At 40.7% G+C, this 273,501-nt stretch overlaps 1 protein-coding gene, 3 long non-coding RNA genes and 1 pseudogene across 7 annotated transcripts; 3 read left to right on the forward strand and 2 right to left on the reverse strand.

Annotated features, from left to right (window-relative positions):
• Nucleotides 1-23,103: 23,103 nt before the first annotated feature.
• LOC138753094 (small ribosomal subunit protein eS7-like) lies at nt 23,104-40,381 on the forward strand (annotated as a pseudogene).
• Nucleotides 40,382-111,604: 71,223 nt separating this feature from the next.
• On the forward strand, nt 111,605-112,147 carry LOC138753095 (putative eggshell protein). Its single transcript, XM_069915684.1, has one exon. It carries the CDS (start codon nt 111,605-111,607, stop codon nt 112,145-112,147), a length of 543 nt encoding a protein of 180 aa, XP_069771785.1.
• A 1,687-nt stretch (nt 112,148-113,834) lies between these two features.
• Nucleotides 113,835-159,799, reverse strand: LOC138752633 (uncharacterized). Of its 4 annotated transcripts, XR_011350792.1 has the most exons (4): nt 159,615-159,799; nt 122,964-123,181; nt 115,119-115,170; nt 113,835-114,327 (listed from the first exon to the last, which is right to left on the reverse strand). It is a non-coding gene; the product is annotated as an uncharacterized lncRNA (long non-coding RNA). The 4 variants fall into 4 exon arrangements; XR_011350789.1 differs by lacking the exon at nt 113,835-114,327 and having other exon boundaries at nt 115,029-115,170; XR_011350790.1 differs by lacking the exons at nt 113,835-114,327; nt 159,615-159,799 and adding an exon at nt 153,571-153,656 and having other exon boundaries at nt 115,029-115,170.
• A 189-nt stretch (nt 159,800-159,988) lies between these two features.
• On the forward strand, nt 159,989-228,371 carry LOC138752635 (uncharacterized). The gene is made up of 5 exons (XR_011350794.1): nt 159,989-160,081; nt 216,155-216,250; nt 220,808-220,901; nt 222,202-222,333; nt 228,333-228,371. It is a non-coding gene; the product is annotated as an uncharacterized lncRNA (long non-coding RNA).
• On the reverse strand, nt 205,775-227,904 carry LOC138752634 (uncharacterized). Its single transcript, XR_011350793.1, has 3 exons — nt 227,740-227,904; nt 216,436-216,534; nt 205,775-210,086 (listed from the first exon to the last, which is right to left on the reverse strand). It is a non-coding gene; the product is annotated as an uncharacterized lncRNA (long non-coding RNA).
• Nucleotides 228,372-273,501: the final 45,130 nt, after the last annotated feature.

Raw genomic sequence — 273,501 nt, forward strand, 5'->3', positions numbered from 1 at the left:
AATTGGGTCTAGTGATCATAATTCTGTTAGTTTTAGGGTAGTTTTAGGGAAGAGCAAGGAGTGGCCTAAAGTTGAGGTTCTGGATTGGAAAAGAGCAAATTTTGAAGGAATAAGATGGGATTTGGGGAGTATTGAGTGGGACAGGATATTTTCAGCTAAGGATGTTAATGAAAAATGGAGGATATTCAAAAAAGAAATTTTGAGGGTACAGAGTAGTTATGTCCCAGTGTGGATCAAAGGAAAGGCTGGAAGTCATAGGGAGGCTTGGTTTTCGAGGAATATTGGAAATTTGGTTAGCAGAAAAAGGGAGGTGTACAAGAGGTATAAAGAGCAGGGAGCTGAGAAGTTGAAGGAGGACTACAAGGAGTGTGGAAGGAATCTTAAGAAAGAAAAAAAAGGCATGAAGAGGCTTTGGCTGACAGAGTAAAAATAAATCCAAAGGGTTTCTATAAGTACATTAAAAGTTAAAGAATAGTGATAGATAAAATTGGACCCCTTGTAGATAGCAAGGGTAGGCTGAGTGAGAAGTCTGAGGAAATGGGGGAAATTTAGAATGATTTCTTTGCCTCGGTATTCACTAGGGAAAAAAATGTTGAACCAGTTAAAGTAAAGAAAAATAGTGGGGAGGTCATGAAGCATACAAGGATAACCGAGGAGGTAGTGATGGCTGTGTTAAAAAAGATAAAGGTGGATAAATCTCCTGGACCGGACAAAATATTCCCTAGGACACTCAGGGAGGCTAGTGGACAGTTAGTCCACTAACAGAGATATTTAGGATGTCACTGGCCACGGGGGTGGTGCCAAAGGATTGGAGGGTGGCGCATGTGGTTCCTCTGTTTAAGAAAGGGTCCAAATGCAAACCTGCGAATTATAGGCCTGTAATTCTGACATCTGTGGTGGGAAAGTTGATGGAAAGTGTTCTGAGGGATGCTATTTACAAATTTTTGGAGGTACAATGATTGATAGGGAGTAATCAGCATGGTTTTGTCAGGGGTAGATCATGCTTGACAAACCTGATTGAGTTCTTTGAGGGGGTTACAAAACAGGTTGATGAAGGGAAAGCTGTGGATGTTGTCTATTTGGACTTTAGTAAAGCTTTTGACAAAGTTCCCCACAGGAGGTTAGGAAAAAAGGTGGAGGCATTAGGTATAAATAAAGAGGTAGTGAAATGGATTCAGCAGTGGTTGGATGGGAGGTGTCAGAGAGTAGTGGTAGAAAATTGTTTGTCCAATTGGAGGCCGGTGACTAGTGGAGTTCCTCAGGGTTCGGACCTGGGTCCACTATTGTTTGTTATATATATTAACGATCTGGATGTAGGGGTGGAGAATTGGATAAGCAAGTTTGCTGATGACACAAAGATCGGTGGTGTTGTGGACAGTGAGGTAGATTACCGTAGATTAAAAGGTGATTTAGGAAGGATGGAGGTGTGGGCTGAGAAATGGCTGATGGAATTTAATACAGATAAATGTGAGGTGCTACATTTTGGAAAGGCAAATTTAAATAGGTCATATACATTGAATGGTTGACAATTGAGGAGTGCAGAGCAACAAAGGGATTTAGGAGTTATGGTAAATAGTACCCTCAAGGCTGATGCTCAGGTAGATGGTGTGGTGAAGAAGGCATTTGCAATGTTGGCCTTCATAAATCTGAGTATTGAATTCAAGAGTTGGGAGGTTATGATGAAATTGTACAAGGCATTGGTGAGGCCAAATTTGGAGTACTGTGTACAGTTTTGGTCACCAAATTATAGGAAAGATATAAACAAAATAGAGAGAGTGCAGAGAAGGTTCACGAGAATGTTGACAGGATTTCAGGGTCTGAGTTACAGGAAAAGGTTGTGCAGACTGGGGCTTTTTTCTCTGGAGCGTAAAAGATTGAGAGGGGACTTGATAGAGGTGTTTAAGATTTTAAAAGGGACAGACAGAGTAAATGTGGATAGGCTTTTTCAATTAAGAAAGGGGGAGATTCAAACTAGAGGACATGGTTTAAGATTGAAGGGGGAAAATTATAAGGGGAACATGAGGGGAAATTTCTTTACGCAGAGGGTGGTGGGGATGTGGAATGAGCTTCCAGCAGATGTGGTCGAGGCGGGATCATTGGTTACATTTAAGGAAAGACTGGATCGTTACAAGGATAGGAGGGGACTAGAGGGGTATGGACCGGGTGCTGTTCAGTTGGACTAGGAGGGTGGGGATTTGCTATGGCATGGACTATTAGGACCGAACTGGTCTGTTCTGTGCTGTAAGTGGTTATATGGTTATATGGTTATATGGTTGAGGGATGAATCTGATCTCCTACTTCAAAAATAGCACCATGGAAATCAGTTATATGTACTCCATGGAAGTGAAAATTCTCACTTAAAAGCTGGATGCATTGGATTGATGATTGAGGAAATGATCAGCTAAAATATTGCATAGCCTCACAGATTTTAATTAAGAATGAAGTGAGATGCCTTGGTCTGAACCTGAAGTAATAAAATGTGCAATTAAGCATTTGCAATTGTAGCTGATTAAGATCAATAAAATGTTTATGGAGTGTTGTCACTGTTATTTATTAGGAAAAGGTAGCTAATTTTATAAAAATGCTGGTCGATTTCTGATGACACTGAATCAAATTTATGGGGTTGGGAAATTTTGCCGTAGTGTTCATTGGGCAGCAACAGCATATTTTTATTTGCTACCAATTTCCAAATGCCAAGACCAACTTCAGCCCTGCAATGTGGGGCAATAACCAGACATTCATGATCCAGATCATTAGGGATTTGAGGTGGAAAGGGTGAACAATTTAATTTCTTGGGAGTCACTATTTCGGAGGATCTTTCCTGGACCCAACACATTAATATGTCAAGAGGAAAAGATTGGCGAAATCCAGAGTAGGTCCTTTGCAGTCGGAATCAGGGGAATATATAATGGGGAATAAGGAAATGGCAGACCAATTAAATTCTTACTTTAGTTCTGTTTTTACAAGAGACGATACAAATAACCTCCCAAGGATGTTGGGAAACATAGAGACTAATGCAAGGGAGGAACTGAAAGAAATCAGTATCTCTAAGGACATGGTCTTAGGGAAATTGATGGGGTTGAAGGCAGATAAATCCCAAGGGCCTGATAATCTACATCCTAGGGTACTTAAGGAAGTGGGCATTCAGATAGCAGATGCTTTAAGAATTATTTTCCAGAACTCGATAGACTCAGGATCAGTACTCATGGATTGGAGGGTAGCCAATGTTACCCCACTATTTAAAAAGGGAGGTAGAGAAAAAGCGGGGAATTATAGGCTGGTGAGCCTTACATCAGTAGTGGGCAAAATGATAGAATCCATTATTAAGGATGTAATAGCGGAGCATAATGACTAGCAGAGAAGGGATCGGACAGAGTCAACATGGATTTACAAAAGGTAAATCATGCTTGACAAATCTATTGGAATTCTTTGAGATGGTGACAGGTAAAATAGATGGGGGAGAGCCAGTGGATGTGGTGTACCTGGACTTCCAAAAGGCCTTCGATAAGGTCCCGCATAAACGACTGGCTTCCAAAATCAAGGCTCATGGGATTGGGGGCAAAGTATTGATGTGGATTGAGAACTGGCTGGCAGGTAGAAGACAGAGAGTTGGGATAAATGGCTCATTTTCTGAGTGGCAGGCGGTGACCAGTGGGGTGCCACAGGGATCTGTACTGGGACCCCAGCTGTTCACAATTTACATTAATGATCTCGATGAGGGGATTGGATGTAATATCTTCAAATTTGCAGATGACACTAAGCTAGGAGGGGTTGTGTGCAAGGAAGAGGGGGTCAGGAAGCTCCAGTGTGATTTGGATAAATTGAGGGACTGGGCAGATACATGGCAAATGCACTACAATGTGGATAAATGTGAGGTTATCCACTTTGGTAATACAAACCAGAGGGCAGATTACTATTTGAATGGCAATAGATTAAGAGATGGGGAAGTGCAGAGAGACCTAGGGGTACTTGTACACCAGTCTCTGAAAGCGAGCATGCAGGTACAGTAGGCGGTTAAAAAGGCAAATGGTATGTTGGCCTTCATATCAAGAGGGTTTGAGTATAGGAACAAGGATACCTTACTGCAGCTGTACAGGGCCTTGCTGAGACCACACCTGGAGTATTGTGTGCAGTTTTGGTCACCTTATCTAAGGAAGGATGTTCTTGCAATGGAGGGAGTGCAGAGGCGATTCACCAGGCTGATACCTGGAATGGCAGGAATGATTTATGAGGAAAGATTGCGCAAATTGGGATTGTACTCACTGGAGTTTAGAAGATTGAGAGGGGATCTCATAGAGACATATAAAATTCTGGCAGGACTGGACAGAATGGATGCAGATGGGATGTTTCCAATGATGGGAAAATCCAGAACCCGGGGCCATGGTTTGAGGATAATAGGCAAACCATTTAGGACCGAGATGAGAAGGAATTTCTTGACCCAGAGGGTGGTGAATCTGTGGAATTCATTGCCACAGAGGGCAGTAGAGGCAGGTTCATTAAATATATTTAAGAAGGAATTAGATATATTTCTTCAGTATAAAGGTATTAAAGGTTACGGAGAGAAGGCGGGGATGGGGTACTGAACTTTAAGATCAGCCATGATCTCGTTGAATGGCGGAGCAGGCTCAAAGGGTCGAATGACCTACTCCTGCTCCTATCTTCTATCTTTCTATGTTTCTAAGGCCATTGTGAAGAAAGCATATCAGCGCTTCCACTTCCTCATGAGTTTGCAGAGGTTTGGTATGACTTTGGAAACCATGGCAAATTTCTACAGATGTGTGGTGGAAAGAGTGGTGACTGGATGCATCACAGACTGGTATGGGGACACCAATATGGAGAGCAGAAAGCCCTGCTAAAGGTAATGGATACAGCCCAGGACATCACAAGCAAAACCCTCCTCACCATTGAGAACCTCTACATGGAGAACAGCAGCAATCATGAAGGATCTATCACCCAGCACGGCTCTGTTCTCATTGCTACCATCAATGTGCAACAAGGCTCTCACCTACCAGGTTCAGGAACTGCTGCTCTCCCTTCACCGTCAGACTTATCGACAACAAACTCAATCAGAGACTTATGTTAGGACTCTTACTTTTGAATTTTATTGACATTTTTCTCACTGTATTGCACAGTCAGTTTCTTTGCATTTCTTTATTTGTTTACATGTGTATGTATCTTCTCGAGTACACTTTATTCTATTAACAATAAGTGGTAATGTTTTTCAGATTCTGAGTTATATAATTTCATATAAAATTCCTTAAAAGAATCATTTATTTCTTGAAGTTTATGTAATTTTAGAATTTTTCCTATTAACATAAATTGTTCTAGAAACCTGCTCCACCTTTAATTGCCATGCTAACATCTCCAATTCATAATATTTTTGTCTTTTTCTTTATAATTTCTCAAATTTATAAGTCTAATAAACTATAATGCAATTTCTTATTTATCAATTAATTGCATATTTTTAGTCTCTGTTGAATTCTGCTGTAAATCTTTTTTCTAAATTTCCTACCTCCTTTTATCAACCTCACTAGAATACTGTTTCTTAATTTTAGTCAAAGAACTAATACTTGGAAAAATTAGATTGATTGAAGTTTACATCAATGGCATATGGAGTTGAGATTGTATATTCCATTGGAAAAGATAACGTATAATTTGCATGATAATTATTTTTTATTGGAAAATTTGGAGCCCTTATTTGGATTATTTGGGTTTAAAAATTTTGAACTTTCTATGATGCATTACGGTGGTTTTACTCTTGCCTGTGGCATTTAGTTATGTAATTGATGGTTTGGATCTCCTTCTTTCTTTTTATCTTTGGGGGCTTGGGTTATAGGGAGGCTGAGGGGGTGGAGGGAGGGGTAGGAGGGTAGGAGGGGGAATGGTGGGTATGAGGGTTGTTATATATTCCACATATATTCCTGTATGAATCATTATATTTGAATATATTTCAATATTTGTGGTTTAAAAATTCAAAAAAAAATCAGTAAGTGGTAATTTGCCTCACCCACAAGGAAAAGATGATATGGTATGTACTTTGACAATCTGAACTTCGAAGTTAAACTTCAAAATTTATTTCCCTGAAATATGAGAGTCAACAAAAAAACTGTAACATTGTGATTCTAGATTTTTTTTAAATTTCCAGGGTTTCCACAACTTTGAGTTGTAAATTCCACAGAAGTTGCAATAGCATGAATTCATACATCTAGATCAATAGTACAGGCTCTTGTACACATCCTATAAATGAATTATTTTGCCACCATGTCACTTTGAATTGCAGTTGCATCTTTGGACAAAGCTATAAGCCAGCAGTCAAACCAGAGAATTGATAGCCTGACCTTGAATTTATCACCATGAAGTGTTTGAAGCTGTTTCAATATTTTCACTGCATTCCCTTGACATTGGACTGAATTCATGTGACCTCATGCTGGCCAGATTCCCTGTAACTGTGAATCGTTGAGTTCAAATTTATTATAACAAGTCGGAGATTATTTTTGATTCAAACGGCAATACAGCTGGCAGAATTGTTAACAAATAAACCTCTGGCACACTGAGGAAATTAAATAAATGATTAATTTAAAGCAGGTGATCCCAGGGGTAATTATATCCATCTTCTGTAGTTTTCCTTGCAATTGAGTAAGAGATCAGGCGACACTATGAGTTGTTGGGAGACAAGCCCTAATGGAAGAAGGTGACACATGCAAAGGCTGAAGATTTAAGATTAAAAGCAGAACTGAAATTCTGTTTTATGCGAGACCGTTGTGAGCAGGAAATGCTGTATTTGAGGTCCAAGTGCCGAGGATTTGTCTCGAGACTCTTCGACGGAGAAGCTTTAGTCTAGAGATTGTGGTCAGGGCAGTGGCATAGACTTTATTTATTTCTCATTTCTCTCTGAACCCAGTGAACTTTCTTCTCCAGGTGAAGGAGACTTCCAGCACCTCTGGTGATGACGTGTGTCCAGGTGCAACTCCTGGCTGACTGCATTAGGCCGCTGAAGCTGCAGTTGGACTCACTCAGGACCATTCGGGTTGCTGAGGGAAATTTAGGTTTAGTGAAGTGGTCACACCTGAGGTAGTTGGGTGACCACCAGGAAAGTTAAAAGGAGGAGACTGGGTAGCGGGGGTGGGGGCAGTGTGCAGGATGGCCCTTTGAATACAAGGAGATAGGAGGTTTAAAAGCAAAGCCTTCAGGATTGTACTTTCTTGATGACTCAAGATGCCATGAGCTTGTGTAATGTGGATTGGGGAGAGTCTTGTAGCCTCTCCATTAGGAACATAATCAGAAGTTGCATCACCTGCCAATCAAGGTGGCACTCTGTCTGCCCATTAGTGCTTACCTGACCATTGGCCCCTTTAAATCATTTAATGGTTATCTGGGCAGGATTCCCTAGCTCACTGCACTTTAAAAGCCCACCATGTGCTCCAGCTCATTCTCTTTGCTCCTAGGCCTTGTCTATAAACACTGCTCTACACCAGGTCACGAACTGTGGACTTCAATGGAGCAGTTGTTCGTAAGGTGTGCACTTCACTAAGAGTGGGATCGTAGTTTTATGTGGGAATACTTAGCATTGAGACATACCCTGTTGGAACAGGGAGCTGGGAGCACAGGCTGAAGTCCCTGTATAGTTAGTGTATGCTAGTTATTCAATATTACTGCACGTGTGGGTGTGAGAGAGAAAGCAGCCACTGTTTTCGGAGATCACTGCATCAAATGTGACTGTTTACACTGTTTATAATACTGAGTGTTGTTTTGTGTCTTCTCTGGTACTATTTCCCCATGTGTGCAAAAAAGATCATCCTTTGTTTAGCCTGCACCTGGACTCATTTCTCTCTGAACCCAATGAACTTGATTTGATCACACAAAACAATTGGCACTGCAAGCAGGGTTCAGAAAGTTGGCAAGATCCACACAAAATAACTTATCATGTAGGAGATTGTAGGAGCGTAGGTGGGTGTGTGAATGGGTGTGTGTGTGTGGGTGGTGTTTGGATGGGTGTGTGTGGAGGGGTTGTGTGGGTGTAGGGTGTGTGTATATTGCGGGGGTAGGGGTGTGGGTGTGAGGTGGTATATGACGAAGTGGCCAGACACTGCGGCAGAGGGGGTCAGCAGGCTGCATGAGCACGTTGTGTCCTTCCCACAAGAGTGACAGACCCATTCCCAAGCTTCCTGATGGTTTATGGATGACTTGAGTCATTGAAAGAATGGAAGGCAATAATGGAGAGCAGTGGCTAAACACTCCGCCAGTGGTAAGACCTTGCCTCATAAAGGGACGGGGGATTCAGTCAGCTTGCAGAGCTGGCTCTGCAGTCACACTCATGCTAAAAGACATGATGGGTCTGCTCCACATCTATATAGTGGCAAAATGGCCCGCTGACTCGAGTCGGGGAGGGAGATTCACAACTGCCCACTTTGGGGCCAGCAGCTCTGGAATTCCATCTGGGAGCAGGCTAGGCAGAGGGTGCTCATGGTCTACTCAGTGGATGCCCATACCAATATAGATATGGCAAACATGACAAATAATGCTGCCATGGACCTTGCAGTGCACATCTGCTCAGCCTCCACGCATTCTGACAATAAAGACTCAAGTGCTCTGGCAGCATAGAGTCACAGAAAGAGTGACCGCCTAAGGTCTAACGGCATGCGATGGTGGGCAGGGGGCTTAGAGGTTGCTCTTGCTACTGACAAGTCATGGACAGCGGTGGATAATTGCCCACCTGCCAGCAGACTGGGGCTGGCCAACAAGTGGCATGGGGCATGGGAGCAGGCCAAGACTGTTGGCGCTCTCTCATGCCAAAATAAAAAGAGCTTAACCTGATGATGGTGAACACTTACTCCAGTTCCTGGTGACGGTGCCCTGCAAGATGGCTAACCAGGATAAAACCATCCAAGGATTGAAGTATTTCTCTTCCATTTATGGAATCACATGGAAGGTACTGTCTAATCAGGGCTCACACTTTACAGGAGCCAAAATACAGAATTGGGTGGTGGAGGCTGGTATCTCATGGCAGCTACATATCCCCTACTACGCACAGGCATCAGGACGCATACAAAGGATGAATGGTCACAAACAAAAGCGCCACATGCTGACACCCGACCACCTATTGAGGGGGTGGCTCAGTGTGCAGCAAAAAGCGATGGACCAGTTAAACTCGGGCCCCACTGCATAGGTTTTCATGAAATCTGGCTACTTCAGGCCTACAGAAAATAGGTGAGGTGGACCTATAGGACCCTGAGGGTCTGGGTGCAACAGCCACAGGATCCACTTAAGAAGGGGGAATAAATTGCACGCAGATGGAGAGACACACGATGGGTTATGTTCCTGGGAGAAACATTAGTGTGGCACCAACGCACTAACAGACTGTCCAAAAGCGAGTGAGTTATTCCCACTCACCCACCCTGCAGGCCAACTACACTTCAAGCTCAGCACTATGGAAGGCCACGATATCAAGACACCTGCAGCACCACCACTCTAGACTGTTGAGTTCTCATCACAGCTCCTGATGGTCTTCCACCCAACACCACCTGCCGATCACAGCAGTTTATATAGACCTATCACAATGTAAAATGACTATGTTCCTCCACTCTCCCTCCCCCCCCCCACTCCCCATATCACCACTCCTAATAATTCCCCATGGGGTGAGGGCTTAATGAACCCTACTTTTTTGAACCACTTAATTTGTACAATACACAGTCCTGACTCTCCCTATGAGTCCATTAAGATAGTCAGAGCAGGCCATATGTGGCACCTATTTTGGTTGACACTGGCCCTTGCACAGTGAGGAAGTAAGAAGGAATGGCATCCTGGTGCCAGATGGTAGCCCAGAAAATGGGGGCGCTCCTAGGGAAGTACCCATATGACCTGGATGCACATCTGCCAGGCCATGGGACGGCACGGCAGCGAACGTCTCGGTTGTGTGACTCACAATGACGTGGGAGTGCCCAGAAGCACTGGTCATGAAAATAAAGGCTATGACACTTGAAGGAAGGCCTTGCAGTGGTCTGCTTGCGGACAGAAGTGGCACTGGTGCTGAGGCTGGTAGCACAGATGCATTTACATGATGGACAAATCAGAGAGACCATGTATGAGAGTCTGTGTCTAAAACAAAATATTTTCCCTTTCCTCACACATTGAGGAGCAGTTCCCGTGGTTGCCCAGCTCCATCGGGAACACACCAGCCCTGTTCATTTGGTGGGGAGAGCCGGTGGAACATGATTATTTCCAGAAATATCACCTTCCCCTGCTGATGTGCCTTGTCCCTCATTTAAAACGCACTGGTGTTACTACAGTATTTACTGTATATTTTGATTTGCACGGTTTATGTGCATTTACTTTAGTATAGGTATTGTAACTTCTCAGTTGAAGATTTTTTTTAACCATTATACATATTGTTTGTTGTCCACTTTTGTAGATGATTGGTGAGTGGTATGACTTCTGAGGGGTGGACTGTAATATGGATTGTGGAGAGTCACGTGGCCTCTCTGTCTGGAATCTAGTTGGATGTCACATTACCTGCCAATCACTCTTGGACTGCCCACCCACTAGTGCATTCCTGACCATTGGCCCCTTTAAATCACTTAGTGATAGCCTGGGCAGGACTCCCCAGCTTCCTGCTCTTTTAAAGCCCACCATGTGCAGCAGCTCATTCTCTTTGCTCCTAGGCCTTCTCTATGAATGCTGCTCTGCAACAGGCCGTGAACAGTGGACACCACCGAGGAGTCGTTCGTATGGTGTGCACCATCTTGAAAGTGGGACCGTAGTTTTGTGTGGGAATACTTAGCATTGAACTGTACCCCTTTGGAACAAGGAACCGGGAGTACATGTTGAAGTCCCTGTCTAGTAAGAGTGCACTAGTTACTGAATATTACTGCATGTGTGTGAGAGTGAGCAACCACTAGTATTGGAGATCACTGTATCCAGTGTGACTGCTTTCCTTGTTTAAAGTAGCAAGTGTTGTTTTGTGTCTTCCCATTACTATTTCCCTGTGTATGCAATAAAAATCATCCTTTGTTTGTTTAGCCTGTGCCTGGACTGGTTTCTCTATGAACCAATCGAACCTGATTGGATCACATGAAGCAACTCATGAGATAAATGTTACAGGATAGGACAAATGAATGCAGGGCTGAGGGACTGGTGGGACAGATTCTGAGTTCTTAATTCATTAGGATTTTTCAGCCACACAGAGGAACTGTACAAAGCAGATGAATTGTACCCTCATTGGAGGGAGACCAATATCCTGGCCATAAGTTTAGCGAGTGTCATTTGCGTGTGCTTAGATTTATTTGGAAGGGGATTGGGACTTAGAACACACATATAACAGTTAAAGTGAGCAGTTTTAGGAATCAGGAACGGCAGGGACAAGACAGAGTGTTAGAGAGGTCTGATAGATTTAACTGCATTTATTTTAATGAAAGAAGTCTGGCAGGTAAGGTCGAAAAACTCAGGGCATGATATGGTACCTTGGACTGGGAATACCTTAGCCATTAATGAAACATGTTTGAGGGAGAGACAAGACTGGCATCTCAATACCCTGAGGTGCAATTGATACAGGCATGATAGAGTAGGAGTTAAGAGGGGAGGGGATGTTTCATTGTTATTAGGAAGAACATCACAGCAGTGCTGAGCAACAATATTCTGGTGGATCGCCTGTTCGGCTATGTAGATGGAACTTTGAAAACAAAAGAAAGGCATGATCACCAATTGGATTGTGCTATAGTATTTGGAAAATATTTCCCAATATTTGGCAGGAATTTGAGAAGGAAATATGGAGGGAGATTGCAAATGGCTATAAGATTAATATGAGGAGATTTCAACTTCTCTCTTATTGACTGGGATTAGCACAGTTCAAAGGACTTGGATGGAAAGGAATTTGTTAAGTGTATCTGGGAAGTTTTCTTAGACAACATATATGGGTCCTATGAGAAATTAGTTACATTGGACATTCAATGAGGGAACAAGACAGGGCAAGTGACAGAAGTGTTTCTTTGGAATTAATAACTATAATTATATTTCAAAGTAGATATGGAAAAAATTGGATGGACCTCATCAAAATCCTAAATTGGAGCAAGCTTAATTTTGATGACAGGAACTTGCAAAGGTTGATGGAGAAGTGAAGACATGTCTAGCTTGTGAAGACATTCCAGGGGTCCTGGCATAGGTATTTGCAACAACCTTTGCCATGGGTGAGGTCCTAGAATTCTGGAGGATGGCAAATGTTGCAAGAATAAAACAGAGAGAAAAAAAAATCAGGTCTGTAAGTGTTGGAAAAGTTACTGAAGGAAATTCTATCAATATTTGGGAAGGCAGATCTGTTTAGGAATATTCAAGGCTTTGTGTGTGAGAAGTCGCATCACAAATTTGATTGAATGTTTAAATGAGGTGCTGAGGATTGCCGAGGTGGTAGACATTGTTTACTTAGAGTTTAGCAAGGCCTTTGACAAAGTCCTGCATTGTAAAATAGCCCACCACCTGGGATGCGGAGTGAGTTGGCAAGCTGAAAATCTAATTGTCATAAAGGTAGGAGCCTAATTGTGGCAGTGCATGGTTATTATTGAGATGAGAGTCTTTTGACCACAGGTGTTTGTTATATATATTAACTTGGATGACAATGTTAGTAAGTTTGCAGAAAACACAAAAATTTGTGGTATATTGATCAGTGAAGAAGGTTTTCTGAGATTATAACAGGTTCTAGAACAGATAATCTGGGAAATGATCTTGGGAATGCACATGGAATTTAACCTGGATGTTGGTGAGTTACATAGTAAATAGTGAAGTGTTATAGAACAGGTGGCCTAACTGTAAACAACATGATTTGGCATGCTTATCTTTATCTGTCAGGAGCTGGGTCATGATGTTATAACTCTACAAAATGTTGGTGAGACATTATTCTGTTTCTGGTCACACAGCTATTGGAAACATCTTATTAAACTGCAAAGAATGCAAAAAAGATTCACAAAGATGTTACTGAGACTGGAGGTCTTAAGTTAACAGGAAAGGTTGGATAGGGACAGACTATTTTCCCAGAATGTAGGAGAGTGATGGGTTACTTTACAGAGGTCCATAATAGATGAGAGAATGGACACAGTCTCTTTCCTTGGGTCTGGGTGTCGAGAAATATGTGGCATACATTTAAAATGACAGAGAAAAGATAACAAGGCAACTTGTTCACTCAAATAATGATAGGTATATAACGAGCTACCAGAAAAAGTTGGAAAAATGGGTACAATTACAATGTTTAAAAGCTATTTAGACAGGTACATAGATTGAAAATTTTGAATTCCCAAACACAGGCAAATGTAACTAACTTAGACAAGTTGGTTGGCATGGACAGATTGGACAAAAGGGCATGTTTCCATACCTCATGACTCTATAACTTTATGTATGTCCAGATGAAGAAGATCTGCAGAAATAATGAGCCAACATTTAAAGGAGGGAGCATAGGAATCTAGAAAAATGGAGCATAGCAAGGTATGGGAGCAACTTTAACCGCAGGCTGCTAAAATCACATTTGAAGCCTACACATTTCAATCAGCCCACTGTAAATAGAATTACCGAGGCAGTGTTCCTGCTACTTTATTTCAAGAGCAAATGACATTCTGCCCACAGCAGAAAGTTTACATTTTTAATCAAAGACACCATGAAATAACCTTTATTTTGTGAGTCTGATACTGGATGGTGCAGGTCATCACTGCAGGTATTTGTTCCAAAATTGCTATTTATCCAAATTTTTGACAAGGAGAAAGTTAAAATTTAATTAGATTTCCATTAAAGCTAAAAAGTACTTAATAAGTACTACCAGTAACCACAGAGACCAGACTGAGGGAAATGATAGGCTTTAATATACCGAAGAATCTTGCTGGCCCGGATCCTGGTCTAGGAATGGAGGGAAGGGAGAGGTGGCTTAACCTTTATGGCTCAGGACCACGGAGGAGGTCATAGGGTATGAGTCATCAATGGGCAGGCCAACAATAGAGGAAACATATCACCACATTCACCCCTCCTTTTAAAGCAGAACTCCCCTCAGTCTTTGAACAAAAAAAAACTGCCAAGACTACAGATTCAGTCATAATGGTGACCTCCTCATCTACGGGACCTGCGTGGAGCGGGGTAGGGGTGCTCTGTTGTTCTGCTGACTGGGTGTCCAGACGCGGGGTCTTCGACTGATTATTTGGAGAGGGTGCTGTCAGTGTCGGGGTGATGTCGGATACAGTATGGTGGGTGGGGTGGGGGGCAGTGCCCCGATAGGAGCTGGTCCCTTTGGAGTGAGGTCTGCCAGGCGTGCCCCTAACAGTGAGTTCCATTATGGGGTGGTATGAAACGCAGGGTGGTCAGGGGTGTATGGGATGGTTATGGGCTCTCTGGCATGCGCCAGATCCCGGACGGGTACGGTGTCCTCATGGCTGTTGGGGTACCTCACAAAGGCGTATTGAGGGTAAGCATGAATAAGGTGCACCTCTCTGACCAATGTGTCTCTGGAGCAGGACCGGCCTGGCACCACCTACCGGGGGGGCATCAAGGCCCCATTCGCCACCTTCCTGGGGAAGGCAAACATATGATCATGCAGGGTGGTGTTTGTAGCTGTGCACAGGAGGGACCGGATGGTATGTAATGCCTCTGGCAGGTTGTCTTGCCAGCGAGACACTGGCAGGTCCATGGACTTCAGGGCCAGGAGCACAGCCTTCTAAATGCTGGCATTCTCCCTTTCCACCTGGCCATTACCTCTGGGGTTATAGCTAGTGGTCCTGCTGGTGGCTATGCCTCTGGCTAGAAAGTACTGCCGCAGCTTCTCACTCACGAACGAGGACCCCCGATCGCTGTGGATGTAATCGGAGTACCCAAACAGAGTGAAGATACTGTGCAGTGCCTTAATCCGGACAGGGAATGGCAAAAGGGAACCAGGAGTACTCATCGATTACGTTCAGGAAATAAATGTTCCTGTTAGATGAGGGAAGGGGGGCCCTTGAAATCGATGCTTGGTTGTACAAATGGATGTGTGGCATTTATGAGGTGTGCCTTGTTGGATCTGTAGAACTGCGGCTTGCATTCAGCACAGACCCAACAGCGTCTGGTCATGGACATGACATCCTTGACACATTATGGGAGGTTCAGAGTCTTGATAAAGTGGAACAGTCTAGTAACTCCGGACTGGCAAAGGGCATTGAGTAGAGCTTGGAGAAGGTTGAGGTGCACTCTGGAGCATGTTCCCTGGGATAGCGCCTCAGGCGGATCATTGAGTTTACCTGGCCGGTACAAGGTTTCATCATTGTAGGTGGAGAGCTCAATTCTCCACCTGAGTATCTTGTCATTTTTAATTTTACCCCACTGCTTGGTGTTGAACATGAAGTTGATGACATGTTGGTCCATCAGCAGGGTAAACCTTTTACCAGAAAGTAGTGGCACCAATGGTGGACCTCCTCAACAATCGCCCATGCCTCCTTCTCAACAGAGGAGTGCCGTGTCTCAGGGCCATGAAGGGTATGTGAAAAAAATGCTACTGGCTTGCCTGCCTGGTTGAGGGTGGCGGCCAGCGCGAAGTCAGAGGCATCGCTCTCCTCCTGGAAGCGGATGGATTCGTCCACGTCATGCATCGTGGCCTTTGTGATGTCTCCTCGGATTTGATGGGATGCAGCCTGATCTTCCGCTGATAACAGGAAAGTTGTGGACCTAATGAGGGGGCGTATGTTATCGGTGTATATGCAGCTGGCCCGCCTACTGATGACTCATACCCTATGACTCCTCCCCTGTGGTTCTGGGCCATAAAGGTCGAACTACCTCTCCCTTCCCTCCATTCCTATACCTGGATGTTGGCCAGCAAGGTTCTTCTGTATATTAAAATCCATCATTCCCTCAGTCTAGTCTCTGTGGTTACTGGAAGTGCATAACAATTTAATATTTGGAAATCATCTCTCCGGTAATGGAGAAGCTGCTGCGACCCGATTGGTTAGAAGTGGACCCCCAATCTCCAGGAGTGTTTGAACAGTACAAGCAGTGGATCAGATACTTCAGCAACTACCTCGAGGCTACTGCTGACCTGGTCGACTCTGATGAAAAGAAACTCAAAGTTCTGCGAGCAAGAGTTGGCCAGAGAGCTTTCAAAGCCATCAGGAGCTGTGCTACTTATGCCAAGGCAATGGCTGAGCTTCGGGCCCTCTACAAACCAAAGATCAATGACATGTACTCATGTTACCTCCTGGCTTCCTGAAAACAGCAGCCTGGTGAGTCGGTAAAAGAGTTCATTCGTGCCCTGCTTGTGCTGGGGAGAGACTGATAGAGTAGTTCCACGGCTCCTGTACATCAAAGATCTGGTCCGGAACGCCTGTGTGTCAGGGTTGAGGTCCGACTACATAAGGCAGCACCTACTCAAAGAAGACTGGTTGCCATTGTTGTGGGCCATACTTCTGGTAAGGAGACTAGACTTGGCCCAGCACCATGTGGAATAGATCGTGGGCAAAAGCGGGCCGTCTATGTGCACGCCAAAAGTGCTGCCACCTTGGGAGATGACATCGGGGAAGGCCAACCTGATCACGGCAGCTGTGGTAACTGAATATGCGTGTGGTGGTACACCATCAGCCTACTGCAGGGGGCATCCTCTGTACCTGCAGCAATGTAAGGGGACAGGACAACACCTGGCCGGCTGTCAATCAGTCGGCCTGAATGGATCAAGCCCCACCCGATCGGGTGTCAATCACTCTCCAGGAGTTACTGCAGCTATAGCCAGCCTGGCTCTATGGAAGTCTTTGTGGATTGAAGGATGTTGAACAGTCATTACCTTGTGTGTATCTGATTCTGGCTAACAGCGCACCACAGTTTAATCCACAAAGACTTAATCGCCGCACACAACTGGAGAGAGACGAGTCTGACCCTGAGATGGTCCTGGCTGCCACCACTCTGACCAGGGACATTCCTCATGACCTCGGGCACTCTATGATGGATGTGCAAGTCAACAGGCAGGTTAAAACATCCCTGTTCATCAGTGGCAGCACTGAGAGCTTCATTCACCCGAGCGTGGCCCACTCCCTGAGATTAGAAGTCCACCCCACCACCTGCTCGATCGCCCTTGCTGCCAAGGATAAGACTGTTGGTACCCTTGGCCACTGCTCGGCCAAAATAACTGTGGGAGGGGAGACATACATGGGGTTCAGGCTCCTGGTCAAGCCCAAACTTTGTGCCTCAGTTCTCCTGGGCCTGGATATCCAGTGCTACCTGCAGAGTGTCACCCTTGCCTTTGAGGGGGCCCCAACCTCCATTCACGTTACACAGTATGCCAACCTACCAGCCCCGGCCAACTTGCGGCCTCTCCACACTATGCATCACCTCACTGGTGCTCTTCTTATATCTTACGCTAGGCTGCAAGCTGATCGCCGCCAGAAGTAGGCGCTATTGCACCGCAGACAGAGACTTCATCAAGGCAGAGGTGCAACGAGTCCTGGTGGAAGGTGTCATAGAGCCCAGTAACAGCCCTTGGAGAGCCCAAGTGCTGGTGGTCAAAGGGGGGAGTAAGCCGAGGATGGTCATGGATTACAGCCAGACCATTAAGCGGTACACCCAACTGGACACCTAGCCCCTGCCGAGGAGAGCCAACATGCCAACATGGTCAACGAGATACCCTGCTACCGGGTTTTCTCCACGATTGACCTGAAGTCGGTGTATCACCAAATTCCTATCCACCCGAAGGACAAGCCCTACACTCCCTTCGAGGTAGATGGCCACCTGTGCTAGTTCCGCTGAGTTCCCTTTGGGGTCACGAATGGGGTCTCCGTCTTCCAGCGGGAGATGGATTTCAGGGTAGACCTGCACAAGCTAAAGGCGATGTTCCCGTATCTGAATAATGTCACTATCTGTGGCCGTGGCCAGCAGGACATGATGCTAACCTTGAAAAATTTTTTCAGATGGCCAGGGAGCTGAACCTCACTTGCAACAAGGAGAAGTGTGTGTTTAGCACCACCCACTTCACCATCCTGGGGTACATCGTGGCCCATGGGGTCTTTGGCCCAGATCCAGAAAGGATACGCCCTTTAATGGAGCTACCTCTTCCTCCCATGCTAAAGGCCCTCCGCAAGAGCCTTGGCCCATTCTCCTATTACTCGTAGTGGGTCCCTCGCTTCTCGGACAAGGTTCGCCCATTGGCCCAGGCTACAACTTTTCCCCTCCCACCCGAGGCGCAGGCAGCCTTCATCCGCCTCAGGCAGGACATCATGGACGCCACGATGCAGGCCATGAATAAGGACTCCCCCTTCCAGGTGGAGAGCGATGCCTCCGAGGTAGCCCTCACCACTACCCTCAACCAAAGAGGGTACCCCGTTTCTTTCTTCTCTAGGACCCTCCATGACTCTGAGCTAGGGCATTCCTCCATTGAAAAGGAGGCCCAGGCGATTGTGGAAGCGATCCGCCATTGGCACCACTACCTGGCCGGCAGGAGATTCACACGGACCAGCGGGCCATGGCGTTCATTTTTAACACTACCCACAAGAGCAAAATCAAGAATGACAAGATCCTGTGCTGGAGAGTCGAGCTGGAAACCTAAGCTACAACATCCGGTACTGCCTCGGGAAGTTAAACAACTCCCAAAATGCATCTATGCAGGATGACAGGCTGCAGGCATTGCATGAGTCCCTCTGCCGTCCGGGTGTCACAAGGTTGTACTGCTTCATTAAGTTCTGGAACCTGCCGTATACCATCAGGGACATCAGGTACATGAATGAGGACTGCCGGGTCTGCGCGGAGTGTAAACCCCATTTCTTCTGCCCGCCCTTTTGAGTGTCTCAGCATGGATTTCAAAAGGCCCCTCCCTTCCACGAACTGAAACGTCTACTTCCTTACAGTAGTGGATGAGTACTCTCGCTTCCCTTTCGCTATCTCTTGCCTGGGACACTTCCACAGCTACCGTCATCAGGGCCCTGGAGCAGATCTTCACCATGTTTGGCTATCCTGCTTTCATCCACAGTGACCAGGGGTCTAGTTTCATGAGTGACGAGCTGTGCCAGTACCTGACGTCTAGGGGCATTTGCGACCAGTCGCACAATGAGTTATAACTCAAGAGGCAATGGGAAAGTGGTACACGAAAATGGAATGGTCTGTAAGGCAGTCCTCCTGGCTCTCAAGTCGAAAGGGTGGGTCATTGAGTCATGGCAGGACGCCCTGCCCGAGGCGCTCCATGCCATTTGGTCGCTGCTGTGTACGGCTACCAACGAGACCCCTCGTGAACGATTTCCTTGGGAATAAGTTGGCGACTGGAATGTCCCTCCCAGCATGGCTCACATCCCCAGGACTGGTGCTCCTGTGTTAGTATGTATGGACACACAAGGCCAAACCCCTGGTTGAGCAGGTCTTCCTCCTACACGCAAACCACAACTATGCCTACGTTAGGTTCGGGAGTGGCATGGAGCACACTGTCTCATCCAGGGACTTGGCACCAGCAGGAGCACCCACCACTCCACATCCTTCAGCCCAGGACGACACCGACCGGGCATACATCCCCGTCCCGAGGCAGCTATGGTGCTTGCAGGACCTCCTTCACCACCAGGGGCTCACTTCAGCCGTGGGGGACGATCCTGCCCCCCCACCCATCCAATAGGACTTTTACACATCGACCCTAGCCCCCTCAGCCACCCCTCCACGTGGCACCATTCGAGTCACACAGACCCCTGCCACCAGCCCCCCCACTTCCCCTCCGACGAGTGACCAGGTGCCAGTCCTATGATGGTCACAGAGACCCCGGCAGCTGCTGGATCATCTCAATCTGTAAATATGATATTTTGTATAGTGGGTACGATTCCTTGTTACTACCCCTCCCCCCCCACCCCGGAGCCATTTTAAAGAAGTGGGTGAATGTGGAGGTACACCACTGGCCTACTGCAGGGGGAATCCTCTGTACCTGCAGAAGTGTGGGAGTGTAAGGGGAGAGTGTCAATCACCCTCCAGGATATAAGCCTGCGCTGGCCTCCCAAAATCTCACTCAGAGTTACTGCAGCTAAAGCCAGCCTGGCTCTGTGAAGTTTTTGTGGATTAAAGCCTATTGTACATTCTTTACCTTGTGTGGGTCTGATTCTGACTAACAGCGCACCACAATGCAAAGTGCTATTTCTGCGGGCAAATTAAGCATCCGTGACAACTCTGTCCTGTGAAGGGCACTAGCTGCTCAGGCTGCGGAAAAAAGGGACATTATCTGCGGGTATGTAAAGCCAGGAACTCCCACAAAACAGGATGGCATGTACAATCATCGAGCGAGCCCTGGCTACACTTTCGGTGCTGACCGTGTGCACGGTGAGTGGAGTGCCATCTTACATGCTTCTGCCCTCATCCTCTGTGTGGAATGCGCAGTCGCAGCCCATTTCGCTGATACAACTTCCGCCTTCTTCCTTGACCTCGGCAACTGTAACTGCATGGTCAGCATGGAAGGCACCATCTTGTGCATCGAGCCTCCATGGTGATGACAAAGACGACAATCCAATCCTGGCATCGATTACGTTGAACCAGGGCAGCCCTCATCCGATCGCCCACTCCATGATGCAGATTGAGGTGAAGGGACATAAGATGAACTGCCTCTTCGATAGTTGCAGTTCAGAGAGCTTCATCTATCCTGACATGGTCCCCACAGACTCTCACTTCCAGTCTGGCCAATAGACAGCTCCATATTCTTGGCAGCTAAAGACCATTTGAGCAATAGTAGTGGGTACTGTGTGCCGTCTCTGTTGGTGGGGGATGAACGTTATGATAACTTTTCCTATACCTGGATCCGGGCCAGCAAGGTTTTTCTGTATATTAAATTGTTAGGCACTACCAGTAACCACAGAGACTAGGCTGAGTGAATGATAGGCTTTAATATACAGAAGAACCTTGCTGGCCCGGATCCAGGTATAGAAATGGAGGGAAGGGAGAGATGGCTCGACCTTTATGGCCCAGGACCACGGGGGAGGAGTCATAGGGTATGAGTCATCAGTGGGCGGGCCAGCTCCGTATATACAGTAGCCAACAATATATACAATGGAGGAAATATACCACCACATTACTCAGAAAATTATTCAAAGAACGAAATGTAACTTGATGTTGTTTGTTTAAATCTCTATCTCTCTTTCTCTCTATATATTTCTCTTAATACCTCTCTCAATCTCTCTCTTTCTATCTTGCCATCTCTCTATCTCTATATATACTGCATATTTATTAGTTTTTTTCTGTTTTGTCAAATATCCAGTTTGCACAGATATGTGCTATTAAAATTTAAATTAAAGAAATTCAGAAGTAGTAAAACAGAATAATGTTAAAATGCTTACTTTAATATCTAAGAATTAAGTTATAGATCAGAAAGACCTTTAGGCCAGACGGCTTCTGGATTCCTTCCCATCCTTTTAATTCTGAAACTTTCTGATATATCCTGCTTCTGCCTTTCCTAATTTTTCCTTGATGAAGAGCTTAGGCCCGAAATGTCAACCATATATCCTTGTCTCCTAGATGTAGTGATAGAGTGGTACCATCAGGAGGATTTGGAGACACAGTGTGTAGCATCTGGGGAATGTTGCATCTTGAGAATGCTGTTGCATCTTGGATAGATTCAAGATGGATGCTTCTACATGAAGTCTTGCATGTGTATATTTTGTCCTCAATGCTGGTTGTTTAGTTAATAAATTTACTCATTTTAAAAAGAACACGTTTTTTTTTCATTGTAATAGAAGAAACATCACATGGTTCCAGGAGTGGAAGAACCAGCCAGGTTCTACTGTGCCCAGGAGTGAAAGAAAAAAAGAAACACACAGTGTGCATAGTGAGTAACAGTCGATATCAGTAGTAAAAAAAATGGAGAGTTTAAAAACTCCTAATGCTGTAAAATGGACTAGAAATGTCAACCATGAGTGAAGACTGTTTAAACAATGCTTTATGCTGTATTGTGGCGGGACCTCAAGCACTAGAGGTTTTCAACACATTTATTTTTGCCGAGGCCGAAGAATAGAACAAATTTGATAAGTTATCGAGATGTTTGATGAACACTGTTCACCAAAGAAAAATGAAACCTTCAAGTGGTACATGTTTTGTTCATGCACGCGGCTGCAGGGAGAAAGCTTTGATACTTTTTTAACAGACTTAAAATTAAAAGCAAGAACATGCAATTTTGAATCACTGAACGATTCAATAATCTGTGATCAAATTGTGTTCAGGATTATTGATAAGAAAGTGAGAGAGAGGGTGTTGTGAGTGACAGAGCTTTCCTTAGCTGGGTCTGTGAAAATATGCCACACCAATGAATTAGCTCTGTAGCACGCAAAAAAATTCGGTGATAGTGTAAAAGCCAGTGGAAATGAAGGCATAGTCATAACCACTGTGTCTGATCACACACACAAACAAAATACGAGATAAAGGAAACAACAAAAAGATGGAGAGACATTGAATTATAAATGATGTGACATTGAACATGCACCAAAACAATGCCTATGCAAAAGTCTAACAGGTGGAAAGGGAAGAATGACTATACAAAGCTTAGTTTTTCCAAAGGGAAACAAAACAGAAGAGAAAACATGCATTCTGTAGACACTATCGAAGAAACTGCCTTCAGTGATACACTTTTCATTGGCATGGTGGTGCAGGAAGTGAACAGTGTTGAGCAGGATAAACAGATTGTGTCATTGCATACAAATGGAACAAATATTCTTTTCAAGTTAGACACCAGGGCAAAGGTCAATATGATCTCTGAGCACAGCATCAGGGTGATGAAGAAAAAGCCATACATCCATGCAAATCCTGTACTGCTCAAAGCCTACACTGGACAAAGCATCAACATGAAAGATCCAACCATGTCAATGTAAACACAAGGTGAAATTTAAAGATAAAGAGCACTACCTCAGGTTCACCGTAGTCCCAGATGGACATGAATCCCTGCTTGGTGACAAAGCATGTGAAGACTTAAACCTAGTCAAGTGGGTGCACCTCTTTAACAGTGACCATGCACAGAACAGCATTGAGGAAATACTGGATCAATTTCCCGACATCTTCGAGGTGTTTGGAGTTCTACCATTCACCTATAAAATACAGTTAAAGGTGGTTGCACAGCCAGTAGTGTATGCCTTGAGGCAGGTTCTAGCACCACTAAAAGAAAAGTGCTAGCAGGAACTTGACCGAATGTCAGTACTAGGGGTCATAAAGAAAGTGGAGGAGCCCACAGAATGGGTGAATTCAATGGTATGTGTCAAAAAGAACAATGGTGACCTAAACATTGCATGGACCCAAAAGACTTGAATGTCAATATAAAGAGCAAACATTATCAGATTCCAACCAGGGATGAAATTATGAATGAGATGGCTGGTACAAAGTTTTTCACTAAATTGGATGCATCCCAAGGTTTCTGGAAAATAAAACTGCATGATGATACAAAATACTGTACATTTAACATACCATTTGGCCGATACTCCTGTCTGACAATGCCATTTGGAATTTCGTCCCCTCCAGAAATGTTTCACAGGACAATGGAGCACAACCTAGAAGGCATCAATGGGATATGTTTGTAAATGATTGACATGATCCAATGGGGATCCACACAGGAGCAACACAAAGAGAGGCTCATCAAAGTGCAACAACACATCCAGAAGTATGGATTAAAGCTAAACAGAGAAAAATGTCAGTTTGGTGTGAAGGAAATCACCTTTCTGGGAGATAAACTGTCAGAGGCAGATGTGGAGCCAGACAAGAAAAAGATGAAAGCAATTCTAGAGATGCCCAGTCCCACTGACAAAAAAAAAGGATATAAATGTATAAATAGTGCTGGGAATGATCAATTTCATAGGTAAATTCATACCAAGCCTGTCTTCCAAAACAATGTACCCTAAGGAAGTTGCTACAGGAAAAATGTGAATTCAAGTGGACAGACAACCACAAGGAAGGATGGGGATGACTGAAGACAATTCCAACTACAGAAATGGTACTTTGCTGTTTTTTGATGCATCTAGAAAGACAAAAATACCCATGGACACTTCAAAAGATGGATTAGGTGCCATTCTACTTCAGGCTGTGGGAGAAGATTGGAGGCCAGTCGCAGACGCATCAAGGATGATGACCACATCTGAATGTTGATGGGCACAGTTTGAGAAAAAGTGTCAAGATCTTGTCTATGAACTCGAAAAATTCCACAGTTATGTGTATGGTCGACCAACGTTCAGGACAGAGACAGACCACAAGTCATTAATAGCCAAAATCAAGAAAAATCTCAGTGAAATGTTGCTGAGAATCAAAAACTAACGATGAAGCTACGATGTTATAACTTTGAATTGGTGTACACACCAGGGCAACTTATTGTGTTAGCTGATGCATTTCCAGGGCAACGACACAGAGTGAAGCACACAATGAGAGTTCCACAGAGATAGATGTGAATCTCCATCTGAACCTGATCACTGAATCTCTTCTCATATCTGACATGAAATCCAAGCAGATCGCAGCTGAAACAGAACAAGAAACAGTTTTACAGAAGGTCATCAAGAATCTGAATGAAGAATGTTTCTAGAGGTAAAAGTCAGCCATACTACAACAGTAGAGTTGAGCTGAGTGTTGCATGGGCTTCTACTAGGACAGAGTAGAATTGTCACTCATCAATCACTGCAATAAGAGATGCTGAAAAGAGTGCATGAGGAGCACCTTGGAATGGAAAAATGCAAGGGGAGGACCAGAACTGCTGTTTATTAGCCAGAGATAAATTCTGACATTGACAGGATGGTTTCAAGCTGTTTGAAATGCCATGCCAAGCAGACAAAGGAACCCATGATTATACTGATGAACTATGGCAGAAAGTTGGGACCGGTTGGAAAGAATTACTTGCTGGTTATTTATTATCTGTCAAACTATCCAGAGGTTGCACTGCTTCCTGATATGCCTCCTACTTACATGATCCAATATATGAAATCGATGTTTGCAAGACACGGAATTCCTCAAATTGTCTACAGTGACAATGGACCATGCTGGAGCTATAGTGAATTCCAGAACTTTCCAGAAGAGTATGATTTCCGAGATGTGACTTCTGCATCCATAGGCAAACGGAAAAGCAGAGAAAGGAGTTCACATAGTTAATCATTTGCTCAAGAAAGCACTAGACAGTGGCTCAGATCCATATCTAGCTCTATTGAGTTACCAAGCTCCGCTACTTGAACATGGCATGTCATCCATTGAACTTCTCATGGGATGTAAATACAACAATTCCCTACTCTGCAGTCCCAAACAAAAACAGAGATGTCAAATGGAAACTAAATTGTCTGCAAGGGAGACAAAAGGCAAACTATAACAAGTTAGTGAAAAGCTTAGGGCCACTGGCACAACATGACACAGTGAGACTCAGAGATTCCAACTCTTAGGACAAAAAGGTTACTGTTCTGGGAGAAGTAATTCCAAGATCCTACACTGTCAGAACAGAGGAGGGTCAAATACTCAGGAGGAATCGAAGGAGCCTGCTGAAAACACCAGAGATCCTGCAGGAACAGATAAATGCAGAAAGTTCAGCCTACAAAGAAATAGTGGGAACACCAGCCATGCTAGACAATAGTGGACCAGCAGAGCCATCACAAGCACATGTATTAAGAAGATCCACATGAGTTTTCAAACCAGCTGACAGACTGAATCTATAAAAAAAAACTGCACACTTAAAAGTTTGTGTTGCTGATGTTCATGTTGCGATTGTGTTGAACTTTAAATTGAAAGAATACTCTATTGTTGTGTCATGTTTGATTAAACATCTCAAGGAAAGAGGATGTAGTGATAGAGTACTACCACCAAGAGGAGTTGGAGATGGAGTGTATAGCATCTGGGGAATGTTGCATCTTGGGTAGATTCAAAATGAATGACTCCACATGAGGTCTGGCATGTGTTTGTTCTGTCTTCAGTGCTGGTTGCTTAGTTAATAAACCTAGTTGTTTTTAAAAGAGCCCAAGTTTCTTTATTGCAATAGAAGTAGCATCACACTAGAGATGCTGAAAAGACCAGCTGAATTCCTTGAGCATTGTGTGTTTCCTACAGCTAGAATTTAATCCGTTAAAACAACAAGAAGTGTTCTGGTAATACACTTACTTTTGATCTTTGTTCTACATCCTCATCATGCATGACCTGTTTCTGCATGGAGGGAGTTCAACACATGCAGTGATCTCGAATACTGAGAACAGACTTTAGAAATCTAAGCTTGAACATCAAAACAAAACATGACAAATGTTGTAAATCTGAAATGAAAACAGCAAATGGTCTAAAACCTCAGCCTGTCAGATAGCATCTGTGGAAAATGAAACAATAAATATTTCAGATCTGGGACATTTCGAGGATGCTCAGCAATTGTGTTCTTATTAAAAGGTTGAAGCTGGTTTTGTGATTACTTAATGGGGTACATAACATGCTGTTGCTGTGAAATTTCAGGAATCATCTAATTTCCAGTAAGTTTTCCTTTCTATTTTGCTCAGAAATCTTCCAATTATCCTTGTCACTGCCAGTGGCTCTGGTTTTTTTTACCGTTACCTCCCAGTTGCCCATCTCCCAGATTTCTCACTGATTCCTTCCTCAGCCAAATAGAACTAACAATCATTTCTGCAAACAACCCCTGACCAGTTCCCTCTGTTTGGATTGCCGCCTGATTCGGCTCCAATGAGTTTCCCTCCCCACATCTGCCAACCAGATGCTTTTCTCCAATTACAACTGCAATAAGGTGTCAGGCCAGTGTAGTTTATACAGAATCGGAATGAGAACCAGATTCAATCAATACTTGATATGCTATCTGTGTAGAGTTTTCACATTCTTCATGTGACTGCATGACTTTCCTACAGCTGCTTCTGCTTCCTCCCACATACAGTTTTCTCAGTTAATCATCACTGAAAATTGTAACTTGTATCTAGATAGAACTTTCCAGAAGAAAGTTCTCCCATTCCAAGGTAGAACTTGAGGGCAATGGTTGAGAGTATCAGGAGAATTAAATATGGGTTTAATGTTGGATTTATTGTAGATGGCTCTTTGCTAGCTGGATATAACCATATAACCATATAACCACTTATGGAGCGGAAACAGGCCATGTTGGCCTTTCGAGTCCGCACTGGTTCACTGATTTTGTGCGCCCTCTTCAGGCAATGGTCTCGATGGGTTTGGTCCTTAAATTCCAACTTCAGTGGCTAAATTCTTCCGTTATTCCACCTTGGCAAACACCAAGAGTTGACTGAATGGACTGAAGGGCCTGTTTCTAGGCAGTAGCTAAAATGCTGAAAATGAGAGGTTACTATATAGGATAATTCACATGTCCAATGGGTTGATCTCTGAGCAAGATGTAAAAATGTACCTTGCACATAAATGGTTCAGATTTATTGTCAGAGTACAATACATACATGACATCACATTTGAGATTCTTTTTTCCTGTCGGCAAGGCAGAATTGCCACTTACTGTTAGTGTAATAAACTGTACTCAAGAAGATGTATATACATGTAAAGAAATAAATATAAACAAACTGTGTAAAAGAGTGTGAAAAAATTCAACAATATGTAAAAGTAAGTCATTACATAAGTCTCTGATTGAATTTGTCATTGAGGAGTCTGATGGTGGAGGGGTAGTATTGCTCTTGACCCTGGTGGTGTGGGTCTTGTGGCACCTAGACCTCTTTCTTGATGGTAGCAATGAGAATAATGTGTGTGCGAGGTGGTGTGGATCACTGATGATCGCTGCTGCCCTCTGACAGCAGTGTTCCCTGTAGATGTTCTCGATGGTGGGGAGGGTTTTATCCGTGATGTCCTGGGCTGTGTCCACTATCGTTTGCAGGGCTTTCTGCTCTGGCATATTGTTGTCACCATACCAGACCTTGATGCAGCCGGTCAGCACTCTTTCCACCACGCAGCTGTAGAAATTTGCCAGTTATATCAAACCTCTGCAAACTCCTGAGGAAGTGAAGGTGCTGACGTTCTTCCTTCACATTGGCCTTGGTGTTTTGGTTCAGGAAAGATCCCCCGAAATAATGACTGCCAAGAACTTACATTTGCTCATCCTTTCCACCAATTATCACTGGATCATACACCTCTTGTGCTCCCCCATCCCACAAAGTTCCATTCCTTTTATTCTTATAATAACACAGAGGGAAGCCATTTGGCCTCATGTCCACATAAGCTCAAAAATCAAAACAAAGAAAATAAAAAGAAGAAGGGGTTAAATTTACTTAGGACACAGATCAAGGGCATTATATTCATTCATGTTGTTGGAAGAGCAATCACATCAGTCCTATTCCTCTCTATATTCTACATGATCCATCTGCCCATCACTATTCCTTCACTCTTTATTTCCCTTTTACTGAACCAAAGTCAAAATTTACAGGTGCTATTTAACCAACCAGTTAACCTCTAGGATGTGGAGGAAACTGCATCCAATTGAAATTGATCATGGAGAGAATATCCAAACTCCAGCAACTGTGGCCAGCATTGAACCCAAGTTCCTGAACATGTGATGCAGCCAACACTAACAGCCTTTCCTGGTGGGTTACAATTCCTAGTCATGCAGCCTGTCACTTTTGAAGACTTGCTGCTTATCTAATCAGAGTCATCCAATGGTTTGACAGAGATCATGACCAGCTAGGTAGGTTGAGTTGAAACTGGCATGCTTCATTACCATTTGGGAGAACTGAAGACCATCTGGGACACCAGATGAAGGTTATAAACAAAAAACTCAACCTTTGCATGGTGTTATCATTAAGCACTGGCCTTTTATCTTACGTATGTTCTCACTTAGTTAAAAACAAATTTAAAGCACCAATAATCACAAAGAAGTTTCCAACTCTCAATATAGCTGTTCCATTCTTAATGATGGTATTAGGCATTCTAGCCAACTGCAGAACACATTGGGATAATTCATTGTGTCCATTCTCAACACAATTCATTTAATCCTAATCATAATTCTGTCATTTAAGAGGAGGTTTGATGAGTACATGGATGTGAGGGGTTTGGTGGGTTATGGGCAAAGGAGTGGGTAGATGGAACTAGTGGAGTTTCACATAAATCAGTGTGGACTAGAAGGGCCAATATGGCCTGTTTCCGTACTGTAAATTGTTTTATGGTTATATAACGAAAAACTCAGAGGATCTAGGGGATGGGGATTTTGCACTTCTATACTCACACTTTTCTGGAGGAATCATAATCGTCTTCTTGATTCTGGTCCAGACCAAAATGGCACACTGACTCATGTAGTAATGATGGGGCTTTTGAACAAATGTGATACTTCTAGTGGACAATGTGCAGCCAGAGTCTGTTCAAGTAAAGACATGAACGCAATCTGACAACCTTAAATCTTCCAGCAATTTATAGTACCTGCTTTACAACAGTGCGCAGTGAACTGGGATTCACTGGTAGGGTGAGTCCCACATATCACCCTGGTTTCCTGCCTAAACCCAGAACCCTTCTGAAGATTACTGTTGAACCCTACCCTAAAGCTAATAAAAGTGTTTGTTCTCCCAGTCATGAGAGCTTTCATTCATCGACATAGTGATGATGCTCACAAGCTGGTTTTACAACTTTACCATACCCTACTTTTCATCATTCTTGTTTATTATCATCTGACAGTACATATTCAACCAGATGAACCAGCAGTTCACCAGACCATGGTGCAAACACATACACACATAATACACACATAATTATCACATATTTACATACAGATATAATTTAAAATAAATGTTTATAAATATTTTGGAATTAATAATCGGTTCCAGGATACTGTTCATCAATCTCACAGCCTGCAGGAAGAAGCTATTCCCCAGCCTGGCAGTCCCCATTTTGCTTCTCCTGTACCTTCTTTTTGATGTCTGGTGACCATCCATTAGTTATTAATTTATGCAGGTCAGCAAAGAAGATTTGGTCCTGCAGAAAAGACCCATACTTCAACTATCCCAGAGGATCTTTCCTGGACCCAGCACGCTAAGGCTAATGTGAAAGCAGAACGTTGGCACCTTCACTTCCTCAGGAGTTTGCAGAGGTGTGGTATGAATTTGGTATGACTGGCAAATTTCTATAGGTGTGTGGTGGAAAGAGTGCTGACCAGCTGCATCATGGTCTGGTATGGGGTCACCAATATGCCAGAGCAGAAAGCCCTGCAAACAATAGTGAACACAGCCCAGGACATCACAGGTAAAACCCTCCCCAGCATCGAGAACATCTACAGGAAACACTGCTGTTGGAGAGCAGCAGCAATCATCAGTGATCCACACCACCTCGCATACGCTCTAATCTTACTGCTATCATTAGGAAGGAGGTCTAGACTCGCACCACCAGGGTCAAGAGCAGCTGCTACCCACCCCCCCACCCCCACCATCAGACTGCTCAATGACAAATTCAATCAGAGGCTTATGTAATGACTGACTTTTACACGTTATAGACTTTTTTTCTAAAGAATTTATGGACCTGTTTTTACTTCAACTTTCCTGACCCTATGGCCTCATAGAGGGATTCATTCCTTGCTATTTCTTCCCAGCAATTTCAGCATATAACATCTTAATAACAGCCTCATCATCCTTTTCCAGTATATATAGCCTCTAGCTTGACCATATTTTTCCAGTCAGCTTTTAACGTCAGGATACTCCTTCTATAGGGGAGAACCTGCTGAGTGGTTAAGTGACAGCTCCCAGTTACATTTGCTGAAAACCTACCTGTAGACAAAGAACAATGAAAACGTTTTGGAGAGCAATCATCTGCAGTGTCTGGTGGAGACGTGGGACTGCATTTAGAAATGTGAATTGATTGGGCTAATTCATGTTCCTTACACCACTAATCTTTGAAGAGGTCTACTGTATAGAATTACAAATGCTAATTTATCCCACTGAACACCCGCTACTAAATTAGCAAGCATTGGAACTGAGAGCCTATCCTGATTTAGATTCCTGGGTTTGTAATCTCTCTTCAGTTCACTAAATGAATATATTGATAACAAAGTTTAAATGCTCCATTGTGAATTTTATCATGAATGCTGTGTGAATATTTAAATATAGTCTTCAAATAGTTAATTTTTACCATTGCATATAATTAATTCTATATAATTAATTTTAGTGACTTTTTTGAGTATGATAATTTTCAAAATCTTTTATTGAATTTGTACTGGTGAGCAAAAATTATTTACAGCAGCCTACTCTCTTCTTTGGCTTGGCTTCGCGGACGAAGATTTATGGAGGGGTAATGTCCACGTCAGCTGCGGGCTCGTTTGTGGCTGACAAGTCCGATGCGGGACAGGCAGACACGGTTGCAGGGGAAAATTGGTTGGTTGGGGTTGGGTGTTGGGTTTTTCCTCTGCCTTTTGTCAGTGAGGTGGGCTCTGCGGTCTTCTTCAAAGGAGGTTGCTGCCCGCCAAACTGTGAGGCGCCAAGATGCACGGTTTGAGGCGATATCAGCCCACTGGCGGTGGTCAATGTGGCAGGCACCAAGAGATTTCTTTAGGCAGTCCTTGTACCTCTTCTTTGGTCCACCTCTGACACGATGGCCAGTGGAGAGCTCGCCATATAACATGATCTTGGGGAGGCGATGGTCCTCCATTCTGGAGATGTGACCTACCCAGCGCAGTTGGATCTTCAACAGCGTGGACTCGATGCTGTCGACCTCTGCCATCTCGAGTACTTCGACGTTAGGGATGAAAGCGCTCCAATGGATGTTGAGGATGGAGCGGAGACAACGCTGGTGGAAGCGTTCTAGGAGCCGTAGGTGATGCCGGTAGAGGACCCATGATTCGGAGCCGAACAGGAGTGTGGGTATGACAACGGCTCTGTATACGCTGATCTTTGTGAGGATTTTCAGTTGGTTGTTTTTCCAGACTCTTTTGTGTAGTCTTCCAAAGGCGCTATTTGCCTTGGCGAGTCTGTTGTCTATCTCATTGTCGATCCTTGCATCTGATGAAATGGTGCAGCCGAGATAGGTAAACTGGTTGACCGTTTTGAGTTTTGTGTGCCCGATGGAGATGTGGGGGGGCTGGTAGTCATGGTGGGGAGCTGGCTGATGGAGGACCTCAGTTTTCTTCAGGCTGACTTCCAGGCCAAACATTTTGGCAGTTTCCATAAAGCAGGACGTCAAGCGCTGAAGAGCTGGCTCTGAATGGGCAACTAAAGCGGCATCGTCTGCAAAGAGTAGTTCACGGACAAGTTTCTCTTGTGTCTTGGTGTGAGCTTGCAGGCGCCTCAGATTGAAGAGACTGCCATCCGTGCGGTACCGGATGTAAACAGTGTCTTCACTGTTGAGGTCTTTCATGGCTTGCTAACCCCTTCATAAAACAACGTAACATAATCCAACCAGCAAAAAAAAACTAAATCATTAATTTCACCAATATGCTGTTAGGATACGCCAGGAAATTTGGCATGTTGTACAATTACTGCCTGGTGTTACAGCATTATTTATAAGAAACCTTTGTCTGTCAATTGATGCATGACCATTGAGAGACATAGCAGTTGCTTATCTTCTGCTTTTAAGTGCATTAGCAATAACTCCTTGCAGGCCAGGCACATCAAAAACTAACAAATGCACATTTAATTGAATTCATAATTTCTTACTTCCTGGATTGTGAGATTTGATGCGGAAGCGGGAGAAGGAGAAGGAATAAAAAGGAACTGACGTGGATCATTGCAGTGCTTTTGATCCCCTCAGCTCAAGGTCAAAGTATAATTATCATTAATAAATTTTGGTAGTGGGCATTGGAAACGTGCAGAGAAAAACCCCATCATCTTCTTCACTCAGGGCAATGCCATGCCTTTGATCAGGAACCATAATGTGGAGTGATGTTCTTCAGCAGATTGTGAGTGGAGAAAATTACTATTCAGAATTCAATGTATCGTTCTTCCAATGCCATAATGTTCCAAAGTGATGAACTAATCTTCCTATAAACTGACACAAGGGCCCTCTGATCGTATGATTTAAACAAGCATTCTGGAGAGTTGCAAATAATTTCTGTCCTGTTTTCCATTGGAAAATGGCAGAGGCAATCATTTATACTTCATGGGTTGTGTCTCTTAACAAAACATTTCAGCTAACTTTGTCCTACCAGCTTGCATTCAACTCTTTGGCATGCATCTACCACCTGATTCATACAAACATTAGTCAGCGGCAGCCAGCTCCATCATTTTATGAGATTAATCCTGAACTGATTGTAACCTCAGCCCTTCATTCCCATCCACCCTCAGTAGCCTAGTCTAATGTCACAAAAGCAAACTGAACAAAATAACAAAACTAATTGCTTTAATGTCAAAATGTGATTGGAGTCATTACATTTAAGCTTTTATTTCATACTTATTTATTTCCATCTGACTATTTTGTTATCGTCGTATTTATGTCTCATTAAAAGCAATACTATTACAGCTTGAGCAATCCAGTGCGAATCCACCACTATCTGTATGTGTCTTCCTCATGCCTGCAGGGGTGCTGCAGTTTCCCCCCCCCCCCCCCGCCACCCTTCTAAAAAGATTAATTTGGATACAATTAGGCAGAATGGTTTTAAATGGCCAGAATCACCTTCTACTGTGTTGAAATAAAATTTAAAATTAAAATCAATCTGCTATTGAATATGTTACAGGCTGATGTAACTTTTTTATATATATAATTTTTAAAGTAACTTTGTGGTTGGACAGGGAAAGACATACACATTTTGAAACTCAGACACAAAGACATTTATGTTCATAGTCATAAAACCAGTGTTATTATTCTTCATTGAAAGCCTGAAACAAAGAATGTTTTCTAAGAAGGACACCAGTTAAACAGAGAGACATCTGGTCAAGCAGGAGGCCATTTCATATAATGACAGGGTTTTTGGGAAAAAAAAAGAAACTAAAACAGTATTGATCAAGTGATTAAGATAGTTCATAAAGCAGCTTGAGTATCATCAACCAGTTTGATCTGAAGACAGAAATGCCATGACACTGCTGATGTGTTCTCCTTGCCAGGGAAATCAGTGATTTGCTGTGGCGATTATAATGGTTGCTTGTGACTGACTGATATTTGGGTAAAAAAATCAAGATTATTCTTGCATTTGGATCATGACCATTTTGATGGTTATTTCATGCAAGACCCTTGCCTGGCTCTGCGAAAGCATCATGGAAGTCAGAAGCCTTATAACCCCCTATGCAAGAAAGGGGGAAATTGTGTCACATCATTTGTTTGAAGAAACATTTCTCTGAAATCAACTCAACAAGAATTTGTGAGTTTTGAGAAGTCTGATGACTCAGTGTCTCAACTATGTAATTAATACTGAACAATAGTTTTAAAAATTCTGAGTTTCAACTCAAGATTTCTAAGACTGAACTTTGAATGTGATTTTTTTCCAGAATTGTGCCTAAGCTAAAATGGTTTGGATAATCCTTACTCCCATTTGCGCATAATGGGGTTAAGTTTAGAATTAAGTAAGATATATTATTAAAAGTTATTAATAAAAAATATTGTTTTGAGATACCATTGTCTTGGTGAATTTCTATTGCTGCTGGTCTATGACATAACAATGAAAACAAATGAACTGCTGAGTTTAATCTTAAAATATAGAACCATTGCCACCATATTCAGGTGCATAAGAGGAAACTGGGGTGTTGAAATCATAATTTTGCTCATACATGAACTTGCAACACATTTTTTTGTTAATGTAAAAACTCAAAGATGAAATGACCATTAAGATCTCTCATTATTTCAAACTTTAAGATTGCAATCCCATTACAGTGATATCTAAGGTGTATACATGCATGAACTGAATATGTGCCTGTTTTAGCATTATTTCCAACCGAGATGTGATAGTTTCAATGTTCAATGTGGCACCGGAAAAGACAGAGAAAAGTCAATTCCATAAAACCTGAATAAAAAACAAACATTGTGGAGACAAACGGTAGATCCTATTTAGATTCACTGAAAGGTAATACTGGAAAATTAAATCCCCAAACACAGAGGATTACTGAAGCAGGTGTTGAAAAGAATGAAATAAAATGGTGCTCGAGAAAAAAAAACATGTTCTAAAAGATAAGTCCCAAGGATGAGAAGGGAAATGTTAAGTTGTGAAACACGATAAAGTAACTGAAGAGCGCTTTTATGTTATTGCGCTTAAAATCCCAAAAAGTGCATCCTCAAGATTGAAGTTTGTAGCTCCACTTTGCAAGAATAAAACAAAAACATAATAATTAAATACGATCATATTTCCTCACTCATTCCAGATCCTGGGGCCACACCACGAGTCACGGACCTCCAGTGAGAGAAGCAATCAGCCACTAGTCGCGGACCTCCAGTGAGAGACGCAATCAACCACTAGTCACGGACCTCCAGTGAGAGACACAATCAGCCACTAGTCACGGACCTCCAGTGAGAGACGCAATCAGCCACTAATCGCAGACCTCCAGTGAGAGACGCAATCAGCCACTACCACTCTGGCTTCTCACTTTAAGCAAAGTTTTTTTTATTTTTCACACTATGAACCATATTAATCAAAATACACACAAACATTTCCCTCTTGAATATAAACAGTGGCATTTGAATCCAGTTTACAACCTCTTTTTTATAAAGAGTGACTGAACTTTCCTGACTATTTACCCATGTGGGACTTTTCAAAGGCCTTAATCAAGTCTATGCAGACAACAACCACAGCTTTTCCATCATCAACTTTCAAGATACACTCCTGGAAAAACTCTATAAGATTAGTGAAACATGACCTACCATGTACAAAGCCATGCTGACTAAACATAATCAGTCCCTGTCTATCCAAATGCTTGTATACGCGATCTCTCAGAACACCTTCCAAGAACTTACCAAATACTGATGTCAGGTTCACCAGCCTATAATTTCCTGGGTTATTTTTGGAGTCATTATTAAACAAAAGGACAATATGACCTACTTTCCAATCCTCCAGCACCTCAACCATGCCTAAGTATGTTTTAAACATATCTGAAAGGGCCCCTGTAATTTCTGCACAAGCTTTCCTCAAGTTCTGAGGGAATATCTTGTCAGGTCCAGGAAATTTATCCACCTTTATTTGCTTTAAGACAGAAAGCACCTCTTTCTCTTTAATCTGTTTGGGCTCCATGGCATCACTGCTTGTTACGTCGCTTCGTTAAACTCTGTGCCAGTTTCATTAGAAAATACAGATGCAAAACAAAACAAAGATTTCCCCCATCTCTTCTGGCTTCACACTAATCTTCAAGATGACCAATTTTACTATTCTTTTGGTCTTAATATACCTGTGGAATAATTTATGATTTTGTTTGACCTTGTCTGCCAAAGCAACCTCATGACTTGTTTTAGCCCTCCTGGTTTCCCTCTTAAGTTATTTTTTTTCCTGCTTGTCGATGATGAAACTAGATTCTAAATGCTATTTCAGATTAATTTCCAAGCTTCTTCAATCCTGTTAATCAAGTCAATATAAATTCTAGACAAAATCCAAGTAAACCTACTTACTCTTTTGGGCTTTTCCACAGTTTATCATTGTTTATTTTTCCTTCTTATTCACTTCATTAAAATACTGCTTAATCTCCAGTAAAACACGCAGACACACAACAGATATAACACACATACAGACAAACAATACATATGCAGGACAAGTATCCATATAAACAAATAAAAAAATATTTTTTTAAAGGATATTTATTAGAATCTCAAAGGGTTAGTGTGAGTAGTTCCTTTGGTCATTCAGTTTTCTCATTGCCCGTGGAAAGAAGCTGTTTCTCAGCCTGGTGGTCCTGGGCCTGATACTCTTGTATCTCTTCTTCGATGGGAGCAGCTGAAAGATACTGTGTGTAAGGTGGAAGGGGTCCTCAATGATTTTGCACCCCCTCTTCAGACAATGATCCCTGTAGATGATGTCGATGGGGATGGAGGGGGGGGGAGGGAATCTCCAGTGATCTTCTCTGCTGCTCTTATGGTCCTGTGGATTGACCACCGATCCATAGCATCCATATCACATTGTGATGCAGCCGGCCAGAATGCTCTTGATAGAGCTCCTGCAGAAGATTGACATAATGTTGGCTGGAATCATTGTCCACTGCAATCTTCTCAGGAAGTGCAGTTGGCTAATGCACCCTCCTGACAAATGAGGAGATGTATGTCCACAATATATCACTAGTTAAGTAAACTCCAAGGAACTTGGTGCTCTCCACTCTCTTCACTGCAGAGTTATTGATGTGTAGTGAAGGGTACTGGATCATGGTCCTCCTGAAGTCCATGATCATCTTCTTTATCTTGTCCACGTTGAGACTCATGTTATTACTCTAGCATTGTATCATGAGGTTTTCTATAGTGCAACTCATCATTGTTGCTGATGGCACCAATTACTGTGGTGTCATCTGAAAACTTAATGACAATGTTGGTGCTGGATCTGATGATGTAGACATGGGTCACTAGTGTGATCACACAGCTCTGATGTGCACCAGTGCTCAAACATCTGCTACTAACCTGGTCACACTCTGGTATTTCCATTAGAAAATCCAGAATCCAGTTACAGACAGGGGTGTTGAGTCCCAATGAGAACAGTTTCTCCACCAGCATCTGGGGAATGTTCACATTAAACGCTGACCTGAAGTTGATGGACAGCCACCAGGTGTATAATGCGTCATTCTCCAGGTGGGTCAGGATGGAGTGAAGAGTCAAAAGTTATGGCATCATATGTGGAACACTTTATGACGAATTGAAAGAGGATTTTTTTTTTAAAGCTGGAAATGATGGGCCCTCTTTTTCCTTTTGGTTGAGTTCAGATGTGTTCATGTTTTCCTTGTGTAAATGAAGAAAAATGCATTTCTGAATTAAGTCATTCAATAAAATATTGCAGATGGACACATACCTAATTAGAATATGGTTATTTTAACAGCACAAGGAAGATTTTAGCACTGTAATTAGATTTCAAATACAGTACCTAGATGGCTAACCAAACAATACCAAATGGCTTAAAATTCTATCATAGTTTCTGGGGAGTCTAATTAGTATTAATTAATTAATGGCCTGTATTATCGTTGATCACCATGAAGTGAATATATTTTGGTGAAAACCCTCCTGATTCAGTCATTCAGTGTGTTCCAACTATGAGTATCCTAATTAGAAGCTGTGGATGAACTAAGAGATCTGCAAATTGTTGATGACCAGATCCATCGTGTTCTGATCAGGCAATTCAAAAATATAAAGAAAGACCAAGATCAACCTTTGGAAAGCCATTAATTCTGCAAAATAAAAGATTGTTCTGAGCTCAGCTAGAATCTCAGACCAGCACTTGACTGCTGTGCGAGAGTTTGCATCCCATCATATTCTATAAGATGAAGCACCATTAATGGTGATACTTCCCTTCTAAATATGCTCAATACCTTTCATGGTCACTTTGAAAGGGAAAACAATGCAGCACCTTTGTGAACTCCAGGCTCCAGGAGAATCTGTACTCCCATTTTCTGAGGTTGACATGAACACATGAACAGAACTTTCATAGAACACTACAGCACAGTGTCTTTGGACCATCTAATCCATGCTGACCTCATCTTTTTGCCTAGTCCCAACTATTTGTACCCAAATAATAGCCCTCTATACCATTCTCATCCATTTGGCTTAAATGTTGTAATTGAACCACCATTCCCCAATTTAACTGGCAAATCGTTCCACAGTCTCACCACTCTCTGAGTGGAGATTCCCCCTAATGCTCCTCTTAAACATTTTGATTTTCACCTTAAATCCATGTTCTCCAGTTCCTATCTCATCCAACCTCAGTGGAAAAAATAGCCTGTTTGTATTTATTCTATGTATGCCCCTCTATCTTTAGCTCTCTCAAATCTCCTCTTAGTCTCTGAGACTCCAGGGAATCAAATCCTAACCTATTCAACCATTTCATATAATTCAGATCCTCCTGTCCTGGTGCCATCCTTGTCAACTTTCTCGACACTCTTCCAAATTATTGATATCCTTCCTGTAGATAGCTGACCGAAATGGCACTCTCCAAATTTAGCCTCACTAAAGTCTTATACAACTTTAACATAACATCTCAACTCCTGTACTCAATACTTTGAATGATGATGATCAATGTGCCAAAAGCTCTCTGTGGTGAAACCACAATTGTACATTTATGTCAGATCTAAATATCATGACCTTTCCTGGTTGACCCTGCTCTTACTAGCTATATCGTGACTCCTCCCCTTTCTTCTCCATAAAGGCTGTCATGCCACAAACCTGCCCCCAGTTTGATTCCAAGTCAGTGTGAGTGACCAACACAGGGCTGCTGTCCATCTCTTGCAAATAAAAGGCTTCAGTTTTGGCACCCTTCAGTCTCTGTATAAGTGATCATGCATCAATCTCTAACTACCAGAAGTGCTCCACTTTCATGGAATTATGTATCTGTATTCCTGGATTCCTCGGTTCCACTGCACTCTGTAGTTCCCTGCTGATTACCATGCAAGTCCCACCCTGGTTTGTCCTCCCAATGTGCAAGACACTTATCCACAACCCATTGTTCTAGCTGGTCCAAACCTCACTGCAAGCTTTGCAAACCTTCCTTGCTGTCCATTGCATCCCCAATCTTAATGTCAGCTGCAAATTTGCTGATCCAATTTACACACATTATCATCCAGATCATTGACATAGATGACAAACAAAAATGAATGCAGCATTGATCCCTGAGGCACAGTTACATTTACTTATTTTAAATGTCTCTGATTATCAGAGGTTTTTCTAAAAATGAAACAGGCCTTTGGCAGTACAAGCACTGAAAGTGTATCCCACGTGCTGCTGTGTTAGTGAAGTCAGATGTAATTGCCAGAACCAAGCTGCTGCTTGTGGCCCACTTTCCTTTGCAAAATTAATTGGAGGCCTGAGGCTTCAAGGTGCAGCTGCAAGAGGTCCATAAGCTACAGAGCCTGTCCCATTCCTTGCCTGCTGTTAGCCCAGTAATAAGGCATATTTAGCAGCCATGCCAAATTGTTAAATCAAATGGTGAAATGCCAGATTAATTGGAGTTTGGCATTTCCCAGATCTTTTGGAGCTAAATATGAACTCTGACTTCAAGGATATTGCACATGACAGCTGTTTATGAAATATGAAGATGCCAGTGGTAGAAAGACAGCCATCATCTTTGTGCCAGTGGTGCAACAAACATTATTTTCCAAAGATCCAAGTCAGACTTGTGCATAAGCTTGAAAAGAAATTTAGTGACCTTCAAAGCACAGGGGATAATTCTACCCAAGCCAACACCAGATAAAGTTGAAACAAGCATAGCAGAGGCATTCCAGAGGTCATAATTTGATTGTAGCATTTCATGCAAATCTTGAAGACCTGTATTCCCAAGTGAAATTGTAAGCAAATTAATTTGTGTAAAACTGAATATAACAAGGCCCATCAAAGTCCATTTGGATGTGGCACCCAGAATAATGTGGAATATGAAGCAGATATATTTTCTGCTGTGTAAAAGAAACTGGCAAATGCTTTTTCTGGCTGTAGATTTTGCACAATGTTTTAAATTCAATAGAAAAACTGATTGTATATAAAGGACAAGCAAAAGCTTCATGCAGGTACAGCAGTGCTTTGCACTGAGTGGAGGCATGAGCCTATTTATTTTTTATTTCTGCATGTGTGTCGGTGTCCGTATTTTCAGCTCTAATTGTTCAACTCCGTTCCAGGCACCTGAGTACTTGAGGGTAATAGTCATGTGTTCTATTGCGAGAGGAGCCACCTTTCCAATAAACCTTGGCCCTGTTTACATGTTTCAGGAAAACAGAGAAGATCCTGTGGCACTACTTGGAAGAGCTCAGGGATGTTAACTCTCTGCCAAGGTATTATCCTGTATGGGCTGATTGGTAGTGATATTTCCTCCATTGCAGCAGTAGCAATGGTTCATTTGTGGCTACGAAACTCTCGGGCACAAGATCATTTATAATGTGATAATGCAGTAAGATCATGGCTGATTTAATGATTAACCATTTTTCTGTCTGATTGTCTAACCCCTCTAAATACATAACATGCACATAACTCAGCCTTGCTATATAAATGTCTAACACTCCAGAGCTCTGACATAGAAACGTTCCAAACATTCACAACCTCTGAACAAGCTTTCCTCATTCCACATCTTTTGATCTGAGACAATTCCACCAAGTTTAGATTTCTCCAGTCATTATTACGTACAGGTGAGGTGACTGAAGATTGGAAGGTGGAACATTTTGTAGGGTTGTTGAGAAAAGCATTGGAACCGCAGGCCTGAGAGCTTAATATCTGTGGTTAGTAAATGAGTAGAGGGACCTCTAATAGGAGAAGATATATATGCACTTGAATGGACAAGGATTGAATAGGGATAATTAGCACATGTTTTTAATCTGTGAGATCAAATCTAATTGAACTTTTGAAGATGATACCAAGAAAGTTGATGTGGTCAGAGCTGTAGAAGTCATATATATGGATTTCATCAAGACATTTGATAAGGTTTTGCATGGAGACTGCTCTGGAAGGTTAGATTGCATAGGATCGAAGATGAGATAGCAGAATGGATAGATAATTGGCTTCATGGTAGAATGCAGAGGGAGATGGTGAAGGATGTTTTTTTTTGGAATCGAGGCCTGTGTATAGTGATGTGCTATAGAGTTCAGTACTAGGTCAATTGCTGTTTGTCATCTATATTAATGATTTACATCAGTGGTTTTCAAACTTTTTCTTTCCACTCACATACCACTTTAAGTATTACCTATGCCATAGGGGCTCTGTGATTAGTAAGGGATTACTGAAGGTGGTATGTGAGTGGAAAGAAAAAGTTTGAAAAACACGGATTTAATCGTACCTAATTGACTCGTTTTGTGCACAGTTTCATAACTCCAAAGGAAACGAGCCAAAGAAAATGTTTCGCAAGCAAAATATTTCCGTAACAATTGGGTCTAGAGCAGTGATTCTCAACCTTCCTGTCCCATTCACATTTCTTTTCTTTGGCTTGGCTTCGCGGATGAAGATTTATGGAGGGGGTAAAAAGTCCACGTCAGCTGCAGGCTCGTTTGTGGCTGACAAGTCCGATGCGGGACAGGCAGACACATACTATCTTAAGAAATCCCTTACCAATTACAAAGCACTTGTGGCATAGAGATTACTTAAGGTGACATGTGAGCAGAAAATCACTGATTTAGATGAAAATGTACATGGCATGATTGGCAAATTTGCAGTTAACCCTAAAGTATTTAGTATTGTAGATGGTGAAGATGGTTGTGAAATATTGTGGCAGAATATTGATCAAGTAGGTAGAGGAAGGTTGATTGAACTTAATAGAGAGGAGTATGATGTGTTGCATTTTTTGGAGGTCTAATGTGGGTAGGACCTCATGGTATGAATCTGCGGAGTGTTGTAGAGCTGAGGGATCTGTGGTACAGGTACATAGTACTTAAAAGTGGTGCCACAGGTAGATTGGGTGATCAACAAGGCTTTTGCTCATTGGCAATTGAGTAAAGAAATTGAGTGGTCATGTTATAGTTGTATAAGACTTTGGTGAGGTCCTATATTTCGTTTTGATCACCATACAGCAAAAAGGTGTTGAAAAGCTGGAGAAGGTTCAGAGATGATTTATGAGGATGTTGTTAGGTTTTGGGGGCCTAAGCTAAATGGAGAGGTTCAGCAGGCTGGAGCTTTATTCCTTGAGCAGGAAGAGGGGTGAAGACATGAAGGTATACAAAATTATTAAAGGAATAGATTGGGTGAACACAGAGAATCTTTTGTTCAGAGTGGGGGAATCAGTAACCAGAGGACATAGGTTTAAGATGAGGGGGGGAGCGATTCAACAAGAACTTCTTGACACAGAGGGTGCTGAGTGTATGATATAGGCTGCTGGAGGAGGTGGTTGTAGCAGGTAGTATTGCAATGTTTAAGAAAAAATGGAAGGATACATGAGGAGGTTTAGGTTTAGAGAGATATGGGCTAAGGTAACACAAGCAGGTGGAACTAGTGTGGGAGGGACATTTTGGTGGGTGTGGGCAAGATGGGCTTGTTTGCACCCTCCTCTCAGCATCAACTCTGTTAAGCTTACTAAAAACAAAAACAGGAGTTCCAGTAAGATAACCACACATTCTCAATTCCAGACTCTGCAGGCTTTATGTCAAAATGTACAACAATTCATGGCATGAGCACCATGCAACAAATCCATCAATGACACTGTTAAATTGAGAGAGAATTGCATTTCATTTTCATCCCAATGAAATCTCCAAAGCATGATTATCAACAGGACACTGGAGACAAGTTCACCAAGTTCCTGCTGGTTCCTTGTCAGCTTCAATTTTGAAATGCTGAGATCCATTCTGTTTTGAATGCAATCAGAACATTTCAAAGTGCTGGCAATAGCTATTGTGCATTTTTTGGAGGGGAAATCTGCAGTTTGTCTTTGGATATTTTTAGCAATTCAGAGGAGCAGAGCAAAGCAGCAGGAGGAGCTGTGGAGAAATGAGCAGAGAAGTGAAGGTGACAGGAGGGAGAACAAATGTAAAAGTCCTCTTGACATTCCTACCCTTCCAAGTCATACAATGGGCCAAAATCTGATAGCCTACACTTTTCTGTGCAACAGATAAGGGAACTGTATGTCTGTCAAGGGAAAGCAAAACAGTACCCCTTCCTACAAGAAGACAAACATCTAGCTGTTATAGTTACCATAGTATTCTCTGTTGCTTCCCTGAGGACTTGCCTCAGGCTCCTTCCATACTGCCATAAGGGATGTTTGTAAAATTAGTCAGTCTGCATTTCAAGCCTGAATCAACCAGATGACTGCTAGGAATTGCTTTTCCTTTTGTCAAACTGAAGCAGCAGAACACAGCTCATGGATTTACTCAGATGGAGGGCAAGGATATCAGAGGTTGCACCCATGTTGGTTTGAAGATTCCACCGCTCAGTCTGACCTTTGAGGAATCTTAAAAGCTTCCTGTGCAACTGGTGTGCAATCACCTTCAGCACATCATGTGGGTCTGTGTTCCTATTAATAGAAGCAGCCACAAAATAAATCTTCTAATGTCTCCAAGCTTTAACAATGCTGACAGATCCCCTTTCTGGATCTTTCTGTCTCCATCTCAGGAGACAAGTTTTCCACAGGTAAACCCCAACTTGTAGATTATCGTAACTACAAAATATCATAAGTCGGAACATCGTAAGTAGGGGTCTTTCTGAATTACAAACCAACCAACTCCCACAACTACCACAACTTCAATTCTTCCCACATTGTCCCCTGCAAGGATTCTATTCCCTTCTTGCAATTTCTCCGTATCCACTCCATCTGTTCTCAAAATGAGGTCTTCCCAGTCCAGATCATCTGAAATGTCTGCCTTCCTCCAGAAACATGGCCTCCTCTCCACCACCATCAATTTATTCCTCACTAGCATCTCCTCTATCTTCTCTGGCCCCCTCTGCCCCTAGATGCAACAAACACAGGATTCCCTTTGTCTTTACCTATCACCCCACCAGGCTCCTCATCCAACACATTATCCTTTGGAATTTACGGCACTTACAACAGGATCCCACTACCAGACACATCTTCCCCTCTCTCATTCTCATGAAATTTCTCATGCAGTCATCCCTCCCTATCAATTACCCATCCCTGGCACCTTCCCCTGTGCATGCAGGTGGTTCCACAGTTGCACCCTCACCTCTTCCCTCTCAACAGTGCAGGGCCCTAAACAGGCCTTCCAAGTGATGCAATATTTGTGTATCCACAGGATTCATCTGGTGCTCCCGTTGTGGCCTTCTCTACACTGGAAAGATTGGGCACAGACTAGGAGATCACTTTGCAGAGCACCTTTGCTCTGTCCGCACCATTGACAGGCACCTCCCAGTGGCCAATCATTTCAGTTCTGTGACCCACTCCTATACTCACATGTCTGCCCATGGCCTCCTGTACTCTCCCACCAGGATCACCCATAAATTGGGAAGATAATACCTGATTTTCTGTCTAGGCACTCTCCAGCTGGGTGGCATTATCATCGACCTCCAGTTTCTGCTAACCCGCTCTCCTTTCCCCTTCCCTCTGTCTTCTTTCCTTCAGCTCCCACCCTTCCCCCTCTATTCACCGAGCCATCCCTCCTCCCCTTGCTTGCTGTAGTGCCCTCTCTCCCTTTTCTACCTATTACCCCCTGCCTTTGGGGCCATGCTCCTCCTCCCACATCTCTTCCTTTACCTTTTTGTTCAGTCACCTGCCAACATTTTTCCATACCTCGATGAAGGGCTCCATCCCGGAATGTCAGGAATACATCTTTATGTTTGTTAGATAAAGGACACTATTTGACCTGCTGAGGTTTTCGAGCAGTGTGTTTTTACTAAGTACTTTTGAACAAAAGGATTAATATCATGTTCTAATAATGAGAACAGTTTGGGAAGAAAGTTTTAAAAAATGGTCTGAAAAATGAACTATTCAACAATAGTTTCTTGAGAAGCATTTCTTATAAGGCTTTATCTGTTTTTCAGCATTGATATTCATGTTGAACAGCTCAGATCTGTTGTATTGCCTTTCCAAACTTTCCAGCATCATGATTAGGTCATGGTAACATTATGAAAAGGATGGTATTTGCTTCTTTGCGCCCTTCTTTGTGTGAAATTATAGCTGCACACTTCATTTTACATTATTCTGAGTTAATAATGAGAGCGATATTAACCAAAATCTTGAGTTCAAAACAAAATCATTGTGGTGCTTTTAAGGCAGAGCTGCAAAGGAAAATACTGACTCACGTAGTAACCAGCAAAGAACTGTTTTAATCTTTTTTTTAGCCCACTTTTAAGTCACTTCCGGTTCAACCGTTCCAAAACTGGAAGTGACATCATGACGCTCCTGACATGTTTCTCAGCCCACGGGCTTCATCCCTGAGGTGGAGGGAGGTCCAGCGCTATCTCAACGCAGGCCCCCGGGGCTCGTGGTCGGCTGACATTACAGGGACGATTTGAATGTGAAGCATCCCACCCCCACCCCCCCACCAGGTGCCGCTACAATCATTGTATTATTACTTACGGAGATGATGTATTTCACTTTGAAAGAACTGAGGACTGCCTTCATGTACAGCCATATGACTAGAATTGACCATATGGCAAAAAGCCAGTCAGGAGTGTGACATCAACTTATCACATGGTATGTCAGACATGACTAGCCACTATCCTTTGAGATGCTTCAGAAAAGCACAACGATTTATTGAAGACCAGCCTAAATAAATTAAAAGTGAGTCTGAAATGTAGTTAACCTGTGCCTCCAGCCTAGTACCTTGATCGCAGAAGCACAAGTTGGAGAATTAGCACTGCAGTTCTGCAGTTCAATCTATGACCCATGAACTTGCTAATCACAGCTCACTCTGGGAGGTTTGGATCATTAGATTTGTCCTCAATGCAATACCAGGATTTATTGCAATACAAAAAAAAATGGAAGGCTGGGATCTTGTTATATTTAATTTGCTTAGTATTCAAAGGATCAAAATCACAGAGTAACAAACAGAAAAGTCTCAGTGCAAGGGTGGCATGGTTAGTGTTAGTACAACGCTGTTACAGCGCCAGTGATCGGGGTTTGAATCCAGCACTGTCTTTAAGGAGTTGTACATTCTCCCCATGCCTGCATGGGTTTCCTCTGGGTACTTCAGTTTCCACCTACTGTTCAAAACATACCGGGGTTGTAGGTTAATGGGTGTAATTGTGGGTCGAAAGTGCCTGTTACCATGCTGTATGCAGATTCTAAAGCAAGCACATAAATAAGGCTCCATGATACATGCCAGATGGTGAGTCAGTGGTTGGATGGCAGGCCGCACTGAGCAGCGGAGGAGGGCGGGGGGGAGGGGGTGGCGGTGGTGTCGGAGTGGGTAGGTGGCAGCAAAGTCTGGGTGGGGGGCAGGGGTTGGCTTCGGCATCGGGCTGCTGTCTGTCTATACTTAAAATATGTCTATATTTGAAATTTTATTTAAAAATTCTAAACTTTAAATTGTTTCCATCACATTCTCCAACACTAAAATGAAAATTATAGAAATGGGCCTTTAACACTTCATCAAATATACAAGTACTATTTTTGAACAACTGTGTTAAAATTAATCATGAGCAAATTATAATAAAACTGAAAGCATCTGCATTTGGTGCCCATTGATAGATCATACTATATAACTTGTCAATGTAGAAAATTACAGTATTTATGGCACATTTTCCTGCTTTGTGTGATGAAAAATCAATGCATTGTGCCAATTAATAACTAATTACTGCATAATGGACAAGACCATTTAACAAAGCCATTTATGATTTTGTATGCCTCTCCCGGAGATGTGACCTGAAAATAATTGGCATGCTTAAAAATTAATCTGAAGTGGACAAAAATAGGGAAAGTTCATGATTGCTGTCAGTAAGCGCCATGTGGACCACACAGTGTGTCTGAACTGGCAAAGTACAATGGATTTCAAAAATCCATAATTTCTGTCCTTGAAATCATTTAGTTTCTGTTGTACTTATGTCACCAAATGCAGAGTAATTCTTGTCTTTATTTTTTTTTATGACTCATTTAATTGGGAGCTTCAGTTGGAAGGCAATAGAATTAGTTACCCAGATTCACCTGTTAAGGAATGATTGTTCTTCATAGAAAGAATCATTGAGCACTGTCTATGAAAAGTGGCCACATCACCACAACATTTTCATCTCTCTCTCTCTCTCTCTCTCTCTCTTTTCCCCCACCACCCAACTACCCCCACCCCTCTTCCCTCACTATGCAATCCAGTTTCTGGACAGATACTCTTTTACGTCAGAGAAATAGGCCTGATTTATTTGTGTTTTGAAGAGGCAGATTCATGAGAGAGTGATGTAGGGTTGTCAACGTTATATTTGAATAATGCAGAACATGTTGAGAGAAGTGCCTGCGGGTGGGACAATAATAAGTCCCATTTCTTTAACATAAAATTCCAGTGGTAGCATGGTGTCAATCACGCAATCTGTCTTACATATTTGCATATATTGTATGAAATGATCATGAATGAGTAATAGATTAAACAAAATATAATCCAAACACCTGGTATAGCAATCCTTCTTATGTGAGTTAATTTGTCCCCATGGCAGCTGTGAATTTTAAAATTCAGGTAATAATAAACAGAAATCAATTCAAAAACTACAACTAGTTTTGCGAAAGGTAGCTACTGATCTATCGTCATCGTGGCTATCCCTCGTAGTCGAGGATGATGGCCTTTGTACCATTGATCCACAGAGCAATGACACTTGTGTGCGTATTTGTTTAATATGTACTTGATGTTGCACTCCAAGAAGCACATGATACTTCACAAATCAACCAACTAATTCCAATGGCATGGAAACCAACTGATCTACCAAATTGATGTTAAAAACTGAGTTTTCCCCAGCACCATTCAGAGAAAGAAATCTACGGCTTCCCAGATCGGCCTTTGTTTTATGTCAGAACTGCAATGATTCAGTGAACTCATCTTCCTCTGATTATGGTTTATCGAACTATGATAGGTAGACCATAAGTTAAAATAGATGCAGTGGTTCTCAACCTTTTTCTTTCCAGTCACAGATCACTTTAAGTATTCCCTATGCCATAGGTACTCTGTGATTAGTAAGGGATTGCTTAAGGTGGTGTGTGGGTGGAAAGAAAAATTTGAAAACCACTGTTTTAATCGTACCTAATTGACTCGTTACATGCACGGTTTCATAACTCCAAAGGAAATGGGCCAATGACAATTTTTCACAAGCAAAATATTTCTGTATTATTAAACTTGGCTGCCACCAGGGGCTGGCACAGAATAGGAGACACAAGTATTCAGATTGGTAATTGAGACTTGCAGCCTCATGGCCTGCCTCATGTGCTGTTTACGTCAACTTTAAAGTAAAGAACCTTTTCCTTCATCCATGTGTTGTCTAAGAACTCACACAAGACGAAACAACATGCTTCTGACATTGGACATAAGTCCTATACCTTATGTTTTTTTTTGTGAATGCATTCCAATTGTCATCAAGAGTGTAGCTGGGAGCTAATTGACCTTTGAGTAATTCTTTGTGAAGATCCAACTTCCTTCTAAAACTTGGCTGATGCTCTAAAAGGAATACATATGTTCCTGTTCCTGAAATCTTGGCAACAATACCACCAATCTTCCTGCCACTGTGTCAGGGTAGGTGGCATGGCACAGGTGTGGTTTCTATGCTGAGGCACAAAATTCTGAAGCTGACAACTTCAAAAAACACATGCAAGCTGCTTGAACTAAGTGGTGCATTTGAACACCACCTGGATATACTGCACCATCACTCATAATATGCAAACATTAATGGGCCTCTGGTGAAGCGGGGTGATCTCCAGGTTAAATGGATAAGGGCATAATAATATGCAAACACTGAGACATTACTGGAGCAGCTGCTTTGGTAATATCTTGTCAAAACGTAGTTGATTGTGTGAGCTTATTTTTTACTTGGCTATCTCTCCATTTTACTGGCCACAACACCAGGTATGGGTTGATGGGGTGGTGAATGGAGTGACTTTATGGCTATAATACACAAGGAAGTAAATCCTTAAACATAGTTTATTGATCATTCTGTCTCTGCACACAGATATGGGATGCTTCTCTGGTTTCCATTAACAAATCCCCCTCCACCTCTTCATCTCCCCCTTGTCACCTTTTGTCTGTCTCTAGGCTTCTTCAGGTGCATTGTCCACTAAGAATGTGCCTGAAAAAGCAGAAGCGGCCATTTGAAATGCCGCTCAGGTGGCAGCGCTGAAAGCGCAACGCTGGCCACCTGAAGGACACAGCTGCACCGGATGTGCCTCTGAGCACACTCCAGCTCCTGCCCAGTGTCCGCTGAGTTCCTGCCCACTGATGTGATGTCATTTTGAACGCGACAAGAAGGAACACAGGACAATGGGAGACCCAGTGCAGGCAGGAGACATAATGATGATGATTTCAGTGTTTCTGAGTGTTCAAAATGAGATACAGCAGATCTGTGGTAAGGCTATTTGTGCTGTTGAAGCTCTTCAATCATCCTTGAGATCTGAAAATCGAATAGGTGCAATCAGGAGAAGGTTCCCTCAGGTCGGCGAGCATGACTCTCTCGTGATCCAGCACCTCCTCTGCACGCTGGCTGTCTCTTTCGCGAGAACCAGACCCTTGGACAGTCATTGGCGCTTGAGTCTAGAACCAAAGGCTGTGGGTGGAAACAATAAAAGTGCATCAGCATTGGTCTTAGGTGCTTCTCCATAAACACAACCTCAAATGCTACTGTACCTGTGTTCTCTGTTGAGAGTGCCACCTCACCACTTCCAGGGACAGTGACGTCTGCACTTCCTCTCCCAGGGGCATCCAAATCCATGGCTGCCGGGTCCTTGGCGGTGGCCTCCTCCTCCTGGACCGGCATGTCTTTTCCATTGCCGCTGGGTGAACCCTGAGATCCCTCAGGGATGAGCTCTGGGGAATCAGGGGTTACACTGGTTACATTCAAGGGAGTAGTTGTGCAGCTGGCCCCCCAAAGAGTATGGCACTGGTCGAACTACTGCCACTCCTTGCGCCCATTGCCACTCCTCCTGTTGTGGTCCAGGACTGCGTGGAATTTCTTCCTCATGCTCTTCAGCTTCATGACCACCTGGTTTTTACTGCACTTGTGCCCTTGTGCTGCGAGCAATCCAGACAGCCGCTCAAAAGTGGGACCATCCCTAACTGTCCCAGTGAGCTCCCTTTCCTGGGATTCCTGAGTCAGATGATCTAGAAGCAGTCTTACCAGTAACTTATCAGACCAGTTACAAGCCTTTCTTGGAGCCATTTTTCAAATACACTGTTTTCCTGCACTGCTAAACAAAACGACTGAATCTGCACTAGCCTGCCTGCACAATGTGCTTCAAGATTTGCGCCAGGCGTCTCAGGCTGAAAACGTCACTGCCATCTCAGCAGCCCACCCCTTTGACAGCCGCTTTCAGCCAGCTACATTCAGATGCTGCGTTGATTAACCCTCTCGGAGGAGGGTTACCAAGCTCGCCTCAAAGGCGTCTCCTGCACATTCACGTGGCCTTCCCACAGCCGCATATTGTACCTTTACAAGTGGGGCAATTGACCACCTGAAAGTGCCCTAAGTCTGACTCTCTTCTCTCTCTTTGTCCCCTTTTTCCTCGGGCTTCTTTCAAAGAGCCAAAATCAATTCTCACCTCTCATTAACATCTTTTGTTGGTCTCGTCTCCTCCCTGCCTTCCTGCTCTTTGTTTATACTTTGAAGGACTTGGGGCCCAAAGCTTTGGTAATATACAGTATCTTTACCTCCTAAGTACACTGCAAAACCTGCTGAGTTCCTCCACCATTTCTGTGTGTTTTTAAACAAATATGGGGAGCCTGAACAATCATGGCTGCAACACTAAAGGCAGTTCCAGCCTACATTGTGAGATTCCTCTATTGTCATGTACATAAATACACAAAATTTGTTTGTTTGTTCATAAAGGCAGCAAAGCCATGAATCTAGTCTGACACCCCAGCCAAGAATAGAAAGAGAAGTAAAGGAGCATCCCTTCGGAGACATTGAGTGTCCATGGATCCCACTACCTCCTCCAATATCACTGCCTTCTGTGCTCTGGTAACCTCTGTAGCCTCACAGCTTACTGTTTGTTCCAGCGGTGAACCTGAGCTCTAGGAATCCAGCACCTTCTTCGGCCCTGATTCGGAATCCTTGATACAGTTAGGAAGCTGTTGGTGCCAAGGCCCTTCAGAAATCCTGCTTGCCATCAGCACCCTCATGCATCCCAGTTTCCATGATTCAGTTTGCGCAGTAGCCTGCAGCCTGGTGTGAGTCCTTCAGCTGCTAAGACCCTATTATGTCGGGTATCCCAGGCTTCACCTTCTCAGATTTGGTGGGGTGGTGGGGGGGTGGGGGAAGAGTATTGTACTCCATCTTTAATCCCCTGCACCAGTCTGCTGCTTCCCCACAGCCCAGGGCCCTCGTGGTCTGGGATGCTAAGCATGGGTGCCGTCATCTTAGCCACAGACCTCCATGTGATCTGTGTTGTTAAATTAAAATGCTAGCCCTGTTCTGGCATTTGAAACATCTGCTTGATGACCAAGCAGGAGAACCCTTCTTTATATTTGATCTAAGTTAACACAATCTGAGTCCAGATCCATATCTAGCTCCAGATAATGCAGTGCCATGACAGTCAGCATAGATCTGACACCTTTTTCTTATTTATTAATTTATTTAGAAGGTGGGCTATGACTATAGAGATAAGTCAATTGAACCCCTGCAGTTCTTAATGAAGGTAGTTCCAAAATGTTGTTAGGTTGAAAGTGCCAGTATATAGATGAAAAAAGATGAAAGAATCGCCATATATTTCCAAGTCTGGATGATGTCTGACTTGGTGGGTATTCCTCAAAAGGGGGTGGGGGGGGGGGGGTTTGCCTTTGCGTCTAAATCTCTGGATGGTGCAATGAAGTAGGGTGGTAATTTATCTGGAAGATGCAACCACTGCTAATTTGGTCAGTTATGGGGCAACAATATTCATAATGGAAAGAGTACCTTACCAATCAAGATAACTACTTTGTGCTGGAGTGAGTCAGGCATTTTGAATATTGTTGAAACTTTTCTCAATCGGCCAGGTGGAGTCTATTCCATTGGAATTTTGAATCATTCCTTATGGATGAGTCAAAGGCTTTGGGTTTCCCAAAGAGAAGATGCGTCTGGTGAGAGAAGATGAGCCACTCACCAGAGAATACCCAATCTTTGGCATGGTATTAATGTAACTGGACATTGGAGACCCCAGGATGTTTATGCTGGGAGTAATCAGTAATGGTAATACCATTGAACATCAAGGGTAGAATAATGGAGTCATAATAAATAGGTTCAGGCAATTCCTCCCTTCGAGGCTGCTCCACCATTCAATATGATCATACTATTCCTGCATTTGAAATTCACATCTAAACACTTCTGAAATATTAGAATATCAGTCTCCACCATATCCTTGGGCATTGTGTTTCAGATTTAATGTACTTCTTCTTACCTTAAACTTAAGCCTGTCTGGTTTTAGACATCACTGATATGGGGAAAGGTTCTGGGTCGTTAACCTTATCTGTATTCCTCAACATTTAGTATTTGGCAGTTAGGTTCGTCCTCAGCCTTCTCCATTCCCAGAAAGCAAACCCTGCCTCTCCAGTCACTCTTCTTCAATGGCAACATCTTAGTGAGTTTCCTCTGCACTCCTCTCTGTGATTTTGCATCGTTCCTATAATATGCTGATAGGGTGGGTGATGTCTGGGCCAGATGTTCCACTCACCCAGGGAAAGTGCACACATAATACATCGCCGCTCTTCCTTTATCGGTGTAGTGATCATGGCCACCGTCTGGCTTGGCAGGCAGGTCACTGCATCTATCCTCTCCTATATTACTGTGTCTGTAGCAACGCCTTCTCATGGTGTTCCGGATTTTCATTGAGTTTGCTACATCATGCCATGACCGACTGTCTAGTGGTAAAACTGGCAAGGCTCATTAGCCTGGGTTGGCAGCCAGTCTAAGAGAAAGAATATTCTGATTTCAAACCTGGGTAGATGTGGCTCATTATCTAGGAGAAGAACACCCTGATGTAACACCTATGACTCGACTTTGTTATCCGGGTAAATAGGGCTCGTTAACTAGAAGAAGGACACTCCAACGTAACCCCTATGACCCAAGGGCATGGCTATCATTGTTCCAGCAAGGTGGGCCATGGCAGACAAACCCCAGGTGTAAAGGGTGGGACCAGTACTCCACACACTACACTCCACTTAAAAAAATCCATTGTGCAGGCTCAAAGGACGTGCCCATGTCTACGAACCTTCCATAATCTTCGATCGCAAAGTCAAGCCATAAGATAATATGCTGCAGCTGTCTGAATAACTGCTTTCTTTCAATGTTTTCTGTTTTCATTTATCTCTCCATTGTTCAGGACATTGTGTATCAGTGTGAAGAAGTTACGTTGCAGCAATATTACACTTCTGTAAGACTGCTTTTAGACTAATATGTGCATTTCTGATCATCCTTTTACAGGAAAGATGTGGAGGCTTTAGAAATGGTGTGTAAGAGCCATATGCTCATTACTTACCTGCTGGTTTAGCCACAGGCACCAGTGGTGTCCCAGGGTCCGTGGGCTTCTTCTTGTGTGACACATGCACGTGGCCTAGTACTACTTACGGAGCCCTTAGTATGTCCAATGCATGCACAGTCAGCTTGGTGATGTGGCAGCTTCAGCCGGGGCCAGCACGTCCACCAGTGCACAAGTGCCATGGCCTGGGTTAACGCATGCGTGCTTGGCTTAGGGCCAGTGGTGAACGGCTGCAACGTGGAGCATGATTTTGAGTTTTAAAAATAAATTGTATAAATACGTGGAGAGGCGTGGTCTGGAGGGAATGAGAGTAGGTCAGTGGAACTAGCTAGTTTTATTAGTCGGTACAGACTGGAAGTGTCGAATGGCCTGTTTTTCTATGTGGTAACGTTCTATGGTCCTATAGTTCAAAGAGGATAAGAAGAAAGGAAACATATAACTCAAATTTGAAATAGAGACAGACTTCAGGGCAACAACTGACATACCAGAAGTGTGACAAATGCTGGAAGCAGAAGAAGCAAAAAAATATTCTAAGGTGGGCTCTGGGGCTTCCTATGTTTCAAGTACTTCATCTCAACGTATAAGGGCTCAAGCTGAGTTGGCCGCTCTTCAAGCACAACAAGATGCAATTGAGGAGAAATACGCAGAAGCGGAGCAGCTAATGAAGCAGCAAAAGAAGCAACAACTAGAACCGGAGGACCCACAATGGGAGCTACGAATAAAAGGGAATAATGGGATCTGAAATCAAGGCTTGTTGTTAAACAGCCTGAAGTGAAGGTACTGACAAATTCGAAAGGATCCGGTGTTCAAAGAGATGAATCTAGGAGATCTGGTGGTGGGAAGTTGTCACATGAAATAAGAGTATTTGATGCTAAGGCAGAAGCTTTTGAGCCCACGGACACAAGGCATAAATATATATTGATGAATTTCTGCCCCCGCCCCAAGCATGGCTCAATCATCAATGATTACCACTTTAGACAGAGATAGGAGCAGATTTCAGTCTATCTAGTCAGCATTTCAATCAGGTCGTTGCTTCATCTTGTATTTGGATGTGTGAGTTCTTAGACAACACATGGATGAAGGAAAAGGTTCTTTACTTTAAAGTTGATATAAACAGCACCATGAGGCTACAAGCCTCCATTACAGATCCAGCATACTGTGTGTCTCCTGCCCCTGGTGGCAGCTAAGTATAATCAAACTGTAAGGCATTGCTAGTTACCTTGCAACCATGATTATTATCATTACACATCTCATCATAGTCAATTGGATCATTGAAAATGTGGATTCTTTGTCAATCACATTCAAACGAGATAAATCCATCAAAATGTTCAGGGATGTCCAAGATCCAAGTATCAATTTATTATGATAGAGCAGATATTCTGCGACATGACCTTAATTGGAACTGATGGATTAATCGTATCTCGAAATAGACGTAAGTTGTAATTTTGCCCATGTGCGTGGAGTACTGAAGTCTCAAAGCAAATTTTTAAATCAAATAATTTTTTCATTGTAGATTTTTGTTGTATCTGTCAAGCTATAACAGGCTACAAGGTATGTAAGAGCCTAATAGCCTGAATACGCCTGAGATTGTCTGATCTCGAAAGTTAAGCATGCTCAGGCCTAGTCTGTGTTTGGAAGGGAAACTGCCTTGGAACACCAGGTGCTGTAGGTCTATGTGAGGAGCATTGCACAAAGTGACAACTCTGCTTTACAGTAGACAAAAGTTAAAGACTTCCATGTACGTTACATTCTAAATGTAGTATTATGTGACAATAAATAAACCTTTACCTTCAAAATGTGCATAATTACCTTGTTATTCAGTGTTCCAGGGTCCATAGGCTGGTTATGGCCATCTTGATTCCTATGCGCATGCATTAGTCTTTAGTTGGCGTTTGTGCGGTGGATTCTTGTGTTGGCGTTTAGTTGATGCATGCGCAGTGGGTTTGCGTATTAGAGTTTATTTGGCACTTGAATAGTGGGTTCGCGCATTGGAGTTTGGTGCATGAGTGCTGGATTTGCATATTGGAGTTCAGTTGATGCATGCACGGGAGTTAAGCACCTCGACGATATTGAACTTTGCGCCCTTAAGGCCTCTCAATGCTGCACGACCTGCTGAGTTTCTCCAGCATTATTGTGTGCTGCAGAACAAAAACAGTGTTTGCAGACTTATCTCTTTAACACCAATCCTTAAGTCTTTCACAGAATCCCTCAAGTGAGTGGACTCTGGTTCTGGTGACTATAGCCAAATATTGTCAGTAGTGAAAGAATTGTGTGTGTGTGTGTGTTTGTGTGTGTGTGTGTGTGTGTGTGTGTGTGTGTGTGTGTGTGTGTGTGTGTGTGTGTGTGTGTGTGTGTGTGTGTGCACGCATTTGTGTGCATGTGTGTGCGTGTGCGTGTGCATGCGAGTGTGTGTGTGAGTGTGAGTGTGTGTGTGCATGCATGAGTGTATGTGTGCGCACGTTTGTGTGTGTGTGTGTGTGTGAGAGAGAGAGATGGGGGTTGCATAGCTTTAATCGTGATTATTCAAGCTATTTTGAAGCTATTAGAAGAGAGAATGTCTTTCAAATTACAGTTTAAATAATATAATTATCTATGATGGATTCAAATAGCTAACACATAACAACATTAAGTCATTTTTATCTGAGTTACTGGTGAGATTAAAGGTTATTTACTTATCTTTGAGAAGACTTCATTTGATTGAATCATAAGATCATTACTCACAGGCCTTTGAATAAATACCAATATTTCTCATTCAATACAATTGTCATTCACCACAGGGTGCTATTGATTAGAAATTCATCCTACCATATAATATCTGTATGGACCAATTATGTATTAAAAGAAAAATCGGACATCTGGTGCATTTAGCAGGGAAATCGACTGTGTAGCTGCAGATGGCTTTGGTTTAGCAACAGCTTCTTTAGATTCAGGCCATTTTGTACATAGCACATCATTAATGAATAATTCATCAAATGAAGATTGGAAAAAATACAGAGGGAAGAAATGGTGCCATGACGGCTGATGGAGAATAAATAAGATTGCTTCTTGGAGGCTGAATCCCGAAGTCACTTCACAACAGTGTTAGGATTTTGAATCTCATGTGCATTTCATCTGCACCCCTGATGTCTGCAACACAGATGTTAGTTCTTCGGATCACTGTTGTGCATCCATGATTGCAGGGGAGTTCTACGTGATCTCCTTTACAAGCTGACGTGTGTGCCTGTGATAAAAGGTGCTTATGAAGTCAGGCTTCATCTGGCAGCAATCCCAAACATTGCAGCCCATCATTAGACTACAAGATAGCTGAAGGGTCTATGTTGGCATTTGAAATCCAAGTCATATTTGTTCTTCATTATCTTTATACTGTGATCACTGATAGTAATCTTGAGTGCAGGTGATATATATTACAATGATATTGTCTTGTCCTCCAGTTAAATGTTTCTTCCAGTTCTCATTTATCTTTATCACCTCCAATGAATCATAACTAATGAACAAGAAAGGACAAATTTTGCTGAATGCTCAAGACAGGACACTGGCTCTGTATGATGTGATCATTGATCATTGCAATCAGACTAAGACCAACTTCACTTCCAATAGGTGGCAATTTAAAATGAATGCTATTATTTCAGCATCTTGCACCCAAGAGCCCATTGTTCTAAACCTATTATTTCAGGTAATATTAATTTATTCATTGAGCATCAGGATTGGTGCCCTTTTACCTGATGACAGGTGACAACGAAAGTGAACATCAGATTACTGTGCAGAAAAATATTGTGCTGAGTCAGGCAGTAAAAAGTTACATCTTGTATCAGAAAGAGGCAACACAACCTTGCTTTGGTGGTTCCCGTGGCTTCTTTTGTAGATTGGGTTTCTCCCAACCCCAGCCAACACAAAGCCAGTGACATGGTGGGCCTGTGGACTGAGATGGAGCCTGGTCCAGAAAACCACAAATACAGGAGAACCCTCCAAGGTTATTTTCAAGGATAACTGTTAATTGGTATGACCAGTGAAATAAGGGATGCAGCCATCAGGTCCTGGCTCCATTACAAGTAGGAAATTGCCTCCAAGATCCTCATCATGTCAGGCATCCAAGAAGTTCCTTTTCGTTAGTCAATCAAATGGAGTCAAGTTTATTACCATCTGATTGTACAAGTACAACCCAATGAAAAAACCTTCTCTGGTTCTCAGTGCAAAACACGCAGACATGTGCAAAAGCACATCCTTTGTTAAACAAGGAGCACAAGACTGTATCCCATACTTCCAAGTGAGGCCTCATCAATGCCATGTTAAATCTCAACATCACATCCCTGCTCTGATATCCTATTTGTCTAGATATTGCATTCTCCTTCTTCACCACTGACTCAATCTGGAGGTTAACCTTTAGGATATCCTTCATGAAGATTCCAAAGACCCGTTGCAACTCCAACTTTAGTATTTTCTCCCAATCCAAATAATTGGCTGTCCTTTTATTCCTTCTGCCAAAGTGCATGTCCGTACACTTTCTTACATGTTATTTCATTCTCCTCATCTATAACACATAGAGGCAAACAATATGCATGCAGGACATTTATTCATATATACAAATAAATGAATAAATATTGTTTCATGAATATGAGAGTCTTGGATAGTGTGAGCATTTGCTTTGGTCATTCAGTGTTCTCACTGCCCTTAGGAATAAACTGTTTCTCAGCCTGGTGGTGTTGGATCTGATACTCTAGCATCTCTTTCCCAACAGGAGCAGCTGAAAGATGCTGTGTATGGGAAAGGAAGGGGTGCTCAATAATTTTGTGTACTCTTTTTGGATATGATCCTGGTAGAATACATCAAAGGGATGGGGGGGGGGGGGAAAGGAGGGAGACTGCAGTGATCCTCATTGCCATTCTTATGGCCTCCAATCTATTTATCTGTAGCAACCTTACAACACAATGATGCAGATGGCCAGGATGCTATCAATAGAGCTTCCGTAGAAGGTTGACACGATGGTGTCCAGTAGCCTTGCTGGCTTCAGTCTTCTCAGGAAATACAGTCACTGTTGCACCTTCCTGACAAGTGAGGAGATGTGTGTCTATGATAGGTCACTAGTTAAGTGAGCTCCAAGGAACTTGGTGCTCTCCACTCTCTCCACTGCAGAGTTATTGATGTGTAGTGGAGGGTGGTCATTTCTGGTCCTCCTGAAGTCCATGATCATTTCCTTTATCTAGTCCACATTGAGACTAAGGTTGTTACTCTCACCCCATATCTCGAGATTTTCCACCTCTTCTCTGTGGTGCCACTCTATCATGCTATTATGTTACACATCTCCATCATTGCCATGTAAATTAACTGTCACAGAATCACAATGTTGTACAGCATGGAAGCAGGCCTTGGCTCAACTCATATGTGCTGTCAATCCAAGCTGGTCTCTAAACCTTCCCTATCTATGTGGCTCTCAAATGTATTTTAAATACTGCAATTGTACATCACTCTATCAGCTCTGGCAGCTCATTCCACATACCCACCTCCCGTTGTGTGAAACCTTTGATACCTGATTATTCAGATACCTATCAATCTCTTCCTCAAATATAACCAGTAACCACCTCCACAGCAGCCTGTGGTAGCAAATTCCAGAGGTTTACCACTCACTGACTAAAGAAATTCATCTGCATCTCTGTTTTAATGGTGTGACTTTCAATCTTGAAGTTGTGCCCTCTTCTCCTGAACTCCCCTACCATGGGAAACAACTTTACTACATCTACTCTGTCAAGGCCTTTCAATATTTGAAATTCTCCTATGAGTTCTCCCCTCCAAGAGCCTTCAAATGACCCTCACATGCTGAACCCTTCATTCCAGGAATCATTCTTTTGAGTCTTCTCTGAACCCATTTCACTGCCAGCACATCCTTTCTTAAACAAGGAGCACAAGACTGTATCCCATACTTCAAGAGAGGCCTCATCAGTGCCATATTAAATCTCAAAATCACATCCCTGCTCTGATATCCTATTTGTCTAGATATTAATGTCAATATTGCATTCTCCTTCTTCACCACTGACTCAACCTGGAGGTTAATCTTTAGGATATCCTTCATGAAAACTCCGAACACCCATTGCAACTCCAACTTTAGTATTTTCTCCCAATCCAAATAATATTCTGTCCTTCTATTCCTTCTGCCAAAGTGCATGTCCGTACATTTTCTTACATGTTATTTCATTCTCCTCATCTACGTCTCTCACTGACCACCCTATCCATTTCAGCCCCTCCACCTATCTTTGTATCATCTGCAAACTTAGCCACAAAACAATTTATTCTGTAACATACAGTGTAAAAAGACATGGCCCCAACATTGAGCCCTGGGGAATACTACTAGTAACTGGTTGCCAACCAGAATCGGATCCCTTTATTCCCACTCTCTGTTTCCTGATGATCAGCAAATGCTCGACCCAACCTTGTACCTTTCCTGTAATTCCATGGGCTCTCATCTTGTTAAGCAGCCTCATGCACGGAATCTTGTCAAAAGGCTTTGATAAACCAAATATACAACAACAATTGCATCTCCATCGTCTTGCCTGCTTGTGGCTTCTCAAAAAATTGAAGTAGATTTGTAAGGCATGATTTTCCTTTCAGGAAACCATGCTGACCTTGTCATGCACATCCAGGTACTCCATAACCTCATCCTTGACAATCAACTCCAAGAAGTTCCCAAACACCAATGTTAGGCTAACAGGTCTATAATTTCCATTCTGCTCCCTCCCTTCTTTTTAGATAGCAGAGTGACCTTTGCGATTTTCCAGTCCTCCTGAACCATGCTATATATTGATTCTTGGAAGATCATTGCTTATGCCCCATAGTCTCTATAGGTACTTATTTCAGAACCTGAAGGTGCATTTAATCAGGTGAAGGAAAGTTAACTATCTTTAGACCATACAGCTTCCCAAACAATTTCTTTCTTCCCTATCAGCCTTGAAAGTCAGGTGTACTGCTTATATCTTCCACAGTGAAGACCGATACAATATACTCATTCAGTTCCTCTGTCATCTTCTTGTCTCCCATTATAATTTCTCCAGCATTATTTTCTATCAGTCCTATGGACTGGCAATCAGCCTGAAAAAGATGGAAGTTTTCAACCAACCAGCCCATGTCTCAAGCTACGAAGAACCAACTGTCCTCATTGATGACGCTCGTCTCAATGCTGTCAACAGGTTTTGCTACCTTGGCAACATAATAACATGGTCAGCTTCTCTAGATGTGGATATTGAGTCAAGGACCAGAAAGGCCTGCTTTGCCTATGGTCTGTTCAAAGATTGGGTTTGGTCAGAGAACATCAGGTCAGCCACCAAGTCCAAGGTGTACAGGGCCATTGCATTATCAGCCTTGCTATATGGGTGTGAGATGTGGTGCCCATATCAGAGTCACTTATGTCAGCTTGACCAACTGCAGCAGTTTAATCAATGTTCTTTGATGAGGATCACCTGGCGAGAAAAGGCCTCCAATATCAAGGTCCTTTCTTGAGCTGGAATTCCAGCTGGGCAGGACATGTTGTCAGAATGCCTGATGGAAGACTGCCCAAAGACATCTTGTACGGCCAACTGTCCAGTGGCACCCAAAAATGAAGAGGTCAGCGACTAAGGTACAAGGATGTTCTGCACATGGTCCCATCAACAGGGGAGGATCTGGTTCCAGATTGCTCGCAGTGGAGGGACGCCATCAGGAAAGGTGTGGATGCTGCAGAGGAAAAACTCAAAGAGGCAACAGAGAAAAAGAACAGGAAGTTCTGCAACTGTGCTTCTGTCTCTCCAGGCCTCACCTGCCAAATATGTGGCAAGCAGGGCCTGTCAAGGATCCACATATCTAACTCCACAAACTGACTGAAAGGAACCATCATCACCCTCCGGGATGGATATTCAGATTGATGGATATCCAGATTGGATATCACCTCTTTTTTAACTCTTAAGTATACTTTAAAAAAATATATGTTGTTATCCTTCTTGATATTATTTGCTAGCTTCCTTTCAAAGTTTATCTTTTCCACCCTGATGACCTTCTTAGTTGCCTTCTGTAAGCTTTTAAAAGCTTCCCAGTCCTGTCCCTTCCAATTATGGTTCCTTGTATGCCCTTGCGTTTGCTTTCATTTTGTCTCCTGTTTCTCTTGTAGCCATAATTTCATTCAAATCTCTCTCCTTTTTTGGAATATACCTGCGCTGCCCTGCTGTCCTCCCTGCTAGTGAGCCTTCCCAATCAACTTCGTGCAGTTCCTCTCTCATACCTCAGTAGTCTCCTTTATTCCAATGGTACACTGACATATCTGATTTTACTTTCTCCCCCTCAAACTGCAGGGTGAATTGTATCATATTATGATCACTGCCCCCTTACTTTCAGCCCCCTTTATCAACTCTGGTTCAATACACAATACTCAATCCAGAATTATTATTTCCCTAGTCAGCTCAGCCACAAACTGTTCTAAGAAGCTATCCAGAAGGCATTCCATAAATTCCTTCTCTTGGGGATCCTAGTTTTCCCAAATAACCTTCATATTGAAATCTCCCAAGACTATTGTAAACATTTTCCTTTTTCGCATGGCTTCTCTATCTCATTCTGTAGCTTGCACACCACATCCAGGGTATTGTTTGGAGGCTAGTATGTAACTACCATCAGGGTCTTTTTAACTTGATAGTTTCTTAATTCTACACACAGGAATTCTACATCTACTGATCCGATTTCTCCTCTCTCCAAAGATTTAATTCCATTTTTAACCAGCAGAACCACCCAAAACCCCCTTCTGCCTACCTTCCTGTCTGTTCATACACTGTGTATCCACTAATATTTAGTTCCCAGCTATGGTCTTCTTTTAACTACGACTCAGTGATCGCCACAGTGAATTAACTGCTTACCTGCCAACTTCCAACTATATCATCAATTTCATCTATTATTATTGTGGGCATTTAAATACAAGACCCCTAGTGCTGTATTCATCAAACTATTCAATTTTGTTTCCAAAGTACACCAAATTAAAGCCTCAAACTTGCCTTTTTGTCAGCCTATTCATCCTCACAACCTTGCAACACAGTGTATCTACATTTATATCTCTGGCCTGTTCACTACCCTCTCATTCTGGTTCCTATCCACATGCCTAACTAGATTAAATTCTCCCCAACAGCTCTAGCAAACCTGCCCTTTCATTAAGGTGCAATCCATATTTCTTATACAGGTCATACATTCGCCAGAAGAGATCCCAATGATCCACAAATCTGAATCCCTGGCCCCTGCACCAACTCTTCAGCTACATATTCATCTGCCATAACTTTCTATTCCCGTCCTCACTGGCACATGCCACAAGCAGCAATCCTGAGATTACCACCTTTAAGGTCCTGCTTTTTAGCTTCCTTCTTAACTCCCTCTTCAGGGCCTCATCCCTTTTCCTATGTATGTCATTGGTATCAACATGGACCACAACATCTGCTTGCTCACCCTCCCGCATGAAAACGGTGTGGACTCAATCTGACCCTGGAAACTGGGAAAGAACATACTATGCAGAGTCTTGACCTGGCTTCTGTCTGTTCCCCAAGCTATCAAATCCCCAATCACTATAGCTCTCCTGTTCTCCACACTTTCCTTCTGAGCCAAATGGCCAGTCTCTGTGCCAGAGAAATGATTGCCCCCCCCCCCAAAAAACAGTGGCCAAATCAGTATATTTATCATTGCTCCCTGCTCCCCTCTTCTAACAGTCACGCAGTTATCTGCCTCTTGCAACTTGGGTATGGCTGTCTCCTTATTGCTTCTGTCTATCACTTTCTCTGACTTCCAAATGATCCAGAGTTCATCCACCTCCAGCTTAAGTTCCCTAACACAGTCTGTAAGCAGCCACAGCTTGATGCACTTCTAGTAGGTGCAGTCACCAGCAATACTTGTGTTGTCCTAGATTTCCGATAGGATGCAATTGGAGCACACCATTGCCCTGACTGCCATCATTGAAAAGATCTTACCTGACCTTACCTGTACCTGTTGCACATCCTCTTGAGCCAAAATCTATAACTCACCTCTCCTACACTGGCCTACTCATGCACTGGATGCTTCAGCAATGGCTGGTCCACTTGTACCTACTTTTATTTGTTCCTGCTAATGAATCATGACTTAATTGGTCCGCTGAAGTGCTCCTTTCTAAACTGTTCTCCCTAACCTATGCGTAATTCTCTCTCCTTGAGATTCAACTGGTCCACCAAAGCGCCAAGCCCTGCAAAAGGTCTTTTAAAACTCTTATCTTTAATCTATTGTCGGGCAGGCACAGTAAGTGTAGCGGTTACTGCAAAACTGTTCCAGCGCCAGTGATTGGGACTGGGTTCGACTCCTGCATTGTCTGTAAGGAGTTTATACATTCTCCCCATTTCTGTATGGGTTTTCCCTGGTGGTTCCAGTTTCCTCCCATCGATTTGAAACATATTAGGGGTTTGTAGTTTAATTTGGTGTAAGTGTGCAGCATGGGCTTGAGGGCTGAAATGGCTTGTTACTGTGATCTATGTCCAAATTTAAATTTAAAATTTTGAAATTAAAATAAAATACTGAAGTGGCTATTGAAAGATAATCATCTCATTCACACCCGTGCAAACCATCCAAACCGGGAAGTTATTCTCTTCACTTGGGTGGGGGAAGATTAAAATGCACTTGCCAAATGATGTTAGGTCCTCAAAAAAAAACAGGTGTTTGCAAAAAAAAAGCTACAGATGTTTTCCTCCAATTTTGACTAAGGTGTTAAGTCTATCATTGGACTGAACAATTCAAAGAAGTTTCAGGCACTTCAAATTTAGAATGTGTTTATTCTAATATGTTGGTTTGTTGTGATGTCTCAACTTGGTGATTTTCCAATTTTCCAGGGAGTAAAAAAATCATGCAATTTAAGTAACTGATAATCATAATGCAGTCACCCAGGAATTTCATAAATGAAATGAAAATCGAATGTATTGGAAATAATCAGAATGTCGGGTAGCAGCTGGGAAAGAAACATCAATTTTTTTTTTGCTTTTCACTTTGACAAATAATCCTTATTATCATGTGATGGGGAACCTTTTAGTTTGAATGTCGACAATGGGAACCTCATTTGTAGTCGAAACTTGAGAGAAAAGAAACAAGTGAAAAATGTAGAATTTATATAAGAACCAAAAGAAGATTAAATTTTGCTAAACAAGTGCAGAAGCTTTTTATTTGTTTTATACAAATATGATTGATGTTAATAGATGGCATAATGAGATGAAATATTGCTTAATAATGGAAAAAATAATGTATGTTTCACATGATAATTATATTTTTTTATTAATAAGTGGCTGTTATACTTGGAATATTTACCTTTCAATTTATATTGATTAGATTTTAATATGTATATTTAATTTTTTTATATTCTTTCTTTTTTCTTTTTTTATGGCTCTCCTTAGGAGAGTTGGCTAAGGGGGAGGGGTTCTTTTCTTTTATTTTTTCTTTTTTTTCTATATATATATAGAAAAAAAATGTTCATGTTCATGTTTAATTGCTGTATATGTCATATATTATTTGTTTTTCGAACGAATAAATAAAGTTTTTTAAAAAAAGCAAGTGCATAAGCTGAGTCTATTTTAAAATTTTAATTAATTCTGACTTGTGAAACCTGTGCTGCTCAATTACACCTAATCAACTAATCCACCACATGCATTTGAAGGGTGGGAGGAAACACGAGCACCCAGAGGATATCCATGCAGGTCACAGGGAGAACATCCAAACTCTTTACCAACAGCAGCAGGTTGGAACCTGGATCACTGGTGCTTTAATAGCATTGCACTACCCAGAGTGGTAGGTCAATTGGGTGCACAAAAGTGCTGGAGAAACTCAGCAGGTCACATAGCAAGGATAGAAAGTAAAAGGCAGTTGTCATATTTTCCAGGGGCTAAGCCTAAGTTTCAGGCTGACTAAATGCTGAATTGGAGCCCTTCTACTGATGTTTGCTTTAAGGTTCACAAATTGAAGACATCTAGCACTGTGACCTTAGAACTTGCTACACTCCCAGCTGCCAATTCTACATGATCATGGATTTTATTGCGATAAAATAGTTTGGGTACATTTCATAAGTTTGCCTCCCTTTGTTTCATCTTTATAGAATAAGTGGACAACCCTTCTTTCATGTGAAGATGAAAACATTTAGCAATAAGTGAGGTGGTCGTAGAGATGCAGCATATTTCAGCTCATATTTATTATTGCCACCATATGTGCCATGATAGAGTGAAAAAAACTTTCTTTTTAATGTTATTCAAAGGCTATCACCACCCTTCAATGCCATCTTGCAAAAAAAGGAAGTAAAGAAAAAAATTCTCCCTTCAGAATCAAGGATCCCAACGATTATTCTGTCGTGGATGCCACTGTTGCTCCTATAACCATCGTACCATCGTAGTCACCGCTTCTTGGCGGAAAGAGTGGGTGGAGAGGAGGACGATAATGATGGTGATGGCAATAATGCCTCATTGCACTGGTTCAGAGACTGACACTCCAAAGGATGTGCAAATACGGTAAATGATGTAGATAATGGTGCATACACCAGGCTTTTGGGAGTTTGCTAATAAAATTAGACGAGAACATATTTTTAACTGACAAGGAATTGAGTCAATCTCTTGCTCTATGGCTTCACTGAACCCTTCACAGCAAGCAGCACTTGAAGTAGCTGCTTCAGGAACTGGTGGATCTCTATTTTATTGTGCGTTTTTGACCACCACTTTCTTAGTGTTACCTACGTATTGTTTTGAACCATGGACTGACCTTTTGGACTGTGGACTGGCTTCATAAAGGATGGAATTCTGCTGAAAATTCTGTGTGATTTGTGGTGCATCTGGGTCGAGTTGTGCAGGCAGAGAGAGAATAGAACATTCAGAATGGCAGTTGAAGCAGTGGAGACCAACTGGAGAGCTGTGCGAAAGGTACATGGCTCATAAGTTAATAAAGAGTTAATAACCACAATTTGAGAACTGAGGGAAGTAATCTAAGGAGGCCTTGAATAAGGATTCATAATCTTATGGCAACTCAACATCAGTCATTTCTCTCTCCAACGTTCAATACAATGTCCTTTTGTTATTCAGTTGAAGAACTGAATTTGGACATTGAGCTTTGGGACTGAATTGTGTGGACTGTGTTTTCAGACTGACTGACTTGACTGGCTGACCTGGGTTTCTGGGGGAGATTTTTCACTTTTTGAATATTGAGCTGGGTTATTTTTTACATATACACTTTATCTCTCTTTGGCTTGGCTTCGCAGACTAAGATTTGGCAGACGGAGGCCCCGGTCCGGGCAGAAGCAAGGGGGAGGTGGCGGCCCCAGCCTTGGTCGAGTGAGGCAGGCGGAGGCCCTGGTCCGGGCAGAAGCGAGGTGGAGGCGGAGGCCCTGGCCTCGGTCGAGTGACATATACACTTTATAAAGATATGATATCTGTATATTTGTTATAGATACTTATAGTGGGGTTAATTGGGGTTAAGACATCATATTGTTAATAATCAATAATACATTTAGAGAAAATTAAACCTATTTGAATTGCATCTTTTGTTGTTGCTGGTTTGAGGCAAAATAGTATATGCTGCATTGTTCATATCAAAGTTAAACCTGAGGTTCATTATTCTTGTCAAAATCATAATGAGTTCAGTTCCATATTGCATTTGATACTTTATTGAATACCATAGATACCATGGGCGGCCCGGTTAGTGTAGCAGTTAGCACGATGCTGTTACAGCGCCAGCAACTGTGACAGGTGTTCAAATCCTGCACCGTCTGTAAGGAGTTGATACATTCTCCCTGTGTCTGCGTGAGTTTCCTCTGGGTGCTCCGGTTTCCTCCCACCATTTAAAACATACCAAGGTTGTAGGTCAATTGGGTGTAATTGTGCGACACAGGCTTGTGGACTGAAAGGGCATGTTACCATACTGTATGTATGTATGTATGTATGTCTAGATAGTCAGTCACAATACTTTGGTTGCTTCTTAATATGCACTTTTATTCACCTGCTTTCACATTGTTTGAAATCCTGGCCCATTCTGATTCCTTGTAGACTGGACTATTCCTCCTTTTTCAAGACTGTTCTGAATCACAAAACCTTCCCCTTTGATTCTCCCTTTTGGATCTTCAGAACTTTGGAACTGCTTTCCCATCGCAATGCAATGTTCCCTGAACACATCTTCATCATTTCTTGATTTATACCATTCACCATTTCTGTAAAGAACAAGAGTCTTGTGCGAAGTGAGTTTCTTTTATGGGAGCTCAGTATCAGGCATGTTAATAATGAGGCTTGTCGAAACAGACACAACCTCACATAAATCTTAATGCGAGGTTAGTGGCCAGAAATAAAAGTTCATGGATACAAGGTGATACACTTAAGTTCTTGAAGGTACATGTTCTTTCATTCTTCTTTTCTTTCTTTGGCTTGGCTTCGCGGACGAAGATTTATGGAAGGGTATGTCCACGTCTGCTGCAGGCTCGTTGGAGACTGTCAAGTCCGATGCGGGACAGGCAGGCACGGTTGCAGCGGTTGCAAAGGAGAATTGGTTGGTTGGGGTTGGGTGTTGGGTTTTTCCTCATTTGTCTTTTGTCAGTGAGGTGGGCTTTGCTGTCTTCTTCAAAGGAGGTTGCTGCCCGCCGAACTGTGAGGCGCCAAGATGCACGGTTGGAGGTGAGATCAGCCCACTGGCGGTGGTCAATGGGGCAGGCACCAAGAGATTTCTTTAAGCAGTCCTTGTACCTCTTCTTTGATGCACCTCTGTCTCGGTGGCCAGTGGAGAGCTCGCCATATAACACGATCTTGGGAAGGCAATGGTCCTCCATTCTGGAGACATGACCCACCCAGCGCAGTTGGGTCTTCTGCAGCTTAGATTCAATGCTTGCGGACTCTGCCATCTCGACTACTTCGATGTTGGTGATGAAGTCATTCCAATGAATGTTGAGGATGGAGCGGAGATAGCACTGATGGAAGCGTTCTAGGAGCAATAGGTGATGCTGGTAGAGGACCCATGATTCGGAGCTGAACAGGAGCGTGGGTATGACAACGACTCTGTACACGCTGATCTTTGTGCGTTTCTTCAGGTGGTTGTTTTTCCAGACTCTTTTGTGTAGTCTTCCAAAGGCGCTATTTGCCTTGGCGAGTCTGTTGTCTGTCTTATTGTCGATCCTTGCATCAGATGAAATAGTGCAGCCGAGGTAGGTAAACTGGTTGACCGTTTTGAGTTTTGTGTGCCCGATGGAGATGTGGGGGGGCTGGTAGTCATGGTGGGGAGCTGGCTGATGGAGGACCTCAGTTTCTTCAGGCTGACTTTCAGGCCAAACATTTTGGCAGTTTCCACAAAACAGGACATCATGCGCTGGAGAGCTGGCTCTGAATGGGCAACTAAAGCGGCATCATCTGCAAAGAATAGTTCACGGACAAGTTGCTCTTGTGTCTTGGTGTTAGCTTGCAGGCACCTCAGATTGAAGAGACTGCCATCCGTGCGGTACGGGATGTAAACAGCGTCTTCATTGTTGAGGTCTTTCATGGCTTGTTGCAGCATCATGCTGAAGAAGATAGTAAAGAGGGTTGGTGCGAGGACACAGCCTTGCTTCACGTCGTTGTCAATGGAAAAGGGTTTGAAGAGCTCATTGCTGTATCTGACCCAACCTTGTTGGTTTTCGTGCAGTTGGTTAACCATGTTGAGGAACTTGCGGGGGCATCCGAGGTGCTCTAGTATTTGCCAAAGCCATTTCCTGCTCACGGTGTCAAAGGCTTTGGATAGGTCCACAAAGGTGATGTAGAGTCCTTTGTTTTGTTCTCTGCACTTTTCTTGGAGCTGTCTGAGGGCAAAAGACCATATCAGTAGTTTCTCTGTTTGCGCGAAAGCCACACTGTGATTCTGGGAGGACATTTTCGGCGACACTAGGTATTAGTCTATTAAGGAGAATCCTAGTGAAGATTTTGCCTGCAATGGAGAGCAGCGTGATTCCTCTGTAGTTTGAGCAGTCTGATTTCTCGCCTTTGCTTTTGTACAGGGTGATGATGATGGCATCACAAAGGTCCTGTGGCAGCTTTCCTTGGTCCCAGCAGAGCATGAAAAACTCATGCAGTTTGGTATGCAGAGCTTTGCCACCAGCCTTCCAGACCTCTGGGGGGATTCCATCCATACCTGCTGCTTTGCCACTTTTCAGTAGTTAATTGCCTTATATGTCTCTTCGCGGGTAAGGACCTCATCCAGCTCTAGACTCAAGGGTTGTTGAGGGAGCTGGAACAGGGCGGATTCTTGAACTGAGTGGTTGGCACTGAAAAGAGATTGGAAGTGTTCTGACCATCAATTGAGGAAGTCACCAATGTCAGTGCCTAGATGGGTTCGTTTGGCGAGGCTAGTCCACCACTCATTTTGGATCTCCTGGAGTTTGCGCTGAAGATGGCTGCATGTGAGATGGAAGGCTCGTTTTTTCTCTGGCCAGTAAGGCTTTGCAAGGTGAGCCTGGTGAGCAGATCGCTTCTTTGCCAGCAGCTCCTGGATTTCCTGGTTGTTTTTGTCAAACCAGTCCTTGTTTTTCCTGGAGTGAATTGCAGTATGGCCGTTTTCAGCTGATCCCAGAGGGTTTCAGGAGACGTGTCCGTGAGGCAGTTTGCATCCTCGAGCTTTGCTTGGAGGTTTGCCTGGAAGTTTCCTCTCACTACGTCTGACTGCAAGTTTCCAACATTGAACCTCTTTCTGGGGGCTCCACTGTTCTTGAACTTTGGCTTGAAGTGAAGGTTGAGCTTGCAGTGAACAAGCCGGTGATCAGTGTGGCATTCCGTGCTGGGCATGACCCTGGTGTGGAGCACATCTCGTTTGTCTCTTCCTCGCACCAGAACATAGTCCAGGAGGTGCCAGTGTTTGGATCGTGGATGCATCCAGGTAGTCTTCAGGCTGTCTCTCTGCTGGAAAAGGGTGTTAGTAATGACAAGCCGCTGTTCTGATCAGAGTTCCAACAGGAGGCGCCCGTTGTCATTGCACTTGCCGACACCATGCTTGCCCAGGATTCCTGGCCAGGTGTCTGAGTCTTTGCCGACGCGAGCGTTGAAGTAGCAAAGGATGACAACCTTGTCGGCTGTAGGGGTGCGTTGGATGAGGTTGCGCAGATCATTTTAGAACTTGTCCTTTTCTGCTGGTTCCGCCTGAAGGGTTGGAGCATAGACACTGATGAGGGTGATGCATCACTTGTTTTGAAAATGGAGTTGCATGGACACGATCCGGTCAGAGTGGCCTGTCGGGATGTTTTCGAGTTTGAACGCAATGGAGTTCTTGACCATGAAGTCAACACCAGGTAGGCGTAGTTCAGCCTGAGGCTTGCCAGACCAGTAGAGTGTGTAGCCCACGCCGTGTTTTTGGAGGCTGCCTACATCTGCAAGGCAGACCGCTGAGGGCGGCTATGTCGATGTCGAGTCTGAGGAGTTCATGTGCGATAAGGGCAGACCGACGTTCAAGTCGGTGGCTGTCAGCCTTGTCTAGCATGGTTCTGATGTTCCAGCATGCTAGCTTGAGTTTGTGTGCATCCTCTGAGGGGGAGGACGTGGGCATGTCCTCGGGCCTGCGCAAAGGAGCTTTTAGGTGGAGTGCAGTGTGCACAGTATTGGCCCCACCCTTTACTCCCATAATTTGTGTGCCGTGGCCAAGCAAGCTGGGATGTGGCAGCGAGGTCCTTGGGTTGTAGGTTTTACATCGGAGTGACCTTCTCCTATGCATGTATTATTTCACAAATGAGCAAGGTGGGATGAGATGAAATCTCTACTTGATACTGCCTGTTCTTTGAAAGACTTATTTCACAAATGGGATTGAAAGCAATGGAAACAGGGTAGATAGCATCAGTCTGAAGTGATTGCATGAGCAGGGGAGTGTGACATGACAGTGATTACATCCAGTTGCTGTGAACAGAGTGAAAATTGTTTTCGTTTTCCACTGAGATTTATCAGTTCTTCCTCAGTAAATCCCTTTATCTTTTCAATTGGTTCAATGGCAGCCTGAACCACAAGTGGAATTCCAAAAGGATTTCTGACTGCTAAGTAAGTGTGAACCTCACTGGCTTGAGATGTCAGCCCGTCAGTCCTTTTCCCTGTCCATTTGTGCCAAACTGCACATTATGTTGTGACATATAATCTTCTTTCTTTGGCTCTTAGGTATTATGACGTACATCCACCATCAATGCTGAACAGCAGTTTATCACATGAAAACTCACAACTATGTTTTATATTCAATGTGTATTCAAGTATATTCAATGTGGAGGTCAGTGTGCTTTAAAAGAGGTGCGGTTCGCTGGAAATGTAGTAAGCTTGTGATGCAGTTGAACCAGCGATTCATTCATTGATATCTTACAAGCATTACAAGTAGATCTGGATATTGGAATGTTAGAGAATATTATATATCACCTGGAATCTCTCAGATGTGATTGATGTGTTGGGAATATGGTTGTGCATTCTGTTTGAGAGATAGGTCTCTCCAAAAGGGTCATTGTTGACTGTTTGAAGGATGCCTCCCTCTCCCACTCAGGTGGAAGATTAAAGTGTGAAGTGTGGCAGGGGTGTCCCCTTAAGATCTTCTGACTGAGCCAGCTATACTACTGTGTCCATGTCTTGCCCTCAGGTTCTGCTTCTTTGCTTCTCTTTGACAGGCACCTGTTACTGTCTTCTCTTTGCGATGTAATGCAGCATAAAGCATTTTCTTTGGCTTGGCTTCGCGGACGAAGATTTATGGAGGGGGTAAAAAGTCCACGTCAGCTGCAGGCTCGTTTGTGGCTGACAAGTCCGATGCGGGACAGGCAGACACGATTGCAGCGGTTGCAATGGAAAATTGGTTGGTTGGGGTTGGGTGTTGGGTTTTTCCTCCTTTGCCTTTTGTCAGTGAGGTGGGCTCTGCGGTCTTCTTCAAAGGAGGTTGCTGCCCGCCAAACTGTGAGGCGCCAAGATGCACGGTTTGAGGCGTTATCAGCCCACTGGCGGTGGTCAATGTGGCAGGCACCAAGAGATTTCTTTAGGCAGTCCTTGTACCTTTTCTTTGGTGCACCTCTGTCACGGTGGCCAGTGGAGAGCTCGCCATATAATACGATCTTGGGAAGGCGATGGTCCTCCATTCTGGAGACGTGACCCATCCAGCGCAGCTGGATCTTCAGCAGCGTGGACTCGATGCTGTTGACCTCTGCCATCTCGAGTACTTCGACGTTAGGGGTGTAAGCGCTCCAATGGATGTTGAGGATGGAGCGGAGACAACGCTGGTGGAAGCGTTCTAGGAGCCGTAGGTGGTGCCGGTAGAGGACCCATGATTCGGAGCCGAACAGGAGTGTGGGTATGACAACGGCTCTGTATACGCTTATCTTTGTGAGGTTTTTACTGCTTCCATAAATAACAGGATACTCCCAGATGAGAACAACAGCAGAATTTCATTTCTAGGACAGTCATTCCCTGCTGCTATCTTGGTGTTCATTTGGTGGATGAAATGTCTCCAATGATCTCGTGCAACTTGTGTATGAACAGGTGAGACTGAGATAGTCCATATCCCCTTACATCCACCACTCAGGAAAGTGTTCACCAGTAAGCAAAACAACATTAGGATAAAGGAATTGTGAAAGGTACCAGGAAACACAGCAATCACCATCATAAAATTCATCTTATGATTCATGATGTCGAAGAGAGTTAGGGAACATAAACCCTTTTAATATTAAAATGTGATCTGAACATTTTACAGATATATGAGTTCAGTTAATGGATGCCAGCTCACCTGGGAAACAGCAAGACTTTTAAAACCCAGTACCTGAGGACACACCTACTCCTCGCTGAAACGAAAAGGATTAAATTCATGAGTATAGAAAGCCATGGCAATCTCTCTATGACTAAATAGTGAGCAGCAAACTGAGAAGCATGCTAAGGATTAGAAGTAGCTGCCTAAAATGATTCACTGGCCATGCAGCTGAGATTTACTGCCTTCACCTCTGCAGAGAGCAGACAATGTATGAGAGGAAAGGTGAGGATCCTCTTACCTCACAAAACAATCACATCCTTTGTTATTATAGCCTCAGAATGTCAGCTGATAAAACCGAACCTGACAACTCTAAAGACTGTGCATTAAATGTACAGATTTAGGTGATTCTCTGCCTTCTGCCCTGAGTTACTTGAATCTTCCCGAACCTTCAACAATAAATGATAATGAGTTCACTATAGACAATGTACACATGCACCAAAATTCTAACTTACTGCACGCAAAGAGGTTCTTTGTGAAACAAACAATGGTATACATAAAATTAAATTAAAAAGAGAATTCATAGTTACAGTAGCAGAAGAAAATAAAACTGGTGTTACAATAGTGCAGAGAATCCTTTTCGTGGTTTTGGAACAGTCCAGAATTACTGTAAGAAAGGGAGGATAAAGAGCCGGACAGCTGTTGGGGTAAGAAAATCTGGTCTGAACCTAGAGGTGCTTATCTTCAGGCTTCTGTACCTAACTATCAGAAGGTGGTAGTGTGAAGAGGTTGTGACCAGGGCAATGGAGGTCCTTTATGATATTGGCTGTCTTCCTGAGGCAGCACCTCACTGAGATCTCTTGAATGGATGGAAGGTCAGACCGTGCGATGAACTTGGCTACGTTTGGTGTATTCTGGAGCTTTGTACATTCCTGGGCACTCAAATTACCAAACCAGGCCATGCTGCAACCAGTCAGTGAACCTTTCACAGTGCAGCTGGATAAATTTGATGGAGTGTTCGACAAATGTCTTCACGCTTCTCGGAAAGTATACGTATGGGTGTGCCTTCACCATGGACTGCCAATAGTCCATGGACTGTCATGGACTGAGATATCCATTTAAAAGTTATCTCAACAGCAAATTACTGTGATAATCACACATTGGAAGTTTTATTACAGCCTCTGAGCTTTGGGAGTTTCTATCATACCCTTTGTTCTCTTCAGTCGAGAGAATAAGTTTCATTTTCTTGGCCATTGGGATCTGTCCAAGCAGGAGCTTTTGCCATACATCTCATTTGCTTTAGGCCATTGTAATAATGTTTGCCCATAGTTTGTGCTCATAAAGTAATAATGTCTGTTCAAAAATTTACCCTGCAAAGTCTTCAGAAGTAAGTGGTGTCCCTTTATATTGTGGTTAAAGTGAAGGATTATTATGTTCTTCCCCTAATTCACCAGAACTGTTCCATGACAGTCATTCTAGAGATTTTTGTCACTCTGAACGGAAACATGCATTGCATAATGATTAACATCATCAGGTGTACTCGACTTTGGAAACAGATTAGGCTCACTGATGCTGGCTATGGACAGGACAATCATTCTGATTTTCCAATTGGTGTTATTTCATCCAGGAATAATCATTTTTTTCCGTTTTCTCTATGTAAAATTGATTTTGATTTGTGTAGAGCAATGGGTTTTACTCTTGAACAAACTATATTATGCAGTCATTCGTTGCCTTTGTAGTAAATTTTACATTACACAGTGTGCCATTTATATAGTGTTCAATACTTGTCACATGGGTGCAAGGAAGTTTCAATTCTGCTTATGCTAGAATAAATAAGACCAGAATACAGAGCAGATTTATATCTCAGAAAACAAAACCCAAAGGAGATGCTTATTGATCTATCTTTTCAATACCTCAATAGAATATATTGCAGCTCTATGTAATCATTTCTGGGTAGCTACTTTGAATTGTTGATTCATGCCAGGCGGTTTATAAAATTAATCTTGAAGTACAACAGAATTATATAAAAAAATTAAAACTGGAATAAGTACAGAGCCAGGTTTTAGAAAAACCAGTATTGCCTTCACTGTCTGAAGCTACTGGCCTTCAATTTCATGCCTTTCTTTGTTAAAAACTGCTGCAGTATGAAAAATTAATTTTAACTGATTATTTACAACTTCTGAAAGTATTAAATAAAACCTCAAGAAATTTTGTTTGAAAAATGCTGAAGAAAATTTTACCATTATGAAAAAGTTTGGGAATATTTTCTGACTATTCAACATGCCATGTTGAATGGATCATCAGGATCCACTGACTTTAAGAAATTTTCTCTTTCCTTTTTTTAATTTTCATTTAAAATAAGGAAAATTACACAACTTCTTTTATAAGTTTATATTATGTCCTGCTTAATTTTTCAATATTTTCTTTGTTTTGGTCCTTCCTTACTCAAATCTTCCTAAATAGTGATTATAATTTTTCTGAGATTACTTTCATAAAATGACATCTGTGTCTTTGACCTTGCCAGACCTTGCTGATCGTAAGCAATAGTGACTGATTTATTTGGAGTTCGGAAGGATATCAATAAATACCAACCACCCTTTTATTGAGACTGGTTCCATTTCTTGCATTCAATATGCTTGACTAAAATCAGCATCCTTGTCCGTTTCTCCAGCCATCTCCTCATTTCCTGCTTGAGAAGAATGGGGAAACTCATGCCCTGAATTTCCAGCAAGAAATCAATGCATTTTTTTAAAGTATTTTTTTTAAATTTAGAAATACAGCATGGATGCAAAGCCTCCCAGCCTATGAGCTCATGACATTCAAATACCATTGCCATTTTTGTTTGGAGCATGGGAGGAAACCAGAGCATCCAAAGCATCATGGGGAGAAGGAACAAACACCTTACAAACAGGGCCAGATTCAAGCCCAGGTCACTTGTACTCAGCTCGCATGCTTACCATAATCCTTTCTGAACATTAACTCTAATTTTCTCTCTCTATCTTTCTCTCTTTGGCTTGGCTTCGCGGACGAAGATTTATGGAGGGGGTAAAAAGTCCACGTCAGCTGCAGGCTCGTTTGTGGCTGACAAGTCCGATGCGGGACAGGCAGACACGATTGCAGCGGTTGCAAGGGAAAATTGGTTGGTTGGGGTTGGGTGTTGGGTTTTTCCTCCTTTGCCTTTTGTCAGTGAGGTGGGCTCTGCGGTCTTCTTCAAAGGAGGTTGCTGCCCGCCAAACTGTGAGGCGCCAAGATGCACGATTTGAGGCGTTATCAGCCCACTGGCGGTGGTCAATGTGGCAGGCACCAAGAGATTTCTTTAGGCAGGCCTTGTACCTTTTCTTTGGTGCACCTCTGTCACGGTGGCCAGTGGAGAGCTCGCCATATAACACGATCTTGGGAAGGCGATGGTCCTCCATTCTGGAGACGTGACCCATCCAGCGCAGCTGGATCTTCAGCAGCGTGGACTCGATGCTGTCGACCTCTGCCATCTCGAGTACTTCGACGTTAGGGGTGTAAGTGCTCCAATGGATGTTGAGGATGGAGCGGAGACAACGCTGGTGGAAGTGTTCTAGGAGCCGTAGGTGGTGCCGGTAGAGGACCCATGATTCGGAGCCGAACAGGAGTGTGGGTATGACAACGGCTCTGTATACGCATATCTTTGTGAGGTTTTTCAGTTGGTTGTTTTTCCAGACTCTTTTGTGTAGTCTTCCAAAGGCGCTATTTGCCTTGGCGAGTCTGTTGACTATCTCATTGTCGATCCTTGCATCTGATGAAATGGTGCAGCCGAGATAGGTAAACTGGTTGACCGTTTTGAGTTTTGTGTGCCCGATGGAGATGTGGGGGGGCTGGTAGTCATGGAGCTGGCTGATGGAGGACCTCAGTTTTCTTCAGGCTGACTTCCAGGCCAAACATTTTGGCAGTTTCCGCAAAGCAGGACGTCAAGCGCTGAAGAGCTGGCTGTGAATGGGCAACTAAAGCGGCATCATCTGCAAAGAGTAGTTCACGGACAAGTTTCTCGTGTCTTGGTGTGAGCTTGCAAGCGCCTGAGATTGAAGAGACTGCCATCCGTGCGGTACCGGATGTAAACAGAGTCTTCATTGTTGGGGTCTTTCATGGCTTGGTTCAGCATCATGCTGAAGAAGATTGAAAAGAGGGTTGGTGCGAGAACACAGCCTTGCTTCACGCCATTGTTAATGGAGAAGGGTTCAGAGAGCTCATTGCTGTATCTGACCCGACCTTGTTGGTTTTCGTGCAGTTGGATAATCATGTTGAGGAACTTTGGGGGACATCTGATGCGCTCTAGTATTTGCCAAAGCCCTTTCCTGCTCACGGTGTCGAAGGCTTTGGTGAGGTCAACAAAGGTGATGTAGAGTCCTTTGTTTTGTTCTCTGCACTTTTCTTGGAGCTGTCTGAGGGCAAAGACCATGTCAGTGGTTCTTCTGTTTGCGCGAAAGCCGCACTGTGATTCTGGGAGAATATTCTCGGCGACACTAGGTATTATTCTATTTAGTAGAATCCTAGCGAAGATTTTGCCTGCAATGGAGAGCAACGTGATTCCCCTGTAGTTTGAGCAGTCTGATTTCTCGCCTTTGTTTTTGTACTGGGTGATGATGGTGGCATCACGAAGATCCTGAGGCAGTTTACCTTGGTCCCAACAAAGCTTGAAAAACTCATGCAGTTTGGCATGCAGAGTTTTGCCGCCAGCCTTCCAGACTTCTGGGGGGATTCCATCCATACCTGCTGCTTTGCCACTTTTCAGTTGTTCGATTGCCTTATATGTCTCATCCAGGGTGGGAACCTCATCCAGCTCTAGCCTTAGGGGCTGTTGAGGGAGCTGGAGCAGGGCGGAATCTTGGACTGAGCGGTTGGCACTGAAAAGAGATTGGAAGTGTTCTGACCATCGGTTGAGGATGGAGATCTTGTCGCTGAGGTTGACTTTGCCGTCTGAGCTGCGCAGCGGGCTTTGGACTTGGGGTGAGGGGCCGTACACAGCCTTTAGAGCCTCGTAGAAACCTCTGAAGTCGCCAATGTCCGCGCTGAGCTGGGTTCGTTTGGCGAGGCTAGTCCACCACTCATTTTGGATCTCCCGGAGTTTGCGCTGAAGATGGCTGCATGCGCGACGGAAGGCTTGTTTCTTCTCTGGACAGGACGGCTTTGTAAGGTGAGCCTGGTGGGCAGCTCGCTTCTTTGCCAGCAGCTCCTGGATTTCCTGGCTGTTTTCGTCAAACCAGTCCTTGTTTTTCCTGGAGGAGAAGCCCAGTACCTCTTCAGTGGATTGCAGTATGGTAGTCTTCAACTGATCCCAGAGGGTTTCAGGGGACGGGTCCGTGAGGCGGGTTGCAACGTCGAGCTTTGCTTTGAGGTTTGCCTGGAAGTTTCCTCTCGCTTCGTCTGACTGCAGGTTTCCAACATTGAACCTCTTTCTGGGGGCTTTATTGTTCCTGGGCTTTGGCTTGAAGTGAAGGTTGAGCTTGCAGCGAACCAGCTGGTGGTCAGTGTGGCATTCCGCGCTAGGCATGACCCTGGTGTGGAGCACATCTTGTTTGTCACTTTCTCGCACCAGGATGTAGTCCAGGAGGTGCTAGTGTTTGGATCGGGGATGCATCCAGGTGGTCTTAAGGCTGTCCCTCTGCTGAAAAAGGGTGTTTGTAATGACAAGTCGCTGTTCTGCGCAGAGCTCCAACAGGAGGCGCCCATTGTCGTTGCACTTGCCGACGCCATGCTTGCCCAGGATTCCTGGCCAGGTTTCTGAGTCTTTGCCGACACGAGTGTTGAAGTCGCCCAGGATGACAACCTTGTCGGCTGTAGGGGTATGTTGGATGAGGTTGCGCAGGTCGGTGTAGAACTTGTTCTTTTCTGCTGGTTCCGCCTGGAGGGTTGGAGCATAGACACTGATGAGGGTGATGTGACGCTTGTTTTGAAGTGGGAGTCGCATGGACATGATTCGGTCCGAGAGGCCTGTCGGAAGGTTTTCGAGTTTGGAGGCAATGAAGCTCTTGACCATGAAGCCTACACCAGATAGGCGTCGTTCATCCGAAGGCTTGCCAGACCAGTAGAGTGTGTAGCCCGCGCCGCGTTCTTGGAGGCTGCCTACATCTGCCTGGCGGACTTCACTGAGAGCGGCTATGTCGATGTCAAGTCTGAGGAGTTCATGTGCAATGAGGGCAGACCGACGTTCAGGTCGGTGGCTGTCAGCCTTGTCTAGCATGGTTCTGATGTTCCAGCATGCTAGCTTGAGTTTGTGAGCATCTTTTGAGGGGGAGGACGTGGAGGGGGAGGACGTGGAGGGGGAGGACGTGGAGGGGGAGGACGTGGAGGGGGAGGACGTGGAGGGGGAGGACGTGGAGGGGGAGGACGTGGAGGGGGAGGACGTGGAGGGGGAGGACGTGGAGGGGGAGGACGTGGAGGGGGAGGACGTGGAGGGGGAGGACGTGGAGGGGGAGGACGTGGAGGGGGAGGACGTGGAGGGGGAGGACGTGGAGGGGGAGGACGTGGACCTGTCCTCGGGCCTGCGCAAAGGAGCTTTTAGGTGGAGTGCAGTGCGCGCAGTACTGGCCCCACCCTTTACACCCATGGTTCGTGTGCCGTGGCCAAGCAAGCTGGGACGTGGCAGCGAGGTCCTTGGGTCGTAGGTTTTATATCGGAGTGGCCTTCTCCTATGCAGGTTTCTTACCCGGGCTGGAGGGGCCTGCCTCTCTCTATAGATGCTGCCTAACCTGCAAAGTATTTCCATAATTTTCATCCTTTAATCTTGTAAATGTGAAATGGCCCGAACACAGTAAACAAATAAGTTTTGGAGAAATATGTTCATATGGAGAGTGATAGGAGTGCAGAACTCTGCCACATTGTGAAGTTTAGGCAGTAAATGTTTCTCTATTAAATGTGCCTTTGTGAAAACATGAATCTATGTAGAAAAGTGAATTATCAGAGCAGAGTTCCAAGTAATTTGACAGGAGGTTTAGAATGAAAAAGATAAATTTAGTTTCTTCTGTTCAATCATTTTTATTTAACTTATTAGAAGAAATTATTTATCTATTCCTGTCAAAATAGGGGCATTAAAGGGATTTTTTTTTAAAATTTACATTTGATAAAATTCTAATTCATTTGTAGTCTAAATTTAAATCATGAACTCCAGCCTTCTGATGGACAACAATGTTATTAATATTTATTGTTCTATCTTGAAAACCCTTTGAGATTATAAATTCAAAACTAATGTTACCTTATCTCCATGGTAGATAAGATTACAAGTAGGTACTTCCTTACCTACTAGAACAAGCTAGAGAGAAGTAGCTTAAATATGTTCTCCAAACTTGGATAAAGTGATGGAGTAAAGATGTATCAAAAAATTGCAGATGCTGTAAATATGAAATAAACACAAAAAATGCAAAAAAACAGAGCGTTATGTTTTGTGTAGCAGTTAGCGCAACACTGTTACAGCACCAGTGATTGGGACCGGCATTTGAATTCTGCACTGTCTGTAAGGAGTTTGTACGTTCTCACCGTGTCTGCGTGGGTTTTCCCCAAGGGTTCTGGTTTCCATTAAAAACATACCAGGATCGTAGGTCAATTGGGTGTAATTGGGCAGCATGGACTTATGGGCCGAAATGGTCTCTAACCGTGTTGTCTGCCTATAATATTTTAAAAAAAATTAAAACTAAACATTAAGGTCATAAACTTGATAAGTTAATTTTGTTTTCTCTCCACAGAAGTTAGCTGACCATTTGACTATTTATGTTATTTATATTTGCATTTGTGACAATTGAAAAATATTCCTCATTTCAGGAAATTAGGACATTGCTGGATCAACCAGTGAAATATTCACTTACTTCCGACAGATATTTTTACTTTTTTCACCATTATTAGAATGTTCACAAGTACAAACCTTTGATATTTAGTTTCTTTTTAGTAGAGGGTATAACCTTGATGTACCTCTGGATATTTCACTATTAATAGTGCAATGTGGATAAAACATCAATTTTTTGAAATTTTTCCATTGCTTAGAACACAGAATTTCCAATTATCCCTGTGAAACATTTGATTTAATCACAGGGAACCACTAATTCCATGATCTATGGTGTTTTTCTTGGTTACCATTCCTTATCTCTCCATCCTGGATGTTGTCGTGAATACTGATTATGCATACATTGAACGAGACAGTCCAGTGACATAATGCTTTCTCCTCTTGTTGTTTCCATTTAATTCTTCTCCTCTTTCTCATTTTAATTTCTGTTTCTTTGAGAAATCTTTTCTCTTTATGCATTTATGGATCACCTCTCCTTCGTGGAAAAATAACTTTGCATTCTTCCAATTGAACAACTGAATATGTCATCAGTTTCTGAATGAGTAAGGTTCCCACATCCAGAATATTCTCTTTCATACTTTGGCAATGCACTTTAACCATACAAATGAATTGTCTTAATATCACAGTTAAATAAAAGGAGGAACAAACAACACTCATTGAAAGTCAGGGATTCTCAACCTGTCTTTCCAAGTGTCTGTCTTCACAAGCTGTGCACAAATTGACCTTGCTGCAACTCAGGAATTAAAACAAATATTGCATTATGACAATGGCTATAACTAAAGAATTTACTAAAAACAGCTGAGGAAAAAATAATGAGGGTGAAGAACATGCAAAATCAGGAAACAAATTACCCTGAGAATTAGATGAAGCTGAAATGAAGGACACTCCATTATGAGCAGTCCAGAGGAATGTTCACAATCCACAATTCCAAGCAGTGCGGAAGAACAGTTGGTAATCTGTCTGGAAGTATGAGGCAGCCAGTTTAATGGAGTGTTGGATAATATTTGTAATACTGAGTCCACAGATCAAAAGGAAAACAATAGCTCAGCACAACACATTGAAGAAAGGTCATTTCATTTATTCCTGGCTCATGTTGATGGGACTGGACATCATTTGGGATAGATCTCAGTGTCCCATAAAATTCTTGATGTGGCATTGCAAGTCAGGGAAAGTATCACAGCTGTGCTTAAACAGGACAGCCCAAAAGGGCTCAACTCCAGAGGTCATATGGGTAGAGGTGAGGAACAGGAAAGATGTAACTGCACTGATAAGGTTGTATTATAGACCGTCCAATAGTCAGAGAGAATTGGAGGAGAATTGGAGGAGCACATCTGTAGAGAGAGAGGAGACCAATGTAAGAAATTGAAAGTTGTGATAGTGGGAGATTTTCACTTTCAAACAAGGGGGCTTACATCTACCAAACTTTAAGAATTATTATAGAGCAGCACAATTAAGATACCTATCAGATTTTTATCAAACAAGGGAAAAACCAGATTGGACCAGATTAGAGCTAGATAAAATAGGGGAGAAGGTACCCGAACATATACTATATAAGTGGGATGAAAAGCTGGTGCAACATTGGAATTCACCAGTACTGCACCATCTGCTCAACATTTGGAAGAAGATTCATGTAGAATGGAATAAAACAAATTATTAACTACCAAAACTAATATTGACGCAAAATCAACTAATCCCTTTCACAATAGATAACCTTTCCTTTAGAGAATGCGAGAGAAAAGGGATCAAAAGAATATAAAATTGTTTTTCGGGAAATAAATTATTATCTTTTGAACAAATGAAGGACAAATATGGTATAACTCACGGTACAATGTTTACATACCACCAAATGAAAACCTACTTGAAGGACAAATTGGGAAGCAGGCTGAGGTTACCAGAAGGAAGCAATTTTGAATATGTGATTACAGACAAAATGATAATTAAAAGATTTATAACAAACATGTACATCAAACTGCAAGAGAAATAGAACGAGGAAACAAGCTGTAAACCCAAACAAAAATGGGAACAAGATCTAAACATAAAGATAAAGAATGAAACATGGAAAAAGCTATGCTCCGGAACTATGAGAAATACAATAAAAACGAGGTTACGCATGATACAATATAATTGGTTACATAGACTATACACCACACCCCAAAAGTTAAATAAATAGGACCCAACAGTATCAGACAGATGTTTTCGCTGTAAGAAGGAAATGGGAACAACAGTACATGCAATTTGGGCATGTGAGAAAGTGGAAAAGTTTTGGGAAGATCTAAATCAGGTATTAAATAAAATCACAAAAAGCAACATTCTAAAAAATCCAGAGATCTTTCTTCTAATTAATATAAGAAATAAAAAACTTGGATTTGATTTGGATGGAGCACAAAAAAGGTTTATTATGATAGCCTTAGCTGTAGCAAAAAAAATGTATTATGTCAACCTGGAAATTACAAGATAGCCTGAGAATACAGCAATGGTACATAGAAATGAATAAATGTATTCCATTGGAAAAAAATAACATATAATTTAAGAAATAACATCACAGTATTCGAACAAATTTGGGAATCGTACATGGAACACAACAGAGAAGTCCTACCGCGGACCTCCACCGCCTAAAATGACAGAAGGAGAAAAAGATGAAATGAACTGACCCAGTGTGTAAAAGTAGAAGACACAAATTTCTTGGTTTCTTTTTCATTGTGTGATGACATTGTTTAATGGGTTTAATGTATCATATATGTTGAATGTTGAGTGAGTGGGGAGGGGGAGGGGTGAAGGAGGGAGGGAAGGGAGGGGAAAAAAATGGGAGAAAATGACACTGTGTATATTCAAAAGGGAAATGTTTGTGTGTATTTTGGTCAGTATGGTTCATAGTGTGAAAAATGTTTAAAAAATTTTAAAAAAGAGTAAAAGGATAGTAAGGGACAAAATTGGTCCCCTAGAAGATCAGAGTGGTCAACTATATGTGGAGCCTCACAAGAAGGGGGAGATATTAAACAGTTTTTTTTTGCATCAGTATTTACTAAGGAAACTGGTATAGTATAAGAAAGGAAGGGAAACAAGTAGTGGAGGTATGGATATTCAAGAGGTGGTGCTTGCTGCTTTAGTGCAAATAAAGGTAGATAAATCCCATGACCTGAAATGATATTCTCTTGGACCTTGAGGGAGACTAGTGTAGAAATGACATGGTCCCTGGCAGAAATATTTAAAATGTCCTTAGCCACGGGTGAGGTGCTAGAGGATTGGAGGATAGCTCATGTTGTTATGTTGTTTATAAAAGGCTTCAAAAGTAATCCAGGGGGAATAACAGGCTGATGAGCCTAATGTCAGTAATGGGAAAATTATTGGAGCGTGTTCTGAGAGATGGGATATACAAGTATTTGGACAACCAGTGGCTTTGATTAAGGATAGTCAGCATGGCTTTGTGCCTAACGAGTCTCATAGAGTTTTTTGAGGAAGCTAGCAAGAAAGTAGATGAAGTAGGTGTGGATGTTGTCTACATGGACTTTAGTAAGGCCTACGACAATGTCCCACATGGGAGGTTAGATCCAAAGTTTCAGATGTTATAAACTGGATTTGAAATTGGCTGAATGGGAGAAGACAGAGAGTGATATTCAATGATTGATTCTCAGATTGGAGGCCTGTGACCAGTGGTGTGCCTTAGGGATCAGTATTGGGATCATTGTTGTTTGTTGTCCATATCAATGATCTGGATGATAATGTGGTAAATTGGATCAGCAAGTTTGCTGATTAAACTAAGTTTGGAGGCAATGTGGACAGTGAGGAAGGCTTTGAAAGCATGCAGAGAGATCTAGAACAATTGGAAAGATGGGCCAGAAAATGGCAGGTGGAATTTAATGCAGACAAATGTGAGGTGTTGCATGTTGGAAGGACTAACCAAGGTAGGGCATACTTAGTAAGTGGTAGGACATTGAGGAATGTGGAGGAACAAAGTGATCTTGAAATGAATCATAATTCCCTGAAAGTGGTGTCACATGTAGACAGGTTTGTAAATAAATCTTTTGGAATGTTGGCCTTCATAAATCAAAGTATTGAATACAAGATTTGGGATGTTATGGTGAGGTTTTATAAGACATTGATGAGGCCAAATTTAGAGTATTATGTCCAGTTCTGGCGCAAAACTAAAAGAAGGATATCATTAAGATTGAAAAAGTGTAGAGAAGATTTTCTGAGATGTTGTTGGGTCTTCAAGAGTTGAGTTACAGGGAAAGATTAAACAGATTAGGACTTTATTTCTTGGATAGTAGAAGAATGAGGGGATATTTAATAGAGGTTTACAAAATTATGAGGGGAATAGACAGTAAATGTGAGTAAGTATTCTCCATTTAGATTGGGAAAAATGAATTCAAGAGGTCATGACTTTAGGGTGAAAGGAGAAAGGTTTAGGGGGAACATTATGGGGAACTTCTTCACTCAGAGAGTGGTGGGAGTTTGGAATGAGCTGCCAACTGACATGATAAATACAGGCTCACTCTTAAGTTTTAAGAACAAATTGGATAGATACATGGATGGGGGAGGTCTGGATGGTTACAGAACGGGTGTAGGTCAGTGAGACTAGAGGAATTATGTTTTTGGCACAGGCTAGAAGGGTTGAATGGTTTGTTTTCTCTGCTGTAATTTTCTATACTTCTATGTCTGAATTAAGAATAGATTGAGAACTAAAGGTCGAATGAAGGATGTCACAGTAATGACAGAATTCAATATCAGAGATTCTAAAGAGAATTTGAAGGACTGGAGACAATTCAAAGAAGAAAAGTCAAGAGAAAGATTTTCCTTATTTAAAAAAATAGGCCGCAAAAAAGAAGAGAAACCTAGTTATTCACTGGAAATCAGAATGGAAATTAGGATCCAAGTCTATGGGAAAATAATCAAAAAGATGGAGAGCTTTAAGAAATGACCATTAGAGATGAACTTGTAATTGAGTTCATGGTATCGAATAAGGTGCCAAGAACATTGTATATTTCTAGCAATGGAAATATTTGTTAGATTTTATCAATCTGTTGAGATTAATATTACAGTTAATGTTGAAAAATAATTAATACATTGCATTTATCGGTATCCATAGTTATGGAGACAGTAACGTGGACATTACCCCTCCATAAATCTTCATCCGCGAAGCCAAGCTAAAGAAGAAGAAAGAAATATTAACCTGTGAGAGATCAAGATACATAAACTTTAACTGGAGAAGTATCTGGAACCATCAAATTTGAAGAGTACAGCAACGAATGAAGATTTGTCACTGAGAAGACTTGTCTAGAGTTATAAATGTTGCAAATAAATATATATATAATCCCTACGACTCACTAATTAACTAATTTTGTATTTTTAAACATTTAATAGATACATAACAGATAAGATTATGTTTATAAATAGCTGAAAAATCTGGATTTAACTTTACTTTTGAGAAGCAACACAGTAAACATGACGCCCACTATAAGTTTATGATCTATACGTCATACGTTGTGACTTAAGACACAATGTTGACATTACCGTGGAATTTGAGAATTATTTGTTCAGGCTTTTCAGCGTGAGTGAAACACATAAAAAGGATATTGATAGCATTGGTATGAATTCGAGCTAAGTAACAGGCCTCAGAGAGTCCTGTGAATGGTTGGCTTTTGGAGGTGAAGAGGTGATATTGATGGCTTTAATTAATTCAGAGTTACCCTAACATTTGCCAATGACAGAAGAAACTTAGCAGTACTGTATACTGTAATGTCAATCGTTAGATTGCAACTCGAGAAATATGGGAGTAAAATGTAGAGGAATGCAGATTTCATCTGATGTGGAGAAATGTGATAGAATGTATTTTGATTAAAAGGATGAGAGTGGTATTCTAAATGCTATGCAGGAGCTGTGGGACCTGAAATTATGGATGCACAAATCAATGGAAGTCACGAGAAAGTAGCAAATAAGACATATGCAAACTGGGCATTATCAATAGATACAGACAGTATAAAAACAGGAAAGTCAAGCTGAGCCTTTATAAAACATTGATCTGGCTTTAACTGAAATATCTGGTCAATTCTGGTCATTAAAGTTTCAGAAGGATGTGAAGGCTTTAGAGAAGTGTATGAGAATGGTTCCTCAGATGATGGGGTGGGGGGCTACATGCTTCAGAATATGTTAGAGAGGCTGTGGCTGTTTTCTTTAGACCTGAATGATGGGAAATTTGATATAAGCATATAAAGATCTGGACAGAGTGGATAATGGGAGACAGTTACCTTCAATGGAGAGATAAAGGTTAAAAAATACATGTATAAAATAGTGTAAAGAAGAGAGTGTGTATGAGAGACAGAATGAGAGGAAGAGAGTGTGTGCGAGAGAGAGAATGAGATTAACCAGAGACGTATGTGGATAAACATGATTTTTATTCAGCAAGCACCAAACAGATGTATTCAAAGAGGAGAGGTTAAAGGCAGATAGTGTTAGTAGAAATGGTGGGGCAGGTGAATTTGTTCCTGCAGTTTGACATTAGTTTCTGTGATAGGACAGGTTCATTGTTCAATTTTAGGGGGAATCCACATGGTCAGCTATACATACTTGCAGCATACACATGATGGTAGACATGCTATATAATTGTGATTGGAATTCAAGAATGGAAATTTCTGCCACATTAGAATGGATAGCAATCTGGTGCAGTGTGATAGTGTGCTGATGCTGTGATGGCAGCAGCATCTCTGCTGTTGAAGGTCTGGGAGAGGAACGAGAATATGGCTTTCCGTGCTTCTTCGCAGGGTCTTCATGCCTAGCCACCCTCCCTGCAGTTGAATAACCTGCAAGACATGGAACCAAATCATATCACAGAGCATAAAGTGTCATGTAATAAAACAGAAATGTAATATTACATGAAATTGCCTTTAGCCTGCCATAAGGCAGACAAAAATTCTCCATTAACATTGTCTGGTGCCCCTCAGAATCAGAAGAAAATAAACAAAAAAGAGTCCCCCCCCCCGCCCCCAGAGCCACTGTGTGTCTGTGGATCAGCCTCCTTTGCTCCCGCATTCTCTGCAGCCGCCAAATCTCCAGTTTTGTTCAAATCATCGATGGCTCAAGCCCAGATCCAAGCCTCCGATTTAGCGAGAAAGCCTTCAGCACCCTGGGCCCTTTGGGAGTCCTCCTTTCCCTCAGCAGCCTCTCAAATCCTAGTTCTGGTACCTAGTTCTCAGCCTGTCTGTGGGTTCCTCACTTCGAGTCATCCACAGTTCACTGTCTGTGCATGTCCTTCAGCCGCAGAGCCTCTCACTGGTTCCTCACCGTGGTCAATGTTCTTAGGGACATCTCCTCTGCTTTTCCTTCTCAAGGGTATGTTCTGCCTATTAGATGTTTCCCTCGATGGGTGAGTTGAGGACAAGGCTTAACATTAGAAGTTATTCAATCAAAACAGTGAGGAGGAAGAACCTCTTTAGTCAGAGGGTCGTGGATCTGTGGAACTCACTGCCACACAAAGCAGTGGAGGCCAGATCACTGGGTGTATTTAAACAGGAAATGGACAAGTATCTCATTAGTAAGGATATCAAGGGATATGGGGAAAAGGCTTGTAATTGGAACTAGGTGTGAGTTTAATTTAGCTTAGTGCATAGTCACGGAACAGACCCGATGGGCCTAGTGTCCTGCTTCTGTTCCTTGTGATCTTGTGATTTCTGGTGCCCTGCTCTAGTCTACTGCTCTCCTGGAATCTGCAAACCCTCAAAGCTGCTGCTGAACACAGATGCAGCCATCATTGAGTCCAGACCCCATGGCGCAGGATTTTAAATAAAACTCTTTTAATGGGCCATTTAAAAACTGTATGGAGCAGTCAGCAGTAGGACAGGGTGTTAGGTCCTTGCAGGGGAGCACAGTGTCTCCACTCCCTGCTCCACCCCTGACCGTACAAGTGCAAGCCCTACCATTACAGCAGCCCTTGCGGCACCACCATTTATCTTTTGATTCTTCATTGAAGCTCTCAGCATGATGGTAACCAAGGTGCTGGGACCTGGCAGCCCCCCCAGCTGGAGTCAAGTGTATCTGCTGCTGAGGAAGTGGAGGATTGGAGCAGGAGTATAGGCCCCTGCCTCACAGGAGCGTTGTGAGTCTGCGGAGAAGCAAAGTCACAGCAGCGTTTAATACAACCACAAATTTTCATGAAATTTGAAGCCCTTTTATGGTCGATTTTCATGCTCATTAAATCTGTTTGTCTTGATCATTGAATGCATTTATTTATGTAAATGGTTAGTAATGTTTTACAGATTCAGCAGAACTGTTTGACTTTTCATTTTGTGTCAAAGCATCCCAGGTCTTTTGGGTTGGGGGATAGAGTTCTTTGGTTTTTTTGATGTCATTCTGACATTATATGGGGAAGGGGTATATCTCTATTGTTTATGTTTGGAAATGTACTTATATTCTACATATTTGGTATCCTTGTGTTCTCTATACAATGTGTTCTTGTTCTATAAAACTCAATAAAAAGATTGAAAGAGAGAGAAAACAAAAGCAGTAGGCCAGATCAACAAGGACTGATCTTAGGAATGCTGGAGTCTGCCTATCCTGTCGGCTTGCTGTGTGGAGCGCCAGCAGCTGAATATGGCTGCTGTGGTGGGCTCCAGCTCAGGCTCACACCAGCCCTCCGGCAGCTGACCCCTGGATTCTGGGAGCCAGGTACCAAATCCTGAAGTATTGAGGGTGGAATGCTGAGCAGGCCTCCTGAACATTGCCAATGGCTTCTGAACAACTTGGGTATTCAGAAAAAGGGGTTAAGGAGATGCAATCTTGACACAGTATCGAACCTGGATTCACCACTCAATAACATCCTATGTTGCGATGGGGGCACTGAAAGCAGTTACGTTGGAGTCGTAGGTGAGATCCATGATCTCTCAAAGTCTCTGCAGGAAGTCCCATTTTTGCTTTCCTTTCTCGATTTAACAATGGCGCTGTCGTATTTGGGAAGTATTTGTTTGTCATTGAAGAGGAAACAAAGGAGAGATTGTTAGATATCTTTTATATACACCAATAAATTAATCCTTGAATATTAAAACAAAATGGCAAGCTCGCCAACTTCCAGAGCATTGTAGTTTAATCTCAGACGTTTGAATCACACAGTCAGGCAATGTCTACAGAGAGACAGCCATAGATTTAAAAATGCAAAGGATAAAACATATATTCACTTTCAACAAATCACTGAATAAGTATAAGATGCAAAATGGTAACCATTTCTCTTCATAAATGAACATAAATTAAGATATTTTAATACTGAATGTTTAAGTAAGCATCGTATGTAATATAATGGATGTCTCATGTTGATGTATTGATCTTGCCACAATTATTTTTGAGCGATGCTGATCCTCCACTATTGTCATGACATCCACAATCTCTTAATATGGCTCTGGCATTTTTATATCAGTAAGATGACCCCACCACATAACACAAGCTCATCATCATAGCAGGTCTCCATGGAATTGTTGTTCTAATACACAGAGAAGTATGAACTGGAGTTCATATTTTAGTAGGCATTAGGAGAGATGAGAATGGGAGTGGAATAAAGAGATTTAGTAGATTAAGGAAAGGCAGAAGAAGTGTTTCACTATTTTGATTAAGGTATTCCTTAGAGCATTCATCTCAAAAAGCATAGTATTATTTTGGTGCTTCTGTATCAAAATACGCACTGCTCTCCATAATGTTAGGCACAAGGACTCTTTTTTTTTCTCTCCTTTATTTGCCCCTGTGCTTCACAGTTTTAAATTTGTAGTCGCACAATTCACATGTAATTAAAGTGCACATTCCAGATTTTATTCAAGGTTATTTGTAGACATTTTGGTTTGACCATGTGGAAATGACAGCACTTTTTATACATAGTCCCCTCACTTCAGGGCACCATTATGTTTGGGACATTTGGCTCCACAGGGGTTTGTGAGCCCTCAGGTATGTTTAATTGCTTCACTGTTGTAGGTGTAAGGGAGCTAGGCTTGCTTCTAAGCTTTGATCACCGTTGGAGTCTGTAGTTGCTATTTTTCGACATGAGGACCAGAGTTGTGCCAATGAAAGTCAAAGAAGCCATTTGAAGCTGAAAAACAAGAATAAAACAGAAAGAGACATTCCCCAAACCTTAGGATTACTAAACTCAACTGTTTGGAACATCATTAAGAAGAAAGAGTGTACTGGTGAGGTATGAGGTTAGTAATCTCAAAGGGACTAGTAGGCCAAGGAAGACCTCCACTGTTGATGGCAGAGAATTCTTATCATATTGTAGAAAAATCCCCAACACCTGTTTGACAGATCAGAAACACTCCTCAGGAGGCAGGTGTGGATGTGTCAATGACTAGTGCCCACAGAAGACTTCATGAAAAGAAATACAGAGCCTACATGACAAGATGCAAACCACTAGTTCACCGCAGAAACAGGATGGCCAGATTACAGTTTGCCAAGAAGTATTTAAAAGAGCCTACAGAATTCTGGTAAAAGGTCTTGTGGGCAGATAAGACTAAGATGAACTTGTATCAGAGTGATGGCAAGAGCAAAGTGTAGAGGCGCATAGGAACTACCCCAGATCCAAAGCATACCACCTTGCCAATGTTTGCATTTTGCAGTGTAGCCTCTGTATTTCTGTTTCTGAAGTCTTCTGCGGAGAGTAGTCATTGACACATCCATACTTGGCTCCTGAAGACTAATTCTGATCTGTGCAATCGCCTTGTCAGATTGTAGTTCATGGTCATTTGTGGTTGCGAGTGTCTGCGGCTCATCACTTGTAAATGAATGTTGTTTATGGAGATGTGGGGTTAGGTTATGAGGATATTGTCACCTCATATTAATTCTGAAACAGAGCTCAAGACAAAGTACTGTTCTTCCAAGGAATTTCCCACATCTAAGGTCATCCTAAAACTTGGAGAATTTGCACAATTCGCTCTATTACTCCACGCTGATGGTACAATTGTGAACATGGATGATGGTTGTGTGTGTTGGAGTGGTGGTGTTGGAGGGAAGGTATGTGGCAAAGAAGGCTTGATTCTTCTGAGTGCAGATAATATTTTAAGAAAGAAGCAGTTAAAGAACCCTAACCTATAGTTGGGTTTTAAACCTAGAATGCCATCATTTGCCTCTTAGGAGAATGCCAGAAGGGCTGATCAGCAGGCAAGCACTGTGTAAAATGGAATGATTCATCAATTAGATAGCATCAGACTCTGATTTTCACATAAAATAGACCAGTATAATTCAGGGCACATGTATCTCTTACAACAAAATAATTATTTGATTCAAATGCCTTAGCTAATTGAGTGTTCTAATTATATCCACATCAGTATGCCACATACTAATTGATAATGCACTCATTTTGCATTTTAATAAACATCCTTTCTTTTATCCAACTGTGTTTGGTATTCTATTTGAACTCAGAAACTGAACAACATCATGATTTGGTGTGAAAAGTCATCCCAGATGTTATTTTCTTGCTGCATGTGGAGACTCATGGTGATTGAATGAGAGCCACAACAGGCTCACTCTCAATGTTTTCCTTATGGTTGTATGGATTGCTTTATAAGCGCATATGTTTATAAAGAGTGAAATAAGTGAGGTCCCCATCTCATAAATCACATCCTCAGACAGAAACAAAATACTAGTGCGGAAAGAATCCAAAATGCAATTTCATGGAAAATTCTTCCCATTGTGCTATGAATCTTTTTCAAGCTTGAATGCTATGTTGAGAAGGAGAAGCAGAGGAGACAACCCTAAGGGCAGGGTGCACGGTGTTTGGACCAAAAGGAACTCTGCAGCTGATGGACACACACAGGTGACGAGCTGTCGGCGACTTGCAGGTGAGGAAACTAAACAAGCTGCGGGCTGCTGGTGACTTGGGGGGTCAAAAGACATACCTGCGGGTTCTTTGAAGACTGGTTCATGAGAACCAATTATTGGAACCTGGATTCAAGAGGGCAAGGAAGGCTCCTGAAGGGCCCTGGGCACTGAAGGCTTCCTCATCAAGTCAGAGGTTTGGACCTGGGCGGAGGTTGCCAAAGGTTTGAAGTGAACTGAAGTCTTGTTTGGCTGGAAGTGAATTCACAGACAACTCAGTGATTCCGAGAGGAGTCTCTTATTTTTCTTTTTCTGACTGTAACGGGTGCTGGGAAATGCTAATGGTGATCTCTGTCTGCATTTCATTTCTGTTTTATTACATGACAATAAAGAATATCTGATCTGATCTGATCTGATGTCCCATTATCCATAAAGATAATTGTGCACAGCACTTGTAAAAATTAATTCAATCCAACACCATGGAAATTTATGGATTCACAAAGTATTTGCATTAATCACCTGTGAAAATCTCATTCACAAATATGACCTCCCTCATCTTTGCATTTATGTTTTATGCAACTTTGCGATTAAATTACACTTTGTGTCTGAAATCTAAAATTCTTTGATCATTAATTAACTCAAATGATGGGAAGTTTTTCTCCATTTGACCAAACAACTTTAGAGATCAGAGAGCCAATACATCTTTCACTCCAAATATATATGAGTGCAGAGGAAATGTACCTGCCAAATCCAAGCAATGGGAGAGTCCAGGGCAGTGCATCAAGAATTTGAAAACTGATGATGCATTGTTTCCTTTCAGGTTATGTTGAAGATGCGATAAATTCATTCAGCTTCCGTAGGATGGGAAATTTGGTGGGTGATGGTGGAGGGAATCAAATACCTGTTAGTTCAATGAATTAGACTGGTCCTTCCAATTTAAATCTGAGCCAGAGATATCAGTGGCTGAAAGAACCCTTGTGCGATGCGCAGTATTAGTTCAGCTTCTTATTATCTCCTTGCGACAGCACCTAGTGGCACTCAGCATGCAGAGTCCAGAGCACGAATTTGTCAAGTGTCAGCCTCCAATACTGGGCTGCACAGTTGCAACAATGCATAAAAGGCAGTAATTTGTTCCAGGCTGCGCCAGCAGCTACAGGATTGGCTCCAGCACTCACCAATGAAAACTATTTGTTCCTGTGGCAGAAAACAAGCTCCACACTATGTAGCTAAGTGGCAGGGGATCACAGAATCCCTCTGTCTTTGCCTGAGGAAGCAACCTTGGCACCTAGGAATCCAGGTAAAGATGGGAGGATACCTGGTTACTGCATGAAGGAAGCCCAAGTCAGAAAGGAGAAATTGGTTTAGCCTGAGACTTGAGTTGTTGACCTCTGGATATTTAGGAATATTTGCCAGAAATCATTTATATAGATGTAATCTCAACAGATCATTCATTTAAACTAAAATATGAATTATTGTGAAAATATACAAATGATAAGAGAAAAACATAATATATTGAATTGAAGAAATAAAACAGCAGGACTCTGGTCCCAGAATTCTGGTGACCATTCATATAATTTAAAAAAATATCAAGAATCTTCATCATTAGTTCCTTGCATTGTATACTACACTTTATCAGAGCTTATCAACTCAAGATTTCATATTTATTGTCGGAGTGCATACATGACATCACACAACTCTGAGATTCCTTTTTCCTGTGGTGTTTCAGAATTAGTAATTGGTAGTGCAAAAATTAACTGCACACAGCATGAACATATAAACAATCAAAAGAACTGTAAACAGATAACAAATGCAAACAAACTGACTATGCAACACAGGGAGAGCAAAGAAAATCAATAAAGTGCACAAGTAAAAGTTCTTAAATTAGTCCCTGATTGAGTTTATTGTTGAAGGGTTTGATGGTAGAGGGGTAGCAGCTGTTCCTGAACCTGGTGGTGTCAATCTTGTGGCACCTATACCCCTTTTCTAATGGCAGCAGTGAGAATAGAACATGTGTTGGGTGGTAAGGGTTTTTGATGATTGCTGCTGCTCTCTGACGACAGTGTTCCCTGTAGATGTACTCAATAGTGGGGAGGGTTTTGTCTGTAATGGGCTGTGACCATTACCTCTGGGAGGGCTTTACACTCGGAGTATTGGTGTTCCCATACCAAACTGTGATGCAGCTGGTCAGCACACTTTCCACTACACATCTGTAGAAATTTGCCAGGGTTTCTGATGACATACCAAATCTCTGCAAATTACTGAGGAAGTAGAGGTGGTGTCATGTTTTCTTCATGATTCCATTGGTGTGTTGGGTCTAGGAAAGGTCCTCCAAGATAGTGACTCGCAAGAACCTAAATGTGCTCACTCTTTCCACACCTGATCCCCCAATGATCACTGGATTGTATACCTCTGGCTTTCCTTTCCTGAAGTCAACAATCAGCTCCATAGTTTTGGTGACATTGAGTGCAAGTTTGTTATTGATACACCATTCAGCCAAGTTTTCAATCTCCATCCTGTGGGCTGGCTCATCCCCATCCTTAATACAACCCACTACTGTGGTATGGTTGGGAAATTTGTAGATGGCGTTAATTGTTGTACCAAGCTCCACAGTCGTTGGTGTAAAGTGAGTAGAGCAGGGAGCTAAGAACAGAGCCCTGTGGTTCTTTGCTATTGATGGAGATTGTGGAGGAGAAGTTCTTACCAATCCTCACTGATTGTGGTCTGGAGGTGAGGAAATCCATGATCCAGTTATGCATTGGTGTGTTAACTCCCAAGTTACTCGTTAAAAAGAACAATTTACTCGAGATGGAACTGGACATTTTTAACTAGTCTAAAATTAACATGTTACAGTCCTTGAGAGAGATAATGTGCCCAATGATGCAGGAATCCTATTAGTTATTTTAAGATTATTTTTGCACTCAAAGATTTTCATGGTGTGTCAATATCATAAACTACCAATTGCCCACAGTTGCTTGCTGATTATTTATCATTCTCTGTTTACATGTTGCCGTAGTGATGACGATGGAAGTGTATTCTCAATTTATCTATAATCAGCACACAACTTCATTTGCTGCATTGTCATAATCTTACATTGGGTAACAAATCACAAACTCTCTTTTCTACACTATACTTTTATAGTTATCCCAAGTCCACACTGACACAACAGTGGTGTGAAATTAAAATTACATTATCAGGTTGTGTAAGGCCTGATCACATGATCTCTCATGTGGAGACACAAGTCCAAAAATGTGAGTGATTAGACAAGGCATTCAGGAGTTCAGGCAGCAAGTGTCGAAAGATTCAACCAACACGACTGATGACTCCTCCACCGTGTCTGGGTGTCACTGGAGAGGGATCATATGGTGTTCATTTTTCACTGGAGGACTTCTGGTACCAAGGTGAATGGCAGGGAGACCAGTGCATCCTGGACTGTGAGGACGGCATTTTAATTTCAATGGTTTAAATTCTGCCAAAATGGAAATAAAGTCAGTCTTTTAATTAAAATGAGGCAAACACATCAAATTAAGGACTTTGGAAAAAGGCCAATACATGAATTTACCAATATTATGTCCTGCTAGATTCCTTTAGAAGTTAAATATGGTCTTTAAGTATTTACCAAATCCCACAATGCTCATTTTGAGGGAATTTCTTTAGGTTGAGAAGGTCAAATCTTGGGGGATTTCTTTAGTGCAACATTAATATTATGAATATTAAAAGAATATAAATCAAATAGATGAATAACTCCGTTTCTATCATGCTAGAAAATAAAAGTAATTAAATCAGAATTAGATTAGGGAACAAAAGAAGAATCACTGAAGATTATAAATCTGAAGCACTGCTTTAAAAAAAATATTAACCAGCATGCCAGGCAGTGTTTAGCTGAGGCTGAATTTTATATGCTTTGCTCCATGATCAATTGGCTTTCTTACTCAAGGTATTGATTATTAAATAATCAAATGGGAATATACTGGAGGGTTGCAAGTCCCCCCATATTAAAACCTAATGAAAGATTTCACCTTCAAGCAAGAAATTGTAAGGAAAATCTTATTGAATTTGATTATAAAGACTCGATATATGGTTTATATTTATTCAAATATTAATACAGATGAGGTATATTCAGTAAGTATGGTCTCAGAATGTGAAATGGATGCCATGATTATTGTCAATATTTGGAAGAATCATATGCACAGTTGTGATAGTACAGATCTATCACCAATGCACATAGTGTGTAGTTACTGTATCTAGACTGTGCTTACAGCGATTGGCTGAGAGCTAAGCCACGCCTACTGTCTGGGCCTTAAAGGGTTATGTCCCTAGCCAGGTCGGATCATTCCGGACTGGTCGGCCACCTGTGAAGAGCTCCGGTCTTTTGCTAATAAAAGCCTTGATTTGGATCAACAAGTCTTTGATTCTTTCGACGAGCTCTACAATTTTATTAGCAAAAAGAATTTTTTTTGAAAGGGATGGAGCGTTTAACTCGGCCAGAAAAACTTGATATCGACCCACAGTCAGCTACAGCCTTCAAAGCCATTAACTTCTGGCTGCTGAACTTTGAAAACTTCCTGAGATTCATTGAGGTGGAGGAGGATAACCAGCGTTTAACAGCATTGCTGTCTATGGTGTCCTTGGGAGTCTACGAGAACATCCAGGATGAGACCACTTACACCGCAGCCATAAAGGTACTGAAAGAACTGTATAATCAACCGGTGAACAGAGTTCATGCCCGGCTCGTGTTTGCGTCGAGGAAGCAACAGCCCGGCGAGTCCAGCAGGGCATATTTACAAGTATTAAAGGGGTTGGGCAAGGACTGTAACTGTGTGGACAAAACTGCTGCCGAGATCACAAACGATCTCGTCCAGGATGCTAATCTGGCCGGGCTCCGATCGAACGAAGTGAGGCTGCGCTTACTCGAGCAAGGGGTAGAAAAACTAGAGGACATGGCCTGGATTGCAATCACAATGGAGGATGCAGCCTTAAAGTCCACCGAGCTCTCTAGGGACTGGACCCCACATTCTGATGTGAGTAGAGTGCCCTTCTACCCTACCACCCCCCGAGATACTGATGGCCTGTCGGCTGCTGCTACCCTGCCCCGTGCGAACCCAAAATGTTATTTCTGTGGGAGGAACAAGCACAGCAGGTTCCAGTGCCCAGCAAGAAAAGCCAGGTGCCAGAAGTGCCTTAAAAAGGGCCACTTTGCTGGAGTCTGTAGGTCTAAAATGGCCGCCGGCAAACACAGTGCCTCGTGTGAAGCCCAACCGCAACTATCCCATTCAAACTCTTCTTCCCCAGAGCTCTCGTCCAATGAGAGCGAGGGCACCCCTGCACGGCAACGCCTGACGTCACGGAGACGCCGAACCCTGAAGGGGCAGCCCACCCTCACAACCATGGTGTTGGCCCGCCTCTCGCCCCCGTGCGGACTCGAGCATGTGGTTCTGTTCTCATTTCCCCCTCGTAGCTACCGCTACACTTTCCTGATATTTAAAGATGGAGTGCTCAGATTTCCTGACTGATTCAAGATTGTACAAGTGCGTAAGAGGATGATGCTGAGTTCATTGTCATGCACATTGTGCAATGTAGAGATGCAACAAACTTCTTACTTGCCAATCCTGGATGTGGAAGGAAAAAAAGAGTTCAGTTATGTCAATTGCATAGTTTGTTGTAATCATTATATATTTCTGTCTGGTGACTTTATGTCTTTTAGGAAATGTTACTTTTAATTATCACCATCCCTCAGGACATTAAAAATATTGACACACAAATTTCCATGTAAACTGTAAATTATATCTAATTTAGAGGGAAGTGCAAACTTTAGTGGTTTCTTATCTAAATTATAAGTTGGGACTGTGTTAATACAGTGTCTGCAAAAGTAATTTTATGCAAATAATTATTTAATGTTGTTAATTACATTGGTCCCTTGTTTCCTTTTAATTATGGAATTTGATGCTTGTATATACCCCATTCTGAACCACATCCAAGCTTTCATTACAATCCATATATTAAGTCAAGTAAATTAATTTTGTTCATTCACATTGTGCTTGTGTCAATTCCTTGATGTCGCCAAGATAAGATGCAAGCTAATTGGTAACTCTTGTTAGAACTGACACATATTTCAAGACCAGCGAGCTGTGATCTCTTCTAATTGAGTTGTTTTAAAGCAGGGGTGACCTCAGCTACAATTATAATTTAGTGTGTCCATCTTACTCTCACATACTTGATTGCATTTTCTAAAGACAAACCTAATTATACTTCCATTTTACTGCAGATCATGAACATATTTCCTGCTTGAAATTTTCAGACACAGTGGCGAGATTTCTAAATGAGAGGCAGTAAAGTTCAAAGGTAATTTATACTGTACTACTTTCATTGAATCGATATTTTATGCAGACAAGTGTTTTTTTTTCAGTTATTCCATTGCTGAATGAAAAAAGAAAACAATGAATTTTTAAAATGGGATGCCACGGGATATTCATTAATTGTCTCCTTCAAGTGCTGTTCTTCACTGAATAGGCTGCGTTCAGAGTTCTCTTAAATACTACACTAGAAATTAATCAATTCTAAAAAATTCTCCATATAATGATGGTAAGAGTGGAGATGACTGGCTAATTTCCTCATTGATCAAGCTTGATCACCACATTGCCGTGTATCACTAAGTTTTTGTAGTGCATAATTTATATCTAACCACCCTCTCTGCCAACTAGGTTTTGTCCTGAAGAAATTATTCTTTTAAAAAGAGGTTTTGCTGTAGTTTGTGTTGCATCAGGTTTTTGACTCGATACTATCTCCACCTTAGCTGTTCAATTAACTGTACACTGCTTGTCATACAGTTCCATTGCTAACTTACTGGCATCCCACAGTATTTTTAATAATCATTTTGAAAATAGGATTGTATAATTATTGTTTAAGTGAGTTGATAAGAACCACCCCCCCCCCCTCACTTTTGATTTCACATTTTCACAATAGGCCTGGTGAGAGGTTGTTAGGTCTGCTTTGTTCATGAATGAGTGAGACAAACACCAGGCTGAGTCGAAATCAGGGTTCTTTGTTCTTTATTACCGGATTGTAACACTTGCGACCAACCAGGTTAGTCGGAGAATGCATTCTGCCGTTATCAGCAAAATGGTGATTTTTTATACCCTTGGATATGTGCTTAGAACATCATCATATCATTACTTGTCCAATGACTAAAACTGTTGCTATCCTTTCCCTGCTAGCTTCCTGCCTCTCAATCCATCAATGTCTCTCTTATCTTGTAAGTACAAGGATGCATTCACATCTTGTTACTGCCCCGTACATTCCCATCTCATGATGTTTTACCTAACAGGAGTACAAGGACACCTCCCCTTCTTGTTACAGCCCTGTACAGGGTAACTCCCTACACATTCCCATCTCATGATGTTTTACCTTACAAGGTTCAGCAAAACACAAGAACTACAGCTGTGGTAATCTTGAGCAAGCAGAAGAAAGCTTAAGGGGCCTCATGGCGTCAGGCAACTTCCGTGGAGAGAAATGCTCTTTCAATCTCTTGGGTCGGGATTCTTTGTCTCAAAAAGGGTCTTGACCCAAAATGTCAACTCTGTGTGGATGCTGCCTGACTCTGTGAATCTCTCGTCTGCTGAGAGGTTTAAACCAAGGTTGCCATTTTTGTTGTGTTGAGATCATTTTAACTGGTAGATGACAATTATGAGCAGTGTTCACCTCACAACCTGAACGATATGCACCATAACCTTTTCCTTCCACAAAACTATGAATATCAATAGACATTCCGAGGTAAATGATTTGCCCACCCCCCATTCAATTCCCATTCATACTGCCAAATTTTTCCAAGTACCATAGAGTAACATTGAAGAAAATTCAAGCTGTGCGCATGGCTAACACATTTTTAAATTACAGTGCAGCATCTTCAAGCCAATTTTTGTGCCATGTAATTGTAAGATCTGGAAGCAAAGTAGGCCATTCAGCCCATTGAATGCTCAGTCATTCCATCAAGAGTCCCTCTGTACCCACACCCCTGGCTTCTCCCCATAATCTTTGATACCTTGACTTTTCAGATACCAATCAATCTCTGCCCTAAATATAACCATATAACCATTTGCAGCACAGAAACAGGCCAGTTAGGCCCTACTAGTCCATGCTGAACATCTTCTCCCACTGTCCTACTGACCCACATTTGGCCCATAACCCTTCACACCTCTCCCATCCATATACCTACCAACATTTCCTTGAATATTAACATCAATCTTGCTTCTACCACCACTGCCAGAAGTTTATTCCATACTCCCACCACACAACGACATCACCTCCACAGCTGCATGGTTTCCCCTACCATGGGAAACAATCTACTCTGTCCAGGCCTTTCAACATTCACAATGCTTTTATGAGATTCCAGTGTAGTGAGCCGGGTCTTCTTGTCAAAGGGCTTGGACTGCTGTCTCAAAGTGTGGCTAGATCAACGTCACAAGTCAGCATCATTATGGTCGGATATTGCTGGAGCCCATGGTCATAGTATCTCTGTCCTGATATGAAATTCTTGCTTCTAATATCCACAGTCAGAGTAAGGAAGAAACTCTGCCAAACTATTTATAATTATTTTATTCAGAAGAACTCAACATTGACTTTTAATTTAAGCCGGTCTCATCGGATAGTTCAACCTAAATTTTATCCATGATATTGCTTACCTTTTTTTTTGCTGTGATGGAAATCAAATCATATCAAACTTTAAATAAATCTTCTATTCAGACAGCTTCAGTTTTAGAAAGTAATCTGTCAAGGAAATTTCAGAATCAGCCCTTCTTGTATCTGAAGGTGACCAAGACCTGCTTAATGCCTCAATCAAGTCTGCAGTCCTTTCCTTCCATCCATCCATAGCCCATCCTTTCACAAATGAAGATGAGCATGGTGCCTTGTAGCTTTTCAGCTTTAGGCACTGTGTGCTGGGGCAAGGACTTGGAGGCGAATGCTTGCCCAGGACAAACACCTACCTCTGGGTCCCACGCCACTGAGCTTGGTGGATTGCAAGGCACGACAACCAGAGTGACTGGGTCCCACGCCACTGAGCTTGGTGGATTGCAAGGCACGACAACCAGAGTGACGTGGGATTGCCCCGCAGTGTTCTGTTCCAAGACTGTGCTCACTGGCTGTTGCCCTTACAGATCCTTCACCCCCCCCCCCCAAGTTTGCTGCGGGAAACTGTTTTCCACACTCTGTCACAGCTGCCAGCCCCTGCTGCCAGACTGACATGTGCTATTTGCCCATAGCTGAGGCCCTTTCCAGGTTCCTTCTTCTTCTTCTTCTTTGGCTTGGCTTCACGGACGAAGATTTATGGAGGGGGTAAATGTCCACGTCAGCTGCAGGCTCGTTTGTGGCTGACAAGTCCGATGCGGGACAGGCAGGCACGGTTGCAGCGGTTGCAGGGGAAAATTGGTGTTGGTTTTTCCTCCTTTGTCTTTTGTCAGTGAGGTGGGCTCTGCAGTCTTCTTCAAAGGAGGTTGCTGCCCGCCAAAATGTGAGGCACCAAGATGCACGGTTTGAGGCGATATCAGCCCACTGGCGGTGGTCAATGTGGCAGGCACCAAGAGATTTCTTTAGGCAGTCCTTGTACCTTTTCTTTGGTGCACCTCTGTCACGGTGGCCAGTGGAGAGCTCGCCATATAACACGATCTTGGGAAGGCGATGGTCCTCCATTCTGGAGACGTGACCCACCCAGCGCAGCTGGATCTTCAGCAGCGTGGACTCGATGCTGTTGACCTCTGCCATCTCGAGTACTTCGACGTTAGGGATGAAAGCGCTCCAATGGATGTTGAGGATGGAGCGGAGACAATGCTGGTGGAAGCGTTCTAGGAGTAGTAGGTGATGCCGGTAGAGGACCCATGATTCGGAGCCGAACAGGAGTGTGGGAAGGCGATGGTCCTCCATTCTGGAGACGTGACCCACCCAATGCAGTTGGATCTTCAGCAGCATGGACTCGATGCTTCTCCTAACCTTTGCCGTAACAGCCAAAACCTGCAAGGCAGCAGGTGATTTGAATTTCCTTACAGCCTAAGTATACTTGTGCCTCATGAATGCATTAAGCTCCAGATGTAATTGCAGGTTTCTGACACTTGACAAACTATTCGCCATCAAGGAGACCTGTCTTCTGTTCAGAAATGTGCCAAAAAAAAAGCATAATGTTCCTGAGATGCAGTTAAACCACTGCAGGTTCATATGAAGAATTGCCAGTGGCAAGGAGTAATGTTCACAAGTCTGATAAGGAATGCACTCGTGGATTATATACCTTGTAAATGGTACATCTGGGTATTCCTATAATGTATCTTTCAGGAACACCATCTAATGCATCTGTTCCAAATTCATCTGGATGTTGCATATGGTTATAAGCCTGGCAGCAATGGAGTGAAACAAACAAGGAAAACTTCCTTGTGCCCGACTTTATCTTGCCTGCCAACCAAACTTTTTAAGCATTCAGATAATGACTTGAGAGCAATGTTACTTTATCATTCACCCATGGAATATGTTTTGGCCTTGCACATTGGATTTCTTTTCAATATGGCATTTCCTTTTCAGTAAAGATTGAAAAATATCCATGACCATACACATATTTATATGATTTGGGGGTGTGGGGTGGGGGGGGGGGGGTTGGCATTCCACTTATTCGGTTCATGCAGGCTTCCATGGCAATTTTATGACATTTCAAACACTGAGAATATTCATTCTCTATGTACTTATAGTTTCAACCCTATGAACATTCAATGTGAAAGCATTCATCTGACTGAATGAAGAACTGCCCACTTTCCTGTATTTGCAAGGTTTGCAGATATTTAAATTTACATTTAAATCCATGATTTGAGTCAAATATCCACATGCATAGTACAAGATTAAAACTGCAGAGCCAGCTAGGTTTAATTGGCCATGGTGGTGCCAACCAAAGATAAATCAAGTAGTGGAATTGCTGGAAAGTTTACTCACAGGCTGAACGTTTGGTGTTGGATTGCTAATGTGACTCTTACACAACAGAACCTGGATGTTCCATTGTAGTCAACCTCCTTCTATCCAGGTCCACTCATCCATACCACCTAAAATGACTCAGAAGTGGACGGTGATTGTGAGGATTTCAAGACAAGGCAGATGTGGTCGCACAATGTGGTCAGGTCTAGTTCATCCAATGCAGAAGGAGTCAAGGAGCCTGGAGGTGTTGCATCTCCAAGCTCTTGCAAGAAGCTGTGCAGATCTTCTCTGAAGACCAAGTGCACTTCTATGCAAAGATTCACCAAAAATCCATTCCAGCTGGCTCAGATGCTGTAGAGGCAGAGAGGCAGTTTGAAAATTTTAATGCGTCAGTGGAGCCTCATTGATCCAGGTGGATTTCCAGGAGATGTAGAAGTAAGGCCAGGGTCGGCGACAGAACAAATGTTAGAGGGGGGCATTAGCATGTTAAAGGGGGGCTCGTTTAGCTGTAGGGGGGCTAGCCAAGACCTACCTGCCGACGGGGGGGGGGGTGCTAGCTAGGACCTACCTCTCAAGCGAGGGGGGCTGCTAATGGCTGTCATTAACACCCTCTGATGTTAGAGATGTGGGCGCTCCTTTTTATTGTGTCAAGCATCGCTAGATGCTACTGCCACGCATTAGTGATGCACCCAGAGGTGGGTGGAGAGTCGCTAGCGTGTCTTAAACTAGACACTAGTGATGCGGGAGGTGGTGGGGCAAGTCTGATGGCCAAGGATGGCCAATGACCTTATGGGGGCACAGCACCTCATTTGAGGGGGGGGGGGGGGAAATACCCGCGCATGCCCCCCTTTGGTGCCAAACAATGTAATGTAACCAAGAATGTAAATTTGAGCGATGCGATAATGGTTTGACAATTGTTGCTGGGCCACCCCTGTCCAGCTAGAAAGCTTCCAACAGCCTGGAGTTTCAAGAATGATCCCCAAGGAAAGGGGAACCTGGTTGCATGACTGGTTCACCTAATGATGGCATAGTGGTTAGGGTAACACCTTCACAGTGCCAGGGATCAGGACAGGGGTTCGAATGTCTGGAAGGGGTGTGTATATTCTCCGTGTGTCTGCATAGGTTTTCCCCAGGGGCTCCAGTTTCCTCTCACTATTTGAAACGTGCATGTTAATTGGATGTAAATTAGGTGGCATGACTCGTGAGCCAAAATGGCCTGTTACTGTAATGTATGTATAATTTTTATTTTAATTAAAATTTATATTTAAAAATTTAAATTTAAAAATATGCAATTTTCAGATGAATAGTGTGTATCCCTAATGCTGATAGAGTAATGCTTGTCACATGGAAGGTGACTTTTTTTTGGATTGGTTAAATCAGATTGTGGCAGGTATGTTCAGGGAATTCCTGGATCTGCTATGGGGATGATGGACCTCCCACAGGCCTGTGTAACAAATAAAGGGAATTGGCTAAATGAATGTCTGAGCCCTTTATTTCTCAGGTGAGTAAAATGTTTATTCAGATGAACCTGGATCGAGGATCAACACCGATCCTACATAATTTGAAAATTAATTGAATCTTGAGCTGTAGCCCGCCACTAGCCCCATCATGGTGAATAGTGAGCTGTCGGCCACCACAGCGGTCTGAGCCTGCTACACCGGGAGCTGTAGTCCGTGCCCGCCATACCATAAATGTAATTCACCACTTCATTCGTGGGTTGTGTCCGCAGCAATGTGATTTGTAAGGCCGCCACTTGTGGGCTGTGCCTGCCACACCGAGAGCTCCAGGTCACCACTCATTGAAGCCTGCTGGTCAGTCAGTTGCAGCCATTTGAACAAAGAACCGATAACCTCTGCTGAGCACATGGGTCATATGTTCCAGGCCAGGTGATGACATGTGGAGAACAGAGACAAAGGTCCCTGCCCTGGCCAGAGCAGAAGCATTGAGTTCAGCATGTATCTGCAGTGTGGAAGCAATAAATAAGGACCTTTCCAACAGTTATCACTTCACATTTGATGAGATTACAATATTCTTTCTCATTTTTTAAGTTATTTGCATTGAAGATGTTAACATTAATCAAGTATCAGCAGATTATGGAGGACTGTGCCTTTAAGAATGCAGAACAGCTTCGTCATGCAGTTGTGACGTCATCACCTGTGACAAACCTGGAAGACCGCAGGCCATGAACAGCAAAAAGAACAATGACTGGCAGATTCAAGTAAGTGAACTCAGAGAAGAAGAACGGAGGAGACAGCAAAGGAGGTGTGGTGCCTATGGGAGGAGTGAGAGAATGACAGAGAGAGAACAACGTAGGGAAGTGAGGTGGCTATTTGGATGGGTCCTAAAGTCAGAGCAGCGGTAGCAGCAACTACACAAGGATGCAGTCTAACTCTCCCTAACAATCCAAATGGCACGGTAAAGACATCGAAGGCCTCCAGATAGGGAGGGCAGTCGGTGGCAGTGCACTGCCACAGACATGAGACATGGCCCTGACATCCTCAGCATCTCAGCAAGCGAGAGCTGCTGCCAGAGAGAGAGAGCAGCGGGACACAAGTCTAGCAGAGGGAGAGAGAGAGCGGGAGGAGGCTGGTCCCACTGGGCAGGGGAGAGTTGAAGCCAGCCATGTTCCCAGGGAAAAGGAGCGGCGAAGAAGAGCACAATCTATGAAAGTGTGAGCACACATAAGAAAGGTAATCATGAAAGATTACCAAGCTATGGCTGCCATGGCTAAAGGCATTGAAAAGAATGTGCTACTCTCTCAATTGGATGACAATGGAGATATTTCTGATGCAATATTTCCAGTTGTGCACATCACTGGTGAAACAATAATTCAAAAAGGTGATGAAGGAGACAATTTCTATGTTATTGATCAAGAAGAGATGGATTCAGCTGAACAACAGTTACCTGAAATTACTGAATTGTTGAAGAAAATCATTTAACTCTAGCAACCTTGTACAACAAGCTGAAATCTAAGCTTTGGCAGCGGAATGCAGACGGTGAAGGAGAAGTAGCCAATATCTGTAACGATTCTGCATATGCCAGTGGCGTGGGGGGGGGGGGGGAGTAGTTCATAACTGGGATAAAGTTTTAGCCAGGAGAAAGTACCTCTCTGCAGGACTAAGGCCTTTGAGAAATGTGCATGAAACTAAAGGATTGCTTGAGGCCAAGAAACTACCATCTAAATTGGCTGGGGTCAAATGTGCAGCACATGCAAGGCATTGACCCAGTGTCTATTCATAGTGACCATACTGACAAGGCTATGAAAGGATCTGCTGAAAGGTTTGATAACTGGCAGGCGTACTGGCCTCAGGCCTTCAAGCAGTGTTGGTGGAAGTAAAGGCGGTACCTCTGCAGGATTTGATTGAGGCATAACAGGCCACAACAATTGATGAAAAACAAAATTGGGAAAGCAAAGGGTGCACCTTGGACAAATTAGTAGGCCCGTGGAGATAAATTATGACAGGGAAAATTATGACAAGCTTGCTAATGCAGGAAAGTTGCAGAGTGGCTCACGGAGTGAGCCACTCAGCAAGGGAGAAGATGATGGATTTACACCAAAATTAAGTGAACATGTGAACAATGCAATCTCGAGATGCCAAATATGTTAGAAAACTACACCAAGCTGTATACCACCATCAGTAGGCCCATTTACTTGCCTAATAATGAATGTAGATACGGTCAACCACACAGAAGGAAATCACAACTGCCTAGCAATAATTGACGAGGCAGTTGAAGCATTTTTCATTGCACATGCAGGCACCAAAACAGTTGCAAAAGTGCTTGTATATAATGGGATTAAATTGGGAGCAATGCTTACCATTAGCACTCATGGCCATGAGAAACAGTAGGATTAGATGTACCCATTTAACTCTGCCTGAGATGGTTACTATGAAGATGATGTCAATACCAATGACCAAGCCATGCAGCAATGAAGTGTTGGAAGCAGAACTAGGAAAGTACTTGTAAGGACTAACATTTGGTTGTCAAATCTGTTTACTGTCATGGACAGAAAGCATAAGGACCTCCAGTGGAAAATACCAAGCTGCTGGTGAACCCTGAAGACTGGGTGTATGTGAGGAAATTTAAGAGGAAGTGGAAACAACCCTGTCAAAATGAGCCATTCCTGATGATCCTGTCAACAACCACTAAGGTCAAGATAAAGGAGATAGGATCATGGATTCATCTCAACCACTGCCAGATAGTCCCACCAGCTGGGAAGGAAGGCAAAGACAGCATGAACAGCATCACTGCAGAGGATGCGGAAATGAGAGAATAATCTTAAATTTGTGTTTTTCTAATTCTATAATTTATGCTTATTGTTCTTACTGAAGGGGGTGGTGGAGCCCCAGTAGGAAAAGAGAAATTGGGACAAAATAGCATCTGTGGGGGTTTAATGCAGTTTCCATTTTAAGAGAGGAAGTGTGAGAGGATAGCTGGTGGAGATTTACGGAGTGGCTAAAAATGGAACCATAGGGAACAAAGCGGAATTTACAATTTACCAGAATCTGAAACACAGAGTTTGCAACAATCTCACAGGCAGGGGAAAATTTGGTGCCAGAATTGTCACAGTTTAAAAAAAAAGATGGCTCAATCCCATAACATCGAATCATTCCATTGGAAAATGTCACTTGGAGTTGGCTCACTGATTGTTTAGGGCCCTGGGGAGACATGGTAGTACAAATCCTGATCCCCATATTTGGAGTCTGAGACATGGCATTTGTCGGGTCAACATGGTACTAGCATGAGAAAGAGCCATGTTGGCCTGCAGGTTAGGAACAATGTTAGGAGGAGGAAATATGGTGATTCAACAGGATGAAGATATAGTGGAGCGTGTCCGCCTGTATGATTGTAAGAACGGAAGAAAGGAAACCATGTCCATTCATTTGCTTATAAAACTGTTGTGGTGATTTTTCTCTGACATATTGGATTTGACTTTAAATGTCTACCATATCTCTATGAGTGTATTGTATGAGCCTGTAAAAGTCTCAAAGAGGGGAATGTAAAAGTAAGACTCTATACCAGTGATTCTTAACCTTTTTATTTCCACTCACATATCACTTTAAGTAATACCTATGCCATTAGGGTTCAGTGATTAAGGGATTGCTTAAGGTGGGATGTGAGTGGAAAGGGAAGGTTGAGAATCACTGCTCTAGACCCAATTGTTACTGAAATATTTTGCTTGAGAAAAATTGTCATTGGCCCATTTCCTTTTGAGTTATGAAACCATGCACATAACAAGTCAATTAAGTACAATTAAAACAGTGGTTTTCAAACTTTTTCTTTCTACTCACATACCAATCCCTTACTAATCACAGAACACCTATGGCTTAGGGAATGCTTAAACTGGTATATGAGTGGAAAGAAAAAGGTTGAGAACCACTGCCCTAAACAATATAATGTAAACAAAAATGTGAATTTAAGCTAGAATGATTTGACGTATATCCCTGTCAAGCAAATAAGTTTCGAACAGCCTGGAGTTTCCTCATTCAGGCACAACAACAATGCCCAAGGGAAGGGGAAACTTGTTACATGATTGGTTCACATACTGATGCAATATGCAGATGAATAGTGTGTGGCTTAGTGCTGATAGGGTCACATGGCAGAAGACTTATTTTTGGATTGGTCAAGTCACTTTGTGGCGTGGCATATAACCTGATGCAATTGTATGTTCAGGGAGCTCCTGGATCTCCTACGGGCATGCTGGACCTGTGTAATGAATAAAGGGAATTGGCTAAAGTAATGACCGAGCCCTTCATTGCTCAAGAGAGTAAATTGCTGATTCAGATCTCATCCAGAACCTGGAACTGATCCTCCAGAGTAGTTCACAGGAACATCCAATTTTTCAATATGTGCCGCAGATCCCTGAAAATACATAGCCTATCAGTTAGGAACTTAGATGCAATAAAAATATTTGATGATTAGGAATATAAACAATAGTTGTCACTAACATCAAGATTTCCTTATCTCAACTAGTTATCTCACCAGAATGAATGGTGCAAGGTTTGAGGGGCAGTAAGCTGGGCAGTGTCATGTAATGTATTTCCTCACTGTCACGACTGATTTTTAATGTTGAATACAGTCTATAAATCCATCCTTCTGTTTCTCGTTCAAATGGCAGCAATGTCCAGATTCCCTCTGTGGAAAAAGATACACCTCGGGTTCCTGTTAAATCTCTCCCCTATTCATTTTAAACCTATGTCCTCTGCTAAATGATTCTTCTGCTCTGGGCAAAAGACTCCATGCATTCACTCAAATTTTCCCTTCTCTCTAACTATTCCCGCCCTCCCTCCTATTTGTCTTTCCTGATATCTGTCTACACCTCTCACACTCTGTCCTATTACCATTGGGGCCCTCCCCCTCCTTCTTTATATTTGCAATATCATCCTCTTCCCTTTAGGGTCCAGGCTTGAAACACTAACTGACTACTTCTACCCATGAAAGCTGTCTGACCGGCTGAATTTCTGCAGCAGGGAAGTTTGTTCCACTGTAATTAGTTAAGATTTTTGACATTTTGCAAGGTGACCTTCAACTATTTTCTCAGACTGGATTTCTATCTCGAAGCAGGTGAAGGTAAATAGGATGCTCATGTCTTGGCCTTTGGATTAGTCCAGGCAACTCTCACTGATCTACCCATTATTCTCAGTTGTTGCTCATCACAGCGCAGGAGAAGTCACCCAGGACCTGCAATCACAGAGAATGCCTTCATATAATTTGACATTCTTGAAGAACAGACATCTTGTGCACATCTTGTGCACTGTGACTGCTGCATTGCCGGTTACCCTCACTGCGCCCTACTCCAATGCAGAACCCAGATCTTTCTGTGAATGAAAAGGATTTCCACTCAGGGCATTATGAACCTTGACAAGAATTTTCATCTGTCAACAACATATTTCCTGGGAGCTGCAATGACTCCTTAATCTTTGGAATATGTGGACTGCCTGACATTTTACTTTGATCCAGCCCAGCTAGATGTGTCCACTGTCATGCCTGACTCTTCCATTCAGTCAGTTACTTTTGACAAACATTATCCTAGCTCTTCCTGTAGACTTGAATTGTGTGCACAAAAGAAGGCTTCTAGAGAAGAAGCAGCACTGAACAGATGTATTCTTTCACCACAAAATATCAGATGATTTCCAGCTCTCAATGAGCCCCTCCCCTCGTTTCCATGTAATACAGGAAGTGAAGAGCAAAAAGGGAGAAGAATCCAGAGATATCAATCAACTCCACATGAAACTCATGCTCAACGCAAGCTTTGGCATCTATTGGACTTAATTCATGGTTGTGTTGCGCTCCAGTGAGGTGATCCTTTGTATTTTGTGGCAATAATCAAAGTCGATATCAGACCAAACTCTAGACTGCTGCACCTTTTCCCTTTGAGATATTGATAGTGACTCACCATATGCCACCAATGGCACGGCTTCAGACAAGTGTTCTCAGCCAACTAAATTAACAGTCTGGGATATCTGGCCATAAGGCAAGGGTAAGTGTGGTGCATGAGGGACCAAGGGGACGATGAACATGGGGACGATGAACATGGGGACGATGAACAAGGGGACGATGAACAAGGGGACGATGAACATGGGGACGATGAACAAGGGGACGATGAACAAGGGGACGATAAACAAGGGGACGATGAACAAGGGGACGATGAACATGGGGACGATGAACATGGGGACGATGAACATGGGGACGATGAACATGGGGACGATGAACAAGGGGACGATGAACAAGGGGACGATGAACAAGGGGACGATGAACAAGGGGACGATGAACATGGGGACGATGAACATGGGGACGATGAACAAGGGGACGATGAACAAGGGGACGATGAACATGGGGCTGATGAACATGGGGCTGATGAACAAGGGGATGATGAACAAGGGGATGATGAACAAGGGGATGATGAACAAGGGGACGATGAACAAGGGGACGATGAACAAGGGGACGATGAACATGGGGACGATGAACATGGGGACGATGAACATGGGGACGATGAATATGGGGACAATGAACATGGGGATGATGAACTTTGCTGACTTTCAGTCAGTTTCAACCCACTGTGGTTCCTTTTGTTTCCTCCAAGGGCTATTATTCTCCATTTTCTTTTCCCAGTTTCTAGTTTTAAGTACACCTACATTCCCCAATGACCCCTTTCTCAGAAGATACCCAAGTAGTTTTCCCTGTTCCTACTAACAGTATCAGATCTGTTGGTTTGAGCAGTTGAACAAAGTGGAACAAGTTCTGAATAATTCACAAACCTTGCTCAGCGCATCCCTCAATCCATTGTTATTTAATCCTTTCAAGCCCCCATGCCAATGCCAGCTTTAGTGAATTAACACTAAATCAAAGATTGCTGCCTAAAAACAAAACCTCCTTGTGCTATTCAGGGGTCACAAGGAGGCTGCTTGCTGAAGAACTGTCCCCATCCCTGCAAGAAGGCGAGGCCAGCTGCTTTAGCAGAGGATTAGGAAGATGAAAGGACATATTTGGTCACTGCAGGGGGGTGGGGTAAGGGTCTTTCTTACCTCCAATGAACCTTCACCCTCCTAAAATCTCGACAAGTATTAATGTAGAACCCTCATAGCTTCTTCGTGCAAAATGAAACAGAGGCGATGAACTATGTTTGAAATATGGCCACTGTTAGACAATATTTCTTTCTTTCTTTGGCTTGGCTTCACGGACGAAGATTTATGGAGGGGTATGTCCACGTCTGCTGCAGGCTCGTTGGTGACTGACAAGTCCGATGCGGGACAGACAGGCATGGTTGCAGAGGTTGCAAGGGAAAATTGGTTGGTTGGGGTTGGGTGTTGGGTTTTTCCTCCTTTATCTTTTGTCAGTGAGGTGGGCTCAGTGGTCTTCTTCAAAAAAGGTTGCTACCCGCCAAACTGTGAGGTGCCAAGAAGCACGGTTGGAGGCGATATCAGCCCACTGGCAGTGGTCAACGGGGCAGGCACCAAGAGATTTCTTTAAGCAGTCCTTGTACCTCTTCTTTGGTGCACCTCTGTCTTGGTGGCTAGTGGAGAACTCACCATATAACACGATCTTGGGAAGGCAATGGTCCTCCATTCTGGAGATGTGACCCACCCAGCGCAGTTGGGTCTTCAGCAGCATGGATTCGATGCTTGCAGACTCTGCCAGCTCGAGTACTTCGACAATATAGATAACGCAAAACATGGATAACATGGTGACCAATTAGAGAATAGCAAGCATTCACATACAGCAGGCATAATAATGATTTAATGGTCGGTTGAGGAAAAAATACCATCTAAAACATTGGGATTGGCATTCTTACTCTTTAAAGTTCAGGTGGGCCCAAGTAGGAAGAGGGAAATTGGAACAAAATAATATCTGTGGGAGTTTAATGCAGACGTCAAAGTCTCCATTTTAAGGAAGGAAGTGTGAGAAGATAGCTGGTGGAGATTTATGGAATGGCTAAAAATGGAACCATAAGGAACAAAGCGACATTTATGATTTACCAGAATCCAAAACACAAGGTGTTCACCAATTGCATGGGCAGAGGAAAACTTGGTTCCAAAATTTTCATGGAAAGAGAGGGAGATGGCTCAATCCCATAACATAGAATCATTCCATTGGATAATGTCACTTGGAGACTTTGCGCATCGAATGACTCAAAGACTTGTAGATTCAAACCAAGGCTTTTATTACCAAAAAACTGGAGCGTAATACATCGAGGTCGACCAGTCCAGATTGGCCTGGGTCTGGTTAGGTGTAGCACCTTATGACCTGGCCAGTAGGTGTGGCTACAGCTCTCAGCCAATCATTCGCAGTATATGCAAATATAACAATGGTGATAGGATCCCATACTATCACAGAGACTTGGGCTTGGTTGAACTTAGGACACAGGATGAGCTTGAGGCATGCTGTTTGAAAGCTTGCAATAGTCAAATGGGTGGAAATAGACAATGATAATAGAGAGATGAAGCTAAATAATTTACTTGCTTGTCAAACATGAGGTAAAAACATACTCGTTTAAATTCAGAGTTGCCAGGTAGAGGGATGATGTCACCTGAGAATGCATTTGTGTTCATTTTTTCAGGATGTGGGCATTGCTGACAAACTCAGCATTAATTGATCATTCCTGACTACTTGTTGCAATCCTTCTTGTTCCATGATGGGACAGTTGATGACACTTTCCAACACTGTTGACCTTTGAGAGTCAAATTTCAATCCAGAGAACACTGAGACCTCCAAAATCCTGCAACACCAACATTGTAATACTAATTAAATTGCTATGTTTTCACTGACATTTATACTTTCCGATGTTTGCAGTTGACTGCACTAGAAGTGTTCCATTATTGCCATGCCAGTCAGGTGACCCGCCATTATTTCAAGGCATTTCTGACTTTGATGAATGATCCTTGAGTGATCAAAGCTAGCGCTTGAGCTGCACTTGAAAATGCTTGTGTGAAATCCATCAAACTAGACAGAACAAAACTATAGTAGATCACACTCTTCTACAAGGACATAAACAGCACAGAACAGCGACTTGCTCTTTATCTGGATAGGTTGGATTTTATGACATTATCGAGGAATAAATATGTTTGCTGTATGTTCTATTTATTTTTCTGGGCACTCATGACAAAATGTCATCATGCTGTGTCTTTTAGAGTTTTAACAAATTTTTTGAAGTTTGACTTAATGTTAAGTCCTCAAATGTAATGACATTGATTTCATGTCAACTACATGACAACATATGTTTATAAAGTGAGAATTCACCTCCTTCCATAACAATTGGTTCCCTATTTCCAAATGTTGCTACTCTACCCACTTATATACGAGGAAAGAAGATGGAAAAGCAGGGAACTTCAACACCTCAGAGTTCAATGGCTCATATGCGTACACACTTGTGATGCAAAATAGGCAGGCAGGAAATTCACATTGAAATCCTTCCTTTCATGTGCATCATATCCTGATGCAACTTTTAATCCTGGTTGAAAGCATCTGAATTGATTTCTGGCCAGCCCATGTTTTCAAACCCGACCCTACCTTGAACAAAGTTGAGTCTCTTCTGTCTCTTGTTCCAAAGTCGCAAAGGTCACTGAAATTAAGCACAACTAGTCAAGTCTTGCTTGCTTTGGAATGCTTAAATATTCAGGCAAATATCTTTGTTTCAATTTATTTTTAAACATGGCAGAGAATTGGAAAACAGTATATTGTTTGGAGAGAAAGTAAATTAAGCTGGAAGTGCAAGGAATAAAGTTTGTGAGAGGGTTTTGGAAGACAGAATAAACAAAAAATAGATTTAAAAAAAGGATTTTGGCTATGCTTAATGGCTTGCACCCAAAGGCAACGTGAATAGAGCAGAAGACACACTAAATATTTTTTTCCAGTGCCAAAGCTCAGCTGACAGTGAGATAGTTAATACACAAAGGAGCTGGAGAAACTCAATAGGCTCCATAGTGTCCATAGGAGGGAAAGATCTATAACCAAGATTTCTGGCCTGAGCTCTTTGCGAAAGTATTAGCAAAAAATGTAGGCAGACGCCTGAATAAAAAGGCAAGGGAAGTGGGGGGAGAGGGAAAGAGGTGGATGAGGGCAGGGAAGAAGAAGCACAGGTTAACAGCCAAGAGACCATACATGGACATGGATAGGAGGACAGGAGAAATAGCTAAGAGCTGGAGGAAAGAAGATAGAGGGATAGGGAAAGAGAGAGAAACAAAGCAAGAGCAAAGGAGACAGAGATAGAGAAAAGAAGTAGCTTTTTCAGATGCTGAACATAATAGAACAGAACATTGAGAAGATTTTCAAATTATTCTGATGAACATTTTAAAAGTATATTAGGAAAATAAAGAGAGGTCATGAAAAATAAAGAAAATCCGAAGATTTCTTTTTAAGTACTTGAAGCAAATCCCAATCAGGAAGGTCCAAATCCCAATCAGGAAGAAACAGGTAATTGATTTGTGGCAACAAAGGATGTGGGTCATAACTTTGTGGCTGTCTTTACAAAGTGGGAATGATACTTATGTTATGATAAAAGAGGGAGAAAGTGAAAACTTAGTGGAAGAAGAAGTATTAAAAGATTCAGTGTCTTTGAAAGTTCTTAAATTACTAAACCTGAATGAGATATATCACAGGCTGTAACAATGGCTGTGATGATAATTTTTCAATTTTTTTCCCACTTGCTGTAGTGGTGCCAGGCAATTTCAGGACTGAAAAGCTTGAGCAATTGTTGAAAAAGGATGGTATGGAAAATTGAAAAATCAAAGCCATGGGGCATGAAAAAATGTTTAAAAAAACCTGCATGTTATGTGTACATTATGTGTAAATTTAAAAAAAAACAGAAATGGTTGGCAATACTCAGATGGTCCGAGTATCAGTGGAAAGAAAAATACATAACACTTTAGGTTCTAGAACTTTCTTCTGACAGCGAATTTCATATCTGATATGCTAACCATTTCACTTTCCACACATATTGCCTGCCCAATGTCTCAGTTGTTTTCTATTTTGGTCTAGAGTTCCAGCATTTATTTGGATTTGAAAAATCAGTGCTCCCCGCCACCTCCTCAGTCCACCACTGCCATCACATTCTTCAGTCTGATGCTGCCATCTCCCCCTCCCCCCCACTTCACTGAACCACAAGAGTCATTAAAGTCTTACAGGAAAAATTAAAACAATATGGAGAACTACCGGGATACAAAGTTAACTGGAATAAGAGTGAACTTTTGCCGCTGCCTGAAGCTGATTATTCTTCTTGTAAAGATGTAGCACAGTTTAAATGGACAGATGAAATTAAATTAAATATTTTGGTATTAAAGTAGATAGATATATAATTCACATATATGTTTTTTAAAATACTTACTGTTATTTTCTAAAATTAAAGATGATTTAATTAGATGAAAAGACTTACTGATAACTTTGATATGGAGAGTGAATTGAATTAAAATGAATATATTTCCAACACTTCCATATATTTTTCAATCTATTCCATGTAAAATCCCTAAAACATTTTTTAAAGATTTGAATATAGTAGTTAGGAAGTTTCTATGGAAGGGTAAAATGACAAGAGTACCTATTCAGAAATTTACAACTTGCATATTTTCAAAATTATTATAAAGCTGCTGAGTTAAAATTCTTTAATAGAATGTTTGATTATATTAGTTTGTTGACTTGGGCAGATATAGAATTAAATAGAATTAATGAAAATAGAAGGAATCTATTTGTTTATAAATGGAAGAGTAAATTGCTATGCCATTATAAGTCACCAATATTATTCCATTTGATAGAAATATGGGATAAGATAAATAATGAAATTGGTACTCAAGGTAAAATATCTAGATACAGTCCTTTGTATCAGAATAAACTTTTTCCTTTTATGGTTAATAATTATCTTCTTAAAATTTTGGATCAGAAAGGCATTAAAATAGGAAATGTTATGAATTAAATCAATTTCTTTTGTTTGAAAGAATAAAATAATGATATCAGATACCAACTCATTCCTTTTTTGGTTATTATCAAATTATCTGCAGGGTCTTATCGATTAATTCCAGTGAGGAAAGGATTGTTTAATCCCCAAAAGGTGTCATGTCATTGGCCCTTGCTTTCTCAGGTCTCTCCCTTATTTCTCTATTTAAAATGCCATCTCTCCATCTGTACATAACTTGAGTTTGTCCTATCTCTCTACATCATGAGTTTATCTCTCTCCCTCTATGTCTATCTGTCCTGGTCATTCTTTCTCAGTGAAGATTGCCTCTTGGAATTCTATTTTGTTTTGTTCTTCCTCTTGCTTTCCTGGTCATTCTTTCTTTCTCCACCCAAACCCTCAGGTCACAACTCTCATTGTTCTTGTTCCATGTCTCTCACTTTCTTTCCCGCATCTCTCGCATCTATCTTGGCTGGGTCTCCCTCCAACCTGGATTTGTCCCTCTCTCTCACTATAACATCCCTTTTGTTCATTCTTCTCTTTCCCCATCCTCCCACCTGATTTGGGTCTCTCTAGAAATCTCCCTCTCTCTATCTATTCTAGGTCCCTCTCTCTGTTTCTTGTCCCAAACCTCATTATCCTTATTCTGGATCCCACTTCATCCCATGTATCTCCCTCTCTGATCTTCTCCACTAACCCATCTTACACTATTCAAGGTCTGCTTCCCTTTATCCCAAGTCTCTCTCTTTCTATCTCATATTTCTCTCTACTGGGGTTCCTCACTCTGTCCTGCAGCACACTATCCCAAGTCTCCTCTCTAATCTCTTGTCAATTTATCGTTCTCACTATCCCAGGTCTCTCTTTCTCTCCTGGGTCTCCTTATTACTCAGTACTTTACCTCCCAGGTCTTTTTATATCTCTCTTTCTTGATCCTGGGTCTATCTCCCAGGTTTCTGCGCCACCCTCCACCGCCCCCCACCACACTCTCTCTCACACACACACCCCTAAGGTGTCTCTCTATTTCAACTGTATTCTGAGTCTCTATCTCTCTATCCCATACATGTATCTATCCCACACTTATCTCTCTCCCCCTCTCTATCCAGTGCCTTTCGACCCCTCCCCATAAATGTAATTTCTACTTGAGGGATAATTTTATATAGAATACTGCTATCAATTTGATCCATTCTGTAATTGGCAAGCACAGCTGGGTTAATAGAGGTGGATGAAATGCAGGTGAGACAGGTTATTGGCGCCTCTGGTGTCAAACTTGGGGCCATACGGTCCCCAACCAGATGGTGATATCCCTCTCTGTGTAAGTATCACAAAATTTAGCGGGACTGCGGTGTCCTCACTCATACACATTGGAGTACAGGGGCAGTAGAGAGTACTTGCCGATCATTCCCTCAGCTTGCAGTCTGGCCTCAGCACCATTCCTGATTCACTAATGTCTGTGTGCCAAATGGAACGTTGGGGAGCAGGCAGTGTTTCGACTTAAAATCTAAAAGTTGTTGTGAGAGGAATGTTGCTGTTCTCTCAAATCTTCAATCATATCTCCCTCATTCATGGAGAAGTTGATCCTTTTTTTACAGAGGTGCCGGAGTGGCGCTCTGGTGATCTCCAGCAGCACTGCACCACTGACCTATAGACCAATAGAAGTTCTCGAGAATCTTCGGTGACATACCAAATCTCTTCAAACACCTTTCCGCTGGCAAGCCTTCTTCATGATTGCATTAATGTGGAACCTCAGAGATGTTTGAATTTATAAACCCGCTTCACCTGAGACCTCAATGATGACTGGATCATGTTCTACTGACTTCCCCCAGAAGTCCACATTTATCTCCTGTCTGTTGTCTTCCCAATGCCACCACTGCCTGCCTCTTCCCCCTCTCCAGTACAGATCCATGCTCAATGCTCAAGACCTGGTCCCTGTTGTCATCTTCTGTCAGGTCAACCTGGTAGTATGATAAACTGGTTGCTGAGGAATATGGCGACAGAGGTATTCTGTACATACTCCCTGTGGTTTCAATCAATCAAGGTTCAGCTCCAGTTCCTTAACATTGGGGAGGCTCAGAGTCTCCAAGGGACACCACATCTGACACTCCACACAGAGTACTAACCCTACAGTCATAATACCTAATTTATTAACACTAATGTGTTGAACAATATGCTCACTCACCATAACCTTCACATCTTGCCTGCTGAGCCAAAGCCTTATTAATCTGACCACTCTGCCTCAGACCACTCTGCTACATGGTTCCTCACTTTTAGTGTTTATAATGTGTCACCTCCTCACACTTCTGCCAATCAACTGTCTGCTTGCACCAACTGACTTCTAAATATTTTCTGGCTGTTTGAAATGGGTCACCTGCACACACCTCCACCAATCCACTTAACTAATGACCTATCACGGATACACAACATTTCCTCACTTGCCAGGAAGGCACAATAGCGACTGCACTTCCTGAGAAGATTGAAGCAGCCAAGGCTACTGGTCACCATCATGTGAACCTTCTACAGGAGCTCTGTCCTGAGTATCCTGGGCGGCTGTATCGCAGTGTGATACAGTTGCTGCAGAGAAATGGATCAGAGGTCAACCTACAGGACCTTAAGAGTGGCAGAGAGGATCACTGGAGTCTCCCTTCCCACCAATTGATGTGATCAACTGGGATTGTTGTCTAAAGAGGGCACACAAAATTGTTAAGGTCCCCTTCAACCCTGCACACAACATCTTTCAGCTTCTCCCATTGGGAAAGAGATACAAGTGTATCAAAGGCAGCCTCAACAGGTTGAGGACCAGCTTCTTTCCATGGGCAGTGAGCACCAATGGAACTGATCACACTAACTATACAAAACTCTCATACAAAGCAATATTTATTTATACATATGAATTCTTGTCCTGCATACAGTGTGTACTATTTGTATGTTTGTTTAGTCTGGTTGTGTGTCTGCATGTTTTGCATCAAGAACTAGTGAATGCAGTTTCATCGGGTTACTCCATAACCTCTTTCTTTATAATTGACTTGAACATCTTCCCACTGACATCAGGCCAACCAGCCTATAGTTTCTTTCCTGCTGCCCTCCCTTCTTAAATAGTGGGGTGACATTTGTGATTTTCCAGTCCTGCGGGACCATGCTAGAATCTATTAATTACCAATTCCTCCACAATCTCTATCACTACCTCTTTCAGGACCCAAAGGTGCAATCCATCTGCTCCAGAAGACTGATCATTCAGCTTTTTGACCACCTTCTCCCTCGAAATAATAAATACTTTCCTTTCTTGATACCCTTTCTTGATACATTTCGACATCTGCACACTTCTCATGTCTTCCACAGTGAAGGCTGAGGCAAAATACTCATTTAGTTCCTCGGCTGTCTCCTTGCTCCCATTATTATTTCTCCATCATCATTTTCTAGTGGCCCAATATTTACTTTCACCTCCCTTTTATTCTTTATAAACTTGAGAAACTTTTTATATTCTCTTTGATATTATTTGCTAGCCAACCTTCCTATTTCATCTTTTCCCTCCTTACTTTTTTTAGTTACTTTCAGTAAGTTTTTAAAATTTCCCAATCCTCTGTCTCCCCACAAATTTTTGTTTCCTTGTGTTCCCTCTCTTTTGCTTTCACATTGGCTTTGGTTTCCTGAGTCAACCATCGTGGTGACAATTTTCCATTTAACTATTTCCACTTTTTTGGCATGTATTCATGCTGCGTCTTCCTCAAGACTTGCAGAAACTCCATCCATTGTTGCTCTGCCATCCTCCCTACTAGCACCTCCTATCAATCTACTTTGGCCAGTTCCTCTCTCATGCCACTGTAATTCCTTATACACCACTGATAGAGCGACACATCTGATTTTATTTTTTGCTTGTTTAATCTCAAATTGAACTCAGTCATATTGTTCATCACAATAAACCTGATTTTTCACTGACTTTGAAAGTGAGGTTATTATCCTGACATCATGCCACAGATTCTCAATCTCCTTCCTTGTTATTGTTTGTGATCTTGCCTACAATGGTGGTGTCATCTGAAACAGGCCCACCGACTCCACAATCAGCATCAAGCACCCATCTTTACAAATTCTACTCTGACCTTTTTTTTGCCTCGTATTGCCATCAACCTGACTTTCGGAAAGGAGGTGCAGCAATCGGAAAATGTCTTTACCTGGCTGTGGGCCTGACCAGCTTCCTGTCCATCCTGCTGTGTTACAGGGCCAAATAGAATATATTTGTGATCACGAAAATTAATTTTATTCTCTGAAACCAGAAATGTCATTTGATCAGTGGAATTTTCTAACAGCACCTAAATATTGCTCAACGGAGGAAATAAATTCTGCAGCAGTACCTATGAAATTGTCTTTATCTGTTGTTTGTTTAACAAATGTTTAAAGAAGCATGCAATTGAATACTGGTTCTCTGCAAAAACCACTTCTAATCCAGTAACCAAGCTTTGTCTACTTATTAAAATATTCTAAATTGAAACCTTGTGAAATTACATGTCATTAGTGGATTAATAAGTCTTAGAGTTTAAGTGTCTTTCCTGAATTTAATAGATCAGGAGCAATGCTTATCCTTTGCTAAACCATTTTATAAACAATTCACTTATTAAAATGCAAATATGCCTAATGTGCAGACAATCCCATTGGTTTCATGTTTGTTGTGATTTACTGTAATGCTCAAGAAGCTGGAACAAGCCAGCCACATGGGAGCTGTTCAGATCCCGCCCTGCCTGTAAGGAGTTCAGTACATTCTCCCTGCTGCCTGCGTAGGTTTCCCCCGGGGCCTCCGGTTTACCACCCACCATTCGAGACGTACCAGTGGTGTAGGTTGATTGGGTGTAAATTGGGTGGCACGGACTCGTGGGCTGAAATGTCCTGCTCAGGTGCTGCATGTTTTAAAAAAATGATGTTGAAACCTGGCAGAATCAGGTTTATTATCATGAGTATGTTTGTTTGGGAATTTGTTGATTTCAGCAGAACAAGATGCAAAAATCACTTAAATTAAAATGATACAAATACAAGATATTTTTAAAAATAATTAAGTCATGCACAAAAGGAAAAACAAAGTAAGATAGTGTCTTTCGGTTCATTGACCAGTCAGAAATCTGATGATGGAGGGGAAGAAGCTGTACTGTACTCCAGGAAGAGTCCTGTCGTATGTGAGGTGCACCAGTGTGGAGAATGCAAAACATATTGGTGTGACACCAATCTTTATTGATATAAAGTCTCATATACTTATTGGTTAAGATCATGGCCAACGGGGGCGTGGCCTAATGGCATAGGTTGGAGACATGGAAATATGCCTCTCTTGGCAGAATTAATTAAAACCTGAATTGACCAAACTTTTAAAAAATAATTATGATTTTGTGACTTGTTTTGAACTTAACTACAGTGGCAAAAAAGAAATCAAAGGCTCAAGCTGCAAAGAAAAAGATTATTAAAGAGGTCAGTATGATTGAAGAAACGTGGCCTACCTTAATGATGGAGCCTTCGGACTTGCCTCCTCCCCCTCCAAGACTGACTCGGTCGAAATCAATGTGACTCCAGCGTCGCTTCTCCGGGCGGCTGGTGAAAATGGTGCTGGAGTTCAAAAGAGGATTGTTGAATTCCAAACGTTGCCAGAACAAATGGTCATGTGCGAAATTGGAAAAAAAAATAGAGGTTTTATAAAAACATTAGCTGAAAAATAAATCTGAAAGAAAAAAGGGAGGTTTAGTAAATAAGAAATTATTTTATAATTTGACGCAAACTTACAGAACACAGAAATTAATTGAGAAAACTTGACAGAAGTATGAATTGGGAGTAATAGCGCATAAGGTTTTGGCTTGGCAATTGAAGATGGAACAGACTTCAAGGACTATTAATGCTATTAAAGGAAATTCAAAAATTACATGTCTCAAGATATAAATGATTCTTTTAAAGATTTTATAATAATTTATATATACAGGTAAACAATCCTTTATTCGGACATCTAAAATCCAGAAAGCTCTAAAAACCGGCATTTTTTTCCCGGTGCTGGTACAGCAGAGAGAGAGAGAGAGAGAGACAGCAGTGCAACTAGGTTGGGCAGGGGGGAAGAGAGAGAGACAGAAGTGTGACTTGGGTGGGTGGGGGGAGGAGAGAGAGACAGCAGCGCGACTTTGGCGGGCAGTGGGGGAGAGAGACAGCAGTGTGACTCGGGCGGGTGAGGGGGAAGAGAGACAGCAGTGCAACTCGGACGGGGGTGGATACGGCAGCACAATTCGGGTGGGCTTAAATCTGGAGTAGCTGGCTTTTGTTCTGAAATCCAGAAAAATCCCAAATTTGCAACACATTGTCCCCCATGGTTTCCGGATAAACAATTGTGTAACTGTATCTCAGTCTAATAATGATGAAGTTAAGATTAATAACTTTCTATCTGAAATTTATCTTTCTTCTTTAAATTGTCAAGATTGGAAAGATTTAGATTCCCTGTTTACAGTTTACAAAGTGGTAAATCTCCAGTGGAGGATGGTTTTCCATTAAATTTTATAATTTAAAGATTTCATAATACCTCCCATAATGGAGGTATTGAACCAAGCAATGGAAACCAATTCTTCAATGGAGTCTTTTTAAAATGCAATTATTACTGTTATACCAAAGAAGGATAGGGATTTATTAAAAAATGAATTTTATAGACCATTATCATTGTTAAATATTGATTATAAAATTATAGAAATTTTTTTAGTAAATAGATTATCTAAGTATTTACCAAATTTAATTCATACGGATTGATCTGGTTTTGTTAAAACGAATGACATTCTGCAGACAATATTGCTAAATTAATTAGCTTAATACATATGTCTCAGAAGAAATTATATTTGGCATTGGTTTTGTCTTTAGATGCTGAAAAGTCTTTTGATAGATTAGAATGGAGTTATTTATTAAACATTTTAGAAAAATTTGGATTTGGATCAGTATTTGTTAATTGGATTAAAATTTTATATAAAAACCCCTCTGTTAAAGTTATGACTAATGGACATGTTCCTTTTGCTTTTCCATTAACTAGATCAACTAGACAAGGAAGTCCATTATCTCCAGCTATATTTGTTTTAGCACAATTAGTAAGGAAAGCTATTAAAATTAAAGGAATTAAAGGTAGCAATGAGGAATTTAAGATTAATTTATTTGCTGATGATGTTTTGATTTATATTACAGATCTTACGAATTCTTTGCATTCATTGTGCATGAGATTGAAAGAATATGGTGAAATATCAGGTTATAAAATTAATTGGGATAAAAGTGGAATTATGCCATTGGTTGAGGTGGATTATGATCAATGTAAACATATTGCCCAATTTAGATGGTCAGACAATGGAATTAAATATTTAGGGATTAAAACTAATAAAAATTTGGGTAATTTTTATAAGTTGAATTATTTACCATTATTTCATAAAATTAAAGATGACTTAAATAGATGGAATGATTTACTTATAACTCTAATAAGTTGAGTAAATTTTATTAAAATGAATATTTTTCAATCTATTCCTAGTGGTATGCCTCAGAAATTTTTAAAATTCAATTATTAGGAAATTTTTATGGAAAAGGAAGATGGCTAGAGTTTGTCTGGAAAAATCAACTTGGAAGTTTGAATGAGAAGGTTTACAACTTCCTCATTTTGAGAACTATTATAAAGCTGCTCAATTGAAGTTCATTAATAGAATGTTTGATTTAGACAAATCTTCAACTTAGGCTAAAATAGAATAAAGTAAAATAGATTAAAAATATATGCAAGAATTTATTTTTAAATGGAATTCAATATTATTAATTGGAGCTAAAGATCTACCTATATTGAAACATTTAATTGAATTATGGAATAAAATAGATGGGAAAGGTTTTATTTTGTGTAAAATGCCTTTATAGCAAAATAAACTTTTCATTTTGACTATCAATAATCAGTTTTTAAGGATTTGGAATCAAATGGGGATTAAAACAGTAGAAGATTGTTTTGAAGCTGATAAATTTATTACCTTTCTATGAATGAAGGAAATGTTTTATGTTCCGAGTAATACTGTTTTTTTTACTACCAGGTAAGCCTTTTAAAATGATAAATTAGGTCAAATTTTAAGATTACCTAAACAGAGTGAATTAGAAATATTGATTACTAAAGGGGATATAAATAAATTCATGTCAGAAATGTATAAATTACTTAGAAGAAAAGCACCTAAATTAGGTATTCATAAATCAAGATTGAGATAGAAAACTGATTTAGATACAAAGGTAGATGAGAAATATTGGAGACAGTTATGTAAAGATTCTTCTTTGGCTTGGCTTCGCGGACGATGATTTATGGAGGGGGTAAATGTCCACGTCAGCTGCAGCTCGTTTGTGGCTGACAAGTCCGATGCGGGACAGGCAGACACGGTTGCAGCGGTTGCAGGGGAAAATTGGTTGGTTGGGGTTGGGTGTTGGGTTTTTCCTCCTTTGCCTTTTGTCAGTGAGATAATATGACAAAAATTATTAATGTAAGATATAGATTGGTACAATATGATTTTCTACATCAATTATATTTAATTCCTCAAAAATTAAAAAAGATTTAATTAAACATTATCAGATTTATGTTTTAGATGTGGCCAAGTGGTTCAATTTTCATTCTATTGAGCATGTACTTAGGTTATACCATTTTGGATACAGGTGAAAATATATTTTGAAAAAATATTAAAGGTAAACCTCCCGCTTGATCCAATGTTATTTCTACTGGGTAATATTAAAATAGTTAGTCTTAAATTAAGGTTAACTATGTATCAAATTGAAATTTTATGATTAGCTTTAGCTATTTCTAGGAAGTACTTAGCCATTACTTGGAAATCAGATATAGATTTAGGAATGCAAAGATGGCATACTGAGTTATGATCTTGTATTCCAATTGAAAAAAAAACATAGATTATGTAATAAATATCATTTCTTTTTTTAATATATGGAGCCTATATTTACAGTATGTTGGTTTGAAGATTTGGAACTTTCAATAACTCATCCCGATGGTGATTTTTAGCTCCACAGTCATTAATTTGAAGTTATGTATGTATATTTCACAATCTCCTTCTTTCACAGTCTTTCCTTTTTTAGGGGTTAGGGGTAATACAGTAGGGGAGGGATATAGGGATTAAGGATATATATATACATATATATATATATATGCACATACCACATGAATTTTTAATATATATATACATATAATTCATTATTAATTATTAATAATTGTATTTGTGGTTTAAATTTTGTAGATAAAATATATTTAAAAAATCATGGCCTACACAGCATCATATATAAATGTTAGAGAGAGGTCATTGAGAACAGGTCATTATTTAAGAAGAGTTCTCCTCCATCTGAGATTGCCGGAGTCAAAGGCTTTTGTGAAGTCAAATAAGGCTATGTGGATAACAGGGTAAGGCAGAATTGGGAGAGATGGGCAGGTGAGGGATAGGTGGAAGTAGACAAGGGAGAAGAAAAGGGAGGCTAGATAGACCCAGGTGGTGGGAAGGTGAAGACAGAGAGAGAGATAAAAAATGATAAGGAAGAACACAAACTTAACCACTGCTATAATTTAAAACGTAAGGAAGGTGATAATGGAAACCATGAGAAGTGAGTTGAAGGCAGCTTGAACGAGTCATGGGATGGACTAAAATTGTAAAATCCAATGTCCATATCCTTGGATTGTAGACATTCATGGCAGAATATGATGCGTTCTTCTGTTAGATTGTGTTGGACCTCATGCTGGCGGTGAAAAAGTACAAGGGTGGTCGGGTTGGTGCGAGAATTAGAAATATTAACATTTTGAGTGCTGATTGATGTTAAAATGTTGTCATCAAAGTCATTAATTTTATGCTTTTAAATTTAGCACCATAAAATGGTTGATTAAATATCATATACAAAAGAACTTTGTAATCAGTGCAGTAAATGGTTCTTATCTCTGGTGATTTCATTTAATTTTGAACAACTAATAGGATCTCTCCTTAACAAAAAGTAAGATACTGAAAAATGCCGTGAGGAGTAATAAAATTGACAAGACCAGTCCCTGGAATAATTTGATGAAAAACTTGATAAGGTGGAATCAGAGTCTATAACAGGATCTGGATGACAACCAGTGACAACATCTGCATTACATAAGAACCCAAAAATAAGCATCTTCAATCAAAGAAAAGCCAGAATACCCTTTCTGACTCCACTCGTACCGTCAGAGGTGGCTTTGCTGTACATAACATTGAGCAGATCATTATTAACCAAAAATCAGACTCAATAACCTACATCAATATCCCCTCTGACCTTCCCCTCTCTGAGACAGTGTTCAGTCCTCATTCTCCTCTGCCCACACCTCAATGAGCTCTGCACACTCCATGATGCTGAACTCTTCTTCCGTTGCCTCTTTCTCCAGGCTTAATTCCATGACCATGAATCTCCAGCCGCCAACCAAGACCCTTTCTCCAATTTCAAGCCTCTTCCTCCTCCTGGACACTCATCCTGGCTAGCTGCCCATTCCTGGCCTTTTTATTTCTAACTGCTGCAGAGGCATCAACCATCTCAACTTCACCATCCCCCTCTCGTTTTCCAATCTCACCTCCTCTGAATGCTCTCCCTTCAATAACAATAAATAACAATCTCAACTTTACCATAAACCTGCACTCAAGGGCGGTGCTCTTGTGGTTTGGTGCACTGAACTCTACCTTGCCGAGGCTTGCTCTCAGCCACCTCCTCCTATCGATCACTCCCACAAGACCCCACCAGTACACATCAAACCACCATCTCCAACACACCTCTGACCTCTTCATCTCTGTTCACATCCCTACCACGGTTGCCAAACTCATTATCTCCCACCCACTGACTGCCTAGTTCTACTTTCAACCCAAGATGCACAAAACCAACCATCCGCATAGCCCCATTGTTTCTGCCTGCTCTTACCCCACCAAAGTAGTTTCATCTTACCTTGACTCTATCTTTTTCTCTCCTGGTCCAATCCCTTCCCACTTACACCTGCGACACCTCACATTCCCTCTATCTCCTCAATGACTTCAGATTCCCCAAACCAGACTGTCTCATCTTCACAATGGATCTCCAATCCCTTTATATTCTATCCCCTGCACTGAAGATCTGAAACCACTTTGCTTCTTCCTGGATCAAAGACCTGATCAGTCAACCTCTATCACCACCCTCCTCCACGTGGCAGAACTTGACCTAAATAACTTCTTTAACTCATCTCACGTCCTCTAAATCAAAAGAGTAGCCATGGGTACCCACATGGGTCCCAGCAACACCTGCCAGTTTGTGGGTTTATTGAACCAATCCATGCTACAAATCTACACAGCCAAGACCCCCTTTATCTCTTCTTCCGGGGCTGCCTCATGCACCCATGATGAGCTTGTCAACTTCATCCACTTTGCTGAAAACTTTCACCCTGATCTCAAACTCACCTGGTTCATCTCTGAAACACCTTCCCCTTTTTGGATCTCTCTGACTCCATCTCGGGAGACAAGCTTTCAATTGGCATATACTACAAACCCTCTAACTCCCATGATTACACTTCCTTACATCCTGTCCCTTCAAGAATTCCATCCCCTTCTCTCAATTTCTCCATCTCTGCTGAATCTATTCCCAATATGAGGTCTTCCAGTCCAGATCTTCCAAAATGTCTGCCATAAATGTGATTTCCCCTCCACTACCATCAACTCAGTCCTCACCTGCATCTCCTCCATTTCCCTCTCACCTACCATGGCCCCTCTGATCTCATATTCAACAAACATAGAATCCCCTTATCCTCACCTACCACCCCATGAGCCTCCATATCCAACACAATATCTTCCAGAATTTCCCGCACTTATTACAGGATCCCACCACCAGACACCTTTTCTCTTCTCCACCATACTTGACCTTCTGTAGGAAATGATTCCCTCGTGCACTCCCCACTTATTGAACCCCCCGGCACCTTCCCCAGTGGCAGCAGGAGATGCAACCTTGTGCCCACACCCTACCTCACCACAGTTGGGGCTCAAAACACACCTTTAAAATTAATCCACACTTCAATTGTATATCCACAGGACTGATCTACTGCATCTTTGTGGCCTTTTGTACTTCAGGGAGGCTGGTCACAGATTGGGAGATTGCTTCACTTAGCACCTCCACTCCATCCCAGTAGCCAACCATTTCATTTCTGAGCCATTTTCCCATATGTATCTGTTCATGGCCTTATGTTCTATCCCTCCCTGACCACCCACAGATTGGAGGAACAACAACTTATTTTATGTCCGGGCACACTCTAGCCAAATGGCATTAACATGGACTTTTCAATTTTCTGCTAACCAGCTCGCCTTTTCTTTCCCCTCTGAAATAATATGGTTGTATGTACAGGCTGGCCTGCCCTCCTGATGACATTCTCTCCTAGACTCCTCCCTGGACTCCTCCCATGTGACCCAGGCCATAAAGTTCGTATCCCCTCTTCTTCTCCTCATTTCCCTAGCCTTAACACGAGCCAGCAGTCTCTAGTGTAATAAAGCCTATTGTTCCCCTCAGTCATTTTCTGTGTATTATTGGGGCAACTGGTAGTGCCCAACAATTTATTACACCAGAGATTGCTGGCCCGGGTTAAGGCTCAGGAAAATCTCTACCAAAAGTATCACCTCATTAAGGCCACATGCTCCTTCGAATGACTCATTGTCGATTTCAAGGGCCACCTTCCAACCTCCAATGGGTACCCCTTTGCTATTCACTGCCCAGATATGACCTCGATGATGGTTATCAAGGCGCTGCGTAGCATCTTCACCCTGTTCGGGTACCTCAACTACATTCACAGTGACTGGGAATCTTCGTTCATGAGTGAGGAGCTGCAACAGTACTTCCTAGCCAGAGGTTTAGCCACCAGTAAGACCACCAGCTATAACCCCAGGGGTAATGGCCAGGTGGAAAGAGAGAACGCCACCGTCTGGAAGGCAGTGCTCCTGAGCCTCAGGTCTAAGAACATGCCCATATCCCGCTGGCAGGACATTTTGCCCGAGGCTCTACACGCCATTCGGTCATTGCTATGCACCGCCACTAACACCACCCCACGTGAACGCCTCTTTGCTTTCCCTAGGAGATCGGTGAATGGTTCATCCATCCCTTCATGGTTGGCAACTCCAGGGCCATTCATGCTACAGAAGCATGTCAACGGCCATAAGACGGACCCACTGGTGGAAGCGGTGCACCTCATTCACGCCAACCCCCAATTCACGTTCGTGAGGTACCCTGATGGCCACGAGGACACTGTACAAATCTGAGACCTGGCGAGTGCCAGAGACCCCGAGATGACTCTGCTGGCCATGGACCAGACTGCAGATCTGTTCGCACTGCACAGGAGCACAGTCCTGGAGTCCGAGCCGCCTGTCTCTCCATCAGACCTCCAGGAACCGACCCTCAGTGTTGCAGCGGACCACTCACTCCCTCAGGAGATCCCCGCCAGCACTCTGTCCCCAGCGGCCCCCATCCCAAATTCTCCCATGGCGGCTCCCCACTCCGGAGGAGCAGCATTCAGACACACCGGCCCCTCAGCAGTCCGGCAGAAGGAGAAGGTCGCCTGCATGACTAAACCTCTAGTTTGAAGGAGCCCTCTCCCCACCCCCCCCATGTTTTTTTCTTCTCATGTTTGTTATTGGTGGTTTCTATTTAAAAAGAGGGGTGTGAATGTAATAATATGGTTATATGTACAGGCTTGCCCGCCCTCCTGATGACATCCTCTCCTAGACTCTTCCCTGGACTCCTCCCATGTGACCCAGGCCATAAAGGTCGAGCCCCCTCTTCCTCTCCTCATTTCCCTAGCCTTAACCCAGGCCAGCAATCTCTAGTGTATTGTTCCCCTCATTCATTGTCTGTGCATTATTGGGGCAACTGGTAGGGCCCAACACCCTCCCCCTTTCTAGTCTTTCCTGTTCTCCCCTCCCTTCCTTCTCCATCCACCCAGCCTCCCCCTCATTTCTGCTGTTCCCTCCCTCCATTCATCCACCTATTATCTCCTGCCTTTGCCATTCCCCACTACCCTTTTGTTCGGATGCCTGCAGACACTCTAACATAGCTTGATGAAGGGCTCAAGCCCAAAATGTTGGTTATGTATTTTTACCTCATAAAGGACACTGTTTGACTTGCTGAATTTCTCCAGCTTTTTGTGTTTTTACTTAACAATTAAAATTATTTCTCTGAGGGCCTGGATGAGGCTGGGTATTTTATAACAAATAGCTCTTCTCCTGAACCTGCCAAATTTCTCTTCGACTGACTAGCTAAGAATGCCATGAAATAATGAGAAAATAGCGAGATGAGTAAAGAGACAAGATCTTTGGCGACTAATCCACTTCATCACAGAATGCTTATTGGGTGCATTATCCAACCTGTACTCTGTTCTTTCTCAAACTTCAACCACCTCCACTGTTCATATACTGCTTCTGGGCTAAAAATGCAGTTGCTACACTGAAAGTGTTTTGCTATCTGATAAATAACTGTCTCTTTCACTGATGGTGCACTCAGAATCAAGTCCTTGCACTTTTGGTGCATAATTACCAGATCTGCCAGAGCACCATTTTGAAACATTGGCAAAAACTTAAGACATGGGAGCAAGAGGCCATCTGGCCCACCAAGCCTGCTGTGCCATTCAATGAGATCAGGGCTGATCTGGTGATAGGCTCATCTTCATCTACTTGCCTTTTCCCTATATCCTTTAATTCCTATACTCTTTGGCTTGGCTTCGCAGACGAAGATTTATGGAGGGGGTAAAAGTCCACGTCAGCTGCAGGCTCGTTTGTGGCTGACAAGTCCGATGCGGGACAGGCAGACATGGTTGCAGCGGCTGCAGGGGAAAATTGGTTGGTTGGGGTTGGGTGTTGGGTTTTTCCTCCTTTGCCTTTTGTCAGTGAGGTGGGCTCTGCGGTCTTCTTCAAAGGAGGTTGCTGCCCGACAAACTGTGAGGCGCCAAGATGCACGGTTTGAGGCGATATCAGCCCACTGGCGGTGGTCAATGTGGCAGGCACCAAGAGATTTCTTTAGGCAGTCCTTGTACCTTTTCTTTGGTGCACCTCTGTCACGGTGGCCAGTGGAGAGCTCGCCATATAACACGATCTTGGGAAGGCGATGGTCCTCCATTCTGGAGACGTGACCCATCCAGCGCAGCTGGATCTTCAGCAGCGTGGACTCGATGCTGTCGACCTCTGCCATCACGAGTACTTCGACGTTAGGGATGAAAGCACTCCAATGGATGTTGAGGATGGAGAGGTGTCAACGCTGGTGGAAGCGTTCTAGGAGCCGTAGGTGATGCCGGTAGAGGACCCATGATTCGGAGCCGAACAGGAGTGTGGGTATGACAACGGCTCTGTATACGCTTATCTTTGTGAGGTTTTTCAGTTGGTTGTTTTTCCAGACTCTTTTGTGTCAAAGGCGCTATTTGCCTTGGCGAGTCTGTTGTCTATCTCATTGTCGATCCTTGCATCTGATGAAATGGTGCAGCCGAGATAGGTAAACTGGTTGACCGTTTTGAGTTTTGTGTGCCCGATGGAGATGTGGGGGGGCTGGTAGTCATGGTGGGGAGCTGGCTGATGGAGGACCTCAGTTTTCTTCAGGCTGACTTCCAGGCCAAACATTTTGGCAGTTTCCGCAAAACAGGACATCAAGCGCTGAAGAGCTGGCTCTGAATGGGCAACTAAAGCGGCATCATCTGCAAAGAGTAGTTCACGGACAAGTTTCTCTTGTGTTTTGGTGTGAGCTTGCAGGCGCCTCAGACAGCTCCAAGAAAAGTGCAGAGAACAAAACAAAGGACTCTACATCACCTTTGTTGACCTCACCAAAGCCTTCGACACCGTGAGCAGGAAAGGGCTTTGGCAAATACTAGAGCGCATCGGATGTCCCCCAAAGTTCCTCAACATGGTTATCCAACTGCACGAAAACCAACAAGGTCGGGTCAGATACAGCAATGAGCTCTCTGAACCCTTCTCCATTAACAATGGCGTGAAGCAAGGCTGTGTTCTCGCACCAACCCTCTTTTCAATCTTCTTCAGCATAATGCTGAACCAAGCCATGAAAGGCCCCAACAATGAAGGCGCTGTTTACATCCGGTACCGCACGGATGGCAGTCTCTTCAATTCCTATACTATGTTAGAATTTAACCATCTATTTACATTCTTCCTCAAGTAAGGAGACCAGAACTACACTCTCTACTCCAGATGCGGCCTCACCAGTACCTTGTACCTTGCAGCATAACCTCCTGGCTCCTAACTTCAATCCATTTCACAATGAAGGCCAGCATTCCATTTGCCTGCTTGACAACCTGCTGCACCTGCAAACCAACCTTTTGTGATTCATGCTCCAGCGCTTCTAAGACCTTCTGCATGGGAGCATGCTAAAATTACTTGCCATTTTTCCTTTCAAAGTGGATAAACTCATATTTACCAACATTGTACTCCATCTGCCAGACCCTTGCCCATTCACTTAAGCTATCTATATCTCTCTATAGATTCTCTATATCCTCTGCACAATTTGCTTTTCCACTCAATTTATTGTCATCAGAAAACTTAGATACACTACAATCTGTACCCTCTTCCAGATCGTTAATGTATACCATGAACACTTGTGGGCCTACCACCGACCCCTGAGGCACCCCACTCACCAATTATTGCCAACCAAAAAAACACCCATGTATTTCAACTCTCTGCTTTCTATTGGTTAACCAATCCTCTACCCATGCTAATACATCTCCCCCAACTATATGCATTCTTATGTTATGTATGTCTTTTCTGAGGCAGCTTATTGAACATCTTATGGAAATCCAAGTAAACAATATCCATCTGCTTCTCTCTATCTACTGCACTCATTATATACTCAAAGAACTCCAGTAAGTTTGTTAAACAGGACCTCCCTTGCTGAATCCATGCTGCATCTACCTGATGGATCCATTTTGCTCCAGATGTCTCACTATTTCTTCTTTCAACCATTTTCCCAACCAATAGTTCTCAACCTTTTTCTTTAAAATAATCCCTATGCCAATGGTGTTGTGTGATTAGTAAGGGACTGCATAAGGTGGTACATGAGTGGAAAATGAAGGTTGAGAATCACTACTCTAGACCCAATTGTTACCAAAATATTTTGCTTGAGAAAAATTGTCATTTGGCCCATTTACTTTGGAGTTAAAAAACAGTGCACATATCAAATCAATTAGATATGATTAAAGCAGTGGTTTTCAAACTTTTTCTTTCCACCCACATATCATCTTAAGCAATCCCTTACTAATTACAGGGCACCGATGACATGGAATACTTAAATTGGTATGTGAGTGGAAAGAAAAATGTTGAGAACCCCTGTCTAAACTAACTGGCCTATACTTCCCTGCTTTTTGCCTACATCCTTTTATGTATAGTGGAAAATATTTGCCATCTTCCAATCCACCAGGACCTGCCCAGAGTCCAGAGAATTTTGGTAAATTATCACCAAAGCCTCCACTATAACTTCTTCCATTTTTTTGAGCACCCTGGGATGCAATTGAATATCAAATCCCAACTCAACAAAACCACTCAACCACCCTAAAGACAGATGGACTGTACCTAACCACATCTAGTGCCATGTTTCAGAATCTTGATCCAGATATTCCACTGTAAGCATGTTCTTGCTATCACATGTCCATCCTCTGCAGTTACATTTTTCTAGATTCAGGAATGAACTACTGAGGGACTTCAGCAGTATAGAGTTTTTCCACAGCTAGTGAATGATTTCAGACTCTATATCTCACACTCCCACTGCAGGTGTGACTTTTGTTTTTCCCATAACAAAAACCTATGTTACTGGGACAATTCTGATTGATGTCCATCACTGCTGGTATCAGAGACAATATCTTAGTAGTGCGGTGGTGGAGCATGGCTTCAAATCTCATTCTCCAGGCTTCCTACCTCTGTCTGGAGCACTTTTATTAAATTCTATACCCAGCATTACCATTTTTCTTGGGCATTGTCTCTGGACAAGTTACCAGACTTCAGCTGCTAGTAATGTATTGCATAGTATCCAGACCCTCCATCTTAAGTGCACTGTTAATGGACCAAAGTGCTCAACTGCTCCATTGCCTTTGTATGGACTCAGGAACTAGTGCCTTTCACTGCTAGTATGTAGCTACTGAGTCAGTATTGCAATCCTCCTTTGCTAGCACCCTTTGCTTAATACTGATTTAAATCATAACCACTCCCCCTCAATTCTGACTTCACAGACCCCAATATCATACCTATCATGTGCCTCCATTCTGTGCATGATGGAGAGATTTCTAATCATAATCTTCAAATCTATTTCATTACTGCCCTTCACTCTTCATGCACATTTGATGGACAATACTCAGGCCCGGCTCTGTTTCTAGTCTTTCCAGTGTTCATGCACTTTTCATGACCTCTCTGTAACCAACCCCATATTGCCAATGCAGCCCCTGCACTGCAGTGGTTAGTTATGTGACCAGAGTCCAGCCCCCTCTACTGCCAGCTCTGTGTTGGTGATTCATTGTCCAGCTTCTCCATTACTGGGGAAGCTTTGAAGGACATTGAGAAAAAACAGCAGCATTGTTAGAGCTGCTGTAATGGCACCACTGCCACTTATACGGACCCAGAAGAGACAAGAGTGGAGACACAGCATTGATCTGAAGTGCTTAACTACTCGATCCTAATGCCTGCGGCAGTAAAATCCTGAAAAGCATTGAGGTCTGTGCCCAACATGGAGGTGCTAATGCTAGGGAGTGGCCACGAGGGGTTTCAGACTCCAGGGAGCAACGGACTTGTGAGAATACCCCCTATTGACCAATAGAAGCAGAGGAGATGACCCTACAGGATCAGCAAGTAGCTCAGTGGCTGAGGGACCCACACAGGCTGCGAGCTGCTGGAGACTGCTTCCTGGGAACCAGGTATCAGAGCCAGGACTTGAGAGGGTGCTGAGAGCAAGACTGGCTCCCAAAAGGCCTCAGGGGCTGCAGTCATCCTGATCACATAAGAAGTTTTGATCTGGAGCTCAAGTGGATCGACAGGAATCTGGAGGGCAATCCACAATCACTCAGTAGTTCTGACGGGAATTTCTTTTGCTTCTCTTTGTCTCTTACTGTAATGATCACCAGGCAACAACAATGGCAACTCTTTGCTTCACAGCAGGCAGAAGGAAGTTTTGTTTAAAAATACATGTGCTGTACTATTACATGACAATAAAGGAATCTTGAACCTAGAATCTTGAATCTTGAAATGAGTCTTTCCACTATTTCTGCATTGCTGTCAAAGATAGCATCCAACCATTCCATTATCTTACACTAGCCCCTATCTCAGTATTTAGCCTTGTTAATTAATTATCACAGTTCTGTTGATATTGTCTCCCAGCACATCTGACAGTAAAAGTGACAAAGCCATCTACTGTTCCCATGTTTCCATCTACAACATACAAGGCTAACATATCACAATCCTGGAAATCTCCACCAAACATCATTTTGAAAGCACCATCTCAATAAGGATTGCAGTAAATGTAGAAGTGGAATCTCATTTAAGATGAACGAAATCACAGCCTTTCTTTCCTATCGCCTGGAAAAATTCTGGAGAAATATTACGTCTCAAATTGGTTTTATTTTGTGATCATGCATCCCCAGGATGTCTACATGCAGAAAAATATTTTTCCTCAGACACTAAACAGCACAATGAAGTCATGATTATGGAAATAGTTGAGCAAATCTTAAACCTTGAGATATAATGCCACAATGGTAATTTATCAATTTAAAATCAGTTCATTAAATACATTTGAAATGAAAAGCAATTTTTAGCAATTGTGTTGATAAATTGTTTCCATATTAACATGATGGATTATAATAAAAACACAATTGTGGTGCACTGTTAGTTCTTCAACTCATCTGCAGACCTCAGCAAGATTGTAAACCACTTTCTTACTTAGATGGGGAGCACCAAGTGAACACACTCTTTTCAGTGAGAGTCAGTCTTCAGTCTTCCACATGATGGAACAAGATAGAATCCAGTTAGGATTATATGTCTTATCAAGATAGCATTTATCCTAGCAGGTACTATTTCTTACTTTAAAAGAAAGAAGTGAGTGTAATTTATATACCATGATAACATTCACAATCTTACCATGTAGAGTAATTGCAAATGTGAACATATCAAGAGGTAAAATAATCTATTTAAATTGCTTGCATTGCATTTGACATATTTCCAAAACTAAATTTTAAAGTGTTATTATTCAGTCCACAAGGGAGATAAAATTTGAAACACACCAATGAGTCCACACAAAAACTTGGATCATTTTTAAAGAAGCAAGCCCTGCAGAGCTCCACCGAAAGACAAGTCATCTTGCACCTTTCCAGATGGCCTCTGTCCGTGCTGCTTTTACTTGCCCCTCAGAGCCTGTGCTTCTCTCCCATCTTCTGTTCTTGAACTCTTGATGTGCCTTTCATCTTCCACTTCGGTTTTCACTTTTTAAATTGATTCTGGGACCTTCACATCAACTTGGACATTCACACGCAGTGTTTGCTTTGCTCCAGTCATATTGTAATTAACACTGTGTCATCCCCTGTATCATCCAAGGGATTTGACACTCTCTTTGGACTTCACAATGCATGACACATTCTTCTTGCAACTCATTCCAACTCCAACTTAATTTGGATCTTTCTAATCAAGAACTGCATAAGCTCTGTTCCATGGAAAACAATCACTATTTGGAGTATTTTCAGGCTTGGAGTTGGCTGGTCTATTTACAACATTCATTCTATGCACCTTTTCCTCTGAAGTTTTTCTGTTTTAATTCTCTTTATGAACATTTGACAGGTTGACAGGAACAGTGACCCAGCAGCAATCCATTCCACTGAATTGATTTAGGTTGTTGTTTCTTACTTGGATTAAGTGTTCTCAATATGAAATCCAAGATCATCCTGATGAGACAAATAATTCGAATGATAAAAGTCAAGGTTCATTATCAGTCTGTCTCCATCTGAGAAGATGAAACTCTTCACAGACTTTATCTTCTTTGCTGTTAACTTTTACTCTGACCTCAAATTTACTTGGTCCATCTCTGGCAATATTCCTCCCTTTCTTGGCCTTTCTGTACCATTTAGGGAGACAAACACTTTCTACAAATCCAATAACTCCCACAGTTATCTCAACTACACCACTTCACACCTTGTCCCCATGTAAGGATTCTATTCCTTTCCCTCAATCCTCTGTCTTCCTCACATCTTTGCCCAGGATGAGGTCTTCCATTCTTCTTCAAACAATGTGTCTTCCCCTCCACCACCATTACCTCAGCCCTTGTCCACACCTCCTCCGCATCCAACATATTATCCTCTGCAATTTCCACCACCTACAACTTGATCCCACCACCAGACACATCTTTCCCTCTCTTCACATCTCTGTTTTCTGTAGAGACCACTCCCTCCATGACTCACTCACCCAATCATACCTTCTTAGCAAACACCTCTTTGGTACCTACCTCTGTGAATGCAGGAAATGCTACACTTGCACCAGCACCTCTTCCCTCACTGCCATCCAGGGCCCCGAGCAGTCCATCAAAGTGAAGCAATCCTTCACTTGTGAATCTGCAGGGGTCATCTACTGCATCTGGTCCTCCCATTGTGACCTCATCTCCATCATTCTCCCCATCCCTCTGTCTCCATTCCTCAATATCCCCACGCCCTTCCCTCTCTATTTAGAGAGCTATCATCTCTCCTGTCATTTCCCAGATTTTTCTCTTCTGCCTTCCCACCCATGTCCACCTGTGATCTCTTGCCATTGTGTATGTACTCCTCCCCTGCCTCTCCTCTCACCATTTTATTTGGGTGCCTACCTTCGGTTTTTGCTCAGGCCCATGTCTTTGCTACATAAAGGATACTGCATGACCTGCTACCCTTCTCCAGCAATTTTTAATGCAATAACATGGTTCATTTTCTTTTGAGATTTTCCTCTACTTCACATCGCCAAGCTTTCTCGCCAACTTTGTATTGCTTTGGAGCCAATGTGGAAAGATCTTTTGAGTCCTGCATCTAAGGTTGTCATTCCAGTTTTGCCTCTAGTTCTGGAATTCATGTTGATTTCCTGTGACTTGTTATTTTACAGATTCCCTGCGCATCTGCTGTTTTTGTGTTTCAATGTTTCTTTATCCATTATTGACATCTCACAAGCAATTCCTTTCCAGACTGTCAGCAAATAACAAGTATATTCTAGCCAAATAAATACATCTATTTTAAAGTGCTAAACTTATGTCATTGCCAGATGTATCTTTTTTATTTCTCCTTTACACTAATGCCAAGAAATTTTACATGGTCAGATGGTACTCATTCATTTCAAAAGACATAGGTGTTAACTGTAAAATGGTTCAGTTGCTTTTTTTTTGCCACATTGCAGTGAAAGTACAATTCATTTCTCAAGTGATTGATTCTGCCACACATGGTGTATGTGCTAATCAATTATTCATTTGATGAACATAGTGTACTTTCAAATTTACTCTTTCCCTCTCCTTTGTCTCGCCCACCAACTTATTTTGCTCATTGATGCCACACTTGTCGAGAAAACAGAATCACAGTTAAAAATATCACATTTCCAATGGCAAGCAGTTTCTGAATTGAGCTGATGTCAATCCAGTGAGCTTGAACCTCTTGCCAGCCTCTCCATTCTTCAGAATAAGTGGATCTTCTATTTGACGTGCATGATCATGTCACCAGAGCATGTCTGAAGAGTTATTTGACTTTGCAAAGCATTATTACAACAGAAATGTATTCATCCCAATTGAGTCCTTTGGAGAAAATGATCGTAATGAAAGAAATCTGTATTTGATTTTGCTCTTTTTGTTCAACACTAGTGTGTTCAGAAGATTCAGTTGATAGACACACTTCAAAATAATTGCAGAAGATGGAAGTCTTGTTTTTGATGCAGTTTGAATTTGTAATCTAGAGCTTAGAGAAATCAAAATAGTGGGGAAGGTGAGCAGTGGTGCAATGTTGGGAGTGATGATGGCAGACATAAGTGGAAAGATATGCACTGTGGGGAAGGAGTGGGAGGGAAGATAAGTGGGTGCTGCTGCCATTTGGCGACTGAACTGAAACTTGCTGATTTAGCCATGATTTGCTTGTTAAAGCCACATTGAACATACCCTGATTTTTTTTCTCAAGTAATTAGACTACTCAACTCAAGGTGTTTTAAAGGGTGCAACATTTGATTTATTCTGGAGTTGGTTTCATGTCAAAGGGAAATCAGAATATGAATAATTGACCTGATGCCAAGATTAGGATGCCGCAGTGGAGCTCCAAGGTTTTTACAGATCCATTAGCCCTCCTGATGGCAGGAAGAAACTTGCTGACAGCAGCAAGAAGCTGTGGCAAGAGGCAGCTCAGAAATAAGGTGTACGAATGTGGTCTCAGTAGGACAGAGACACATTCACACACACATCTTGCTGTACCTTCAACTCCCTCTTGAGTAGACTGCAGTGAATCCATTCTTTGTTTACACTGAGTTTGATTGAGCAGCTTTAAAAGCACCGACTATTAATTTTAATATGTCCTTATGAAGACTGAAAGCAGGAGGTGGCAATGTTTTGGAAATTGGTTGCACTGTTGAGAGAAAAGTGGCTGGAGGTGTACGGAGGCTGCCATTAGATTACAGTCATAGAGTTCTACAGCATGAAAACAAGCCATTCAGCCTAACTTGTTCATGCTGACCAAGTTGTTTACCCAAACAAGATCTAGTTGCTTACACTCAGCCTATGTCATTCTATACCTTTCCTAGCCTTGTATCTGCTTTTTAAATGTTGCTATTCTTTCTTTTTCATTCTTTTTATTAATCATATTATAGGTAAACAATACATGAGGAGAATAGAATTACATAATCAAGAAGGAAACAAATATATGATATCATAAGATATAACATATTGCATTACACCACAATAAAGCCTCACCTAATATAAGAAAAAAAACTGGCCAGCCTATCTTGAGAATTTATTGATGATAAAAAAAATAGTCATCTGGTCTTCACCAACAAAGAGAAAATAAATAAAATTAAGGAGGGAAAATAATTCTACTCACAAAATCATGTGGAAAAAATTTATAAAAGGTCACCATGTCTCTTCAAATTTAACAGAATGATCACATGTACAACTCCTGAATTTCTCTAAACTTAAACATGACATAATTTGAGAGAGCCATTGAGTCAAAATAGGTGGATTAGAACCTTTCCATTTAAATAAGTTAGCTTTTCTTGCACACAATGTAGAAAAGGCTACAAACCTGATGTGTGGAAGTGGGAACTCATCCCACCTCTGGAACTATAATTCCAAAAACACCAGTCAATGGGTTAAGTTGCAAACCAATATCCAGTATATCTGACAAATTCTTAAAAAATATCTATTAATACCTCTCCAAGAGTTAGAGAAGCCTCTTCTGATTTACATCTATCACAAATAGGACTAAGGTTAGAAAAATTACAGGCCAATTTGTCTTTCGACATATGAGCCCAATGTACCATCTTAATAGCATTAATATGACCTATTAATGTCAATGCCAATGGAGACCATTTAGAAAGAGATTGTTTCACATAATCTATCAAAGGAATAAATATATATATATATATATATATATATATATATATATGTATATCTTTGATTTTACAATGTTATTAAGATTGCAATCAAATTCTAATGACAAAATTTAATGGTCCTGGGAAGAAGAACTTCAGTTACATCTTCCAGAGGAATCGGGGAGAAGATTTTTGGATTGGTTACGACCTTTTCAATATGTGCTTGTCATTCTTTGATTATTATGTGACAATAAAATGAATGTCTGGACCTAGTCCAGCATATCTGCCAAAACCAGAGAACTCACCTCTGGCTGATCTTCCAGCTATCTCTGGTGCTTCGACCATATTTATGTTTTCAGATATGTGTATTTTGGACAATTAAGAAGTGCAGAATTTTTGTTCCACACCAACATGATACAATATCTTACAGATGGTGAAATTAGTGCATTGAAATCTTAAATTTTCCTTCCAGATGACTAATTTAAAGGAGTACCTGTAAATAAAGGAAAGCATTTACAACAGGCAATGTCATACCAGCTCACCATTTCTGTGTGTTTACAGTGTACTTGCATTACTTGTTGGCGACTTTTGTAAAATCAGGCCTTCACTCTCATGTAAACTTTCAAGTCTGAGACCCTTTGTTAGAATTGGAAAAGAGGTGAAAATACATTTCCTGCTTTCAAAAGATTGTCAGCAAAACAGCTGAAATATTTTCCCCAACATCCTTAAAACTGGATGAAACCATCCATAGCTGTAAAGCTGATAGACTTCACTGCAATTATCATTTTCATTACTGCTGCTTTTATTAATTTCAGGATGTTGAAAGTTCTTTCTTCTCACTGTATTCTAAATACTGCTGCAAAAAATTATTATTCAACATTTCTCCCATTTCATTTCTAACCATTACAATGCTCCTGCAATTAGCTTGCTTCTGAACTTCCTCTCTTCTATAATATTTGTCATTTCTATTTTTTTTTAATTGCTTACATTTAATATTCCTCTTCTTTCATTTTCACAACTTGGTGAATCACTTTTCGTTTCCTTGACATTTCTTTTAATTGCCAAAATCCATGCTCATTTTTCCTTTGTGATTTTTCTATCTTTCTTTAATGTTTCAGACAGGCCAACTGGAGGAGAGGCCATAATGGATCTAGTACTGGGCAACGAAGCAGGTCAGATGATAGACCTCTTGGTGGGTGAGCATTTCAGAGCTAGTGACCACAGCTCCCTGAACACTAATGAGGGAATGGACAATGAGAGCAGCATACAAAATTGGCAAGTGTTTAATTGGGAAAGGGCTAATTATAATAGAATCAGGCAGGAACGTGGGGGTGTACATTGGAAACAGATGTTCTCAGGGAAATGCACACTAGATATGTGGAGGGTATTCATGGGCCAGTATATCACACTGAGACAGGGAAAGGATGGTAGGTTACAGCAAATCATAGCTGTTAAGAGAGGTGGAATAGTTAGTAAAGAGGAAGGAAGCATGCATAAGATTTAGGAAGCAAAAATTAGGCAGGTCTCATGAGAATTATTTGAGTCAGGATGGAACTTTAGAAGGAACCAGAAGGAAACCAGAGAATGCCTTGACATGTAGGATTCAGTAAAACTTCCAGGTGTTCGACACGTGGCCTGATGATTGGAGTGAGGGTGGGACCGCTCAGGGATGACACATGTTCCTGGAGTCAGTAGGGGAGGTCTTTAATGAATGTTTTGCTTCAGTGTTCTCTTCCTTTTAATCCTATCTTCCTTTTGCATTCTTTGTTTTTGTGCACAATTTACATGTTAGTTCCTGGTTCATAACTTGTAGTTCAGAGAGAATACTTTAGTTGGTTGAAGAGAGTTGTGATTTTTCCTGCTTACTGATGTTGCATATTGTTTATAGAAGGCATTATGGTTTTGTTTAACATTTAAAATGTTTTGTTTAACATTTGGATGGTATATATACCATCCAAATATCCCAATTAACCTACAACCCATGTACATTTTTTTTGAAGGGTTGGAGGAAACTGGAGCACACGGAGGAAACCCATGCAGACACAGGTAGAACATAAAAACTCCTGACAGATAGCACCGGATTTGAACCCAGGTTACTGGCACTGTAATAGCATTGTGTAATTGTTATGCTAACTGAGCCATGCAAATATTTTCTTCCCTAGCGAGGAGTTGAACCCTGGTTTCCTGCATGACCATCAGGGATACAAACCACTATTCTACAGAAGAATATTATAGGCCATTTGATGCAAATGTCTGCTCAGAAGACAGCTGCAGCTCTAAGGGTAGAAAAAAGCATAGAGAACTAAAAATTAATCTGTACTCATTGAAATTTCACTCTTAAAGATCAGCCTTAAGATGTTCCTTTGTCCTATGATTAGGGGAGATGGCGGACCAGGCCTCGGTCGAGTGAGGCAGGAGGCGGCCCCGGACCGGGCAGAGAGTGGGAGGCGGCAGCCCCGGTCCGGGCACAGGGAGAGCAGCGGCGGCCCCGGCCCCGGTCCGGGCTGAGGGTAGGCGGCGGTGGCCCCGATCCGGGCAGGAACAAGGGGGAGACGGCGGCCCCGGCCTCGGTCGAGTGAGGCAGGAGGAGGCCCCGGTCCGGGCAGAGAGTGGGAGGCGGCGGCCCCGGTCCGGGCACAGGGAGAGCAGCGGCGGCCCTGGCCCCGGTCCGGGCTGAGGGTAGGCGGCGGCGGCCCCGATCCGGGCAGGAGCAAGGGGGAGACAGCGGCCCCGGCCTCGGTCGAGTGAGGAGACGGCGGCCCCGGCCTCGGTCGAGTGAGGCAGGCAGAGGCCCCGGTCCGGACAGAGAGTTGGAGGCGGCGGCCCCAGTCCGGGCACAGGGAAAGCAATGGCGCCCCCAGCCCCAGTCCGTGCAGTATGGACCGACCTAGGAGGGGAGGCAGGCCCCTCCAGCCCGGGTAAGAAACCTGCATAGGAGAAGGCCACTCTGATATAAAACCTATGACCCAAGGACCTCGCTGCCACGTCCCAGCTTGCTTGGCCACGGCACACGAACCATGGGTGTAAAGGGTGGGGCCAGTACTGCGCGCACTGCACTCCACCTAAAAGCTCCTTTGCGCAGGCCCGAGGACAGGTCCACGTCCTCCCCCTCCACGTCCTCCCCCTCAAAAGATGCTCACAAACTCAAGCTAGCATGCTGGAACATCAGAACCATGCTTGACAAGGCTGACAGCCACCGACCTGAACGTCGGTCTGCCCTCATTGCACATGAACTCCTCAGACTTGACATTGACATAGCCGCTCTCAGTGAAGTCCGCCTGGCAGATGTAGGTAGCCTCCAAGAACGCGGCGTGGGCTACACACTCTACTGGTCTGGAAAGACTTCGGATGAACGACGCCTATCTGGTGTAGGCTTCATGGTCAAGAACTTCATTGCCTCCAAACTCGAAAACCTTCCAACAGGCCACTCGGACCGAATCATGTCCATGCGACTCCCCCTTCAAAACAAGCGTTGCATCACCCTCATCAGTGTCTATGCTCCAACCCTCCAGGTGGAACCAGCAGAAAAGGACAAGTTCTACACTGACCTGCGCAACCTCATCCAACGCACCCCTACAGCCGACAAGGTTGTCATCCTTGGCGACTTCAATGCTCGCGTTGGCAAAGACTTAGAAACCTGGCCAGGAATCCTGGGCAAGCATGGTGTCGGCAAGTGCAACGACAATGGGCGCCTCCTGTTGGAGCTCTGCGCAGAAGAGCGGCTTGTCATTACAAACACCCTTTTTCAGCAGAGGGACAGCCTTAAGACCACCTGGATGCATCCCCGATCCAAACACTGGCACCTCCTGGACTACATCCTGGTGCGAGAAAGTGACAAACGAGATGTGCTCCACACCAGGGTCAAGCCCAGCGCGGAATACCACACTGACCACCGGCTGGTTCACTGCAAGCTCAACCTTCACTTCAAGCCAAAGCCCAGGAACAGTAAAGCTCCCAGAAAGAGGTTCAATGTTGGAAACCTGCAGTCAGACGAAGCGAGAGGAAACTTCCAGGCAAACCTCAAAGCAAAGCTCGACGATGCAATCCGCCTCACGGACCCGTCCCCTGAAACCCTCTGGGATCAGTGGAAGACTACCATACTGCAATCCACTGAAGAGGTACTGGGCTTCTCCTCCAGGAAAAACAAGGACTGGTTCGACGAAAACAGCCAGGAAATCCAGGAGCTGCTGGCAAAGAAGCGAGCTGCCCACCAGGCTCACCTTACAAAGCCGTCCTGTCCATAGAAAAAACAAGCCTTCCGTCGCGCATGCAGCCATCTTCAGCGCAAACTCCGGGAGATGCCTCGCCAAACGAACCCAGCTCAGCGTGGACATTGGCGACTTCAGGGGTTTCTACGAGGCTCTAAAGGCTGTGTACGGCCCCTCACCCCAAGTCCAAAAACCACTGCGCAGCTCAGACGGCAAAGTCCTCCTCAGCGACAAGATCTCCATCCTCAACCGATGGTCAGAACACTTCCAATCTCTTTTCAGTGCCAACCGCTCAGTCCAAGATTCCGCCCTGCTCCAGCTCCCTCAACAGCCCCTAAGGCTAGAGCTGGATGAGGTCCTCACCCAGGATGAGACATATAAGGCAATCGAACAACTGAAAAGTGGCAAAGCAGCAGGTATGGATGGAATCCCCCCCAGATGTCTGGAAGGCTGGCGGCAAAACTCTGCATGCCAAGTTGCATGAGTTTTTCAAGCTTTGTTGGGACCAAGGAAAACTGCCTCAGAACCTTCGTGATGCCACCATCATCACCTGTACAAAAACAAAGGCGAGAAATCAGACTGCTCAAATTACAGGGGAATCACGCTGCTCTCCATTGCAGGCAAAATCTTCACTAGGATTCTCCTAAATAGAATAATACCTAGAGTCGCCGAGAATATTCTCCCAGAATCACAGTGCGGGTTTCGTGCAAACAGAGGAACTACTGACATGGTCTTTGCCCTCAGACAGCTCCAAGAAAAGTGCAGAGAACAAAACAAAGGACTCTACATCACCTTTGTTGACCTCACCAAAGCCTTCGACACCGTGAGCAGGAAAGGGCTTTGGCAAATACTAGAGTGCATCGGATGTCCCCCAAAGTTCCTCAACATGATTATCCAACTGCACGAAAACCAACAAGGTCGGGTCAGATACAGCAATGAGCTCTCTGAACCCTTCTCCATTAACAATGGCATGAAGCAAGGCTGTGTTCTCGCACCAACCCTCTTTTCAATCTTCTTCAGCATGATGCTGAACCAAGCCATGAAGGACCTCAACAATGAAGACGCTGTTTACATCCGGTACCGCACGGATGGCAGTCTCTTCAATCTGAGGCGCCTGCAAGCTCACACCAAGACACAAGAGCAACTTGTCCGTGAACTACTCTTTGCAGATGATGCCGCTTTAGTTGCCCATTCAGAGCCAGCTCTTCAGCGCTTGACGTCCTGTTTTGCGGAAACTGCCAAAATGTTTGGCCTGGAAATCAGCCTGAAGAAAACTGAGGTCCTCCATCAGCCAGCTCCCCACAATGACTACCAGCCCCCCCACATCTCCATCGGGCACACAAAACTCAATACGGTCAACCAGTTTACCTATCTCGGCTGCACCATTTCATCAGATGCAAGGATCGACAATGAGATAGACAACAAACTCGCCAAGGCAAATAGCGCCTTTGGAAGACTACACAAAAGAGTCTGGAAAAACAACCAACTGAAAATCCTCACAAAGATAAGCGTATACAGAGCCCTTGTCATACCCACACTCCTGTTCGGCTCCGAATCATGGGTCCTCTACCGGCATCACCTACAGCTCCTAGAACGCTTCCACCAGCGTTGTCTCTGCTCCATTCTCAACATTCATTGGAGCGCTTTCATCCCTAACATCAAAGTACTCGAGATGGCAGAGGTCGACAGCATCGAGTCCACGCTGCTGAAGATCCAGCTGCGCTGGGTGGGTCACGTCTCCAGAATGGAGGACCATCGCCTTCCCAAGATCATGTTATATGGCGAGCTCTCCACTGGCCACCGTGACAGAGGTGCACCAAAGAAAAGGTACAAGGACTGCCTAAAGAAATCTCTTGGTGCCTGCCACATTGACCACCGCCAGTGGGCTGATATCACCTCAAACCGTGCATCTTGGCGCCTCACAGTTTGGCGGGCAGCAACCTCCTTTGAAGAAGACCGCAGAGCCCAGCTCACTGACAAAAGGCAAAGGAGGAAAATCCCAACACCCAACCCCAACCAACCAATTTTCCCCTGCAACCACTGCAACCGTGTCTGCCTGCCCCGCATCGTACTTGTCAGCCACAAACGAGCCTACAGCTGACGTGGACATTTACCCCCTCCATAAATCTTCGTCCGCGAAGCCAAGCCAAAGAAAAGAAGACCAGATATGAGCCGTCATGCAGCTATTTAAGCACCTTGGCTCTTGGTTCTTCTTTTCAACCTATAGAATTCTATATTATCTTGCGATCTTTTCCAATCCCAGGAGGTGAATGTCTTTCCAAACCCATTTTTGGCTCCATAACAAATACCTTAGCAATCTAAAGACTGCACAACGTAGGATCAAGGTAATTCATTTCACATGGATAAGCTTATTATATTATTCTGTCCAGCACCAATTCTATTTGTCTCGATCAGTAACAATGTTTTTATTTGAGTTAATCACCTTGAATGAAGGACCTGCTTTGCTCAAGTCCATCATACATTTACCTTGGATCACAGTTTTCCAAGGATATGTATTTTAGTTAACTAATATAATTGAGCATAAATGCTATTTCTTTCCATTTGCTTTTAGCCACTGAGATAAGTAGAGGTCTCAGGTGTGAAAAATAATGCAAGGTGTAAATCAATAACTGTATTTTTTGTGCTCTGTGCAACCTAATCTTTATTGTGTTCAGCCACTTTATTATAAATAAAAGATGCAGCCACAAGAATATTGGTTCTGTGTGTATTATCTGCTGCCTCAGCATTCAGGAGAAGCAATATCAATATGTTTTATTAAGAGTCACACTGGATTTTGGATCTTCCTTAACCCCGAGTATTTTTGATATTAATAAATGTAAAGCAGATTTCTGTCAGCTGATTAAATTTCTTCTGAGAGATTCTTACTTGGCCTATCTGCACATGTGATATCAATGTTCAAAATGAATCATAAAGAGATAAAGCAATGAAGCAGCCTTTTTTTATCTTACTAACTGTCAAACGTCCATTTTTACACTAATCCTCCAGATTCTACTACACTCCTACACACTAGACGCTGTTTACAATACTTAATTAGTCATCCAAACAGTGCAGGTTTGGTATGGGGGAGAGAGTCAGATCTCCAAGAGAAAGCAAACACACTGGATAGCAAGAAAATTATTAAAGGAGCTGAATCAATTTGCTATATTTCCTCTCTTTGGGAAATCAGGTCAAGAAGGAATGCTTTTAAAATTAGTGTTGACTCATTTAAGGATAATGTTTGGAAAAAGCTTGTCCAACAAAAGGTATGGAATATCTAAAATTATTTTCCCTAAAAGGCTGCCAACACTGGGTCAATTGCAAACTGACACTGATGGATTATTATTAGTCAAGGTACTAAAGGATGTGGAACCAATTGAGTAGATTGAGCTAAGATACTGATCAACCCTGATCTAATTGAATGGTGGATCAGATTCAGGAGTGTGGCCATCCTCGCTTATCTTCCTCTCCTCCCAAGATATGTTTCCTCCCGCAAGTTATGATGTAAAGAAGTATGGGAAACTACTGGCCAGTTAGTGAAAGATTATAGAAAAATATGTGAATTTGTCACAGGAGCACATTATTTGGCCCTTTGAGCCTTCTCTGCCATTCACCACAATCAAGTCTTGGCTGATCTGTTTGTACCTCAATTCCACATCACTGTCTATTCCTGGTAATATTTCACCCCATTATTAATCAAGCATTTATCTACCCATGTATTAACAATATTCAAGGACTTCCTTCCACTATCCTTTGAGGGAGATAGTTAAAAAGGAGAATGTAGGGACACAACCTCTTGACCTCTTTCTTAATGTGCACAAAACAAGAGCTGGGAATAGACAACCGGTATAAGGGTGGAGCTCATTCACCATTGTTCATTAAAAGTTCTGACGTAGAGATTGTGCACAGTTTTACGCTTCAAAGAGTAAATGTCTCCAATGACTTAATCTAGTCCATCAACACTGATCCTAAGGCCAAGAAAGTGCACCAGAGCTTTTACTTTGATTTGGTATGTCACATGCATCTCTTAACTTCTACAGATGCTATCCCATCAGGATCTATCACAGCATGATATGGGAATTGATTTAAGTCTGCAAAAAATTGTAGAGAGATGTGAACATAGTTCAGTCCATCACACAACCCCTCCCCTCTTCCACCAACTCCACACTGGTTAGAAAAGTAGATTACAAACGAAAGGACTCATCACACCCTGGACACACTCCCTTCATCATCCTCCCATTGGGAAGAAGAATCACAAGTATGTGATCACCATCACCAGATTCAAGAACATTTCCTTTCCCATAATGAATTACCCCTACTCTAGCAAAGTAATGTTGCCTTTGTTCTGTATTAATCTCTTTCTGTAACTCCGCACTCTGCATTTTGTATTTACACCAAATTCTATGTAGGTTAAAGAGCTGGAATGGCAGCAAAACAAACTTTCTCTCTGTACCTCATGACAGTAAACTCAAACTTGACTCATGAATAAAGAAGATAAGAAATATAAAAGGTAAATATTCACAGTTATGTATTTTAATAGTCTGTGGAGATCTTTGGTAGTCTTGGAATAGTGCTATGGTTACCGTACGTCTGAGACATTTCAACCAAATAATCATCCACACTGAAGTATTTTCAATGCCTCCAAAATGTAATTGAAAACCTTGATTTGTGTGGAAATCACTGAAGTAAATACTTAGGTTGGTTCCAAATCCCTCATGCCTGGATATTTCCATAATCTGATTAATTTAATAGAACTAACTAATTGAATTCCTTTTGTGTGACTTGTTTAATCTCTCTGATAATATTTACAGATTCATTCGCATTTCTGCAGCAAGGTTTGATTTCATGTTTTATTCATGTTTGGTGAATTTTACCAAGAGTAGCATTAATAAAACACACATGGGATTTTGTCGCTCCGATACTTGAGCTTTTTTGTCTTTGTGAAACAGGACGAAAGTTTTATGAAGGGAGACCAGCTATATTTGATAGACATTTCAATTTATTGAATTCCAACATCTTTGTTTATAAAATAATGAGAGGTAAAAGTGCCATATGCACAAGAGAAAATGTATTAAAGGAAAGGGGAGTAAGTTTAATGATATGTGCAGGGAATATCTTGAGTGGTGGGTGCCAGGAGGAGGCAGCTAGGGCTAGTGGCAAAAGCTGATATAAGGGTAACATTTTAGAGACACTTGACTATGAAGGGGATAGAGGATATTTATCAAATGCAGAGTTTTAGTTTGATTTCGACATCACGTTTGGCCCAGACACAGGTATTCCCCGTTATCCAAAAGTAGAGCATTTCTATGAAACTTTTTGTTGGACAAAATGGTGTAAAGCGAAGAAGCAATTACTATTAATTTATACTGGAAAATATTTTGAGCGATCCTAGACCCCAAAAAATAACCTACAAAATAACAGGTGAAACCTAATGTAATGTAAAAAAAAACCTTATCTTTCTCTCTGCTTCCGTATTGTTTGTATGCTGTGGTTTCCAGTCAAAGTAAGTCCTTAAAGCATTTTACTTGTTTACTTCAAAATGTTTTATGTTTGAAGCTAAATTTTTATAACAAAATAGTATGTGTGATGAAAATAACATACAAAAGTTAAGTACTGAAATATCTCGGGTGGCTCAGGCCCCTTTACCCTCTGGGCTCCAAGGCTTCAGCCTACTAGGTCTAATAGTCAATCCGCCACTGGGGTGTAGCCTAAGAAGTAATATTACAATTATATCTATGATGTATTATTGGTCGTATCTTCCAAAGTGTAATTAAAAACCATCAGAGAGGAAACATTTTGTTGTCACCTGCTTTGTATTATCTTCAAATATCTCTGTCCATTCATAATTTTGTGAAGTTATTTATCTAAGCATCTATCATATTTTATAAAATTGGTAGGGAAGTGTTCTTATTTAAGGTTAAGGATGTTCCATTTTGGTGCTCTTGGAGTGGACGGTGGCTGAGCACTGGAAGGTTTTCTAAAGCAATACTCTCCCATCAATTGCAACAAAACTACCCAAGCACAAAGTTACCAATGGCCTTTGAGAATGCTATCTAGTATTGCATCCCTTTGATGTACTCCCACTTTTGGTATGTTTCATGATGACTTGTGTGAGATTAAAATGTTGTCATGCGGTGAAGTCATGAAGCTTTGTGCAGAAAAGGTCACACCATATAAATCAGATTGACTTTTATTCGAGAAGATGATGAAGGTGATTGAGGGTAAGGTAGTGGATGTTGCCCACTTAGACCTCCATGCGGCATTTGACAAGGTTCTCTTCAGAAGATTAAGGCATATGATGTTGACAATACAAGAATAGAAATAAGATCAGGAGTCGGCCATCTGGACCATCAAGCCTGCTCTGCCATTCAATAAGATCATGGCAGATCTGGTCTCAGACTCTGCTCCACTTACACATCTGTCCTCAATCACCCTTAATTTCTCTATTCTTCAGAAATATTTCAGTGACTTAAAGCCATTCAAGGCAGCAGTTTCTACTGCCTCCTTAGGAAAAGATTGCAGAGCTGTAACCAGGATGTTTACATTATTGTTAGCCAAGGATGAGGGACCAGAAAACTGAAGGGTAGATAATGATGTGCCTTCATTTGAAAAAAATACCAAATATTGCAAGGAAAAGCTTAGGATACCACACAGCGACACAAGCTAGTAAGGCAAGCATCAGGGATGGGTAAGTTATTAGAGGGGATCTTTGAGGATAGAAGCTGTTTTTTTATGATGCTGCCTCATGTAGATGTCCTTGATGGAGTGATGTTTGATGCCTGTAATGTCGCAGACCAAGTTAGCAACCCTCGGGAGTTTATCCTTGTCCTGAGAATTGGCAACTCCATACCAGATAGTGATGCAACCAGCCAGAATGCTCTCCATAGTACACCTATAGAAGGTTACAAGAGTTTTCAGTGATATACCAAACCACATCAGACGCCTCTAAATGTATAGCTGCTGGCAAGCCTTCTTTAAGATTGTATCAATGTGGAGGCTCCAGGATAGATCCTCAGAGATGTTGATACCCAGGAATTTGAAGTTCTTGACGCTCCCCACTACTGAGCCCTCAATGAGGACAGGGTCATGTCCTCTGACTTCTTCCTGAAGTCCACAACCATTTTCATGGCAGCTTCAAAGATTTAAAATCGATAAAGACAAAAATTGAACAAAAACTGCAAAATAATGATTAATAAACTTTACCAATGAAAAATAATTCACATCATAGGGATAACGTACAATGAAGAATTTTTAAAAATACTTTTGCAAGTATATACATTTTTAATCAATGCCAGTGGACAGTAGCCAGTGACCAATTTTAAACAATGGAGCAAAATACTTACTCATCTTAAGGCCAAAAGGTCAGGTATGAAGTCTATTGGACCAAGGGCATTTACATTTATTATTGGATTCAGTGGTGAGTCCAACAACAGGGTATGAGGTCAAGTGACTGATACCCTGTTGCTGGTACCCTATATTCCTCCCAAAAACTTCTGGTCATAGTTCATGGGATTATGATGTTATGGCCATGCTGTAAGTGAATAAAACATCTTTGATGAGTCTCAAAAGCAATGATACTGAACCCTGCTAGTAAATGACTTTATTTTCAAAATATGAGCATGGGAAAATGATAACGGGAATAAATCACATATGCACAGTTAATAGCAAACATGGGAAAATCACACTAGGAATAAAATACATGCAAACATACACAGTGAACTGGGTACATACAACAATCAAGGAAAAAAATGAGATGATTCCTGTTATCCACCAACTCAGTGTCAGGCTCAGCTCTATGCTACTTAAGGACACTAACTAAAATGCTCCCAACCCTTAAACAGTGCACATCTTACCAATGATTTTTTCAGCACCATTCCACGGTACTTGGCCTGGAGTGAAGTAGGGTGGTCCCTCAAAGATGACAAAGAGAGTGAGCCAACCACATGTGGCATGTTTTATAGGGCTGGAGGGTCCTGTCTAGGTTATTTACAGGGTGTTTGGCTCAGTGACAGCAAGGTTTTCAATTACAAAGGCCAATGCCCCAAGACCAAGTACAAAAGAAATTAAATGTGCCAACAGCAAGGTGTCCACTAATGGGTGGAGCGGGGCCAAACTTTTATTGGCAGCTGGTCTGTTTTTCAACCAGGTTGTGGGCAGTGCTGTCACGTGACAGCCACGACCCTTCACAATACAAGCCATTACATAATCTTGGCTGACACAAGGATAGGAATGGCTGATACAGTTACTGGGTTTTAGTGGTTTTAAAAGGGATAGGATAGGAGGTAAAAGGAGGAAGTAGCATTACTGGTCATGAATAGTATCACAGCTTTCGAAATTGAGGATGATATAAAGGGAGTGTCCTCTGGGTCGGTGTGGATATCAGAAAAAGGAAGGGTGCAATCACAGAACTGGAGGAGTCTGTAGGCCACCAAATATCCATCAGGACACTGAGGAAAAGATAGGTAGTCAGATTTTGGGATGGTGCAGAAATGACAGGGTTGTTTTTATAGGATCATTCCTGACACAGTATATGGACCATCTGATGAGAGGAGAGGCCAGGCTGGATCTAGTATTGGGTCAGGTGTCAGATTTCTCAGTGGGGGGATCATTTTGATGATGGCAAATACAACTCCCTGAAATTTAGCAACACTATAGACAAGATAAAAGGATGCAGAATTGGGCAAACCAGTGGAAAATGGAGTTCAATCCAGATAAATGTGAGATGATGCATTTTGGAAGGTCATACTTGAAGGCAGAGTACTGTACATGGTTAATGTTAGGATACTTAAAAGTATGAAAGAAAAGAGGGACATTGTGATCAAAATACAAAGATCACTCAAGGTCACCTTGCAGGTTAGTAGGTTAGTTAGAAAGGCCTATGGGCTGTTGGACTTCATTGTTGTTGTTCGTCTTTCATAGTTGAAGATGACCATAACTTTAAAATCAAATGGGAAATTGGTGCCTGTGGGTCCGGAGTGACTGGTGAGACCAATCCAGGCCCTGAAGGCTTGCCCACATGGGACACAAGTGGGTAGGTGCTGTCATGGCAGTGGATGCTGCTCGGGCCTTGCGCACAGCACACTTTCGTTGTGCCTTGATGATGCGCCTGACTTTAGCTGCACAGGCTCCTGAGTTGATCCTGTTGCACCATGCTGGACGGTCAAGGGAAAACATCTCCCGCGTGTTGTTGTCTTTGCAATGTCTCTTCTGCCCCCCCAACTGAATGCTTGCCCTGACACAGTTCTCTGTCAAGCAGCTGCTTAGGCTATCGACTGTCTGGCATTCTGACCACATGTCCAGCCCACCAGGCTTGAACTTTCAGCAGGAGGGTATAGACACTGCAGAGCCCAGCTCATTCCAGGATTTCTGTGTCAGGGACTTTGTCCTGCCACCTGATGTGGAGGAGTCTGCAGAGAAAGCTCAGGTGAAAGTAGTTAAGCTGTTTGACGTGTCTTCATTAATAGGGGGATTGAGTTCAAGAGTCGAGAGGTCATGTTGCAACTCTACAAATTTAGTGAAACCACACTTAGATCATTGTGTTCAATTTTGGTCACTTCATTACAGGAATGATGTGAAAACTATGGAGAGGGTGCAGAGGAGATTTACCAGGATGCTGCCTGGATTGGAAAATATGTCTTAGGATGCAAGTTTCACAGATCTAAGGCTTTTCTCTTTTGAGCAAAGAAAGATGAGAAGTGACAATACAGGTCGACAAGATTTTGACAAGCAGAGATAAAGTAGACAGTAGCATCTTTTACCCAGAGCAGGAGTAGCAAACACCAGAGGGCATCTGTACAAAGTGAAGGGATGAAAAAGGCATCAGGGGTAAGTTGTTTACACAGAGATTTATGGGTGCCTGGAATACATTGCTGGTGTGGTGGTGGAGGCTGGAACAGTAGGGGCATTTAAGTGATCCTTAGGCACATAGATGAACGAAATATAGAAGGTTGTAAGGTAGGGAGGGTATTTTTTTTACTAGGTACAGTATATACATGTCAGCACAACATCATGGGACGAAGAGTCTATACTGTGCTGCAATGTTCTGAGTTATATGTTCTGAACACATTTTAGTCCATCGTGAATCAGCATCCTGCGACAGATCAGCTTTATTTTCCTTTCCAGTCAGTGCAAAAAGAGGACTTGTAATCATCAGCTAATCAATAGGAGTTATTTAACTTCATACATTATCTTTATATTTTATACTATTAAAATGTGATACCAGATAGCTACCTTTGAGTTTGCAGACCTGACAAAATTGTATTGATCATTGTTTTTTTTTATGCTGGAACTTTGGAATGTATATTAGACTTGGATAGTTAAGTCTTCTTGATGACTGGCAACTCACAGCCGGTTGAGACATTATAAAGCAGAATTACTATATATAGTCATGTTTTGAGTATTGGGGACCAATTGTTTGGCTCAAATATTGAGGGGAAGGGGCGTCATTTTTTTTACATGGATACGATTTACGATCACGGTAAGAACCTGCATTGTTCCAGTCATTTGGAACTCGGATGGCCAGGTCTGGGTGGTAAGTCCACATTTGTGGTGTTGGCATATTGGATGGGTGGGCAGCTGGGGCCTAGGAGAGAGTCTTTGGCTGGGGCATCAGGAGCCCGTGGGCAGGAGTCCGGGATGAGGATCCGTGGTCAGGGCTTCAGGAGCTATGGTGGGCAGGTGGTCGGGGCATCAAGAGCTCAGATGGGCGGGTGGTAGAAGGGTCGGGAGCTCAGAGGGTGGGCAGCCAAGGCATGGGTTCACGGTCAGGATGTCAGGAGGTTGGATGGGCTGGAGGTTGGGGCCAAAATGAGAGGGGTTAATTTTCACACATTTCATACGGTAAACATGTGATTTTTGGTCCAAAAAAAGGGGGTGGCAACCATTACATGGAATCAACTATTACACGAGTATGTATTCTAGTGTGCTGTGTTCTGGCTCTAAAATTCTTTTCATTCACTTAAACTAAATGGATTTCAGGGACAGCCTGCTTACACCAACTATTGAATACATTTAGTGCGATGACCAGATATAGATTTCCGGATATGTTTCGGTCCTGGACTGCATAATGTTGAATGCACCTAACCACAACTTCTCTTTCCCATGCCCGAATTATTGATTTTTAAGCCAATTCAAGTGTGGTTTACCTTTCTCCTCCAACTTCATCATACAGATAGATACAATGAGCATCAACCAATTAGCAGCTCTCCTCCCTGGACCAATACTTCTAATTGGTTAGTTATCTTGAGAGTTGTTCTGCTCATGAACTGTGTTTACATATTGACCCTCTATTACAATCAATATCATCCTGTAAATATTCTTTATGGGAAAGTAAATTCTAAGAAATTGACTGTTCATGATGTCCTTAGCACAATAACTCATGGTACTAATGAGGCCTCTGCGAACTGATGGTCCAGATCTCTGCATGTAGAAACGCACTTGGCTATTCATTTGCATTAGTTAAGTAAAACAGAAAAGGCTGATGTTGAGCATCACCTCTCTTCATTCAGAATTGGATTCATACAGGTCCTGAACTCCCTGTTTGGGTCCAGATGGAGTCAGTTAATTGAGAGTGTTAATACAGAGCATCTAATCTGTTTGGCAGAACACATAGACCTTGATAAAACAAGGAAAAGGAAAGGGAATTCCTTTTCAGTAGCAGTTCAAAACCATTGGGAATGATTCTAATCTTATTCGATAATGCAGCTGAATTTAATTTTCTACATCTGTAGGATGAGGAAAATATGATGAGGGAAATTGAGATGATCACTGGTTTGTCAATACTTGGTATGTTGTAGTCAAAGTCCCTTTTCACCACAAAAGAGATACAAATATTACTTATTGGTAAAAACATTGAAATTAAGGTATTGTTTATGAATTCAGATAGTCCTTACGACATGGCCCTGAACCTCTAATAATGTTTCAATTCAGCTCACGTCAAAAGAAGAAATATCTGTCACGTGTTTCATATTTGCAAAGCACAATTGAGATAAAAATGAAAATTGAAATCTCATCTTTGCCTTTTATTGTGATGGATGTGAACCTCCCCCAGAAACATACTTGAAATGGAACCATATAGGACAGGAGTTTCTACTCTGATGTACAATGACTGACAATAATTAGATATTAGGTGAATGTTATTATCAATTAATTGTAAATGCAAGGTAAAAATTAATTTGCCACCATTCTACAAAAACTGGTTTCATTAGATTTAAATTTAAAATGTTGAAAGTTGTACGCTTTCTTCTTAGCACGCACAACAGAAAAATGACAAAATATTACATCTGTGTTACATTTGACTTAAAAAGACAAATTGCCACATTTTATTTGGTTGAATGCCACAGCTAAAGCTAAGAAAGTGCTACAATCTATGTATAAACCTAAAACAGTTTGGGGTGGAATGGCTGGCGTAAGTTAGCACAACACCTTTACAGTGCCAGCGATTGGGACCAGAGTTCAAATCCCATGCTGTATCTAAGGAGTTGGTACATTCTCCCTGTGTCTGCAATGGTTTTCCATGGGGCTCCAGTTTCCTCCTACCATTCAAAAATGTACCAGGGCCGTAAGTTAATTAAGTGTAAATTGGGCGACACAGATTCATGGGCCGAAATGGTCTGTAACTATGCTGTATATCTATTTTTTGTTTAAAATTAAAAGTGCACATCTCTGGATAAATGAAATTTCTAGTTTGCTCAACCATTGCTTCAAATTAGAACTACACTGATGTAGAAATTTTAAATAGGAATAAATGGAATAAATTTGCTTGAGAATGTGTGACTAATGGTTGCTGCAGGGATCAGTGTTGGGCCCCAGCTGTTTACAGTCTCTTCCAGTGATTTTGATAAAGGGAAGAATCATCATATATACTTTTGTTAATGATACTTGGGTAAATGGGAGAATGTGAAGGACATACAGAGACTCAAAGGCTCTGTGAATGAACAAGGACTTGGTGGAAGGAATATTTTATGCAAAAAAGTGTGATTGTCAAATTTGGTGGAAAATTTAGAAAAGTGAATTTTAAAATGGCCAGAGATTTAAAGATGCTGGTGTACCGAAAGACATGAATCATATTTTATGAAAATCATTAAAAGGTAACATACAAGTACAGGAAATAATGAAGAAGAAAAACAGAATGCTGGTCTTTGTTTCAAAATGATATGAGAACAAGAGGAAAGCTATCATACCATAATGATATCAGACCCTAACAGGATGACCCTGCCAACAGGGTGACCCAGCTAGCTTACTTTTAAAAGCTTCCTGCTTGCTAGCCATCCCAAAACCTGAAAACAGCTGCTACCAACCAAATGTTGCAAGTTGCTGAGAACTGCTGCCAAATTGGGCCTTGTCCCAATTAACAATTTTAATTTGTGGACCAGTCCCATATTGTCACCTTTTGTGCTGCTGTTGAGATTTTCAGCTACTCCTGACCTGTTGGTAGATCGATTGATCGCTGATTTCTGTGACTGAGGTTTGCCTTGAATCCTGCTTATTTTTACTGTTACTGTAATGAACCCTCGGGGAAAAAAATCATTTCAATGGAAATAAGTTTCAATTAAGAGGTAAATGGGTGACAGTTCACTTGAAACTTTTATCTGATAGAACAAAGTTTTAAAAATTACACACCTCCTCCTCACGCTGTGACTTCACCTCATTGTCACATAATGTTTGTCATAATTATCTCTGATGATCTCGGCACAGTGACATATTTATTCAGGCAACATTTGCAATTGAGACTTACTTTATATTTAGAAGTTTGTGGGTTGGTAAAGTAGTTTGCAGACTTAGAACTGCAGAGAAAGTCAGTTTAGAAAAGCATGTATTCTGCTGATATTAGAGAAATGTTACGGAAGGCATAAGGTAATCTGAATTTCTTGATATAATAGATTGGCAAGCTTTATGTCAAGTGGAAGACTTAGAATCTTTTGAGACCATGTTTGAATCTGACGTTGGGAGGGGAACTGCATTTTTGGCATTATTTTGTGACCAAGGTTAAAAAAAAATACCTCTGCCATGACACATTGCAACAAGGCCTTTCTTATGTTTGAGATGGCATTACAAAAAAAAAATGGTGCTGTAATAATTATAGTAGGTGCAAATGCTCTTTTTCCATTGGCACCCCAGTTAATTGGCCATGCAGTGTCCTGGGATAGGAAGCCGTTTGTGCCGTTTCCACTGGGCCACCTTTCATCGGGACTCTGACTGCTTTTCCACTGAACACAACTCATCCCCGGGGATCGGAGAGTCTACCTTCAAATAGAGTGGAATGGACAGTTGCCCGTTTTCCACTGAATCAGCTCGCTGGTTGAATCAGCTGACGCCAGGGATATGAGTAGGGGTAGAGGCCGTTAATCCCCGGGGTGATTTGACGTCATTTGACACCGCCGTGCTGATAGTTTTCCTTTTCCACTGGATACTTAACTTGTTTATGCCCTGTTAATTTCTGCGTCAAGGTGCCAGTGGAAAAGGGGCTATAGATTTATACAACATGCAAACAGGCCCTTCAGCCCAACATATCTATGTCAGCTGAGTTGTTGACCTGAGCTAAATCCATTTTTGTGCCTTTCGCCGATATTCCGCTAAACCTTTCCTGTCAAATTATTTGCTTAAATGTCTTCTAAACACCATTATTGTAGCAGTCTGTATGAATTCTTGTGACAGCAACTCCCATTTACAAACTACCCTCTGTGTGAAAAGACTGGTCCTCTCACCTTAAACCTATGCTTTCCAGTTTAAGACTCCCCCAACTTGAGAAAAAGAATGTGACAATTCACCTTATCCATGTCCTTCATTGTTTCATATACTAGTGTAGGTCACCCTTCAGAGTCCTCTGATCCAGGAAAAACTTGTCCCAGCATATCCAGCCTTGTGTTACATCATTTCAGGGCCGGCAATAATTAAAATCATAAAAAAAGGACTCAGAAACAACATTCTGAGACAAATCAGATTTCTAAACCAGAATCGATGCATGAGTGATTCAATGAATTTAAGTGATGGTTAATTTAGATTTCAGTTGTATTAATAGACAGGCAGCCAGCCAATGTAACTTGTCACAGTGATGCCCAAATGGTGAACAGTGAATACATAAAGAAAATCTATGAACAATATTTTGCACCGCAGGTACTTAATGCAGGAGATTTAAAGATGAACTCCCAGCCAGGTTTTGCTGGAAGATGCAATTATGAGATAGAGCTGCAAAAAACAGCATTGTCTAAAAATGGGATTGCATGGTATTGCACATTTTTCTTCAGTATCAGGTGGTAAACAAAGATGAAAAAAAAATGTACATGTTCGAAGTCTGAAATTAAATTCAAAGATATAAACAGAAGGTACTTTAACTTGAGATGTCAACTCATTTTCACTTTCCACAGATTGTTGCCTGACCTGCTGAGCATTTCCAACATTTTTTTGTTTTTGTTTCATTTAGCAATCATTTCTGCATGAAATCTTGCCAATTACAAAGATGGATTGGGCACTTCCAGTCACAACCTTTGTTAGCATGCACTTCATGGCTTTGATTTTGTCTACCAAGTTTGACATAAATTAGAACACAACTGAACACCTGTCAATGAACACTTTCAAAAAGGCTTGGATGTGCAATATGTTGCCAAGCACATATAATATATTCTTCATTTGCTTGAAAGATTTCTGGTTACGTCACAAGGCAGTTACAAAATTGGCTGCTAAGACAATACCCAGAGTCCTCCAGAGGAGTCACGTGAGCAGAGAATGCTTTTTTTTCAGCATTTTACTGCTAAATAATTAATTTCCTGGTTGCCGCAGTGGTCATATCACAGGCAGTGCTTCATAATCAGAAGCTTTGGTGCTGGCATCACTGGAAAGCAGAAGACTACCAGGCAAGAGACAGTGAAATCCCATTCCCAGAGAGTCCTCAGAGACTCCAGAAATACCTGGGTTTCTTCAAAGAGCTAAGTGTTCGCAGGGTCAGGCTCGTAAAAGGCTGTAGTTTCTCAGATTGTGACATTTTGTAAAACAAACCTCAATTATATTTTCAGACCTGGACCTCTCTCCCTCTCCGGCTGTCCTGATCCACAAAATGAGCGGTGGATTATTCCAGCCCGTAACACCCTGTCTCGGCCACATTTTTCAGTTTCTGTCTCACCACTACATTAGAGAGTTCACCATGGATCTTTTTCTCTTTTCCCAGGGGAGAAATAATGGGTTGATAGAGTAATTTCCCACTGAGATTAAGAGAGAGAAAAACTAGAGGACATGGGTTAAAGGTGAAAGGGGAAAAGTTTAAAGCAAACATTAGGGGGAACTTCATACAGAGTGGAGGGAATGTGAAACAAGCTGCCAGCTGAATTAGTCAACACAGGATTAATTTTGACATTTAAGAAAAACTTGGAAAGGTAGATGGATGGGAGTGGTATGGAAGGATATGGTCTGGATTAGTGGGACTAGGCAGAATAATGGTTTGGCACAGACGAGCAGGGCCAAAGGGCAAGTTCCTGAAAATGAGATCCTGATACCTTCATCACTCGAGGGAAGACCGAGGAAAAGCAGTGAGGAGTTCTGCAGGGATCTGTCCTAGGGTCCTTGCTCTTTGTGATGTTTAGATATTATATTACCTGGATCAAGGAGTGGAAGGATGAGTCAGTACATGTGTAAATGTCACCAAGGATAGTGGTGTTGTGGATAGTGTAAAAGGTTATTGTATATTATGACACACTATAGACAGGATGCACAGTTGTGCAAAGAAGTGGCAGAGGGCGTTCAATCCAGATAAGTGTGAAGTGATACATTTTAGAAGGATGAGTTTGAAGGTCAATGATATGGTTAATGACAGAAATTTGAGGTCCAAATCCATAGATCTCTCAAGGTTGCTGGGCATGGTTGGTAAGGTAGTTATAAAGGCTTAGCATATGCTGGGATTTATTTGTTGGGGGGATGGAGTTCAAGAGCCACGAGCTATCAATTCTATCAAACTCTGGTTAGACTACACTTGGAATATTGTGCTCAGTACTAGTCTCCTTGTAGAAGGTGCAGAGGAGATTTACCAGGATGTTGCCTGGATTGGAGATCATGGCTAATGATTCAAAGTTAACAAGGAGATGAGGCAAGAGGGATTTTTATCTTTGCATCAAAGAAGACCGAAAGGTAACTTAATAGAGATCTACAAGATTATAAGAGGCATAGATAAGGTAGACAACCAACACTTTCTTCCTGGGGAAACTGTAGAAAATACCAGAGGAAATCTGTATAAGTTGTGGGGAAGAAAGTTTAGTGGAGACGACGGGTATGCTTTTTTTTACAGAGAGTAGTGGGTGCTGGAATGCATTGTCAAGTTCATGGTGGAGGCTTCCACAACAGGGACATTTAAAAAAAACTCTTAGACAGGCACATGGATGCAAGAAAAATTGAGGGTTTTTTGTGCGAGTTAGGAAAAATTTAGATTGTTGATAGCTTTATATAGATTGGCACAACATCGTGGGGCAAGTGCATGTACTGTTCTGTAATCTTCTATATTCTAATTTTCAGATTCCCTTGTACTGTTTGTTACACAACAAGAAAATAATCCTTGTTCTATTTTTAAGTGTCTTCCTTCAACATCCCTGTACTTCATTAAGATCTGTACCTCAATTATAGAACTCTGACCACCAGACAAAATGCATGCCTCTGAGGAGCTTTATTTTGCAGGCATTAACAGAGGTTGAGAGCATTCACCTGTTGGCCTTCTGACCCAAACCACTGACAGATCTTCACATTTGAAGTCAATGCCATTGAGAGCAGAGCACATCAGGAAATAATGATTGGATTGACAAATGGGCAGTGAGATGCAATGAAGTGCCAATTTTTCAAACCAAATGAAATCTACATTTTTTCAGACTGAGAAATCCCTTCTGAAATGCACTTTAATTTAAACCATTGATCTATTTGCTTAATTAAACTACAAAAGATATACAACAAATGAAGTCTTAGCATTTCATTCTGTTCACACTAATCAGATGTAATCATAGTTGTGTCATGTTAATATACTCAAGTGATCAATTCTGACTTACATGAAAGATTCCCGGGGAGGTGCTGCTTTGAGCAGGTGTTTCATCAGGTGCCTTTGCTCATATTTTTTAGCCTTTGACAAAGAGTCCCTCCCTCAGTAGCTGGCATTTAAAGGCCAAGAAGGATCAAGAAATCTCCTGAGACAGCAAATGACTTTTCACCTAAGCTCATACGCGTTCACCACTGAAATTACACAATAGCTCTGGTATCTGCTGCAGTTATTTCACTCACATAAATACTGCATTCCATCTCCATTTGGAAATCATCCTTCATTGTTCAGCAGCAATTAAGGTTAACCTCAACTCAGTTTGCTTGCAATGAATGACAGAGGATCCTCACTTAGTAAGACATCACCAGGTGTAAAATAATGCCTGCATCAGCTAAACCAACAGGACTTTTCTCTGCACTCTGAAAGGTTTTGACAACCCCAAAACACAATGTACTTTATTGTCCCTTATGTATTTACAGAAAGGCTAGATTAAAAATCTGACCTTGACTACTAGTGCTGTCAGAATGTTTGATTTCTTCTGAGTGCTTCTGTTTCCTTTACATCCAAAGGTTTCCAGGTGAGCAGGTTAATTATATTTCCCCCTGTGTAGCTAAATTCTGCAGACACTGATTGTAGTCAAAGCACAGAAATGCTGGAGGAACTCAGCTGATCTCACAGCATCTTCCTTGAGGAAGGGCTCGGACCTAAAGCATCGGTAATATATCTTTGCCTCCCATGGACACTGCGAGATTGGGGAAGTTCCTCCAGCATTTCTGATTTTTGTGATGGGGGTATAAAATGCTTTAGTGAAGGATTAGTTGAGGTGGGTGTTGGAGGTCCATGTGCACTCCATTTCTCTATGACAGGGGTGGCCCAACTTGCTTAATGTAAGAGCCACAAATGATAATGCTCAGATGCTTAAGAGCCACAGGACATGAACAAAATTCACACGTACTTTTTTATTGTTACGTACACATATTGTTATATCAATTCTAAGCAATAATATTTATTCATGCATGCAGTTTTAAACTGTTAATTTGTTAATTTTGGGGTGTCCGTCAGTGGGGGTCGGGCGGGCGAGAGGGGGGGACCGGCAGTGCGAGTCAGGCGGGCGAGAGAATGGCAGCGGGAGTTGGGCGTGCGAGAGACTGACAGCACGAGTCCGGCGGGTGAGGGGGGGTTGAAATTTTTAGAATATTCAAATTTTCCACAAGCTGCATATTAAAGGTCAAAGAGCCGCATGTGGCTCACGAGCCGTAGTTTGGCCACCCCTGCTCTATGACTTGATAATTAACCCAGTACTGTTCCTTTTGACCACTGTTTTCTTTAATATATTATTTAAAATATAAGCAACCATGATTACACCAATAATATAATAATACAAATATATCCTTATATTTAACATGGTTTATATATAACTAGAAACCTATCTACCCCTAACCCCTACCATAACACACCCGCCATCTCTAACCCTATCTACCCCAATTAACCCATGTAAAAATGAAAAGGAAAAGGGGGAAAAAAAGATGAGAAAAACAAAACAAGAATTAATGCATGTGGAATAAGAGATCCCAACTACATCCTGATAAAAATCTTCAAATTTCCAATTAAAGCAATCCAAATATGGGCTTCAAATCTTCTTAAAATATAATATATATCCCACAAATTGTATGTTATCTTTTCCAACGGAATACAGGACCTTAATTCTGAATGCCATCTCCGTAACTAAGTTCTATCTCATCTTTCCATGAACTTGCTATACATTTCCTTATCACTGCTAATGCCAGTTTCAGAAACGCTATTTGAAATGTATCCAATTTATATACCAAACAAATTCCACTTGTATTCCCAATTTTAAAAAATTTGGAATCTAAAGAAAGTTTTATTTTCAAAATATTATGTAAACGATCCTTAAACCAAGACCAAAAAGGTTTAACCTTAACACAAGACCATACTGAATGTAAAAGCGTACCTTTCTGACCATTACAACAAAAACACGAATCAGAAAGAATCAAATTATATATTTTTAAATGCTCTGGAGTTAAATATAATTGATGTATAAAGTTATAATTTACAAATCTATACTGGACATTTATAACTTTTGTCACATTATCAATACAATTAATTTTCCAATGATCTCTATCCAAATCAACTCCCAAATCTTTCTCCCATTTTAATCTTGATTTATGCAAATCAATTTTAGACATTTTCTGTTGCAATAATTTATACATTTCAGATATAAATCCTTTCTTCCCTCCATCATGAACCATCATTTCAAATTTCAACTCTTTTGGAAGAAACAAATCCTTCCCAAAGAATCATACATCAATAACTTAATTTGATAATAAAAAAAGTCTGAATTGGTACTTGATATTTTTCTTTCATTCTTTTAAATGAAAGAAATCAGCCTAATTCATGGCAATTATTTAATATTTTAATCCCTTTCTGATCCCAAATCTTAAGAAGGGAATTATTAACCATAAAAGGAAAAAGTTTATTTTGATACAAAGGAGTATATCTAGATATTTTACCTTGATTCCTAATTTCATTATTTATCCCATCCCAAATATATATCAAATAAGATAAAATTGGTAACTTATAAGAACTTCAGTGGTGGGGAAGGTTATGGAGGGTATTCTTCGAGATAGTATACATGCACATCTGGATACGCAGGGATTGATTAGGGGCACCCAACATGGGTTTGTAAGTTTGATGAACTTTGTTGAGTTTTTTGAGGAAGTGACAAAAAAAAGGTGGATGATGGTAGAGTGGTGGATGTGATATATTTGGATTTTAGTAAGGCTTTTGATAAGGTCCTGCATGGAAGGTTAATAAGGAAGGTTCAGTCACTAGGAATTAGTAGAGAGATTGTGATGTGGGTTCAGAGGTGTCTGGGAGATAGACAGCAGAGACTCATGGTGGACAACTGTATGTCAGGTTGGAAGCCTGTGACAAGCAGGGTGCCTCAGAGATCAATGTTGGGTCCCTTGTTGTTTATCATTTATATTAATGATTTAGAGGAGGGCGTGATTAACTGGGTAAGCAAATATATGGATGATACGAAAATAGGGGGAGTGGTGGATGGTGAGGTAGATTTTCTTGGATTAAAGAAGAGTTTAGAAGAGTGGGGTGAAAGATGGCAGATGGAATTCAATGTTGACAAGTTGAGGTGTTGCATTTCAGTAGAAATTACCAGAATTAGACATATACAGTTAAGGAGAGGGCATTGAGACATGCAGAGGAGAAACAGGACCTGGGGGTTATGGAACAGAGTTCACTGAAGGTGGATTCCCATGTAGATAGGGTGGTTAAGAAGGCAAAAAGTATACTGTCCTTCATAAATCATAGTATAGAGTTTAGGAGCTGGGAGGTGGTGCTGCAGCTGTTTAAGGCATTGGTGAGGCCAGATTTGGAGTACTGTGCTCAGTTCTGGTTTCCAAATTATAGAAAGGATATAGATAAGTGGAGAGGGTGCAGAGAAGGTTTACAAGGATTTTGCCTGGCTTACAGCATCTGGATTGCAGGGAGAGATTAAGGAGACTGGGACTTTATTAATTGGAATGTAGATGACTGAGAGGGGACTTGATAGAGTTATTTAAAATTATGAAAGGACTAGATAGACAAGACATAAACAGACTCTTTCCCCTGAGGGCAGGGGAGGTTGGAACAAAAGGCCATGAGTTAAGGGTAAGGGGGCAACACTTTAGGAGTAATATTAGCAGTGGCTTTTTTCACTCAGCGAGTGGTGGCAGAATGGGATGAACTTCCAAATGAGATAGTTGTGTCAGGGTCCCTTCTGTCATTTAAGAGAAGGTTGGATGTGTACATGGAGGTGAGGGGATTGAAGGTTATTGGTGGTGTGTGGGACATGTGAGCTAGTGGAGTTGTTCTAGTGAACTGGTGCGGACTTGAATGGCCGCCATGACCTGTTTCCACTCCGTAAATAGTTATATATATATTTAACATTCCATTAATAAACAAATTGATCCCTTCTATCCTCACTGATTCTATTTAATTCTGTATCTGCCCAAGTTAACAATCTATCAAAATCAAACATTCTATTAATATATTTTAGCTGAGAGGCCTTATAGTAATTTTTAAAATTGGAAATTGTAATCCCTCAATGCATATTTCCATGTTAACCTATGAATAGATACACTTGCATGAAAAATTCCTAATTACTATTTCAAGTCTTTAATTTTTTTTTAGGTATATTACAAGGAATAGATTGAAAAAAAAATACTGGAATCTAGGAAATACATTCATTTTTATACAATTCACTCTACCAACTAAAGTTATTGGCAAGTCTTTTAATTTAATTAAATCCTCTTTAATTACAGAAAATAATGGCAAATAATTGAAAGCATATAAATGATCTATATATCTATCAATTTTAAAACCTAAATATTTAATTTGTTCAGTCCATTTAAAACGCTAGTCCTTTACAAACAGAATAATTGGCTTCAGACAATGGCATAACTTCACTTCTATTCCAATTTACTTTATACCCTGATAATTCTCCATATTGTATTAACTTTTCCTGTAAAACTTTTAACGTTAAATAAATCAAAATATCATCCACAAATAAACTAATCTTAAAATTAATCCAATCCTGTTTTAAAATCTTTTATATCTCTTTCCTGCCATATTAATTGTGCTAGATGTTCAATCACGAATGCAAATAATGCTGATGGCAGAGGATCACCCTGTCTAGTAGATTTCTCTAAATTAAAAGATTCAGATAGAAACCCATTTATCATAACTCTATCTTTTTGTTGTTCATATACTACCTTAACCCAACTTATAAACATTGGTCCAAACTGAATTTTTTCCAAAATTTTAAATAGAAACACCATTCCACCCTATCAAATGCCTTTTTGGCATCTAATGATAAGACCATAGGTAAGTTGGATTTCTCCCATGAAATATTAATTAAACAAATTAATTTAGTTACATTATCAGCATTAAATCTACCCTTAATAAAACCCATTTGATCAATATGAATCAACTTAGGTAAAAATTGTGCTTAACTTTTAGCTATAGTCTTAGTCAAAATAATGAAATTGGTCTATAAGACCCAGGCTTCAAAGGGTTCTTTACTTTTTTAAGAAAAAAACTCTTATAATAGCTTGTATAAAATGTTCTGGTAAAAATTGTGTATCTCTAGCCTGCTGCAAAACTTCATCAAACAACGGATGTAATAATTTTTTGCAATTTATTATGAAATTCCACAGTAAAACCATCCTCTCCTGGAGATTTACCATTTGGCTTTGAATTAAGAACTCACATAGTTTCTTTAAAACCTATTGGCTTCTCCAATTGTTCCTTAATCCAATCATTCAAAATAGGTAATAGTAATTTATTTAAAAATCCATCTAATTTACTTTAATCTTGCTGCACTTCTGAAGTATGTACTTCTTTTATAAAATTCCTCAAACTGTTCATTAATATCCTGGGGTTTATAAGAAATTTACTTTTTTTTTTCTAACTGCCTTTATTGTTCTAGATATTTGCTCAGATTTCAATTCCCATGCCAAAACTTTATGTGGCTTTTCTCTAAATTCATATTTTTGTTTCAATCTTTGAAATAAATGTTCAACTCTATAAATTTGTAATGTATTATATTTAAATTTCTTTGAATCTAATTGTACTTTTTTCTCTTTATCAAATGGATTCCTCTGTAACTCTTTTTTCCCAAAACATTTATATATTTCTCTAACATATCTACTTCAGCTAAATATTGCTTTTTAAGTTTGGCTGTAAAACTAATAATATGACCTCTTAAATATGCTTTTAAAATATCCCATAATACAAATTTACCGTTCACAGATTTTCTATTTATATCTAAAAACTGTTCTATTTTTTCATTAACATATTTACAAAATTCTTCATTTTTAATAATAAAGAATTAAACCTCAATGATGTGTGGGGACCATTTTTCCTGTTATTGCATACATTAGTAAACCAAGTGAATGATCCAACAAAATTCTACACTTACATTCAGTCAGTACTGCATTATCCAATAAATGAGCCGATAATTTAAAAAAATCAATTTTAGAAGTATCGTACTGAGCTGAATAAAAAGAGTAGTCCCTCTCTTTTAGGTTTAATTTCCTCCATATTTCAATCCAATTAAGTTCCTTCATCAAGAATAACAATTTTTAATAATTTTGAAAATGGGGTAATTGGAAACCTCCTAAAGCATACTTCCAAGACGATTTATGCATCATTACTCTTGCTAGTTTTCCCTTGCATAGAAATTCTTCGACTATTTTATTTAAGTTTTGAAAAAAAATATTTCAAAAGAAAACAAGGAATCGATTGAAAAAGATATTGGATTCATGGAAAGATATTCATCTTAATACAGTTTACTCGACCTATTAATGACAAAGGTAAATCCTTCCATTTAATCAAATCAGCTTTGATCTTTCTCATTAATGATATGTAATTTAAATTATACAGTGATTGAATATTTACATCAATCTTTAAACCTAAATACTTCATTTTATCAGTCCAATGAAGTTTAGTAATTTGTCTACACTGGTCATAACTTCTTTCAGAAATTGGTAATATTTCACTTTTATCCCAATTCACTTTATATCCTGATAATTTACCATATTGTTCTAAATATTCTTGCAAGCAAATTAAAGATCATTCTGGATTAATTAAATATATCAAAACATCATCCGCAAATAAATTAATCATATTCCTCATCTGCTAACTTTATACCTCTAATATTCTCATTCTGTCTAATAGCATGAGCTAATGGTTCAATGACCAATGCAAATAGAGCTGGTGACAGAGAACCTTAATGAGTTGAACACGATAATTTAAAGAAAGAAGAGGTTTGACCATTTGTCGCCACCCTAGCTATAGGATTATTATATAATGCCTTCACCCAACCAATAAAAAAGGGTCCAAACTTATATTTCTCTAACACTTTAAATAAAAAATTCAATTCGACCCTATCAAAAGCTTTCTCAGCATCTAATGGAACTATTATTGGTAGGTCAGGTTGCTGTCATGAAGCATTGATCAGTGAAATCACTCTAAGAATATTATCAGGAGCATACATATTTTTAATAAAACCAGCCTGATCAGCATGTACCAATTGTGATACATACTTAGCAAGTCTATTGGCCATTAATTTCACTATTATTTTATAATCCACATTCAATAAAGAAATTGGCCGATATGAAGCTACATTCAAAGGGTCTCTATCTTTATTTGGTATAACTGTTATTAATGCACTTAAACACGAATCTGGTAAGGCTTGTTCTTAGGTTACATGATGAAGAACATCCATAAATAAAGAGAACAGTTCATCATAAAAAGCTTTATAAAATTCAAAAGTGAACCCATCATCTCATGGAGATTTCCCATTACGCATTTGTTGAATAACCTCCTTTATTTCTAAATCTGTAAAAGGAGAATCTAATTTCCTCACTTCATCTTCCCTTAATATTGGCAAATTTAATTCTGACAAAGAAGATTCAATAGAACCATCTTCTTGAACTCCCTCAGAAGCATATAATTTCTGATAAAATGATTAAAATCGGTCATTGATTTCCTGAGGTTTAAAAGTAACTGAATTATCTTTCCTCACACCATTAATAGTTCTGGATGCTTGTTCTGTTTTCAATTGCCAGGCCAAAACTTTATGGGCTCTGTCCCCTAACTCATAATAATGCTGTTCAGATCTTTAAATCAAACATTCAAATTGGTGTGTTTGTAATGTATTATATCGTAACCTCAATTTTGTCAAAACTGCCTTATTATCCTCCATACAATTCCTCTGAAATTCTTTTTCCAAATCAGCTATCTGTTTTTCCAATGACCGAGTCTCTGCCAAAAATGTCTTCTTTTCCTTTGATGCATAACTAATAATTTGACCACAAAAAATGCCTTCAAAGCATCCCATACAGTAAAATTACTCTGAACTGTATTCCTATTCAAATCTAAGAAAGAAACAATTTGATCCTTAATAAATTTTACAAATTCCAGTTTTTTCAATAACATTTCTTTAAAGCACCAATGAAAAGTTGATTGGATAACTTCCGGTCCAACACAAGAAATGAATAGCTATAAATGATCAGAAATTGTTCTACTCTTATATTCAGCTTGAATAAAACCTGATTGCAACTGTGCTGATACCAAAAAAAAGTCAATCCTTGAAAATGAATCATGGCGCAAGGAATAAAACTGAAAAATCTTTCTCAGTCGGGTTTAACTTTCTCCAAACATTTATCCAATTTAAGTCTTTCATCAAAGAAACCAATTGAACCACTGCTTTTGATTTTTTCACAATCTTTGGAGATTTATCTAATAATGGGTCTAATACACAATTAAAATCTCCCCAATCAAAATATTTTCTTTAGCTTGGCTTAAAGTTAAAAAAGCTTCAGACATAAATTGTTCCTCATTGACACATTCAACAAGGACCATGACTCAGCAAAGAGTTTACAATTAATCATTAAAATTTAGCCAGCTGATTCCACCAAAGATTCAAATTTGAATGGTATTTTCTTATGGATCAGAATCGCCACTCCTCATGCTTTCAAATTGAAAGAAGATGAAAATACACAACCGACCCAGTCCCCCTTCAATTTCAAATGTTCTCTTTCAATTAAATGAGTTTCCTGCATAAAAGCAATATCAACTTTTATCTTTTTTAATATAGGCTAACACACGTTTTTGTTTAATCAGGTTATTTAAACCCTGCACATTAAACGTTGCAAAGTTCAAATTAGACATTATTAACAAAATAAAATATAAACAGAATAAAAACCCCTCTTTCTATTCCTTCTATTCACGGAAAATAAAAAAACCCTTCACAATTATTATGAGGCAGCTCAATTAAGATTTATTAATCGTATGTTAGATGTTTCATGGCCCCCTAGTTGGGCCAAGGTAGAATTGGCTGGTATACTGGAACCTTATCCACATCTATTTGTATTTAAATGGAATTCTGTTTTATTACAAAGATATAATGTACCAGTTTTGAAACACTTATTAGGGATTTGGACTAAAAGGAATTTATTAATAGGTTCAAAGGTAAAATATTGGTTTAGGCTCCAATATATCAAAATAAATTAATTCCTTTTATATGGAATAATGGATTTTTAAGAAACTGGCAGATTAAAGGAATAAAGTTATTGCAGGATTGTTTTGAAGAGTGTAAATTTTTATCATTTAACCAACTTAGAAAGAAATTTGGAATTTCTGGGAATTCTTTTTTTTATTATCAAATTAGAGCATTAGTGAAGGAAAAATTCGGAAGAAAAATGAAAATACCCAAGTTTACGAAATTTGAGTTTATGATTTCTCATTTTTTGGATAAGGGTTTTATTTCAGAGATGTATTCATTTTTACAAGATACTATGGATAAAATAAATTTAGATAAATCCAAGATTAAATGGGAAAATGATTTAACTTGTGATATCGATCAGGCTGACTTGGAGATTATGTGTTTTGAAGTTGTGAATAAATTGTTTAATGTAAGATACAGTATGATCAATTATAATTTTTTTGCATCAGTTATATTTAACACCTGAAAAATTGAGAAAATATGGATTTAGTAATTCAGAGTTGTGTTTTAGATGTGGATCATGTGTTGGAACTTTTTTTACATTCGGTTTGGTTTTGTGATAAAGTTCAATAATTTTTGGTATAAAATCAGGGACTATCTTCAAATTTTGTTTAAAATTCAATTCCTATTAGATCCAAAAAAAATTTTTGTTGGGCTATATCTTTCCATTTATGGACTTGGGGTTAGATAAGTTTCAGACAGCATTTCTGTGTTTAGCATTGGCGGTAGTGCATAATAGGTAGCGCCTTTGGAAGACTACACAAAAGAGTCTGGAAAAACAACCAACTGAAAAACCTCACAAAGATAAGCGTATACAGAGCCGTTGTCATACCCACACTCCTGTTCGGCTCCGAATCATGGGTCCTCTACCGGCATCACCTACGGCTCCTAGAACGCTTCCACCAGCGTTGTCTCCGCTCCATCCTCAACATCCATTGGAGCGCTTACACCCCTAACGTCGAAGTACTCGAGATGGCAGAGGTCGACAGCATCGAGTCCACGCTGCTGAAGATCCAGCTGCGCTGGATGGGTCACGTCTCCAGAATGGAGGACCATCGCCTTCCCAAGATCGTGTTATATGGCGAGCTCTCCACTGGCCACCGTGACAGAGGTGCACCAAAGAAAAGGTACAAGGACTGCCTAAAGAAATCTCTTGGTGCCTGCCACATTGACCACCGCCAGTGGGCTGATAACGCCTCAAACCGTGCATCTTGGCGCCTCACAGTTTGGCGGGCAGCAACCTCCTTTGAAGAAGACCGCAGAGCCCACCTCACTGACAAAAGGCAAAGGAGGAAAAACCCAACACCCAACCCCAACCAACCAATTTTCCCTTGCAACCGCTGCAATCGTGTCTGCCTGTCCCGCATCGGACTTGTCAGCCACAAACGAGCCTGCAGCTGACGTGGACTTTTTACCCCCTCCATAAATCTTCGTCCGCGAAGCCAAGCCAAAGAAGAAGAGTGCATAAATGTGTTGCGACTTCTTGGAAAGACGAAGTTAGGATAAATGTGAATCGTTGGCATAATGAGTTGAGGTCCTATATTTATATGGAAAAAATAACATATAATTTGCATGATAATTATGATTTTTTTGTTAGGATGTGGTCGCCTTATTTGAAATTCATGAATTTAGTAATATCTTTAACTGTGATAAATATTTTCTTTCTTGCTTCCCTTGTGGGGTCTGTTGAGGGGGAGGGGATAGTTGTAGTTTAATTTTTATATTATGGATTTTGTAAAAGTTTTTATTTGGAAAATATTAAATAAAGTTTAAAAAAATAATAACATTTTTTTTTAGCTATCTTTGTTCTTGGCATCACCTTACCAATTTATCTACAAAAGGATCTAAATAACAATTAAAATTACCTGTATCATACATGATAAAAAAAATCCTGAATAAACATCTCGTCATCCACATTTGGTGCATAAATATTTGCCAAAGTCCAAGATTTGGAATAAATTTTACAATTTACTCACACAACTCTCCCTATTGACTCATATAATGATTCCAAAATAAATGACAAATTTTTATAAACCAAAATTGTCACCCCTCTAGCTATAGAATTAAAAGAATAAAAAACTTGATCCCCCCAGTTTTGCTTTTAACTTTTGATGTTCAATTTCAGTTCGATTAATTTCTTGCAAAAATACAATATCAACTATTAATTTCTTGATATAAGTTAACACTCTCTTACATTCAATTGGGTTATTGAACCCATTCACATTAAATGTAACAAATTTTTAATTAGCAATCTAATTTCAAAAATATCCCAGTCTGTGCAGCAGGGTCTCCATCCACATGGAAGTTATAAAATTAATCCAAATCTCCTCAAAACAATAAAGGAGAAAAAAAAACATACCCAAAAGAATATATATAGAAAAACCCTCTCCCCCTTCCTCCCTTAAATACTAAATGTACTACTCCCCTCTACAACATGGGGAGTGGCCTAAGCTACTAAGTGAGTGATGGTGTCAGTTGAGCTACAATGAGATTTTACATTTCTCCTGAACAGAAATAATAAGAATTTATTAACAAAATTTTCAGGGATGATAAGCTTCTTCCAAGTCTCTATTCACTTGCTCATCATCAATCAAGATCTCTTCAGAATCACTAGATTCCTTTTTTTTCCATCTCCTCCAATCGATCTTCCTGCATTTTCTTCTTTTTCTCCTTCTGGACACCATTACCATTTTTCTTAAGAACTCCATTCAGCTTTTTGCAATTGAGAGGATGAAGTCCAACCTTTTATTAAGATCAGGAAAAGAATTAGCAAAACTCAATGCCTCACCATCATCTTCAAAAACTGAGATTCATATTCCCCTTTAAAGCAGCAGGAAATCTAAAAGCAAATTTGTAACCCTTGCTGAGTTGAATTCTTTACATCTTTTAATAATATTTTGACTGAAATCCGCATGAAAAAGACTGTCCTATTTTGAACCATCAACAGGCCTCTCCATGTTGCCGTGCATTTTGAACTGCCAATCTTAAAATCAGTTCTCTATCCTGATATCATAAGCACCTGACCAAAACAGATCGAGGTGGTTGACCTGGCAGTGGTTTCCTTCTGAGTGCTCTATGGGCCGTATCCAATTCCAATCCATTCGGAAACAAATCCAAACCTAAGGTATCAGGTATCCAAGGAATTTTACTGCTTCAGAGCCTTCAAAGTCATCATCACATTATTCCTCCAGCTCTGATTCTCCAATGAATCAATTTTCTTAAACAAATCATTTTTCTCTATCCTCCACCCAGTAAAAGAATCATCAAAAGTATTCAACTTCTGTCGGCACTGATCAATATCACAGACACAATCCTCCAGCTTATCTTCTATCTTTTTAACCTTCTCTTGTACTTTATCCACAATCTTTGCATATTTTGCAACATCATCTTTAACAGTTGCAACGTTCTCCATCACATTTCAAAGCTGATTATTAACTGATGTAAAAGCCAAAGAAATCTGTTGAGACATTGCCTGAAATTGTTGCTCAGAATAGTCTTTACATTCCGGTAAATGCCAACCCTGAGCTGCAACAGATTTTTCTTGCATTTCTTCCTGTTCACTAAATTGAAATTCTTCTTCTGAACTTGGCTTTTCAAACTTTTCCGTTGCTCCTGCTCCCAGATGTTCTACCTCAACCACTGTTACTTTTTGACTTTCCCCCCTTCCCCCACCTTGGGTCTTGATCCTCCATCGAATCAGATTCGCTGGACCAGCAAACACCAGCCCCTCCCCCCGGGAGAAAAATACTAGGAATATTGCGCATGTGCAATATTGTGGAAGAACGTTGCTCCACAATGCTGTCATCTTGCCTGGGGTGTCTGTGGCACTGGTGTTACCCTTGGATTAGCCAGCTGTTGTCGCTGGGAATAAGGAGAAATATTACCTGAGTCACCTGGATCCAGTTCCCAGGTAGGCTTTACCTCTTCCAACCTCAACGATTGCTTAAATTTTTTTTTTCATTGTTTGAGCCCTAGTTGTTTTCATAGTTATTTCAAGTTGTTCCAATAGTATTCTATTAAAATTTATATTTTTAAAAGGGCATTTCAAAATGGGTTTTTCACAAACCTGTCAGGAGAGATGACTACCCATGTCTCTCTCCTATGCCATCACACCATGCCCTCTTGACCTCTGTTTAGATAGGTTTGTCAGTGCTTTTCTAATATACCTCTTCTCTGGCTACGTTCCTAACTGGTGGAAGGCTCCTCCTTCCACACTACACAGATCTACCTGATAACTCATAGGAAGCCCCTGCTCTTATCTGTCAGATCCAGATTGCTGCCTGCATTTAATTAATGGGACAATCTGAGAGAGCAAGTTTTGAGGACATGTTGCGAGAAGAAATGGTGACCTCATGAACAGAGAGTAGAAACATCCTGAATCTGCATGCACCCACAAATCTCAGGAGATTTGATAGACAATGGCATATTGATTTGTTTCATTGAGAAGGCAATTATATTGACAAAATATCTGTGTCATAACATTGCATTAAGAATTTAAAAAAGTGTTTGGCCTAAGCAGAACAATTATTTCAAGCTGGATAATTGAGAACAAATATGTTCTTCCATAGATTTTAAAGCAAGCTTCCATTGCTACTATCTATAAAACATAAGCCTCTTAAGTGTACAGCTGATGCAGCTCATAAATCCACACATTCTTTAATTTGATATTGTACTTGCAGTTCTATCATTTCAAAGTGATGTTACAGCCATAGATATGGCCCTTTGTACAGTGGATGCAAGTAATGGAACACATAACAAGAGATAAAACAATATTTGGTATGTCAGCATGCCGTGAGACAACTGGGTGTTTTCTAAATGTGAAGCTGGGAGAAGAGATAAAGCGAGACCTATAGTTCCTGAGAATAACTATTTTACTGACCCACGGTGGGTTTTGCCTCCAACAGAGAATTTGAAATTCACAAGAACCAGAGCTCTGAAGGCATTTGACAATGCAAAAAAAAAACAATCTATAGCTATTACGGTAAGTTTAAATAAAACTACAAGAAAACTTCCACACTTTCAAATTAGGTGTAGAAGTGGGTAGCTTGGCCCCGCAAGCATAGTTGAAAAGCAATTCAACTGAACAATTGTAGAACTCCAAAAAGAATCTCATTGTGTCTGAGAGCTTATTTACATATGGCATTTGAGGATTAATAATGCACTGAGCAAAAGCTTTCTACAAACAAGGAGTGTAACTTCACTGTACTCGTTTTATAATTGCCTTCCCATTTAATGTGTAACAAATGGCAAACCCTGCATAACAACAGCTGGATGACGGAAGTTTGCATTTACGGAATTCACAGATTGCTATCTAAATATCTGAGATACCAAATAAAAGTGTATTGTCACAGAATTTGTGCATTAATTTTGCTTTTATTTCAGCTCAGCTTGTAGAAATGATATGGCTTTGCAATGCAAGAAATCACAATAAGGGTCGTTTACTGGGAATGCAAATCCCCATTAACACATTCATCCAAACAAGTTCTCATGCTGGACTTTTCCCATTTGTCTGCACTGGAGCCATATCCTTCTACATGATTCCTATGCCATCACACCATGCCCTCTTGACCTCTGTTTAGATAGGTTTGTCAGTGCTTTTCCAATATACCTCTTCTCTGGCTACGTTCCTAACTGGTGGAAGGCTCCTCCTTCCACACTACACAGATCTACCTGATAACTCATAGGAAGCCCCTGCTCTTATCTGTCAGATCCAGATTGCTGCCTGCATTTAATTAATGGGACAATCTGAGAGAGCAAGTTTTGAGGACATGTTGCGAGAAGAAATGGTGACCTCATGAACAGAGAGTAGAAACATCCTGAATCTGCATGCACCCACAAATCTCAGGAGATTTGATAGACAATGGCATATTGATTTGTTTCATTGAGAAGGCAATTATATTGACAAAATATCTGTGTCATAACATTGCATTAAGAATTTAAAAAAGTGTTTGGCCTAAGCAGAACAATTATTAATACATCTGTTCAAATGTTTTTTTGAATGTCAAAATCATACTTGCTTCATTTGTTTCCTCTGGCAGCTCGTTCCAGATATGGATTTCCCTGTGGATGAAAAGGTTTCCCCTCATACCCTATTTAAATATCCACTTTTCCCTTGAAATCCATGCTCTCCAGTTCTAGAACAGTTTATGATGGAGGAAAGGAAAAAAAAAATGTGACCATTCACTTTATCCATATCCTTATGAATTTACAAATCCCTAATACTGTACCAAAGAGAGCCAAAGAAGTTTGAGCTGTTTATTTACTGCAAGGGGAGTGGTATGTTGTTCTATGGTCCGTAAGAGGAAGCTGTAATTACAGCTCTGAGGTTTTACCTAAACGTTTGACCTGTTAACCAGGAGATCGAGGCAAATTTCCTTTAAATGATCAGTGCTTTCCTATGATCTTCTTGAAGGGAGTTAGTGGGCAATCACTTAGTGACATTCATCCTGTAGCACTTTCGCTGGTCTTCATATGAAACCTATTAATGTCATTTCCCATTCTACGCTCATTTCTTCCTTAGGTATTGTGATATAATTTGTTAGGCCTCAATGATTGTTGTTTTGGACTTTATTAAGAAGTTAACATGAATGATTTACAGACACTAAAGTATGACCCACCAGACTATAACCTTCTGTTTTTGTCTTGTGTTCTTTTGCAAAATTCTTCTTCTTAATGACAACATTGGATACCTTACTGAAATACTTTTTGGCCACTTTATTTTCACTTTGTCTAATATTGAATACTCTCAGGTATTAATTTTCTGATTTCACTGTCTCTACTACCCTGTGATTATATTTTCCGAAGCCCCATTTGCCAACTTGTTTCTCTTGTCAGTTTTGAACAAACCATGGTGTTTAAATATATTATATTTTGTTCTCAATAGCATTGTCTGTATTCAAGATGTTTGCTGCAATCTTACTTCTCATGAGCAGGGAACTAGCATTGCTTATTCCAATCAGGAAATGCTTCCTAATTATCTATAAATAACAAGAGTTGAGGTTTGGCCTGTTAATTATTTATCTAAGGCAGCATCATTTTTAATGCAATGGTGCCTAAAAGGGTTTAACTTTTCAGATTAGTCTTGGTTTGTGTTTGAACCAACAGATCAGCCACTAAAATTAATGATGAAGAATAGGGGAATTAATGCAATTCTTGCTCAGAAACCACATTTTATCAGTCGTGTAGCTGAGAAGATTAAATTGCATGTCACATTTTTGTGTGTCAAGAAAGCTGAGTGACAAATGCCCAAAAACTGTGATCAGCTAAATAGTTTTTATTGTACACATAACATAGTATGCCAAAGGCTACAGCTTAAATGGAATGATATTAATGAAAATTTTTCTCAAAAGAGTACATCAAATGATGGAGGAAAGGTGGAATTAATGGAAAAGATTTTAATTTGATGTGATTGAACATTAACAATGCAAAGTTGGGTGCTTCCCCTTACCCTGGGAATACACACATACACTGGGGCTCACCCAACTTTTATACAGTCAATTTCAGTATCAGAGTGCCCTCCCCCTTACATTCTTCTGCCCCCTGGATGGGTTTGGCATAGGCAATCCTTCCTGCCTACGTGCAGTTTCAGTACACTTGGAGGACCAGGGGGTATCCTGTGGGTGCCCCATCATGTCATTGTCCTTATTCACACCTTCCTGATTCTCTGGGCTACAGTCTCTTGTTATGCAGAGTTGACTCATTCTATCTAGGGTTGGCTAATTTCATATGTATAAATCTGTGTATGGTTAGCTAATTAGAAATGTATGACTTGGTACTTCTGTCCAGGGCTAGGAGACCCTTATCTGATCCAGACTACCTCAACTTCCTACATTCTATTGTACCTTACCATTCCTTATCTTAGTCCTATGGTCTTGTCACAAAGACTAGAAGATTCTTATGTTAATCGTGCTGACTCTGCTTTCCTGCATCCTAAGCCCCAAGCTTATCCTGTTTGAACTGGTTACAGCCATTTTACTGATGAACTTTAGTTTCTTCCATGTTCATAATTTTAGATCAATTTTCCCATCTCTCACAGGACTAAGGGACCAGACCCCTCAAGCCTGTCCACGATTCAATATGGTCATCACTAATTATCACAACTCCTGTACTTATTCCCTATCATCTTCAATTGATCATTCAAATATGTATCTATCTCCTTTTTAATTGCATCCAAATATACATTCTCATATAACTTATCTCCCCACTTTGGGAATGAAAATCCCAGAGATCATCATGCTCTAAGATTACTTCTTATTCTTTTAGAACAAGGCAAATGGACTGAAACTATCTCAGCCTTTTTGACAGGACAGTCTTCTTGTTGTAACCTGGTGAATCTCCTTTGAACTACCTTTTAACTTAGGGGAGTAAGACTGTCCACAGTACTCCAGATGTGGCATGGTCAGTTTCAGGAACAATAGAATGGAGTGTGGGTACAGGACACAGGTGAATCTAATCAGGAGTGCAAGAAACAGGGCTCTAATATGCTTTTTAAGAGCATGCGAATGTGGAAATGGTGCCCTGATGAGTTTAAATTATTCTGAGATACAATATGGACTCAAAGGACAAAATGACACATTTTATGTAGTAAGAAATAAGGAGAAATATTACAATAATTGAACAACATTGATCTGGTGAATGATGTGCATCAACTTGAACACACAGGGACCATTATGCATCACATTCCCTCGTTCCACTTTAGCACCCACTGCTTCCATGCATACCTTATGATTCTCATTAAAATTGGCCCTTTTTAGGAAATATTTTATAATGCATCTGATATCTCCCACATGACTCTGCTTCATCATGAGCTGGCGTTCCTTTGAAACATTTTTAACACTAGAAAAATTACCAGGTGATCTATTTGACAAACCAATGAGTTTTCTAACTAATCAGATGGAGGAGATCAGAAGTAAACCACAAACGTCTGCAGATATAGTAATTAAAGTAAAAATGCAAAGCTGGAGTAACTCAGCAGGTCAAACAGTGTAATTTATACAGCAAAGATAAAGATACAGAACCAATGTTTTGGGCTTGAGCCCTTCATCAAGATATCAGAGGTTATCAGAGATTTATTCTGCATTGTTTTATTTGCTGAAATGGATTTCTTCCTAAAAATATACATACCCAACAACAACCTGGATTCCCCACAATCATTCTACTTTCTCAGCTGACTCAGAACAAAGTTTCAAACTTAAATCACATGTAAAGTTCACAATTAATTATGTTTATTTGTGGTTTATGGTGTTCCATGTCAACAGTTGTCTGACGATTGTAACCTGGGATATGGAAAGCCGAGGTCTGTTGTGCACTCGATTCGTATTGGACTGCTCCAATACTGCAGCTGTACCACCTCCACACAACATCGTTACATTCTGGTTGGACTACATTAAACATCTAGAGTAACAACTCAGAAACAAACAGTGGCAATTAAATCTGGTGAATTTAAAAAAAAAATGTTTCAAAGGAATATCAGCTCATGATGAAGCAGAGTCATGTGGGAGATATCAGATGCATTATAAAATATTTCCTAAAAAGGGCCAATTTTAATGAGAATCATAAGGTATGCGTGGAAGCAGTGGGTGCTAAAGTGGAACGAGGGAATGTGATGCATAATGGTCCCTGCGTGTTCAAGTTGATGCACACCACTCACCAGATCAATGTTGTTCAATTATTGTAATATTTCTCATTATTTCTTACTACATAAAATGCATCATTTTGTCCTTTGAGTCAACATTGTATCTCAGAATAATTATACCACTGCCATTCCTGCACTTATTTTCCTGTAACTTTCTCTCTCAGATATCATTAAATATCCTCCCACTTGCCTGCCAAACTCCTATTGTTAGGGTAATTTACAATGACCAATTAGCCTAGCAAGGAACATGGGTCTGGGAAGTAGAAGGGAGGTGGATAACCGAGGGAAATTCATGCTGCCCCAAGAATAGAAAACTGGCTCTGGCTGATCTAAATTTCATGCAAGTGCACTGATTATTGACCATTCCTCAAGAATAATGATTTTAGAAATTCACCCAAGTGCACCACTTCTTGCCTTTGGTACCAAGGCATAGACAGGAACCTATCTAAGTTGTTGTCATTTGGTTGGCTTCCAAACTGCCTAGGTAGGGGGTTGGGATTAGGAGGGGGGAAATGGAAGGATAACTATCATGGGGAACTGCTGTAAAGCCAAGTTAGGTGGAACAACCTTGCACACATTGTGTCACAGAAAGATACAGTGTGGCTCTATTTGCTGATTTAAACTTGGCTTGGCTTACCTTAACTCGTGTTGTTCTTGTCACATTTTGATCCCCTGCATCTACAAATCAGCACAATTTACATCTTTGGGATGGGACAGGAAACCAGTGTACCAGAGGAATCCCACTTGGCCACTTGGACATGTGTTACCACCACATGCACAACACACAAGGTCAAGATTGAACCAAGGTTGCTCGAGGTATGAGGCAGCAGCTCAAAGAGCTCAAACACTGTCCTGCTCCATATTAAAGAAATGACTGTTTCTGTGGTTGATTACAGTAGTGACGGCTTCCAGAAGCCTTCATGCAAGTTCGCACTTCACCCATTGTATCTCAAAAAGTGCAACCTGTTAAGTGATGTAATCCAGATCCAGTGCATTATAAATCTTCCAGCTACTTTACACTAGTGCTTGTGGCGTGTTTACAAATGTTCTGGCAAAAGTGGCAATGACCTTGGGCTGAGAGGATTAAGACAGTGAGAGCAGCAATCCTAGTGGGTACATCTCAAACAATGACAAGGCAGAGTACAGGGAGGAGCTTTAGAGCTTAGTCGAATTGTGTCAGGAAAACAGCCTCTCCATCAATGTCAGTACAATGAAGGAGCTTGTCATCAACTTCAGGAAGCAGACTGGAGTTGATGCCTCTATTTGTATCAATGGATGGAGAGTTTCCAGTCCTGGACATAAATATGACCAACATAAATATGTGATTAGGCTTTTTACACTTAGATTGGGGGAGATAAATACGAGAGGCAGTAGTTTAAGCTGAAGGGGTCAAAGTTTAGGGGGAACATTAGGGGGAAGTTCTTTACTCAGAGAGTGGTGAGAATGTGGAATGAGCTGCCATCTGATGTGGAGAATGCAGGATCAATTGTGTGTTTTAAGAATAAATTGGATAGGTTCATAGATGAGAGAGGCCTGGAGGATTAAGGAATGGGAACAGGTTAATGAGACTAGGGGGATGATCGTCAGCACAGACGAGAGGGGCTGAATAGCCTGCTTTCTGTGTTGTAGCATTCTATGGTTTTATGGTTCTAACAATTGGCCCTGGTTCTGCCTCAGTGATGCCTTGGCCAAGAAAAGGCATAGATGCCTCAACTTTCACGGAAGCCTTTGGAAATTTGACACATCCTCATTGATTCTTCCCAATTGTTATAGATGAAGCATAGTAAGTACCTTGTTGAGAAACATTACAGCTTGGCATAAGCATTTCTCTACTCAAGACCAACTGAAATTCATTTTTCTGTGGGCAAGGCAGAATTACCACTTATTAGTAGTACAACATGAAACTGTGCAAAATGTACACATGCAAACAAATAAAGAACTGTAACCAGATAACCAATGTAAAGAAACTGACCATGCAATATAGAAAGAATAAAAAAATCAATAAAGTGGACAAGTAAGGTGCTTAAATGAGTCCCTGTTGAGGAGTCTAATGGTGGAGGGGTACCAGCTGTTCCTGAATCTGATGGTGCGAGTCTTCAGACACCTATACTTCCTTTCTGATGGTAGCAGGGAGAACAGAGCGTGTGCTGGGTGGTGTGAATCCTTGATGATTGCTGCTGCTCTCTGACGCCAGCATTCAATAGATGTTTTCAATAGTGGGGAGGGTTTTGTGATGTCCTGGGCTGTGTCCACTGCATTTTGGAAGGCTTTACATCTAGGAGTATTGGTGTCTGTAACAATGCCATCACAGAAATTTGCCAGGGTTCTTGGCATCATACCAAACCTGTACATGGAGGCATTGATGTACCTCCTTCACTGTGCCATTAGTGTGTTGGGTCGAGGAAAGATCCTCCAATATAATGATTCCCAAGAACTTAAATTTGCTCACCATATTCACCTCTGATACCCCAATGACCCCCTAGTAGATCATTTACCTCTGGTTTTCCCTTCCTGAAGTGAACAATCAGCAAATTGGTAGCTATAAGAGTTTGCCAACATGTTCAATCACATTTAAGGAAAATTCCTTTTCTATTATTTTTTTCACAGTATCTCAGTACACAGGCAATAATAAATATTTCAATAATTCATTTTCTGTTAATCCCATTCAGCAGTAGATGGTTAAATTAGACCTGCTATAAGACGTGATCTGGTCTCAAAGTGGCAACATTTTTGAATGAGGCATAGCCCCTTCTTATGAGTGTTAAATATTGTGGAGAAGCTCCCTGTCAAAATTTACTAACAACATTGTAAATTTTGACATAGCAGTAATGAAGGTAGAACTCATGACAAAATAAAATTTGTATTTATTATTTTCACTTTTGTTTGGCATTATTAGGAATGTGCTGCAGGCTGAAAGTTCAAAACAGAAATAAGACAAACTAGAACGTAACTCTATCGCTTGCAGCTTATTTACTGAAGGCACAACCATTATACATTAGAATCCTAACTCTCCTCATTTAATCCCATTTGAAATCTAGAGAAATCAAAGTAAAGAAACTAAACAAACAAGCAGTTTTTTCAAGAGCACTTAATCTGTGTCAAATTTTAAAGGTATTCAAATCCTTGGAATGTAAAGGTATTAGCATATCTTAATGTGATAACTAATGGTAAGAATGAAAAATTATATATTGACTATTACCATTCTTGTATAATATTCATTAGATGATGGATAGGAGAAAGTAAAAACATAATAAACTTTTTGAGGTAAAATACTGTCTTCCATATACACAGTAATTCCCCCAAGAAACTATGTTCAAAGGAATTTATTAATAAGGGAATGAAGGGTATTATTTTACAGTTATGGGCCACAAACCTTTTGAGAATGGTTTCTGGCCATTATGCAAAATTCAACCTTCAGTTGATGGTAGTTCAATAAATGGACATGAACTTCTTTCACTTTCTCTCTCTCTCACACTACAACATAATTATGATGCTTTTTTGAATACATAAACACCTTTGAGAATGCCAGTTTTCAAGCAGAAATAACTTCACGTTGGAGTAGTAAAAACAACGCTGGAGCAACTCAGCAGGTCAAACAGTGTACTTTATTGACAAACAAGGACACATAACCAATTACCTTCATTTTTGCTATATAAAGTACATGAGCTTTTACTTCAACCACAATTTTATTTTTCACGTTGGACCAGTCCAACTGAGTCGCATTAAATCTCTATCCATAAGAAAACATTAGGTCGTTACTAGCAGTTTAGAGTACATAATGGAGGAGTCTTTCAACAGACTGGAGGTGCATACTACTGTTCTCCAAAGATGATAGGTGCCAAGTTAATCATATAATCATCTGCTCGCAGGAAAGTTGAAGGGAAGCCTTCAGGTGAGAAATGCAAAATCATCTAGAAACGGAATTTCCATTGATGGATACTACCATATAAATGTTCAGAAATTAACACTAATTGAAGGAATATTATCTGAGGGTACTATTGTTTCGTTAACTTGAATATATCAAATACCTTACTGCACATGCAATAAAAGGGAAACAGAGAACATTTGAAAATGCAAATACAACAGCAAAAAGAGCTCAATCCTTTGTCTTAATTCTGAAAGGAAGCAAGATACAACAGGTAGAGTAGAATGCATCATCAGTAAGAAGGCTAAAATGCATTATCCTCAAAAATGGACATGGATCCATTGCAGTCAACCCAACTGCCTACACATTTAAATGAATAGGACTTGCATCCACCTTGCATTCCCTAACTACTAAATGCATCGAGGTATCTGTTCTAGTGGCCTCCTTATAGGAAGGATGTGAAAGATTTAGAGGTTGCCTAGATTAAAGAACATGACTTTTGAAAAAAAAAAGTTAACTAAGCCAGGGCTTTTCTCTTTGGACTGAAAGAATATAAGGTGACTAACCAGAGGTGGATAAGATTACGAAGGGCATAGATCTGACGGAGAGCCAGCATATTTTTTTTTCCCAGAGTGGCAATACTAACTAGAACAGATACCTCGATGCATTTAGTAGTTAGGGAATGCAAGGTGGATGCAAGTGCTATTCATTTAAATGTGTAGGCAGTTGGATTGATTGCAATGGATCCATGTCCATTTTTGAGGATAATGCATTTTAGCCTTCTAACTGATGATGCTTTCTACTCTACCTGTACCAGATACCAGATAACATCTATTTAAGGTGAGTAAAGGAAATTTTGGAAGAAAAATCAAAGGTAGACTTTCCTTTTGCACACACAGTGTGGTGAGTGACGGGAATACATTGTCAAGGGTGATGGTCGGCTGGTACAGTAGGGACATATATATAAGAAGGTTACATCGGCACATGGATATAAGAAAAATAGAAAGTTATAGTCTGTGAGATTGGGAATGATTAGATTAGAGCAGAATAGATTTATATCTGTTGGCACAGCATCATGGGTCAAAGGGCATGCACCGTGCTGTAATGTTCTTAATTTAACATTACCATTCTGATGAATTAGAAATAAGGTGAATCCCGACATCACATGAAGGAGAGGACGCTGTCTGCAATAGACTATCACAAATGTTCAAGAACCCAGAAATAACTAACACAGAATGCTGGAAATGCTCAGCAGATCAGGCAGCATTATGAAGGGAGAATTCAGATCAGGTTGTAGACCCTTCATCAGAATCGGAAAAGTGAGAAACATTTAGTTTCATGTTGCACCGTGATGGGAATAGAGGAAGCATCTCTGAAAGGTTAAGAGTTGCGTATGCAAGTCCACTATTTATAGACCCCTCTGGATGGCAGGCTAAGGTGAGAAGGTAAAAAGAGAAAGAAAAAAAAACAAAAGAGAACATGATAACACTGCAAAATAATTTTCAGAGCTGTTGGTAGGACCAGAACTTTAAAGAAAACGACAGGAAATTCCTGGTTGACTAGATGGCATCTGTGGAGAAATGAAAGAATAGAATAATGATCTCATAGAAGAGCCAGCACACAGAAATAAAAATCTGAAATTGTTAAATTAAATCCAAAGAAAGAGATTGTATTGCTTGTGCTTACATTGTGCTCATGTGTGGGAACAGTTTCACAACACGGACAGCGGTACTTTTGGTAAATTTTGAAAGGAGAGGGAAAGATGTGTCAACTGATGGAATCCCATTAAAGAATGTGGTGTGGCGGCTCACCACAAGGCAGGTGAACCGACCCCACTTGTAAGCCACGTGGTGGGGCATCCGTCCAAAATGGCACCGTCGGGGGTTTCCCTTCCTTCCAGCACAGGGCTCAGAAACCCGCGTTGAGTAACCACGTGACACCCAGGTTATATCAGCGCCCTCCAGCGCGGTTCTCAGCCAGGTCTGGACTGGGAGTATAAGTGCAGCCCAGTAGCCTGCAATAAACTAGTCTGCTCACTGAGATTAACCCATGTGGTTGTGTGTGTTATTGCAGGAGCAGGGTAGCCACCGCTACAGTGGAAATTTTGAAAGCTGATTCTTTGAATGCGTGGTTCATGAGTTAGAAATGGAGGTCAGACAAACCCTCTACTGGGAGATGAGGTTAGAGTAAAAATGTGGGAATTGAATGAGACAAGGCCAAGAACTCTTCTAATTACGCTAGAGAGGAAGGTAGGGTTCAGGAAAAATGAAAACATCCATAGGTACCTACACGGAAATTCTTGTCATCAGAGTACATGCAACAGATCTGGGGTAATTGGAAGGATTAAATGGAGTCTTTCCAGGTGCCAAGTTTGGCTTGACATTCAATATATGGAATAAGGGTTTGTACAGAGAAGTCTCCCTTCACAAGTATTCAAGTTATTCAAGAGATCCTGAGAATATGTTTCCTGCCCAAACTTCAGGTCATAATGGGAGTTTGAATTTGATTCTTCAGTGTAAATATTTACAATATTTCATACATTTGCCTCTTCCATTTGTTTGAAAATGCACATTTATAACCATTGAATTACCATATTTGCTGAAAATTCCTTTTAATATAAAATGTATCAGACAACTGCATGCATCATATTAATCGTCAAAAAATGCAAGTATGTTGAAGTTTAATGATGCATTCACCAGAATCTGCCAGCAGAATGGCCTGTTTGGCACCACACGCATTAAACAAAGATCTTCCTGTTTGTACAATTTGCATTTTCTAAAACTGATAGATTTAAGTATTTTGATGAAGAGATCATGAAGACGAAGAAGACTTATTTGTTTGCTCCAGTAAACATTTCCATTTTTACTTGTCTCTGATCAAGACAAAAATTAGCTGACAACTTAAGCATGAATTTCAAGTTCACAAGCAAGTGTGAAGCCTGGGCTGTCTGCTTGAAATGATGGCTAGTTGGAACCCTGATAATGAAGTCAAATGGGCCAATCGAGGCAATGGCTTCTTACTGGTGTGAAATACAGTGGAACCCCAATTCAACATGTCCAGATTTAATGCGAACCCAGATATTACAGGATCTGACAGAGGATCCCCTTTTTTCCCTCTTTCCAGAATTGAAATTGCTTTCACATCAAATAGAGCACATCGTTAGAGGACAAGAATCTTTTTCCCGTGAAAGATAAACTTCGCACACTTGACGCGATCAAGAATGAAGTCAAATTCAAGTTGTATGTGACCGCAGTATACCTGAATCAACACACCATGGCTGGAAATCTCAAAATGTTAGGAGTGATACTTTGGAAAGTTGAGGAAAAGGTGGGACTAAAAGGCATGAAGACAGCCAAAGATGTCAGCCTCAATGACTTCCCTGTACAAGTAATTCATTCAAGCATGCTCAGAAGGCCTTCCAATTTCTTAGCCTAATCTTAAAGCTCAAGGTGAGAAGTTTGACCAGCTGATCGACAGAGAAACCTTGCAGTTCAAAGCTAGCAATGGATGCCGTCACGGGCTTTCTCAAGTATTGGTGTCTGGAAAAATTTGCTCAGCCGGCAGTGCTGCCACAAATGAATTGCTTCCACAAGAACTAAGAAGGTGGCTACGTCAAAGAACAAGTGCGCAACTGTGACGAAACAGGCCTCTGCTACAAGATGACCCAGACCACACGAGGTCTAGCAAAGATGACGGCCATCAACCTGAGGGGTTCAAACAACAAGTTAAAACTGCTCATGATGGGCAAATTTTGCTCACTCTGCTGTTCATAACATATCAACGTGAAGTTGTTACTGTTCGAGTACACGCATAGCAGCAATGCTTGGATGACCAGTAGCATCGTTGAAGATTGGATTTGCAAAACTTTTGTCCTTGCTGTCTGCACTCATTTGTGTAAACAAAAGCAAGAACTCAAAGCTTTTCTTTTGCTTGACGACTGTCCCGCCCATCTGTCAGCTGCCAACCTAGTAAGCTGTGATGGAAAGATCTGAGTTTCTTACCTCCCAAATAACACTACAGCTGTGATCCAGCCCCTAGATCAGGGGACTATCTCTGTGTTCAAGCAGAATTACAGGTGTGAATTAATTTGTAGAATTGTAGATGAATCAACTATGTTGGGAGACTATCTGGAAAGCTTGAATGTTAAAGAAGTTTTCCACCTAGGTGGGAAGGGCCAGGCAGCAGTTAGCTCCTGGTGTGTGGAAAAATGCTGGGAGAAGGGTCTGGGTCCAGCCTTTACATCACGATAATCCACCAAGGAAGATGAAGATGATGATGTTGAGCAAGATTCCTATAGCTTCACAGATGAAGATGTGGACGAGGTTACAGAGGATTTTCACCAGTGATAGCCTGCTAATGACAAATGCCCAACATACGAGCATCTGATACATTCTGAGATCGTCCGTAATGTTACTATAGCACCGGTTCCTGAAGCACAGGAGGATGATAATGAGGAGCCTCCTCCCCCCCCCCCCCCAGCCCCAAAAGTGTTTGAAGCAGTTGAGTACCTTGAGGCTAGCTACGTTGGCTGGAGACCCAGGATGTGGACCACATATAAATCCTCCAGCTCAGAAGCATCTTGGATTTTGCTCACTGCCATTGACGTGCTGCATTCAAGAAATGGACACTTGAGTGCTTTTTTAAGAAATCAAATGATGATTGCAAGAAATAAAAAAGACTACTGCAAATACAGGCATTGTACATGTGTTCTTTAGTTTTTTTGAAACCACTATTTTACATGACCCCGGTTTAGCACAAACCTGCTTTTTCTTATTCCGATATTTGGACCTGAACCATCACATTATAACGAGGTTCCACTGTAGTTAGTAGGCATTTAGGGGGTAGTCAGAAAAGTCTAGGCCCAAAGCCTGCTCCTGAAAGCCAAACAGAACAAAGGATGGCAAGGACTTGAATGCCATGTGAAGGCCTGATATTCAACATAAGCATTGCCTTCATTCTGCTGTCTAAAACAGCCATTCTCAATGTGGGACCTAGCCATCCCCACCAGCCCCAACCCCACAACTCCTTGGAAACTACACACATTTAATTAAAAAGCCTTATTTCCTTTTCACCTCGTGTAACATAAATATTTTTAAAGTTTTTTTTTTTGCGTAGTTAATAGGAGTACAGAAGAGGCCAAATCTTGACTGCTTCACATGGAACAGGGCCTATAAATATTGAGCAAAGTCCTAAGGGGCCTGTAGCCAAAAAAAAAATGTTGAGAATGGTTGGCTGGCCTAAGAGACCAAAGATACAACTAAAATATTATGATTAAGAGCAGCACTCTGTCAGCTGTTCTTTATCAGCCACACAATTTAGGCAGCTGGAAACCCATTACTAAGTGTTATTACAATGTGATACCAAGTAATCTGGCATTTATTACAAGAAGACATGTGTTCAAGAGTTGTGAAATCTTGCTTTTATTATACAGGGATCTTGTGAGGCCACATCTGGAATACGTTGTAGAGATCTGGTCTCCCAACCAAAGGAAAGAATTGCAGTGAAGGTTCATCAGTTGATTCACGTCATGGCAAGCCTAGCAGATGAAGAGGGTTTAAGTAAAGGTTCCATTATTGTCATGTAATATTACATTTAGAATGTGGAATACATGACATTTTTTTAACTTTTGTCTACCGTATGGCAGACAGAGAGTCGCCACTTTGCCCAGCGCCCCTCACAGAAACCGACAGCACTGGTGTCCCTCCAAGTACTGACCAGGCCTGAGCCTGCCTAGTCTCCAAATTCAGACAATCTGATGTGTAGTCAGGCTATTAGGGCTTCTCTTCCCTAATAGTAGAAGATGCCCTGCCTATGCTCTTCTGCAGTTTAAAACATAAGAGATTATTTCTTTGAAACATTGAAACCTCTTGAGAGGATGCAATGAGGACATTTCCCTTACCTGGAGTGTCTACTTTCGAGGGCCACAGAGTTAACACAAGGAGTGTTCAAGACAAGTGTGAGGCAAATTTCTCAAGTGTTTGTTATTGCACCCAATAAACACACAAATGGTAACCTTAGTCAATGCTTTACTGTTAAACTCAAGCAACACTATTCACAATGGGAGCTTTGTGTAATGGCATGTGCCATGTCTCGCGGGGACTCGCAGATGCACAGTAGCACTATGATGAGGTTGGTGGCTGCAATACGCAATTGTAGCGAGTGCAGAGTAACCAATGAGAGTGGTTGCCTACATCCCCTTTCTTGAGTAACTCCCCACATAACACAATCCATGTTGGTGCTGTTCATCACAGTAGTTACAGTTCAGCAATGAACAACCAGAGCTGTTTACTCCTGATATTTTGAGTTGGGCTTACAAATATGCCCAGCATGTGCTATGAAATCGCCACTGGTGGAAGTGGATGCTTGGGGTGCTTCAGCCTGAGAGGATGTGCCATCCGTGGACTCAGGGGTGCGGCTATTTGTTTCATGGGTTGCTACTGAGGGAGCTCTGCCTTCCGAAGGTTCACATTCCAGATCCTGGTATATAGTCTCATCAGGAATGGTTTGGGCTGGGGGTGACTCCCTTACTTGTCGGATGTGTCAACGGTTTCTCTGATACAGCCTTCCTGGGCTCTTGGCAGCATCTTTCAGCTATGCCCATGTGGTCATAACCTTGTGGAATTTGCATCCTATGACTTGCCCTTCTGCTAATGGCTTAAGTGGTTGGCTGTTTCTGTCATAGCACCTTTTCTGTGTGAGTCTCCTGTTTAGTATCTGGGATGTAATTTCTTCTGAGTCACTTAGCTGGGGCTCCAGGAGCCTCCTTGCTGCTAGCAGCATCTCACTGGACGTGAGTCTTTGCGCCAAAGAGCCCAATGTGGCATTGTGAGGTTGTTCCATAGATTTAGCAGGTTGAGGAACACATCCGTCTTCTCCCTGTGAGACTTCTCCATGAGTTGCTTCTTGCTCATCATGGCTCTTTCAACCAACATATTTGACTGTGATGTGGTTGAAATCCCATGTTGCTGCAAATGCCTGAATTTCTCACTGGTAAACTGTGTGCTATTGTCCAATAGCAGAGTATGGGGTGTCCCAAAGACAGAAAAGTGCCTCTTCAACTTGGTAATGACTGCCAAGGAGGTGATGACAGGTAAAAGGTCTATTTCAAACCATCCAGAGTGTGAATCAATAAGTGCCAAATACTGCTAACTGTGCTATTCAAAGATGTCTCTTGCTACAGTTGACCAGTGGTCTGGCTCTGTGTGGACCTGCAGCGGCTCTTTCTGCTGGTGTGGTTGGTGCTATTGCACACCAAGCAAGCTTGTACAGGTCTTCTCCTGTGAAAACATGGCCTACATAACCAACCTGGTTCAGCCAAAATCTGCACTTCCATGGGTTGAGCTGAAGGTTTACCTTCTGGGTTCTGTCATGAACCTTTTTGTAAATTTACACCGTGTTCTTCCAAGTCCTTTCCACCTACGAGTATATCATCTACGATGATGGGTACCCAGCAAAGATTTGCCTCATTGACCTCTGAAATAACTCGCTTGCTGAATTAATTCTGAATGGCATTCGCAGGAATCTGATTCAGTGAAACTTGTGCTGAATGTGGTCAGCTGTGACAACTTGTAGTCAAGTTTGATTTGCCAGAAGGAATTCTTTGTGTCAAAACCGAGAAAAATGTTGCACCAGCCATCTGTGCAGCAACCTCCTCCACGGTAAGCATTAGATGGTGTGGTCATTTAAAACTGTATTGAGGTCTTCCAGGTTGATGAAGATCCAGATCGGCTCTCCAACTTTTTTTTTTAGCCTCCACCATAGAGGACACCAATCTAACTTCTCACTCCTCCAAATTCACTGATATCAGGCAATTTTTATACCATGCACAGAATTGAACATTTATGAATCTTCACCAGGCTTTGGTGCTTGAAAGGTAAATGGTTAGGAATGTTCTTGTTGGTTTTCAGAGAGAGATTTGTTGCTCATTGGACACCCACAACTGATTCCTTCTGAAGTGTCTTGCTGAAGAAATTTGCCCAATCAGGGTTTCCCACAGAGTTCGTTTTCTGTTTCCCTTATCTCAGGTGAAACATTAAACATCCAGCCATCTCCTCTTGTATGGACCACAAGGGCTTTGAACAGGTTGACCTCAGAACTCACAACACGTCTTAAAAAGAGGGTTTTAAACAAACTTCCAAAAGCCACTGCAGAAAACCAGCAGTCTCTCTCTCTCTCTCTCTCTCTCTCTCTCTCTCTCTCTCTCTCTCTCTCTCTCTCTCTCTCTCTCTCTCTCTCTCTCTCTCTCTCTCTCTCTCTCAGAGAAAACCTGTTTTCTCTCTCTTCTTCCAAAACCACATTACCTTAGAACAGCAATCTGCATTCAGACAGATTGCGGCACCAGACCCAATCTAATAATCTATTACTCCATAGCATGTTCATTTAACACCTGCTTATGAAAAAAGTTGGTTGCCCGAGCAAATGGTTTGGAACTTGATAGAGCACATAGAGCTCTAAGGAAAAAAAATGTATCCGGGACAACCACCATGATCTATTTTGATTAAATGTCTATGTTATCAAGATAGTGAAATTATTTTGAAAGTGGCAGTTCAAAAAGCCAGTGAACAACAAAGCCCTTTAATGCTCCAGAATAAATAATCCAGAATCTTCTATGTGGATTTGAGTAATGAAATTGTTAAAAGAAGAAAATAATTTAACCCAGCAAAGTCAATTTTGTGGAAGAAGGGATATAGATTTTCATTCCGATACCCAGCAGTTCTAAAGTTTGTTATGGACAATTTTTTTGTGAATAAATCTGAAGCTTTGGAATTTGCCAATTCAATGCCTAATAATAAGCAGAATGAAGACAACATTATTCATCTCAACAAATGGAAGGGGATCAAGAAAAATCAAAGGGAGAGATTTCAGCAGGAAGACAGCTGACTGAGGTTCAAGTTGAAATTAATGATGATCAAGTTAATAGAGACCTTCAAGAAGCTTATCATACTTAATTGATTGAAATTAAATTTTGATATTCTGTCTGGGGGAGGCAGATTCTCTTTTTTCTGCTTTCTTCTTCCGAGGCCTTGTGCCACCAGTGGTGAGGGCCATTTCTTTTTTTTAAATATTTTTTTTTTAATTTTTCACACTGTGAACCATATCAACCAAAATACATACCAATTTTTCCCTCTTAAATATACACAGTGGCATTTTCTCCCCTTTTTTCCCCCCTACCTTCCCTCCCCACTTCCCACCCCCCTCCAAAACCAATAAACATTCAACATATACAATATAATAAAAACATTAAACAATGTCATCACACAATGAAAAATAAGCAAGAAAAATGTGTCATCTACTTTTACACACTGGATCAAGTCATTTTGTCTTCTTATCATTTTAGGGGGTGGAGGTCCGAGGCAAACCCTCTCTGTTACATTCCATGTACGGTTCCCAAATTTGTTCAAATATTGTGACTTTATTTTTTTAAATTATATGTTATTTTTTCCAATGGAATACATTTATTCATTTCCATGTGCCATTGCTGTACTCTCAGGCTCTCTTCCATTTTCCAAGTTGACATTATACATTTTTTGCTACAGCTAAGGCTATCATAATAAATCATTTTTGCGCTTCATGCAGTTTGAGGCCTAATTCCTTACTTATATTACTTAGAAGAAAGATCTCTGGATTTTTTGGTATGATGCTTTTTGTGATTTTATTTAATATCTGATTTAGATCTTCCCAAAACTTTTTAATTTTCTCACATGCCCAAACTGCATATACTGTTCTTGGAATTAAGGGAGTTAGTGCTGACCTAATCAGTGTATTTTTTTCTTTTTTTCTTTTATTGTGTTATTATTATTTGGATTTTCTTACTTTCTATCTTTGGGGAGATAATTTTGAAAGTTGGCTGTGGAGATGGGGTGGAGAAGGGAGTTGAGTATTTTTAAAATTATATTATGGCAACACATAGTTTGAATTATGTAACATTTAATGTGAACAGGCTCAATAACCTAATTAAAAGTAAGAGAGTTTGAGCTCATATTAAGAAGTTGAAAGTAGATATTGCTTTCCTGCAGGAAACTCATTTAACTTAGAAAGAATACCAAAAGTTAAAAAGAAAATGGGTTGCTCAAGTTATAGCTTCATCTTTTAATTCTAAAGCACAAGGAGTGGCTATTTTAAATAATAAAATGTAGCCATTTAAATTATAATCAAGTTATTGATCCTGTTGGTAGATTTGTTTTAGTAAATTGTCAAATTTATTCAGAATATTGGATTTTTATGAATGTGTACACTCCTAATATAAATGATGAAAATGTATTCAAGATGTTTTTCTTAATTTGGTAGAAATAAATGGAAATATAATAATTGGATAAGATTTTAATTGTTGTTTGGATCCAATTTTAGATAAATCTACAAAATCTTTAATGAAAACAAAATTGGCTAAAAAGAATATTGATGTTAATGAAGATTTACAGTAAATATGCGTGTATAATGTGAAAAATGTTGTACCAAAATTTGAGCTCAAAGTAGGGGGTCGCATTATACATGCATATTTATTGCAGTGCGAATTGGTGGGTGAGGGAGAAGAGATATGGCAGCGTGAATTGAGCAGGCGAGGGGGAAGAAAGATGGCAGCATGAATTGGGTGGGCAAGGGGGAGAGAGACGGCAGCATGAATCGGGTGGGCGAGGGGGAAGAGAGATGGCAGTGTGAATTGGGCAGGTGAGTGGAGGGTGGTCGTATTATACATGGGGGTAAAATTTTTCTCCCTTTTTCCCCTCAAAAATGGGGGTTGCATTATACTTGAAATGCATTATACATGCATATTTATGGTAAATTTGGTGGATATTTGGAGGAAATTGAATCCTAGAGAGAGAGAGAGATTACTCATTTTATTCTTACTGGTTTGATTCTTATTCTAGAATAGATTTTTTTTTTAAATTCAGCTAATTTACAAGAAATAATTGAATATGTACAATATAAACTTAGAATTGTATCAGATCACTTACCATTATTGATGTCATGTTTGAACTCTAATAGAATTGATTCAATTTATAGATGATTTAATTCATCATTATTAAAAAAATGTAGAATTTTGTGACTTTATGAGAAGTTGAATACAGATCTATTTAGATACAAATATTAATTTTGTTGATAATAAACTTGTTTTATGAGATGCATTAAAATCTTATTTAAGCTAATTGACTAAAATAAGAAAAAATATCTTAAGGAAGTAGATCAATTTGGGAAGGAAATAGCAATTTTGGAAAAAAAATTACAAAAAATATCTGAAAGAGTGAGATTGGAATTGATAAAAAAATGTATTACAATTCAATTCAGACATAGGATTGAGAAATTAATTGATAGAACTAAACAAAAATACTGTATTATGAATAAGAGAATGAACACATAAAGTATTAACTTGGCAATTGAAAATGGAGCAAGCATCAAGAACTATTAATGCTGTCAAAAAGAATTCACAAATTATTTATAAACTACAGGATATAAATGATTCTTTTAGAGAGTATTACATTAAGTTATATTCATCCCAATCATTGAATAATGAAGGAGAAATTAATGATTCATTATAGAAGCTTCAACTTCCATCTTTGAATTACCAAGCTCAAAAGGATTTAGATTCTCCATTTACGTTGAAAGAAGTTATTGAGGCTTTAAATTCAATGCAAAATGGTAAATATCCTGGTGAAGATGGGTTAATGTCTGAATTTTGTAAAAAAAATTATAGACTTATTGATGCCTTTATTAATGGAAGCATTAAACCAAGCGACTGAATCTTGTTCATTACCAGAATCTTTTTCAAATGCTGTAATACCTAAGAAAGATTTTTTTAAATAACTTAATCTGTCACATTAACCATCTGAGCCTCTCATATTTACTGAACAATATTTGTGTATTTGTATATATGAATACTTCTACTGTATTTTTTGTCTGTATGTCTGGTTGTGTGTCTGCATATTTGGGTCAAAGGTCCAGATTGTGTCCAGATGATAATAAACTTGACTTGACTTGTAGTAACCTGAATTCACCTATCACCTGACAACCTTGTTCTTCTCCTCCCCCTCCCATTCCAACCGTTTAATTTGGGCATCCGTGCATTTCTTGCTATCCCTTATGAAGGGTTTCAGCACAAAATGTTGACTATCTTTCACCTTCCCTGGATGCTGCCTGACCTGAAGAGTTCCTCCAGCATTTTGTGTGCTTCTTCAGTTTTCAAGCATCTGCAAGCTCTCTTGTTTACCTTTCTTTTGTACCTCTGTAACTTTGCAAATAGATTTTAAGGGCATTCTGAGTGATGACATCCCAACACAAGTTCTAATTGTCATTTTTAATCCATCTATCAATTATGTATCTGCTTAACATTTCCTCCTCCATTATAAAGTATCAAACATCAATCTCTTTTAACATCCATCAGTCATTCATTGCTTTATTGGATCAAATCCATTTGATTGTAATAAATATTCATTGCACTCAACACCTGGCTGCACAGTTCAGTGTCATCTCCAAATTTTAACAAATTACAAGGTTCTTTCCTGGGTACCTTGTGATAGCATAAATTACAGGAAATCCTGCAGAAAATCCTATGGATTTCAACTCATTATTAAATTTGGATAAAACTTTAATTCATTTAACATCACCTCCCACTTTCCATTGCCAGCTGAGTTTTCAATCTATCTTGCTGATCTGTACTAACGATGTGACCTTTCAAAGTCCCACTTTTAGTGACCAGTTTTAATTTTCAGTAAAAGCGAGAAGAAGTTGGAGCCTATAAGCGGGCAGGATCAGTGGAGGTATTTTGTTTACTCTTGGATCCTTTTCCTCAAAACTGAATTTTGATGAAGCAGAAAATATCTAGTCTTCAAAATGTCAGTGAAATACATCACTAGCTAGAATAAAAGAACAGCTATCTCAATCCCCTGCTGTACATCCGAAGCCTGTATGAGGCAAGATCCACAGTTCACAATGGGATGAATAAAATGTGCCTCTTGTTTCTCAGCACTGCTGATGAATACAGCCATGAATAACACCCACCTGGTAAAGATGGATTGGAGTAATTCAACTGAGGACAGCCAACAAAGATATAGATAAAGATACAGATTACATTCAGAAGTAATGCTTTAGGTTAACAGACTCTGGGAGAAGTTGTAAATCTTACTTCCAGCCAACATATATTTGTTTTCTATCACTGACATCCTACCAAATAAAATTGAAATGTCAAATATATTTCAGTATGAATCCTTGCATTTATCTTTTCTCTACCTGGACAAACTACTCCTTAAACATTTTTATGGGACAGTTTTATTTCAATAGTGGAACATGACATTTATACAAATCTCATAACTCACATTTTCGTAATTTCCTCCCTTTTGTTAAAAATCTGCTCCCAGATTCTAGTCCATCAAATGGCTAAAACCAGTACATGATTTCATCGACACTCCTCTCAAAGGAACCGCATCTCAAATTAACGTTCTTCATGGTATCTCACTTCAATTCCCCATGGGTAAAAAGGAATGAGACATACTTAATAGTACAGCACCACCTAAATACTACACTGAAATGTCAACTCAAAAAGTATTTGATTGAACTTAAGCTTCTCACTCAGAAAAGCAGTTTTATAGCTTTCTTGAATGAACAGAAAGATGGGTGAACTTTCATAATTCCCCTGACTTGTCCTCTGACATCACCTGTGATTCAAAATTCTCATCTACTTGACTCAGCTTGGAGCATTCTCTGCAATACTAGTAATTTTAAAAAGTAGTTTTGATACAATCCAGTCATGGATCTATAATGTTAACTTAGAATAATGATGTAAAATCTAGCCCATGAAATGTTTCAAAGTGGAAAAAAAACTCTTTTGCTTGTTGTGGTTTTTTTTAAACAACTATTTGTTCTCATTAGTTCTCAGCCTTTTTTCTTTTAACTTTCAAACTTTCTTGTCAACTTGAATGAAGCCTGGCAAATATGTATATTTCATAATTTAACACTAAAGTTCTGCTAAATTGCAAGATAATGGTGCACAATCTTCATCCTGGGTTAGTTAAAATCAGTACATAAATAATGAGTCACCCTTATTTGAATACTATGGTGACATGATGTAGGGAAAATTGAGATAACAATGGACAATGAAGATTTTGCTTCCTAAACCCTTACGGTGCATTTTATGGATTTTGAGCTGCTGATTACAAAAATTGCCATAAAAAGTTCTTATCGTGTACTTTTTTTTAGATATAACCTATTTATGTGATTCCTGTCAACCATGAAATGCAAATTATATTTGAAAATTCCATTTCAGGATTTGCACTTGAACTTCTTCCCTGCTGTTCTTGGTGCAGTCAGTGACGAACGTGGTAAAGGGTTTCTCTGGGACTTTGCGACCATGGAAAAGCAATAACTTGAGTCCATTAATGCTGGCCAGCTATTGCTGAACCCTGACATGAGAGACATCAGATGCTGAGTACAAACAAAAACCAGTAGCAAACGGTTATGGGTCAGTTGAATGTGTCAGCATCATTATGCAAATAAACATGCTAAATTCAGTAAAAGTTAATTTAATGTTTCTCCAACTTCTTACATGATAGAGCAAATCTAAAATTATCCTTGTGTTCAGTTTGAAGTTGTAATCACCATTTATTTTTCGGGAAGAAGATGTGTTATCCAGTGTAATTTTGCATGCGAGAAAAGTCTAAATTACTGATTCACAATACATCTGAATATATGGTCTTTCTTTGCAGAATAAAGTCTTATCCATTGACAAGATATCTGCTGCATTCAAATCATTTGCATTGAAATAAGTCAGTGGCACAATCTAAAAACATACAGAAGCATAGAAACACATGAACAAGAACAAGTTATGAGCATCTACTAAAGAGCCTGGAACCAAAAATGTTATATGTTTCTCTTTCCATAGATGCTACCTGACCTGGTGAGCATTCCAGTATTTTCTGCTTTATTTCATATCCCTAACACCCATATTTTTTTTATTTTCAGTGGTCGTTTTCCACACATTCGTAGCTGATTGGTAATCTCATTTTAGAAACTTGTCTTCTCTCCAAATCTCTTAGTATGTTAAGTGAACAAAATATGCTTTTTGTGGCACTGACAATCAAAGATCTCACACCCTCTCATTCTTTCCAAACATTGATCAACAATGGCTGTCTCTAACTTTTAAACAGGACTAATAATTTTAGACACCCCCATGCATCAATGTAAATTCAGGCAATGAAAATTTCAGAAAATTCATACATCGAAAAGCTCTACTTCGTTGTAGCTTGATCTTCAGATAAAGCCTTCCTGTGTTGAAATACAGTCACACAACTCTTTGCACAGTGCAAGATATTCTGATGGTTCGAATACTTTGTGTGATGTTTCTTTTACTGTAATAAAGTTTTTTGTATTAATTATGTTTTATTAACAACTCATGACCTTGTGGGGTATCTATCTGCATCTACCTGAGATGGAACATTCATTTCTGACTCCCTCTAGTGGTCAGGAGGATCACCAACTCCCAATCACTATATCCTCTTCCCTTAAGATGTTCATTCTACCAATATGGTATTCATTTCAATTTAGAGTTAAACACAAACATCAGCAGCATAATTTGTTTTTAAGTGTGAAATTCTTTTTCTTTTAAAAATTCAGCCTGTCAGGTGCTTTAATAATGCGTGTGGATCTTCTCAACACAGATGCATAGGTCAGCTCTGCTTGTCCTACTTTCTAGCTCTGGTGGTTTTCCCACTGTCACTGGGCAGGCTGGATCTTCTGCATTTAATGGTTCTTGCAGCATTACTTGTGTTTTCAGTAGACTCTTTCGATTCTTCCTCAGTATTTTAGCATCTTCTGTTCAGGGAGTGTAGCATCTTGGTTTTACTTCCTGCAGAACTGTGGCCTTCCTGTCCCAGGTGTTAGAATCTCTGAGTCTCACTGTGTCATGTTGTGCCAGAGGCCCTAACATCTTGTTGACTTGTCATAGTTTGCTTTTTGTCTCCTTTGCAGACACCCTTATTCCTGTTTGACATCTCTATTCTTGTTTGGGTTTGTAGATTAGGAAATGTCTGGTGTGTAGTCTATGTCTCATCAAGAACTCAGCAGATGACATGCCATATTCAAGTCATGAAGCTTGGTAACTCAACAGAGCTAGATATGGATCTGAGCCACTGTCTTGTGCTTTCTTGAGCAACTGTTTAACTATGTGAACTACTTTCTCTGCTTTACCATTAGACTGTGGATACAGAGGACTTGAAGCGTCATATCTAAAATTTTACTCTTCTGCAAAGTTCTGGAATTCTCTACAACTGTGGCATGGTCCATTGTCACTGCAGACAATTTGAGGAATTCCAAAGATCGATTTCCTATATTTGACCACCCAGGCAGTAGACAAGCGAGGAAGCAGTGCCATCTCAGGATAATTTGATGGATAATTCTTTCAATCCAGGTCAAACAGATCCGTCCAACTTTCTGCCATGGCTCCTCTCATAAATCAATTATAATCAAGGAGATGATTGTGGAGATTAGGAGGAAGTCAGGGGAACACAACCAAATCCTCATTGAGGGTTCAGTAGTGGAGACGGTCAAGAACTTCAAATCCCTGGGTGACAACATCTCTGAGGATCTATCCTGGAACCTCATGAGAAGGTTCACCAGAAACTATACTTTATGAGGTGTTTGTCACTGAAGACTCTCGAAAACTTCTACAGGTGTACTGTGGAGAACATTCTGATTGGTTGCATCACTGCCTGGTATGGAGGTGCAAACTTGCAGGACAGTAATAAATTCCAGATGATTGTTAACTCGGCCTGCAATATCACAGCCACCTGACTCTATCAAGAATATCTACATGAGGCGGTGTCTTCAAAAAAGCTGCTTCTATCCTCAAAGACCCCCAAACCCCAGGTCATACCCTCTTCACTCTGCTACCATTGGGGAAAAGGTACAGGAGCCTAAAGACAAGCACTCAGTGGCAGAAGAAGGTATAGACATCACACTTCAAGTCCTCTGTATCCACAGTCAAATGGTAAAGCAGAGAAAGTAGTTCACATAGTTAAACAGTTGCCATCAGATTCCTGACTAATCAATGAACCAAAGACACTGCCTTACTTTATGTGCGCTATTATTCTTACCATTATTTTATTTTTTTATATAGAAATGTTGTAAGGTGGTTATAATATGTATCTTTGCACTATTGATGCTGTTGCAAAACATCGGTGTTTGTGACTTCTTCGTGATAATAAATTCTGATTCTGATTTCTTTTGGATGCTTTATGTGAACGTTCAGACAGCTTGAGACCATCCTGTCAATTACAGCATTTATCCCTGGCCAATAAACAGTAGTTCTGTCCCTCCTCTTGCATGTTTCCATTCCAAGGTGCCCCTCGTGCACCCTTTTCAGCATCTCTTGTTGCAGTGATTGAGGAATTACAATTCTGCTCTGTTTGAGTAGAAGCCCATTGACAACACTCGGGTCTGTTCTGATGATGTAGCTTTGCTGACATTCACCTCTAGACCAATCTTCATTCAGATTCTTGATGAACTTCGGTTGACCTATGTCATTTTTGGTTTCAGCTACAATCTGCTTGGATTTCATGTCAGATACGAGAGGCGTTTCAGTGATCAGATTCACGTGGAGATTCACACCTGTCTCTGTGGAACTCTCAATGAGTGTTTCACTCTACATCGTTTCCCTGGACAACGCGTCAGTCAACACAATAAGTATCGCTGGTGTGTACACCAATTCAAAGTTATAACATTGTAGCCTCAACTTCAGTTTTTGGATTCACGGTAATGTCTCACTGAGATTTTTTAAAAATTATGACTATTAAAAGCTTGTGGTCTGTCTCTGCCGTGAATGTTGGTAGAACCTATACATAGCTGAGGAATTTCTCGAGTCCATAGACCAAATCCGGGCACTCTCTATCTGCACATATCGACATTCAAATATTGTCATCATCCTTGATTCATTTGTAATGGGCATCCAATTTTCTCGCACAGCCTGAAGTAGTACTATTTCATCTTTTGAAGCCTCCATCGATATTTTTGTCCTTTGGAATGGGTCAAAGAACATCAAAAGCACCAGTTCTATAGTCAGAATGTCTTTAGTCATTCTTCCCTGTGGTTGGATGTTCACTGGAATTCACTTTGTCATGTAACAACTCCCTCAGGTACATTGTTTTGGAAGACAGGTTTGGTATGAATTTACCAATGAAATTGATAATTCCCAGCATTCTCAATATACCTTTTTTGTCAGTGGGTCTGGGCATCTCTAGAATTGCTTTCACCTTGCTCTTGTCTGGCTCCACACTTGCCTCTGACAGCTTATCTCCCAGAAAGGTGATTTCCTTCACACCAAACTGACATTTTTGTCTGTTTAGCTTTAATCCATACTTCTGGATGCACTTTGACGAGGCTCTCTTTGTGTTGCTCCTGTGTGGATGCCCATAGGATCACATCATCATGTACAGACGTACCCCATTTATGCCTTCTATGATAATAGACAATAGACAATAGACAATAGACAATAGGAGCTGGAGTAGGCCCTTCGGCCCGTCAAGCCAGCACCACCATTTTACAGATCATGGCTGATCACTACCATCAGTACCCCTTTCCAGCTTTATCCCCATAACCCTTAACTCCTTTGCCCACTCTATAGTGCTCTATAGTCCTGTGGAACACTTCAGGAGCTGAGGAAATTCCAAAAGGCATCCTTACACAGGAGTATTGGCCAAGCGGTGTATTGGATATTTACTATTTTGTCCAATCTTCATGCAGTTTTAATTGCCAGAAGCCTTGCGATGCATCCAATTTGGTGAAGAACTTTGCACCGGCCACCTCAATTGTAACTTCATTCCTGTTTGAATCTGATAATGTTTCCTCTTTCTATTGGGATTCAAGTCTTTTGGGTCCATGCACACATATAGGTGACTTCTTATTTTTCTTGTTAAAATATTTTTATTAATATTTTATAATAAAAACATTAAACAATACAATTATGAAATGTGCTACAAGACCAAGAAGATAAAAGCTCCAAAAATGACCATAAGTAAAAGTACCAAAGCAAAATCTTGATAATAAAATAGAACATAACAAAGGAAATAAATTTCAAAAGCCCTTCCCCTAAACAAGATGGTTCATAAATCAAAGTGGCACAATCCTAGAGGGGGAAACAAAACAATGCCAAAATTCCACATTAACACTAAATCTTAAGATTATGGCAGTAGTCCATGAAAGTGCACCATATAATATGGATTTTAATATTTGAATCACTGATTGCATATCCAATTTTTTCCAAATTTAAAAAAGATATAGTATTCCTTAGCCATTGTGCATGTTTAGGTGGGTATAATCTTTCCATTTAATCAAAGTTGCCTAATTGGCCAACAACAAAGTAAAAGATAAAATGTGGTATTGAATTGAAGTTAGTAGCACATCATCTTCCCAGAATGTTCCAAAAAGAACAATTAAAGGATTAGGTTCCAATTTTAAATTGAAAATCATCAATTATGTTTGAAAAACTTTATTCCAAAATGTTTCTAAGATGGGGCATGTCCAGAACATGTTAATTAACAAAGCATCACCTCTTTTACATTTATCACATCAGGAATTTATGTCTGAATAAAAATGAGACAATTTAACTTTAGACATATGGGCTCTGTCTACCATTTTGAATTGCAACAATTAACATTGAGCACAATGGGATGAAGTGTTAATCAGTTTAAAAACCTCATTGGACAGGGAAAGGTTCAAATCCTACTCCCAGGTGTTCTTGATTTTAATTAATGGGACTTGTCTTAGTCCAGCTAATTTGTCATAAATAAGAGATATTAAGCCTTTATAGGGAGGTTATAGTCCACAAATGTATCAAGCTTATTTGCCTTGGGAGTCCCAAGAAAATCAAGAATCTGAGATTGAATAAAGTGTCTAATTTGTAAATATCTAAAGAAAGTGAGCTTACCTAAGTAAGTTAAATTTTGCAATCAATTGATCAAAAGATACAAAATTATTACAAATAAAAAGGTTTTTACAACATTTAATACCCCATCTGTGCCAGTTGTCGAAGGCAGAATCTTGGAAAGAAGGTTGAAAAAGGTGATTGGATATAATAGGGCTAGCAAGAGAAAAACTCTGAAATCCAAAAACCTTCTAAATTTTGCCCATACTCTCAAACTGTGTTTAATGACTGGACTGTCAGTTAATTTGTATAAAGAAGAGGATAGAGAAGACCCAAAAAGTACCAAGATGGAGATAAACTTAGTAAAATTTAGTTGCATTTCTACCCATGTAGGGAGGTCAACTCCGTTATCAAATGTAACAAAAGAATTAGGATCAGGATGCAATCCTGGATAATTTTAATTATGGACTGTGCTTTATTAAATGGATTAAATTATTATATTTATGTGCTACTTTTTCAATTCTTACTAATTTACAACAGTCAAAACCTTTTAATCTTCGACAGGGTACTTGTCAAGGCTGTCCTTTAAGTCCATTACTTTTTGATTTGGTTTTGGAATCATTCGCAATTGCCTTTCATGAGTTCAGCGATTTTTTTTTTCAGAGATTTACAGGAAGAGTTATTGAACATAAAGTTTCCCTACATACAGATAATCTTTAGCTTTTTATATCTAATCCAGACACTACATTACCATTCATACTATCCTTGGCATCTCAATACAGTCAGTTTTCAGGGTATAAGTTGAATCTGCATAAGAATGAACTTTTAGATTTAAATACTCCTGTACCAAGTTATTTTAATTTTCATTTTAACGTTGTGAGGGATCAATTTACTTATCTTGGTATTACAATTTTGAATAGTTATAAACATCTTTTTAAGGAACATGTTACTACTTTACTTAAACATATTAAATTATCCTTAAAGAGAAGGCCACCTTTATCTTTTTCTATGGTTGGTCATATTAGTGCTATTAAAATGATAATTTTACCTAAATTTTGGTATCTTTTTCAATCTATATCAATTTTTTTTTGATTCACTTGAGACTCATATATCTTCTTTACATATGGCAATGAAAATGCCCCCACTTAAATAAATGCATCTTCCAAAATCTAAAAAGAATGGCGATCATTATACGTATCCATTTTTCTTTTTGACAGACACCATTGAATTCACCCATTCTGTGGGCTCCTCCACTTTCTTTATGACTCCTAGTGATGTCATTTGGTTGAGTTCCTGCTTGAGCTTGTCTTTTAGGCTGGAACTCGCTTTGGGGCATGGACTACTAGCTGTGCATCCTCCTTTAACTGTATATTAAAAGTGAATGATAAAACACCAAACCCCTTGAAGATGTCAGGAAATTGATCCAGTATTTCCTCTATGCTGTTCTGTATATTGGTGTTATTAATGTGGTACACCCTCTTGACTAGGCCTAAATTTTCACATGCTTTGTCACCAGTGAGTCATGTTCATCTGGGACTACTTCAAATGTGAGGTGGTGCTCTTTAACTTTCACCTTGAGTCTGCATGTGCCTTTGGCCTTAAGTTAAAAAGGGTGCATGAGGAGCACCTTGGAATGGCACAATGCAAGAGGAGGGCCAGAACTGCTGTTTATTTGGATAAATGCTGACATTGACTGGATGATTTCAAGCTGTGAGACCGGTTTGAAACATCACACAAAGCAGGAAAATAAACCCATGATAATAAATGACTTATCAGCCGAACAATGGCAGGAAGTTGGGACTGATTTGTCCCACATGGATGTAAAGAATTACTTATTGGTTATTGATTATCTATCAAACTATCCAGAGATTGTGCTGCTTCCTACCATGTCTGCTGCTAGTGTGATCAAATATATAGAATCAATCTTTGCAAGACATGGAATTCCTTAAATTGTCTACAGTGACAATGGACCATGCTACAGCTATAGAGAACTCCAGAACTTTGCAGAAGAATAAAATTTTCGACATGTGACTTTAAGTCCTCTACATCCACAGTCAACTGGAAAGCAGAGAAAAGAGTTCACAGAGTTAAAAAGTTGCTCAAGGAAGCATTAGACAGTGGATCAGATCCACATCTATCTCTATTGAGATACAGAGCTCTGCCATTTGAACATGGCATGTCTCCCGCTGAGCTTCTGATGAGACGTGGATAACACACCATACTTCCCTATTCTGCAGACCCAAACAAGAATAGAGAAGTCAAAGATGTTAAATGGAAACAAATGCATTTGCAAAGGAGACAAAAAGCAAACTATGACAAGTTAGCAAGAAGTTTAGGGCCTCTGGCACAACATGACACAGCGAGACTCTGAGATTCCAACACTTGGGAAAAAGAGGCCACTGTTCTGGAGAAAGTAAATCCAAGATCCTACACTGTTGGAACAAATGGTCAAATACTGAGGAGGAATCGAAATAGCCTGCTGAAAGTGCAAAAGAAACTGCAAAAACAGACAAATGTAGAAGATCCAGCCTGAACATCAACAGAGGAAACACCACCAGGGCTAGACAATAGTGGACCAGCAGAGCCAACTTAAGCACCTGTGTTTAGGAGATCCACATGCACTCCGAATAGGCTGAATCTCTAACAGAGAAAGAATTTTGTGCTGCCGATGTTTCTGTTGAACTTTTAAATTGAAATGAAAATTATGTTCATGTGTCATGTTGTCAGATTAAACATCTCAAGGAAAGATGTTGTAGTGATAGAGTGCTAGAGATCTTTTGACCACTCGAGAGAGTGGGAGACTGATTTATGGCAGATTCAGTTGCATATTGTGTAGATTCAAAATGGATGCCTCTGCAAGGTCTTTTATGTGTGTGTCTTAGCTAATAAATATAGAGGTTTTAAAAGAACCTGGGTTTCTTTATTACAATAAAAGAAATATCACAGGAATCAACTTTGCAAAGTGAATAAAGTTTGTTTTTGCAAATGTATTCATGTTTTCTTTGGAGCATGTCAGCCACTTTAACAACTTCCTCATTTAAAGACCCTAATTAGTGTAGATTAGCAACATGATAAACTCCCCACTGACCATTAGCCTCAAGGCTGTGTGCTGAGTCTCCTGCTCTATTTCCTCTCTGCCCATGATTATATTGTAAAATTCAGCTCAAAGCAATTGATAAATTTCCTGAGGACATCAACATTGTAGATCGAATAACAGGCAATGATGAATTAGAATCTCGGAGGGAACCAGAATAACAATCTTGCTCTCAACAACATTTAAAAAAACATACAGGATTGATTTTTGTAGATTTTAGGAAGGGGAGGCTGCAGGACCATACACCCATTTTTGTTGTCAGGACAGTGGTGCACAAGGTCAACAGTTCCAAGTTCCTGGGTGTTCTCCTGAATCCAGAACATCTGGGCAACTGTGAAAAAAGTACACCAACACTTTGATATTTTTTTCATTGATTTTATAATAATAAAACACAGAGTATATATAAATATATAATAAGCACAAAAAAAGCACATTATATTGAAAGGTATTATAATCAGTACCCATATCACCAATCGCTTCTAAGCCCTAAATTAAGGAATGATATGAAATATTTTATTATAATATATATCTATCTATCCTTAATACCTAAACCCAAGTTGTATGGCAAAAGAAGCAGAAAGCATGAGAAAATAACGTAAAATTATCATTGAAATTTTTATTGCTCTAGAAGTTCTGAAAATAGTTCACAAATGGTCCCCACATATTTTGAAAATTCATATTCATATCAGTTACCGAGCATCGGATTTTCTCTAGATTAAGGCAAGACATCATTTCACATAATCATTGAGCATGAGTGGGCGGAGCAGGACCCTTCCACCTAAGTAGTATTGTACGTCTTGCCATAACGAAGTAAAAGGTATTATTTCACGTTTAGTTGGCATCAAACTCATGCTGTTCTCTCCAGTCATGCTGAAAAGTGCAACAAAAGGATTAGGCACCTTTACATTCTAAGAAGTCTGAAGAGACTCAGCATGTCATCAAATACTCCATTGAACTTCTACAGTTGGGGTCTAACCTCTCATTAATTGGGTTCTGCTGATGAGAGAATCAAGAATCCAGTTCAAGAAGGATGAACAGTGTTCCATATCTTAGAGTTCGATTGTTAGTTTTGCTGATCTTATGGTGTTAGAGGGAAACACGATAGGCTGCAGAAGCTGTGATTGTAGTAAACACACCGAAATGCTGGAGGAACTCAGCTGGCCTTTTCAACATCTATAGGAGACAAAGATGTTTCAGATCTTCTCTTCTTCAAAGAAGAATCAGAAAAGGCAGAAGCAGGATATATTAGGAAGTCTCAGAATTCAAGCAATGGGGGAAGATTCCAGACCAACAAAAGGTGTTAATTGGATGCGATAAGGGACTAGGTAGAATTTATCATGATGGTGTGAAAGGAGACAGGGAATGGAAAGATGACAAGAGAAGAAGGGGGTGGGGTGGGTTTTTTTAAGGAAATCCAGAAAGTGGATATTATTGCCATCCAGTTGGAGGGTGCCCAGTCGGAAGGTGAGGTATTGTTCCACCAATTTATTGGTGGTCTCAGTCTTGCAGTACAAGACCATGTTGGCAAGGGAATTGGAGGGAGAATTGAAAAGGGTGGCCACACTATGCTGTGGCCAATGAACAATAACCTGACATACTGTAAGTGTTCTTGTGGACCAGTTCATCCAACACAGAATGCAAAGCCACCGAGATAGCATCCTCTACTGACCAGTTTGGAAACTTGAGAGCCCAAGAATGCAGAAGACTGCAGGACGTGGCACACCTAGGAAAGTCAATTGTGGCCATCAACTTGTCATCCATTAAGATGCAGCCTCAAGAAAGTAGCAATCATTATAAAAGGTCACCATCGCCCTGGTAACAAACTCTTCTCACTGATCCCTTCATGTAGAGGTATGGAAGCTATCAGTCTACTATTTTAGGTTCAAGAACACCTTCATAGTTGTGTATATGACAATAAATTATCTTAATTGCCACCACCATTATAAACCTTGCATCGTTATTAGTGCGACCTGGACGAAAGATATTGTCTTTTGTTGTGAAACAGCAAAGCATACAAACAGAACAATTGTAATATCAAACATGCCTTGATGAAAAGTTAGTCTAATGGAAGCTCACACAAATTTCAGTGTCTGAAGCAAGATTTTGCAAACCCCTTGACTGACACCACCAAAAATGAGAAATTTAGGGTCAAACAATTGTTTCATTTAAAAAAAAACTTTGCTTGTTTATTTATGGTATTCTTGGGTGATTTCTCCTTTACCTGAATTTTAACGATTTGTTTCTATGCGGAATAGTAAAATTCTAGTATAGCTACTCCCTGACATATGACTCTGTTCCATTCTGGATGACCAGTAGTATCTCAGAATGTCAGGGAATTATCCTATCTATGATACTGAAGAGTAAACTGATCAATCGATTTCCTTCCATTCTCTTCTCTGAAACCTTCTCATTCGCTCTGTTGCTGTGAACCCCGAGCACCCTGTGAACTCTACTGGCCTCAAAAATCTGTCCGACTGCCAAAATATTGAGTACCAGAATCAGAAAAAAATGGGACACAAGGAGTTAAAATGTGGTGAAATATCTCAACATGGTGGCCAGCTTTCATGAGGGGTTGGACACGAGCCACCATGGTAGCCACCATAGATAGGCCCAATTTTCACCATAATCCGTAATTTTTTTTTAAAAATTCAGTCGTATGTGTGCATGGATGTAAGTCCCATAGGACGCAAGTTGGAGAGTACTTGTATCTTATTTAGGATTTTCATCTGATATCATTTTGATTACCATGTTGTAAAAAAGGAGGAGAGGGTTTAAGGTCAGCAATATGGTTCTCCCATATTCTGCCCTCTGTTGTTGTTGTTCTATCACTGCCTGCAAGAGATCCATCAGATTTATTCCTCCCTGGATGTGCAACAGAGTACTTTCACTATTTGTGGTTTAGACACTCAATTTTATCATATTTGTCTTACTCTTGTTTTATTTGGTCCAAAAAAATCTCATACAATCCTCTAGATGGATCCACACACCACACATTTTCCAATGTTAACAATTCCATTAAGAAAAGAAGGCTTATGTGATATCCTGATGGGAATTAATGAACCTAGCTTTGAACTGTTGAGAGCACAGTCACCTAAAGGAATTACTCCACAGGTGTTGGCTTTAGATCATAAAGCACAGTTAATACACTCCAGTTTTATCACCAGCTGTGTTTTATCCTGAACTGAATGACAAGCGAGTTGCATGCAAAGATGGGTAATCATTAACACTATGGAAGTGCAAACATGATTTTGTTGGTTTGATCCTCACAATCTAGTATGACTGTCTGAACATTTTTATTGTGTGATATTTCATAGAATAAAACTGCATTACTCTTTCTAAAAGAACAAACTGTTTCAGATTATTTGCTTAATGACTTCGAAGAACCTTATATCCAGCACTTTTGCAATTATACCACTATTATTCCCCTTTTTTCGAAGTACATTTGCATTAATACAAGAGCAATTTTTGGCTAACATTAAAAACAAGTCAACAATATATAATTTAAATGAATGTTTGTTGAAAATATATTCATTAGGATCAATTAGTTTGACATATGTACAAATTAGAATCTAAATAAGGCATTTTGTATCATGCTGTAAAATTTCAACCAGAACTGATCATGAATTGGGTTCAACATCCTATTTTATATTCTATCCCAAATCTTGATATCTGCCATCTGAACTGGCACCAAACTAAAGCACCATGGAAGCAAGATGCATTTGGCAGATATATTTGTTGAACAAAGTTTTAGTGCATTGCAGTTTCAAGGATGCATAAAGTCCTCTGAGAAGAACAATATTGGCTGACAAAGCACTTCCACAAATGAAAGTAACAAAGAATTCTAATTGACAAAGGACTTTGAAACTCAACCACTATCCATACACCAGGCTGAAATTCCTCAGCCCCTCAGGAACATGTTCCAAGCCCAATAAACTAACGATGACCTCACTTTTTAAAGGCTCCATTCCTGAAGTATCATTAGCCACAGTCTGAGATCTGACCCAAATAATTACATTACAAATTTTAACTTTAGGAGTACACGACCTCAGTGTGGCTACATCAGCAAGTGCATTGAGGATGTCACCAAGGTCAAATGTTTTACAACCAGGGCTAACCAGAAACCGTGGTTAGATGGCCCTTCTCCGAGCTTGTGATGCTGCATTCAGGACAGGGGATAGGGTGGCAATAATATCAGCTAGGGCTGAACTTTCCCACGTAAGCTGGGAAAGGTATGCACAGAAGATCCACAGACAGCTGTGCAACAATGGCGACATGAGGTGTGTGAGGCAAGGAATTAAGGCTATTACCGATCACAAGTCAACCTTGCAAATTAAGGACAATGACACCTCCCTTCCGGACAGACTGAACACCTTCTTTGATGAGAAGAACTGGATGATGCCAAAGAAAGCTATGTGTCCCCCTGATGGAGTGCAGCTGAGGTGCGGAGAACTCTATCCAAAGTGAACCTACTTGAGGTGGTGGGACCGGCCAACATACTTGGTCGGGTACTGAAGGACTGTGCAGACAAATTGATGGAGGTCTTCATGTACATCTTCAACACCTCACCGCAGCAATGAGGAAAGGAGGTGGACTTAAGATTCTCCCGGGGGAATAAAGTTAAAACCTGAATATAAAAAAAATGCCTTAAAAATATCAAAGCCTACCAAAGACCTCTGGAACCAACTTCTTCATCCTGGGCATGGCTGGTAGAGGAAAGAAGACAGAAAAAAACAAGAAAACTCAAGTAAAGACCTGAAGAAAATGGACAAGATGCGGCCTACATTAACATTGGAGTCTGGGCCTCAGGCTCTGATGTCTCCACGAGTGATGCTGCAAGAGATAATGGCTTACTTGAAACTGACAACAGCGCCATCCCTCTGATAGTGGAGCTGTGTATATCTCTCCTGAAGATTATCAGACTATAGTGTGCATGCCCAAAGACTTACTCTCGCACATGCATGAAATGGAAGAATATTTTTCTGAATGGAGACTCATCAGTGCCACAACTAGTAGTGCTGTTAGAACCAAGGAACTGAAACCTGAGACAGAAATGCTGAAGTCAGAAACACCAGCTGTTTTTTGCCAGGTAGTGATTAAGAGGAAAAAGGAGACCAAGAAATAACAGATGTAAATAAGAAGACGAAATAGATGAAGATGACGAAGAAGATGAAGAGGAGGTTGTAGAGGGTTCTTTGGAGGTCAAGGCTCAACTATACAGGATCCTTCCTCATTAATGATGGGTCAATTCAAGATTTTAAGAGGAGATATACAGAACATTAGAAGTGACATGATGAAAAATGTTGTGGAAGTTAATAAAGTTAAATAAAAAGTTCAGAGAGTCAAATTGAATGTGCAGATGATTAAAAATGATGTGGATGTCTGTATGGATAGAATTGAGAAGGTTGAATGGTTCAGAATCTGCAAAGGAACAAAATGGTGGAAAAGATGGACATATTGGAAAATCAAAAGAATGTTAAAATTGTTGGTCTTAAAGAAGATTCTGAAGGAAGTGAAAGCCCTGTTGATTTTCTTTCAAAAATGGTTTCTCAAAGTTCTAGGAGAAGAAAATTTTCCAAAAGGAAGTAAATTGGAGAGTGCGCATAGATCCTTAAGGACGAAGACACAGCCAAATCAACCACCCAGGGCTGTACTGGTTACATGTCTATGATATCAAGGTAAAGAAAAAAATTTATTAGTGGTCCAAAATGCAAGATGAAATATGGGACCTAAGATCATTGATGGAAATAAAATTTTATTTTATGCAGATTTGAGTGAAGCAGTGGTGGATAGAAGAAAATGATTCAATCCAGTGAAAGTGATACTTCGGAAGAAAAGCTGCAAGTTTACTTTCAGACATCCAGAAACATTAAAGGTGTTTCTGGACAATAACTGACCTAGGTTTTTTTTGTGGAAGAAGGAGAAGCAAAGGCTTTGGCAGAATCAGTTAAGGAAGATCACTAAGTGAGAGTGGAAAGTTTAAGTCTTCAATGAGAACTACAAGGGGAGGTGGTCCAGATACAGCTTATGCTGAAGAAGGCTGCATCAACGCAAGTTTTAAACTGTCAACAGGAGTTACGGACAGGTCCAGAGGAACAGAGTAAAACAGTTATAATTGATGAAGATCAAATAAATGCTGATCTTGAAGCAGCGTGTGACAGACTATCTTCATGAATTTTGTAATAAATTTATTTTTACTTGGGGGAGGTGGATGTTTTTTCTTTTTTTGACTTATCTATTATGTCCCATATTGTGGCAGGACCCACAACCCATAAGGTGAAGGGGAGTAGTACTGTTTGTTTTTTATTAAGCATTTTTGTGAGGTTCATGTTATGTTTTAGATTAATGTATTAATAATTCACGTATTGTATTGTTAACTTTTTCTTTTTTTCTTTGGGACAGAGACATTCACAGGAGTCAATTGGGTTTGATGGAGGAGGCCTGGGAGAATGGGACTGAAAGAGATTTGGATTTAAGATCATGGATGGGAATAATACAGTAAGTTTTCTTAGCTTTATTTTTAATGGGGTGAATAGTGAAATTAAAAGGAAAAAAATTAGCTCATATGAAAGAGATGCAAGTAGATATTGCTTTTTTACAAGAGACTCATTTGACAGAGGAAGAACATTTAAAATTAAAAAAGAGAATGCTATCCACATAGGTGGTGCGATTGGCCAACATACCTGGTCGGGTATTGAAGGACTGTGTAGAGCAATTGACGGAGGTCTCTACGTATATCTTCAACACCTCTCTGGGTCAAATGGTAGCTTCATCTTTTAATTCTAAAGCAAGGGGTGCAGCAATATTAATAAAAAAAATTACCAGTAAAAATTCAAGATGTCATAATGAATCCTGTAGGGAGATACTTCCTATTTCATTGTCAAATTTACTGTGAAATATGGACACATAAATATTTATGCACCAAATGTAGATGATGAAGATTTTATATGGGATAATTTTTTTTATATTTGGCAGAATACCATTAAAAGGTATTAATGGGGGAAATTTCGATTGTTGTCTTGATCCAATATTGGACAAATCAATAAAATCAGTAATGAGAGTGAAAGGGGTGAAGATTACATTAAATTTGATGAATAAATTAAATTTAATAGACATTTGGCATAGGTTGAATTCTAAAGAGAGAGATTATTCTTTTTATTCACACAGACATGATTCTTATTTGAGAGTAGATTTCTTTTTAATATTAGCACAATTACAGGGCAGAAGTAATTATGTTGGATACAAAGCTCGAATATTATCGGATCATTCTCCACTTTTATTGGCTTGTTCAATTTCTGAGAAAGAAGGCATGCTTTATCGGTAAAGGTTTAATTCTGTGTTGCTGAAAAGAGTGGATTTTTGTGATTTTATAAGAAAACAAATTTAATTTTTTTAGAAACACATTTTTATTCAGTAGACAATAAATTTATTATATGGGAAACACTTAAAGTGTATTTAAGTGGACAAATAATGTTATTCAGCTGAACTTAAGGAAGATATGAAAGAGACAAATTAGTTGGAACAAGATATAGGAAAGTTGGAAAAGGATTTGAAAAATAAATTTTCTGAAGGAAAGATAATTAATAAACAACTCCAATACAATACTATTCAGACATATAGAACAGAAAAAAAATAATTCAGAAAATAAAGCAGAGATATTATGAATTAGGAGAAAGTGTGTATAAGGTCTTACATGGCAATTGAAAGCAGAATAGGTATCTAGAACAATTAATTCATTTAAAAATATTCAGGGATTATTATGTAAAAACCACAAGAAGTAAATGATTAATTTAAGGAATTTTATTCTGAACTATATCAATCGGAGTCAGTTCATGATGAAAACAAGATTAATAAGTTTATATCTCAAATATATTTACCTTGTTTAAATGGCCAGGAGTAAAAAGATTTGAATTCTCCTTTTTATAGCAAGTGAAATTATTAGGGCAGTGAGTTCATTACAATGAAGTAAGTTGCCAGGGGAAGATGGATTTCCTGTAGAGTTTTTAAAGAAAATTAAAGATCTCTTGATACCTCAATTTATGGAGGTGTTAAAACAAGTGTTGCAGGTACATTCTCCACTGCATTCCTTTTTAACTGCAATTATTACTGTGATACCAAAGAATGATAGAGACTAAATGAAACGAACATCATATACACCAATTTCACTATTAAATGCTGAGTATAAGATAGTCACTAAAGTGTTAGTAAATAGATTGGCAAAGGATTTACCAAAATTAATACATATGGATCAAATTGGATTTGTTAAATATTAGTAATCTGCAGATAATGTTGCAAAGTTGATTAGTTTAATACATTTAGCTCAACAGATGGGAAATTTGAATGTTGTAGTGGCTTTAGATGCAGAAAAAAAAATTTAATAGATTAGATGGGGATTTCCACTTGAACGTTTTGGAAAAATATAGGTTGGGTTCTATATTTATAGATTAGTTTAAAATGTTATATAAGAACCCTAGTGGAAAGGTAGTGACTAATGGCCGAATCTCAGTAACTTTTTGGTTGATTAGATCAAGAAGACAAGGTTATCCATTGTCACCAGGTTTATTTATTTTAGCAATTTAACCTTCGGCTGAACTAATAAGACAGGATTCAAAAATAGTTGTGTTACAGAGTTCTGTTTTGTGCATTGGCCTATGTGTCGCGTGTTTTTTGTGTTGAAAAGTGACAGTTTGCCTCAGAGAGCCAAGGCGAAGGTGGACTGCTAAGAGAGTGGGAGATGTACTGAACATGTGCAGAAAATGATGTAAACATTTCTGGACTTGGATGATAAACCACCACAGGGTGTGACTGTGGAGTGGAAGAAGGCCCAAAAACATGAGTCATTGTCTGGAAGACAGTTTAGAATGTTGGGATTTCAAAAAGGGATGAACATTCCCAAGGCAGCCAGAAGGATCCAGACCAAGCCAGTTGTTCCTCTCTCTGCAAGCAACACAAGAAGACAACTTCGAATTTTGTGCTCTCTCTCTATCAAAAATCTTTTGGCTTCAGTTTACCAAACAAACTGAATTTTGTTTATGACCTTTGCTTCGTTTGAGATTGAAGTTTTCTGAGTCTTGTGTGATTTGTGTTTGTTTTGTGTCTTAAGTTTTTCTGTGGGCTGGTTGGAAGTATAATTTAAACTTTAATTACATATATTATATTTAGCTAGGGAATTTATTAGTTTTACAGTGTTATAGAAATTTGCATAGTAACCAGTGGGCATTGTTATAAAAGGGGGGATTTTGAATTGAAGTTTGAAGGTGAGTTTTTGTTAATCAAGTAATTGTTCATCTTCTTTGTGGTTGCTGGTTTAGTCTTGTAACAGTTGGTATTAAGGTGAATAAGAAAGAACATAAGATAAATGTATTTGCAGATGATGTTTTGATTTATTTAATACATCCTTTAAATTCTTTGTGCCATCTTAAAATTAGATTAAAAGAATATGGAGAGGAATCTGTTTATAAAATTTCTTGGGGAAAAAAAAACAAAATTATGCCCTTAGTAAATGGCCATTATGCACAGTGAAAGAGAGTGATTGATTTTAGATGACCAGATGCTAGAAGAAGATATTTAGGTATTCGTGCAGAACCAGAGTTAATTTTTTAATTTAAATTAAATTACTCACTAATTAAAGAAAATAAGAGACTTGGAAAGATAGCATGTTACCTATCACTTTAATAGGGAGAGTAAATTTTGTTAAGATTAATGTTTTTCCTAGAATACAATATCTTTTTCAATAGATTCTGGTTTCAATACCTCAATTTTTTTAAAGGTATTAAATGCTTGTGTTAGGAAATTATTATGGAAAGGGAAAATGACAAAGGTTTCTTTGGAAAAATTAACGTGGAAGTATGATTTAGGAGGTTAGCAGCTCCTCAATTTCATGTACTATTATAAAGCAGTCCAGTTGCATTTTATTAATGTAATGTATGACTTAACAAAATTCCAGCTTGAGTGTATATAAACTTAGTAAAATAGGGGAAACAAACCCACAAGGCTTTATTTATAAATGGAATTCAAGATTGTTAATAGCAAATAGTGAAACTCCTATACTGAAATATTTAATTGAGCTTTAGAATAAGATTGATAAAGAGATTGGAAGAGGAGGTTTAATGTCAAGAAGACAACCCTTATTTCAAAATAGACTTATTCCATTAATTATGGGAATTTAATTTTTAAAGATTTGGTAACATCGGTGTATTAAGAAGATTGAGGATTATTTTGAAGCAGGGAAATGTATTACATTAAGTAGAATGAAAATGTTTAAGGTACCTGAGAACACCAGATTTTGTTATTATCAGTTTAAGAAATTCTTATGTGAAAATTTTGGTCAAGATTTGCTATTGCCAGCAGAGATAGAGGTAGAGTCGTTGAGTAATGGAGACATAAATAAATTTATCTCAGTAATCTATAGGTTGTTACAAAAGAAAGATTGGAAAGTAGGGGTTCATGAATCAAGACAAAGATGGAAAGTAGATTTGAATAAGCAAATGGATGAGCGTAATTTGAGTTATGTAGAGAACGTATGAAAAGCACAATAAATGTGAGGTACAGGTTTGTACAATATAATTTCATTCATCAGTTATATTTGACACCACAAAAGCTAAATAAATTGATTCAGATCTGTTTGGACATTTTTTAGAATGTGCACGTTTTTGCATTCTACTTGGCAGTGTTCTAAGATTAAACCCTTTGGGCTGGAAATAGGTAATTTATTAGAACGAATAACAGGGGTTAAATTCCCACAGGATCCAATGTTATTTTTGTTTGGTGATATTAGAGGGGTTAAACCTAAAATAACATTGAATATGTATCAAGTGAAGTTTGTTCAAATTGCTTTAGCAATAGCTAGAGAATTCATTGCTATAACTTGGAAGACTGATACAAATTTGGAAATGGAGAGATGGCATGTGGAAGTTCAGAGTTACATACCACTTGAGAAAATTACTTATAATTTAAGAGATAAATACCATGTATTATGGAAAATATGGTGCCCATATTTATGAAGTGTGGGTATGAATATTTAAATGAAACTCAAACATTCCCTTTCTCCTAAAGGTCTCTGTCCATTAGAAGAAGCCTTATAGTAAGGAGTGCTGCTGTTGAAGATCTCTTGTCCTATACTTGTTTGCATTGTGGCAAAGAGGGTAAGGTGGGTCTTTCTTTCTATCCTTTCTTGCTTTCTTTTTTCTTATATACACCACATGTATTTGAAATAGATTTGCAATCTTGTAAAATATATGAATTTTTTGTGGTTTTAAATTTATAAACAAAATTTGTTTAAAAAGAGAGCATGCTTGCCAGCTGCATTACAGTATAGTACAGTTGATGTAGAGAAATGGATTGAAAGTCCAGAAAAGTGGCAGACAGGATCACTAGAGTCTCCCTCCCACCCACCCACCCCTCCACCCCATTGACGTGTTCTACTGGGATTGTTGTCTGAAGAGGGCACCCCTTCCACCCTGCACACTGCATCTTTCAGATTCTCCCATCAGGGAAGATATACAGGAGTATCAAAGCTACCACCACCAGGCTGAGGAACAGCTTCTTCCCACAGGCAGTGAGAATGCTGAATGACCAAAAGAACTGCTCACACTAATCATCTGAGCCTCTCATATTTATGAAACCAATTTTTAAAATTTATTTATTTTTAAAGATAAATACGTGCATGTGTATTATTTGTCTGTGTGACTACAGATTAAGATTCAACATCATCATACCATCTGAACAATGGTTGGTTAGTTACTCTGAGGGAGAAAATATACATGCACTTCAAATGACATGGGCTGATTAGCAGAACCAGCGTGGTTTTGTAAGTGGGCGGTCATATCCCACAAATCTAGGAAAATGTGGCTAAAAATGTTGATGAGTGCAGAGTTGTGAATGTTGAGTATATGGATTTCAGTAAGACATTGAATGAGATTCCATTTGCACACATAGTAGGCAAGGAGATAGTTCAATGGAAAGAAAATTGGTTTGATGGAAGAAAGCAGAGGGTAATGGTGGAAGATTGTTTTTTTGGATTGGACGTCTGTGACACGTGGTATGTCTCAGTATATGGTGCTGGGCCCATTGCTCTTTGTCATCTATAACAATAATTGAGATGTAAAAGTACATGACTTGATTTGCAAGTTTGCAGATGACACAAAAGAGTCTTGTATTGCAGATAGAGAAGACAGTTGCCAAAGGTGGCAGCAGAATCTTAATCAGTTTGGCAGATGGACACAGAATTAAATATAGATTAATGCAAAGTGTTGGATTTTGGGAGGTTTTGCACCTGTAGAACCTATGTAGTGAATACTCAGACTTCGGGAAGCATTGCAGAGCAGATGGATTTAGGAGTGCAGGTACATAATACCTTGAAGATGGCAGCACCTGTCAAAAAGGCTTTTGGCACATTAGCCTTCATCAGTCAGTGTATGACCATGCTCTCTTTCCGATGCTCTCTTTAGGTAGATGCCTGAATTTTGAACTCTTTAGCTTGAAGAACAGTCCTGCACTCTCCTCACCATAACACTACTTGAAGACCACCAAATATCTGATTGCACTGCTGACACTGTACAGCAACTCGACTGAGACCATAAGTGAATATTTATTTTCCTTTCTCCTTTTCTGTTCTTTTTTTTCTTTCATGTGTTGTGTGTTTTATGTACCTGGGAAGCTGCAGCACACAAGACCCCATAGAACATAGAAGAAAGAGCACTGCAGCACTGTACAGGCTATTTGGCCCTCGAGATTGTGGTGACATATATAAACTTAACCCCTTCCTATCATGTAACCCTCTATTTTATTTTCATTCACACGCCAGTCTAAGAGACTGCTAAATGCCCCTAATGTTTCAGCCTCCACCATCACCCCTGGCAAGGCAATCCAGGCATCCTCAACTCTCTGTGTAAAAACTTACCCCTAGTGTCTCACCTAAACTTTCCTCCCATTACATTGTACTGATGTCCAATGCTGTTTTCTGCTCCCTCTCTTGGAAAAAGGTGCTGGCTTTGCATCTCGCAGTCTTGTACATCTCTATCAAGTCACCTCTCATCCTTCTTTGCTCCAAAGGGAAAAATCCTAGCTCTGATAACCTTGCCTCATAAGGCTTATTTTCTAATCCAGTCAGCATCCTGGTAAATCTCCTCTGTACCCTCTCCATATCATTCCTATAAAGAGGTTACCAGAACTGAACATAATATTCTAAGTGTGGTCTCACCAGAGATTTGTGGAGTTGCAACATGACCTCAAAACTCTTGAATTCAATCCCCTGACTAATGAAGCCCAGTATCCCGTCGGACTTCTTAACTAACCTATCAACCTTGAGGGATGTATGGAATTGGACCCCAAAGCCGTTTTTCCACTCTGTCAAGTATCCAATCATTAACCATGTACTCTGACTTAGTTTGACCTTCTGTAATGGAGGATTAAAACTGCATCACCTCATATTTATTCAGATTGAACTCCATCTGCCACTTTTCTGCCCAACAGTGCATCCTGTCTAGACCCTGTTGTAACCTATGACAATCTTTAACACTTCTACAAGACCTCCAACCTTTGTGCGGTCTGCAAACTTACTGACCCATCCTTCTACTTCTTGTCCAAATAATTTATAAAAATTACAATGAGTAGGCTTCACAGAACAGATCCCTGTAGAACTCCACTAGTCACTAGTCACTGACCTCCAGGTAGAATATTTTCTGTCCACTACTACTCTCTGCTTTTTTACAGGCAAGCCAATTCTAAATCCACACAACCAGGTTTCCACGGATCCCATGCCTCATGACTTTCTGAACAAGTATCTCAGGGGAGACCCAGTCAAGTGCCTTACTAAAATCAATATACACACATCAACTGCCCTACCTTCATCAATTTTTTTCATTGCCTCCTCAAAATACTTAATTACACTCATGACGCTCAACCTTCCCCTCACAACGCAATACTGAATATTACTGAGAAGACCGTACTTCTTCAAATGCCCATAAATCTTGTCTTTAAGAAGCCTCTCCACACCCCTGATGTAAGACTCACTAGCCTATAGTTCCCATGATTCTCCCTAGGGGACCACATTTGACATTCTCTAATCCTCTGGCACTTTCCCGAAGCCCCAGCTATCTCTTTCCTCCCTTCCCACAGCAACCTGGGGTATATCTTATCCAGTCCCAGGGAGTTAATCAATCTAAGAAGATACAGCACTTCCTTTTTTCTAACCTCAACATGGTGCACCACACAAGCTTGTTACTTCTCAGTCCCCTAGTTACATGAATCATATATAAAACTGCATAAGGACTGTCTGTACTATTGCAATCACTTTTCTTTTGCACAGAGGTAATTGTGAACATATATTATCAAAACATCTTTTATTTTTAGTGTCTTTTTTTAATTCTATTGAGTTTCTTTAAAAAGTATCTGTTCTGCTGTGGTAAATAAGAATTGTGGGCCATATGTCCATAATTTAATGTATAGAGTAGTCAGTGCCAGATTAAGGTATTGTGGGGTCTGTAGCAAATATTTTAAAGGGGCCTTAAGTAGTGCTGGCTGGTGGATGTGCGGTGAGGGATGGGAAGCCCTTACACTGAAATCACCCTCGCCTTGCCCCTCCCCTCCTCTCTGCAAACTTACTTATCAGTACACATTTTGCTAAAACAAAACTTGCAGTGATGGCAGCTGGCGGCTGCGGGATCAATGGCCATCTTCGTTACCCATAGTCCCCCATATAACTGGATCTGCTGTACGTTTCTGGCACTGACTCTGGCAGAGCGGCTCCAGCTGTATGGGGGGATTATGGGTAATCAATATGCCCATTGCTCCCATATTGAGCCATCAGGTGAGCTGTTGTGGACGGTCTGTATTAATACCCCCGATTAAATTTAAAGTTAGCAGTTTTACCCACATCACCTTTAATCGGGGTTATTAACAGACCCACTAGCACTGCACAAATTACAACACACCTATAGACTGTGTTAATAACCCTAAATAAAGGTGATAATTGGCTAAAAATGCTAAATTTAATTTAAGGCTAGCAATTTTAGCCAATTAATCACCTTTAAACAGGGTTATTAACAGATGATCAGTAGAATCTCAGCTGCTGCCCAAAGATAAAAGCAAAAATGTTTCTCATAAGTCATCGTACATAAACACAGGGGCCTTGAAGTGATGGGACCAAAGCATTTCCTACTCTTGCTTCAATGTTAATCCGGCCCTGAGGATAATAAACTCATTATCATTTTCACTGCACTGATGTACATGACAATAAACTTCATTCATTTATACTCTATTTCATGCCTGTAATGCTGCAACATTTTTGAGTTCACCTAGAAATGGATTGCATCATCAATTAAACTACAAATTGTTTTATCACAAATTAACTACGGAGATATAGTCAAGTATATAAAATTCTTTGGAAATTAAGATGTCCAATCAAATTATAATATATTATTATACATATTTAACTCAGTGGCAAATAATTGTTACCTGACATAGGGTTGAGGCCCAAAATGTTGGTTATCCTTTTCTTCCTATGTGCAACCTGCTGAGATTCTCCAGCCCTTTTGTACACATTATTGCACATAACCCCAGCATCTGCAGACTTTCTTGTTTAACAGCAGATAATGGAAGCAGTTTTCAGCCCATCCAATTGGATCAGGTCAAATTTAACATCATTCCAAATGTTATCTGATCAATTATGTGGAGGAAAAAACAGGAGAATGGTGTTGAAGAAAACACATTAGACATGATTTGACTGTAGGAGCAGACAGATGGGCCAAATGTCCCGATTCTGCTTTAACATCTTATAGGCTATTCACTCGCAGTTTCGAGAGAGAAAATGGGCAGATAATGTAGTAATCATCAGGAGTTAAAATGAGACCAAGAGCTTCAACATCAATCATGTTTTAGGTTTAACTCATGAACGCTGTGCAGCAGTTAGTGCCTTCATGACCTTTGTGCTGTTTTTGTGGAGTTTACATTCTCCCCCATCATTATACGAGTTTCCCCTCAGTGTGTTGGTTTCCTCTCACATCATCCTTGTGCAGAAAAGAAAAAGGCCATGCATGTCTGTGTCGACAATGAAGCCCAAGTTAAAGTAAAACTCTGCTGCTTGCAGGTGATATATATTCCTCTTTTACCTGCATACTCTATTTATTAGTCTGTCAGGAAGTATTTTAAATGCTGCTATAGTATCTGTTGCCACTGTTACTCATTGCAGTCTGATGTAGGCAGATGACAGTCTCTATGCAAATAAATTGCCTTACACATCTCCCTTGAAGTAGCCCACCCCGCATCTCAACTTAAATACACACTCTAGAGCCCTCAATTATGTCACCATAAATATGCCTCTGGGGAAAAAAAAGTTTCTGACTGACTGAATTTTATAAACTGTCAAAACTTTGCCTCAGCCTCCAGCAGTCCAGAAAAAAAAAACAAGTCAAGTTTGTCCAATCTCTCTTTATTGCTCATATCATCTAATCCAGGCAACATCCTGGTAAATATCTTCTGAACCCTTTCAAAAGCTTGTACATTCTTCTTGTAATGGGGTGACCAGAATTACTTATGGCATTGCAAGTGTGCATGAACCAAAGATTTATATAGCTCCAAAATGACTTCCTTACCTTTATATTCAGAACCCTTGCCAATAAAGTCAAGCCTTTCTTACCACTCTCTAATTGTGTGACCACTTTCATGGATCTGTAGACCTGAACCCCCAGATCCCTCTCCATATCAATGCTCTTAAGAGTCCTGCAATTAACTATATAAATTTGACCTCTCAAAAAACAGCACCTGCCATCAACTGTGTACAAAACATTTCCAATTTTATTTGATCTCCAAAATAAACTAAAACTCACAAAAGATGTTCCTCCCCACCAGATATACAGATAGATGAAAATGTCCTGCCATTCAAATGAAGTTTCTGAATTTGCTCAGATAAATTTTAAGAGCTTATGGTTTCTTTTGGCATGCTCATTGCAGAATTTGAGCAACGAAACAATGCTTAATTATTGCCATTGTTATCCAAGTTCTTCAAGCCTCTAGAATTTCAATGCAAAATCCCAGATGCAATCAGAATAGTCTTCATCCCGACAAACAGTTACATATTCAAAAAGTATGAAGAGATTTATTAGAATGCTGCCAGGATTTCAGGATCTGAGTTACAGGGTTAAACAGGTTAGGATTTTATTCCCTGGATTTTAGAAGAAAGAGGGGAAATTTGATAGAAGTAGACAAAATTCTGAGGCGTATAGATAGAAAAGATGCAAGTAGGCTTTTTCCACTGAGGTTCGGTGAGATACAAATGAGAGGACATGGGATAAGGGTGAAAGGGGAAAAGTTCAGGGTGAATATTAGAGGGAACTTCTTTACACAGAGTATGGAAAAAGCTTTCATCTGAAGTGGTGAAGGCATTTTCAATTGTCACATCTCAGAAAAATTTTGGACATGGATGGGAAGGATATGGAGGCCTGTGGACTGGGTGCAGATCAGTGGGACTAGGCGGAATAACAGTTCAGCACAGTCTAGAAGAGCTGAGTAGCCTGTTTTCTGTGCTGTATTGTTCTATGGTTCTACATCTTAAGATGTATTAATCATGTACAGTGCAACATGCACTGTAGTGCAGGACAACTTGAAAAGACAATGGTTTTTTCAAATAGGCAAAGAGTTCCATTTTAAATTTACACTATGACCATGAGAGATGTACGTGCAGCTTAGGCAATTCAGACCATCGAGTCTGCTCTGCCATTTGAATTACGGTTCTAATATTTTTTTTCCCTCTCAACTTTATTATCCCACCTTCTCCCCATGACCTTTCACACCCTTACTAATTAAGAACCTGCTTTAAATATACTCAATGACTTGGCCTGCACAGCTGTCTGTGGCAACACTAAGAAAATCTAACAATATAATTCAATACAGAAATGTTACCGTATCCATCTGTCATTTTTATATATCCATAACTATAACTGTGCTTGGAGCCCTTCACTTGCCAAAAGAAAAAGTTAGATATTACTTACCATCTTATGGGTATATAATAGGCATTATAAGTCAGCACACTGGGATTAACAGCTGGTGGGGACAGATATGTGTGTGAATTTTAGTGAAGAAGGATTGCAGTGAAGGTGGCCTGTCTGATTTTTCTCACAACCTTTGCCCACTGTTCAAGTGTTTCCATGAAGTTAAAGCAAAATGCTTGACCACTTCTGCAGTAAATTAACCCTGCATCAAAAAATGGGAATCATCATGTCATGATAATTAGGCAATTTGAATATCTATTCAAAGTTAACCCACTATAACTCCCACCCTTCAAAATGTACTGGGGTTGTAGGTGACTTGGGTGTAATTGGGCAGCAAGGGCTTGTGGGCTGGAAGGGACAGTTACTGTGCTGTATGTCTACATTTTAAATTTTAAAACTTTAAAACATGTGTTGATTGGACCAAAGGGCAGTTATCCCTTTTTTAGAAAATTACGGGTTGAAATCAAGGGGCATTAGTCAACAGTAACACCTGACCAAAGGTATTCTCTCAGCTAACATTCATGTGATTATTTGATAGATGTTGTTACTGACTTAATTTGAATTGCCACTAAAACCCATATTTTTAAATTCAGTTTTAAACAAGAGAAATGAAAGTGATCAAGGAATGAGAGGTTAAACACTGGTAATTGATGATCAGAATAAAGCTTATTTTCAACAACTCAGACAACTTGAATGATACAGAAATGCATATTCTTCCAAATTGCAAAAAAAAAATATACAAATTTTTCAATGCATTGGTAAATTTAATGTTAATGAATATTCTGGGAAAATTTGGGATTACATAAAAGTTTTGTTGCATTACTTGAATGAATGAACAAAGCACTCCTCTAGCACAGTCATCTTCTGATCATAGACACCTTGACCAATGTTTCTCTTGGGTATGGACCCACTAGCCAGAAAATCTTAATGACTGCAGCAACTTTAAGAACTGTGGACAGAGCAGGCAGTCAAAATGGATGCAGTTTTTTCTCTATCAGCAATCTGCAAATGTATTAATCCCTTCTCTAGCCAGGAACTGAGTTACAGGGAAAGGTTAGACAGGTGAGGATTTTATTCCCTGGAGCATAGAAGAATGAGGGGAGAATTGAAAGAGGTTTTTTTAAATCATGAGGGGGAATAGACAGAGTAAGTGTAGATAGGCTTTTTCCACTGAGGGTAGGATGGATGCAAACCAGAGAACATGGGTTAAGGGTGAAAGGGGAAACATTTAGAGGAAACCTGAGGGGGGAACCTCTTCACTCAGAATGTGGAACAAGTTGCCAGCTAAAGTGGTGAATGTGGGCTCATTTTAACCTTTAAGCAGATTTGGGACAAGAACGTGGATGGGAGAGATATGGAGGGCTGTGGACTGGGTGCAGGTCAGAGGGACTAGGCAAAAAAATGGTTCTGCACATATTAGAAGGGCTGAAGGGTCCTGTTTCTGAGCTGTAATATTCTATGGCTCTAAATGATTTTAAGTGCAGCTTCACAATCGTAGATTGGGTGCTTATTTGAATGGTTATTCTCAAGGGAGCACCCTCCTTTTATTAATAGTTTCCTGTGTTCCTGCTTCAATAAGATGACTTTCTCTTCTTCAGGTCATGCAATCATTGATGTGACTGATGCAAACTTGGAGATATCTGGCATCCAGGCATTGAAATTTCCATTGCATGAGCTTGTTATCTCAATCATAACCTCCATTTCAAAATGCAGAATTTTATTTCATTTACAAGGCCAATATTTTATTTCCAGCCATTGTAATTGTCTCTAGTGCTGTGGTAAATCATTGTTATGCATAATTGTCTAGTCAGGCACACCTATTAGCCGTTTGTACCTGTGGCCCTTTGCCACAGGCTCCTGTATAAAGGTGACTGTTCCACAGCCCCTTGCAGCTCAGTGCAGGACAACTGAACAGTATGGATGTGCTTGTGTTCTTAATTGATTAAAAAGCCTATTGGTTTCTCGTCAATAGTCTTTCGAATAATTGATGGTGCATCAAGTGCTATTTTATGAATGGGAGCAAAATATTTGTATTGATTTATTAAACCTGAATTTGCAAAAAAATAAAAATAAATAAATAGCTGGACTGATGGATGCTTCTTGACATTGAGGGAATGCTAAATATACTGAGATTAAAGATATGTACCCAAAGAGTTTGGTGTACTTAGTCATTTCTAATAAGTAGCAACCATATCAAACACGAACAATTATTCAGAAATGTAACAATATCCCCTTAATGGTTTAGCTTTTTTTGATGAGGGTAAGCATGGATTGCAGACAAACAATACCTGTAAGTTGAAATAAAACAAAAGTCTGCAGACACCGTGGCTGAAGTAAAAACACAATGCTGGAGAAACTCAGCAGGTCAAACAATGTCCTTTATACAGCAAAGATAAAAATACATAATTGACGATTCAGGCTTGAGGCCTTAATGAAGAAAGTATTGAAGGTTTGGTTACCAAAGTTGAAGTAAATAAGTTCAAGGATGAGGAAGACAGACTTGAAGAAAATATTGATCTCAATGAGTTGAGGTTGATACAACAGGCAAGGCAATGGACAGATGTCCATCTGAAGGTAAATTAATTGTGGATGGATGCCATAGTAAAAATAAAATCTAAGGAATTAGAACTCTCAATGATCTCAAGTTAAATAATGAAGGAGTCTGGCCAGGAGTACCTTGAAATAGTCTAGTTCAACAAGCAAAAGTGGCTTGGAGTGTTTCAACATACAATGCGGTGGTATCAGTCCATGTTTTGGTGATGGAAATAGATTACACTAATGATCCTTTCACATCATTTACACTTTAATTCATTTATTTTGCAAAGAACATTTTATCCTTTAATCAATTTCAATTCATTGGAAAGTTTATTTAAATCAGCTACAATAGTGAAGTGACTTTAGTAAAGAAAAATAATGGATTCAGTTGATTCATCATACCCTGGTATTCTTGAAATTACAATGGACAATATTGTCATTGCTCATGTCATTTTAATGCAAATAATGCATGGTCATTTACTTCTACTGTTGGCCACAATGTTTTACTTGCATGAACCTATTGGTAGCCATGTAGACACACTGTAATATCTCAGCACTAGCTACCTGTGTTTGAATCAGTGCACATTTTTAGTGGCAGCAATTATTCAAAGATCTCTTAATATTCTATTTAATATGCTGGTATTATATTATATTATGATTGGATTATGAAAACTTCCAGTGAACTCAGTCAGATTCTTTGAATTGGTGTTTACTTTCAGTGAATTTGTGTTTGGATCTGTTTACTTCAGGTACTTTGTGCTGGCAGCATCCATTACCATGATGCCAAAAGCACCATTATTATTTAATTTCCAACAATGCCTTGGGGGCAGTTCAGGGAGCAGGCCCTGGAGCTGAATACTTGGATCAGAAGAAAATGAAACTGGATTATAAACAATGAGGTCCAATAAACTTCAAAGCAGATAACCCGAGCGACAGCATAAATATCTATAAAAGGGAACAAGAAATACATAAATGATAAACACATTGAAATCTATTTCAAGGTAATTCATGAATGAAAGAATTCAGATCCAGTGCTCCAAAGGACAAATATAATAGTGAGTAATAGATAGGGGAATACCTACACTTTCAGAAACTGTTTGACAAAGTTGTAAACCAAGATTTTAAAGATGAAGCTATGGGAACTGAAAATAAATTATTGAATTGATTTTGAAAGTGTCTGATTGACATGTTCCAGGATCGGCCTCCATAGACGCAATCAACATTGCTAAACAAATCAGTGACTACCAGAGGCATAATACCCATGGGCGATCACATCTGATGGAGGCCAAGAGAGAAGAGAGAGAGAGATTGACATGAGAGGTAATTGAAGACACAGGAGACTGCAGATGCTGGAATCTGGGGGAAAAAGAAAACAAACTGCTACAGGAACATAGCAGGTCCAGCAGCAATTCATTATCAGGCAACCACACTGACAAAACCTTATCTGGGGTGCCCTGCAGAAATATATGTGCTGGCAAAAATTAGTCTCCATATTTATAAAATAACTGACATGATAGAATAAAAAGCCACATGTTCAAGTTTGTTGATGACCACATTAAAATGACATTGCAAGTAGTGTATATCGAAATTTTAGCTGACAGATAAAGGACAGAAATCTGGTAAATGGATTGAAATGTAGATAAATGCAGCAGCATCTATTTTGAACCTAAACTGGTGAAAAACAGAGGTATAAAGACATTGTGCCAACCTCCTTTGTCAAATATAGATGTCTCTGGTCTTCAACTTCGATGAGCTGTCTTGTTCTATTTGTCTTCATTTCCTCCTGTTGTTGATCCAGAGAATCTTTAATAAAATTGTGGTAAACCACTGTTATGCCATGTTTGGCTGCTGCTGGCTGGACACGCCTCCCGAGAACGATCCTACCCATAGCCCCTTGTATGTTCCCCTTTCTCTTTGCTTCGATCAGTCAATGAGGTTGATGGTAGTTAATGATAGTGATTATCGATGGTACATCAAAGATGCTGTGGACAGATTTTTTTGTTCATCCTTGTGACTCCTCAAGAATCGTACCAATGTCTTCCCGAGTGTCATGAACTCTGGAGATCTTTCCTCTGGAGTCTTCACTTCATTGTCTCCCAAAGCATACATCTACCTCCACCCAGAAGCAGAACTAACCTGAACACAAAAAATATCAGCCTATTATTGTCCCATAGATCTCGTACTCTCCTACCCTCACTACTGTTTCTTCACCTATTCAGTGTATTCCACCTTATATCTGTGATAACAAATAAAACAGAAATGCTGGAAGCACTCAGTAGGGCAGGCCAAATCTGTGAGAAGAAAAACAGAAATAACCTTAAGGTTGCATCTTCCTCTGAGGTCCAACTAATCCCCCTCCATCATCACCCTTCTTCACCCAGCTGAACCTGCTCTCACATTGAGTAATTCTCATTAACTCCAGTCTGTTCAGCCACAGGAAACAGCATGGGTCATATTGTGGCATGTGTGAAGACGTCTTAGTTCAATCCTATATTATACCATCCTGTCAATGTTTTGCATCAATCTTCACCATGAAGGACACTGTAAATATGCCTGAGATATTAGATGGGTTAATTTCTGACTACATGGCATGGCATAGCTTATTTGATAGTTTTAGTAAGTTTTTATAAATACTATCCAGATTTTTTATTTCTTATTTTTCTTTCTTTTCTATTTGGTTGTTGGGGGGAGGGGGGACGATAGGAGGGGGAATTTCAAATAAGAAATTTATGTATGTTTTTTTAATGCATATGGGAAATTAAATAACATTTTCAAAAATAAAACATGGCATAGCTTATTCTAATTCAAATCGCAAAGGATAAAGTATTGAAAAACTCATTGGATTGATGACCAACTGGTAGGCCTTGATGGCCTACAGTGAAGGGTATTAAATGTAGTAGTTGTAGAATAATGCACAATTGGTTGAAATTTTTCAAAACTCCCAAAAGTACTGGAGAAACACAACAAGTCACTCAGTGTTCCTTATATAACGAAGACATTTAACTAACCTTTTGGGCCTGAGCCCTTCATCAAGGGATGACCAAAACGCAGGCAGGAGGGATCTGGTTTTGGGGAGAAGCAGGGGGAGGAGCACAGGCCAACAGGCAAGAGGTCCTATGTGAATATGTGTCAGAGTACAGAAAAGCTGGGAAGTGATGGGGGAGTGTATAGCTCTCTGAATGGAAGGTGGTTGAGAGCTGGAAGAAAGGAGAAAGAAGGAAAGGGAAAAAGACGGAAAGACAAGACAGGGGGCTAACTGAAACTGGAGAAGTCAAAGGAGAGGGAGGAAGACAGAGCGCAGGGGAGCCGTGCACAGAACGAGGGAGCCGTAAACTGAGGTGGAGCACTCATTGAGGGTTGAGAGGAGCGGAGCCAATGCATTGAAGGTGGGAATCGCGCACAAGAGAGGGAAAGTCTCACACCGGGGGTGGGGGGGGTGGTGGGGGTGGGGGTGCAACTGCTCACTGGGCTGGAAAATTTTGGATCACAGGTAGAATCTGGCCAATGAGCCACAGGTTGCTCGTCCCTGCTCTAAACGAATGTTTGGTAAAATTTAAACTAAACACAATCTGTTGAAAGAACTGACTAGGTCAAGCAGCATCAGTGGGTAAAAAAGAAGAGTCAATTCTTCAAGCCGAAGCAATTAATATCAATAAGGGCTTTCAGCTTGAAACATCGAACATTTTTTTTCTCCAACTGATGCTTTTTTCTTTGTAATAATATTTTTTATTGATTTAAATACATAAACGTGCATATTTAATACATTTACAAAATGCACAATAAAATATGATAAATTACATAGCTCAGCAAATTATAAAGGCATGCAAAAAGTACATCCATAATATATAAGACATAGACACATCTAATAATTTTAACACACATAGTCTTGTCTCTACGCACCATCCCCTTACCATGGTTGAATGGCTCAAAAATAAAAAAAAATAAAAATGTAACTCGTTCTTGGTGCTAAAAAACAAAGTACTAATGTTTAGGATTTCTATTATGTCTAAATCTAAAGATTCAAGAATGGCCCCCACAACATTTGAAAACTTATATTTGAGTTATTAATTACGGAACAAATCTTTTCTAGGTTTAAATGGGACATAATGTCCCTTAACCACTGAGCATGGGTAGGCGATGCTGCATCTTTCCATCTAAGCAATATTGCACGCCTGGCTAAGAGAGAAGCAAAAGACAGGATTCAACATTTTATTGGAGTTAAAAGAACCTCCTCCAATTGTGCCAAAAAGAGCAACCAAAGGTTTAGGCTCTAGATTTAAATTAAGGATTAAGGATAAAGTTTGAAACACATCTCTCCAATATCCTAGGACACATCCAGAACATGTGGATTAAAAAATCTTTTACCCTCTTACATTTATCTACATCTGAATAAATACGAGATAATTTAACTTTAGATATATGAACCCTATGTACAACTTTAAAATGTAGCAAACAATGCATGCACATAAAGATGTAGTACTCACCAACTTAAAATTTGAATTTCAAACCTCAAGGCTGAAATCCTGTTCCCAGGCATTTTTACTTTTAACTAAGGAATGTGTGTTAAACCTACAAAATTATCATAAATAATGGATATTAGACCTTTACGAGAAAGTTGTAAACTAAAAAAAAAACAATAATGTTCACATCAGGTGCCCTGGGGAAATTAGATGTCTGAGATTGAAGAAAGTGTCTGATATGCACATATCTGAAAAAAATGAGTAGTTAGTAAATTGAACATTTCAGAAGCTGTTCAAATGATGCAAAACTAAATGTTCAATACCCAATCTGTACCAATCATGAAAAAAAAATCACGTGAAGAAGGTTGAAAAAGATAATTGAACAGAATAAGACTGACAGAGAAATACAATGAAATCCAAAATATTTTCTAAACTGCACCCATACTCAGAGAGTATGTGTGAAAACCTGATTATCAATTGATTTATTTAAGGAAAAATGAAGTGAGCATCCGAGAAGTGCTGATATAGAAAAGTTTCTAGCAGAATTCAACCTTATTGCTACTCAAATTAGACAGTTCACTCGATTATGAAAATGTAACCACAACTTAAGATTATGTATATTGACGACCCAATAATAAAATCTGAAATTAGGTAGCACCCATGCCTCTGTTATCTTGGATTTTTGAAGATGAACTTTATTTAAATGTGGGCACTTAAGACGATATAGCCGAATCAAATGAATCAAAAACTAACTTAGGAATGAAAATTGGTATAGACTGTAAAAGATAGAAAATTTTGATAAAGTATTCATTTAATAGAATTAATATGACCAACTAAAGATATAGAAAGATGACCATCGCATTAGAGATTGTTTCACATGTTTTTATAAAGTAAGGACATTTTTTTAAAAGGATGCTTATCATTCTTTATAACTGTAATACTAAGATAGATAAATTGATTTCTCACAATCTGATGCTTCTTGACCTGCTGAGTTACTCCAGAGGATGGTGTTTAGCTTCATATTTCAGCATTTCCAGTCTCCTGTGGTTCAACTTTATCTTTATTAAGACCTGTTACCTCACCATGTATGCGTAGATAACTTCCAATAACTGCACTTTTGATTTACTGTTCCATGTCTAACAGATCACTTCTAATAGTGAATAATGAGACTTGTGGTTTGGATTTAAATGAAAATAACTAAGCCACTCCTACACCAGCAAGGGTTATAATATTCTCTGAGTTCAAAACACAAGGTTCATTGCAATAGTTATTCCCCAGTTTCACTACCAATGCCTTGCACAGCCATTCTTTTTTACTATTTTTTTCTCCTGACTTCTGAAGGGAAGCAGGAATGGGAAGAAGGGGAGAGAGGGAAAGAGGGTGTAGAGGTGGGAGGAAGATGGAGGAGGAGGAGGGGAAATGAAAAAGAGTGCAGATCAGAAAGTGGGGATCAGTAAGATGGGGTAAGAGAAAGAGGAGTGTGGGGGAAAACAAGGGGTGTGGAGAAAGAGGGGTTGGATGAAGAAGAGGGTTGGGGAGAAATAATGGTGGCGATTTATATCTACTATGAAATTTATCTCAGCCATGTATACATTATTGCAAAAGGGAACTCAAAAGCAGGGAATTCATAGATCTTGACATAGATGGGAAACAGATTTAAATATTACTATTTGGTTAAAGCATCTGGCAACACTGTTAAAGTTTTTCTCCTTTTTTCTTCTTTTCCTCTTTATTCTAAGTAAGGCAGCCAACATCATAAAGGACCTCATCATCCTGGTCACAATTCTTCTCGCAACTACCTTCAGGAAGAAGATATAGAAATCTGAAGTTAACCACATCGAGGTTCAAGAATATTCTTTCTCCAATGGACAAAATCAGTGAACCGGTGCGGACTCAAAAGGCCAACGTGGCCTGTTTCCGCTCCGTAAATGGTTATATGGTTAATGAGGAGGGAGAAAGAAGGTGGAGTTGGAGGGGTTGGAGAAAGGGAGAGAGAAAAGAGGAAGGGAATGAAGAGGAAACAGGAAGGAAGATGGGAGGATGAGGCTGGTACAAAGAAGGGGGAATGAACAGGATAGTGGGGATAGAGAGTGAGAGGAAGAGATGGGAAGAGGGGAAAGAAGGAGAAAGAAGGAGGTTAGAAGGTAAGGAAGAGTAAGGAAAAAAATTGGAGGAGTAGAAAGAGGGGGAGGAGGAAGCAAGACAGAGTACCTCCTGGTGAAATGCAGACCGTTTTACCTGCCACATTCTCAGCCAGATTGATTGCCACAGTCTACGTTCCACCTTCAGTTAATGAGGATAAAGCCATAAAGTACAATCTGCAAAGCCCAGACTTCCTATCCTGATGGTGCCATGATTATTGGGGTGACCTCAATCAAGTCAACCTGAAAACTGTCTTACCAAACTTTCAACAGCATGTGAACTTCACCCAGAGGAGAGAACACTCTGGATTTGGTGTAAACCAATGTACCTGGTTCATAGAAGGTTGCACCTCACTGCCACCTTGGTTAATCGGATCATATATCCACCCTGCTAACACTGAACAGAACACTCACCAAGCTCACCGAGAGAGCAGGACATGGCTGGGGTGGCCTTAGCAGTGCTGCACCACTGCTTTAAGATCATGGATGGGAGCTGTTTCAAGGAGAAGGACACCCACCTTGGTCATGTAAACATAGAGGAGTATGCGAGCTCAATGACTGGTGAGATCAGCAAGTGCATTGAGAATGTCGCCAAGATCAAATGCTTCACATCCAGGGCTAACCAGAAACCATGGTTAGATGCTGAAGCCCAGGCCCTTCTCGGAACACATCTACCTTCAGGACAGGGGATAGGATGGCAATAAGATCAGCCAGGGCTGAACTCTCCCTTGCAATCCAGAAGGCAAAGTGGGAGGACACACAGAAGCAACACCAGTGATATGAGTCACATATGGCAAGGAATCATGACCAATAATAGATTGCAAGTCAACCTTGCGCATTAAGGACAATGACACCTCCCTTACAGACAGACTGAACACCTTCTATGCACAGTTTGATGAGAACAATAGAAAGCTCCATATCCCACTGATGAAGAGCTCTCTGCATAGCAATGGCTGAAATGAGGAGAACTCGATCCAAGGTGAACCCACACAAGGTGGCCAGACCAGACAACATTTTGGACCAATTGACAGTGGTCTTCATGGATATGTTCAACACCTCACTGCAGCAGTCCATCGTCCCCACAGGTTTCAAGGCAGCCACCATCATTCTGGTACCCAATAAGGTCTACTGGCTTGCCACCATTCTGAAATGGTTCAAGTGTCTGGTGATGGAACACATCAAAGCACACCTTCCAGAGACTCTGGACCTATTTCAATTTCCTCTGGAAGAAACTGTTCTACAGATGATGGTAGAGTCTCATCACTTTAATTCATCTAGGCCCTCCTGGAGCACAATGTCTCAAATGCCAGGCTGATGTTCAATAATGTCAGCTCAACATTTAATTACGAACATTCCCCAGAAACTGGTGGAGAAGCTGTCCTTGCTGGGACTCATAATTACTTTCTGCAACTGGATCTGGGACTTCCAAATGGAAAGTCCACAGTCTGTGCGGGTCGGTACAGAATGTCAAGCATGATTATGCTGAACAGTGGCGCATCTCAGGGCTGTGTGCTCAGCCTGCTACTGTTCACACTACTGACCCATGACTACATGGCCAGATCCAGCTCCTACAGTGTCATCAAGTTTGCAAATGACACAACAGTAGTTGGCCTCATCAGCAACAACGACGAGTCGCACTGTAGAGAAGAGGTGGAAAATCTCGTGAAATAGTGCAAGAGTAAGAGTCTCAAAATGGACAAGATGAAGGAGATGATTGTGGACTTCAGGAGGTCCAGGAATGACCCCCTTCCATCACACATCAACAATTCTGTAGTAGAGAGAATGCAGAGCACCAAGTTCCTTGGTGTTCACTTAACCAGTGACCCATCATGGAATCATGGACACTCAACATCTTCACACTTGTCAGGAAGCCACAATAGTGACTGCACCTCCTGAGAAGATTGAAGCAGGCAAGGCTACCAGTCATTATTTTATCAACCTTCTATAGGAGCTCTAGTGAGAGCTTCCTGGCCAGCTATATCACAGTGTGGTACGTTTGCTGCCGAGAAATGGATCAGAGGTCAATCCACAGGACCATAAGAGTGGCAGAGAGGATCATGAGTGACTCCATCTCCCCCCTCCCCCCCCCCATCGACGTGAATTACCAGTATCATTGTTGGAAGAGGGCGCGCAAAATCATCAAGGACACTTTTCACACTGCATGCAGCATCTTTCAGCTGCTCCCATTGGGGAAGAGATAAAAGAGTATCGGAGCCAGCAGCACCAGACTGCTCACACTATCCAATTGTGGATTACTTGAATCACATTACTCCTTGCCCCATCCAAGGCAAAACAAAACAATTTTTAAAATTTTTATTGATAAAAAACTTGTCCTGCATATATGTTGCTTGTCTGTATGAGTATTATGTCTGTTTGCGTGTCTGCTTGTTTTACACTGAGGACCAGAGAATGCTATTTCAACGGTTTGTACTTTTAAAATCAGGCAGCAATAAATTTGACTTGAGGTGCGGAAGAATGAAGAATAAGAGGGGAGAAAGAAGGGGAGAATAATGCAGAGGAAGGTTGGGAGGGGAGAAAGGGAAGAGAGGGGGTCATTGAGAGGGAGGGGATTGAGGGAGGAGAAGGAGCATGGTGAGGGGCAGAGTGGAAGGGGAGGATGGCAGAGGAAGATTGGTCTGAAGAGGGGAGAGGGAGGAAGGGAAGGGATAGGAACAGGGTGAGGAAGGCAAGAGGGGAAAAAGGGGAAGTGTCAAAGAGGGGCATGGGGGAATGGTGGAGAAGAGGAGAGGGGAATGGGGGATAAAGGAGAGTTTCTGATTTTAAAAAGTTGAATATTAATACTTGGCAGTTTGCCATTCAGATCCCAGAAACCTACTTGCTAATTCTGGACAGTTCACAAAAATATGAAGCTCTCCCAGCTGTGCTCTTCCATTGACACTGATTCTTCTGATCTAAGAGTTTCAGTTTGAAATCTCAAGATCTTCACCTCCGACTCATGCTGCTTGATCCACTGAGTTACTCCAGCAGAATGCATTTGACCTCATCTATCCTTTTTGCCAATTGCTAAATTGTTAGTACATTTCATAATGCAACCACCTTGACTGGCAGGCAACCTGCAGTTCTTTGACTCCTCTATGAAATGTATCTGAACTTTGATTTCAGGAATGACTTTCCCCAAACCAGCAAAACATGATGGAGCAAAGGTGTAAAAAAATGAATATTGGGATAACGTGTCTTGAGAGGATTTCCCCAATAACAACCACATGATGATTTATCTCACTACTGCAGCTTTCTTGATCTGTATACTTACTGTGTGGTCCACCCATGACATGAAAACCTCAGCTCCTTCTCACTCTCTCAAAGGATTTCTCCAACTCACAAGTTCATCCTTTAACAGTATATCATCCCTCTTTACTTTAACAGGACTTAAAAGTCCTGATAGTTTTGGAATATCTGCAGCCTTTTTTGAGGAGAATCTGACCAACATCAATGACAAATACCATTACTGTGTCTTCTCATTCTAAAATTGAATAGCAATTAGTCAACCGTTTCTTCTTTAAAATTGTTCTTGCACAAACCCTTTCTAACTACCATATAAACACATGTAATAGTCAATGCTATGTAAGAGTGGACCCCTAGTTTGGCCAAAAAAATCTGGTATTTTCAAAATATTATGTGCAAAAGTTGGCCCCTTTAGTTTTGGACCTGGCTGCCTACCCACTGGAGCTCCCAATGCCTTAACTGTAAACTCTCACCTAGACCTCAGCCATCTGCCCATTGAGCTCCTGATGCCATAACCGCAGACTCTACCCTAGGTCCTACCATTCATCCAAGCTCCTGACACCCTGAACATGGACTTACTACCCTTTCACAGCTACCCATCCACTCATCCGAGGTCCCAACCTCCTGCCCATCTGAGCTTTTGACGCCACGACTGGGGACTCTCCCCAGGCCCTGGCCACCAACCCATTTGAGGTCCTGATGCCCAACCACAGTCTAGTTCACCCTTAGGCTATGGCTGCCTGCCCATCCAAGCTCTTGATGCTCCAATCATGGACTGTCACCCAAGTCCAGACTGCCTACCAACTGGTGTTCCCAATGCCCCAATCGCAGACATACCACTTGGTCCTGGCTGCCCGCATATCCGAGCTCCTGATGCCCTGAAAGCGGACTCACCACAAGGTCCCAGCCACACGCGTCCAAACTCCTGCAACCTTGAATGCAGACTTACCACCCATCCTTGGCCACCTCCCTGCTCATCTGAGCTTCAAACGCCAGAAACATGCACTTACCACCTGATCCTGGCTGTTATGCTTGTTCTTTCAAAAAGATTGACTTTATGCGGGTTTAACATTTAATTGATTTTCCTTGAGCTGCTTCAACCAACTTCAAATGACAAACCTCATCATATGTCACTTCCATTTTCTGCCCAACTGCACATGTTGCATACTGGGAAATGTAGTTCTTATTTACACACATAAGAACACAAATTTCCCTTTAAAAAAAAACAAAGACACAAACACAATACAATATCTACATAACAAAAGTATCTACATTCTGCGGTTAATCTCTTTCCACCAGTTGCACATGATGACTTCCGGTTTCATGAAATCATTCAAGTTCATTCAAGGGCATCTGGAAGATTCAGGTGAAGTTCAGAAATCTATGAAGAGGTTCCTGTTTATCAGCAAGTTCACGAACAGTCACCAGTAGCTATTGATTTTGCTGTTGCAGTTCCTGGTAGGTCACCAGATGCTGAGAAATTTCTTCAGTGGAACTGCTTATGTCAGCAGAAATAACTTAATCTTCACGTGAAATATGATTTCCTTGCGCATCTCCTAGTTCCATCAAAAGCTCCATATTCTGCTGTGAAACATCTGACACTTGCACTTTGTTTCTCTGATTCTCCCTTTTGGGTAATGAAGCATGCTTATTTGCCTCATCATCCTGGATATTGACAGCAGAGCAGATCTTTCACCATGTCCATCCAATCACAGCTCACTGCAAGTATCAGCGGTGTCTGACCAGCTGACTGCCTTTGCCATTCACATCTCCTTGGCTAAATAGTTCATCCACAATTTTAATGTCTTTCTTATTTTCCACTGCAGCAAGGGCAGCAAGCATGATGGGCGTTTAGCCAGCTTTGTCCTGCTGTAGCTTCACTATGTCAAAATTTGAGTGAGACATGCAGTAGTGAAGGGCAGTATTGGCTTTTCCATCAGCCATATTGATCACGTGTTTCAGGACTTCTGGTGAAATCTCTCGGAATCCAGCCAAGTAATCTCCACCATGATGGGAACTGCCCTCTTCTGACTAAATATACGGAAACATTCATGCTGGATGTTGTTTCAACAATTTCTCATTTCTTTACTGGCCATTGCCTTTGGATCATTCGGGTTGGTTTTTCAGTGCTGACAGAATCTTTTCACTTACTCTGTACCTCTCTCTTATTTCCACTTTGCCAATTTCTCTTTCATTTCCCTCCAGCTTGGGAACCTTTTGATTTGAAATGCTTGCCGTTTCCATCCTAAACCCACTAAGTCCATCTGGTCACTCATCACAATTCACCTTGACTTTGTCTTTAGAATCCCCTTGATCTTCAAATTCTCCCTCTGATTCAGGAGATGAGCTTTTATCAGAATTAGAATCATCACTGGATACAGTTTCATACTCTCCATTAACACCCACAAACTGAAAGTTTTTCTTCATAACATTTGCTTCATGCTTTCTGGGGCCATCTTTCAGCAATTCCTGATTCTTTTCTTTCAGCGAAGTCTCTAAATTCCCATTTCCACTGACACCCTCTCCCAGGAGTTAACTTGGAATTTTTCTCAGTGGAAAAGGAACATTGTCTGAACACCGGTGTCAAATGATGCTGTTTCATACTGGGGATTAACCCCACTCATATCCTCGGGGTGCTGATATAACCAGTGGAAAAGGGACAGCAGAAAGACACCCATTTCCAGTCAAACCCTCTGATCCCCAGGGATGAGAGTGTTCAGTAGAAAAGAAATTAGTGTCCCAGTTAAGGGTGGCCCGGTGGCCCAGTGGAAATGGCAGCTGGCACGAACAGAAAACTCTCAACAGACGGGTTGTTCCTATAGACATGTACAGAAAGACATCAAATGCTACTGAAAGAATATCAACTGGGTGAAAAATGCTCAGGGGTGTCAACCTTTTAATCTTCCAGTGCACCTATATGTCCATGCTCCAGACAGGCTTGTTTGAGGTTGTGTGAATATGTGCTGAGGAATATGCTGAAGCTTGGGTGGCAGCCAATACATAGATTCTGTCGCAATTACTTTCGCGGGGGCGGTTCCTCCCTCTACTGGATATGAATGGCTTAAATCCATCGGGGAAGTGCTTCAAAGAACAGGGGTCACCAGAGCAGTAACGAGAGCTGTGTACAAAAGAGAACTACCAACACTACTACGTAAGGAAGATATATATTGCTAATTATTATTTATAAGAATGCAGTTCCTTCTTGAAATAAAAAAAAATTGTTCCCTGGGAGTAGAACTGACTTTCCTGGATATGTGCACCAGCCCTGGACAATGCTTCAATGTTACAAAGAAACTCCTTTCGACGACAACAAAGTGTACAGAATTGTTGCGTCTTTCTAATAAGAGCACCACGTTTTCATGGAGTATTTACTTTTCAACTACAGTTCATTGACAAAGGAAACATTACTGAAAAGATATCAATGTAATCCTCTTCATTGTAACAATATTTCATTGTATTACTGCAAAGAGAAGTGATTGCTATTAACAACCCATCAGATTCAGAAACAAGATAGTCTAATAGGCTGGAAAGTGAAAGCTGAAAAGACCAGTGCATTCAGTGTATATATTGAATGTGTCCACCATTTGGGTTGTGAGAGAGTGACACTAAAAAAGTGATGCAGATTATAAAAGCCAACACTTTGTTCTTCCATCCCCAGAGAGTACAAAAATCAGTTCAATTTAAACTGCATACTCAGCATTTCCTACCTTCTTTCGTCTGTTGTCCTCTTTTCTGCCTCTGGATCTCATTCCACTGAAGTCAACATTGATTCAAGATTCAATTTATTGTCATATTGCATGAAATTGCCTTTTGCTGGCTGTAAGACAGACAGACTCACCATCAGCAGAAATTGCCTGTAGCGCCTCTTACAGTCAGAGAAAGTGAAGCAAAAGAGATGTTCCCCCCCCCCACCTCCCCAGAGCCGTTGTGTGTCCACTGATTCACCTCCAGTGCTCCCACAGCCTCCATAGCCACAGAGTCCAGTCCAAACCATTGACAACGCAAGCTCCAGATCTGAACATAATACATGTGAAAAGCAAAATTAAAAAATCTCACATGCCAGTTTTGGCTGGTTAGATCTCACCAGTCAAGAATTGTCGAAAATCAGATGCTTCTGCACCTTGGCCCATGTTTGAGAAGGGTGGTTCCAGAGGAGGCTAGAATGATTCGACATTCCTGCTTCTTCCTGCTTTATGTTCGGTCAGCTTTGTTAGCTGATTAAGACTGGGGATAAGGTTTAATCAGCTGTCAAAATAATTCTATGTGGGTAGTATTTGGCATTTATGACCCGAGGGCCCAGTATGACACAAAACCTTGGAGCAGAAAATGAAGCTGAACTTGATAAGGAATTTGGTGCTAGAGTTCTCGATAAGGAATTTTCTGCTTTAGTCCAGTGTGGAACAAACTGGAAGAGAAGCATAGATGGTAAGACAATGTTGCTAATTATTTTTGACCTATTATTTTACAAAGACAAATCATTATAAAATTAACGTGATGTATGATTTTTAATTTATCAGTAAGGGCCCTTTTGTAGGGACATTGACTGATGACTTCGAGCCATGAATGTTGCCTGACCCATTGAGTACCTTCAAATTCTCATTGTTCACTCAGTTTCCAACCCTAGTTTTTGCGGTTTTTTTTCTAATGTTGCTACCTCACTTTCACTCTATCCAATTGGTAAATTTATTAAATCTAGTACTATTTTTTCGACCTCTAGGATCCATTAAAGATAATTAAATATTCTCATCGTACCTTAAATGTCTAAGCAGGATTTGCTAACATCAGTAATAAAAGATTTTAATCATCTGAACTGAAAATAAAGAATGCCTTCAATAGAAGATATGAATAATTTAACATTTAATAATAGTTGGTAGATTTTCCGATGCTTCTTGGTGTTTCAGTGCAGAGATAGTGATGCAAAATAGCCTGCAACTTTATGGTCCTAATGTTGTGCAGCATAGAAATATTTGATGCCACTCATCATGCTAATCTGTACTCAACCCATTCTCCCTTGTTAGCTCTGCAGCACGGAACAGGGCCTTTGCCTCATGTCTTCAATTACCAACCAAGTTGGGCTTCTGGTCAATTCCCATTTGCCTGAATTTGTCCCATATTGTACGAAATCCTTCCTATCCATACACTGTATATGTGCAGATGAATTTTGAACATTGCCATTTTACTTCTGGCTGCTAATTCCAGGTATGAGCTATCTGAGTGAGCTGAGTGACCTCAGGTCCCAATGAAATCTCTCCATTCCTACCTTTAGCCTGTGCCCTCATGTTCCAGAATATCTACCCTGTGAAAAATAGTGAGCATTCATTCTATCCATTGTCTCATGATTTTATATAACTCTACAAGGTCATCTCTCATAATTCCACATCTCTCTATGCCTGGCCAGATGTCCCTTAAATCCTGTTACTTCTTTTACATTCACCACTTTCTCTCACAGCTCATTTCAGATATCAACTACTTTTGGTGTGTTCAAAAAAAACCCCTTAGATCCCCTATAAATATCTTCCTTCTCACCTTAACCAATGCCCAACAGCTTTAGACAACCTTATGATGGGAAACGGACACTGACAATCTACCATATCTGGGTTGAGTTCCCCCGAGTCCTTACCATCTCAGCTCTTATCATCAGCACCTCAATCAATGAAGGCAGCATACCATGTGATAGTACAGATCTATCACCAATGTACATAATGTATATAGTTACTGTATCTAGACTGTGCTTACAGCGATTGGCTGAGAACTAAGTCACACCTATTGTCTGGGCCTTAAAGGTTTGTGTCCCTTGCCAGGTCGAATCATTCCGGACTGGTCGGCCACCTGTGAAGAGCTCCTGTCTTTTTGCTAATAAAATTGTAGAGCTCATTGAAAGAATCAAAGACTTGTTGATCCAAACCAAGGCTTTTATTAGCAAAAGACAGGAGCTCTTCACAGGTGGCCAACCAGTCCGGAATGATCCAACCTGGCTAGGGACACAACCCTTTAAGGCCCAGACAATAGGTGTGGCTTAGCTCTCAGCCAATCGCTGTAAGCACAGTCTAGATACAGTAACTATATACACTATGTACATTGGTGATAGATCTGTACTATCACATACCATTATGCCTTTCTCACCATGATATTTATCTATGAGAGTGTTATTGAACAGTTGACATTTCAAAATGTATAACTCTACACATGTCCAAGATAAATTTCATCTGTCGTTCCCCTGCTCCCTTTCCCAACTGATCAGTGATCTCTTACAACCTTACACAACTTTCTTCACCGTCACTATATTTAACGTAATCTTCAAACATACGAAGCACACCACTTGCATTTTCATCGAAATGATTAATATATACAATGAGCAATAAAGGTCCCAGCACAGGACTCCGTGATACCCAACTGGTTAAAAGTCTCAATATGAAAACTTCCCTCCTTTACCTCCTGCCACCAAGCCAACAGGTGAGACAAATTCAAAGCATCTCTTGACTAGTGACCATTCATAAAATTGACTGGATAATCTGATGTAAATTGTTTGCTTGCCCACAGCAACACAGGCTTCAGTCCAAACCATCCAAACCCGAGCTCTAGATGCAAACCTCTGACGTGATCAGGAAGCCCCCAGTATCCTTGGCATCTTCTTGCATCTTCCTTCTGATACCTGGTGCCTCTTCAGCCAGTCTCGAGCCTGTCTCCAGCAGTCTGCAGCTGGGTGTGAGTTCTTTGACTGCAGTCTCCATCAGGCCGGAGCCTGCATGGGTTCCTCGCCTTGAACCTGTGTGTTCTTCAGCCTCACACCCGCCATTGGTCCGCCACCTAGAATAAAAGATGTAGAAATTATTTTAAATTCAACACATCACTATCCTGTGGGCCATCTCCTCTGATTCTCATCCTCAAACAGGGGGTTATCTCTCCATTTTCCGGTGCCCTACAACAGGTTTCCATTTTCCTGGATTCTGCAACCCCTCATGACTGTTGCTGATCTTGGACCCTGACCCAGACCCCGCAGTTGCATGATTTAAAAATAAACCACTGCTGCCTCCTTTAACAGGCCTGTACAGAGCCAACGGCAGTCGGGCTGGGCAACTGGACCCTGTGGGGGAGTACTGTGTCATCACTCCCTGTTCTCCCTGGGTCCACACCAGTGGCAGAGCTGCCAATACAGCTGCTCCAGCAGCACCGCCATTTTTCAATGCTTTTAGTTTCAATGCAACAATAAGTTCTATTTGTGTCAGAATATTTGAGAGGATAAAAAATACTTTCATAAAGTAGTTAAAGAGCCTTGTGAATCATCAATGTCAGAAACTTTAGCTCAAAAGCATAGAGCAAGGATTAAAAAGTATTTCAAAACTCCAAATATAGTTCTTGGCTGTACAGCTTCACTTTACGATCTCCTTGACTATGTTTTTCTTTCATTTTCACTCACCTCTTTGTATTTTGGTGGTGATTTACTTCTATCTGTTTGCACAATAAGTTCTTTTTTTATATATTTAAGTATTTATGTTTTGGCAGAACTGTCAACAGGAGCCAAAGAGCTGAATATCTGAAGTACAAATAACACTAGGGGGCAGATGATCGAAGAGGAAACATGTGAACATTCAAGGACTTGGAATCTAATTTCCATTTACTGGATTCAATAACCAAATACACCCCCTGAAAGTACCACACAGGGCATGAGTTCAATGGTTTCTGGAGGACCAGCCTGGATAACCAGATTGGCATTTCTGAAATGAAAACATCATTCAATTCTTACCTGGTTGTGATACTGTCCTGGTTGTTGCAAACTAGATTCCTTTTGTAAAGCACTAAATATAATATGTCTCTAGGATTTGATTAATCCGTTCTTCTAAAATCTTGACCAGATGGTTGAAAATCTCAGGAATGGATCATACACTCTAGTCTATTGATCGACTCAGCCATCAAAGATTCTGCTATGCATTTTAGCAGCTTAAAGCAAGATGAAAATTCTAATATTAACTACATGGACATATTGGCCTGGTTTTTGTGGAGAATTTTTGAGAGTTAACCCATATAACTGCTAACGTTTCCCAAGTAATTGATAAGGTCTTTGTGATTGGCATGAGTACGTTGGAACAAATTTCCAATGGGCCTCTCACATTAAATGCTGTGTGTGAGTACAGGTGCTTAATCTTTTATATGAAAACCATGGTGGGACTTTTAAGTAAATGCTCTGTTTCTGATTCGTGCAAAACAAAGACACACTCCAAAGAGAGGAATCTATGGCGGGGGGAGGTGTTGTGGCGGCACAGGATGTGTGGGGGGGATTGTGAAGGCACTGGATGGGTGGGGGAGGGAGGTTCTCAAGGCATTGGATGGGTGGTTTTTCAGCCATGTTGGCCATGGTAGTGGGGGTGTGGGGGGGAGATAAAGATAGATCAATAGCAGTAGTACTCTTCTTATCTTTGTACAGCTTTTGGCTTCACCATTTCTTCAAAGAGCTCTCTTTGATCTGGTCCAGTTCATTCTGCAAGGTTAGCTTGGAGATTTAGACTTCAATGAGCCTTTGTCAGAGGGATTTGTTTTTATCTTCTACATTGACATGCTTTTCCTCCACGTTCTCCAGTTCATAGTGTGGTGTCCGGAGTTCTTTGATTTTAAAGGGTCTCTAGCTCCTGTGTATGTTCCCCATGGGATTAGCTGACAATCTGGCTGATCCCTCAGTTTGGACTGAAAATTGGTGATCAACTCCTTTCCCAGTGTGCCAAACAGAGAGTCCTGGGACATGGAGGTGATGACCGAGAGGAAGCTTGCTGACTTGGTCAGATTGGGCCTCAGCAACTTCATCCATTCGCTCCCACAGCTCTTTGCGAAGGTGGTCAACACTGGCCATGAATGTGTGCAGCTCAAACTGGAACGCCTTCATCCTGGTGCTAATGGTGTCCAGCAGCTTGGGCTCCCCATCCTCTCCTGTGGTCCTGTCGGGCCCGCCACTGGTCACCAGCAACTTGGGGTAGTAGATGATACTGTCCATGTCAGTGATTGAGCCACTGGATTATCCAACCCAGGAAGTTGGCTTCCAGCTTGATGGTGTCCAGGGACTCCAAGTCTTCCTTCTTTTTCAGTAGCTCCGCCAACTTCTCACACACTTCCTCGGATTCGCTCTCTCCCTCGATGGGATCCACCCTCTTTGGTTGAGGGACCGGGGGCTGACCATCCTAGCCGTCACTCTCCCTCTTGCTCGCATCACTGTACGCATGCCCAGGTGAGAGGCCAGGTCACAGCACTGGAAGTTGGAGATGAGCACGCAGTTCTCATCACCTTGCCGCTCAGCTCGTTGAATCAGAGGCACTGAATTTTGTTTTGTATTTTCTTTTAAAGTTATTTTATTGATTTCAATCACACAACCATACCTTATAAGTCCATATAAATTAAATATAATGTACATTTGGATTGGTATCATATCGTATAGAAATTATATTCCAATCTAAACATACACTGGTAATGAATAGTACAAAAAGAAAAGGAAAGGAAAGAGAAAAATTAAGGTTGATTTTCAAGATCTAACCCCATACACCAACCAAGGTTGAAATTGGTATTCAAGCAGACTTGAAATCAAACAACGGCCTCCACATATCTGATGAAACATGCCCATTTACTGCAGGACTCTGTTTTATCCACTGGTGCTTATAAAGTAAAGGTTCCTCTAATTACTGATGCAGACTGACACAGAATATCCAAGTTGAGTGTGGGTTGCGTCAGGAATTTGTTCTGCTGATACGAATCCAGAGGACTCCAAAACCCAGCAACAATAAAAATTCACCAAGACAAATGGTTATTTAAACAAAAGTTGTTTTTAATTACCTTTAAACATGAAAACAAGATCAAACACTAACTTATTATTATTAACTTAACTAACCTAACTTAACCCTCTTCTAATTCTAAGCATGCATGTATGTAATGTGTATATAAGTTCAGAAAAGTTATTTGGTTCACAGTTCAATCTTACGTCTCATTCCTCCAAGTTTACCGGAATCAGGCAGTTCTTATACTGCACAGAGAATTTAACATATATGAATTTCACCAGGCTTTGGTGCTTGAAAAATGAAAGGTTACCACTCAGGAAGGTTCTTATCGGTTTTCAGAAAGAGATTTGTTGCTCGTTGGACACACACAACTTCGGTGTCTTGCCGAGAAACCTGCCCCATCAGGGTTTTCCAGATGATAACCTCTTACTTTCAGGTCACCACAGAGTTCCTTTTTGTTTCCCTTATTTCAAGTGAAACATGATACAGCCAATCCTCCTCTTGCATGGACCACAATGGCTTTGACCAGGCTGAACTAAGAACTCACAACCCATCTTCAAAATGGGGTTTTTCCACAAGCTTGCCAGCTCATCCTGTTCCAGTCCCAGCTGCTGCTGCTGAACTGTAGAAGAGTAGAACTGTTCATAGAGAACAGTAGAACTCTCATAGAGAAAATCACATGACTCTCTTAGAATAGCCAACTGCACTCAGTCAGACTGCGGCTCAAGACCTAATCTTTTGAGTTTGTTCATCTGTTGTTTTCCAAAACAATAATCCATTACTCCACAGCATGTCCAACTAGCACCTACTTGTAAAGTCCTTATGGGCAATCTTCAAAGTTTTTGCAAAGGCACTTGGAGCCTGGACTGTCTGACTTGAGCAGAGCTCTGGCATTTTAAATAAGATCTGTTTTGAAGTGTTTGTATGTGGCCTACACTAAAAAAAAAACCTGCCACAATGCATCTCCTTTAAAACATATCTATATACAATATAAATATAACATAATCTGTCACACTTCACCAAAAGCGAGCTTTAGTGAGCAGATGACATCCATCAAAACAATTGTGGTTTTTGGAGTTTTTCAGTTTTCGGAATTTCAGATAAAAGATTATCTTTTATCTGGTTGGGGGGGGGAGTGTGGCATGAAGGCATAGGGAGATGAGGAGAAACACCTCCCCTGGCAGACCTATTAAAAACAGGTTTTTAAAGTTTTTAAATTTTTTCAGAAAATATTGAAGATATTACTGATATATTCTGGAAGCAATTATGAGGAAAACAAAAGCACAAGCAGTTTAAAAATTGACTGCTAAACAGCTATCAAGTGCAGAAGAACTTGGGCCTACCTTCGAAATGGAGCCTCCGGAGTTGATTCCTCCTCACCCAAGACCGCAACAGCAGTCCCTTGATAAGATTCACTCGACTCTGGAGCCGAATTCATGCAACATCACAAAAGATAGCGCTTGCACCCGATAACATCATCCTCCAGACCAGGATAGGATGTTTTAACTAGATAAACCATTGATATCAGCTAATACTGAACTATCTTTAATTGGAAAAAAGAATATGGATCAGTTTATTTATAGATAGAATTCTAAGTTATTGAGTAATTATAATTTACCTGTTTTGAATCACTTAATGGATTTATGGTATAAAAAAATGAAGCTACAGGTAAGATTTCAGGTAAAACTCCATTGTATCAAAATAAGCTTTTCCCCTTCACATTTAATAATCAATTTTTGAAGTTATGGGATCAAAAGGTATTAAATTGGTGCAAGATTGTTATGAAGTGACAATTACCTTATAAGGTAATTTTATTTCTTTTCAAAGAATGAAAGAGAAATATGATATATCTTCAAATACTCTTTTTTCTTATTATCAAATTAAAGGTTTATTGTTGGCTAATTTTGGACATACTTTACAGTTACCTAGATGATTTAAGTTTGAAATTGTAGTTACTGAGAGTGGTGAGCAGGGATTTATATCTGCGATGTATGCTTTATTACAGAATAAAATGCTTAAGCAGGATATTCATAAATCTAGATTGAAATGGGAGATAGATTTAGGTATACTTATTTGTCAGGATGATTGATGAATTTATGAGGGGATAGTATGACTAAAATTGTAAATGTAAGATATTGATTGGTTCATTATAATTTTATTCATCAATTATATTTCACAACAGAAAAATTAAGGAAATATAATTTTATTTCTTTGGATTTATGATTTAGGTGTCATAAGGACGTCAGTTTTTTTCTACATCCTACTTGGTCATGTGAGACAGTAAAACCTTTTTGGAATAAATATGGAATTTCTAGAAGTTATTTTGAAAGTGAAATTTCCATTAGATCCTGTGGTATTTTTATTGGGTAATATTAAGAGGATTAGTTTAGAATTAAAATTAAATAGATTTCAAATTGCTTTTTTGAGATTGGCTTTAGCTGTGGCCAGAAAATGTTTGGCAAATACTTGGAAAAATTAGACTAATTTGAATATCCAGAGATGGCATATGGAGTTGAGGTCTTGTATTCCACTGGAAAAAATAACATAATTCATGTGATAATTATCTTTCTTTTCGTAAAACTTATATGGGGTTGAATTATTAAATCCCCTTCCTGCCCGTTAGTGGTGTTGCTCCAAACCATGGGAATTAACTAATGAATTTCAATGTAATGTGATCGCCTCTTTCTCTTTCTCTTTCCTCTTTTGGGGGGGGGGGGGTAGGTTAGTGGGGGGTGGGTTGTGGTGGGTGGGTTAGGGAAGGGGGACGGGGGTTGTAGGTGATTAGTTTTCAAAATATTATGTATGTATTTTGTATTTTTTTAAAGTTTTATTCATTAACTTCATGTTTTAACAATAAATAAAATTTTCAAAGAAAAAGATTAAGCACCTGTACGAAGTTTTCAGACATATTGTACTTCAATGCTTTTGGAGTGGAATAAACCAGAAAAACTTCATCAGTTCAGACTTAACTAAGAGTCATGACTCCTTTCATTTTAATGGAAGAAAACAGTCGTGAGGGATGAGAATATGCTTGAGTAAGCATATATTTATTTTTTGTTTGAATTTATTTTTATTTTTTAAATGCTTTTAAATTTCTTAAATAATTTTGTATTTTTCTTTGACACTTTCAGATTATTAATGGTTTTAAGTTTTGAAGGTGTGAATGAAACTTAATCATTTTGTCATTGTTATATACTGAGGAAACCTGGGACTGTTTTCTAGAGCATGAACACTAACACTGTAAGAGCCACATCACACTTGAGAGTGGTGCCTGCGCATTGAGAAACATTGTATCAATTCGTGACCCAGTAACCTGATGTGAGTAATGTGCTGTAAACTTATAAGCTTTTCTAGTGTTTATTCAGACTTCAGATGGTGCAACCTGCTGGCAGAGATGGGATCGAATGAAAACCACACCATATAGAAAAAAAAATTGAAATAAACACAGAGAGAAGTAAACAAATAAAAAGCACCATTATCTGATGACCAGAGCTGGAAGAGAAAATGGCCACAGTTGCAATAGTAACATTGCACCCAGTCATGGATGGGGAAGCCGACTACATCATTTAGGCTTTCAAAAAGTTCAAGCAGAAGTCTCCTCAAGAGAATCACTCCAGAGGAAAAGGTTAGTTGCATCCTTCTTTGGACAGGGGAGCGAGGACTAGACCTGTTTAATCGGTGGGAGCTGGCTGAAGGGGAAGAAAATAACCCAGAAAGTATATTAGAAAAAATTTCCTCTCATCTGGAATCGCGCTCCAACCATAGAATAAAATGATCCAAATTCCAGGGATTAGAACAAGAGCCTGACGAGTCAGTAGATAATTTCCTCACAAGGCTAAAGAACATTGATGCAAAGTGCAAGTTCAAAGAACTTCAAAAAGCAGAGAGAATAGTCGACCAACTAATCTGGGGAAGGGCCCGTCCTGAAGTCCAGAAAGCTCTCATAGGAAAAGACAGCTTGAAACTAGCAGATGCCATAGATGCACCCAGGGGCTTTGAGGCCACTAGGACGTAAATGCAATGCCTCTCTGTGCAGGTCAACACGCAGCACAGAGATAGAAGGGTCGATGCCATGAAGCACACACAGAGAAAGCCGCAGACATCTGAGAACTGTAGGACAACATCCCTTCAATGACCGCAAGAAATGCTCCACATATGGTTTGAAGTGCAGGACCTGTGGAAATGTCAATCACTGGGAAAAGATGTATAGGTCTGGCATGAAAAGAGAGAGAAAATAAGAATACAGAAAGAAAGTACATCATGTTGAGGGAAGTAACAGCAGTGTCTCCGACACACTGATGCTCGATATCGAAAGAATATTCCTCCATGAGACATCCAAGAAAGGGAAAGGAGAAAAAAATTAATTGCACACCACGATCCAAGTGAAGAGAAAGATCAGGCTACTATGTCGTGTATTGTTACAATGTCTCTCACCTCAAATGTCTTGTGGCTCTTACAGAGTTAGTGTTCATTGCTCTAGCACAAAACTATACCAGGTTTCCTCAGTATATAACATCCCTCCTTCTTAATTTTTTTTTAAGATTTAAAAAAAATATTGCAACTTTAAGGTTTCTTAAAAAATAAATTGTTACTGAGAACTGTAGGACAACATCCCTTCAATGACCGCAATTAAGAATTAACTATCCTATTCACATATTCACGGTTCTATATTCTTTTCAGCGAAATCACACTGGTGGTAGGATGTTGCTTCTCCACCTCATAGACCTTGCAGCGACTGTTTGGTTCTGCGGTTCTCCTGCTGCTGGCTGTGCGGTGGTTGTGGTGTTATTGCTGGGGGTTCTCCTCACATTCTCTCAAAAGTGTTTGGAATGACAGAAGCTGCTGGTGCTTCTGGTGCTTTCCGTGTCAGATCTGGTGTTGGGCGAATATAAGGTCCTGTTTCATCTCAGCTGCCTGCCAGATTCTGTCTCAATGATATATAACCTTGGCGTCTCAAGCTTTTCTAACAATCTTTGCCGGACTCCAGGTTTTTATCTCCAGCTCTTGGTCTGTCCCCAGCAGAGCTTCTGAATGGCAGAAAGTACAAGACAACCCTGACAAGCAAAATCTATCCATCAGACGACCAAGAGGAAATAAGAAGAAAGTTGACTAACATACAAGAAGGAAGATGTCAACATTACAACAAACATGCACAAACATTACCAGAACTCTTCACAGGGCAGCATGTGTATAGACCTCCTTGACCTTTCTCAGGTACTGGCCTTTCAATGAGTCCATTGCCTCTGGTTACGACATCACGTCCCTGATCATCGAGTACATCAGGGGCCTGACTCAGGAGTGCATCTACGTTTGAATGATGGCTGATGATACCTGAAGGAATGCTTTGGAACAATGCAGCCAGAGTTCAAAGTTAGTAGATGCCTTGGGTGGTTGAGGGTCGATTTCCATTTTCTCTGGCTTCATGATCTGCTCCATTGTCAAGGCTATTCTGAATAAAATTGATGCACCATCAATGACTCAAAAGACTGAAGTTGTGCAATAAAATGAAGGCACATTCCTGTTGGTCGACTGTCCCGAACTGAGGAGGGCGCTGTGGGAGAGTCACCTTTGTTCCGGAGCCTGTGGGAGGGGCCACAGGTACAGTCGGCCAACGATACTGTGACCAGATGGATAAACATGTACATATAACCATATAACCATACAACCACTTACAGCACAGAACAGGCCAGTTTGGCCCTACTAGTCCATGCAGTAACAAATCCCCACCCTCCTAGACCCACTGACCAGCACCCGATCCATACCCTTCCAGTCCTCTCCTCTCCATGTAACTATCCAGTCTTTCCTTAAATGTAACCAATGATCCCGCCTCAACCACATCTGCTGGAAGCTCATTCCACATCCCTACCACCCTTTGCATAAAGAAATTTCCCCTCATGTTCCCCTTATAATTTTCCCCCTTCAATCTTAAACCATGCCCTCTAGTTTGAAGCTTCCACACTCTTAATTGAAAAAGCCTATCCACATTTACTCTGTCTGTCCCTTTTAAAATCTTAAACACCTCTATCAAGTCCCGCCTCAATCTTCTACGCTCCAGAGAAAAAAGCCTTAGTCTGCACAACCTTTCCTGTAACTCAAACCTTGAAATCCTGTCAACATTCTCGTGAACCTTCTCTGCACTCTCTCTATTTTGTTTATATCTTTCCTATAATTTGGTGACTAAAACTGTACACAGTACTTCAAATTTGGCCTCACCAATGCCTTTTACAATTTCATCATAACCTCCGTACTCTTGAATTCAATACTCCGATTTATGAAGGCCAACATTCCAAATGCCTTCTTCACCACACCATCTACCTGAGTATCAGCCTTGAGGGTACTATTTACCATAAATCCTAAATCCCTTTGTTGCTCTGCACATGTCAATAGCCTACCATTTAATGCATATGACCTATTTAGATTTGCCTTTCCAAAATGTAACACCTCACACTTATCTGTATTAAATTCCATCAGCCATTTCCCAGCCCACACCTCCAGCCTTCCTAAATCACCTTTTAATCTACAGTAATCTTCCTCACTGTCCACAACACCACCAATCTTTGTATCATCCGCAAACTTGCTTATCCAATTCTCCACCCCTACTTCCAGATCGTTAATATATATAACAAACAATAGTGGACCCAGGACCGATCCCTGAGGAACTCCACTAGTCACCGGCCTCCAATTGGACAAACAATTTTCTATCATTACTCTCTGACACTTCCCATCCAACCATTGCTGAATCCATTTCATTACCTCCTTATTTATACCTAATGCCTCCACCTTTTTTCCTAACCTCCTGTTGGGAACTTTATCAAAAGCTTTACTAAAGTCTAAATAGACAACATCCACAGCTTTCCCTTCATCAACCTTTTTTGTAACCCCCTCGAAAAACTCAATCAGGTTTGTCAAGCATGATCTACCCCTGACAAAACCATGCTGATTACTCTCTATCAATCCCTGTACCTCCAAATATTTGTAAATACCATCCCTCAGAACACTTTCCATCAACTTGCCCACCGCAGACGTCAGACTCATGGGCCTATAATTCCCAGGTTTACATTTGGACCCTTTCTTAAACAGCGGAACCACGTGCACCACCCTCCAATCCTTTGGCACTACCTCCGTGGCAAGTGACATCCTAAATATCTCTGTTAATGGCCCCACAATCTGTCCACAAGCCTCCTTGAGTGTCCTTGGAAATATTTTGTCCGGTCCCGGAGATTTATCCACCTTTATCTTTTTCAACACAGCCATCACTACCTCCTCGGTTATCCTTATATGCTTCATGACTTCCCCACTATTTTTCTTTACTGCAACTGGTTCAATTTTTTTTCCCTAGTGAATACCGAGGCAAAGAAATCATTCAAAATTTCCCCCATTTCCTCTGACTTCTCACTCAGCCTACCCTCGCTATCTACAAGGGGTCCAATTTTATCCCTCACTAATCTTTTACTTTTAATGTACCTATAGAAACCCTTTGGATTTATTTTTACTCTGTCTGCCAAATCCTCTTCGTGCCTTTTTTTGGCCTTTCTAATTTCTTTCTTAAGATTCCTTCTACACTCCTTGTAGTCCTCCTTCAAATTCTCAGCTCCCTGCTCTTTATACCTCTTGTACACCTCCCTTTTTCTCCTAACCAAATTTCCAATATTCCTCGAAAATCAAGCCTCCCTATGACTTCCAGCCTTTCCTTTGATCCTCATTGGGACAAATCTACTCTGTACCCTCAAAATTTCTTTTCTGAATATCCTCCATTTTTCATTTACATCCTTACCTGAAAAATCCTGTCCCACGCAATACTCCCCAAATCCCTTCTTATACACAATGGTTTACCGCAGACACATTATTAAATACAAACTTCCTTGCAATGTTTCTCGAGAGATTGATCACTAACATATTTCAAATGAAAATATAACTTTTAAATAAAACCCATGTTTCATATTTGGCTCCAATCTATTGCTCCATTATGTAAATAGACTCTTGGTAAAATATCCATAAATGAGTAAGAGCACTTGGAAAATTGGTGGATATGTTCTTCTACCTTTTGTGGTTGATTATTTCCCTCCAAGAAGCCCTAAGACAAAGTGAAAACCTATCCTAGCTCCAAATAGATTAAGGTTTAGTGCCTTTGCCGAATGTTCTGTGTTTTTGAGGGAGCCAGCTTGTGATCTAATTGGATATAGATTTAATTGCAGATACAAAAAGGAGCGTCATAATTCCATTTGAGTGTCGGTGCTCCTCCCATCAATTACGTTAAATGAAGTAGCAAAAGCAAAAAAAAATTGCCTGTGTCAGTTGAGGAAACAAATTAATTGGCTTGTTCATTTGTAGCTGCCTGAAGGGAATTGCTGGTGTCAATCAATTTCAATGTACAACAGAAGGCCTTAGAAGACTGTACTCCTTGCTGAGCGGAACATACCTTCTAAACCAAAGTATTTGCAATCAGCGCGCAACATTATTTGATTTGATCGACAGCTGCAAATCATGTCAGTGTATAAGGAATTAATCCAGAGATAATATGCACTGGTCATGGAATTTTGTGCTAATGAACTGCAAATTATTTCTGAATGAAGTTGAAGTGATGAAGTCACAGTCATTAACCCTGCAGTGTGAATATCACTGCATATTACAGCCACACAGCTGATTCACACACTGTCTAAGAAAACACTTGGAAAATTATAAACTTCTGCCTGTTAACTTTTAAGAGTTATTTTGTGCGCAACGCTGTCTGAGGGAAGAGCGTATTCAGAGCTCGTCAATAAAATGCTGGCTCAGCCTGCAAAGACCCCACACTTGAATAATATGAAAAGGATCATTCAAATTGCAAATTTTCAGCTGATATTAACTTTCACTATTTTACCTATAAACAGAAATTGGATCATGGTACTGAAGTAAGTCTGCAATAACTGCATTTTAAATAGAGAAATATGATCTGTTTTTGACTTGTTGCCACATGCAGTTCAGAATAGATATACATGTTTTTCAGTTAACAGCCAGATGAATGCAAGAACATCAGTTTGTTCCTCTCAATGCATTTGGCTTGGTTGACTAATGAACAACTTCTCTTTGCAATCTAATGAAAAAGAACATTGTAGGTGCCACTGATTCTAAGAAGCAGTTCAGGCTTTATTTTGATTTACATTACTATTTTTATTGGCAATCTTTTACTTTTAATGTACCTATAGAAACCCTTTGGATTTATTTTTACTCTGTCTGCCAAAGCCTCTTCGTGCCTTTTTTTGGCCTTTCTAATTTCTTTCTTAAGATTCCTTCTACACTCCTTGTAGTCCTCCTTCAAATTCTCAGCTCCCTGCTCTTTATACCTCTTGTACACACTGTTATGGAGGTACACACTGTCATGTCTATGTGTCAAGAAAAAAGGGCCGCTGCCCCTAGTGTGCATAGCCACCTAACAGCTATCTCTATGGACTAACGAGCACTCATGAGCAAATGCAACTGACTAACTCTTGACTTTTTCTGCTGCTGCATTGGGGGGAATGTTTCATTAAAAAGATAAAACTAAGCATAAACATAACAATTGTGTTGTGAAAACAAGATTTAAAGATTTGGGCAAAAAGACCACAAGGTCACAAACCTTCTGGGAGATATTTCCATCTCATGTTCCTTGAAATGTACTCCATGTACTGATTATAACTTGGTAACCTGGGTCACCCAAATATAATATATTTGGGCAACTGCTTTGCAGAGCGCCTACACTCTGTCTGTAGGTCCAAAACTTCAGGAATGAAGGGCATCCACATAGAACAGAGAGGCAGAGAAATTCCTTTAGTCAGAGGATCCCACAGACTTTTGTGGAGACCAAGTTATGTAGTGTATTTAAAGCAGAAACTGATAGGTTATTGATTAGCTTGGGCATCAAGGGTTATTGGGGAAGCCATGGAATGAAAGAATGGACCGGCTCATGATTGAATTGTAGAGCAGATTCAATGGGCTGAATAGCTTATTTCTGCTCCTATGTTTTATGGTTTAAAAATAAACAGGAAGAACAACAAATACATTTCCTCCTGGATAGCTTTGAACCCAATGGCATGACTGTTGAATATTCCAATGTTAGGAAACTCCCGCCTCTATCTGGTTCCAATGTTTCCATTTCTTATTTATCTACAGCTACTCTCACTTTTCCCCCTAACTTCAACACTCCCCATCCTTGTAGTTTGTTCTCCCACCTGTCTCTCCACCTTTCCCACCATCACCCCTTGGCTCCTGCCCTCCCTCTTTTTCTCCTCCTATATATACTTGATGTCCCCTTTCCAGCTTAGGGTCCCTGACCATTGAGTCCTTCCTGCTTCTCTTTGTTTGCTCAAGATTCCACAAACTGCAGTTTTTATGTTTATTTTACAGCCACTTACCTCATTTGCTGTGTAGTAGTAAAAATATCCTCCTGCAACCTGAGTCAGAACAGTAAATTCCCTCTAAATGTTCTTGCTGACATCAACTGTGGTATCAGTAGGACCATGAATGAAATTTTGCAAGTTCTGTGCCTGTTTAAGGGGCATTGCCATAAACCAAAATCAATCATTTAGAAGATCTATCAAATAAAGATTTACCCCAACTCATATCCCCTGGATTTGTTGGTGCCAGTGTGCTGATAAAACCAGTGGAGAAGGTACAGTAGAAAGTCACCTGTTTCCAGTTGAAGATAAAACACTCTGATCCCTGGGGATGAGCGTGTTTAGTGTCCCAATTAAAGGTGGCCCCATGGATATGCCAAAAAGAGCAGATCAGGAAGGCAAGCTGCTGAAAATTCTGGAGCGAGGGGGGTTGAGTAAGCAGGGCTTCAACTCAGGAAGTGCAAAGGCCTCGCGCTAGGCTGCAGATGCCAACAGCTTCCGTCTGACAGCTTCAGGGAATGGAGTCCAATGGTCGAGGAGGTGTAATGGAGAGCAGGCGGCTGGATACCAAAGCTCAAGCTTGGCCTCTGCAGGAGATCTTGCAGGTTTCCTGACTGTGTCGGCTGCAGAGGCTGCAAGAGCACAAGAAGAGAATCCATGGACGCTCAATGAATCTGAAGAGTCTTTCTTTTATTTCTCTTGTTCTTTATGGTGCACCGGGCAACAACAATGGCGACTGTCTGCCTTACAGAAGGCAGAAGGCTACTTCATGTAATATTATTTGTTCTGTACTATTACATGTCAATAAAGGACTGTTGAATCATGATCAAATAACAGTGGCTATGGTGATCAGGCTGTAAGGCTGTACAGGAGGAGTCAGCAAGAGCCTCATCCCTCAGGGACATTTTTAAAAAATCTTTTCTGTTTTATTTTGCAAGATGACCCTGGAATTCTTTTCTAGTATTTGAATAACATGAGGAAGAAAACTTTTCAATGTATCTCATTACACTTGACAATAATAGATAAAGTAATAACATTGTTTGTCTTAGCTTTCCGCTAATGTGTTGACAAAACTTGCTTCCACAGCCACATCTCTTTCCCTAGCAAAAGTTTCTGGCTCCAACTCTTATCATGTGAGTCCCAACTAAAATTTGGATCCACCTTGGAAAAAGAGTGTATTCAAACTACCCAAAATGTCTTGAGGCACTGCATTGTGAGGCACTTACATTAATGCCATGCATTGGCAAATCCATAATCTTGACTTCTCTATTCAGCCACATCAATTCACTTAATCTTCATATTAGGATGGCCTACCATCCGACCTTACGCATTGTCTCGTTTGGTGCTTCCACAAACAGATATTTTTTCTTCCTTTCAGCTGTCAGAATTTGCACACGTCAACTGGTATCCAGTATTTCTCCAGACTTTTCTTCCCTTTTACTTCCCTATGACTCCATTTCTTCCTTGCAGCTCAATCTCTTGCTGTATTTTCAATCTTTTGATCTTCCCTTCTCTGATCCTGAGTGAAGATCCCTCAGTTAGTCGGCTTAGTTGAAACATCTTAACTCAATTTTAATGAGATCCAAGCCCAACACAACAATGAGATAATCTTCCGACACCTCTGCCTCTGTGCCCATTTCCTTGGCTAGGAGACCACACCAGACAGAACCCATTCTCCTGATCCACCTAAAGCAAACCTCAAATTTGCATTCATTGCTAACTAATGACAGAACATTGACGTTTCTCAATTATTTCACTCCCCTTATTCTCTCTATCCTACTGTCTTCGGTACTACAGCACTCTACTTGCTGAAGTCTCACCCAATATCATCATCAAGCATATCAAAAAGAAAGGTCTCCATCTCACATAGGTTGAATATCAGCTTACAACATATTTTGTTACCGATCTCAAGGCCAAGATCCTATTGTTTCCCAAATCACATTTCCTGGACACTTTAGGACTTCGATCCCTAAGGAACAGCACTGAGAGCCTGAATCTGATCTTGGAAGCTAAGCAGGCATAGGGATGGGTCAGGGCTTGGAGGGGAGACCGCCTAGGAAAACCAGGTGCTGTATGAGGAGCATTGGACAAAGTGGTGACTCCCTGTCTGCCTTACAGTAGTCAAAAGTTAAAGAAGTTTGTGTATGTTACATTCTAAATGTAATATTACCTAACAATACTGGAACTTTTACCTTTACCTTTAGATCTTCCCTCCACAGCCTTATGGTTTCCACAGTCCACTTCTACCATGCCCCGAAGATCCACAAGCAAAACTGTCTGGGCAGAGCCATCGTTTCAAGCCACTAAACATTTCTTCCTCTTTGATTCTATCGCCTCTGTCCAGGTATCTTTATATTGGTGTTCATGACACCGCTGATCCTCTTCATCACTTCAACAATTTCTAATTTATTGGCTGGTCTGTACCAGAAACATCCAATCCCAGTACATCTTCACCCTACAACAGGATAGAGTGAAATACCTCATCACATTGTGGCTTGATAATTAAGAGATTATTAACGACTGTCCATCAAATTATATTTCTAAATGTCTCTCAAAATGTGTTTAATATACATTAATTGAACAGTAACATCAAGCCTCAGACTTACTATCGAAAGAAAACAAAATTATTGCTTGTTAATTATATTATTTATGGACATTGTTCCAAGCGTGAGCAAGTACAGCTATAATAGGCTGTGATAGTAAAGGGCAGTTGAAGCTAATTTGATGCAGTAAAAAGGGAATTATGCAGCTTTTCTTATTATGTATGCTCCATGAATCAGTGATAATTGCTATAGCTTTGCAAAAGCAATAAGCTGCATACGTTGAACAGTTGCCCGACATTGTCACATTATACTCCTGAAAATGGAATCTTGTGTCTCAATCTGATTAGTACACCTTGGCAAATTGCCTTTGGCAAATGGCACATTCATTACTAAAGGGGCTGGCGGCATGGTTCTCGTTTCTTTAATCAACTCCAGTGATCAACTCAGTAAAACACAAGAACACACAAGCTCTGCCTAAGTGTGGAATGGTGAAACAGTCTTAATGAGGACTAAAATCACTTGGTGACCTTTGGCTGAAGTAATTTGAGTGCACTTATAGAAGGATCATTTTAATTTGGAGCCAGTTTGACTCAAACAAGAGTGGAGAAAGAGGGCTTGCTGGGATTCAGCTTCAAGGATTTTAAATTCTGGGCATCATTTAAATGCTTTGCTCTCACCTCCAGCCTCAAAAAGTTAATTGTAAGGATTTTGGCTAAAATCTCTGTGGATAGGAAATGGGCACAGGGGTTGTTGAGAGAGGAGATTCAAGGGGAGATCACTTTATTTCTGGAGCATAGAAATGTATATTTTGATGTGTCTGAAGAGCCTTCTCGTTTTTCCAAAATTATTTCAACCCGTTGTTTCAGATTCTCAAAACCATAGCCTCTTATCTGAAATTGTGATGTTGATTGCAGTAAATACTGGACATTCTGATCTCTTTTTGTAATGTTGCTAGCCAGTGCAAACCAATAGTGGAGAATCTGAATCAGACATTAGGCTTGCTTGTTTGGATTTGCAAATGACACCTCATGTTTGCCATTTCTCAGTACACTGAGACTAGGCAGCCCAATATGACTTCTTATCAATAGGCCCTTTTATACAGTCAAAAAACCCAAATGTAAAGGCACTTACATCAAAAGACTTACCTCCATGAATGCATCCTTCCTAGTTCCAAGGCATTGACTGCAATCCCTCTCGGGGGAAGGGTCAGCAGCTGAGCGCTTCCATTCAGCATGAATGTAATGCCGCTGCAAGTGGCTGGGTAGGAAGGGGTGATGATGTCATCAGCCCAAAAAACCCATCTAACTCACCTTTCTCTCTCTCCAAGACCCCTTTAGGGCAGCAGTAGCTGGTAGGAGCTGTCAGGGCAGGAGTCATCTGCGCAGGGGCGGCCGGCGGGAGCTGTCAGGATGGCGGTGGGGGCTGACGGGGACTGTCAGGGCAGCAGGGAGCCAGTGGGCACGGCTGGTGTGGGCTGTGTCAGCCTTGCCAGCCACTCCAGCAGCTCACTGGGCTACTTTGGCCTTCGGGGCACTCATCAGCTCCAGCGGCTTAATACACAGCAAAGCAATGGCTATCTTCAGTTTCATGGGGGATTATGGGTAGGGAAGACGCCATTGCTTTGCTGCATATTTATAATGGGCATCACCACAGCAACAGCCACCCTGACTACAGAGGCTGCAGATGATGCACCGAGGCCTTTTAGGGCTACTAGATGAACAGATAATTCTAAAGTTTTTATCCACCTCTGCAGCCAGCCTCGAGGAGAGGCTCATCATCAAAACATGTAATTTTTATGAATTATTGAATTATGAATCAAACCATTTTCCATTTTCTTTCTTTTTAAAGCATCTCTGCAAGATGGATTTTAATATTTCTTTATCATAGATTCTAACAATAACAAATTTTACTTTTTGGGTATTTTTAAATTTTCATAAGAGAATTTCCTGTTAAGTCTGCTTATTGATTTTGAGCTGCCCCACAGACATACATAATTAAGAAATAGCTTCACAAACAGTACAGGCAGAAGGTTTAAATAAATTTGAAATTAAAACCACAGATAGCTAAATTTTGTTTTCTGTACATAGATATTAGACACTGTGCATAGAGCAGGGTAACAGGCCATTTTGGCACACGATCCCGTGCCACCCAATTATACCCAAATTACTTACAATTCCCAGTATGTTTCTAATAGTGGGAGGAAACTGGAGCCCCTGGAGAAAACTCACGCAGACACAGGGCGAACTTAAAAACTCCTTTCAGGCACCATGTGATTTGAACCTCAGACCCAATCGCTGCCGCTGTAATAGCATTGTACAAACCATCACGCCAACCTTTTTCTTTCCACTCACATGCCAATTTAAGTATTCCCTATGTCATCGGTCCTCTGTGATTAGTAAGGGATTGTTTAACTTGGTATGTGGATGGAAAGAAAAAGTTTGAAAACCACTGTTTTAATCGTATTTCATTGACTCGTTATGTGCACGGTTTCGTAACTCCAAAGGAAATGGGTCATTGACAATTTTTTCTCAAGCAAAATATTTCAGTAATAATTGGGTCTAGAGAAATGATTCTCAACCTTCCCTTCCCACTCATATTCCACCTTAAGCGATCATGGAGCACCAATGGCATAGGGATTATTTAAAGTGGTACCTGTATATGAGTGGAAAGAAAAAGATTGAGAACCACTGCACTAAGCTAACCTGCTGCCCTGCATGGTTTTTCTCCATAAATTCCCTTTTAAGCAAATATACTTCAAACACAGTAGTATAGTGCAGGCATTCTCAACATTTTTTTTTTTGGTTATGGTTCCTTTAATAGCCTCGAAAGAAAGTATTCCAAGGCCATGTTCATAATAGCTGGGGACTTCAACCAAGCCAACTTTAAGACAGTGTTAACTCCATCAGCCTCATGAAAGGCCCATCATCCTCAACCAATTCTATGCAATAATAAAGAATGCTTATAGATAAAACACAATGCTAGAAAACTCAGCAAGTCTAACAGTGTACTTTATATAATAAAGATAAAGATACATAAGTAATGATTCACTTGGACAGACTATAGTTGTCCATAATCAATAGATAAAAGAATCTAGCATTTACTGCAGATGTTGGTGGAGAAGCTGTCCTCACTGAGAGTCAACACTCTTCTCTGTAACTGGATTCTGGACTTCCTAACAGAAAGACCACAGTCTGCTCGAGTGGTTAGCAGAACATTGAGCACCATCATGCTGACCCCTGGTACACCTCAGAGTTGTGTGCTCAGCCCAGACCTGACCCACAAATTCATTGCCAATTTACAGATGACACAACAGAAATTGGCTTCATCAGCAACAACGATGAGTCACACAACTGAAAAGAGGTGGAAAATCTCATAAAATGGTGCCTGAGTCTCAATGTGGACAAGACAAAGGGGATGATCATGGACTTCAGTAGGACCAGGAATGACCACCCTCCACTACACGTCAACCACTATGTAGTGGAGACCAGCAAGTTCCTTGGAGTTCATTTAATTACTGACCTAATGTGGACACTCAACATTTCCTTACTTGTCAGGAAGGCATAACAGCAACTGCACTTCATAAGAAGACTAAAGCAGGAAAGCTACTGGGCACCATCATCTCAACCTTCTCTCGAGAGCATCCTGGCTGTTTGCATCATAGCGTGATATGGTTGCTTCAGAGAAATGGATCGGAAGTTTATTCATAGGACCATAAGAGTGGAAGCGAAGATTAATGGATTCTCCTTCCCCTCCATTGATGTGACTAACCGGGATCATTATCGGAAGAGGGTGCACAAAATCATTGAGGATCCTTCCCACTCGGCACACATTTCAGCTGCTCCAATCAGAAAAGAAATACAGCAGTATCAGAACTGAGGAACAAAAAGAACTGCTCACATTAACCATCCAAGACTCTCATATTAATGAAACAATATTTATTCATTAATCTGTATAGATGAATACTTGTCCTGCACATGTATTGTTTATCTGTATGTGTACTATGTCTGGTTGTGTGTCTGCGTGTTTTACAATGAGGACCGAGAATGCTGTTTCAGCGGGTTGTCCTCGTACAATCAAATCTTAATAAACTTGATGTCAACTTGACATCACAATTGCGACAAGAATGCCTATAGTTGCATCCAAAGCCCACACTTTGGCAAGTCAGATCATTAGGCTGTGTTCCCTCTACCTGCATTCAAATAGATGCTGAGAAGGGAGGGCCCAGTGGTGAAAGTCACTCAGTAAGGTCTGAGCACACACATTACATCTTACATAATTGACTCAAGTCAGGAGACCAGTCCACATTCAACATCTCACAACCAACCTCAATGAACATACCACTGCCGTCATTGACTACGTTAATGTGTGGTAGACTGAGTGACGAAGAGGACAATCTCTCGCAATGTCAGCTGTTCAAAGCAGCTGATCATTAACATCAAGAAAGAGATAGAGCCCATACCTCTGACCACATCAGTGATGCTGAAACAGAGATAGGAGTTTCGAAACTGATCTATCTGGGAGAGTTTTAAATATTGAAAAGGTACAAAACGATGCTGTCAAACATGGGGAATAGCAATTAGAGTAGATACAGGATAGGTTAAATAAAAATAATCCAGAAAATGCTCAGCAGGTCAGGCAGCACCTATAGATAAAAAGAAAGCTAAATTCAACAGCTAGTACTGATGTGTATCATTTCTTGAAGCTGTTGAGTCTATTGTTATTTCCTGAATTTCGATCTGGAGCTTTGATACCAATATAAATGACTATATTTAAGCCATCAATGTCTGATGCCATGAAAAAGATTTAATAGGGCTGCTTTTTAGAAAGGAAGAAGTGATTCATTCTATCTTATTGTGATTAAATAAGCAATTATTTGCCAAAGGAATCTATATGGTGTGAGTGGAATCTTTGGAACCACATGTCAAATGACCATTGGCTATATTGGCACCATTTTGTTTTGTTTTTTAAAAGCAGGTGGTTTTCAAGTAGATTGTGTAGCCTGGCTCTTCTTAAAGCTCTCTTTTGATTAATGTTGTGGCCAGGGTCACAGTGAGTTAGGAATTTTGTATTTCATATGCTTGAAGGAATCTAAATATCGCTTCCTTACATTTGATCATCTGGCCCCAAGAAACAATTAGACAAGAGTATTTCTTTTCTGATTGGAGCAGCTGAAATGTGTGCCGAGTGGGAAGGATCCTCAATGATTTTGTGCACCCTCTTCCGATAATGATCCCGGTTAGTCACATCAGTGGAGGGGAAGGAGAATCCATTAATCTTCGCTTCCACTCTTATGGTCCTATGAATAAACTTCCGATCCATTTCTCTGAAGCAACCATACCACGCTATGATGCAAACAGCCAGGATGCTCTTGAGAGAAGGTTAACATGATGGTGCCCAGCAGCTTTCCCATATAAATGAACTTTATGGCACGTTAAAAATGATCTCAGCTGAGGTGTTTGCTTCATGCAAGTGGATTTAATACACTTCATGTCCTCTGCATGGAAATTAACATCATGTTTGACTCCGTAATCAGTAGTAATCCAGCAACTGGCATGTGTAACAGAGCAAAGCATAATGGTGAGATACTACCATCTAAATATTTGATTTCTTAGTGGACATACAGAAGAACGTATAAGCATCTAATAATATTGACCAACATTCCTGAATGGCTACTCTATTACAGGTTGAACCTCTTTAATCCAGCGACATTGGGATATGGCCATTGCTGGACCACAGAAGATGCTGAAAAATAGAAAATGCACCAGAAAGTAGCTGTCAGTACAAATTGGAAACAATGTTGCCTCCTTATTGATCATCAACAAAGGCGCACCCCAAGGATGTGTACTTAGTCCACTGCTCTACTCGATATACACCCACGACTGTGTGACCAGGCCCAATCAAAATGCCATCTACAAGTTTGCTGATCACCCCACAGTTGTTGGCAGAATCACAAATTGCAATGAGGAAGCGTCCAGGAGGGAGATGGATCAACTTGTTGAATGGTGTAAGGAAGAACATTAGTAAAACCAAGGAGATGATTGTGGACCTCAGGAGGAAGTCAAGGGAACACGACCCAGTCCTCATCAAGGGTTCAGTAGTGGAGAGAGTTAGAGAACTTCAAATTAATGAGCGTCAACATTTCCGAGGATTTGTCCTGGAGCCTCTACATTGATGCAATCACAAAGAAGGCTCACCAGCGGTTATACTTTGGGAAGTGTCTAAGGAGATTTGGTACATCACCAAAGAATCTCATAAACTTCCACAGGTGTACTGAGGAGTGCATTCTGGCTGATTGCATCACTGCCTGGTATGGAGGCACCAACTCTCAGGACAAGAATAAACTCCAGAGGGTTGTTAACTCAGCCTGCAATATCACAGGCACCAGACTTCACTCCGTCGAGGACATCTACATGAGATGATGTCTTAAAAAGCAGCCTCTATCCTCAAAGACCCCACCACCCAGGCCAAGCCCTCTTCACTCTGCGACCATTGGGGAAAAGGTACCGGAGCCTAAAGACGAGCATTCAACGGCACAAGGACAGCTTTTTCCCCGCTCCCATCAGATTCTTGAATAATCAATGAACCAAAGACGGCAGTGTCTTTATTTTTGTCGTTATTTTAATGTATATATGTGTAGTAATGTCATGAGATGGTTATAATATGAATGTTTACTCTATGATTATGCCGCAGATCTCCGAACTTCATGACTTGTTCATGATAATAAGTCCTGATGTCATCCTGAAAGGTACGGTAGGCGCATTGATCAGACCCATTTTCTGAGCTAAAAGGATCAAATATATCACAAATTAAACCCCAGTTAGCATAGTGGTTCGTGCAACGTATTTACAGTGTCAATGGTCGGGACCAGGGTTTGAATCCCACGCTGTCTGTAAGGAGTTTGTTCTAATGGTAACAGATTCAAAATGTGCCAGACTACAGGAGTTGCCTGAACACCGAGCACCGGTTAATAGAGGTTCAACATACATTGTTTCATTTAAATAAAATAATTAATCTTAACTCAATACTGTTTCTTGTGGCTCTTAGACAAAAAGATTGAACATTTGGACCTCAGTTTCTCTATTTTCTGCTGTAAGGTCAATTGGAATCAACTGAATCCCTGGGGAAATGGTGCATGTGGCTGAAGACAGTCTCTCAAAATTATTGGAGATTGGGTCAAATCCTATGGGAGTTCAAGCACTCCATGCTGAAGTCAGCCTGTGTAATAGACCGAAGAAATCTCTGACCAAAGTTTTTGAAAACTAGACATAAAAAAGTGATGAATATAAACGTGGTAGCTGTCAGCTCTGACATTTCACAGCTCTCACTTTCAAGATCCAAGGTAAGAACATTTGAAATATGGTGGTCTTGCTTGGCATTTGATGATTAATTTGGAGAGAAAACTGTTACAACAATTCATCACCTGTCTCAGTGCCATTAAGAATTTCCTTCCGACAAAGGGACTGGATTATATGCAACAAGGTGATTTTGTGCGCTTGGCAGAATTCAGTCTTGACAGGTCTCACTACTCAAATGAATGCTTTCAATTTATACCTTTGGGGAATCATACAGAGCAGCCGTGGATAATGTGAGTAGTGGGATAAATTTGCTTTCAAGTGTAACTTCATTGGCTCGGAACAATTCATAATGACCTGAGGCAGGGATAGATGTTTCATAAATCCATGTTCTTTTTTGTTCTATAAAGAGAGATTTACACATGTCTTTGTTGATTTACATTTTTTTTTCAGATTATTAGTTGCTGCTAGATCTTGATCTTGATGAATAATCAGATTTCTAGAAAAATCAAAGGAACTGCCCATCTCCTCTAGAAACCTGAGGATTATTTGTGTCTGATTGAAAGGAATCCCATGCTTCAATTAAAATCCCATCCAAAATGTAACAGTCAACACTGGAGCACCTCAAGGATGTGTGCTTAACCCACTGCTCCACTCTCTCTATACCCATGACTGCGTGGCTACGCAAAATTCAAGTGCCATCGATGACATCACAGTCATCGACAGAATCACACATGGCAACGAGGAAGCATACAGGAGTGAGATAGATCAGCTGGTTGAGTGGTGTTACAACAACAAACTTGCATTCAATGTTAGCAGAATTAAGGAACTGATTGTGTACTTTTCGGAAGGGAAATCAGGAGAACACAAACCAGTCCTCATGGAGGGGTCAGCAGTGCAAAGATAAAGGGCTTCAAATTCCTGGGTGTCAACATCTCTGAGGATCTATCTTGGAACCTTCATGTCAACGCAATCATGAAGAAAGCTCGCCAGTGGCTATACTTCGTTGGAAGGTGAGGACAGTTGGTATATCACCAAAGACTCTTGCAAATTTCTACTGGTGAATGTGGAGAGCATTCCGACTGGTTGCATCACCCTCTGGCAAGGAGGTACCAATGCACAGGATAAGAAGAGGCTTTGAACATGACTGGCACCATCATGGGCCATATTCTTCACTGCATTAGGAACGACTACAGGGGGTGGTGTCTTTGGAAAGCAGCCTCTATTACCAGGGATCATCACCATCCATACCATGCCTTCTCTCCACTGCTACTATTGGGAAGAAGGCCTAAAGATGTACACCCAACAGTATAAAAGCTGCTTCTACTCCTCTGCCGACAAATTTCTAATTAGACATTGAAACATGGACGCTACCTCACTTTTTTCTCTACTAATTTATTTATTTTTAAAAATGAAATTTATAGCATTTTTTTCCCTATAATTATGCTGCAAAACAATGAATTCATGACATGTTCATGACAATAAATTCTGATTCTAATTTTCCCAGAGACCCATGAGAGTGTGGATGCTGAAAAATGGAGCAAAAAGAGAACCTGCTGGGGAACTCAGTGGACCAGCCAACATTTATGGCAGAAAATGAATGGTCAAAATCGTGAGACTTTATCTGGAATGTAGATTCCATTGGTTTAAGCCATTGAAGCAGTCAGTCAGCCATGAAAATCGCTTGGGAAAATCTATCCTAAACACTTTGTTTTATGCTTTTTTTGCAAAAGGACACAAAAAAAGGCTAAGAATTTCTACTTAGAACTGACAAAAAAAAAGCTCTTTGGAATGTACTTGGAAAAGTGTGCCCAATCTGTACATTATTGTCATCAAAAGGACTGCCATGTGTTTCCACTTCTGCACTGTTTCATTTCTGCTGGCAACCTCTGGGAATTAGACAAAAAATGATGCAGAATAACAGAATTTTAACTTTCTACTTCGGCATTTGTCAGTGTGACTCAGTGTCAAGCTTAACCCCATGGAAAGTGAGCAACTTAAATTAAACATAGAGACGTTATAGTTGACAATCCTGCCTGATTTTGGTATGATTTCTACGATAATTTGAAAAAAAAACATTATGGTGCCAGGTACAAACATATAATCCTAGATATCCTGGTGAAACATTGTGAGATAATTTTGAGAAAAGAAATAAAATAATCCAAAAGCTAAATAAATTTATTTTTGAGCTTTATAATTCTGAAAAGAATTTAGCTTCAATATTCATGAACCATAAATTCCATCAGGACTATGAATAAATGAGCTGGAATTGTAAAAAAAATAAACTGTAGTGAAAGAATATTTTCATCTGCAGAAGTGTTAATTTCTGAGCTGAGAATCACACTTTCTCCTTTTTTTTGGAAATATTACAATAAATAACAGACAAAATCCGTAATTGCCATTTGAACAATGATACGTTTCAAATGCCATTTTCTTGAGCGTGTGTTTCAAATCTTTTGGACCATCACCCAAAGCCATGACTTCCACCTGCTTCTTTGATTTAGACAGGGCACAACTTCAGTAGAGCAGTGTCATTAGCAGGTTGATCCTTCAAGGCACATCTGACCATTACTTCATTGTCATTGTTGAACCAAGACCTGGAATGCTCTACTGTCACGAGCTGTCAAATAACCTTCATCACTCGCACTGGTTAACTCAAGGATAATGTTGTACAGCATCTCCTTCTCAAGGCGAACCAACAAAGCACAAGAAATATTAGCCTTGTGAATGTCATGTCATTACTGTGATGTAATACTACATTTGGAATATAACATATATGAAATTCTTTAACTTTTGTCTACTGTAAGGCAGAGAGTTGCCACTTTTCCCAGTGCCCCTCACAGAAACCTACAGTGCATAGTGTTCCTTGGCAGTTTCCCTTCCAAGAACTGACCAGTCCTGAGCCTACACAGGGATCGCGTATATGCATATGCAAATCTTCTGGTTGACTGAGACACACTCTTACAATCCCTAACTAATACGCCTGCATTAAGAATACACAGATTAAAAGACAAGAGTGCAAACTGTGAAGTAATTTGAAAAATAACCTTAGTATTTTGTCATTTTTGAATTTTTCCCCACTGCTGATCATTAAAAATGAACGTGACAGCATGCTGATCAGTCAGCAGGGTGAATCTCTTACCGGCCAGGTAATGGCGCCACTGTCACACTGCCTCGAAAATGGCCTGGACATCTTTCTCGACCGAGGAGTGTTGAATCTCGAGGCCCTGCTGGGTATGTGAAATAAATGCGACTGGTCTGCCTGCTTGATTAAGGGTGGCTGCCAGAGTAAAGCCTGGGCATCGCTTTCCATCTGGAATAGAGTGAATTTGTCCAGAGCATGCATTGTGGACTTGGCGATGTCTGCCTTAATGCAATTGAATTTTGCACAAGCCTCCACTACTCTGGAGAAGGATTGTAGTGGCACGACAACAGAGACAC

This window comes from Narcine bancroftii, chromosome 2, assembly GCF_036971445.1.
Source record: "Narcine bancroftii isolate sNarBan1 chromosome 2, sNarBan1.hap1, whole genome shotgun sequence".
In the NCBI taxonomy this organism is placed as follows: domain Eukaryota; kingdom Metazoa; phylum Chordata; class Chondrichthyes; order Torpediniformes; family Narcinidae; genus Narcine; species Narcine bancroftii.

Bases quoted from the DNA above. Each gene is read 5' to 3' on its own strand.
- LOC138753095 (XM_069915684.1), top strand. From the start codon at position 111,605: ATGAGGGACCAAGGGGACGATGAACATGGGGACGATGAACATGGGGAC.